This window comes from Cricetulus griseus, chromosome 5 (assembly GCF_003668045.3).
Source record: "Cricetulus griseus strain 17A/GY chromosome 5, alternate assembly CriGri-PICRH-1.0, whole genome shotgun sequence".
NCBI classification, from domain to species: Eukaryota; Metazoa; Chordata; class Mammalia; order Rodentia; family Cricetidae; genus Cricetulus; species Cricetulus griseus.
This window is the reverse complement of record NC_048598.1, coordinates 96,770,968-97,046,920: the sequence shown is the minus strand read 5'-3', so window position 1 is coordinate 97,046,920 and position 275,953 is coordinate 96,770,968. Positions and strand designations below refer to the sequence as shown.

At 52.8% G+C, this 275,953-nt stretch overlaps 16 protein-coding genes and 1 long non-coding RNA gene across 31 annotated transcripts; 9 read left to right on the top strand and 8 right to left on the bottom strand.

Annotated features, from left to right (window-relative positions):
- Positions 1-18,708: 18,708 nt before the first annotated feature.
- On the bottom strand, positions 18,709-19,692 carry Znrf4 (zinc and ring finger 4). The gene has a single exon (XM_027416839.2). It carries the CDS (start codon positions 19,690-19,692, stop codon positions 18,709-18,711), a length of 984 nt encoding a protein of 327 aa, XP_027272640.1.
- Positions 19,693-59,678: 39,986 nt separating this feature from the next.
- On the bottom strand, positions 59,679-82,034 carry Safb2 (scaffold attachment factor B2). 7 transcript variants are annotated; one of them, XM_035445087.1, is made up of 22 exons: positions 81,715-82,034; positions 80,401-80,485; positions 76,076-76,140; positions 75,793-75,999; positions 75,055-75,114; positions 74,024-74,051; positions 72,530-73,163; positions 72,068-72,117; positions 71,406-71,506; positions 68,892-69,041; positions 68,697-68,811; positions 68,136-68,247; positions 66,497-66,624; positions 64,529-64,620; positions 63,139-63,275; positions 62,614-62,904; positions 62,105-62,245; positions 61,429-61,471; positions 60,760-60,890; positions 60,308-60,420; positions 60,163-60,229; positions 59,679-59,990 (listed from the first exon to the last, which is right to left on the bottom strand). In XM_035445087.1, the coding sequence occupies exons 1-22, from the start codon at positions 81,883-81,885 to the stop codon at positions 59,846-59,848; spliced, it is 3,066 nt and encodes a 1,021-aa protein (XP_035300978.1). In that variant the 5' UTR covers positions 81,886-82,034; the 3' UTR covers positions 59,679-59,845. The 7 variants fall into 7 exon arrangements, with proteins under 7 accessions (XP_035300978.1, XP_035300979.1, XP_035300980.1 ...); XM_035445088.1 differs by having other exon boundaries at positions 62,105-62,242; XM_035445089.1 differs by having other exon boundaries at positions 68,697-68,799.
- Positions 82,035-82,580: 546 nt separating this feature from the next.
- Safb (scaffold attachment factor B) lies at positions 82,581-105,648 on the top strand. 3 transcript variants are annotated; one of them, XM_027416835.2, is made up of 21 exons: positions 82,581-82,917; positions 86,040-86,124; positions 88,751-88,815; positions 88,891-89,097; positions 90,770-90,832; positions 93,053-93,080; positions 93,946-94,519; positions 94,937-94,986; positions 95,595-95,689; positions 100,609-100,758; positions 100,835-100,917; positions 101,095-101,234; positions 101,317-101,405; positions 102,368-102,474; positions 102,971-103,261; positions 103,580-103,717; positions 103,810-103,852; positions 104,655-104,770; positions 104,930-105,030; positions 105,163-105,229; positions 105,339-105,648. In XM_027416835.2, exons 1-21 carry the CDS (start codon positions 82,729-82,731, stop codon positions 105,466-105,468), a joined length of 2,811 nt encoding a protein of 936 aa, XP_027272636.1. In that variant the 5' UTR covers positions 82,581-82,728; the 3' UTR covers positions 105,469-105,648. The 3 variants fall into 3 exon arrangements, with proteins under 3 accessions (XP_027272636.1, XP_027272635.1, XP_027272637.1); XM_027416834.2 differs by having other exon boundaries at positions 104,924-105,030; XM_027416836.1 differs by lacking the exons at positions 82,581-82,917; positions 88,751-88,815; positions 88,891-89,097 and having other exon boundaries at positions 86,050-86,124; positions 104,924-105,030.
- Positions 105,649-106,861: 1,213 nt separating this feature from the next.
- On the bottom strand, positions 106,862-108,453 carry Micos13 (mitochondrial contact site and cristae organizing system subunit 13). The gene is made up of 4 exons (XM_027416837.2): positions 108,272-108,453; positions 107,622-107,799; positions 107,409-107,463; positions 106,862-107,067 (listed from the first exon to the last, which is right to left on the bottom strand). Exons 1-4 carry the CDS (start codon positions 108,298-108,300, stop codon positions 106,970-106,972), a joined length of 360 nt encoding a protein of 119 aa, XP_027272638.1. The 5' UTR covers positions 108,301-108,453; the 3' UTR covers positions 106,862-106,969.
- Positions 108,454-110,316: 1,863 nt separating this feature from the next.
- LOC103160498 (60S ribosomal protein L36) lies at positions 110,317-111,171 on the top strand. Its single transcript, XM_027416838.2, has 4 exons — positions 110,317-110,473; positions 110,623-110,717; positions 110,826-110,960; positions 111,045-111,171. The coding sequence occupies exons 2-4, from the start codon at positions 110,625-110,627 to the stop codon at positions 111,132-111,134; spliced, it is 318 nt and encodes a 105-aa protein (XP_027272639.1). The 5' UTR covers positions 110,317-110,473; positions 110,623-110,624; the 3' UTR covers positions 111,135-111,171.
- Positions 111,172-111,311: 140 nt separating this feature from the next.
- Positions 111,312-123,048, bottom strand: Lonp1 (lon peptidase 1, mitochondrial). Its single transcript, XM_027416833.1, is given in 19 exon segments — positions 111,312-111,491; positions 111,569-111,733; positions 111,804-112,021; positions 112,150-112,315; positions 112,389-112,529; positions 112,830-112,946; positions 113,035-113,157; positions 113,268-113,355; positions 114,400-114,578; positions 114,976-115,114; positions 115,724-115,944; positions 116,447-116,530; positions 116,711-116,840; positions 116,997-117,058; positions 118,188-118,425; positions 118,907-119,026; positions 119,551-119,639; positions 122,610-122,819; positions 122,821-123,048. Coding segments are annotated over 19 exon segments (2,883 nt in total). The 5' UTR covers positions 123,034-123,048.
- A 147-nt stretch (positions 123,049-123,195) lies between these two features.
- Positions 123,196-162,367, top strand: Catsperd (cation channel sperm associated auxiliary subunit delta). Its single transcript, XM_035445091.1, has 22 exons — positions 123,196-124,581; positions 126,762-126,816; positions 127,009-127,085; positions 128,640-128,712; positions 130,599-130,716; positions 132,552-132,616; positions 136,756-136,869; positions 141,348-141,431; positions 144,364-144,514; positions 145,296-145,391; positions 145,808-145,890; positions 146,787-146,963; positions 147,459-147,572; positions 148,123-148,212; positions 149,040-149,098; positions 150,860-150,938; positions 152,019-152,071; positions 153,257-153,331; positions 158,883-159,011; positions 160,807-160,993; positions 161,281-161,438; positions 162,067-162,367. Exons 1-22 carry the CDS (start codon positions 124,523-124,525, stop codon positions 162,365-162,367), a joined length of 2,397 nt encoding a protein of 798 aa, XP_035300982.1. The 5' UTR covers positions 123,196-124,522.
- A 4,042-nt stretch (positions 162,368-166,409) lies between these two features.
- Positions 166,410-169,960, bottom strand: LOC118238820. The gene is made up of 2 exons (XR_004770035.1): positions 169,735-169,960; positions 166,410-167,012 (listed from the first exon to the last, which is right to left on the bottom strand). It is a non-coding gene; the product is annotated as an uncharacterized LOC118238820 (long non-coding RNA).
- Positions 169,961-169,994: 34 nt separating this feature from the next.
- Positions 169,995-207,679, top strand: Ranbp3 (RAN binding protein 3). 2 transcript variants are annotated; one of them, XM_027416821.2, is made up of 17 exons: positions 169,995-170,139; positions 182,234-182,289; positions 188,348-188,548; positions 193,033-193,069; positions 193,148-193,219; positions 197,540-197,605; positions 197,962-198,054; positions 199,026-199,153; positions 200,756-200,869; positions 202,351-202,454; positions 202,612-202,687; positions 203,435-203,537; positions 203,742-203,851; positions 204,919-205,039; positions 205,992-206,134; positions 206,485-206,671; positions 206,755-207,679. In XM_027416821.2, exons 1-17 carry the CDS (start codon positions 170,118-170,120, stop codon positions 206,796-206,798), a joined length of 1,677 nt encoding a protein of 558 aa, XP_027272622.1. In that variant the 5' UTR covers positions 169,995-170,117; the 3' UTR covers positions 206,799-207,679. The 2 variants fall into 2 exon arrangements, with proteins under 2 accessions (XP_027272622.1, XP_027272623.1); XM_027416822.2 differs by lacking the exon at positions 188,348-188,548 and having other exon boundaries at positions 169,997-170,139.
- Positions 207,605-209,991, bottom strand: Caps (calcyphosine). Its single transcript, XM_027416824.2, has 5 exons — positions 208,886-209,991; positions 208,688-208,789; positions 208,423-208,600; positions 208,133-208,339; positions 207,605-208,039 (listed from the first exon to the last, which is right to left on the bottom strand). The coding sequence occupies exons 1-5, from the start codon at positions 209,089-209,091 to the stop codon at positions 207,938-207,940; spliced, it is 795 nt and encodes a 264-aa protein (XP_027272625.1). The 5' UTR covers positions 209,092-209,991; the 3' UTR covers positions 207,605-207,937.
- A 139-nt stretch (positions 209,992-210,130) lies between these two features.
- Positions 210,131-213,088, bottom strand: Vmac (vimentin type intermediate filament associated coiled-coil protein). 3 transcript variants are annotated; one of them, XM_027416825.2, is made up of 2 exons: positions 212,880-213,088; positions 210,131-211,943 (listed from the first exon to the last, which is right to left on the bottom strand). In XM_027416825.2, the coding sequence occupies exons 1-2, from the start codon at positions 213,068-213,070 to the stop codon at positions 211,631-211,633; spliced, it is 504 nt and encodes a 167-aa protein (XP_027272626.1). In that variant the 5' UTR covers positions 213,071-213,088; the 3' UTR covers positions 210,131-211,630. The 3 variants fall into 3 exon arrangements, with proteins under 3 accessions (XP_027272626.1, XP_035300870.1, XP_027272627.1); XM_035444979.1 differs by lacking the exon at positions 212,880-213,088 and adding an exon at positions 212,332-212,873; XM_027416826.1 differs by lacking the exon at positions 212,880-213,088 and adding an exon at positions 212,574-212,873.
- Positions 213,089-213,796: 708 nt separating this feature from the next.
- Ndufa11 (NADH:ubiquinone oxidoreductase subunit A11) lies at positions 213,797-218,809 on the top strand. The gene is made up of 4 exons (XM_027416820.2): positions 213,797-213,987; positions 217,458-217,550; positions 217,757-217,879; positions 218,650-218,809. Exons 1-4 carry the CDS (start codon positions 213,891-213,893, stop codon positions 218,760-218,762), a joined length of 426 nt encoding a protein of 141 aa, XP_027272621.1. The 5' UTR covers positions 213,797-213,890; the 3' UTR covers positions 218,763-218,809.
- Positions 218,810-234,269: 15,460 nt separating this feature from the next.
- On the top strand, positions 234,270-235,702 carry Fut6a (alpha (1,3) fucosyltransferase 6A). Its single transcript, NM_001244088.1, has one exon. The coding sequence runs from the start codon at positions 234,273-234,275 to the stop codon at positions 235,359-235,361; it is 1,089 nt and encodes a 362-aa protein (NP_001231017.1). The 5' UTR covers positions 234,270-234,272; the 3' UTR covers positions 235,362-235,702.
- Positions 235,703-237,482: 1,780 nt separating this feature from the next.
- Fut6b (alpha (1,3) fucosyltransferase 6B) lies at positions 237,483-243,859 on the top strand. Its single transcript, NM_001244087.1, is given in 2 exon segments — positions 237,483-237,659; positions 242,339-243,859. A coding segment is annotated over 1 exon segment (1,089 nt). The 5' UTR covers positions 237,483-237,659; positions 242,339-242,350; the 3' UTR covers positions 243,440-243,859.
- Positions 243,860-250,829: 6,970 nt separating this feature from the next.
- LOC113835842 (neurturin) lies at positions 250,830-261,815 on the bottom strand. Its single transcript, XM_027416819.1, has 3 exons — positions 261,507-261,815; positions 251,860-252,041; positions 250,830-251,343 (listed from the first exon to the last, which is right to left on the bottom strand). The coding sequence occupies exons 2-3, from the start codon at positions 252,026-252,028 to the stop codon at positions 250,919-250,921; spliced, it is 594 nt and encodes a 197-aa protein (XP_027272620.1). The 5' UTR covers positions 252,029-252,041; positions 261,507-261,815; the 3' UTR covers positions 250,830-250,918.
- Positions 261,816-261,921: 106 nt separating this feature from the next.
- Dus3l (dihydrouridine synthase 3 like) lies at positions 261,922-267,755 on the top strand. Of its 3 annotated transcripts, XM_027416813.2 has the most exons (13): positions 261,925-262,138; positions 262,721-263,006; positions 263,895-264,398; positions 265,570-265,611; positions 265,721-265,873; positions 266,016-266,132; positions 266,315-266,380; positions 266,484-266,594; positions 266,748-266,844; positions 266,970-267,045; positions 267,173-267,361; positions 267,449-267,577; positions 267,650-267,755. In XM_027416813.2, the coding sequence occupies exons 1-13, from the start codon at positions 262,041-262,043 to the stop codon at positions 267,720-267,722; spliced, it is 1,941 nt and encodes a 646-aa protein (XP_027272614.1). In that variant the 5' UTR covers positions 261,925-262,040; the 3' UTR covers positions 267,723-267,755. The 3 variants fall into 3 exon arrangements, with proteins under 3 accessions (XP_027272613.1, XP_027272614.1, XP_027272615.1); XM_027416812.2 differs by having other exon boundaries at positions 261,922-262,138; positions 266,484-266,844; XM_027416814.2 differs by lacking the exons at positions 267,449-267,577; positions 267,650-267,755 and having other exon boundaries at positions 262,000-262,138; positions 266,484-266,819; positions 267,173-267,315.
- A 154-nt stretch (positions 267,756-267,909) lies between these two features.
- Prr22 (proline rich 22) lies at positions 267,910-269,966 on the top strand. Of its 2 annotated transcripts, XM_027416816.2 has the most exons (3): positions 267,910-268,295; positions 268,380-268,445; positions 268,872-269,966. In XM_027416816.2, exons 1-3 carry the CDS (start codon positions 268,184-268,186, stop codon positions 269,945-269,947), a joined length of 1,254 nt encoding a protein of 417 aa, XP_027272617.1. In that variant the 5' UTR covers positions 267,910-268,183; the 3' UTR covers positions 269,948-269,966. The 2 variants fall into 2 exon arrangements, 1 of the variants encoding a protein (XP_027272617.1); XR_003485594.2 differs by lacking the exon at positions 267,910-268,295 and having other exon boundaries at positions 268,336-268,770; positions 268,872-269,011.
- The last annotated feature ends 5,987 nt before the right edge of the window (positions 269,967-275,953 follow it).

Genomic DNA, 275,953 nt, shown 5'->3' with positions numbered 1-275,953 from the left:
GGTACACAGTGTGTGCTAGATAAATGCCTGGAAGGGAGAAGGGAGGGGGCCAGGGGATTGTGGGAAATGCATCGCCAGCATCTCCTGCAGCTGCAGAGCCTCTTATCAGTCAAATAGTCACCCAGGCCCTCGGCTCCTCCCTATCACTCTCACCTCTCCACAGAGATGGAAGTGGGGGGGGGCTGGAGGGAGGCTGGAGGGAGCTGGAGGAGGGTTGGAGGGGGCTGGAGGAGGGTTAGAGGGGGGCTTGAAGGACTTTGGAGCAGGCTGGAGGAGGTTGGAGGGTGCTGGGGGCGATGGAGTTCCTGCCTGTGTCCTGGCCCCATCAATGGCTTAGAGTCTCACAGAAGGATTTCCCCAGGAGCCAGGAGCTGGTCAAAACTGGACAGGAGTGCTTGTCCATGGGAGTGAGGTCCCCATCACAGGGGCAGGGTGATACCTGAGCCTGGGGATGGGGCTACAACAAGGAGAGTCAGCTCCTCATCCATTCCCTGTGTGGGGCTGACACTCGAAGCTGCAGACTCAGACCACACAGGGTCAAACGGGGGCTTGTCTCCTGCTCAATGGGGTGATGCTCAGTGGAACCGACAGTGTGACAAGGTGCTCACCAGTGGCAGAGACTTGAGGGTGAGGGAGACACCCATGTGAGTGAGTGTGTTCCAGCAGTTCCCCTAGAGGAAGAGTAGGGCCAGCAGGGCCAGGAGCTTCCCATACAGAGAGCCTTACACCCCGAGTTGCTCAAAGACCCTTGGTCTGTGGCCTCAGCCAAAGGACACACAGTCATATGTGGGAGCAAGTCTATCTCTGGTGCACCCAGGTCACAGAGTGTGGCTGCCCAAGGGCCTCATAGGGTGGTGTCATGTGACTACCAGAAGGACCTACCTGTTGGCACTGGGTTCTTTAATGGAGCGTGTGCCAACCTCACTTTACCCAAGAGTGCTCCCTGATGTACGTGACAGCAAGTGGCTGCCCATGATACTGAGGGATTGGGGCCACATGCCAAGAGTTGTACCCGACCCTGGTGTGTCGTGCAGAGCCACTGGGGACAGGGCTTTAGCCAGCCTCTAGTGTGTTCAATATAGCTCGGGGTCCCAGAAGCCCTGTGTGTCCCCCACTTACTGGTGGCCTTGAAAGGGGGCTTTTCCTGCCCAAAGTCAGCTCCCAGCTGCTGCCAGAGAGTTGCTGGGGTTGATACAGTCCAGCCGCTTAGCCTTTGTGAGTCATTCCAATTCAGAGTCTTCCTCTTTGCCCGAGTCTTTCCGTTTGCCCTGTCTGTCCCTGCTGACTGCCACAGCCCCATGCTCTCCCAGATGCAGCCACAGGGAAGGGAAAAACCTCAAATTCCACTCTCATACCCCACCACAACCAGTGAGCTAAGATTAGGTGAGACACAGAAGGTCATGGAGCCAGATGCCTGCCCAACTTCCCCTGTGCCTCAGTGCTCCTGTGATGTGAGTTGTGGCCCATCCCCCATGACTCTGATTCCTGAGGGCCCATCTCCATTGTGCACCGAAATAAAAACCTCATTAGCCCTTAAACACCTGCAAGCAGGAACATGAAGCGTGTGAATAATTTATTTTGTGAGTATTTCAATATTTTATCATAACTGTATTGAGCAGTTTGGTTGTGTGTCTGGTGTGAGTGGTTGCATGACAGAGCCAGTACCAGCTCCAGCCACTACAGCAACTGCTGATTGACTCAGGTGACAGGTTTCTGAGGGAGAACCTTGGAGCTCAGGCCATTGGGTGGGGGAGACAGACTTAGTCTATCAAAGGTGACCAGGCAGAGACAGTGAGCAATGGCTGTGCTAAGACATACCAAAGCCATCTATGCTCACCCATTCGCTGTCTAATAGCGCTTGTTGCACTTAAATTAAGCTCCGATTTCTAGGACTGGGGTATAATTCAGAGGTAGACTCCTTTCCCAGATTGCTCAAAGCCTGGGTTTCATCTTTATCTCCAAAAATATCACCAGGCCTGGTTGTATACCTGTCATCCCAGCACTTGGGAGGTAGAGGCAGGAAGATCAGGAGTTCAAGGTGCATCCTTGGCTATGTAGAAAATTCAAAGCCAGCCTGGGAAATATGAGATCCTGTTTCAAAAACTACAAGTGAAACATGAACAAAAACTTTCCTACCACTCCAGTCACACAAACTTCCCTGCTGTCCTCCTAAGCACAAGTACATTTTGCACCAGGATGTCCCCTCCTCCTGGTGCTCTCCTAACCCTAGTTCCTTCTGTGACAAGTCCCCGAGTCACATTCCACCTCCACATCTTATCATGGTGAAAGCTGAAGAGATGGTGACCAGTGGGAGGCTGTGCTTGGCAGGGAGCATCATGTGGGCAAGGATTTGGTGCCAAGAACTAGAGACTGAATCAGCTGAATTCCAGGATGAGCAGGTGGAGGGGTGGGTGGGGCTGAGAGAAACAGTTTGGGGGGAGAGAGTGATAGGAGAGAGGTGAGAGGCTGTGGGAAAAGGCTAGCGGGTGGAGAGACAACAGAAAGAGGCCAGGAATTGAGAGGTCTCAGGAATTCAGATGAATGATTTGGGCACCACCCTGGGAAAAAGGGCACAGGCCCATTCCCTGTGTCCCTACATGCTGGACTGTGTTTTGCCCTTCCTAAAATGTCTATCTCCATGTGGCTGGGTTTTCCATGCCCCCTTGATGATCACTGGCTCAATTCCTTCCCTCCAAAGGGTCTCCTCACAGCCTATACCCCATCACTTAGCCCTGGCTGACCTTGCATACAGAAGTCCCGACACCCACCAAGAATCCTCCCCCACACATCTCATGGAACAGTGTCACCTGGGGTGTGTCTGACTAGCCATGAAATGCACTCCCAAGATTCTCTAGTCTTGGATGTGATCATGTGATACAACCTTGCCAATAGGATGTGGCTGAAAGTCAGAGTGTTTTTTTCCCCCCACGTGGGATCTGTCTTCATCTCCTGTGGCTGCAGCGGCCAATTCTCACAAACATAGTGGCTTTGAATAACACATTTCTTATCTTAGACTTCTGGAGGCTGGAACTTTAAAATGTGTTGGGAGGGATGTTTTCTGAAGCTCCAAGGGAGTAATGTTCCTTGTATTTTCCAACTTTGAGGTGCTGCCTATGGCGATGGGTTTAGAGTCCCAGAGAAAGCTGATCTCTGGGATGTTTTATTCCAAGGCAGGAACCCACAGCCTCACAACTTCCAGGTAAACTCCGTCCCAGCTGATAACTCTGCCCTGGCTGCTCTGGTCCTCCTGCCTCCCTTTGATGTCACTGGGCTACCACATACTCCAGGAAGGCTTTTTGTCTCAAGAAGACAAGATTGGTGTAAAAACCCCTCCTTCCTGTCACCCTGTGAGGTGACATTGCCATGAGTTGGAGAGATCAGAATGTAGACATCTTTGAAGGAGCTCAACCTGGCCAATGTGGGATTGTTAATAGCAGGGGAGGGGGTTGTCCCATGACACCATTCCCACATACCTGCTGACATAGGTGACCTCCTGTACCCTGGAAGACCAAGTAATGGGATAAAGGGAATTGAAGGTGGAGGATGGAATCTGTGGCACTGGTCCCTTATGCAGCACTATAGAGACATTGAAAGTGCCCCAAGGACACAAATATTGGAGGCTTGGTGTCCAACCCATTGGGGCAAGTGACAGGAAGTAGGTCACTGCTCTTGAAGGGGTTGTAGAAACCCATTCTCATCTCATCTCTTTTTCCCTCTCCTTTCTTCTTATCTGTTCTTCTGTCTCTTTCTCTTTTTCATTCCCCCCTTGACTCCCATGTCCTGGCTCTCACAAAGTAACCAGCTCTCCCCATCACATTCTTCTGTAATAATTCATGGCCTCTCCACTCACCCAATATGACTGACTGACCATGGGCTAGACCTCCAAAACTATGAACCAAGATAAACTTCCCTCTTTCTAAACTGATTATCTCAAGCATTTTGTCACAGCAATGAAAAGCTGACAGAGACTTGTGAGCACCCAGTTGGTGCTAGGCTGGGAGACAGAGTAGCAAATTTAACTTGCGCAAGCCAGCAAGCACAGTTGTGCATATCTACCACCCAGCACTCAGGAAGCAGAGGCAGAAGGATTGTGAGTTCGTGGCCAGCCTAGCCAGACAAGGTGAGTCTCTTTCATGAAACCAAGAGCACCAGATGCTATTCTGTGGTTATCCCATTGCTGGAATCTCCCAGTGAGTGGCCGAGAGGCTGGCTGTGGTGTGAGTTTGCCTGTGATGACAGCTCGCTACAGTGGCTCTTTCATGCTATGTATATCCCCTGTCCTGTATGTCATCTTGCAAGCAGGGTCTGAACAATCCTTTCTTTCCTTCTTACCAGAATTTCTATTTGCACTGTTTTTTCTTTTCCTTTGAGCTTTTTGACAGGTGCATAATGATCCCTCCTCATGGTCTCCATTCCCATTAACAACTGACCATGCCCACTAATCCTGATCACTGTGATGGTGTTTCCATCTCCATCTGTCATTCTGCCTGTTTTGGACCTTCTCTGATGGTTTCTAGGGTCCTCCTCATTGGAGGTGCAATTTGTGAACCTATGCTCCTAGCTTATCTTCATCCGGTGCTCTGTGTGTCCATTACCTTCACCCCAGAAATCAAACTCAGGCTTCATGCTCGCTGCCAAGGGGCTATCTCTCAGTTCTTGTCTCCAGTTTGTATATTTGCTTTAGTTTTGACTTCAGATCTCACTACATAGTCAATGCTGGCCTGGAACTCACCGTCCTCCACCCTCAACCCTGAGTGCTGGGATGACAGGTGTGCCCCCATCACACCCAGGTATAAACTGTAACCTTTGTAGGCTTCTCCCATGGACCATGGGAGCCCATGAAAGCTCTTGAGTGAGAGCAGGCTGTGAAACAGAGCCACACTGTCCACAAGAACCACCCTCCGAGTCTCAGTTTCCCCACCAGTAAGCCAGCTGAGGCTAACGGTGTCAGGTGGCTCTTCAAGCCTCAGAGCCTGGATCCCCACTATATACAGAGACAATGACTCAAAAGCAACCACAAGGCTCGTTTGGGTCTTAGATAGCAAAATCGGGTCATTTTTCAATTCTGGTCACCCTCCTTCATACATAACTGTACCCAGAGCCACTTTCCCGAAAATCTAAATTGAAAGTAAATAGCACAGGGACAATTTTGGGTGATAAAACTGGCGATTCCGGAGCTTCTTCTACTGATATTTATCCTCCCCTCTCACTAATGGCTCCAGCCGCCTCCGCGGGTTATTAAAGTGACGCATTTGCTTAACCTGCCTGGGGCTGTGAGCCACCTGGTGCTGACTGGCCCACCACCAATGCTTCTTCCAATGCTGATCAATCAAAGTGCTTCTGTTGTGTACTGAAAATGCTTAAACTCTGTGTTTTACTTTCTTTGACACCCCAGGGATGGAAGGGATGGTTTGCTGGGAGCGTGGGGTCAGGAGATGGTCAGTTTCCAGAGTGAAGAAATGGGGGGGATCCGAGGGAGAAATATGCTTGTCTGGGGTCTCTGTGTCTTCTTTCTGCTAAAGCACGCCCTGGGGCACACCAGACAGGCGCTCCACCACTGAGCCTGGTCCCCAGCCCTTGCTTTCATCAGACAGCCGCTCTCTACATCCATGCTTTCCTGGAACTCACCACCCCCACCCCCGCCTCAGCCCCTTGAATGCCAGCATGGCCAGAGTATGGGTTAGAATCTGATCTTTTTATTTTCTTTTATTTTCTCTTTATTGTCAGAGGGCACACTGATAATCCCTACACTTGGGAAGTGGAGGCAGGAGGATTAGCTGTTCAAGGCCAGCCTGGGCTACACAGTCCCCAGAGTGTGGAGCAAACCTAAATAAAGGTATAAGTGAGTGACAGTTCAAATACTGTCCAAGTGTTCAGCAAAGTCCTGGCTGGTCAGGCACCTGTGGCTGCTGTCCTGGGCTGCAACACGACTGCGCAGTGACCTCGGGGAAGTAGACATTTCTTGAAGCAAAACTCAGTGAGACATCCCAGGTGACTGAAGGCCCCACAGAGGCAAAGTGCTCCATCAAAAATAAATCGCCTGATTACCATAACGTATGCAAATGTATGCTAATGTGACAACTATTAAAAGACTCCAAATGTCATCGAGGGAAAACACACCAGGTCCTGGCTGATGGAAGTGGGGGGGGGGATGGGGGAGACAGTGGAGTCCAAACATGGAGGAAGGTCGAGGGGTTCAAGGCTGGACCACCAGCATCCCACGGACACACTGGTGCATGCACATAGCAGTCATTCCCAGGTGGACTCGAGTCCCCAGGGCTCAGCTTGGGGGAGGATGAATACTCAGCCTCTGGAAACCTCACTTCAAACCTTGGTCCCTTGTCAGGGATGTGGCACTTGACTGTCACCCCCAAACTTGGAAGATAAGATGTATCTCTATCCACCTTGAGCTCCATAGTAAGACCTTGACAGACAAACAAGCAGTGACTATTTGATGACACAAGGGTAAATGAAAGTAGCTGCGAGGGCCACAGGTCACACAGCAACAGGGGAGCAAAGTGACATATCTTTTGCTACCTGTGCACAGCCCAATCAGGACCTCCTGGATATTTTCCTTCAAAGTTTTCCTCTTCCTGAAACCTGGAACCTGTTACAAAGGTTGTTGCTGGCCGTGGCTGCGAATGAAAAGCTAAGCTCACAGGTGGAGCAGAAGTGAATTCAAAGGAAACAAACGTTGTGTGCTGGCCATCTACACAGAAACGGGTGCCTCTGATGAGGATGGCCCAATTCACTTGTGTTCTTGACATGTGTTCTCCTTGTATTGCCCAGCCTGGTCCTGAACTGAGAGACTGATGGAGCCTCAGCCTCTCAAAGGGTGGGCCAGGACACTGCTGGGACTCACTCATTCCCAAAGAGAGTCCAGATGTTATTGAAGGATGAGGAGGCTGATTAGAACATAAAGATATTCTTCTTATGAAAAAAAAAATGCAAGGGAAAGAGCTGATTTGCTGCCAGAGCCACAGGCATTTAGGTAGTGTGAGGTGTCACACTGCACACAGGTGTGTGGCAGATACATATCCTGAGCATGGAGGACAGTGCCAAAACCAAAGAGAGAAAAATGGATAAATCAGTGTTGTGGAACATTTAACTATGTAAAGATGCGTTGCATTTGTTTGTGTTGCAGAATAATTGTTTAACTATGTAAACATGTGTTGCTGTTTCACCTTGCTTACCTAAGGTACCTGATTTGTTAAATAAAGAGCTGAACCAGGCGTTGGATGTGCACGCCTTTAATCTTAGCACTCGGGAGGCAGAGGCAGGGGGATCTCTGTGAGTTCGAGACCAGCCTGGTATAATGAGATATCTTTATTCAAGTAATACCGGCCAACACAAGCCAGAGAGTGCCCAGAGGCAGCAAGCTAGGGAGGCCAGTGAGAAGGGGCTCTCCTCGTGGTGTCTGCGGCCCCTTAAGAATTGCTCCCACATCATCCTCAACCTCCCCTGACCACACCCTCACGGGCATGGGCAGGCCCACCTGTAGGAGCTCCTAGGAGGCGGGGCTACAGTGTCTCCCTACAGCCTGCTCTACAAGAGCTAGTTCCAGGACAGCCTCCAAAGCCAGAGAAACCCTGTCTCGAACCCACCCCCCCCAAAAAAAGAGCAGAATGGCCAATAGTTAGACAGAAGAGAGATAGGCAGGGATAGTGGTAAAAGAGAATAAGATGGAGGAGGAATCTAGGAAGAGAGAGGAGAGAGGGAGAAAAGGAAAAGGGAGAAAGAGAGTGACACACCCTGGGTCGGACAGACAGACATGGAAGAAGCAGGAAGAGTAAGACATACAGAAAGAAAAAGTAAAAAGCCCTGAGGCAAAAGATAGATAGAAGTTGGGCATTGGTGGTGCATGCCTTTAATCCCAGCACTCAGGAGGCAGAGGCAGGTGGATCTCTGTGAGTTCAAGACCAGCCTGGCCTACAAGAGCTAGTTCCAGGACAGCCTCCAAAAGCCACACAGAGAAAGACAGGGGTCTTGAAAAACAACAACAACAACAAACAACAAACAACAAACAACAAAAAGATAGAAACAGGATAATTTAAGCTAAAAGAGCTATCCAGAAAAGAGTTAAGCTAAGGCTGAGTGTTCAAAACTACTAATAAGTTTCCATTTCATGATTTGGGAGCTGGTTAGTGGTCCAAAAGAAAAAGGCTGGTATACAACAGGATTTTGCACTGGTACACATCAGGATCTTACACCATCAGAACCTTAACAATTAACTACATATCACACACACACCCATCCATCCATCCACCCATCCAGTCACCCATCTATTGATGGGGAATGTTCTTCTGTATGCTGTGAATATATGTTTCGCTTATCGGTTGATGAATAAAGCTATTTTGGCCAATAGCCAGGCAGGAAGTATAAGTGGTGCTACCAGACTAGGAGAATGTTGGGAAGAGGAAGGGAGAGAGAAGCAGTCACCAGAAGAAGATGCCATGTAGCCACCTATCCATCCATCCATCCACCCACCCACCCACCCATCCATCCATTTGCCTGCCTGTGTTCACTGTTCTTCTAATACAATCCATCTCTGCTTTAAGTCAGCATTAGTCTCTACTGTGGAGTCACAATTGTGACTTCCACACCCATGTCCCTGTCTTGAAACTTCTTAGCCTATCAAGCCATTCTCCATCCCTTAAGAGACATCAGTGAGGTATTTCTCTGAGACAAAGTTCAGATGGTTCCCCACCTCTTCCTTCCACACATTCTGGAAATGAGGCCCAACATTGCTGTTGCCAGGGAACCTCCCAACCCAGCAGCCCTCCGAGCAGGACAGACAAGCTGCCGAATGGTGACTGAAACACATGCAGGAGGAGGACATGACAGAACTGTGACTTCCGGTCCTGCCCAAGCATTTCTCTCACACAGTTTGAAGATGGAGCGGGGCCTGCTCCCCACTCCCTTCCCTGCCCAGCGCTCTAGCCAATCACTGAAACCTATTACTCTCCAGATTCTTGTTTGGTTCATGCAGGTCTGACTGGTCTGGGTCATGTGACCCGGAAGGATGCAGACAGACAGATATTTGAAGAGCTTCCAAGGTCCAGCGTTGTTGAGGACTGCTGAAGACGGAGGAAAGTATGGCCTCCACTGCCTTCCTCCCCTCCTCTGCCTCTTGCTCTTCGTTCTGTCCTTCCCCTGCTCTTCCTCGTTGCTTTCCTCTCCATCCTCCTCCTTTATTTACTGCTAACCTCTCACCTTTAAGCTGGGCCTGAGATATTCAAGCTCACAGCTCGGCTCTGACTCTGACCCGTATGTACACACTCACCACAACCCTCCCTCCAGCCCTTCTGACATCTCTTTCCAGATGTCTCCCAGGTACCATCCTGACCCCAGTGCAATCCTATCTCCCAAATCCCACCCCAGCTCCTCTTTGTGTTCTCACCCCATGGTAGCCCCATGAAAAGAAGCCTTCCAATCTCTCCTACCCAACCACCACCGGGTTCCATAGCCACCATATTATAGGGTTGATCCTGCTCAGACAAAACAGCCTCTTCTGAGGCCTCTTGACAGACTCCAGGCATCCACACAGCATCCAGAAAGATCAATCCATCTTCAGTGCATTCTGACCTTCCCTTCTCTCCCTCTACATCTCTCTATGGCTCCCTTGTGCCCTCAACAGAAAGCACAAACTTCTTGCTATTTTGAACAACCCTTATAAGCTCAGGACTCCATTCTTCCCACCCCGTCTCTACTCACCTCCCTGCACCTAATGCCTTTTCATCCTTAATTGCCACCCTTTGAGAAACCTCCCATACCGACAGCAATAATGAGGAAGGACCTCTACAGTGCAAAAGACAAGCAGTCTGGTACCTTATAGTCCAGACAGTACAGTGCTGACACTGTGTCCCTGAGCTCCAGGAAGATGAGGGCTAGTCTGTTAACTGATGTCCCCAGACCACAAAAGCTCCATCTCCCCCTCCATCTCCTCCTCCCCCTCCTTCCCAGCCCCAAGTAAGGACTCAATCGGTTGAATGAAGGGACAAATGGCTATGGGAAATAGAGGCCTCGTGAGGCTGCTCTGTATTGCAGAACCCCGGACAAGGCCGGGCTGGGCAGAGAGGCCCAACCTTTGAGGGGGAGGCTGGAGCACAAGTGATCCATCTGTCCCTATCTGAGGGTTTCCACAAAGGAACTGTACTCGTGGCCCTGTCTGTGCTTCTGGAGCCCACGCTGAGGAGGGGTTTCCCTCTGCCCCTGCTCCTGTCAGCTGGAACCGGGTCTCCTCCTGCAAAAGGCGACATTTGTGCTGTGTATTAATTGTCTTCTTCTTCTTCCTTTTCTTTTTTTTTCTTTTCTTTTTTTTTTTTTTTTAGACATAAGATGCTGTCTGCAGCCTGTGAGTGAGTGTGTGTTTAATGGCTTTCTCATTTAGAGATCGGGCCAGATAGCTTTTTGAAGAAATCTGCCGAGTGCCTGAAACAGAGAAAATTTCACTGGCTTCCTCGCACCCCCGCCCTCATCTATCACCAAGGCTCTGAGGCTCTAAAACATAGGCATCGATTGGACAGGTTTGAATAACAGCCAGGAGACAGAGGGAGCCCTTTTCCTCTTTCTCAAGGGCCCAAGTCTGAGTTGGGGGAGCCATGGGGACCACAGCACTGCTGAGAAGCATGTTAAGTTTCACCTCGGTGCTGTGTGGTGGGCTGGGTTCAGGACATGGGTCACTGGTGTCCCCATGACAAGAGATTGTTTTTAATTAATGTGTGTGAACATGAGTACAGTTCCCAAAGGGGCCAGAAGGGGGCATCAAATCCCCTGGAGCTGGAGTTACAATGGTTGTGAGTCTTCTTGTGAGTCCTGGAAACCGAACCAGGCTCCTCTGAGAGAGCAGGAAGCAGGACTGGGTGACACCTTTAGCCCAAGCACTTGGGAGGCAGAGGCAAGCAGATCTCTGAGTTCAAGGCCAGCCTGGTCCACAGAAAGAACTCCAGGACAGCCAGGGGCACATGGGAAAACCCTGTCTCTTGACATAGAGTTATTATATGAACCAACTGTTGCACATTTTAGGTGTTGACCCACAGTGATGGAACACAGCTGTTGTAACAGATGTACCACAGCATTCACAACAGTAGACAGCTGGAAACAACTCATGCACGAATGACTGCATGAGCATGACACGGCCCATTATACAAAGAAATATTATTCAGCCATGAAAAGAACACACACGGTACAGTGTAGATGAGGGTGTCACACTGATAGAAACCTTATATAGAAACCCTGTCTGGAAAAATCTGTGGTGTGTGTGTGTGTGTGTGTGTGTGTGTGTGTGTGTGTGTGTGTGTGATGCATATACGTGCATTATAATATATGTATGTGGGTGGTTTGAATGAGAACAGCCTCCATTGACTCATATATTTTAAAGCATGGTCCTCAGGTAATAGAACTGTTTGGGAAGGATTAGGAAGTGTGGCCTTATTGGAGGAAGTGTGTCACTGGGGTGGGCTTTGAGGTTTCAAAAGTCCACAGTGGGCCCAGCCTCATTCCTTCTCCCTCTGCCTGTGGATTGGAATGTAGCTCTCAGCTACTGCTCCAGCACCAAGCCTGTCTGCTCCCCACCATGAAGAACAGGGATTAACCCTCTGAAGCTGTAAGCAAGCCCCCGTTAAATGCTTCCTTTTATAAGAATTGCCATGGTCATTGGGTCTCCTCACAGCAATAGACCTAAGACATTACGACCCAACTTATAGAAAGGTCTCCAGAGAAGCAAAATGCATAGACACAGAGGATCTGGGGACAGAAAGAGACAACAGGGAGGAGTCATCACTTAATAATGAAGTTAGAAGTAAAGCCGGGGGGGGGGGGGGGGGGGGAGGGGGGGGGCTCTGGTGATACCAGCTACTTGGAAGGCTGAGGCAGGAGAATCATAAGTTCAACGATAATGTAGGCAACTCAGTGAGACTCTGCCTTAAAACATTGAGAGGCAGGCAAGATGATAACACAGCAGTTAAAAGCACTGGCTGATTCTCAGCATCCACAAGGTGGATGCTGTTACTCCAGCTACAGGGAACCCAAAGCCCTCTTCTGGCCTCTGTAGGCACCGGGTATGAATATGGTGCACAGACATACATGTGGACAAAACACCCACCCATTAAATAAATTTAAATTCAAAATCCAAAGAACTGGTGATGTGGTCAGGAATGGAGCTCCATCTAAAATCCCCCAGCGCGGGCTGGGGGCGTGGCCAGGGGGTGGAGTCCCATCTAGAATCCCTGGAGAGGGCTGGGGCCCCTTGGTGCTAATGTAACGGTTGGGCCGTCTGAGATAAAGTGCCAGAAGTCAGAAGTGAGAGTTGCCTGGCCTGGGTTCATCCGTTCACCTTCCAGATGCCTGGATCCCCCCAGTCCACCTGGGGCCCTGACCTTTTGGGGTGTCCTCACTACGTATCGGCCCTGGATCCCCAAGAAGTACTCCTCTCTCCTTCCGTGGTACAAAGTGGCACACGCAGTAAACCCACTCGCTGTCCGCTGTCCTTGGCGTCTCCACGTGCTTTGCTTCACACCGGGCAGATGTAACACCTGCTTTTAAATTCAATTAAGTCAGCCTCCGTTCTGCGTCTGGAATACATTACCAGCCCGAGACAGCAGGGAAGGGAAAGGGAAAAGGCAGAAAACACAACACAGGCCTATTTAGAGATTTCCCTCTAAATGGATTTTAATTCTCTCGATTTATCAGAGTTCCGCGGAGCTGGTGACAAGTGTACTCGGTGAGCATCTGCAAACCCAGTTCCAGCCACATGGACAGGGAGGTGGGCGCAGCTCCCGACCTGCCATCGGCTCACAGTGCACTTTATGCCCTGCACCTGATGTGAATCCCTGCCACTCATTCACCATGTGGCCTCGGGCCAGCTGTGTCCCCTCCCTGAGCATCAGTCTGCACATCAGTAAAATGGGAACAAGGACCACAGGAGACCCTGAAGGACAAAGGCCTGGGCTGGACAACTGCATCCAAGGTCCGTTCTGAACAGTGTCTCAGGGTACAGTGAGTGAATGCTGGGTAGACTGGGGATGATAGTATGGTGGTGGTGGTGGTGGTGGTGGTGGTGGTGGTGGTGGTGGTGGTGGTGATGGTGGTGTGGTGGTGGTGGTGGTGATGGTGGTGGCGGTGGTGGTGGTGGTGGTGATGATGGTGGCGGCGGTGGTGGTGGTGGCGGTGGTGCTTGTTAAGAGCACCAAGACACTGAACATGTAACAAGGTAGACAGGTCGGAGGAACACCAGAGATGCCACAAAGAATTTGATTTTTCCCCATAATCCTGAACCATCTGTTCCAGTCCCAAGCCATCAAATAGCAGTGCCAAGTTCATGGATCCAGGACCCAAGTTCAGGAAAGAACCTAATAGATTGTCACCTCTCGGGCATCACACCTAGGCTAACATCCCCTGTCCATCACACACATGGGGAAACTGAGACTCGGGAGCAAGAAGAGGCCACAGGCTGGGGGTCTGTCCCCACTGTAGCCTCTGTGGCTGAGCATCCATGTTGGTGGCCTCGCTCTCCTGTCACATGGGAGTGGGAGGAGAAGTGGGGACCCCTGTGCTCCGAGGCCACATGGGACACGGGGGCTCCTGGGACTGGGTTAGTTTTCATCAACTCCTGAAGGAGACTTTCCTACCCCAACTGGAAAGGGGTTTAGGGCAGAGGGTGCAATGGCCTCTGGGGCTTCAGGGTACTGGGGGTGGGGAACAGACAGGAGGACACAGGGCTAGCTGGTAGTCTTGCCAATCAGCAAGCTCCAGGTATGCTGACAGACCCTGCCATCCAGCATGTGTACAGAGTTGGGATGACAGAGGGACAGGGCACTGGTGAAGCAGAGACTGGTGAAGACAAAAGTCCCTAAGGTGCAGATTTTAGAAGCTAAGTCGGGATGTTTACAAAGGAAGGAGTGTGCCAGGCACTAGGGAGCTACTGTGGTGGCTTCAAAGACAGGTGGCCCGTGGGGACAGGCACAGCTGCCGGATAGCAGAGCCTTGCACAGTCTTGCTGGAGGCTAGGGCTTGCAGGGCTGGGCTTGGTGACAAATTGGAAGTCACTGTGCAGACAAATGACAGTGTCTGGTGCCCCGGGAGGGAAGCCAGAACCTAGAATGGCCACAAATAGTCTGGACTCCACCATGAGGAGAATGGACTTTGTGGAAAATAGGGAGCCATGGATGGTTCAAGGCAGACAGGTGACCACACCAAAGACATATCCCGGCATCAGAGTGGCATTTGGTGGTCAGGCTAAGACAAAGCTGCACCTGGGAGGCTTGGGGCAGCCTAGAATGCATAACGGCTGAGCCTGGCAAGCAACATCACAGGGGTTCATGTGACTCAGCATTGAGTCACCACCTAGTGTATACATCAGCTGCCACTGTCGCCTGCGGAGGCTTACTCATGCATTTGGCCTGGAGCATGGGGAGCCGCAGCCCCTCTCCTGCTCAGCGAGCCAGCCACGGGGTGGGGCCCACGACCTACTTCCTCCAACACAGAGAACATAGAATGTCTACACTATCATCTACTTCCTGTGACCACCAAGTCAACTCTCTCCCGCTCTGCCCACGGCCCTCCAAGGCTCCAGTCTCCTTCAGATCAAAGGCCAGTCCTCTCTGAAGCCCATGAGGCTCTCTCCGCCCTGCCCTGCACCTCCTGCCTCCACATCTGCTCCACACAGACCTCCTCCCTGCTCCTCTAATTGCAGGTTGTGTCCTGCCCTGGGCCTTTGCACGGCCTTGTTCCCTGGCCCGGGCCTTTGCACAGCTGCATCCCTACTCCAGGCACAGCCTCCAAAGTGAGGTGCGGTGTGACTAGGGGCAGGGCATCTCCAAGCAGAATTTGGGACGACAGGGGCAGGGAGCAGGGTTTTAGTATCTTTTGAGCTGGGGGAGGGGCGCCCACATTTCACTTCTGACCCCCAAAGCAGCCCGCAGGGGCCCCGGGAGTCTGCGCAGGCGCTGTGGTGATTCGGCCGCAGCAGGGACCTGCAGCCAATGGCCGTGCTTCGCGATGAGGTAATGCCAGGATTAGCGTCCTGATTGGTCTCTGCGAGGCCACAGGCTTGTCCTCCGGGCCGGACTCGCCGCTTTGCAGAAGGGGCTACGGGAACTCTCCAGAAAGGAGCGCTTTTTATATTCAAGTTGTGAATTTCTGAGACCAGGTCTCCGGTGGCCCAGGCTAGCCTCGGGGACAGTGTGGAGTACAGGCTGTCCTGGAACCCCTGATCCTCCTGCCTCCCTCCGGTGTGCTGGATGGCAAGTGTGCACCCTTATGCACCTACTGTGTGCCAACTCACACCCTGCCGCCACGCCCTGCACATTTGTGGAGCGCTTATGGTGTGTCAGCCTACCATTTACATGGGATGCGGTGCCCTAACAGCCAAGTGTGCATTTTATTTTCTATTTTTTAAAGTTATTTGGTCTTTAAGATTAGTTTACTTTGCACTTTATCCTATTAAGACATTTTTTATTATTATTTGTTGGGGCTGGGGACATGTGTGCCACCGCTCACTTGTGGAGGTCAGAGGACAGCTTGCTCAAGTCAGGCCTCTCCTTCCACCTTGTCATGGGATCGAGCTCTGGTCGTTAGGCTCGGCGCACTGAGCCATCTTGCCGGCCTTCGTCTTTTTTTTTTTATGACTTTCAATTCTTTTTATGTTTTGTTTTAGATTCATTTTTATTATTTTCTTTCATTTTGAACGAACACACACTCCCATCGTAGTCCAGGCTGGCCTCGAACTCATAACAATCCTCCTGCCTCAGCTTTTCCAGTGTGTGGCCATGGAGGCCAAGGTAGGCAAAGTGGAAGACCAGGCCTCCTCTAAGACACAAGACTTTAGGAAGCAGGGAATTCTGAGGTTTGTCTCACTTTGGTCTGGGATGTGGGGGTGGGACCCCAGGCCCTGCTGGGCAGTCGTTGACCGCTGACTGACTGGGGTAGCCCGGTCTTCAGGTTCAGTCATTCCTTCACTTTTGGGGTCTTTCTGGGTTTGTTTTTGTTTTGAGACAGTGTCTCCCTGTGTAGACCATGCTGCTCTGGAACTCACAGAGATCCTCCTGCCTCTGCTTCACAAGTGCTGAGATCAAACGTGAAGCCAACCCACCTGGCTCTTCTACTGTTTTTGAGGCAGGGTGTGGCACTGCCCAGGTTGGCCTCGTAGTCTCTACGCAGACTCAGCCCTCAGGTCCCTCCATGGGTGTCTTATGAGAGTCAGAACGCTCTGCCACTCTGCCCCCTGCCCCCACACACATACATGGGAACAAGAGGAATTTGCATCCTGGAGCTCAGTGTAGCACTGGACACCCAGTAAAGCACCAAGGACACAGTTCAGCACCCCAAACTGGGTGCAACACCCCCAGACTCTAAGGCCCTTGAGTAAATCACTGTTCCTTTTTGACAGCTGTTTAATATCCCAGTGCATGGGCAGAGCTGGTGCTGTGTGGGGTAGACTCATGTACACGGTGTTTGGGGAGCAGCTATTTGCTGTTCATAGCTTTATGTGTGAAGAAACTGCCCCAGGGCTGCATCTGCTACTAAAGCAGGATTTAAGGATTCAGTTAAAAGGGACAGTTGCAAATGAGAAGAGCCAGGGAGGGAGGGGGGCAGAGAGAGGGGGAGACAGAGTCAGAGAAAGAGAGACAGAGGGAGACCAACAGAAAGCCAAAGAGAGCCAAAGAGAGAATATATATACATAGAGACAGACAGAGAGACAGAGAGACAGACAGACACCGAGAGACTCCCGGGTCCTCCCCCTAGTGCTTTTGCAAGTGACCCCAGGATGTCAGTCAAGCTTGGCAAACGACCGGGTACCTTGGACACTGCTTGCCCCCAGCACAGTGCTCACACACAGTAGGTCCTCAATAAAAAACACAATGCAAAATGCGAATTCATGAAACGAGGAAAACCCGCCCCCATCTCCGCGGCCCACCACCGTGGTGCAGATAGAGATATTAGGGGAGGAAAATCCGCGAGCCCCCCGCCCCCCCTTTAATTATCCTGTTGACAAGACTCAGGATCCCGCTCGTCAAGGTGGCATCTGAGAGGACGGTTCCCTTTAGCGACGCTGACAGCTAATTTGTGGGAAGTTTAATTACAGGCGGCGTTAATTAACTGGCAAAGCGCTGGGCGAGGACGGCGGCCATCTGTTCCGAAGATGTCCTCCCCTTCTGGGCCTGGCTGGGGGCTGGGGGGAGAGATAAAGGGGGAGAGGAAAAAGGGGAGGAGGGAAGGAGAGCGCGGGAGGAGCCAGGAGGGAGGAAGTGGGAGGGAGGAGGTGGGAGGTGAAAGGAGGGGGCGACGAGAGGAAGGGCGCAGAGGGCGCAGAGGGCGCAGACATGGGTCGGGTGAGTGCTCGGCCTCCACCGGAGCAGACACCCATTAACCACCTCCTCGGGGAGATCCTGTACCCAAAGCACCCCAGAGCCGCCCACCTGGGTCCCAGGGTCTTTGCACACGCGGCGTCCGCCGACTCCCGGGGGCTCCCAGCAGCCCTGCTTTCCTTAGCCTTGCACCCCAGCCTGGGGATTCCCGAGGGTGAAATCAGGGGCTCCCGCCTCTCTGCACAGACCGAGTCTAGGTAGCCTTGACACTAAGTTCAAATCCAGCTCCCTTCCGCCTCCACGCACCTGCTCCGGCAGCAGCCTACAAGACTCAGTTTCCCTTTGGGACAAGGGTGTTCTGGGACCCCGGGGACCCAAGCGAGGCTGGAACGAGCGGCGCCTTTGTCCTGAAGGCTGCCTGTGGTCGCCGGCAGCGTCGTGTCCCCACGACCAGCACGGTCTGCAAAGCCTCAGTTTCCCCCTTTGCCCCTCCGCAGGCGAACACAGATGGCGCCGCCTGGCCGGGCAGGAAGGGGCCCCCACTGGAGCGGGGGTGGGGAGCTGGCATGGGCGCCCCAGCATCTGGGACTCTTGGCAGCCGGTGGCAGCCGGAGGCGGCTGGACACGCGCCCAGGCTCGGGTGGGGGACAGAGAGTCTGCGACAAAACGGGGGACCCCGCTCACAGGAGGGGAACCCCGTGTGCACTTACCAGGCGCCTGCTGAATGCAGTGACCACGTGCTCATCCCCAGCCCCCAGGACAGTAGCCTTGTCCCACTGCGGGCTTTCATCACTCATGACAACAGGGCAGGTCGCTTAGTCTACAAATGCTGACCGCTCACCAGGCCTTTACACATACTGTGATAATCAGTCATCCTTAGACTTGTGAGGCAGGCGTCATTGCTGAGCCCATTTTACAGATGGGGAAACTGAGACTCAAGGAAGCAAAACAGTGGAGTAGACTGCCAGCCTCCGTCTCAGGAGATCCCTGTTTAAAGTCTCCCCTCTCCCTTTCCACCTGGTGCCCCGGGGCAAGACAAGGAGTAAGCTATGATGGGGCGGGGCAAAAGGAGTAGTGGCTATGCTTGCAGGGGGTGTGTGACTATGATGGAATAGGGCGGGACAATGCTGCAGATGGGCGTGGCTATGCTTGGCAGGGCGTGGCTATGCTGGGGCGGGGTAGACAGGGCGTGGCTATACCGCGGCGAGGAAGGCAGGGGCGTAGTTATTCTGGGGCGGGGCAGGCCAGGGCGTGGCTATTCTGGGGGCGCTTCCCGGGCGTTGGATTCCTCAGCGCAGTGCGGAGAAGTGGGAACCATCCAGATTCAAACACTCTTTATTGGACACTACCCCACCCCCCGCGTTCCCTTCCTAGTGTCCGCCCTTTCCCGCATCAGTTGGCGTCAGGAGGGCTCGGGGGTCGCTTCTGACGGCTCCACGTTCTCAGCCACCCCCAGGGACGTGGTGCTGCTGCAGCGACGGCAAGGGACTGTACGGGCTAGCAGCTCGAGCCGGCGGGAGCGCAGCCGAGCCTGGATGGCCCAGACGGGCGGGCGGTGTCCGGGCAGGGGTGGGTCGTCGCCGCCCACGCTGCTGTCCGTGGAGCCGTCGTGCGTGCTGGCCACGGACTGCTTGCACAGGGGGCACGAGCGCCGAGTGGCGCGCGAGAACCAGGGGTCGATGCAGCGGCAGTGGTACGCATGCGCGCACGGCAGGATCTTGAGCAGCTCCCCCTCTTCATAGTCGTCCAGGCAGATGGCGCACAGGTCGCTGAGGCGCGTGAACGTGCGCACCTGCGCCTTCTGACACGTCTGAGTTTTCACCGCAGTGCCCCGGCTCCCCCAACCTCGGACCCACGGCCACAGCTGCTTTAGCACGAACAGCGTGGACGCGGCCAGGGCCAGGGCTCGGGCGAGCGCCCAGGACGCAGCCACGACGGGGTGGCACTCGGGGTCCGGACACTGCCCCCCGTGGGGCAGCAACAGGCGTGCTGGCCTGTCGCAGCGAACAGTCACCTCCAGGTCGTCGTACACACGCAGCTGCCCTGGGCCCTCAGAGCCCGCCGAGGCTGTGGTGGCTCCAGCCCTCTGCAGGCGCCTCCCGATGCGCTCCCACGAGCAGCCCAGGGGCCGGACGAGCACGAATTGGTCTAGTGAGCTGTTGTCGGACCCAGGGCCCTCGATGGCGAGGCACATGTCGGCCGGCCTGGCCACCAGAAGGCAGCCGGGTGCGCTCTGAGGGTCCAAGGGGACCCCAAGCAGCGCCGGGAGCTCCGAGAAGTCCATGGAGCTCAGGTTAACCTGCACGTCCGCGGACGACGGGGACAGGACCAGCCAGAGGGCCACCAGGGCCACCGGGACTACTCGGGCCCACGCCGACCGCTCCATGGCCGCCCCTACCTCCAGCTGTCGCACGCCGCCAAGTCCCTCGAGGGACAGCACAGGAGCCCCTCGGGCATCTCCGGAGCCACCCGGGAGCCCGTGGCCGGGTGGGAGCGGCACCTGCTGTGGCCAGAGTCGGGGCCTCAAGCGGAAGTGGCTCCTGGGGACAGCCCGGCCAGCATGGTGTCCAGGAGACCAACTCTTGAGGATGACACCTCGGGTCTCTAGAAGCGTCCCACCTCTGTGACGTCATTGTTGCCCACGCCCAAGAACACTCAGCTGTGCTGTGCATACTCCTAGCTGGTGGAGCATTACTAATCCCCGACTAAGGTCATCCCCAGAGGAGCCCAAGGGATGTGCCCCATGTGACATCGTTTATGGAGAGGGGAAACTGAGTCTAACTTGGCATCCGGGCACGAGGGTACAGAATTCAGGGACTTCGGGCGCAGGAAAGGGATTCCTCCGTCCACAGCACTCAGCCACCCCAGGGAGGAGGAACCTTGTTGCCCTCCCTGCCCCCAGACCCCATGTCAGCCCTGGGTTTGTGTGGTGACCACAGGGACTCCGATTGACTGAGCTCTGCTCAATGTCCCCACCGCAAAGGACAAACAACCCAAGAAAATAGGAGCTTCTATTTTGGTGAGGGGATACACCCTCCCACTTAAACAGAGACTAAGAAGGAGCCCCACTCTGGGCACCTTAGAGACGAATCTGGATCCACCCTTGCTTTGGCACTAGTGACCGATCATCTCCGTTGCCAGCGTCACTTTGCAGCTATGGAGAGTGGATGCTGCTAACATAGAGGACTGTTACTCTATCGGGGAGGTCTTCAAGAAAACTAAAACTACAAGGTGCTGCCTTCTACCTCCCTCCAACCTGATGACTGACTCCCCACCTACTGTGCCACCCTTGGAAAGACCCTGTTCCCTCTGGCCCTTGCTCCCCTGTCCCCTGTGTGACATCTACCTTGTCCTCCATTCTGGATATAGCAAAGTGGGGTGCTGAGAGGGGCCGTCTTCCTTGGGGGAGGAGCATGTGACCAGAGCCACCAGCTGTTTGGTGCAGTAGTGCTCACACCATAATCAGCTGTGATTGACTTTCGGAGACAAGGGCATGCCCAGCCTCTGCTCGGGTGCAAAGGAAGTGGAACTCACTCCTTTTACCAGCACCGCTGCCCCCTCAGCCTTCCCAGTCAGCCCCCGCAGGACCACGAGGAGCCTGACGAGGTCTGATTGTAATGAGTGAAGGGCCAGTTCTGTTGTTTTCTTGTTTTTATGAGACAGGGTCTCACTACATAGCCCTGGCTGTCCTGGAACTCAATACATAGCCCAAGCTGGCCCAGAACTCACAGTGATCCTCCTGCCTCTGTTTCCCTCCCAAGTACTGGGGTGAAAGGCGTGCGCCACCGGGCCAGGTTCTCTCTGGTTCACTGCATCATAGCGTCTGTCCCAGAGATGGACAGACCGAGAGAGAGAAAGAGAGAGAGAGAGAGAGAGAGAGAGAGAGAGAGAGAAGGTGGGGTGTAGTGGGGCACACCTGTCACCCCAGCACTCAGGAAGCTGAGGCAGGCAGGGTCATTGCCTGGGGTTCATAGCCAGCGTGTATAGTCAGGCCCTCCCTGTAGCAGAGAGAGGGAGGTAGAGAGTGGGGGGGAAGAGGAGTCTGGGGTCCCACAAGCCCCTTCTCAAGGACACACCCAACCTAGAGCCCTCCCTTAAGGCACCAAACCCCTGCCAATAATCCCCACCCACCCAGCAATAGCACCTGGGCCCTTTGCCCGAAGGTACCCATACCACAGTGACTCCGGAGTAAGCAGGGTCCCATCTCTCCCAAGTGACTGACACAGGTTCCCTGGTACCTCTGGCCTTGCCCACCCCACCAGCAGAGAGCACATATTGAGCACCAACTGCATAGCAGGTCCAAGGCCTGGGCCATGTCACCTGTCAACCTAGGTGTCATTGCTGTCTGTTAGGACTCTGTAACCCAGGCTGACCTTGAAGTCACAGCAATCATCCTGCCTCACACTCTTGCATACAATCTCAGGCTGACCTTGGAGTCCCTGGCCCTCCCCCAACACTCTTTCCCAGACAGGGCTTTGATCATTGGCGGGACTGCCCTGTGAGGCCCAGGGACCTCAATGCTGCGTATGAATTCTGGGTATTTGAACCCAGGTCCCTGAACTTGGGCAGGAAGCACACAGTGGCGTGCCAGGGTGTGTGTGTGTGTGTGTGTGTGATATGCTAGGCAGAGCCAGGTGCTTGACAAATCCCTTCTGAGGACACTGAGTCCCACTGTCTGAATCTCCAGGCTCATGACCAGGTAGCTTCCATCCCTCACACCTTACTGGACACCAGCTGTTGAGGGTCAAGGAGGCCCAGGGAACCAGTAGCCACAACAGTTACTGGGAGGCATCAGGGTGGGTCCCTCTGACAGGAAGAATGTGGAGGTATTGGGAAACTGAGGCAGTATCGGCAGAGAGACTGAGTCCTCGCAGGGGAGGACAAACTGTTCTCAGAGCACCCTCCCCAACCCAGCACCACCAAGAAAGGGCACAGAATCGCTTGCATGCCAGGACTGGGAGAGCTGAAGCAGGAGGATTGCTCTGAGTTCCAGACCAGTCTGGGATGCAGATGGAGACCCTGTCTTAAAAAAAAAAAAAAAAAAAAAAAAAAAAAAAAAAAAAAAAAAAAAAAAAAAAAAAAAGGTGACTTGCTGGCAAGTTGAGACACAGCTGCTTGGCCATCTGGCCGCCCTGCTGAGATGGGGGGGGGGCGGCAACCAAGTGCTGTTTCCTGTAAGTTTAAAATTATTTCACAATAGAACAATTTTAAATGCAGAAATCTTAGAGGAAAAAGAAAACCTGGGGAAAGCAGCTGGAGAGAAGGGTGGGGACATCAGACAGACTTAGAGTGAGGAGGGCAGAGGATGTGGCTGTCAGAGGACGAGATTAAGGAGTCAGCCAGAAACACGGAGTGACATAGTCACAGAAGTGACATTACCTCTGCCTGTCCTATTGACCAGAAGCAAATCCACTCCCGCTCACACTCACGGGGAAGGGATGCAAGAATTGGGGACCACTGCGCCAGCCACTGTGGGGTTTACAGGCGGAAAGGAGGGCGGGGCTTCCAATGGACCTTGGCCCTGAAGGGTATCTAGGAGGGAAGGCAGGACAGAAGCGGGGAAACTAGGGGTTGAGGGAGACAGGAAGTGGGTGGAGGGCAGACGAGGGTAGAGGCAATTACTCTGTACTCTGTGGGTGGTCCCCTTCCCTCCCCAGTCACCCACCCCACAAGAAAGGACAACCGAGAAGTCTCCTGTGCCTGCCTGCTTAGCACAACAACATGGGATGTTGGCAGTGGCAGGACAATTTCGAAGGGAGGAGTCTCCAAGATGCTGCCACTTTGCACAAGAAAGGTGTAGGGTGACAAGTTCCATCCCTGTGTGCGCCGCCGAGGAACATTGATCTCCAATGCTTAATAGAGAAGGAATAAACCAGGGCGTGACCAGGAGAGAACGCCCAGTGTGAGGCCCAGATGCAGCCTCAGGACCACAAGCCAAGGAAACCAGGCATAGGACCGCTCAGCCCAGCACTGGGGAGGCTGAAGCTGGAGGATCACGCATTCCCGGCCAGCCCGGCCCCCCTGCCAGTGTGTTTGTGCTTCAATGTTTCCATCCACTCCCAGTGAAATGTGATTAACTTTCTTGGCAAACACTCAGGGAAACTGAGGCAGGCACCACGTAAGCTGCTTGGCCAACGTGGTGCTGGTTAGGAAGTCACATTTAAACAGAGGGTCGTGCATGATTCCTCTCTCATATCACGTCCAATCTGAGCTTTGCAGCCCAAGACTGAGGGGAAGACACAAAGCGACCCAGCGGCTCCTCCCACCTATGGGAGCTGGGAGTGAGAAGAAGCTCGGGCAGACCCAGGCCCCCAACACTCCCACCCCCACCCCATCCCCGGTACTGGGGGATTCTAGGAGAGGCTCCACGATGACCACGCCCACAGCCCCAGGGAGGCTGCAGGAAGATTGGGGTCAGCTGATCTCAGAAGCTGGAGGAAGCATTCTTCCCCTCCCCCGCCAAGACCCTCTGGGAAAGGCGCCAATTAAGAGCAAATCAATTAAGCAAACTCTGCTCTGGCTTCGCCCTTAGCACTCTGCCCTCGGCCTCCCTAACTGGAAGCAAATGCATTTGTGGTCAGAGCTGAGGGGGGGATCAGGACTCTCCAGACAGAACTCTCACTGGCCCCTGGGACATGGAGCCAGTTATGTGATCCGACCGAGAGAGGAAGGGGAACCTGTGAGGAAGCACTGTGGAGGAGCCAGTCTGTTCTGAGGACCAGCTACAGTGTGACAGGAGTGTGAGCAGCGCTGTGGGAAAAGAAGGCTATAATTTGCCCATTTTACACGTCAATCAAGCGCCCGGAGTCGCTGTAGCTTTGTGGCATGCTGTCTGGGCAATCTTACATTTGAAAAAGATGAAAATCCAAGCTCCTTGTGTGTGGCTCAAAACCAACCGCCATCTCTCCCCAGGGCCTCAGCAGGGAGCCTGGAACACAGCAAACTCAGCACCTGGGTTCAACCATTCCTGAAGTTGCATGGATAGCTTCTGCATGGCAATTATTTGACACGGATCTATCACCACCATGACATACCCAAAGACAGCAACAGACTCATGCAACAGTGCTCATGCTCCAGTGAAATCCAGCTGGCCTGAGGCTATGAGAACAAGTGCAGGCTCACAATTGTATGCCAAAGAGATGTAGCAGGTGTTTGTTACCCAGCAGGAGCTGACTGTTACATGTGCACACCCTAAGACTGCCTTTCCTGGTTTCTGAGAGCAGTTGGATTACAAAGAGTTTCAGGACTGGATGTGGTCAACAGGAAATGGCCTGTCACTTGCATGTCATAGTCCTGGAGTCAAGTGCTGTGGGCTAGACCAAAGTGCCATGGTGAGCATGCTGGTGTGGGTAAGAAAAGAACCTGTGCTCTTAGCCCTGGACACATGGGCCAGTTTGTTACAGCAGCAAAACAAAGCTGGTTCTAACTGGTGATGGGATCTTGCTCTGTAGATCAAGCTGGCCCAGCATGAGGAATTCTCCTGCCCCAGTCTCCTGGGTGTCAGGATGATGCTGGAACACCAGCATGGCAGCCATGATGCTGTCTCCGAGTACTGTATTCCTTATCCCCACACACTAACTACATTTTACAGAAGGCAAAAACGGGGCTTGCAAAGACCCCCCCAATCGTTCTACTGAGTCCCACTAGACCCTCCCTGTCCCAAGGCCTAGAGTTGACACCCAGCACCCTGCCACCAGTCCAAACCCAAGAAGCCCAGTTGGTCCCAGCCCAGCTCCGGGGGAACCTGTTTGGTAAAAAGTCTTCTCACGTGCCCCTTGTCAACACAAGGATGACTGCCGAGCCCTTGACTCGGGTAATTAGGAGCATTCTGAGACGCCCTGCTTGATTAAAAGCACATCATCCCTTCAGAATAAAAATTCGGGTGCAAATTGCTTTTGTTGCCACCACGATGCTATTTTAAACCCACTCTGCTCGTGGACTAATAAAGCCCGTCACTCGGCTGTCTCGGTGTGACCTGGACCAGCCATTTGCATGGCTCCTACATGGCTGTTGACTGCCACTACTGTCCCCTGCATCACCATAGCCTGGAGGAGCCCTGTCAGACTGTCACACCCAAAGAGGCCATCACTGGCCTCAAGGTGACCCTCAAATCTGCTCCTGGAACTGGAGAGGCAGATAAGCAGGAGGAATGTCTGCCATGCAAGTGTTGGGCCCAAAGTTCGAATCACCAGCACCCATATTTAAACAGGCAAATGTGGTAAGGTGTACTTTGTGATCCCAGTGCTGTGGTCAGGGAGTCAAGCATCCTTGGGACTCACTAGCCATTTAGATAAGCTAACTTGGTGACTGCCAGGTTAAGTTAGACCTTGTCTCGAAATAAATAACCCACAGGTAGCTACAATTTAGGAAGACACCAAATGATGACATCTGGTTTGTGGTCCCATTAGGGTATACCCCATGTATCAGTGCTCCCCAAGGCATAGGCTGAGTCCTCATCACCAGTCTTTGTCTCCACCTGCTAGCCTCCTCCCTTTTGCCTGCTCTCTCTTCCTACACCTCCTAGCCCCATGTATCACACAAAGACTCTAGGCTGCAGTTGCCTCTTCCCTCAGACTGCACCCTGATCAGTCTACCTGTCTATGCTGTTCATGCCTGCTTCCATGCCAGACATGAAGCCTGTGGGAAGGAGGGACAGAAATGCTCTGTTCACAGACATTTGGTCAAAGCCAGCACTGATGACACAAACATAGGGGGACATGCTGATGGATGGATGACATGTGGGTGAGTAGCTTGATGGATGGATGAATGGGGAGGTAGATAGGTGGGTAAATGAATTGCAGAGTGGGTGCCAGGCTGGAAGGGTGGCTGGATGGCTGGGTGGGTGGATGGACAAAGGGATGGGTGGGAGGGTGGGTGGATGGATGGGTGGGTGAGTAGGTGGAAGAGTGGTTGGATGAGTGAATGAATAGATTGCTGGGTGGTTGGAATGATGGATGGATGGCTGAGTAGATGGATAGATTGTTGGGTGGTTGGAATGATGGATGGATGGCTGAGTAGATGGATAGATGGATGGTGGGTGAATGTGTGGATAGGTCATGGATGAATGAATGGGTAGGTAGATTGACAGATGGATAGGTGGGTAGTTGCATAGATGGCAAGTAGATGGGTGAATGGGTGGGTGAGTGGTTTGATGAGGGGGTAGATGGATAGATGGGTATATGGAGGGTGAATGTGTAGGTGGATGGGTGGATGGGTGGGTGGATAGATGGTAGTGGAGTGTATGGATAGTTGGATGGTATGATGGGTGAATGGAGGGATGGACAAATGCGTGGATGGATGGAGGGAGAGGTGGGTAGGTGGCTGAATAACTAGATTGATGGCTGGATGGATAGGGGGTTGATGGATTGATAGATGGATGGGTAGATGTGTGGACAGATAAAAGGATAGGATAGATAAATGGAGGAGTATTTGGATGGACAGATAGATGGCTGGGTAGATGGCTAGATGGGTGGGGGTATTGGAGGATTGGTGGCTTGGTGTATGTATATATGTATGTATGTGTGTGTGTGTATGTATGTATGTATCATTGAAGGGTGGGTGGATGGATGGATAGATAGGTGGATGGATGGATGGTCGGGTGGGTGGATGGGCCAAAAGATTGGTGATGGGTGGATGGTTAGAAGGGCAGATGGATCAGTAGAAGAATAGATACATAGGTGGATGGGTGGATGTTTAGATAAATAAGGGGAAGGTAGATGAATGATCAATGGATGGGTAGCTAAATGGATGGGTGGGTAGATGAATACATAGGTGAGTGGGTGGATGGATGGGTGGATGGGTGGGTGGGTGAATGGATGGGTGGATGGGTGGGTGGATGGATGGGTGGATGGGTGGGTGGGTGGATGCATAGATAAATGGAGGGATTGATGAATTGATGGGTGAGTTGATGGATGAATTGATAGACAGGTGGAAGGATGGATAGTTGAATGGTGGGTGGGTGGACAGATGGATGAGTGGGTGGACTGATGGGTGAGAGAGTGGGTGAATGGGTGGGTAGGCCAGTTGATGAATGTGTGGGTGGTTAATTGGGTGGATAGATAGGTGATCAGATGGGTGGATAGATGGGTGGAAGGATGGGTGAATACATGAGTGAGTGAATGCATGGTTGGTTGAGATGGTGTATGTGTAAAGATGGGTGGGTGGTAATCTTGCTGGATGTGTGGGTGGATAGGCTGATGGTTGGATGGGTAGTGGGTGGATGGATGGATGGATGGATGGATAAATGGATGAGTAGATGGATGGGTGGAAATATGGATAGATGGGCAGGTGGATGCATGGATGATGTATGGGTGGGTAGAAAGCTACTAGGTTGGATAGGTGTATGGGTGGATGGGCAGAATGATGGATGGATGGGTGAAAGCCTTGATGGATAGATAGACATGTTGATGGGTGCATGGATGGGTGGATGGGTGGGTGGATTTGTGGATAGATAGTGGATGAGTGGATGAACAGGTTGATGGGTGGGCAGTTAGTTGGACAGGTAGATGGGTGGGAATTTGGATGGGTAAATGGATGAGTAGGTAGGTGGATGGGTGGGTGGTGTATGGATGGATGTGCAGATGGACAGATGGATGGGTGGGGAGATGCATGGATGGAAGGTGGTTGGGTCAGTTGAATGGGTGGGTGAGTGGTTGGGACAATGAGGGGATGGTTGGATATATGTGTATACAAGGAGTGAATGGTTAATTAGATGGATGGATGGGTGGGTAGATGGATTGGAGTGGAGTGGATGAATAAGTGGATGAGTGGATAGTTGGATGGGTAGATGGATGAAGGGGTATATAGATGCATGGATGAAGGAATGGCTGGATGGCTGGATTGATGGCTGGGTGGGTGAATGGATGGGTTGGTGGATGAGTGGCTGGCTGGGTGGGTGACTGGTTGGATATCAGGATGGGTGAATAGGAGGAATGGGTGGATGTGTGATTGGATGAATGGGTGGATAGTAGGGATTGATGTATGGAGGGGTGGATGAATGGATAGATGGATGGCTAGGTATATGAATGAATGAGTGGATGGGGGATTGGTGGGTTGGTGGTTTGGTGGATAGGTGTATGTATGTACAGATCATTGATGGGTGGGTGGAATGATGGATGGATGAATGTGTAGATGGAAGGACAGATGGATGGTTGAATGGGTGGATAATAGATGGTTGGAAGGATGGATGGATCAATGGGTGAGTAGTTGGATGAGCAGATGGATGGATGGGTGGGTGGATGAGTGGGTATTTGACTAAATGAGAAGAATAGGTGGATGGATGGATGATCAATGGATGGGAGGCTGAATGGATAGGTGGGTAGATGGATGGTTGGACGGTTGTGTTGTTGGTGTATGGGTTAATGGATGGATGGATGGATGGATGGATGCATGGGAGGATGGAGCACACCTTTAATCCCAGTACTCTGGAGGCAGAGGTAGGCAGAACTCTGTAAGTTTGAGGCCAGCCTGGTCTACAAAGAGAATTCCAGGACAGGCTCCAAAGATACACAGAGAAACCCTGTCTTGAAAGACCAAAAATCAAAAACAAAAACCAGAAAACAAAAAACAAAACAAACAAAAAACTATCAATGAATGGGTATGCACCCTGAGGGTTTAAAATAGATCTGACTGGGTTCCCCCCTATATAAAAGTTTAGATTTATGATTCTTCAAAGATATAAGATTGCCTTTTGAGATAAATAATAAAATAATTGGTACTTTCTTTTTAACTGCAAAATGCAGTCTGCCAGCAAAAGAACTGGCTGAGAAAAATACCTTGCTTGCTCATACTCTGTTAATCTATAACAAGTTGCTTGGACATAAATGTATATCAGTTCTTGGGACAACTTATATCTCATCTATATATAAAATATTTAATAACATAAGTAATATGGAAAACATGATTTTTTACTTGTATTCATTGTAATCTCTCCTTTGAAAAATAGAATGTAACCACATTGTAATTTTTATATTGCTTGAAATATTCTACTGGGACCGGACGGTAGTGGTGCACACCTTTAACCCCAGCACTCAGGAGGCAGAGGCAGGCGAATCTCTGAGTTCGAGACCAGCCTGATCTACAAGAGCTAGTTCCAGGACAGCCTCCAAAACCACAGAGAACCCTGTCTCGAAATGCACCCCCAAAAAAGAAATATTCTTCTGGGGTATATAAGGTATAAGGGAAAAAAATAGTGTTAGTCAGAAGGAAAACATCAAGAATGATAGAAGGAACATACCAAGATGTAGAGGAAAAAGAAGATGAAAAAGTCAGAAGGAAACCATCAAGAAAGTATGTGTCTTTCACTTATACCCTCAGATAAAAACAGTATGTTGACTCCATGGGTCCCCTTTGAACCCTGTGCTGCTGGAGGTTGCAGTGGGTTGATGGGTGGAAGGACTGGTGATGGGTGAATGGTTGGATAGATTGATGGATGGGTAGATGGGTGGAAGGATGGATGGGTGGGTGGGTGGATGGATTAGTGAATAGGTGGATGGGTGGGTGAGTGGATGGATGAGTGATGGCTGAATAAATGAGGGGAAGGATGAATGGATTATCAATGGATAGGTGGGTATTAAAGTGAATGGATGGTTGGATGGTTGGGTAGATTGATGGGAATAGGCAGATTTTTCTTTGGGCTACGAGCTCACAAATAATGACATGGAGACTTATTGTTAATTATGAAAGCTTAGCCTATAGTTTAGGCTTGTACCTAACTAGTTCTTATAACTTAAATTAACCCGTATTTTAAAAAATCTATGTTCTTTTAAGTGGCTCTGCTACCTTACTCTGCACTGCCTACCCTGCTTCCTCTGCATCTGGCTGGTAACTCCACCTTTCTTTCTCTCCAAGTCCTCTCTGTCCCCAGAAGTCCTACCCAACCTCTTTCTGCCTAGCTAATGGTCATCCAGCTCTTTATTAAACCAATCACAGTGACACATCTTCACACGGTGTAAAGGAATATCCCACAACAGAAAGGCGGATCTGTGGATGGATGGGTGGAATGATGGATGAACAGTTGGATGGGTGGATGGATGGATGGGTGGATGAGTTTATGGATGAATAAGAGGGTAGATGAGTGGATGGTTAGGTAAATGAGAAGAGGGATGACTGGACAGATGGATATTCAATGGATGTGTGGCTGGCTGGATGGGTGGGTGGGTGCCTGAATGTATATATGAGTGGGTCAGTGTTTGCATGATGGATGGATGGATGGATAAGTGAAGTGGGTGGGTGGATGGACGGATGGATGGATGGATGGAAATATGGTGCGGGATGTCCTTCTGTATGCTGTGAACATGTATTGCTTTTATTGGTTGATAAATAAAGCTGATTTGGCCAATAGCCAGGCAGAATAGAGCCAGGCAGGAAATCCAAACAAAGATATGTAGAGAAAGAAGGCAGAGTTGGGGAGACACTATGTAGTTGCTGGAGAAGCAATATGTGAGGTAGCAAGCCATGAGCATCGTGGTAAAATATAAACTAAATAGGTTAATTTAATTGTGAGAGCTAGTCAGTAATATGCCTAAGCCATTGGCCAGACAATTATAATTATTAAGTGTGTATTTGGGAACTGGCAGGCAGGAGACAAACCTCCATTTACAGAAGGATGAGTGAATGATTTGATGAGTGGATGGACATGTTGATGGGTGTGTGGATAGGTGGGTGGGTGGATGGATAGTTTAGTGGGTGGGGATCAATGAAAGGATGGATGGGTGGGTGAATATGTAGATAGGTGGTGGATTAATGGATGAGTAGGTGGATAGACAAATGGATGTATGGGTGGGTAGTTGGATGGTGAGATGGATTGGTGGGTAATTGGATGAACAGATTGGGTGGGTGGTGAATGGGTGGGTGAATGGATGAGTAGGTGAATGGGTGGATGGATGGTTGGAAGTATGGATTGATGGATTGATAGGCTGATGGGTGGATGGATGGTTGGGCTGATGAGTGGATGATTGGATGGTGGGTTGGATAGATTGTGCATGGATGAATGGATAGATGGATGGATAACTGGGTGGACAAGTAGATGTTGGATAAATGAGAAGGATGGATGGATGGATGGATGGATGGATGGGGAATAGATGGATGGGTGGGTGGATGGGTGGGTGAGTGGATGCATAGATGGATGGTAGGTTGGTGGATGAGTGGATGGTTCAATGGATGGTTGGATTGTTGATGGGTTCTTGGATGGGTGGATGATTGGAAGGGGTGTGAATGGATAGATGGATAGATTCATGCATGCTTGGATCAATGGATGTGTGGATGTATGGATGGGTGGATGGACATGTTGGTGGGTGCATGGATGGGTTGATGGGTGATGAATGCCTGAATAAGTGGAAGATAAATGGATGGGTAGGTAGATATATAGATGGATGGGATGGGTGGGTAGTTTGATGGATAGGTAGGTGGGTGGATGGGTGGGTGGATGGGTGGGTGAGTGGATGCATAGATGGATGGTAGGTTGGTGGATGAGTGGATGGTTCAATGGATGGTTGGATTGTTGATGGGTTCTTGGATGGGTGGATGATTGGAAGGGGTGTGAATGGATAGATGGATAGATTCATGCATGCTTGGATCAATGGATGTGTGGATATATGACTGGATGTACAGATGGACAAGTGGATAGCTGGTTAGATGCACGGATGGGAAGGTGGGTGGGTGGATGGGTCTTTTGATGAATGGGTGAATGGTGATTGGATTGATAAGGGGGTGGGTGGAATGATGGGTTTATGGATGGGTGGGTGGATGGTAAATGGATGGACAGATGGATGGATGGTTAAGTGGGTGGATGAATAGATGTTTGGATAAATGAAGAGCAGCATCTGTGGATGGATGGATGATCAATGGATATTTGGTTGAATGTATGGGTAGGAGAATGGGCAGATGAATAGTTGGATGGATAGTAGATGGATGAATAGGTGGATGAATGGACAGGTAGGTAGATGGACAAATGGATGGTGAGTAGATTCATGAATGGGTCAGTGGGAATGTTGGTGAATGGACTGATGGATGGGTGGATGGATGTGTAGATAGATGCATTAGGAGTGGGTGGATGAGTGGGCAGAGATGGATGGATGGGTTGATGAATGGGTGGATGTGTTGATGGGTGGATATGTGAATGGGTGGATGGCTAGATTTTGGCTGAATGGGTAGATTCAGCCAGGTGGACGGATGGATGGGTGGTTGGGTGTGTGGATTCACAGGTTGGTGCTTTGGTGGATGGGTGTGTGGGCAAGTGGATGGATGGTTGGATGGATAGAGTGGATGGGTGGATATCTGGGTTGGGTGGATCAATGAGTGTCAAAACCATGAAAGAGTTCAGTATCTTGTGGAACTACAGTTACATCCTGTCTCCAGTATAAATTCAGTGCAGTCAATATGCAAGTGTCCAAATTACAGATTCCCCTTTATTCGGTTCCCATGTCTTTCTCTGAAGTCCGCCATATTTTAAAATGTTTAAATTGTCTCCTAGGGAGGAAAATTAATGGGAGCCCTTTACAATAGTGAGTCAAGATTTTAAAACATGGACATGATTTAACTGAACAAAATTATGTCAAGGAATCATAATCTCCTGCCAGTTCGTTTGGGAATGGCAGTTCCAGCTGGCATAGTCTTGGCATGGAGCTGACTAACCCTAGGGTCAGCTCCCAGCACCCTCTAGAGCCCAGGATGCTCCACACATGTGGACTGATTTCACCTCCACTTAGTGATCGTCCGTGTGAGTGACAGTCCGTGAGTGCAGACTGAAATACTGAAGTATTTCAGATACTTTGGTAACTCCTGGGGACCCAGGCCCATGTCGCTCATCTTGCAACTACAAAAAAAAAAAAAAAAAAAAAAAAAAGCCCAGAGAGCTTCCCACAACCTATGGTCACACTGCACAGTTCTTCTGCATGTTCCACTGGCACAAAGTGGAGTTCCTGGGGTCCCCACAGTCCCCAGGCCACTGAGCCCCAGAGTCTGGGAGTCTCTGGGCAATGGGAAATCATGTCTGGGTGAAGAGGGTGGGGGTTACAGAGCACTGGCAGCATTTTTGTGACCTGAGCCAATGGACCGCGCTTCTATTCAAACCTCTGAATTCCATCTTCCACTGTCTGCATTCCTTGGTGGGGAAAAATCCCTTTCTACCCAAAGGCAGTGTCTTTGTTTGTCTTTTCTTGTTCTATTGAGCCTTCATCTAATCGCTTCCTCCCCGCGCTGCTGGGAGTAGCGAGGTAGAGAATAAATAAATACAGAGGGAAAAGGGAAAGGAAAAAAAAAAGGCTGCAGAAGGCGCTTTGCCGGGAGAGGGATTTCGCCTGCCAAGTGGAGATAGGGACAAAGAGGGGCGCGAGGGCGCGCCGGCCGCATTGAGATATTCAGAAAAACAAGTTTATTCGGTTTTGCGCGTCCCCGACTGGCAGATGCTCGAGTACCCGTGCCAAGGAGAAATGCCCGGTCCTTCGGTGCCGGGGCGTGGGAAGAGCGGCGGGGGAAGGGGTTGTCGGGGCCGCCGGCGTGTGAGCGGTGTGGGGTGGCACCTCGCCGCAGATCTGTGTGACCTTCAGAAGTTGCCGCCTGTCTCTCTGCCGCGGCGGTGCTTAGTAGCTTTTCTGTAGGATTCAGGGGCGGGATTGGGCAGTATGAGGGAGATGAGCCCCTTGTCCTGTGGCAGTGCTGGGGAGGAGCCAGGGTCCACAAAACCCAAGTCACTAAATTCCAGTTGAGGTAGGGACAGAAGGATGCCCTGGGTATCACAGCGGCCGTCTTGTTTGGGAACATTTAACTTGTAGAAGTCTCGAGGCTTCGACACCCACAAATGGAGGCAACTAATCCATCGGTAATAATTGAATTTATTTTGCAATATTAATCCCAGATGCTCCAGAGGCAAGCCTTACCCAACCTGCAACAGGCAGCCTTACCCAACCAGCTGCCTACTGTGTGCTAGGCACTAGTTTAGACCCTGAGACAACAAGCACTTAAATAGTTAAGCAAGGGGATTTTAGCCGGCAAGCAATTTAGAACCAAAACGTAAGTATGGAGATGTTGGGAAACCGTGGGTAGCTTTTAATGGCAGGGGAATGGAAAGTTCCAAACTGTGATGGAGAGGCCTTCCAGAAATGCAGGAAAAGGCACAGCCGGGCAAAGGCCCGGAGGCAGGATGCAGCCGGCATAGAGGAGACCTGGGTGGCTGAAGAAGAGGGAGCAGGGGTGAAACACTGAGGAGGAGCCTTGGCCCTGGGACGGCAGGGTCCTGTGAGCTACAAGGAGGACTTGGGCTTTGTCATGGAGAATCATCTGTCTGCCCTTCAACAGTCTGTCTCCTTCTGCATGAAACTGGTGGCCTCCTATGCTCCATTTATAACATGACCACAGACATCTTTGAATCTTGGAGAGTAGCTATTATTCACGCAGCAAACACCATCCTGCTGCAATTTTGAAATTATTCTAAACTAAACTCCATTCTAGTCCAAGACACAGCCTCAGCTTGGAACGTGACCCCAAACTCCACAACAGTTATGACCCCACCCCCACCCCGCCCCCGCATGATCCCCAAAGACTGACTACACCGCTGAGCCCAGACTGAGCCTCAATACCAACAGGACCGTGGCTGCAGACTGAGCACTGACCTTGGGTGTGACCCCAACCCCTCAGTTTCCATATCCATCTCTAGGGACAGTTGGTCTTCCCCCAGCCCCATTCTGCCACCTGTAAACCTTGAATGTCACCCAGGGCTGAGCCTTGCCTGAGGGCAGGGATCTCCCTCATGTCCCCACCCTCCCAGGACCAGAGCCTTTGTGGGGACTGTGACAGGTTCTGGCTGCCAGCAGCTGGAGGCCTTGAAGGCTGGAGCCTGAGGCACCACCAGGCACAGTGTCTCTTGCCCAGCAGGGGCCGCATTAACCGCTCAAAACCCATTCTGGGAAATTAAACCAGAGGCCTCTTCCACAATCACAGGTCATTCTTGCCTGTGCTTCCCAAACATTCCTGCTGAGATGACAGCCCAGCAGCGGGTCTAGGGGGACACAGGAGGATTGGGGGATCCTAGCCGGCCGGCACAGGACAAAGGCCGCCTCCAATTCACTACAGATTGTCAAGACTTTCTGGGCCCTGGCAGCCTCTGTCACTCTCAACAAGTCCAGGTGTCCAGCGATGGGAACACCAATAGAGGAGTCACCTCTGCCAGCCCAAGAAGCCCACCCTCAGGTTTGTGGGCTTTCTCAGTGGCCGAAAGCCTTCGTGGCTCAGGAGAGACGAGGTCAGGTCCACATAAGTTTTAAAACTTGAGCAACTGCAGGTCCGAGCTGATCCAGCATGGTCAAGCCACCACAGAGAACCAGGATTCACTGTCACTTCTGAGGCCTGCAGTGTCTGCTTCCCACCTCAAGCTCTGCATTTCACCCATGTGACATGGGACTGGGGTCATCCCTGGCTATGCAGTGAGTTCCAGGCCAGCCTAGACTACATGAGACCCTTTCTCCAAGCAACAAATAAATCATGTCCTCCACCAGGCCCCCCATATTCCTAGCACATGTGGGAATAGGCTCAGGAAGTGAGCGTGCATTTCCTAACACTTCAGCACTCAGCATCACCATTGGCTGCATCAGCACACCAACAAACCTCCGGTGGGGGGATCTCTCTGATGGTATTGGAGAATGCTGTGCAGTCATCCCTCCCTACACTGAATTGGGGTTGACCTAAGGGACTGAATGAATATAGCACGAAGGACGAGAAAGACCAAACCTGAGCCATACATGGCTCTCCAACTTCTTCATTCTCCCTCACATCAACACTCCCGAATCAGGCTGGGCTTTGGTGGCCCACGCCTTTAATCCCAGCACTCAGGAGGCAGAGGCAGGTGGATCTCTGTGAGTTCGAGGCCAGCCTGGTTTCCAGAGTGCCAGGACAGCTTCCAAAGCTACACAGAGAAACCCTGTCTCCAAAAACCAAAAACCAAAACCAAAACCAAACAAAAAACACTCCTGAATCAGCTGGAAGTCACGTTGGAAGCGCATTCAAGCTGCATCAGCTAGAGAGAGCTGTCAATCACCTCAAGAGCGAGGGTGCAATGCCTCCTCTCACCATGAGGGATAACCAGTTGCCTCACAGAGTGAGGCTGTATTACCATAGCTCACCTCTAGGGACGCCCAGTTGCCCCATTGAGCAAGGATGCAATACCACCACTAACCACTAGGAGGTGCCTACATCTGCACTTCAGTCTGATAAAGCCATGCTTCTGCCTGTTGGGCTCCATGGTTAAATGGCTCCTTCAGCCCTAATCCAACCTCCAGGTCACATGACCCTAGACTGGTATCTTGACACCTGACAACTTTGTGGAAGGTTCCAGGCCAGACTCACCCAGATAATCCAGTCCCAGGCTCCTGACCCCCCAAACAATGAGAGGAATACGTTTAACTTGTTTGTTGCTTTTTGTTTTTACGATACAGGGTTTCTGTGTAGCTTTGGAGGCTGTCCTGGAACTCGCTCAGTTAGACCAGGCTGACCTCGAACTCACAGAAATCCGCCTGCCTCTGCCTTGCAGTGCTGGGATTAAAGGTGCATGCAGCCACCACCACCACTGCCCCATTAAGTTTAATATTATTAACTTATTTATTTTTAACATTTTTTACATGTCTGGGTAATTCACACAGACATAGAAACTGGCAGGAACCACGGGTGTTGGAGAATAAGAATTTGAAGGTGAGTCTGCTGAACAGGGCCATACCCGGTCTGTCTTAAGGATGGCCATACACAGGCTGGGTTTGCTCAATTCAGTTCCCAGCACCCACAGGACGGCTCACCACCATGAGGATGCAATGCCCTCTTCTGGCCTCACTGAGAACTGCATTTTTTTAAGATTTTATTTATTTATTATGCATACAGTATTCTGCTTCCATTTATATCTGCACACCAGAAGAGGGCACGAAATCTCATAACGGATGGTTGTGAGCCACCATGTGGTTGCTGGGAATTGAACTCGGGACCTCTGGAAGAGCAGGCAGTGCTCTTAACCTCTGAGCCATCTCGCCAACCCCCGAGAACTGCATTCATGAGCAAACAATACAGAATCTAAAATAAAATTTAAATATTTAAAGAACTATCAGAGGCAGAGGCAGATGGATCTCTGTGATTTTGAGGCTAGCCTGGTCTACAGAGAGAGTTCCAGGACAACCAGGGCTACAGAGAGAAACCCTGTCTTAAAAGAAAAAAAAAAAAAGATTTAAAATCTAGGCGGCGGGGATGGTGGTGGTGGTAGGGGGTGGGGGAGTGTTAGGTCCCCAAGTTGATTTTCACGTCCCCTGTACAGAGGGTCTCCATCGGACTGGTCTCTGTGGGGTGTCCCAGCCCATGTGCGGTGCTGGACTCACTCAGGCCGCAGCTCCTACCTGTCTGCAGACTCATTTTCCCTGCTTTCCTTGGTCCCTCCCTACACAGCAGTGTGGACCCCCGTGGGGACACCCAGACAGTCTTGCTCAGCCCTCGCTGGACCGGGGCAGAGCAAGAAAATGAGATTAACTGCGGGGTCTTCGCCACCTGAAGGACGGCGTATTGATCTCCACGGTTCGAAAATATTAAATGTTATTGCGTTTTGTTATTTAAAATGCTGCCTAGGCAATTCCGTAATGGAAGGAGTCGGCCAGGAGCCAGAAAGTCCCCGGCCAGAAATGGCCACTGGGATGGGAGACAGGGATGGGCCGTGTAGGGACGGAAGGCTCCTGTCAAGCCTTCATCGATTAAGGCTAGTGTGCGATCCGCTCACCCGGACTCACTGATGAGGGGGTGGGATTCAGAGAGGTGGGAAGGACCAGCTGCCGTGGTAGCAAAGTGGGGAACGGGACAGAGTGGGCAGGATGGGTGGCGTCCTGTGTCAGCGTGGGAGTCAAGGACGGGGTGTGTGTGTCAGGACCCAAAGCCAGCCGAGGGGACCTCACATTCCAGGGTGCTCTGGGAAACCCAAGGCTGCACCCGGAGAGGAACTGGGAAAGCAAATGTCCCTTTGGAACACCAGTAAGGGGCTGGGGCGTGGTCAGGGGTGGAGCCCCCAACTAGACTACCCCAGAGAGGGACTGGAGGTGTGGTCAGGGGTGGGGCCACTCTAGAATCATCTACCCCCAAGCCCGGGAGGTACTGGGAGCATGGTCCTAGACGGGCTGGGAGCGTGGTCAGAGGTATTGTCTTGCCAGCATTCAGAAGTCCCTGGGTTCTATGGCCTGATGTTCGCACAGGTTCAAAGCCAACCCACACAGGTTGGACACTTCCAAACCATGAAGATGGCACCTTGCCATCAGTTACACATTTTTTCACAAAGACAGTGGGGTATGGCGATTCTCTAATGACAGACGCCGGTTCAAACGCCCCGCCCTCCCCCATTTCCATCGCTGTGTTACTGTGTGACTTTAGAAAAAGACCAAGCCGGGCGTTGGTGGCTCACGCCTTTAATCCCAGCACTCCGGAGGCAAAGGCAGGCGCATCTCTGTGAGTTTGAGGCCAGCCTGGTCTCCAGAGCGAGTGCCAGGATAGGCTCCAAAGCTACACAGAGAAACCCTGTCTAGAAAAAACAAAAAACAAAAAACAAAAAAAGAAAGAAAGACCTTTAGCCTGGCAGTGGTGGTGCACACCTTTAATCCCAACACTTGGGAGGCAGAGGCAGGCGGATCTGTGAGTTCGAGGCCAGCCTGGTCTCCAGAGCGAGTGCCAGGATAAGCTCCAAAGCTACACAGAGAAACCCTGTCTTGAAAAATCAAACAAAACAAAACCCTACACAAAGAAACCCTGTCTTGAAAAAAAAAAAGAAAGAAAGAAAGAAAGACCCTTACCCCTCTGGGCCTCATTCTCCAGCACAAAGAAATGGATACAATCTCAGGGTGTCTACACAAGGCACTCAGGACTGGGAACTGAGCTGTGAGCAAGCTAAGTGGGTCTGCAGTCGATACTTGGGAGGGTTACGTAGGGCTTCCCAAAGCAAGAGAGGGAGAGATGAAAAATAGGGACTGAAAGTAAAAACGGGATGGATCTCCAAGTGTAGGACTCTGCGAGATGGGGTGGCCCCGGAAGTGGGGTGCAACATCTGCACAACCTTGGTGACTGGCTGTGCCTAGCGCCTTTGACGGCCCTGGCTAAAGATACAGTCATTTTTCCTGCCCCGAGCCCTATGTTCGTCATGGTCATTGGTGAGACCGAGGCAGAGGGGTGTGCCCTTTCCAGAAATGTGGCTGACAGGAAGGATCTGTACTGCCATTATGGACGGGGGAAGGCTGAGGAGATCTGGGTGTGTTCAAAGTTTCTGAGTCAGACGACCAGGACCATGCCCAGCTTTTTATATGGGCATGGGGGATGTGAACCTGAATTCTCAAGTTTGCTTGGAGAGCACTTTCCCCAATGAACTGTCTGCTCACTTCAGATGTCACCATTGAAAAGTTTCTGCACCCCGATAAGCCTCTCCACCGACGCAGCAATCCAAATCAAACTGAACTAGAAAAAGCCCATGTTTAATTGGAAAATGCTCCCAGATGACTTTCTGGATCTCCAGAGAGGAGACCAGAAAAACCATGTGTCTGTTTTCTGGGACGGGATGCAGTTTAAATACCCTGTGGGAGTGAGTGGTCTTAAGCAGGGAGGAGCCATGTTTAGTGGGCTTTCTGGGATGGGGCAGGGTTTGGGGAGAGAGAGATGGGAGGGAGATTGAGATGTTCTTCCACCAGAACATTCCAGATTCTTTGGGTATATGGATGCTAGGGACTGGGGTGGAGCTTCCACCAGAACAACCTTCTTTGTTTCTTTAGGAGGGACCACGGAGAAAGACCATTCCTCTCTGGGGAGACTTGGTTCTGTCACCTCCAGCTTTCCCTGGAAGCCATGAAAGAAACGGGAGACCCAAAAGGGTGGACAATGTCCGGGGAACACAGCAAGCTGGGGATGCAGCCAGGGTTGAGTAGGTCAATGTCAAGGCCAGGCTGGGGAGGGGTGGGTAAGCTTACAGGGGAGGCAGAAAGAGCAGGGACCCTGAACACCCTTCCCTGGGGAGCCTTGACACCCCTCCCTGGGAAGTGACACCCTGCTAAGGGTCCTGAGATTAGAAGCCATTGCTCTGAGCCTGGCTCCTGGGTGGGGATGGTTCAGGCTACTCAGGAAGCAAGATAAGTTCCTTGGGGGTGGGGCAGGAGAGAAGAGGTTAGAGATGGTGCACCGGGCACACAGCCCTCAGCCCTACCTGCCTCCATGACAAGCTGGAGCCAGCCCTCCTTGCAGCCCACTGGGCACTGCCTCTCCACCTGGATACCCTTTCCCTCCAATCTCAGTGACCTTGAAGGTATTTAAGACCTTAAAGGAATATTCCAGCATGCTGGCCTAACTGGGGCATTCTCCATACTCCTGCCACAACTATTGCAAGTGAGACTGTGATGTTTCTTGTACGGAGTGTGTGTGGGTGTCTCTGTCTTTCTATCTCTGGGGGCTTGCCTACATATCATGAGGTAACACACAGACTCTGAACAGGGTGTCATTGGGATGAGGGGGTCTCTCAGGGGGCAACTCTGTCTCTCACTGTCTCTGACCTTCCCTCTGTGACTGTCTCTTGTGACACTCTCTTCTTTTCTGTCCCCCTGAATCGGAGCTGTTAAAAGTCACAAAGACACAGGAGCCTCTTCTCACAGGAAAGCAAATTGCCTACACCCTGCGGTCTAGTAATTGAATCTGCAGGCGGCCGGGATGGAATCAAGTGAGGGCCGAAGGTGGGAACAAAGCAGTTGAGAGGGGCCATTGCCAGGGGGTGCTGGGTTCTGTGCAGCTATGGAGGAAGTGTGGGGGTCCCTCCAGTGTAGCTAAAACCTGAAAGCAGTGAGTCTGTGATATCATTGTGCCCAAACCTCAGCTGGTCACATAATGGTGTCAATACAATAGTCATCACCCATTCCAGCCCACAATGGCACCAGACACTCCTCTTAATGAGGACAGCAGGCTCCCCACCCAGCTCAAGTCACAGACTGCCAACTCCTCTTTCCATCCCTGGCCAGACAGACAAACATCACTCAGCATCAGCAACAATCCAAGGAACATACATAGTCAACAAATTCTTCTATACATACACAGAAGCAACCTATTCATTTCATTTCACAGGCCACACACCTGGAAATGCCACACCAATGACCTCTCCAGCTAGACATCAACACACACATCCACCCACCCATTCACCAGTCCTCTCAAACATCCACCCATTGATCTATCCACCCATCCACCCAACCACCCACCCATCCACCCACCCACCCATCCATCCACCCACCCATCCATCCACCCATCCATCCATCCATCCACCCATCCATCCATCCATCCATCCATCCGTTCATCCATCAATCCACCATACATGCATCCATCCACCCACCCACCCATCTTACTTCCATTCAGTCAGTGTCTTTGCAGACCCTGTCCATCACCTGAACCCTGGGCTGGGTGTGGTGTTCTTAGACAGACAGGCCGGATGCTCAGCTAATGGACTCACTTGGGCTAAGGGCATGCATGTTAATCCCATCAGGAGCCATGTCACCATCACAAAGCACCAGCTTCCCTGTCTGAGATTAGTCCTGAGGGTGACAGTTCTTGCAGGAGTGTCATAGTATTATAGGGGAGATGGATGAAACTCTGGAATAGAGTTGCTGCCCCTGTGGAGGGAACCCGGGACAGGGAGCAGGCTGGGCGGAGTCTCTGTGAACAGTGTACAGTGTACGAGAGGGAAGGGGAACCAGCCAGTGTGGGTGACGGAGAACAACAATGAATCATAGACACATCAAGTGTGACCCTGAACTCCAGGACAAAGAGTATGGGAAGGGTGGCCACAGCTGCCTCTTGCTTAGAAGTCGTGACTTCTAGCCCAGGATCCAAGAGTTACCTCCACACTCATTCCTTAGCTCAGAGCCCCTGTGCATGCCTGAAGCAATGGCCTGCATAGGCCCCTAGGGCTGCCTGCCCAGGCCCCAAGCCCCTATAACAATCTGGATGCTCTCAATTGAGAAATGAGGGCATTCGTCCTACATGACTTAGCCAAGATTTCAGCTTGTTCCGGCCTCCTGCAGACAAAGCCATCAAGTACAGCAGCCAGTGTTTATGAGCCACACTGGGAGGAAGTCAGCCCAGAAGAGATCTCTGAGAAGAATATTCCAGGCAAAGGACACCACAAGTACAAAGGCCCTGAGGCAGGGTGTCATTCCTGCAGGGTAAAAGGCTACCCCTGACCACACCCGCAGCCCCTCACCCAGGGATTCTAGGCAGGGCTCCACCCCTGGCCACCATCCCCAACTCCTCAATGCTGATTCTATTAAAGGCATGCATGCACTACCACCAGCAGCAACAACCTCTAATTTTTCAGGATCCCTGGCCAATTCTCACTGCCTTCTTTCCTCCATTCAGTTGAGAGCTTTCTTCCTCCCACCCGCTCTTCCCATCCAGCCTTCCAGGATGGACAAGCAGTGCTTGGCACACAGAATGTAGAATGGCTAAATGAATGAATGAGTGAATGAATGAGTGAATGAATGAATGAGACAGGGAACAGCTGTCTTGCCCATCTCTCAAGAGGCCTGGATTCGGGTCCTGTTATCCCTGTGATTCTCTTTAATTCAGGGGTCCCCAGGCCCCAGCTCCAGGAGTTATGAGGTAGAGCCACACTCCCCTCCCCACTTCGGGCTTCCACCAGCTGGCCCAGGGACTGGCCGCAAGAGGCTCATTTGCATATGCAGGTAATTGGTTTTGCAAATAGATCTGGTTCTTGAAGTTTGTAGATTAGCCATAAATACGTCTCCAGATGAGAGAGAAAGGTCACGGATGAATAAAAGAACAATTAAACTTTCTGGAGATTATTAAACTAAACAGAATCCTGGCACGGGGTGGCTGTGGCGTGGGAAGGTGGAGGAGGTGTGGGGTTCAGACTCTGCCAGGGCCTGGGTAGAATGGGACATCAGGGTGACCTTCAAGACAGCAAGGAGCCCCATTTTTCTGGAGAATCCTGATGCCCGAAGAGGAAACAGACTGACACCAGAGTGTGGGGGCATGCCTGTCATCACAGCACTCAGAGACTGAGGCAGGAGGATGTTAATTTTGAAGCTAGCCTGGGCTACATGGCAAGACCCTGTCTCACAAAGAAAAAACAAAACAGCTCCCAGAGTAGAGCACTTGCCTGCACCCATGAGGCCCTGGGTTCCATCAAATCAGGAGGGCATCCTGGGCTACCACAGACTTAAAGGCCAGCCTAGGCTACATGGGCCCTGTCCCAGAATAACTTCTCCAGTCTGTGTGTCCACAGCAAGCTTTCCTGACACCTGGCCACATCTGGAGAAGGCTCTGATCAGATGAGGCCCTGTTTTGAAGTGGGAATCTCACCTCACTGGGAGGTGATTTGATGTGGCAGCTGCCATCACCCTGGAGAGCTGCTGCTGCCCCCTGGGTCATCCTGGGTGCTTTGCTGCTAGCGAAAGACAGACACGTTTTCTGTTTCAAGAGACAGAAACAAGGCTTCTGTGTTGCCAGTTCTCAGGGTTGAAGGGAATGAAAGCAGAAGATGGTTGGGCAGGAGGAGAAGTCACAGAGATTCAACAGGAAATGGTCACCCACTTTCTACTCCCATTTTCTACCAACCAGTAGAGGAGGCAGCAGGAAGGGGCTGGGGAGGGAGGGCAGGCAGAGAGTTAAACATTGTGGTTTGAAACCTGTGAGGGAAGGGATGTTGGAGCAAATACCTAAAGAATGTAGAGGGAAATCCCAGCACTCGGGAGGCAGAGGCAGGTGGATATCCGTGAGTTCAAAATCAGCCTGGTCTACAAGAGCTAGTTCCAGGACAGGCTCCAAAGCCACAGAGAAACCCTATCTCAAAAAACAAAACAAAACAAAACAGAATATAGAGGGAGCCATGGGGGGAGGGGCACCTCTGTGCAAAGGGACAGAATCAAGCCTCGAACTCGCAGAAGACAGTGGTAAGATGCACCCAGGATCCAGCCCCCACCTTCTCTTTTGGGATTACTAAAGACTACATTTCCCAGCTTCCCTTGCAGTGAGAGGTCATTTGTGGATAATTTAAACAGTGTGCACAGCCCCAGGCATTAACTCCAAAAATGCATACAATTCTCCCTTTTCCATTTCTGTTTTCTGTTTGTTTTGTTTTCAAGACAGAGTTTCTCTGTAGCTTTGGAGCCTGTCCTGGCACTAATTCTGTAGACCAGGCTGGCCTCGAACTCACAGAGATCTGCATGCCTCTGCCTCCCAAGTGCCGGGATTAAAGGCCTGCGCCACCACCACCCCTCCCATTTCTTTTTGCTTCCCCCACCACCAAGCTAGATGGTAGTCAAGGTGGCAGAAGCTGTGCAACCATTGTGTGCCCCTAAGATGCAAGTTGGGAACTGAGAATCAGAGCCTGGGCCATGACTCATTTTGGAGTCTGGAGTCATAGGACACCGGAGCTGGGACTTGTCTATCAGTTAAACTGTGGCAGTATGGGAGCCTAGCAACAGCAGTTGCAAATACCCAGGGATTCTGAACCCTTCTAATGCTCATGTTTTGAATCCAGAATTCTTTCTTCCTTGATGTACACATTCTCTTTGGTGGAAAGGGACCAGAAAGGTGAGTCAGTTGCCTGAGGTCACACAGCCTAGCCATCACCTGCAAACTGGGCCAGTGACTGCTCAGATCTGGTGGCATGGCGCTCAGTGCTTAAAGCGCTGGCCTGCATAAGAAAGCCCCCATTCGGACTCCAGCACTGACTAAGAACAGCAATGTTGGCACTCAGGGGGTGGAGGCAGGAGGATCAGGAGTTCAGGGTCATCTTCGGCTACACAGTGAGCTTAAGGCCAGCCTGGGCTGCATAAGACCTTGTCTGAAAATAAAATGAAGTCCCCAGCAATTTCTCCTAACGGATCCATTTTTCAGACATAGTGTTAGTTCCACGTTATTAAGCCAAATGTTGTGTGCCAAGTCCTACTTAGAGGAGCCAGGCCCAGGATTCACCGACTCAGTAGAGACCCGCAATCAGCTGTGAGGTGAGGGGACAGCAAGGATGCAAAGCCAGTCAGCTATGGGCAAAGCATCACGGGAAGGAGAGGGAGCTGCAGGCGGCACAGGAGGGAGGTGGGGACCATTGCCGTCCTGTCCCCCTAGGCGGGGAGGGCAGCCAAAAGTCCGACTGAGGAGCCCCGTGGGGGGCGCGCTATTTTTAGCAACTGCTCCTCAGGACGCCTAATCGCTCCAGCCCGGACCCTGCCAGGTTACCATGGAAACGCTGGGTATCGGTGCATCCCCGTGTCCCCGTCTGCAGCCGCCAACCCCGAGTCCCCGCCTGGGACGGCGCCAGGCCCCTCTGAGCTGTGCAGCCCAGGCGTGGCTTGGGCCCTATCTGAGACCGAAGACGGAGCTGCCCCATGTGCACCGAGTCGAGTCCCCCACTTCCCAGCGGCTCGACCTTGGGTTTGAAATCTGGGCAGCCAGAGGCGAGTCACCAACATGCCTCTCCCATCTCTCAGTCCCGAGAGACAGGGCTGATCTCAGACAAGTTTGGAGCACCTACTGTGTGCCAGTCAGTGCCAAAAGTGTCCTTGCAATTTATTTATAATTGTTTATTTTGGGAGAGGGACTGTCTACATAGCCTGGGCTGTCCTGCAGCTCACTGTGTAGACCAGACTGGCTTCAAATTCACAGAGATCCTCCTGCATCTACCTCCTGAGTGCTGGGATTAAAGACATGTCCCACCACTTGCCACCACCATGCCCTGCATAGATTTTCGATTTTATGGAGCTGACAGACAGCTCGTTCAGGAGCACCGCTCCCTCCCACCCCCAATTCGGTGACTCCAGCTTCGTGGATCCGATGCCCTCTTCTGGCTGCCACATGAAACTACACCCACAGTGCACAAAACCACACATGGACACACCTGTGATCTACACTAAGTAAATCTTGTACATGTCCCCGAGTTATTGAATGCGCATGTGAGGTCACACGGTGTCTGTCCTGTCCCTGCCTCCTCAGGTCTCCTGCGGCCTCTGGTAGGCTGACACGGTGCCCACTTCCTTGTCACCCTGATATCCTCTCCCCCCCCCCATCTATCTCCAGGTGGAAGCCCTGGCCTGCCAATCCACCTGTGTGTGCAACAGGGGTGCTGTGCCGATGGGAGGGGGGAACTGTGTCCCTCAGCTCACGGCAGTGTCCCCAGCTCCTCATGTCCCCTGGAAGGATGCCTCACAGGTGGAGGGAACCCCAGAGCCAGTGTAGGACACAAACCTCCACCTGGCAGCCACCCCTGAGCAGGCTGGCCAGGAGCAGAGGGTCCAGCTCACCACCCCCTCCCTACAGCTGTCATTATCTCTAGATGCATTAAACATGAGGTCTGTCTGTGCAGTGTCTGGGACACTGTAATTGTCCCCAGACAACTGGCAGGGCACAGGCTGCGCAGGAGCTTTGGGTGGGGACATGGGGGGGGCAGGGTTTCTGCCAGCCAGAGCAGATCATTATTCAATGATCATATGTGGAGTTGAGGAAGACCTGCAGGAGTCAGGTCTCCTTCCACAATGCCAGGCCAGGGATCGAACTGAGGTTATCAGTCTTGGCAGCAAGTCCTCTCCCAGCCATCTTGCCAGACCCTGGTGTGTCTCAGACAGGTGGCCATGTGCATGTCCTCAGAGTGGCCCGAGGCCTATGGAAGGCCAAGGACTCTGGTGACACTGATGACTGGGAATCTGCAGCTTCCACCCCAGAAGGCCTGTCAAGGGCACCCTCAGGGAATAGAGCCTGGGGCACAACCCACAGACTCTGGCCCCCTAGAAGACTTTGTGAGGTAAACAAATGTGAGAATATAGACATTTAAATGAATATCTAACAGGTAAGAGGCTATCTACACAGGCTGGTGGCCATGGCAACAGGATCAGGCTCTTAATTTTTTATTATGTTTTTATTCATGTATTTATTTATGCTTCTGTGTGTGTGTGTGTGTGTGTGTGTGTGTGTGTGTGAGAGAGAGAGAGAGAGAGAGAGAGAGAGAGAGAGAGAGAGAGAGCAGTCACCAGGGTCAAGGTGCCTCAGTTTCCCCATCTGCACCATGTCAGGGATGGGGCTGTGATTCAGCAAGCAAGGGAGTTGAGACGGTGTGTCCCTTCTGCTCCCATCTGCAACTTTGGTAGGGCCCCAGCTTGCCCTCTGCCTCAGCAACTGTCCTGTAAAATGGAGTGGGAGACAAAGGTCTGTGGCTCCAGGCCCCAGCCACAGAAGTTATTTTATGTGTCTAGGATCCCAGACCCAACCTGAAGACAGGTGGCCACGTGCATGTCCTCAGAGTGGCCCGAGGACATGCACATGCCCCATGGACTTCACTTTTCCATCCCTTAGGATCCAGTTCCCAGGGCCTAGAATGGCTGCTGTGTTTCCAGCATGGGGCATCCCAGGCTGAATGTGGGCCTGAGACACCCCCGCCCTTTCCCTGGCTCATTCTCAACTTTTAAACAATCTCAAATTCAAACCCACCCTGTTCAGAAACTTAGATCCTAGAGTTAGGCAAGTTCTTGCAAAATAGGGTGATCACGGCCCCCCACTACTGTCAGGATGAAATGAACTAAAGAAAGCAATTAACCACTGGAGATGGAGATGGACGTGAGGCAGAGTGGTGGCTCAACTGGAGTTTGTGGCCAAGTCTTTCAGGTTGAGTTCAACCCCTAGACCTGACTCTTGCAGGCCGACCTCTGCCTCCCTCCATGCCACCTCGAACAAGAACTTGCTTTCCTGGAAAGAGATGGGGAAGAAAAACTAGAGGGAAGAGATGGGGGACACGCAGGCGGTGATGGGACAGGTGGGGAGCCCAGTGATTAATCCTGTAACCTTCTACTGCAGCCACCCCAGGTCTTGGTGTCTCCAATGGGGGTGGGGGTGGGAGAGCCTCCAACAGGCTAGACAATCGTGCCCCAGGGCCCTGACATATGCTGAGTTTGATGTTTTTCCTTCCAGATCCCTCTTGGCTCTCCCCTGTTACACACCAGATACATGAGACACAACACTAAATTATCCCGCCTGCTTCTTTTAAAAGTGTGGCTCTCTTTGAAACAAGAGTCTCAAACACCACAGGCCAAGCCGGAACTTGCTCTGTAGACCAGGCTGACCTCAAGCTCACAGAGATCCACCTTCCGAGTGTGGGGACTAAAGGTATGAGCCATAATGTCCCTGCCTCTAAATTCTTAGAACTCAGACTGACATTTAACCAGAGCCCCCCAATGAGGATACAGAAGTTCAGAGAGGGGAAGGGACTTCCCAAGGCAGCCCAGCCTCCAGGAATGCCCTGTGGAGACAGCGGCCTGGGCTCTGCGTCAAGCCAGTAACCAATTCTGAATTCTCCCCATTTATCACAGAGCCGGAGCCCAGAGCTGTGAATTCCAATCCAGATGAAACCAGAGTGACTGGGGATGCAGGGACAGGAGCACCCCACGCCTGCTACTGCCTGCTTACTGAATCCAACCAAGGACAGGCTGCAGAGGAAACACACCCTGGATGAATTACAGCACAGTAAATAGATCATAAATAAATGCATGTAAGTAAAAAATGAAAAATTATAGCCACACTGTAGCACACACCTTTAATCCCAGCACTCGGGGAGGCAGAGGCAGGCGGATCTCTGTGAGTTCAAGGCCAGCCTGGTTTATAGAGCGAGTTTCAGGACAGGCTCCATAGCTACAGAGAAACATGGCTTGAAGAACAAAAAAAAAAAAAAAAAAAAAAAAATTAACTGAGGGAACATGATCATTTGGGAACCTCCCCCAAAGAGTGCTTTTGAGTTACAGGATGAAAGCCCAGGCTTGGGATCCCCTCAGTAAGGATCCTGAGGCAGAATTGTTACCAGTTTGAGGCTAGCCTGGGCCACAGTCACAAACCTGTCTGAAAAATAGAAACAATAAAAAAAAAAACTAAACACAAAGGAAAAGAAAAATGTGAAGGGTGGGGCTGGGGTTAAAAAGCAAAGCAAACTGGGCAAAAGTCCTGTCGTCCCAACAAGAGGTTCAGTATGGGAGGGCAGCAAGATTTTAGCTCAGGGCAGAGGAGAGAGGCTTAGGCTAGATGTCACTCAAGGTTAGGCCCCGCCTACAAATCCCAAGAAGAGGTGGGGGTGGCCTCCAAAGAGGGACTCCACCGTGACCACACCCAGCCCCTCACTGGGGAATTCTAGGCGGGGCTCCACCCTGACCACGCCCCCATTCCTCCATAGTTTTTGAAAACTGTAGATGATGCTCAGACACTGAAACACAGAAATGTGTGGACAGGCACACTGTCGCTGGCAGTCCAGCTGGGTTTCCAGCAAACGCTCCAGAGGGAGCATCATGGGATCTTCCCCCTCCCACGCTGAATGACAGGACCCAGCGTGGGTGGGCCCCACGGCGGGAGTCTGCCCCTCCCTGGATGCCACAGGCCTCAGTGAGACCGGAGTGGCTGCCAAGTCTCACCGAAACCTCCTGCCTCAGCTGGGCTTGTTGGCTGGGTGGGGCTGCCCGCGCCAAGCCCAGGCTAGAGATTGGGCAGCTGGTTGGGTCACCAGGAGCAGGAGCCGTGGGAGAGGACAGTACAAACACACTGGGGAAGGAAGCTGTCACTGCAGTCACCTGCTTTATTTTCAGTCTTTTATTTGATACACGTTCAAAATGCCCCCTGTACTTAGAGCCCAAGCTGGATGTCCTTGGAGCTCCTGCGGTTAGTTCACAGAGGTGGAATGAGTCTGACACCACCTGGTCTCATGACTCAGGCCTCGGACAGGGGCACAGTGCTGGCATCACAGGGCCCAGAGGGAACTGGAGGCTATTATTGGAGTATCAAGAAGGGCTGTGTAAAAATGGAGCACTGAAAGTAGGCCTTTGTAGGATAAATAGGAGTTTGTTAAAAAAAACAAAAAAACAAAAAACAAAACACACACACACACACAAAAAAAAAACGGCAGAGGGGCCTGTGGCCAGAATTCAGGGAGACCTCAGGAGGAACAAGGGTGAGCTTGTGGGCCGGACATGCTCAGCAGCCTGAACCTCCATGGGCTGATTGTAAGCCAGCTCAGGCTTGGTACCTCCTCAGCTGTCACTTTTCTCTGTGGGTCACAAGTTGTATCCACTGTGGCTTCTGATGACTGTTGGAGAGAGGACACATGCTTTCCACACTGTGGCTTTGCCATCTCAGGCCTGACTGGGGGGCCTCTGGGAGCCTTGGTTCTACAAAAACTGGATGCAGGCGGCCAATCGTGCTGTATATATTCACTTCAGGCTGGGAGGCCTTGGATCAAAGACTGGAAGGGAAGGAGGAGGGCAGGGGAGGGAAGGCCGCTGGACAGACAGGCACCAGGGGACAGGTCCTACATTATTATTTCTGAACATGCCAGGGCTGTCGGCTTAAGGAATGGGTGATTTGCATGCAATTTGCATGCAATTTGCATAGTGTTTGTTAAATGTCAAAATGCTTTCTCTTGTCCCCCCAATTCCAGCCCTCCCCCTCACCAGCTCTCCACATGGCTGGGGCCAAGGAACCCCACCGGGATGGCAGCTTCCCCCACAGCTGAGCAATGGAGACTGGGGAGGCAGAGAGGGGCCCAAGCCCTCAGGGCCTGGCAGAGTTGCACATGCCCAGCAACCCAGCTCCCCAAGGCCAAGATCCAATCCCCACCTGCCCAGCTCTGCACCCCCGAGGCCTGTACAACTCTTAATAAAAATGTTATTTCCTTCTGGGCTCACCATGCAGTACGAAGCACCAGGGGGCACACAAAGGCCCATGGGGTACAGCACTCCAACAATGGGGCTGAGTACACAGCATGCTTCAGCTCACTTTGTTCATGTGTGGGCTCATCAAGGCCCCCAGTCTCCATAGTCCCCAGAAGATCCTGGAGCCAGGGCTGTTCAAAGCTGGGGCCCTGTGGGTCACCGAAGAAGGAACTGTGCCTGTTGACTGGAGGGCTTCCTGAATGAGGAGACCAGCAGAAGATCCAGACTGTGGAGGCTCCTAGGGAGGGTCCCAAGGCCACAGAGAACCCATAAGGCTCCTTGCTGGAGGGTTGGAGGACAGCATCTGGGAAGCAGCGGCATCAGCAGGACCAGGGTGTCGCATCTACCTGGGAGCCCAGCACCTGGATCCACAAGGGACATGTGGTCCCAGGGATGTGAACCAGCAGCTCTCAGGCCAATGACCCTTCTTCCCTTTTCCCAATGGCGGATCTGGGCGTGGAAAGGGAATGCAGTGGTCTCCCATGACCCTGGAGCCCTTCTCCTGAACACAGCCACAGAGCTTGGAGCCACAGGAATTGCAGGAGAAACTGCCTTAGCACACCCTGACTATCATTACAGAAATTTCAGGCAGAGCACGTAAGGACACCCTGCCACCCAAGCGTGGTCAGAGGGAGCCAGAGGGGAGCTGGGAATTTCTCAAGGTCACACAGTAAATTGGGGACAACACTGCTGAGCCAACATCAGGAGGTGGGAGAGTGGGGCTGGAGAGATGGCTCAGGGGCTGCTCTTCCAGAGGTCCTGAGTTCAGTTCCCAGCAACCTCATGGTGGCTCACAACCGTCTGTACTGAGATCTGGTGCCCTCTTCTGGCCTGCAGAGATACATGCAGGCAGAACACTGTATACATAGTAAATAAATCTTAAAAAAAAAAAAAAAAAAAAAAAAAGAGGTGAGAGTGTGAGACCAGTCCATGTCCATACCAGGGGCCCTCGGTTTTCCCACCTGTGAATTCCACCACCTCTATGGCCCCCATTTGAGTGACTTACCTGGAATAAGGCTGGGCTCCCAGGAAGAGAGAGGTGTGGTGCCTCCTGGCCAGCCTGCTCCTTCAGCCAGCACCTTGCATCCCCCAAATCATGGCTCCATCTCCTCCAGCCTCTACTATCTGAGAGGGAAGACAGAAAGACACACGATAAGGACAAAAGCAGCCATCGCTCAGCGTCTAGTCCTTTCAGCTAGTCCGGGGTCCAGCTAAAGTGTCTTCGTACCATGAAGGTCTTCTAGACAGACGCCCTGGCTCCACCAGAAACTCTCAGAGCACAGTGTTCCCACCAGGCTGTGACAGGCCCAAGGCTGGGAGTGTGCAGTGCCCCCCAGGGCTGCTCACCCTGCCCACTTTCAAGGTGAATGGACAGACACTAAAAAAGAGATGGATGGAGACAGACAGACAGATGGAGATATGAAAAACATGGGGTGGGGGAGCGCAGAGAGACAGAGACCAGGACCGAGACAAGGACACAGAGAGGAGGGCAGGGAAGGAAGTTCCCAGAGCCACCGCTGGAGCGGGTACCACAGACCAACGGAGCTAACAAGGCAGAGAGGAAGAGGACCCAGCCACAGGAACCTCCCTCACTCCGTCCCCGAGTCACCACTACCCCACCAGTTCAGGTTCTCGGCCGGGTCCCCAGTCCAGGTCCCAGGCCCAAGTCCCCAGGTCTCCAACTCAGGTCCTTGTTCACATCCCCAGTCACCTGGGGTCGCTGAGCAACAGCAGGACCGAGCCGTCCTGTAGGCGCGCCTCGCGCACCGTCTGGTGGTCTGGCAGGGGCCTAGCGTTGTAGTAGAAGGTTCTGCGCCACGAACTCACGCCCTGGCCCACTAGCTGCGCGCGCAGGTCGCTCAGCGTGTCGCGGGGCCGCACGGTCAGTGGCAGCAGCAACGCCTCGTCGGCCAAGTGCACCTTTATGTGGTAGCGCTTCCAGCGCGACAGCCCGCGACGCAGCCCCTCCATGGCGGCCGCCAGCCTGAGACTCTGCAGGCCAGCACCTGTCAGACCTGCTGGGCCACCCGCCCCCGCCTCTCCGCCCCTTCCAGGCACGCCCTGCTGCAGGGGGTGGGGAGTAGGGGTGGTGACGTTGCCTGACCCAGCCCTGGCCGCCATGGCACACCCCACCCCCCCAAAGCATGCTCAAAGGCCCTGGGGCAGGGAGTGCAGCTTTGCAAAGATTCCAGAACAGCCAGAACAGGAGGCATCCTGGTGTTGGCCCTTGTTGGTGCAGTGGAGGAACAAGGGCTAGAGAGAGAAGAGGGGATGGGAGGGAGGGCAGTGTAACCCACCTACCCATTACCAGAACTTTCTCCCTAATCTATACTGCTCTGGCTTTGGGTTGATAGGCCCCAAAGAAACCTCAGTCTTGGGTCTTTGTCATCCATGGTCCTCTAGTTGGGGACAGGGACAGATTCTCCAGCCTATGTGTTCATGGCGTGAGGGGGGCGCCATCTGGGTTTGGGATGGGAGAATGTCATTCATGTGGTTATTGGAGCTAAGGCTTCAGGAGATGGCTAAGAGTTCACAATTCCTATTGACAAGTCACCACTCCATACAGTTCAGCAACAGCCTGGTGGGGAGGGGGGAGACCCAGCCTCCCGATCCTCACAGCCCTTTTCAGGGTGCCAGCATCATGTCATCTTGGGGCGCTTACATAAGCACACCTCTTCCTCCACTCCCGACAGGATGGAGCAGTTTGTCCTTTGACACACAAACCCTGTGCACTGTCACAGGCAACCATTCCCTCCCCAAGCCTCAGTGTCTCTGTCCACGGGAGCCTTGTAAGATGATGTTGTCATAGGGCTCCTGACACACACGCACCCAGGAATGGCCCTGCTGAGAGCACATTCTAGAAAGTGTTAAATTTGACTCTACAGAGAAAAACAAACGAAACATTCTAAAAATTTACATAAGTGACATTTCGGTGGCTCAGCTTTTAATCCCAGTACTTGGAAGGTAAAGGCAAGGGGAATTCCTGTGGGTTCAAGGCCAGCCTGAGCTACATAGTGAGATCCTTGCCCTCCCTCCCCCCAAGGAAGAATAATCCACAGGAAGAGCATACATCTCGGTGTGCTGTGTAGGGTGACATTAAATCCAGGAGTCTTTAATTAAAAGATTAATGGCTGACAACACACAAGTATAAAACACCTACACACAAACACTTCACACAGGAAAACAGGAACAAAGCCAATAAAAACTCTCCACTGTAAATAGACAAAGCCCGACTTCCACCGTATATAAAAAGCTTACAGAAATCAACAAGAACCAACAATAGATTAAAAAATGAATAGAGGACATAACATGCTTATGAAAAGGGCACATCTTCAGCCCAGGAGGCAGAGGCAGATGAAGCTTTGTGAGTTCAAGGGCAGCCTGGTCTACAGAGAGTGCCAGGCTAGCCAAGGCTACACAGAAAAACCCTGCCTTGAAAAAAAAAGAAGACTACGCATCTATGTAAAACTTGAAATGGAATCCAAGGCAGGGCACATGTTAGGGAAAAGACAACCCTGACCACCCACACCCCCAGTCCCTCACTGGAGGACTCTAGTCAGAGGCTCCACCCTGACCACACCCCCATACCCTCACTGGGGAATTCTAGCTGGGGTTCTACCCCTGACCATGCCGCCAGCCCCTCATGGGGGGAATTCTAGGTGGTGGGGTTGGGGGGCTCCTTCCCAACAAACCAGCAAATCCCATCCATGCTGGTCGCTTTGCTGTGTCATTGCAGTCACTGGGCTGAGGATCCTGGCTCAGACAGCTGTGTGGACAGTCAGACCAGGGCACAATGCATAAGCTAAGCCATTAACATTCAACCTGCAGCACATGGGGAAACTGAGTCCTAGCGGGGAGAGTTGTTGGGTGGCTGGCTCCATCTGTGGAGTTCCCAAGTCCCCATCTGCCACCTATAGGCTGAGCTTTTGAATGTCACAGCTATGGGTGTAGTCAGGGCCAGGGCCATGGGGCTGAAGCAGGTGGAGGTTGCCTGAGCTGAGACAGGCCAGGTGGTTGTGGCCCAAGGGCTCTATGGTTTGACTCTTTGGAGGGATCAGGGCTTTGTGTTCTGACCCAGGCGATGGCAGCAAGCTTGGAGAATCCCTGAAAAGCCAGAGGCTCAGGTCAAAGCACTGAACTGGCCAGCTCTTATCTTGTAGGGACATTTGAAGTTGCTTTTCAAAAGCCACTTAAATGCTTCACCCCTTTTCTAATGTACTGTTGTTGGTTCTTAAGGACTCACAGGCACTTTTCACGTGTGAATGAAAGCCAGCCATATGCATGCCTTGGACAACTATCCTTTGTTGATGTTCTCTACCCTGATAATGCTCACTGCTCATCCTGAATGATGCTGCATCATTCAGGACACAGATCTGTCGTGTTCAAACAGGGTCTCACTATGTAGTCCAGGCTAGCCGCAAACTTATCTTTCTGCCTTAGTCTCCCAAGTGCTGGGAAGACAGACTCCCACTCCCATGGCCTTACACTTCTCCCTCTTTCTCCCATATATATTAATTTGGGTAGTGGCCATGTGCCCCTGACTGGCCTGGAACTCACAGATCCTTCTGCCTCTATGCCCCCCCCCACACACACCCAAGTGCTGGGATGGGTGTGCTACCATGCTGAGCCTTTTTGTAACTAAAAATTTACACTGTGTGTGAGCATCTGTGTGTGTGTGTGTGTGTGTGTGTGTGTGTGTGCATATGGAAATCAGAGGACACCTTATGGGATGGGATTCAGGTTGTCAGCTTCGTTGTGAAGTACTTTTCCTCACCAAGCCTGCCCAATGTCCCCTCTCATTTGCTATTATGATTATTGTTATTCGGGGGGGGGGGGTGGCTTCATGTAGCCCAGGCTGGCCTCAAACTTGTGATGTAACCAAGAATGTACAGTAACTCTGGATTCAGAGGCAGGTTCAGTCCAAACGTTGCTGGACATTGGGGCCTCCAGAGACCTTGGGTATGGGTGGGTGACAGCGCCGGTGGGGGTGGGGTGAGGTAGGGCTGCACACCAGCTGCCAAGTGGGAACCCCTTGGCATATTGTGGCTCTTGGGCACCACCTGGTGGCTATTCAGGGCAGAAGCGGTAGGCCTGAAAACCACGGGCTGCCCCCCAAATGGGTTCAGGCCAGTGTGTGTCTCTCCCTTCTACTTTTATATTTGATACTGGGGGGATGGTTTTGCTGTCACACAATCCCAGCCCACACCTGTTTTTTGAAGCAGGGTTTCCCTCTGGAGCCCAGGTCTGGATGTGGGGGTGTAGATCCGGAGACCTGAGGCTGCCCAGGGAAATCACTTTCTCCCATCACCACTGGATCCCTGACCCAGGTAGCACCACAGAGAAGACACTGGAAAACATTCAGCCTTCCAGGGCTGAAGCCTGCTGTGGGTACACCAGTCTTGCACACTTCTGCTTGCTCCATCCCTCTAATCCTCCTGCCCTATCTTTCCTAGAGGTTCCTGATATGCAGTTCCTTCTCTGGGAACACTGTTCCTGCTGGTCACCTCCAGGAAGCCAACAAGCAAATGTGTCGGAGTCACTGACATGTTCCCAGTGCACAAGCAGCATCTGCAAGTGAATGACAGTAGGAACAGAGCAAGAGTATGTGGGCCTGGGATCCACTACCGGGTTCATTCCAGAGAACTTGGTCATGTCCAGGAGTGCCCCATGAGGCTCACATGACATTTCACTGGCTCCCAGGCTCCTCAGTCCCCATGGGGTGGGTGTGATGGGTCTAGAGGAGATGAGACACTGTTGGACAGGGTGGCCCATAATCTACAACCCTGCCTCAACTTCCCAGATGATGGTGTCATGGCTTGTTTTAAAGCCTTCTGAAGCCAGCACCCCCGCCCCCACAGCCATCAGGGAAGTTTCCTCCCACAGTGGATGGAAACTAACAAGAGACCCACAACTGCACAAGGTACAGAAAGCAAGACTTCAGGTGCTCACTCATACTGCCTGTGGTCTCTACCACACCTCAGAAAGAGGAGGTGGGGAAATCTGCAAGGAAACAGTCTTCCAGACACAACAGGACTGACACACATGTACAAACTTAGGGAGAATGGTAGCACACACAAGAAAGCACTGCAACTCCCTACCCTACCAAAGGAGCTATCTACAATTGACACCTGCAGAAGAAAAACCCATTTTTCAATGAAATGTGCTGGGTTTATTAACCACATGTTAGGGCAGGTCCCATGCCCAGTAGTTGGCCAACACAAAATGAACACAATGGTATTATTTTGCTTTGCTTGGGATTTTGTTTTTGTTTTTTGGACTTACCGGTTGTTTACTTGTATATTTTGGTTTTTGTGGTTTTTCTGTGCCTGAGTTATTAAAAAAAGAAAAAAAAAAAAGTTCAACAGGTAAGGAGAGGTGCATCAGAGGGATGGAAAAACATGGGCCAAAATATATTGTATAAAAAAACCTAAGTTTCAGCCAGGCTGTGAACACCTTTAACCCTAGCACTTAGGGGGCAGAGGCAGTATCTTTGAGAGTTCCAAGACATTGAGAAACTTTGTTTCAATTAAAAATAAAAGAATAGTTCAACAGGGGTGGAGAACCACCAGAATCCCCCAGTGAGGAGTTGGGATGTGGCCAGGGGTGGAGTGACAGACAGATGCCTGGAAAAGGGTAGGCATGAGGAGCTGAGATCAGGACCAAGGGGGTGTAAGTCAATTCCATAAAGAACTGTGGATAATGTGTGCAGCAAGCTCGAGGCAAGACCCTGAATACTTGTTCCAAACCAGGTGATATTAGTACGTGGCCAGAGAACCCAGCTTGTCTCAGGAAACAGAAACTGGGTCATGTGACTTGCTGCCTGGGGGGTGACCAGCCAGAGTGACTTCAGTGTTAAAAGTGATTCTAGCGATCATCCCAAGGGCTGGGCTACGACGACATGCCTATCTGTGTCACTAGCCACAAAGACTGACCTGACCAGTGTTAGCAAGTGTTTTCTTTTGTCCTGAACTTGGTAATGTAGTCCAGGCCGGCATTTAACTACTATGCCACCATGCCCAGTGATCAGATGTGTTACAGGTATCACCCACAGGGAAATGTCCCCTCTGCTTTAAAATAGCCCGTCACAACCCTGCACCTGACAGGGTTGGGGGTAGACAGGGCTCATAGGAGGCAGGCACAGGTCAGCCCAGCACTTTTGCTTCTCAGCATTTATTAAGCACTAGCTGCATGAGAGGCACTGTAGGCCTTTTGTGCAGTGTAAAAGTCCTCCTCCGGCAAGCAGGACAGATGTAGTGATACACTCTGTAGGAGCGCAGGGTTATGAGTTCGAGGCCCCTTAGCTTTTTTGGGACAAGGCTTGGAGGCAGGAAGCTCATTCTCAAGCTTGGGTGGCCATGGCCACCATCCATCTCCTGAAGATTCCACCCATCTAAGCACAACAAAGCTATTATGTCCACATTCCAGCAACCACAATGCCACTTTCTTTCTGTGGCTAAGGACTCCAAGGATGTTCTGGCAGCAGGCCCTGCAGTGTGCCTCCGGTGTCTGGCTCATGACACTTGAGCATTGTGTCCTTGAGGTCTCATTGATGTCTTGCCTGGTTGAGACAGGGTCTTCAGGCATAGCCCGTGCTGGAGTGAAAGGTCTTGCCTCAGCTTCCGCGGTGATGCTGGAACATTGCCTAGGGCTGGAACAGCTGATATGCTCAGCAGTCCCTAGTGCAACAGGTAGCACATCTCACCTGACTCTCACTCTCTAATAAAGGCGAGCCAAGGCTAGCCCTGCCATTCTAGGGGACCAAATACAGCCTTGGGGACAGACCTTGCCAGGCCTGATGTAGCAATTCAGGGTGCTCATGTGAACAGGGCCCAAGTGAAAGGGAGTGCTGGCTTGAGGTGTGGTGACAAGATGGTTTCTGGCAGGCTGAGAGACACAGAGGCAGGCTTGGTGCCACCCAGCACTGGACAGATGGGGGTTCTTGGCCTCAGAGATGGTCCAAGGCAGGCTGGACACCTCACTCTGGCTCAGAGAACCCAGTGACTTCACAGCTGGCCTGCAGTGAGGTCAACAGCTCAGGAAAACCCGATCTGATCCTCAGTCACTATGCAGGGATTCCCTCACTCCTATGCCAGCCACAAGGGGTTGGATGCTCTCACAGCTGAGCCCATGCTCAGAGGGTGGGGATGGAAGTTGAGGTGGGTGATCATGCAGTCAGAGCCTGGCTGACACTGCCTGACAGGCACCTAGTGCCTGCCACCATCAGGGTGTAGCTTTTCAAGGCCTCTAGGGAAAGCCAGCTCAGGTTTCTGTACCACACCTAGACTAGGAAAGGCCACTGGGGGCTCTGCAGCTGCCCTTACCTCCCAGCCAAGCCATAGCCCTTCCCCATCACATCCCTATCCTTCAAACATTTTTTTCTTTTTCGTTTTAGTGGCCGCCACTGCAGCTCTCAGGACTGCAGGTCAGCTACTACTAACACTTTTCCAGCAATGGTTGACACCGTCCAGATGTAGCTCTGCAATGGGAACCCGTCACCCCACCCTCACAGCTAGAGTGAGGTCTGCAACAGAGACCCCTCTGGCTTAGATTTCAATTCTGCCACGTCTGAGCTCTGGAGCATGAGCCAAGCACAGGGACACAGCTGCAGCCACAGGAGCTGGGTGGGGTGGAATGCCTGACAAGAGAAACCTTGTCTTACAAATGGCAGAACAGTACCGTGTTTATTAAAAACACTAGAAGAGTGAGTTCACACCGACACTCTGCAGTGCCTGGGACTGCCAGCGGTGCCCCAAGTGCAAGGTGGCTTGGGCCACAGCCTCCGCCTGAAGTGCAGCAGCAGGGTTTGGTCCAGAGCAGGGCTCAGTAACGGCGGGTGAAGTGGGGGTGAAGGTGGGGGTGGAGGACTCTGCTATCCTGGTCTTGGTTGGTCACGCCGCCACCTTCTAGTCCACCAGTGGGCACCACATGGCCCTGGGAATGTCCACCATGTGCAAAGCTGCTTTGCCTAGGACAAAAGGCAGATGGTCTGCAATGGCCATGCCTGGTGGCAAGGTGCCACCTTGCAGAACACAGGGCCTTTACAGTTCTCCTAGAACGCCAGCCCAGCCAGTGCACAGTCATGCAGATGAGGGAGAGAGAAAGGAGGGAGACAGTGGCTGGCACTGCAGCCTTCTTACCCAGCCATGCCACCTCTGCCTGCTGCCACATGCACGTGCCCAGGTCCTGCAAGGCCCCGCTCAGCACCTGCAGTAGAGACAGCTCTGTGGACTCTGCCTGTGCTGTGGACCTGGTGCTCACCTGCCCCTTGCAGCCCCCTGGTACCTCGCCACCGCATGTGCTCGTGGCCTGTCGTGTTTGTGTTCACAGCACCGTGCCAGGCGGGAACCTGCTGCTCCTCCAGCCGTGAGTTGTGCTCTTCCCATTCTCTGCTGACCCTTTGCCAAACAGAAGGTGACACATGGCTGTCACTACTCACTTCCCGTCACACCAGAAAGATGTGAGCCCAACTCCAGGGCATCTGCAAAGATGGGCCTGTAGCCAGAGGTGGGCACGAGGATGCCAGGCACCACCAGGGAGGAGAGTCACCACCAAGGCAGACACAGTGGGGCCACAAGAAGCCACAGTGGTCCTGGCCAGTTCAGGGGTCCACACTTGGGCCTACGCACCACATGGAAGCATGCTGACACAAACACATGGGCAGTATATGGTGGCAACATGACCCACAGCTGAAAGGGGCAAGCACACCCCAGGCTCCTCCTGAAGAGGACACTTACCTGGGGGGAGGGGGCAGCCCTTGGCCTTCATTCACTTTCTTGTCAGAACTGTAGCCACGCCAGCTGTCTCGGGAGTCCCAACCATGGTACTCAAGGGAGCCTGCATGGCTGTGGTGATCATCTAGGTAGTGCTGCAACAGGGCACAGGAAAGACATGGGGTGTCTTTTCTGGGGCCCACGCACACACAGGGCCTGGCTTCAATATTCTGCCTCTGTCCACACTGAGCTAAAGCCCATGTCCCCTAGATTTGCAACAAGGTCAAGCAGCTAAAGTGTCTATGAGTTACGTCTGCAGGGGCTGTGCATACACCACCAGGGGTCTCTTCTTGTCAAAGGGACATGCTCTGGGGACCCCTAGGGAACAAGCTGGTTCCCAAGCCCTATCTTGACCTAAGCCCATCCTGTAGGGCCCCACCTCCTCCCTGGAGACTCAGGGACCATGGAGAATTCTCATGGCTCTCAGCACCAGCTCACTCAATTGGAGGGGCCAGAGTCTGGACCCAACTCCCCACAGGGCTGCAAAGCCACCACTGTACTGAAGGCCCCAGAGAAACGACACCAAGTTCCCAAGCAAGTGGTAACTAAACCGCTGACAGACTCTACTGGGTGAGCCTCAGAATGGAATGACTACCCCTTCCCCATTCTACATCAGGGGCTACCAGCACTCACCTGCTCATCACGTTCCTCCACTCCTGGTCTGGACCCATCTCTCCTGCAAAGGGAACAGGGCATGGTATGTGGGAGTAGGGTGGAGGCAGAATTCTCTCTTGGGGACAAGTTCTGCTCCTTATCCCCACACACACTGGCACCTGTGTGTTAGGGACACAACAACAGGGAATGGATGGGAGCGGTAGGTGGAAGGCTTTTCTCTGGAGGTCAGAGCCAGGGGGAGAATAGGTAGCAACAGCCTCCACAAAGCCACAGACCCAGGAGAGCTGCCCTGCAATTACAATGCGCAGGGGTGAGACAGTTTGGAATACAGACAGCACATAGAGTCTGAGGAACAGCCCTGACAAGACCCTAGGAAAGAAGGGGGCTACAGTGTGGAGGCAGATCCAGGAGTGCAAGGCCAGTGTCCTCTCACCCCTTACAATCTGCTTCCTCCTCTAGAATATCCAGGCTAGGCAACCTGGCCCAACCTAGGATCCTCTAGGAGGCACGAGGGGACTTGGTAGTCAGGACAGCAGACCCACCACATGGGCACTGAGGGTTGGGCACAGGGTACCTGGTGTTCCCTGGTGACACTTGCACCTGTCCTGCAGAGGTCCCAGGGAGCAATGAGCTTTTTTCAGAGAGCACTAGGACCCACCCGTCACATACATGGTGACCCAGGGGAGTAGCTGACCTGCTTATGACATGTTCCTGGTAGTGGCCATGCTCCCGGTGGTCGAAGTTGTGGAAGCGGTGATCCAGCCGTGGGAAGTCTCGATACCTGTCCTCTATGGCTGCACGCTTCCCTTCAGGCCAGTAGCTGTCCTCCCTCCTGCTTTACATTTTGCAAAAATACTTCATTCAAGATGGTAGCAGCAGCATCCCACAGTCACCAATGGCACTGTCACCACAGGATGAAGGCAAGCTGCTGGGAGCTGACTACCACCAAGAGCACAGGCATGAGCACAGTGCTGGACCCCACGCCTCTCTCTGTCCGTCTTCCCTGGTATTGTAGCATGCCCTAAGCGGGCGTGGCTACAAATTTCCCACTTTACAATGGGAATTACAGGCATCCGAGTCTCCTCCAGGCTTCCTCAGCAGGCCTGCAGTGACTGTCCACTGGCCAAGAACTGACAGCATGGTAGCTAACCAACACTGCCAAGTGGCTTTCCATAGGAGAGGCAGCACGAGCATGGCACTTACCGGGCATCCAGGTCATAGGGTCTGCGCAGCGCCCGCCGCTCCTGCTCAGCCCGCAGCTGTTCTTGCTGCCTCCGCAGCTCCTCACGCTCACGCATAATGCGCTGCTGCTCTTTGCGCCTTTCACGCTCCACACGCATGCGCTCCCGCTCCAGTCGCTCCCTTTCTAGCCGCTCCCGCTCCAACCGCTGCCGCTGGCACTCGAGCTGCAGCCGTTCCCTCTGCACTCGCGCCTTCTCACGCCGTTCCTGGAAGGCATCTAGCCGCTGCTCCCGTTCCCGCTGCTCCCGCTCCCTGCAGGAAGGCAGCCATCAGCCCACACAGCAAGCTGCAGCCTCAGCGCTGCCTGTGGCCGCCTATGCAGACTTTGGAGGTCTCAGCCAGCTGGGCCTTGGCCCGCTCTGCCAGAACATGCCCTGGCTCTGAGGGTCACTGCTCCCCACACCCTCTGATGGTGCCAGGAACCATTTCCAACCTTAGACAGGAGCCAAGGCAGGTTAAGCTGGTGCGCCCCCCATCCCTGCTCACCGTCGCCGCTCTGTCTCCCTGATCTCTCGTTCCCGCTGCCTCTGGCGCTCCCGCTCCCGCTGCTCCTTGATCTTGTCGAATGACAGGATGTCTCTCTTCTCCCGACCCTCCGACTTGCGGTCTTGACTTTTAGAGCTCTGCTGACCAGAGCCATTCAGTTAGAACTGAGAGGTGTGCAGAGTGTTGGGGCCTCTATATGAGCTTTGGTAGCCAGCCTGGCAAATGCCTTCCTGCCTAGCTCCTGAGCATTGGGCTTTTCAGTTTTCACCACAAAGCAGTGTCAGTGGCCTGAGGACATCTGAATACAGCCTATTCTAAACCTTACACAGCTGTTTGTGGGGACATGTACCCGTGACATCAGCACTCCAGGGGGTGACATCAGGACTGCAAATTCAAGGCCAGCCTAGGATACAGATGTAGCAGAGTCCCTGGCAAAATGCAGACATCAGAGCAGAGCCAAGCCAGAACCTCTGGTCAGAAGGGAGGCTGCAACTTAGGCTCAGACCGAGGCTCTTTGTTTGCTTTTTTGAAACAGGGTTTATCTGTGTAGCTCTGGCTGTCCTCGAATTCACAGACAATGGCTTGTTGTCTCCTAAGTGCTGGGATTAAAGGCATGCACCACCACTGCCGGGCTGTCATCCCGAGGCCTCCGTACTGTATAGTCTGGCTTTCATGGCCAGGGTATTTGTGAAGGTAGGGCTGGCCAAAGCCCTGCAGACCCTGATGGTGACATCGGCATTTCTGATCAGGAACAACCAGAAAGCTCTAAATTCAGAGGACCCAGATAGGCAGCTCACAACTCTAACTCCAGTTCCAGGGGATCCCTGGGCTGCTCCACATGTGGTATAAATAATAGGAAAATAACAGAAGCAGGGCTTTGGTATGAAGCTGAGCCACATGGGCTACTAGGAGCTCCCACCATCATGTTTTTTTACAGTGTGAGTACCCTGCATGCTTACACTGATCATAGCCCCCTCCTTGGTCTCTGTGGGGGCAGTTGCTGGTTTTAGAAGGATCAAGCCAGACAGCCCTGGGAGTTATAGGCACTTGTAGTCTAAGAAGCCAAATGCTCACTTACTTCTCCTACAGGAGTGGAAACAGCAGGCATCTCCATGCAAGTCTACACTCATCACCAGATGCACTCTAGCCTGGTAGAGAAGAGTGTGCCAGCCCGCCTCTTTTGGGTAGAAGCTTCCAGGGTGAAAACTCTCAGGCACGCCCATATACCACCCTGGTGCAGCCAAGGACAAGGCCATACTTTCCTTTGGGTTCACTTATCACAAGGCCAACAGCAGATACAAATACAATGTTACACTAGACCATGCAGGATGGGCCCATCTGGCTGACATAAAATGAAAGCTAGGGCCCTGCCCGGCCCATCAATGCTTACTCTGTCCTTTGACCGGCTGGCAGCCTTCACGCTGATGACAGGCTCACCCTTGGACTTGTCCATCACGACTGTACGTTCCGTGCCTCTGCTTCCTGCATGAAAGCACAGGCAGCCGTGAGCATGTAAGCACGCTAAAGCCCAGCCTTGCAGACCTCCATAAGTGTGTGTAGAGTGTGGCCCTGGTGGGTGTATCACCTAGCAGTGAGCATGTTTCCTCACTATGTGGGCAGCAGGGATACCCCTTTTGTCCCAAAGGAGCTGGCTGGGCATCTCTGCATTATAGGCCCAGGCTGTAAACGCTGGGACAACAATGCCTCTGGAGAAGATCAGCCAATGGAGAGGCTGTAATTTCCTTTCCTTTCCTTTTTGTTTTAATTTTTCAAGACAGGTTTCTCTGTGTAGCCCTGGCTGTTCTGGAATTCACTCTGTAGACCAGGCTATCCTCCAACTCACAAAGATCTGCCTGCCTCTGCCTCCCGAGTGCTGGAATAAAAGGCGTGAGCCACCCTCCGCCCAGCTCATTTTGCTTTTTTTAAGGCAGGATTTTTCTGTGTAGTCTTGGCTATCTTGTAACTCACTACATAGGCCAGGAGGTCCTTGAACTCAAATATCTGTCTGCCTTTGCTTCCCAAGTGCTGGGATTAAAGATGACTGGCAGCAGCTAGAGAGATGGCTCAGAGGTTAAGAGCACTGGCTGCTTTTCCAGAGGTTCCAGATTTCAATTCCCAGCAACCATACGGTAGCTCACAGCCATCTATAATGGGATCTGATGCCTTCTTCTGTCACAGAGTACCACATATATAAAACAAATAATCTTACGAATTTTTATATATAAAAAAACTCATTTAAAAAAGGTAACTGGCATTTTTAGTTTTATTTTATTTTATTTTGAGACAGGGTTTCTCTGTATTGCTTTGGAGCCTGTCCTGGAACTAGCTCTTGTAGACCAGGCTGGTCTTGAACTCACAGAGATCCATCTGCCTCTGTGTCCCGAGTGCTGTGATTAGAGGCGTGCGCCACCAACGCCTGGCTAGTTTTATTTTAAATACTTAGTTTGAGGAACATCTCAAGCTGCTGGTAAGGAGCCACATGGCAAAACTTGGCTCTCTTTTCTCAACATCAGGGAAGACAGCCATTGGGTTCAACAGAAGATGAAATAGAGAATCCCACACCAACTTGACAGTGGGCAGTGCAATCAACCAATATAAAATTGGAGGGAATAGCATGGAATAAATATAAGAATTGGGAACAGGGAGATAGCACAGTGCTAGCCTTGAGAACTGGACTCCAGAGCCCGAGAACCATGTGAATGCCAGCTGCAACATGAGCAACCAGCAGCAAAGGGCAGTATGTCAGGGGAGTGCCCTGCTGAGGCCACTGGGGGTGTAATCACACACACAGCATAGGCACATTGGTCAAGACAGGGGTCCCAGCAGGACCTGGGCTGTGTCAGCTTTTTTGTCTTGAGACAAAGCTTGTCAAGATGCTCTGAGGGCAGCCTATGCTCTAGGGCATCTACCAGGCCCTTGACAGGACAGGGACCTGGAGGAACCAAATGCACATATAGCCCTGTGTCCAGTAACTACTAGCCCCAGGCTCAGGCCTACCCCAAGCCTGTCCTTTATTGGTAGAGCAAGACCCCTTTCTTCTTCCTGTGTGGGCAGAGCTTACCACTAGACTCCACCCACTCTTATTCTGGTGAACACCTAATGCTGCAATTTTGTGACAGAGGTTTGCTAGGTTATCCATGCCAGCCTCAACCACAATCTCATTGCCAGTTTTGAGTGGGGTGATATGCCACTAGGCCTGATGTGCAGAATAGAAATTTCTGTTGTCTGCAATTTGTTGCTCATACATGACACAAAGCAAAACCCAGTGAGTGGCAAATCTTGCTTGCCTCCTGTCCATGATCTCTCCATCTCCTGCCATGCCTCCACCCCTTCCACTGGTGTTCAAGACACGGCTCACCTGATTTGGCGACTCGAGACCGACTGGCGGTTCCTGGTGTAAGCTCATCTTGATCCTTCTCCTTTTTAATGTCTTCCAGCCTTTTTTCCTCCTTTCTTTCTAGCTTCTCTTCCTTCTTGATCACTGTTCTGTTGAAAACGGTAAGCTGTGGCCTCCAGGTGACCTCTACAGGAGCCACTGGCCCCACCCACCAGTGAAGGGGAGGATCTGAGACCTGCACCACTCCTGCTTTTCTTTGGTGGCCTAAAAGCTGGGAGCACTAAGGCCAGAGTGCTGTTGGAGCCCCAGCACCTCAGCTAACTCAGAGACTCATTTGGCCCAGGCTGGCCTCAAACTCCTGATCCTCTCGTCTATGTATCTTGATGCTGGGATGACAGACATGTGCCATAACACCTGGTTCTCCATGGTGCTAGGGATGTAAGTTAGGGCTTGAGCAGCACTCCCAGCCAAATTATTTACTGTTTCTGTGTATGGACATATCCATAATGCATGCATGGAGGGCAGAGGACAAATTGCAGGAACCAGTTCTTTCCATCATGCAGATTCTGGAATTCAAACTAGGAGCATCAGGCTTGGCAGCAAGCACCTTTACCAGCTGAGCCACCTTGCCACCCTAAAGGTACTTTCACAAAAAAATAATCTGAATCAAGTGTGGTGGGTAAGCCCATCTCTCCAGCTTTTAAGAGAACGCAGAGAGTCTGAGTTCTGTGCCAGCTTAGGCCACAAGATATGATCTCGAAGTCAACACCAACTAACTGACCCCTATGTTGACAAGCAGGGCAGAGTTCCCATGATGCCAGCTCAGAGAGGAAGCTCTGCCTGGGTGATCCGCTCCCCATAACTTCTAGACTCATACACCAGGCACACAGTGTTTAGCCATGGCTCTCTCTTCCTTCCCAGAGGCACTGTCCCTATGGAGCTGTAGGGTGGGTTGTGTCCACTTTCTGCAGGTCTGTCTCAGAGAAGCACATTGCTGCTGGCCAGAGTCTCAACTTGCTCTTACACTTCCTGCTCTGGGCCCCTTGTTCTTTCTCGACTCTTCCTCCTGGCAGCTGCACATCTCCAGTGTTCCTGCCCCGAGTTCTTCCTTTAGACTCTACTTTATCACCTGCACACTTGCAGGTGTCTGTTCTTAAATTCATTTATTAGTGAGACTCAGAGCTCCGAGAGGGGACCCTGATTTCACAGGTATCAAATAATGGCTGTGCTGGGATTCCCCACAACTTTTGGTAATACTTTTAATCCTTTAACTGGGAGAGAAAGCCAACTGTTCTGTTACCATGTCCCAAGATGACACCACTAGACTAAGCCTCTGAATGCTCTACTAGCAGGCCATGGGCATGCCACCTGCCATGCCCAAAGCCACAGCCAGGAGTTTCCTGGAGTGAGTTCTGGTCCCACCTATGTTGCTGGGTACTTTCCCAGAGCCTACAACTTCCACATAGGGCCAGGCCAGAGGGCCTGATGCACTGTCCCAGTGATACCCTCATTCTCAGCACTCCAGTTCATCACTGCCATCCTCATCGTGGGACTTGAACAGTGACCACATGAGGGCAGCCTGCTCCCCACTGATCTGTGGAGCCGCTGTGCAGCTCTGAAGCCCAGCTCTACCCATACCCTAACACCACTCATGTTATACCTAACAATCACCTTCTCCATTACAGATCCCTCCTGCCAAAGTTCCTTCAACGGTGACAGCAACACAAGCTGGCAGGCACTTGCCAGGCCACCAGGTCTGTACCTGTCTATTTCTGCTGAAAATATAAGTCATGTTCCTTGTCAAGAGCACTCCGAAGAACCTGGCTCTAAGTGTTAAGGCATTACAGGCTGCTGTGGGGATGTGCAGCATGCCTGGGACATGCGTGAACATGGTGATGTGTGACTTCTGTCTGGACTGAACAAATGGACCTGTTCAAGGTCAGTACTGTGCCAGGAGGGGCTGTGAGCTGGCGAATCTGGTACACATCTGGGTGAGACAGCCCAGGAAGCCCTTCCAGGTCTAATGTTCTCACAGCCAGGAGGTAAAGGCTGGCAATAAGACTGCACTAGCCACACTGCCTCAGCTGGCATGGAGCCTGCTGGAAGGTTGCTCAGCTACCTGGCTCTGGGCTGACTAGAACTGCATTGCCCTGTGGCTACCAGCCGGGGAGTAGGGTTTGGAAGGGCACTGGGACCCCAGGGGACAGGGACACCACGTCACTGTACTTCTCCATCTTGATCTCCACAGGGTGAGGCCTGTCCGGCCCTGGCACCTTCTCCTTCAGGTCACAAGCTCTCCTGTCTGCCGACTTCTTCCCGGAGGGCTCGTTTTTAGCCTAGAATGTAACGGGGCGGTGGTGACTTGGGGGGGGCACAGCCCTGCTATTGCTGTGGGTGGTGACAGCAGTCACCTCACCTTCTCCACAGAGATCATCCTTCCATGCAGTTCGGTTCTGTGCAGGTGGCTGATGCATTTGGTAGCCTCATCTGACGTGGACATGGTCACAAATCCATAGCACCGAGCCCCAGGACTTCGGGCATTGGTGACCACCTTGGCCCCGACAACCTCCGAGGTAAAGAATATACTGGTGTAAGGACATACTTGGCCTTTGTCATAAGAACACAGGGCTTACTAAGGGCCAAGCACCAGACACCCATTTCTGCGGTCCTCAGCACTTGGCTCTGCCTAGTCTAGAGAATCTTTACTGGTCAGAGCACAGTAGCTCTCATGGTGACAAACAGTACACAGAGCCAGTCAAGTGTCACACGAACAGGTATGTAACCTATAGCCACTGCACCACAGGGAAGGGCCAATGCTTTGCAGACCAGAACACATGCATTCAGATTGCTCGCTTCATGCCCAGATTTTCCGGGGAATGGGCAGGGAGGGAAACTGAGGCAGATTAAAGGTGAGCTGAGGGTTGCAGAGGCTCTGAGTTGGATGGGAGTGGCCTGAGCCATGCAGGGGGAGGCCTGCATTCAGGGCCCCTCTTAGGTAGGGGAATGCCCTGTGGAAGGCAGGTCAGTCACTGCTCAGATAAAACAGCCAGAAGCTGACCCAGCAGCCCATAGGCACAGGGTGTACTGTGACCAGTCAGAGGTGACATGGGACAAACTGGATGTCAGAATCTGCTTGCTGCTCAGGCAAGAAGTGGCCCAGCATGTCAGGAAGGTGTAGGGACCTGCAAATCCTCACAACCAACTTCTGCAGGTGAAAAGACTGGTTGGCATCACACAACAGAGGCCATGGAACAAAGTGCAAGAAAATCTTCTGGAAGGCCACAAAAGCTGGGACCCCAGCCAGGCCGGGGTCACAGAATGAGCATCTGCCAACTCCACAAGAGGCCACAATGTCAACTCCCCAAAGACAGGAACAAGAAAAGCAGAGCCCAGAAAACCCAATGTGTTCTCTTGAAAATGCCGGGAGAAAAAGGTAGTGGGTAGTTGAAGAACAAAGACAAAATCAAGCCTAGCTAGATAGAGTGTATCTGTTAACAGAAGAGCAAGGCTGTCGTCCTCAGACACCAGTCACCTGGAGGGAGGAGGCCTGAGGGCAGAAGTGCCTGGGCTGAAGGCTGCTGAGCTATGCCTTTCATGTCAAGCATAACTGGTAAAGCAAAAATGACAAAGCAGCAGGAATCGGGATCACGCTTCGCTCTATGAAACCTGGGGCTTCACTCCAACACACAGGATATCACTTGGAAACACACACCCCTGTGCTCAACAACATTCAGGGAGTCATACAGCCAGAGGGACAGCTGCACCAAAAAGCTCAGACTACATAGACAGACAAGATGGGGACTGGGGGCATAGCATCCTTGGACACATGTTCTGGCACACATCTTCCTTCTCATAATTGAGATGCTGCTCATGTCTAGATGTATACCTGGCCTACCCCTGACCACGAACCATCAGCCCTTGTTGCCCCTGTGCCACTGGCCTTCTTGAGGTTTATGCAGATACACCAAGCTCACTGGCTCTCAAGGCTCTGCTGTGTGCAGTAGTCTAACAAACAGTGGCTTCAGGGCTTGTCTTTTGACACCACCTGCAGTGGGTGTGACAACTGGTGGGGGTGAAACAGCTGCCTAGGCCTGCACTAAAAGGAAGAAGATTTCTGCAGGGACCACACCCCTGCCCAGACTGCTGTGTGTCCCAGTGCTCAGACTCCCCCAATGCAGGGTAGTCTCTTCTCCTGTCCCCAAGTGCCCAAGGGAAGCTTTGAAGAGTGCACAGCACTAGTGAGAAGTTGGACCCACTCCTGCTCAAGTTTCCAAGGCATCCCAGGCTGGAGGACACAGAGGCCAACAGCTTCCTTACCAGCACACAACCTTGCTATGTTGGCTTTAGACTCAGAGGGGCTCTCAAGAGCTAAGACAGGGTGAACAGCCTCTCTGCTGTACCCTGGGCACTCTGAGCACAACCAAGTGGGGGATCCTTTCCTTCTGTGGTCCAAGCTGGCCTCTAATCCACTAGGGTACCCAGGATGACTTGGAACAACTGTGAATTTGATCCTCATGCCTCCACCTCAGGAGTGCTGAGATCATGTCCAGTTTATGTAGTGCTGGACCCCAGGGCCTCCAACTCATCTCCACCCCCACCTCTGAAGCACAGACCTGTCACCACAGCTGTCCCACATATGCCAGAATGGACAGTTCAATTACGAGAACTCAGCACAACAGGGCAGGGGAGCTGGGTCTGGTGGTGCAAGTCTGAGGCAAGCCTGATCTACACAGTGAGCTTTAGGCCACCAAGTCCAAACCAAGAGGATTGATCTAGTCAGTGGCAGAGAGCTTCCCAAGCACGCAGTAAGCCCCAGGTCCATCTTCAGCATAGGAGAAGACACCAACATCTGAGGAAAAGCACACTAAGAACTAGGAGGCCAGGTGCTTTCCAGTCCCATCTCACTGGTGAGCAGGCGCAGGGACCCTACCTTCCCGTGCTTGCTGAAGAGGCTCTTGAGGTCAGCAGCACGTGTGCTGGAGGACAGCCCGCTGACCCACAGGTTCCTTCCCGAGGTACAGCTGGCATGGCCTGGGGAGAGGAGGTCATCAGCGCCACTGAGGCAGGACCCATCCACCAAGCCGAACAGCTACCACATGGGGTAGAAGCTGTAAGATTCCCTATATCATGACTATGCCTGTATGTGGGGGTCAGAGCTCAACATTCAGTGTCTTCCTCATTTTCTACCTCGAGACACAGCACAATGAGACTGCAGCTCAGATTATGCTGAATTGGTGAGGCATGATGAGCTCTGAGCTCAGTGCTGGGGTTATAGGGATGGAGAGAATCCTCAGACTCACACTGCAGGCACTTTACACAAGGCCACCAGACTCTTCACTCCAGAAATAAACAGTAACACCCTGTGGCAGAGATGGCTTTGCAAGACAGCTAAAGGAGTCTTGCAGGTGCCTGTCTGTCACTCACAGGGCAGCTGTGTTCCCATCTGGGTGTGCTACCCCATGATACAGATACCCAGAATCCTGACAGTGGTTCAGGGAAGGGCCATGCACAGGGACAATTGGTAAGTGTAGCAGCCTGTAGCCCACACCCTCCCTGGGTCACCACATAGCAACACAACTAAGGGAGGCCTACCTTTCTCGTCTTTAATGACTGGTTTTATATCCTGTTCTTCCTTAATAGAGCTAGAGACAAAAAAAAAGAATGTTACTGCAACAAGGAAAAGCTGAAGCGAACTAATTTCAAAGAATGAATGTTCTAAAACTGAATACCTACCAGGGAATTAGTCTCAAATTAAACTGACAAGACACCTTTTGCGAGTTTATGTTGGAAAATCTGACCACAATATAGTGTCAGATCCCTACAGAGCAATTCAGTCTAGCTGGCGATACCGGTCATCAATTTAAGAACCCAACCATGGCAGATTGAGCAAGGGAAAACCAATCACCCTTTAAACATACGCAGAGACATGGAGCTGCCTGAAGGAGCTAGCGCTGGGCAGCGTGGCTGCTGACTGCAGGCTCTAAACAGCTCATGTGTGTCACTAGTGACAATGAAAGGAGATAGCATCTGGTCTAGGACTGAGAATCAACAAACCTCATTTTCTGATCAGCGCCCTCACTGGCTGAGGACTCTTTAGGAGCTGCAGGGACGTCATTACAAGCGTCAAAAGCAAACTTCTTCACGTCGTCTTTGCTATCTTGGGGTTCAGGGCTCAGGGATGCTGTGGGCGCTCTCACCAGCTCCTGGCTGGTGGCTTCCTCGAGCTGGGCAGCTGTGCTACTCTGCTCAACTGGCTCCTCTAGCCCTACAGGTTCACGGTCCATCCCGGGGCCTCCGCCTGCCAGCTTTGCAGGCACCCGGTGCAGTCGAGCCTCCTTGTACCTCCACCTGCGCTTGGCACCTTCGTTCATCACCTTCACCAGGTCCCTTTTCACTACTGCTAACGGGGCTTCTGCCTCGCTCCACTGACACCGAGTGCTTGGAGACTCAGACTCGCTGTTGTGGACCAAAGCTAAATCTCCCTCCTCTTGCTCCTCTTCCTGCTCTTCCTCTTCTTCCTCTTCCGGGTGGCCGCAGCTCTCAAATAGGTCCTCTTCCTCCGCCAGCTTCCTGTCTGGCCCCACGCTACTCGTGACCTGGGCAAAGGGCTGTTCCAGCTCCGAACCTTCTTCTTTTACTGGCTCAGATTTACAAGTTTCCCCCAAAATGTCGAGTATTTTCTCATTTTCTACGGATTTAACAGGAATAGAATGGCACAAGGTTTAATCACCAGGGAAATAAAGCAATCACAACTGCGGCTCGGGCGCGGCGGCCCCGCTCACACCGACAGAACTGCTGGCTACACAGAGATTGGAAAACCCGCTATACAGCGCCTGCACCCTACCTGCGCCCTTGGCCATGGCGCCCCCAGCCTGTGCTAAGGGCAAGAGATGCCCCCCATCCACCCCACAACCACGGCGCAGTTTCCACAGCTTTCTTCAGTTTCAATCACATCTGTGTCTTCAGACTTCCTTCCAAATGTCCATAGTGCTGAAGCCATGGCAGTCACCATTTACTGAGGAGCTTGCTGCTCCCTGCTTGAAGGATCGAGGCCAGCACCAGAGTTCAAGGCAACTGGAGCCGCTCTTCGCCTGTGAGAACGTGGCAGCCCAGAGGGGCCCAGGATGAACATCTTGGCAGAGACCCACTTGTCTTCTGGCATCGGTGTTTTTTTTTTTTTTTTTTTTTTTTTTTTGATTAAGTGCCCTAACACAGCCTCGGGCCTGCCTCAACCCCATGACTGTGACTTGGTATGGTATCACAAGATCTGTCTCGTGTGTGGACAGACAGCCTCACCTGGTGGCCACTTACAACCACTCTGCATGGCTTGATGCAAGTGACACATCTGCCCCCAAGGCTACCCTTGGGCTGCCACAACACGCACACAGATCTGGTGATACAGTGGGTTTCCAATCTCTGATCCTGTGCAACTGGGACCGTCCACCACTGGGGTGATTTACGAGACCATAACACAGCTCAAGAACAGACAGGACTTAAGCGCGAGCAGTAGAGCGCCAAGCCGCACTGTTGAGCCTGTCTCAGCAGTACCTGGTTCCAAGGGGGCTCCTTCATCAGCCTGTTGGAGAGAGAACAGAAGGGCACATATCACTCCAAATAGCACAACCATGGACCCCACGCACAGATCTGTCACCAAGGCCTCGTCCACTAATGCTTCCCATCGGACAGCTGCATTATGAAGAAGCTCCTGTGTACTAGGCTGACGCGCCCCTCCAGGCCCGAGACTGAACCCCATCCTGACCCATTTTCCAGGTAGCAAAGACACAGAAGGGCAAGGCAGTGCCTCCCCGCCATTTCCCTTAAGCTAATGACTAAAGAAAGCCTGCCCACTCATTCAGGACAGTGGCTACACCCTTCACAGTCCTGGGGCCCCACAGTCACCAGCACTGGCATCTCTTAACTCCAGGAGCCGCACACACCCCTTCTGGCCTCAGGGCCACTACCACACCAAATTCACCTTTGAACTAAGCCACAATAACTCCAAGCCTGGATTTCTCTGGGAACCTTCCAGGCACTTACAGAACCCAGCCACCTGGCTCTCTGGTCCTGATCATATAGCCCTACCTCACCAAACCACACACCAGCCTCCAAATGCAGGTCTGGCCAGCATCTGTACTGCACTGTAAGGCTTGGAGGTAACTGGGCCACAGGGCCCTGGCCCCATCAATAGCTCCTTCCTTTGGTGGTTATAAACAGACAACAGGAAGGTGCTGGTTGGGGATGGATGAGCCTGCAATGCCTCTGCCTGTCTCTGCTCCTTGGCCACCATGAGGTGAGCAGCCTCCTCTAGCACACTCTCCCCATTGCCATGGTTTTTGCCTCTTCTCAGAAATATAGCAATAGTCACCTGACCTTGTGAACTGTGACCTAAGGTATATCTGCTGCCTTAACTGTCCCTTAGGCAACTGCCACAGGGTGAATGACCAGTACACATGTGCTCTACATGCACACACATACACTCAGATGTACATACACACAGGCACAGACACATACACTCAGATGTACACACATACATACACGTACACACAAACACTGCATAGCCACAGGGAGAGGCCACTCACCAGCGTTACTTTGAAGTCTGACACAGAAGTTTCCAAAGTCTTAAAGACATTCTCATTTACCTGGAAAAAAGAATCAGAACATGACTTCATGGAGGCTAGAGCAGTGAACACCGCTGTAAACTCCTCCACGGCACCCATCACTGTGACTGCTCAGCTGAGGACAGCACAGTCGCCCTTGACTCCAGCCCGAGGCGGACAGTGGCTCTCAGGCAGCAGGTGCCCCTGTGCTGGCTGGCTGAGGACCGACTTCTCCAGCCATTTCTAAGTATGATAGACTCACACCTCACATGAAAATCAGATGCCTCTTCAGCTCTGCTACCTCATTCCTACTTGGACTTTCGGAATGGAGGTCCTCCAGTTTATCTAAGACCCACTAGGTGTTCATACACCCCTGACCTCAGGTGACACTGAGCCTCAGCAAGTCCCTCAGGAAAGAAACTACAATATCACATTAAACCAACCAGCTGGGAGCACCATGCAAAGCCAGCCTGCACAGGACAGCAGATGCCCACGGGACAGACTTATGCTGATGGCAACACCACCAGGTGACAGACAACAGCCTGATCTGTTGAGTGTGTTTCCACAGCACTTAAAAGCCCTCGTGACCTGAGGAGCCTTCATGCCACCCACACCTGACTGTGGAAGGATTAAACTTGGGTCTGGTTCTACCAGGACCTGGGCAGCCCTGGTGCTGAGCCCCCACGGCCGCTGGCACACACGTGGCTGCAAGTTACCTACAGCATGCTCCAGGAGCTGAGCTGGAAGCTGTCCCAGCTGCGCGGCCACGTACTCTTTACTGTCACTGAAGGCATGAAGAATGCTGTCGTTGGTGTTGCCCTCCCCCAGGCAGGGCTCACTGAGGTCCTCAGCCTCTGTCCCATCTGGCACACCTGTGTCCATGCTGTCCCTGTCCTGTGAGCTCTGCAGAGTCACAACCCCGTCCTCCTGTGAGAGGAGCGAGGGTGTCAGTCACCAAGACCATGGGATATGGGAAGGTGTGCCGCCCCCAGGCCCAACACACCTGCCCATCTCTGCAATCTTCTTCCAGGCTGTTGTCCTCGCTGCCCTCCTCCTCCATCTTGAGTCCTAATTATAGAATAGTGTCAATTGGGTTAGAATCCAGAGCCAGCCTCAGAATTAGTTGACAAGGGACAACACAATTTCCATGGTGTTAGCCATTTCTGCATATTGCGGAGATCCTGTCTGGGTGGGTGTCATCAATCATCCTAGCACAGCACTCAGACTAAACACCTCAAAAGACAGGAAAAGAGGTGCCTGTCTCTGCCTCCCATCATAGTAGGCAAGGATACAGTACACCTGCAGTGCAATCTGTAGACATACTAGATTGCTGACTGGGTCCACTTGCATTCTGCTCTTTACAAGGGCTTGCCTGCATCTTAGCACTGGTCTTTCATGGTACATGCACAGCTCCATGAGGTGATCTGAGGTCAATAATGAATGTCTTCTGAAACTGTTAACCATGTTATTTCCTGGTATAGGAGCTTACTGACCTGAAGCCTGCTGATTTGCCTGGCTGGTCAACCATCAAGCCCAAAGATCTTCCTTGTGTCCACTTCCCAGCACTGTAGTTATGGATGCACAACTTGGGTTTCCCCTTGGGTGCTGGGGATCTGAATACAGGCCTGCCCTCATAACTCTGTGGCAACAGCTCTGCAGATGAAACCATCTCAGTCCCACCAACTGTTTTTAAAGCCAAAGCTGAGTCCCATCAATGGTTTTGTGAAAGAAAATAAACTCTGTATGGGTGTCATAACTGTACCCCAAGGAGGAAAGATGGCTCTTGAGGGTCAAGTAAAGATTGAAACTGGGAGGAGGGAGCAGCATCCTTGGCATGCAGAGACGCTTGTATGTATACATATGTGCACATGTGCATGTGACCCAGCAATACCCGAAGCCTCTTGAAATGCCCAGGATGCTTCATAATCCAGCACAGTAGAAACATGGGGAACTCATGACCTGGGGGGGGGGGGGGACTTCTGTCCCTCTGAGTTTTTGGTTCCCAATGCCAACAACACCAGGTAACTTCCAAAAAGATTAAGAATTGGGAAAGTCACAAAACCTATAATCATCCAATAAAAAGAAAAATTGCCTGGGGAAATTGCTCAAAGTTAACAAGGACTCCAAATTCAACCCCCAGCACCCATGTAAATGCTGGATGTGGCAGTGTCTACACGGTCATCTCAGGACCAGGGAGATATAGACACAATTTCTGGGTGCTTTCTGGCCAGACAGTTTAGCTGCATCAGCAGTCCCAGGCCAGCAGATAAAAGCACTCGCCAGGTGTCATTTGGACGACAAGCTTCAGGTATTTGAACTTTGTGTCCAGCTGACAATCTGGGGAGATTATACATGGACCCTTCAGGGCAATGGTTCTCAACCTTCCTAATGCTGGGACCCCTTAATACAGCTCCTCATGCTGTGGTGACCCCAACCAGAGAATTATTTTCATTGCTACATTATAACTGTAATTATCTGTGTTTTCTGATGGTCTTAGGTGACCCCTGTGAAAGAGTCATTCAATTGCAAAGGGGTGCTACCCAGAGGCTGAGAACTTTAGGAAGTGAAGCCTTGCTGAAGGAAGTTTTGTCACTGTGAGAAGGCTCTGAGAGCCAGCCTCACTTCACTTTTCTCTCTCTGCTTTCTGTGTATGGTACACGAACCCCCCGCCATTACCATCTCTCCCTCTGGAATTAAATGCCCAAGTTCCATCCTCAGAATCTACTGTATAAAGCTGTCCACTGATGCTGCATATGAACCACCACACTCAGAGAAATGCTAGAACAGAAAATAAAAGGAGCAGGATGGCTCAGTGAGTAAAGCAGGTGCTGCCAAGACTGATGTTATCTGAAGAACACTGGAAAAATAAATGGAGACTGGACACCCGGGGAGTTGATGGTCAATCAGCCCAGCAGTGAAAACCGGTCCCAGGAAACAACATTTACAACTGAGGCCAATCCATTGCTGACCTCAGACTGCCACATGTATGTGCACTCCAATCCACACAGACACAAGAACCTCACCTTTAAGAACTCTCAACTCAGGGCTGGAAAGATGTCTCAGAGGTTAAGAGCACTGGCTGCTCATCCAGAGGACCAGAGTTCAACTCCCAGTACCCACATAGTGGCTCACAACCATCTATAATAATGAGATCTGGTGCCCTCTTCTGGCATGCACTGTATACATATACACATAATAAATAAACAAACAAATCTTAAGAACTCTCAACTCTTTGACCAACAATCCAAAACCAGGCCAAGTCCACAGCTGGGTTCAATTCTCAGAACCAAATAATCCTTATGGTGCCTATAGCATCTTGTTCAGCTGCAAAGTGAGAGGGACTCAGAATACTCAGGCCCTCTGTGGTAGTATGCAGTACCTTCGTTTGACACACTGATGGCTGCTGAACACTGGCATAAGAGACACATTCACTAGCCAATCCAACATGAATTGCAAGCCTCGAATGGTCAGAACCATTCAGTGATTTTTGCTTTTTTTTTTTTGGGAGGGGGGCCTTTGGAACAAATGCTGGGTGACCACTTGCCTACCCCAACCCCTTGTTTGAGCCACCTCCCACCTGAGAAGCAGAGGCTGTGACTTTCCTGGAACTTCCTCTCACTTTGCCAGAAAGCAATGTTCAGAAAAACCACTAGTGCCCCCTGGCCAACTTCATTCCTGTCTTCACAGAACCTCTGACTGGCCTGGAAACCAACTGCCAGCACACCATACTAAAGATCACTCCCAAGCACCTCTAGAGGTGGACAGCACAGCTCTGCCCAAGGAGACAACCTCCCAACCAAGCTGGCTGCCACCTCCTCTAGGATTATCTGACAATGCCACCCACAGATCTGGTATGCTTGAGTCCAGTCAGGCAAGTGTAACACAAGCATCCAGGATCTCACTAGGCCTCCAGGCTAGTGCTAAAAAAAAAAAAAAAAAAAAAAAAAAAAAAAAAAAAAAAAAAAAAAAAAAAAGGTTACCATCTAACACACCTGTGAACCTGTGAGCATGGGCGGGCATGTGGAAGTCAGAGGTCAACTGTTTCTTTCTATCACTTGGGTCTGAGGGTCAAGCAGCTCCTCAACTTAGCAGCAGGCTTAGCAGTGAGCTACTTAATCAGCCTTGGTTTGTTTTTTTTAATTTTTAACTTTTGAGACAAGGTTTCTCTGTATGTAGTCTTGGCTCTTCTGGAACTAGCTCTGTAAAGCAGGCTGGCCTTGAACTCACAGAGATCTACCTGCCTCTGCCTCCTAAGTACCCGGCACCCTTGGTTGTTTTTAACCAGAGTTTCACACAACCCTGCCTCCCTGGAATTGGCCATCCTCTTGAGTGCTGAAGAAAATTTGTCCTTCTAGAAGCTGCTGGCCATGTGAGCTTAAGGCCCCAACACCATGTGTGAGGGCACTTGTAACCCTAGGAGCTAGGGGGTGGGGACAAGAGGATCCCCAGGACTCAGGTCAGCAGCCCAGCCAAACCATTAAGGTGGCCCAGGTGGACCCAATTTCAAAGGCAAAGTAGATGGGCTGGACAGACGGCTCACTAGTTAAAAGTTCAGCTCCCAGCCTGCACATGGACACTCACAAGCACCCGGCTCCAGTTCTTTGTTTTGTTTTGTTTTGTTTTCCCCAAGACAGGGTTTCTCTGTGTAACTTTGGAGCCTATCCTAGCACTGGCTCTGTAGACCAGGCTGGCCTCAAACTCAGAGATCCATCTGTCTCTGCCTCTGCCTCCCGAGTGCTGGGACTAAGACGTGTGCCACAAACGCCTGGCCTGACTCCAGTTCTGAGGGATCTGAGACCTGCTTCTGACCTCTGTGGGCACTGCACACACGTGATGCACTCAAACATGCACACACATAAAAATAAACCTTAAAGCAGACAAAAACCAAGGTGGACAATGAGACACCAAGGCACACACACACCCATAGACCACAATCATCAGAAATGCTATGAATTTCTGTATTTCCTCAGCAGCCATCCTATGCAACCTGACCTCAGTGTGCCTCAGATGAACAGACTGTGGACAGCGTGAGAACTTACCTGTGGCATCTTTCAAAAACACAAACTAGTGCTGGGGCCATGGCTTGGGGTAGAGCACATACTTTGCAAGTCCCAGCCTCCTATCACCCTCATGAAGTGTCTGTGGCATACACTTCTCGTCTCCTTGGCCCTGGCCCTGCTTTTCCTCGGGCACCTCTGACACTGGCCACACCTAACCACTCACTGGGAGTAGCCAGCCCATGTGTATGTGTATGGGGGGGGGTCCTCGAAGACCAGCAGCCCAGCCTGACACCTGTTTCCCAGGCCCAGCAGCAAGACAGGCAGGTACCTTTGGCGCATCTTTTTATGGCCCTCTTGCTTGCAGCTCCCCAGCTGATGCTGATCTCAGGCTCTTGTCCTTCCTCCTTAACTGCCTGATGGGAGAGAGGGTGGATTTTTAAACAAAGTTATTTATTAAGAGGGCCTGGTACAAGCTGTTCTATCTAAGTAGCAACCTTGCAGTTAAGGAAGGCTTCAGGCCTCACCCAGCACAGTGGGCTCCCCCTTTATGATCAAGGCCAAAAACCCAAAGAAAGGGAGGCTGAAAGGCCGGCTTCAAATCAGGGCCAGCAGGTTGTGGTCATGCACTCGACTGGTGGCATATGGCCCTGGATATAATAATGCCCAGCACTGACAAAAATAAGTAAAATCCAAGTATTACTCCCAAATCAGTGTTGGTGACCATTCACAAAGTGGTCGCCCATCTTATGCTCCCCTGCCCTTTCCTCAAAGGCAGGGTCGATGGCAGGGTCCTTGATTCAGGGATGGCAAAGGGCTGAGTGGGGTTCAAAAGGCTATTATCATTAGCCCGCCTCGAAGGTGCACACCTGTAACTACAGCACTGGGAAGGCGGGGGCCGGAGGAGCAGGAGCTCAAGGCTAGCCTGGGTTACACAGCAAGTTTGAGGTCAGCCTGGGTTACGGGAGATCACCAAAACACAGGAGGAGGGGCAGCAGGGAGAAAGGTCATTGACTTTTGATGAGGAAAAACATAACATGGGCTGGGGAAGGAAGCAAGTTGGTAAAATTTCACTCAAAGCATCCCGGCGCCTTCCACGGGCAGCCAATCACAAGTCCCCAACCCTCAAAGGACCCCCACTCCACACAGTCAAGTTTGTGTCAAGTGCTGAGGCGCTCGGAACAAGACCGAGAGAGGCGGAGAGGTGACGTCTCAGGCTGACCCAAGATGACAACCCAGTTCCAGGCCAGGAAAATGCAAGGGGAGCAGACCTGGGAGTGGGCATGGTCTGTGCGGGGGCTCTGGGCAGAGCCGGGCGTGCACGAGGATACCTGGCATTCTCCACAAGAGTCCACTGAGATGGCAGCAGGGGAGGGAGCTGCAGACACGCAAGGTCGTGAAGACCTGCCCAAGCGCACCGCGCTCCTCACTCACCCAGCCCGGGCTTCGTGCAAACTCTGGGGCCAAAGGACCGCCAGACACAGAGACGGGCAGAGGCTGGCCAAGGTCACACAGCCTCGGCTCCCTCGCTCCTTCCCTCGGTGCCTGACACTTCACACCGAGATGAAGGCTCGGGCTGGGATGCCCCACGTCTGAGGGAGCAGTGACGCCCGGGTCCCCGGCGCCAGCACGGACTGCCGCTCACCTTCTTCAGCCGCTCCATCAACACACTCTTGTTGCCGCCCGTATCCAGGTTCCGCTTCTTCAGCTCCGCCCTCAGGTCGATCACCCGCAGGTCGCTGAGTCGCCGCATTCCCGTTTCCGAGGCGACCGGACCAGAGCCGGGGTCGCCCGACCCGGTGACAGGTTCCGCCATCCTCGCCGGCGCGACTTCCCGCCCCGCTCGGCAGCCTCATCCACACGCACAGCCCACCGCCGGAGGGCTCGGAGCACAAAATGGCGCCGCCTAAGAGGAAAGCGCACCGCTTCCTCCCGCCTCCCTTTGCGGCTGCGCAGGCGCACCGCTCCGACGCGCCGCCTCGGCCCCACGTCCCGGTTTTCGCCAGCCTCGCGTCGCCGATGCGCATGCACCACCCGTCTCAAGCGCCGCCTCACGTCTTTTCGCTGAATGCGCGTGCGCACCGGTCTGACGTACCGCTCCGGTCGTACGTCGGAGCTTTGCGAGCCTCGCTCGTACGAATGCGCATGAGCAGCCGGTCGTCAGCGCCGCCTGTCCGCGGTTCACACCCCCTTTCCGCTTGCGCATGCGCGCCGCTACTGTCCCAATCTGGAGTTCTCGCTCGGCTTCGTGGCTGCGCATGCTTGCCGCGGTTCCGATACCGGCCGGCCCCACTCCCACGCTCCACGCCAACGCGCAGGCGCAGCAACTGCAGCGCGCAGGCGCAGCAACTGCAGCGCGCATGCGTCGCGGCTGGCGGCAGAGGGAGACCCGGCGATTCGCGCCTGCGCCTTGCCCGCCGCCGCGCTCACGGCGCTTGTGCAGAGGCGTCTGAGCGTGTCCGTCTCGCGCCGGGCACGCCTGCGCAGTGACGAGGTGCGCCTCAGGGGAGGCTGGAGCGGTTCCCTCTCAGGCGGCGCCATTTTGTGGTAAGAGAGCCGAGATTCAAAAACATAATAATAATAAATCCAAAAAATACACGCACGCAAACCCACCGACCCGGTTCTGTGTGAAGCGGGCGACGGAACCAGGGTCCCTGGAATGGCGGAGACTCTGTCGGGTTTAGGAGACGCGGGTGCGGCGGGCGCGGCGGCCGTGAGCTCCGCGGCGTCAGAGACCGAGACGCGGCGGCTCAGCGACCTGCGGGTGATCGACCTGCGGGCGGAGCTGAAGAAGCGGAACCTCGACTCGAGCGGCAACAAGAGCGTGCTGATGGAGCGGCTGAAGAAGGTGAGGTTCGCCGAGGGCCCTGCGGTCGCCATGGCGACGCCCACCGCCGGGTCCGGGGCGGCCCGCGGCCTCCGCGCCGCGCACTTCCGCTCCGGCCCCGCGGCCGCCGGGGAGGAGTTCGAATCCCAACGCCGCGGCGATGCCACCAGCAGGCAAGAACACCACGGGCGCGGACCCGGGTGTCGGTGACGTCGCGTTGCCTGCGCTGCTTAGTCCCAACCCCACAGGGGGATGGAGGGTACTCGGCCAAGGTCACCCAGCAGGGTCAGCCTGTGGCAGGGTTCGAACCTAAGTCCCTTTTCGGCTCTCGAGGCCGAACCTGTGGGTGGGTGGTTTGGTTTCTTGGAAGATACACAGTGACCCGTGGGGATACGAAACTTCAGGGACCCTCAGAGTTAATAAACCGGAGGATAGCCCAGGGGATGGAAGTTTTTAACTTTTTTTGCCAGGATTAAACTAGGGGAGGTACGTGCTTGAAGGAAAGAATGTTTTGTTAGTGATAAGGCATGTCAGACGTGAGTTCAAGGCCTGTCCAGGCTACAGAGGGAGTTCAAAACCGACCTGAGCAGCAGAGTTCAGGGCTAGCCAGAGGTTGTCCAAGGCCAGCCTGGACTGGGGGTAGGGAGAGAGGCAAACCCGGGCAACTTAGCAAGACTGTTTACAAATAAAAAGTAGGGACCAAGGGCTACTCGGTAGAGTGCTTGTCTTGGATATACCAAGTCCTGAGTTCTGCTCCAAGTGCCTCCTGAGGCTGGGAGTGGTGGTGTGTACCTGGCAGGAGGATCAGAAGTTTGGGGCCCTGTTGTGATGAATGAGACCCTGTCTCAAAAACATCGTTTTGTATCGTCTCTCTAAAAAGAGGCCTGGGCACATAGCTCAGTGGTAGCATGCTTGCCCCTAATAGCAAAGACCCTCAGAGCCACCCACTCCATAGCACATACAATCGGATGTAGTCAGGTTGGAGTCAGAGGACAGATGACTATGGGATGTGTCCCAGAGGCAGGTGGAGGGGCATCTCTACTGCCCACTTTGGCAGTCTTGGTCTTCTGAGTCTGTTCCTTTAGGGAAGGGCAGGGTCTTGTGGACATGGGCTTGACATGCAGCCTGGTGCAGTACAACAAATTCAGTCTCCTTGGGCCACCTTTTGTCGTTTGTAGATTGGGACTCTGAGCCCCACCTTGGAGATAGTGTGTGTGTGTGTGTGTGTGTGTGTGTGTGTGTGTGTGTGTGTGTGTGTCACACTTTAGGAAGCTGTCCCTCTAGTTTTTGGACATGGCATCCTGCCCGTGCACCCCTACACACAGAAGCCAGAGATTCATTTTACCCTCCTGGATCTGAGACTGTTTAGAGAAGCTGACAGGGAAAGGAGGAGGAAGCAGCAATGTGACGCCTGTGTTATGTCCCCAGCATCCACAGAAAAGGACAGGTGGGGTGCCAGTCGCAAGCTAGTGCTCAGAGACAGGAGGACCTTTGGGGCTCCCTGGCTGTTCTAGCCAAGTCCGTAAGACAAAGTAGATGGTGCCGTGAGGACAGCTGAGTTGGCCCCCTGGCCGCTGACCCACAAACATACATAGTGCATATGGGCATGTAACATAGATGCATGCGTGAGGAGACCAGGGTGAGCTCTCCAGCCACTGAGCCCCAGCTTCCTTTCCTTTTCTGTGGGCATTGCATCTTCACTGGTATCATAGGCAAGACGCTCCCTCACTGCTATCATCTGCAGGACATGCAGGGTGCGGGAGCCGGTAGTCAGGGTGATGTGCTTGTCTCCACTCACACCCTGTTGTTTGTCAGATCTGAGGGCAGGTCTGCGATCCTGTCCTTCTGCCTCTGTCACCCAGCTGGTAGCAGTCTCCTGTTGTTTTTAACAGGGGCAGAGGAGCAGCTGGTAGAAGGATTTGCTGAGGTGGCCTGGGAGGGACAGCCCTGTCTTACCACCCCAAGGGATGAAATGAGACACCTTCCTGCAACTTGTCCCTCACCCTGGGGATGTTTGAAAACCAACTGTCCCCAGAGAGAGGGCAGGGGCTGCTGGTAGCACTTGTCTTTGGTCCCAGGGTTGTGCCCCTGCTGGCTTACCTCTGTGCCCTTCTGCACCACAGGAGGCCTCCTCGAAAGAGCTCTGGGAAAAGTTGTGTGAGCTTGGGGCCTAATGGAGGTCTGAGGACAGCAACTTTCAGACATCCCCAGGATGAGGGGCATGCTGCAGGAAAGTGTCTCATTTCATTCCCTGGGGGCAGTGTTGACATGGCTGTGCAGGGAGGGAGAGGCCTCAGGGTCCCGAGTGGTTATAGTTGACACAGTTAATACTGATAGGCATGACATACTTGGTGCCCTGGCTGTGCTGGGCCCCTGATGAGCAAGTGACATCCTTGGGTGCGAAATGGGACTTCTAGAGTCTTTCCACTACAACTCCCAGGACAGGATAGCAAGGTCTGAGGCCATGACACAGCCAGTAGATGAGTGTGCCTTGAGGGCAGTCATGGTCTGGAAGAAACCATTAGGGTTAAGCCAGTGAAGTTGGAGTATCCTCCCTCAGGCACACATGAGGTGTAGGAGCCTACAGCTCTAAACACTTGCTTCCATGCCTCAAGGAGTTCCCAGGACAGCCTTATAGCAGTACTGGCCACTGTTGTTAGGGGCCATGAGTGCTCCCTGGGAAAGAGCACTCACAGCACAGGCATGAGGACCCAAGTTAAAACCCCCAGTACCCTTGTAGAAAGCTGGGTTTAGCCACATGCATGTGTGACAATAGGAGCTTCCTGGCTGCTAGCCTAGCCTCGTATTCAGTGGAAAGCCGTGTTGAGGGACCAGGGTAAAGAGGGGGAGCACCCACACAGGAAAAAGAAAACTGAGTAAAGTGAGCAGAGCTTTATTCCTTTAGAAAAGCCACCAGGTGATGGTGTCAGGGCCCTCATTTCATGTATATCAGGATGGTTGTCTGTGGGGGTCAGGGTGTTGCAAAGCCCAAGAACCAGCCTAGGCACAGGGTGTCCTTTGTGGTTGGCATAAGCTGCTCAAACTGCAGGCTTAGGTGGGCCTCCTGACTCCTCCTAGAGCTATGGGGGCTGTCTTGCCACCTGCTGTTTTATTAGTTGGCTTTTCTCCTGCTGTCCCCTCAGGCCATTGAAGATGAAGGCGGGAATCCTGATGAAATTGAAGTCACTGCTGAGGGCAACAAGAAGATGCCTAAGAGGCCCAGCAAAGGTATAGAGCCTCTGGGCCACTGTGTCAGTGCTATGGGTGCAGAACCTTCACAAAGCCTTGCCTGCTGTCCTGTCACACAGGACCTGAACATGTAATGGGGATGGATTAAGTACGGTCTTTCAGCTTCATGTAGAGAACCTCTCACTGCCTTCCCTGCCAGAAAATGAAGCCCCTGTAATACTGGTTCAAAACCACCAGAGTGGAAACTCAAGGCCCCTGATACAGCAGGCTCCCCATCTGACAGTCCCATCCCACCCCAGCCCAGCTTCTGCTCTTGGCTGCTATGTCCAACCTGTGGGCACTTCTCCCCACTCACCTCCTTCATCTTGCTGTCTGTCCTTGTCATCTTTCTGAAACTCAATTTCCAGGAACTTGACAGAATCAGGTAGGTTGAGGCTACTGGGGACCATGTCTTGTTCACTGTGAGGTTGAACTCTTAGCTGGTGGGAGGGTGGGGTGCACAGTAGCAGACATGCTTCATATGTGGGCCAGTGTTGGAGGGAGCTCTGCTGACTTCTCTGTGGCCTAAGGCTCTGTTTTAGACTATCTATGGGAAATGGCCCTTCTGGGGAGCATGTCCAGGAATCTCCTCTTTTACTTGCTTTCTGCTTCTTTAGTAAAAGCAAATGCTTATTTTAATGTTTTGCCAGTTACCTGGGTTTAAGTGAAAGTTGACATTCCTTCCCTGTTGGAGCTGGCACAGTAGGGATGTATGTGCCTTCCTGTGTGCCTGGTCACTTCCATGTGTGTGCCTTCCTTAAGGCCTGAAAGTAAAAAAGACACCGATACAGAGCATGGTAACGTGCAGTTGGGTGCAGAGGAGGAGGAGCAGCTCTGAGTTCAAGGTCAGCCTGGTCTACACGGCTGGTTTTAGGCCCAGACCGCTATGATAAGACCCTGTTTCAAAACAGAAAACAGTTGGTCGTGGCCTCAGCCTTGGTGCAATGAGGGAAAGCACTGCTGCACAAGTGTGAGGGCCAGTTAGAGGCCTCAGTGCCCACAGGAAGGGGTTGGCTGGAAACTTCATGGTGTTTATCAAGTTAGGACAGGGAAAGGGAGCAAACCTTGTAGTGTGAGGTGGGATTGTTAATGAGGTTGCACTGGAAGCTGCAGCCTGGGGAGCGAGAGCACTCTGCACAAACCATTGGTCTGTGTAGATGTGAAGTTAGCCTGACCAGACAGTTCAGATTGTAGCAAATGCTTTTCAGGCTGCTGGGGAGATGGCTCAGCAGTTAGAGCGACACTTTTAAAGCCGGTGGAGAGGGACTGGAGAGGCCGCTTAGTGGTTAGAGTATTTCTGTTAATCTATGTATTGCCACGAGGCTGTGGTTCACCCATAACCCAGCATGTTGCTCCTTGGGCAGCATGGCGTCTCTCTGTGGTGACCTCCCTCTGCCTTCCTCCCCGCAGCCTGTTCTGGTTGCCCCACTTATGCTTCTTGCCTGGCTACTTGCCAATCAGTGTTTTATTCATCAACCAATAAGAGAAACATATATACAGAAGGACATCCCCCATCAAGTGTTGGCTGCTCTTGCAGAGGACCCAGGTTCCATTCCCAGTAACCACATGGTGGCTCACAGTCATTTTTGATGCTTCCTCACCTCCGCAGACACCACCACATACGGTGTGGTGCACACATATTCTTGTCAACAAGCACCTGTGCACATAAAAATAGGTAGATACTCTTTTTTTTTGCTTTTTCTTTTTAAAGAAGGCCAAGTGGGCCACGCGGTGGTGGTGTACACCTTTAATCCCAGCACTTGGAAGGCCAAAGCATGGGGATCCCTGTGAGTTCCAGTCTAGTACGGTCTATGTAATTAGAACCTGTCTCAAAGAAGGAAGGAAGCCAGAAGATAATAATTACCTATGTTTTCAAAACAAAACATGCCTTGCCCACAGCCTGTCCTCGGTATTCACTTTAGTTCATTGCACCTATGGGTGGCCAATAGCTGGCTGGCCATGCTGCCTGGGTGCTGCTGGTTTGGGTTTTGAACACAGGCTTAGTATATAGCTCAGGCAAGCCTCCAATTTAACTATTCTTCTGCCTCAGCTTCCTGAAAGCTAGGGTGATAGGGCTGGAGAGGCAGCCCAGGTCAGAATGTGAACAACCAAGATGGCATCTGATCCCCTGAAACTGAGTTGCAAGTGATGGTTGTGTCCCGTGAATTGAACCTGGGTCCTATGCAAGAGCAGCTAGTGCTCTTAACCACTGAGTCAACTTTGAAACCCCTATTACATTTATTTATTTGTTTATTTATTTGTGTGTATACATATGTGGTCAGAGGTGCACTTGGCTGAAATCAAGTCTCCTTCCACCATATGAGTTCCAGGCATTGAACTCTGGTGGTCAGCCTTGGCAACATGTGCCTTTTCCTTGCTGAGCTCTCTTGCTGGCCCTATGTGTACATCTTTTGCTTGCCTGTGGCCCATCTCCCAGGTGATTTTCCATTCTGTTAAGTTGAGGACAAGCATCTTGACCACAGTGCACTGAGGCCACACAGAAACCCAGTTAGAGTAAGAGGCCAGGCCTGTAAATCAAGCTGAAGAGCTGGAGACCTGCTGAAGCTCAGTCACCAGCTTGCATGGCACAGACTATTGTCCTCATACCTACATGTTGTCTCTTCAGGAAAGAAACCAGAAGATGAGGGTGTGGAGGACAACGGGCTTGAGGAGAATTCTGGGGATGGACAGGTATGCATCACCTCAGTGGATAAGGAGAGGGAGAGCCGTGGTGGCAGCATGCATGACAATGTCCTCTGTGTTCAGGAGGACGTGGAGACCAGCCTGGAAAACCTGCAAGACATGGACATGATGGACATCAGTGTGCTGGATGAGGCTGACATTGACAGTGGCAGCGTGGCAGACTGTGTGGAGGAAGAGGAGGAGGCCACACTCCCTGAGGGCCTGGCAGATAGCACTGAGCTGGTGGAAGGCGACTTGAAGGGGCTCCCGGAGCAGCTGCAAGAGCATGCAGTAAGCAGCTGGCGCCATTTGGGGCACTGGGGGGCCGAGCAGGGTAACTGGCACAGCTGCTGATCACTGTCCCTTAGGGGAGCCTGAGCTGTGATATGTGAGTATAGCTGACTGGAGCAGTCACTAGCTGCTCAGAGCTGCTGCCCTCAATCTGCTCAGCCCTGATACAGCTTCTCCACGTAAGACATCTGTGAGACTGTAGCAAGGTTGTGATGGTTTAGACTGGAGTGCCAGGCTCTGGGTGCCATGTTGCATTCTCTCAGGCACAGACACTGTCATCCTGGTGCTAGAGGAAGGAGTGCAGGTACAGCTGTCGGGGTGTCCCCAGATAACTCATGGCCTCCAGGCAGTCTGCTGAAGGTTTTTATGGGCACATGGTTGATGTCTGTCTGGAGAGAGGAGAGTGGGCGTCTGGCCTTCTCAGGCCCTGCAGTGAGCATTCTGTCCCCTGTCATGAGAACTGACTGAGCCTGTCATTGTAGGCAACACACTGGCTTTGAGTGGAGTGTTTGGTCTTGTGCTGTTAGGATACAAACAGGGTCTCAGAATCTGCTCCTAAGAAGCACAACCCAAGTGCCTGTCCTGTGGGGGTCTCCCTGTTGCAAAGTAACACAGGAGGCAAAGGCTTGGGAGCACACTGACTGGCTGGAGGGGACAGGGCTTGGGGTAGCAATTGTAATGTGAAGGAAACAGGATGACATGAGTTGTGCCAAGTGCCAGTCTCTGTGTAACTTTAGGCAGGCTGGCCATTAGTCTCTTCTGGGCTTTGGTCGCCCAAATTCTAGGTTTGATGAGTAATGGTGTCATGGCTACCCACCTGCAACTATGATAGAAGTCCACAAAAAACTACCTGTCACTGCTCCTCGCTGTTGCACTGCAGAGCCAGACGTCAGCATCAAAACCAGGACCAGACCCCCTCATAGCCAAGCAAACTTGCCAGCTCCTGACCTAGACTGTTAGCCATGCCTATTCACAGAGCATGGTACTGCTGCACTATCACAGAACAAAATCAGCATCTATAGCAACAAGGACGGTGCCATGGGGGACAAGGGCAGGCTGGGTGTACATGTAGCTAGGGTGCTCTTTGGTGTGTGTGGCTCTCATGTTGGGAGACAGTTGCATCTTGGGAAGAAAGAAGTGAGGCCTGGTCTTCAGTGAATGTTCTGAGTATTACTGTACCCTCCTGGGTGTGGGCAGAGAACCCCATCTTCGCAGGAGGGGTCTTCACCTCTGCGGTTGAGCTACCACTCATTCCTCCCTGCTCCTACAGTGGTACCTGGTGCCAAGGGCCCAGGCAAGTGGAGAGATGGTGGGATGCAAGCTATAGCCTAGTTCTAAAGGCAATTTCTGGAAGAGTGGACAGGGGCCTGCTATTCTGGTCACCTAGAGAGTCCTGGCAAGTGGCGTCTTCCACCTCACTACTCTTTTTATGGTTTTTCAAGACAGGGTTTCTCTGTGTAGCTTTGGAGCCTATCCTGGCACTCGCTCTAGAGACCAGGCTGGCCTCAAACTCACAGAGATCTGCCTATTTCTGCCTCCCGAGTGCTGGGATTAAAGGCGTGCGCCACCAACATCCGGCCCACCTCACTACTCTTAAGCCATGGAGAAGATGTTGGGATGGGCATTGTCCCCTCACCTATGGCATCATAAACTGTGTTCTTCCTTTCCACAGGTAGATGACAAGGAAGCAGTTAATAATGTGGATACGTCGTCATCTGACTTTACCATACTCCAGGTAAATTGTCACAAGACTCAATTGTACACTCAGAGTAACCCCAACTTCTAGAAGCCACCTCAAACACTCGAATCTTGGCAGCTGTACCAACTAGGGACACCTCCGCAGACAGTGAGTGCTGGAGGTCTTAGAGGACACTCATGCTGCTTCAGCAGAGCTGGAATCACATGCTGCGCTCTGGCTGCCGTGTAACAGGCCTTGCCTGAGTCCGTGCCTGGAAGAGGCTTAAGGCCAGTGTTGCTCCAGGGCTGCCAAGTAAGGGTGAGGCCCCTGGTCCATCCCAGTGTGGCAGGACACACACTGGTAAAGATATAGGCCTTTTTCTTTTTGTTTGGGATTGGTATTGACACTGTGAGATGAGGGTCAGGGGTACCAGGGCTGTATTGGGGCTTTCCAAACAGTAACCACATGGCAGCCTGAAGGGCCTACTTGGTTTTCAGAAGCTGTGGCCACCACGTAGCACCTCACTTGAGTGAAGATGTATACTTGTGGGGTCAAGCTTTGTGTGTTTGGGGCTGGAGCCATCTAGTTTGTAAGTTAACTGTTAGAGAAGGACATTGGGATAGAGTCCCCTGGGAAGGGACTAGGGTGGGAGGGAAGAGGGTCTTGTAGCACAGTCCTTTCCTGCTTCCCGTGGGGCTGCTCCTCACAGACACTGGCTACGTTTCCCAGGAAACCGTGATGGGTGATGTTTGGTGGTGTCCATGAAAATACTAAACTGTAGATTCAGCCACTGGGTGTGGTGGTGCACGTGCACACCTTTAATCTCAGCACCTGGGAGGCAGAGGCACCAAGTATCTGTGAGTTTGAGGCCAGCCTGGTCTATATAGTGTGTTCCTGGCCAGCCAGGGCTACATAGTGAGACCCTGACTGAAAACAGGAGAAAAATGAAGAACAAGGTGAGCGCTGAGGAGTGAGGTGGGTCTGTGTGGGTCCTGGGCCTCCTAGGAAATACTGTGAGGATGAGAGCATTGGTATATGGTTTTCTGACTGCCACCTGAGCCATTGAGCAAAGGTGGCTTTTGGGCAGGCTGTTGTCTTTGTTTCATGGAAATGCTACCACTTAGAGCCTGAGCAATGGGAAGGAACACCTACATCTGTGTGCCTTAGCATCTTGTTGATCATGGGCTCATGTGTTAACATGAGACACTTACCGATATTCCCTCAGGTGTTGCTCTGCCACACTGTACCTGTGTCCAGTTCTAGAGCTCAGTTTGCAGTGCAGGATAATGGTGTGGGGAAACCAGCCAAGCCCTCAGGTCCTGAGGTGTTCAGCTTGGACCCACAGGCTCCAGTGAGGGCTGGAACACTGGGGAACAGAGCTGAAGGAGTGACCGTCCCAGCCCACTCAGGCAGCCTCCCTTCTAAGGGTACACATCCACTCAGAGAGCCCTTGCCTCACACACAGCTTCTCTTGGCCCTGTCATTCAGGGCCATGGTCTACTGGTCTGTCTAAAGAATACTAACAGTGACACCTGTGCTCATGCCTGGATCCCAGGAGCCCACATCCTTGACCGGCATTCAGAGTGGAATGTCTACTTGTCTTCTGGGGCTGTGGTCTTTAGGGGGCAGCAGGCAGAGCCTGAGTCAGAGTGGCCATCCAGAGAAGCCCAAGCTCCGCCTGCAGGCCTAATGGCATGGGAAGGTGGCTGTGGAGCCTGGTGCCAGGGAGCCCATTGCTTTGTGACCAACACTTGTGGGGCCTGGAAAAGACACCATTGGGCAAGGTAGACACAGCTGGCAGGACAGGGTCCCTGGGACAAGTTGGGTCATCACTAAGGGAGATGGAAGTGTCCTAGGTGGAAGGGGAACTGCCATTGCCCGTTTCCCCTTGGCCCTAAATTTTCAGAAAGTCAGCTCGAAGCTCCTGCAGGTAAAGAGGGTGCCAACAGACTTGTGCCAGGCAGTTAGACATACATGGAAAGGGTGAGAGCCACGCTCCTGATCTCAAGTTCAGTCCTAAGGGAGCCACTCCTGACCACATGGGGAGACAGGAGAGCTTCTAGGTGCTCTGCAACAGGATCAGTAGCGGATCTGGGGCTAAGTAACGCTGAGGCCATCAGGGCAGGGATTGCCTTGTATAAACAGCGCCACCCCCCTGGGTCCAAATTGTCCCCTGAAGTCCTAGTTGGTGGCCAGCCTCCCTTAGTCCCCATGAAAGTTGGTGGTGGAGTGGGGCTGGGCCTCTAGGCAGCATCTTACTTGTGCTTTCTGTTGCAGGAAATGGAAGAGGCGTCCCTGGAGCCAGGTACTGTCCAATGCAGGGCTCAGCAGCGGGTTCTGCCCACAGAGGGGAGGCTCATGCTAACCAGTGGCCCACTCTAGCGTGCATTGCTCTAGTGCTTTACAAGTCCAGAGCACACCAGGACCATAGAGATTGGAAACCCAGCCATATCACAAGATCTGTGCATGTGGCCAGCAACCTGTGTGGCATCCTGCCCACATGGCGAAGACTTCGGTCTCCTGCCTTTAAATAGACGTGGTGGCGAGAATATGCCTGCAGCTCCAGTGATCAGAGCTCTGAGCCGCCAGCAGATCTTGTGATACCGGCAGCATGTCACCATGTGGTGTTGGTACAGGCAGTGCAGGTAGCATAGGGAATGCCACATGAATATGACATAACCGGATCCCCCCGAAGAGGAGTGCACTTCTGAGAGAGAATCGCAAACAAACACTGTCCCTCTGGGCTGCCAACCTCCACACGCCAGAAGACCCGACGCTCCGCATGTTAACCGCTCTGTAAAAAAGGCAAAGCATCAGGCAATTAGTGATGCATGAAGGCCAGGCGCTCAGTTTCGCACTTGGACGCAAGCTGAATTGAGAAGAGTTGGTTCACATATTGTCACAGTGCACAGAATGAAGACTCAAGACTCAGAAGGTTGTGGGGTGAAGTCTCCGGGATGCTTGCCTCTGCCCTTAGCGAGCACAGGCTGGGGGCGCCATGGCCAAGGGCGCAGGTAGGGTGCAGGCGCTGTATAGCGGGTTTTCCAATCTCTGTGTAGCCAGCAGTTCTGTCGGTGTGAGCGGGGCCGCCGCGCCCGAGCCGCAGTTGTGATTGCTTTATTTCCCTGGTGATTAAACCTTGTGCCATTCTATTCCTGTTAAATCCGTAGAAAATGAGAAAATACTCGACATTTTGGGGGAAACTTGTAAATCTGAGCCAGTAAAAGAAGAAGGTTCGGAGCTGGAGCAGCCCTTTGCCCAGGCCACGAGTAGCGTGGGGCCAGACAGGAAGCTGGCGGAGGAAGAGGACCTATTTGAGAGCTGCGGCCACCCGGAAGAGGAAGAAGAGGAAGAGCAGGAAGAGGAGCAAGAGGAGGAGGGAGATTTAGCTTTGGTCCGCAACAGCGAGTCTGAGTCTCCAAGCACTCGGTGTCAGTGGAGCGAGGCAGAAGCCCCGTTAGCAGTAGTGAAAAGGGAGCCGGGCGAAGTCGCGGGCGCAGGCGGAGGCCCCGGGATGGACCGTGAACCTGTAGGGCTAGAGGAGCCAGTTGAGCAGAGTAGCACAGCTGCCCAGCTCGAGGAGGCCACCAGCCAGGAGCTGGTGAGAGCGCCCACAGCATCCCTGAGCCCTGAACCCCAAGATAGCAAAGACGACGTGAAGAAGTTTGCTTTTGACGCTTGTAATGACGTCCCTGCAGCTCCTAAAGAGTCCTCAGCCAGTGAGGGCGCTGATCAGAAAATGAGGTTTGTTGATTCTCAGTCCTAGACCAGATGCTATCTCCTTTCATTGTCACTAGTGACACACATGAGCTGTTTAGAGCCTGCAGTCGGCAGCCACGCTGCCCAGCGCTAGCTCCTTCAGGCAGTTTCATTTCTTGTTTATTTTACACTGGTTCTGTAATCTTTTTTTTTTTCCCCTTCAACCTGCCACGGTTGTTTGCTTTTTAATTCTTCTTAATTATTTTTAGCCCAGCAGAAATTTAATTAACTCTTGTGGGTATGCAATCTTACGTTAGGTCAGATTTCCAAAACATGTTTGTCGGGGTGTCCTTTTTGAGAGCTAAGTGCCGGGTAGGTATGCAGCTTTGGCGGGTCCTTAGGACTTTGGGTTTGTGTCCTGCTGCTGCAGCCCCCTTGAATGACACTGTCTCTTGTCTCTAGTTCTGTTGAAGAAGACTCGGATACAAAGAGGCTTTCCCGAGAGGAGAAGGGTAGGTCCTCTAGGTGACACCAGTCTCCTGTTCATCATGTTCTGTGTTTCCCCTACACATGCATGCATGCACCCCACTAGAGTTGGCAGATGCTGCAACCCCTGGTTAAAGCCACTTGATGAGTGGGCTTCAGTGGCTCAGGCCCTTTTTTCCTTGTAAGCACTTGGGAGGCAGAGGCAGGGGGAGGGTAGCAAGTTCTAGGCTAGCAAAGCTACCTAGCAAGGCCCTGTCTCCAAACTCAAGTCTGTAGGCTGGGAAATGATATGCACTGGCCTGCAGTTTTGACCATGCAGGATTTAGGGAAGGAGGCATGACCTGGGCTTGGAAAAGGTGTGAACAAAGACAATGCCACCCTGTAGCAGCTGCTTTATGGGCAGAAGCCATCTTGGGCTTGGGTCACTTCAGCCTTTCATAGCTGCCTGGCCACTGGATGTCCTGAGCTCCATTTTCAGTGCTATACCAACATGCCACTGCCCTCTGCGGCTAGGCTAACACTGGTTTCCTAGGCCTGGTCATGCCATTGGGTCCTGGGCGCACACGGGATGAGGATGGCCAGCTCTGGAGCTCTCTGGACGTTGAGATTCTGACCAGAACTTCCCTTTGCACAGGTCGAAGCAGCTGTGGTAGGAATTTCTGGGTTAGTGGCCTTTCGTCTACAACTAGAGCTACTGATCTGAAGAACCTATTCAGCAGATATGGGAAGGTGAGCCGCCATTGCCCGAGAGTGAGCAGAGATGACCTTGATTTTACTAAATGCCTGTCAGTCTATTTTACCAATAAAGACTCGAGTGCCACATGCTGGGGTAAAAGCTTCGATCTCAGAGAGGCAGAGAAAATCACCCAGCTGACCCCCCTCCTCTGCTGTCATACCAGAAGCCTCTTCTCCTCCCGTCTCAATCAAATCCTGACTTCATGCCCTCCCTCCTACACCCTGTGCATCTCTTTCTCTGTCCTCCTGACTCCTGCTTACTCTCACTGTTTTTTTCTTATTTTTTTTCTTATTTTTTACATTCCATATCGTTTTTTCTTAATCTTATGATCACTTCCTGTCAACTGTTTGCTTACTCACCTGTGGTTGACTTTATTTAATCCTATTTGCAATATCCGAGCAAAAGCTTTTAGATTAAAGGTGTGTGCTAGAGTTGAGCCACAGCACAACTAGAAACAGGTTTGTCCAGTAAATAATCCAGTCTGGGCGTTCACAGTGTGATCAAATATCCTGCAACATTTCCCCCTTTTTGTCTAAAAAAGGAAAGGTTTTTAACTCTTAACACAGTAAAAAACTATTTACAAGAATGAAGAAGCTATTTCTACGAAACTTTTCACATTGCCCACCATGGTTGGCAGTTTTAGGATTAAGTATTTTTTAAAGTTCTGTAAATATCCATGTCAGTCTCATATGAAGTTAGCAATTTGAATGTACTCAGCAATTTGTAGTTCAAAGCTGATCTTTGGGCGGTGCTTGTCAACTTAGTGGCAGTCCTAGATAGGTAGAACACAATAGTCAACCCAAAGTTGTCCACTGTTTGTGCAGGACCTGGCTGTAGTAGAGACATGGGACAGTTTTGCCCAGTGGTTAAGGTTACCACAATCCAGGTGGATACATTGTAGCAGGGCCCCATCATCTTGGAGACCTCAAAGGTTACTGTTGGGAATGCTCATGAGCATTTTAAATGCTGTGTTCAGAAGATCTCTAAAAGGTTTTGTTTTGTGTTTTGTTTTTCCAGGTAGGGTTTCTCTATTGTTTTGGAGCTTGTCCTGGAACTCACTGTGTAGAACATGCTGGCCTCGAACTCACAGAGATCCACCTGCATCTGCCTCCTGAGTGCTGGGATTAAAGGCGTGTGCCACCACCACCCGGCCTCTGAAAGGTTTTAGGACCACAATCTGTTAAGTACATCTGAGGTGCACAAACTTAATTCCTTGTTACCTGCCTCAGAGTCAAACCCCAAAACACATATAGGAAGCTAGATGAAGCTTATTTCTAGAATTAGTACTTTGTGTGACTACTAGTATCACAACAGAAAGTTTATATATGTACATAACTTCCTGGGTAAGCCGGGCGTTGGTGGCCCAGCACGCCTTTAATCCCAGCACTCAGGAGACAGAGGCAGGCAGATCTCTGTGAGTTCGAGGCCAGCCTGGTCTCGAACTGCAGCTACTGCCAGGATAGGCTCCAAAGTTACACAGAGAAACCCTTTCTCAAAAAACCAAAAAACCCCAAAGTTTTAGAAAGGCAAATGAAAACCAAAGATTATGAGATTATTGGCAACAGAATAGTCTCTTTCCTCTGTCCCCATAACAGATGACTCTTCTGACATGAGACATAGATTTGGGCTTCTCCTTTATGAAAACTGCATGAGTTTAGAGAAGGACAGAGCCACACTCCATCTCCAAAGCCAGCTTTATTTTTGGTTGAATTGGGACCACATAAAGATCATTTCAAACTTAGTCTGTAGAGGGCAGCAGAGAAAAGTGTCTGGGAATCTATCATGGTTGCACCAGTGGCGGGGCAGAAAGGAAGGCGGGAGTGCCAAGCATGAAGGGGCAGCTGCGGTGCATGGTGGCAGGGGTGCTGGTGCTAGTCTGGGGCTCCAAACTGGGATTTCAGGCCAGTCAGTTGGAGGTGGCCAGTTTATTCATTTTCTTAGGATGTTTTCTCTTGATGTTCTATTCTTTTTCTTCAGATGTTTCTCTTGTCCAGTGGTCTCCAGATTATGTGGAATACCTTTAATATGCTTTAAATTGTAATATGCAAGAAACTGTTTCATTGTTCTAGAGACATATGCTGGAGCATTGTCAGCCTTAGTTTATACAAATATCTCCATAATAGCCATAACTTAAAATAAATGTGTAATTATGGAATCTGCCTTTTCAGCACTCAAAGCACTTGCCCATTGAAATCCTGAAAATGTATCTTTGGTATGGTACACATACTTTAATTTCCCAAACTGCACAGTGAAGCACATCCATGTACCAAATTTCATTTCTTTGAGGACCCTTTAGGTTACTTCCTGCAGGTAATGAAAGTTTTTGGTTATCAAAGAACAAATAAGATATTTCTTACAATTTCCTTGGCTTGTTGCCAAGTGATAGAAAGAAAAATGTTCAAATTTCTGCTGTTAGCATGGTATTTCTTACAAAGTTCTCAGGCTTCTAGAACATTTCTTATTAATAGTCGATCAATTTCATCATTACCAATGCTAGAGGCACAAGATCCCGTGTGTTATATATAAAGAATGATTTGTTTCTGATTACTTGTTATAGTTGAATAAACAGCGAAGTTTTGAATTGTCTTGAATAAGTTCAGCAGTTTCAATATGTGAAACAACTCTTCTATATACTGAAAGTCAGTAACTATATTAAGAGATTCAGGAAAATCTAATAATACCATAAGAATGGCGTAAGCTCTGATTTTTATTTGAACTGAATCATAAGTGCTTTGAACTACTTATTATTCCTGAGTTATAACCCACCTTTCCTGATTTATTTACATAAGTGTAGAATGTAGAGGCTCCAGGAATTGGTGTTCCTTTTACTTTATGAGAGAGCATCCAATTAGTTATTTCTATGATAACCTAAAACTTGGAATCTCTTACTTTTGGGATATCTGTTGTTAATCTCTCCCAAAAAATTACTACAAACTCTTTAAATACATATAATTTGTACTTTGGGAAATAAACATGTAGTGAATGGATACAGTTTAAAAAAACTATTATAGTGAGATGTACAAGACAGGTATTGATGTACATTTTACAGTTGAGGAAAACTGAGAATTAGAGACTATTAGTAGGTGCTGGAAAGATGCACCAGGGCTCAAAGTCAACATTAAGTCTTTTAATTGCCCTGTGAATGAGTTCTCCAGTGCTGACAGGGAATGACTGAACCAAATTTGATACTGAGGGAGTTCCCCTAAGGCATCTCCCAGTAGCAAAGGGTTTCCTTGCCTGTCCCTGTTTGATATGTATTCATTAGTCCAGTGCTGGCCTTTGCCAAAGTTGCACACTCCAGAAGGATGGTGCCTTCTGTTTTATTATCTCTGGGGAAAAAAAAAACATTGTCTCTAGGAACACCTTGCCTACAGTCTCTTTTCAAATGACTTTGCTTACCATAATTAAAACATCTGGTATTTGATTTTTATTAAAACGTTTAAAAATTACTTCTATCAGAGTACATCATAAACTGTGAGATCCATATCAGCTGTATTTCTACTAATCCATTTGTCTATTGGTGCTGATCTTGCCTTTAAAGGCCTAATCACCCTTTTGCATTCTGAATTAGCCTTTTCAAAAGCCAAAGGTTCAATTAATATTTGTCTGACTTGGAATCTGATACTATTCTATTTACAGCTGAACTCAGTCTTTGTTTTAAAAAAAAAAAAATCAGTGAAGGCTTCTTTTGGTTTTTTTATAATTTTAGTAATTGACTTGGACCTCTTTGCTGACTATTAAGGATAAAATATGAATTACTAGACTGATAGTAATTATAATCAGTATTGTGTTAGTCTCAGTTATTTATCTTTTCATTTTCTGCTTCTATTTTCAAGGCATTTATATTCTCATTATACAGCATCTTAACGCCATATTTCTCATCCTTAATATGGGCAAGATTTTTTTTTCTTTTAATATGACATAACTCTCTCCCTAAGGACTTCCTAGGTGTCTTCCAAATCTGATGGCTTCTCAGTTTGTCTACTAATGGCATGATTTTTCTGTGTTGTCATGCCATACATTGGAGTGCTAAATGTTGTTAGCAAAATCTTAATCCTTTGATTGTACCAACAAAAACTTGGAGCCAGATGCTGGGGTGAAAGCCTACTAGCTCAGAGAGGCAGAGGAAAGCACCCAGCTGACCTTCCTCCTTTACTGTCATTCCAGAAGCGTCCTGTCGAGTACTGTCTAGATCAAAATGTCTTTCCATGCCCCTCCCCTCCCCTTCCTGTGCATCTCTATCCATCCTCCGGGCGTTCCCCTTACTCTATGGTTTTTTCTTAATCATCATATGTTCACTTCCTGTCCACTGGTTGCTTGCTTGACCTATTGACCTTTGGTTGACTTTATTTAATACTGTTTGTTATTCAAGAAAACTTTTGGATTAAAGGTGTGTGCTAGGGTTAAGCCACATTACAACTAGAAATAGGTTTTTCTAGTAAATAACACAATCCCAGGGTTTGGAGTATGATCAAATATCCTGCAACAGGACCTGACAGCACAGATCTGTGTCCTGGATTAATCTGGGGACAGACTGGAGCTGGCTGTCAGAGCTGGGTTCCATGTGTGCTGTGAATGTAGTGTTGGCTGTGACCACCAGGTGGCTTCAGAGGACTCACTTGAGCCACCTCTCATGACACTGATATTTGTTACCATCATCTGTGTTGTTCACCTGTTTGTAACTGTGTGACCACATCAAGATTCAGTTCCTGCTGTGACTGTCACTCCTATGTGCAGTTTAAACCTTGTTAGAGGAGCTCAGGCAGAGAATTGCACCATGCCCTCCCAGTCCTCTTGAGAACCTAGAGTGCAGTAGTCCTTCTAGTGGGCATCTACACCATTTCTGCCCTGTGCTATGAATCCTGGGTCTGTGCCTCCAGCTGTAGATCTTAAGTGATCTGCTTTCTTCCAGGTGGTGGGTGCCAAGGTCGTAACGAATGCCCGGAGTCCCGGAGCTCGCTGTTATGGCTTTGTCACTATGTCCACAGCTGAAGAGGCAACAAAATGCATTAGCCATTTACACAAGACTGAGCTGCATGGCAAAATGATCTCCGTGGAAAAGGTATGTGGCCATCTGTTGCAGTGGCACTGGCAGTGGTCCCAGGGCAAGGTGGCACTAACTTTTGACTCTTCTGCAGGCCAAAAGTGAGCCTGCTGGTAAGAGAGTGCCTGACAGGAGAGATGGGGACAGCAAGAAGGAGAAAGCCAGTACCAGTGACAGGTATTTCTGCACACCAACAGAGCTGTGTTCTCACCCTCCCTGCCCACCAACCACCAGCATGTGCCAGAGACACCCGTGAACCTTGTGCCCAAAGTGGGCCTCCTCCATAACCCACATCCTGGGTAGCCCTTGCCTCTTGAATGCTTGCTCTAAGGCTTGTGGATCACTCACTCCTAGGTCAGCAAACCTGAAGAGGGAGGAGAAAGCCGACAGAAAAGACGATGCTAAAAAGGGGGATGATGGGAACACAGAGAAGAGCAAGGACCTGGACGATCAGAAGCCTGGGCCTTCAGAACGCTCAAGGACTACCAAGTCAGGTAAGCAGTGGCACCCATGTCCTGTCAGTTGCAGGCCTAAAGTGACCCTCCACATTCAGCCCTTCTCTCCCTCTGCTTATAGGAAGCCGTGGCACCGAACGCACAGTGGTGATGGACAAATCCAAAGGTGTGCCTGTCATCAGTGTGAAGACATCCGGGTCCAAAGAGAGAGTGAGTGTCAGACCGACAGCAGGCTCGATGCTCCAGGGATTCGAGGGAAGCTTGCCGCCTTTCAGAACGTAGAGATGGCGAGGCTTCTAGAGCAGCCTACCTGCTGCTGCTCTCTCTGATGGCCGCACTGTGCTGCCTCCCGTCCCTGCCTCCCGGAAGCCCACTGTTGGGACAGCTGCAGACCTTGGTGGGTTCTGAAGTCTCAGAGCCTGACCACCTTAGTAGATGGGTCTGGCATCCCCAAGACCTCCCCACCTGTGCTGATCCACTAGAGGACCACATCACGTGGCACCAGGGCCCCTGGAGCCACAGATGGGTTTGGAAGGCGGGCAGGCTAGGATTGGCATGTTTGCAGCAAGCAGGGACCCTGAGGCACATGGTGCTGAATGAGAAAGATCTGTCTGAGATTTCAGGCCATCCCCATATGTGCAGGTGACTTAAGGAGGTGACCTTTTACCTCAGTCTTACTGAGAGCAGCTAGAAAGTAAGAAAGTGAAGGGTGGTCTACAGGGGGAGGTGGGAGGTCTCAGTAGGAGGTACCACACCTGAGGAGATGGTGCATATGGAGGAGGGCCCTGACCATGAAGGAAAGGGCAGGTGGAATTCAGACAGGAGGATTGCCACATGCTGTAGGCCAACCAAGGCTAGGCAGTGACTAGTGTCATTGTAATGGGAAAGGCTTGTAGAGCAACAGTTCTGACTAATCAACCCAGGGCTCTTGCCTCTCAACACAGCATGCTCGGGGCTGAGGCAGAAGGACCATGTGGTCCATCCTGGGCTAAATGGTGAGACCCTGTCTCAAGGGGGGTGTGACTTTATGTCATTGGGGATATAGTTAGCTCCATTTGAGCCTTTTGTGTTTTTGTTGAGCTCTCCTGTGAGCACCTCCTCCAGTCAGTGACTCCCTGTGCCAGGTGCCTCTGCCCCTCCTGCACTAATTCTCTTTCTGTTTACTGAACCAGGCCTCCAAAAGCCAGGACCGAAAGTCAGCCAGCCGGGAAAAGCGGTCTGTCGTGTCCTTTGACAAGGTTAAAGAGTCCCGAAAGTCCAGAGACTCAGAGTCACGGAGGTGAGCAGGCCTGGAAGGGGACAGCCAAGGGTGTGTGAGAGTGGCAGGTAGGTACTTTGAGGGCCCTTTGTGAGATTGCTGCCTACAGTACTTCACCGTTCTCAATTCACAGGAAGTAGCCAGCAGGGTAGGGACAATGGGGATATTCAGGGGGGTACCTTGCCTGCTCAGGAAGGACTGGGAAAGGGATAGCAGGAGTTTGGCCAGCTGGGCACAGCATCACTGCAGTTTCTAAAGAGACCTTTGCTCAAGGGAGTGTGTGTTCAAAGTGGGTGCCAGGGCAGACAAGCTCCCAGCACAATGGGGAAGGGCCTCTGGCTGCACTGCTGGGATTGGCGGCCAGGTAGGTTTCTGCTGTGGAGAAGGGTGGGAGGAGAGAGGACCACAGGAGGTGGCAGCTGCAGTACCAGGGACCCCTTTAACTGTGAAGTATCGTCTTTGAGCTTGCTGCCCCCAGCATGACCTAACTCTGCCTCAACTTGCCCTCCTCACACAGGGAGCGGGAGCGCAGTGAACGGGAGCAGCGGTTGCAGGCACAGTGGGAGCGGGAGGAGCGGGAGCGGCTAGAGATTGCCCGTGAGCGCCTGGCTTTCCACCGCCATCGGCTAGAGCGAGAGCGCATGGAGCGAGAGCGGCTGGAGCGCGAGCGCATGCATGTGGAACAGGAGCGGAGGCGTGAGCAGGAACGTATCCACCGTGAGCGGGAGGAGCTACGACGGCAGCAGGAGCTGCGCTATGAGCAAGAGCGCCGGCCTGCAGTGCGCAGGCCTTACGATGTGGATGGCCGGTGAGCAGCCAGGGATCCAGAGCACCAGGCCCAGGTGCATGGGGCAGGGGTGGGGGCGGGTCTCACACTGACTGACCTAATTTGGAGCCTGCTGGGACCTTTGGTGTGTGAGGCTCTAGGCAGGCAAGTGTCCTGTGAAGCTGCCAGTACCAACGGCTTCCAAAGACCAAGGCACTCATCACCCACGGTGGCACTAAGTTAAAGGTGGGGCGTTTGCTCCAAGGGTTAATACACCTTCCACAAGGAGACCTCTTGCCAGGGACTTGAAGCTGTGTAGACTCTAGGTGCCTCATGCCTCTGCCTCACACTCCATCACAGGCGTGATGATGCCTACTGGCCAGAAGCCAAGCGGGCAGCACTGGATGACCGCTACCACTCAGACTTTGGCCGCCAGGACCGCTTCCACGATTTTGACCACAGAGACCGGGGCCGTTACCCCAACCACTCTGTGGACAGGTAAGCCTCTGGATGGGCCCATGACCATGTTGGGAGGGCTCTGTGCAGGCACACCCCTCACCGTCTGGTCTCACTGAAATCACATTTTTTAGGAGAGAAGGTTCGAGGTCGATGATGGGAGACAGAGAAGGACAGGTGAGCATGGGGCACTGCTTCAGCTGTGGAGGGGTGGTCCCATTCTGTCAGTGCTGCTCGGGAGCCATAGTGCCGGCCACATCCCACCTGTGCACTCTGAGCCTCTCTGAGTGTTGCTCGCACTGCACCACTGCTGCTTTTAGCTGCATGGTGCCACCCTCATTGCTGTCTGGCTTACCATCCTAACCCTTTGGTTTCCCGTCACCAAGTTGATACCAGGGTTGTCTGCAGCCCTTGGATACTCATTCCGCCACCCTGTGGCTTAGCTCTACCACAGGCTGCCATCATGGTGTCACCATTTCACACAGCTACTTGCCTTTGTGGGAACAGCTGACCAGCAGTGGCCTGGGTGTATGTTCATTTGTACATGCAGTTGTCACTCTGCAAAGAAGGGCAGGTGACTGACTTGAGAGTTAGACAGTGAGAGCTGGCCCAGAACTCCGGTGTGTCAGGACTGTTTGTGATTGGGCAAGAGACTGGAGGGGGTTGGAAGGTGCTAGATGCATTTGGCTTCACTTGGTGTCTGTCAGGCCTTGGCCTTGACACAGGGTTTTTGGTAGGCCAGTATTTGAGCCAAGGATAATGGCTGGCACTCATCTCATTACTCAGGTAGCTAGCCTGGGTTCATGTGGGTGTCTCACTGTTGTGAAACATAGGCTGCAGCGCTTGTTAGGAGCCTTGTAAACCTAACCCTTTGTGAAGAAGGATGCTATGACAATGGCCACATACTCTGGTTCCTGAGCTTTGTTTCCTCTTGTCTGGGGATTGGGTGATGCTGACTTAGCCTTTTTCTCTGGTCCAGCATTACCCTGAACGCCATGGAGGGCCTGAACGCCATGGCCGGGACTCTCGAGACGGCTGGGGCTACAGCTCTAACAAGAGAATGAGTGAAGGCCGAGGGCTGCCCCCTCCTCCCAGGTTTGTGTCCCACCCTCCCAAGGCCTGGTCTTGGGATGACTTTTAGCCTGGCCTGGTGGAGTGTGAGCCCCACCTGCCCCCCCCACCCCCCCAGCCATGCTGTTTGCCAAGGGCCTGGTGTGGCAGTGCAGGTCAGAGGTATCTCTTTCCAAGGGGCAGGCGTGACTGGGGGGAACACAGCCGGAGACTTGAAGATGACCGGGCATGGCAGGGTGCAGCTGACGGAGGCATGATGGAGCGTGAGCACAAGAGGTGGCAAGGTGAGAACAGGCGGCAGCCAGGGCCACTGGTTAAGGAAGGATTGGGGTCTGGGGTAGGATAGGACCAGGTGAGACCAAGCAGGGCTGTTTGTCTGCCAGGCTGTCCATTTAGACTTTTGCCTCATCCTGCAGGTGGTGAGAGGAGCATGTCTGGCCACTCAGGGCCTGGCCACATGATGAACCGAGGTGGCATGTCAGGGTAAGTGCTACCCTGCCAAGGAGGAAGTGGGGTTACATACTGCAGTGGTGAACTAGGGACTACCTGTGGCTTGGGGAACACTGGCTAGGGCCTCTCCTTATCTCTTTAGGCGTGGCAGTTTCGCCCCTGGTGGAGCCTCACGTGGCCATGTGATTCCACGTGGAGGGATGCAGGGAGGCTTTGGAGGACAGAGCCGGGGCAGCAGGCCCAGTGATGCCCGCTTCACCCGCCGCTACTGAGCACCTGTGCCACCCAGCTGTGTGACCTCTGTGTCCTGTCAGGACTTCTCCCACCATTGTACAAAGGATTTTTTTTTAAATCTGCTGCCATATTGTAGCTTGTTAAATGTGAATTTGTTTTCATTTTGGTTTTTGTTGCTGTTTTTTGTAATAAACGTGTTTCTGTTCATGTGCCCTTTACTTCAAGCCTTCAACCTTGAGAAGTGGTAGTCCACAAGCAGCCAGAGGCGTTGTCCATGGTGCTAGCCTGTCCTAGTCTGTGGCTCGGGCCTTGGCTGATTCAGTCCTGCATATGGGAAGATAGTCGGCCCACTTGGACCCATGTTGTGAGCTCCGGCTTGTGACCACCATGTTGGTGACCATGATGGACATGCAGAGCTGGCCTTACTGCAGACAGAACTCTGCAGCAAACAAAGCTGGCTGGCTGTTGTTGGCAGGGGCACCAGAGGGGTGGGAGACGTGCGCCTAGCTCTAGAGGCCGTTGACACTCAGCCTGGGGTACAGGCAGAGGTAGCCCCTGGTTTTGGTAAGGCACATGTCTCCAACTTTTGAACTTCAGCAGAGTGACGCAATAACCCAGATGCCAGGCATCCTCTGTAGCCCAGGAGTGGACCTAGGACAAAATAGTTGTGTTGAGCCAGTCAGCCATCATGCCCTTCATCTGTTCACTGGGTTTCCAGGGTGTTCTGTGAACGTGCAAATAGCTGGGTGACCTATTGGGCTTGGGTCCGTAAGCTGCAGAGCTCCTTGTGGCAGAAGCTGTGCCTGGAGATGACCCAGAGCCCAAAGGTGGCCTGGAGTCCAGGCCCCCCACACCCCAGTACCTTCTGGATCCTTTCTGAGGGCTGGAGGGATAGTGCAGTGATCCCAGCAACTCAGGACTGCCCGGAAGTCGAGCTCCAGGGAACGGGACGCCTTCTGGATAGTGTGGGCAATGTAGACATACACATGAACACATGTGCACATGCTGTGCTAGTCAGTATTTTTTGTCAACCTAATAGTCATCTGGGAAGAGGGACAGTAAACTGAGATAATGCCTCCATCAGATTGGCCTACAGGCATGTTTTGATTGATGAGTCCAACACAGCACCACCCTGGGCTAGTAGGCCTGGGTGCTATTTAGAGAGCAGGCTAAGCGATCCTCCATGGCTTCTGCTTCAGGCCTGTCTCTTGTTCCTGGCTTCCCTCAGTGATGGAGTATGGCCTGAGAGGAGCAAGCTGAAACAAACCCCCTCCTGCCTGAACCACTTTCAGGCATGGTGCTTTATCACAGCAAGAGAAAACTAGAAACAACCAACCCCTTCTGGGCTCTAAGCAGGGATCCCCAATGGACAGGACTTTCTCCACAAGCAAAGGTTGCCAGAGCTACGACCCCCCAAAACACAGATCGGGAAACATTCCCAAGTTGTTTATTGGACCAGCAATGCTGGAAGCTGCCCAGAGTGGGTCCCGACTGTGGTAGAGTCCTGCCCACCCCGTAGCACGGGGCAGGTGGCATCCATTACTTGCTGTGCTCTTTCACATAATCCCAGCCCTCCTTGGAGTACTCTCGGGCCTTGCTGGGGGCCACGGACAAAGCTGCCATGACAGAGATGATGCCTGCAAGGATAATGCATGGGTGCCAGTGAGAACCCAAATGCCAGAACCATTCTCACAGCCAACCCCCAAAGAAGCCCAAGAGTGGTAACTGGAGCAGGAGTGAGTGGGGCCACCCCTTCCCTTCGTGTTGTTTTAGAGAAGTTCCTCTGTGTAGCCCTGGAACTAAAAATCTTCCTGCCTCGGCCTCCCAAATGCTGGAGTCATAGGCATGGGCCACCATGCCCAGTCCTTTCTACTTAGCTCAATAGGCGACATTCAGGCACACAGGAATGGAAAGGAACGGTGAGGCAAACAGGGCTGGGATGCCGAGGCATCCCCCAAGCAGAGGCATAGGGACCTACCTGAGTTCCAGGATTCACGGAAGTTCGGAAAGTTAATCTTTGGAGGGGCTGGGAGCTGGGAACAAAGAGGAGCACAGGTGCTGGTGCGTTGGGGATAGGTCACACCTTATCACCCAGACCCAGTGATACAAATTCCACGCAACAGGTGGTACAGGCACCAAGGCCACCCAGAATTGACCTGCCAAGCCCCATCCTCCCTCCCAGCCAGATTACCTGTGGCATCTCCAAACCCGTCTGCTGGCATACATACTGGCTGAACTGGTACATTGCTGGTGGCACCACCTCCTCGGCCTTTCTTAGAGCAGCCTCGCTCTTGTCACTGGGTCCCAGCAGCTCCTGGTCATAAACAAGGTAGACTGCTCCCCCAGCCACACTTCCCTTGATAAGGAACCTACGGGGAGACAGGAAGGGACTGAAGCCGGGGACCTGAACAGTTCACCAGGTGACACCCTGGGAGCCCAGGGAACAAGGATCATTCCTTTGCCTTGTGTGACACGACTTGTGGTAAGCCGAGTCTTAAAGTAAGAGACAGTGGGTCATTCGAAATCCTGCCGCCAGCAGGAGCCCAGGGGAGCTTCCTTCATGTCATTCAATGAAGGGGCGACGGGCAAGCTTTCCCACGCGTCCCCACTGCACATACGGGAAAACTTAAGCTGTAGGTGACATGGGCTGGCTGGGGGGAAGGAGAGAAGAGATGCAGTTAGCCTTGCCAGCAAACCCGGTTCCTTCCCTACATGGGCCGTGAGAAGAGGTCCAGAAGCAACCGGAAGTAAGCCTTCGCAGGACACCCAGCGGCCAGGCACATATGCCTATAGCACGGAACTTTCTCGAAGGTTCAGGGCCCAACCCGAGTCTCCACGCACCTCATTAGCGACCATACTCGAGCCACCATAGTCGATCCCTCGCTTCACTCCCCGCGCAAGGACACGCGACTCGCCCGCCGCTTCCGGTGGGCGATGTTACCGAGGTTCCTGGGAAAGGTAGTAGTCGCCGTGAGCCGCAAAGGACTCCGGGAACAGCAATAGGGTTAGACTCAGTATACCGAGGACAGTGGGTGCCGCAATTCTTTCTGGGAAATGTAGTCGGGGAGGGGGGGAACAAACCAGAGACGAGCTAGGCCGCGAAGCCTCCTGGAAAATGTAGTTTGGAGGGTCGATGGAAGGAGCCCTCAGAGGACGCGTATGGGATCCTCGCGCCTGCGCGAAGGATTGAGCGTGCCTGAGGTCTAGCGAGCCTAGGAGGCAGTTACCACAGCAACGCGAGGGCGGGATTGTTCCGGAAGGATAGTCTTTCATCACGTCTCGGGGTGTGTCTTTCACCTAAAGGGGAAAGCAGAGGCCGAGGCTGGCTGGTTGAAATCTGGCTAAGGTTTTTGCCAGTGAGTCCTATCCCCCCATATGCCAGGAAGCTGGGGGTCATATGATACGGGTTGGCAGTGTGTGGTCCCAGGTCAGGTAAAGGGAGCAAAAAGTGAGGTAACAAAGGTGATGATCATATAGATCCCTGTTCTGCTGCAAGGTAGGGATAAGTGGTTGCTGGAGACCGGAACAGGGAACTGACAAGCTTTACCCTTTTATACAGCTTTAACTGGAGAACCCAGAGATCATGGGGCAGAGAGTTCTTAGAGGGTCCGAATGCTAGCCACAGTCTTGCATTCACTGTGCTGCTGCAGGTACAGGCCCATCCACTGTCCAATTCTGTCTACCCACATACCCTTTCATCCACGAATACACCCACCCATCCATCTGCCCACCCACCCCCCGCCCATCCCTCCACCCATCCCTCCACCCACCCCTCCACACACCCACCCACCCATCCATCCATCCATCCATCCACCCATCCATCCACCCACTTACCTTGATGGCTTGCTTTAATCAGAGCCTGGAGTTTCATAGGTTCACACTGGAAATGGTTAGGTGGAGGGAGATTTGTGGACTTCACAACCCAGCGCTTCTCCCTATGCTATTTCAGCATTTTGAGTTTGGGAAACTTCCGCTCCATGTCTTCCAGACTTAGGTAGAAATTCCAAGGTAAGAAAGACCTGTGTTGCCAGACGGTGGGGGCACACGACTTTAATCCCAGTACTCTGGAGGCAGAGGCAGGCGATCTCTAATGACACACAGACACACATGCAGACAAAACACCTATACACTGCCGGGTGGTGGTGGCCACGCCTTTAATCCCAGCACTCGGGAGGCAGAGGCAGCAGAATCTCTATGAGTTCGAGACCAGCCTGGTCTACAAGAGCGAGTTCCAGGACAGCCTCCAAAGCCACAGAGAAACCCTGTCTCGAAAAACCAAAAATAAATAAATAAATAAATAAATAAATAAAACAAAGAGCAAAAAAACAAACACTATACCCGAAAACCATACACACACACACACACACACACACACACACACATATATTGTTTGTTTTTTCAAGGCAGAGTTTCCGTGTAGCCCTGGCTATTCTAGAACTCTCTTTGCAAACCAGATTGGCTTTGAACTCATAGAGATCTTCCTGCCTCTGCCTCCCAAGTGCTGGGATTAAAGGAGTGTGCCACCACCACCACCTGTCCTTATTTATTTTTTTAAGTTAGATTAACTCCTTTTATGTGTTTCGTCTGCAGGTATGTCTGTGTATCACGTGCATGCCTGCGTGCTGCATACAGATGACAAAAGAGGGCTTCAGGTGCCCTGGAACTGGGGATAAAGATGTTCTAGAGCCACCATTATGGATACTTAGGATTGGACCTAGGTCCTTTGGAAGTAAATCCAGTGCTCTTAAAGCTCTGTGCCGTCTCTCTAGCCTGATAACAAGAACTTTAAAAAGCATTTTTACTGTCAGAGAAACTCGCTTCAACGTCCTTGAACCTAAGGGAATACCCAAGGCCACTGGCTCAGCGCATCCCGAGCTGGTTGAGCGGGCCGCGCTTATTCACAGGCGCCGCGGAGCCTCCGGCCACCAGAGGGAGCCCGCGGCGCGCCTGCCTCTCTGGCCGCAGCGGCCAGCAAGAGGCAGATATCCCAGGGTTCCGCGCGACGCCGTCCTTCCTGTCGCGGCCGCCATCGGAGAGGAGCAGGTAAGCGGAGCTCGTCAGGGCGGCATCTGCCGCCATCGGGGCCCCTGGGCCGGCGGGGTGCGTCGGCGGGCGGCGGCGGCGGGCGGGACGGGCGGGCGCACGGGCCGGTGTGCCGGGCCTCAGCCGCTGTCTTGTCCGCGCCCCCGCAGCCATGGCCCTGCGCTATCCCATGGCCGTGGGCCTCAACAAGGGCCACAAGGTGACGAAGAACGTCAGCAAGCCGAGGCACAGCCGGCGCCGCGGGGTGAGTGCCGGGTGAGGGAGGCGCGGGAGGGCGGCCGGGGCGGTGCGGTGCGGTGCGGAGCGTGCGTGCGGCCGGCCCTCGGCAACGCTCGCCTGGCCCCGTCCGCAGCGCCTCACCAAACACACCAAGTTCGTGCGGGACATGATCCGGGAGGTGTGCGGCTTCGCGCCCTACGAGCGGCGCGCCATGGAGCTGCTCAAGGTGTCCAAGGACAAGCGCGCGCTCAAGTTCATCAAGAAGCGGGTAGGCAGGGAGCCCGGGCTGGGGCGGCGGGCCGGGGCGGGGGCCGCCCGCGCCGGGCCGGGGATGACGCGTGACTCCGCACAGGTCGGCACTCACATCCGCGCCAAGAGGAAACGCGAGGAGCTGAGCAACGTGCTGGCGGCCATGCGGAAGGCGGCGGCCAAGAAGGACTGACCCCCCCCAGCCCCCTCAATAAACGCTGCTGCCGGCAGATGTGTGTGCGCGTGCGTGTGTTCGCCGCCGCTCAGAGACAAAGGCTAGGCTCTGGAAATGATACTTTATTCATGATTCTACACCTGTGCTCGTGGCTGCGCCACACCATGATTTTTCAGGGAGCTCCCCGCCCCCGGGTCACCGCTCCAGGGCCAGCGCCTCACGCTGCTCATGCAGAGGGAAGGCGATGCGGAAGATGTCGCGGTAGTGCTCCACGAAGTGGACCTCGAGGCCCTCCGTGATGAAGGGTGCCAGGTCCGCAAAGTCCTTTCTGTTCTCGGCCGGCAGGACAATACAGGTCACACCGGCTCTCTTGGCCTGTGAGGACAATCTGGTCAGGTCGGTCCTGGCCTCACCACCCTGAGTTGCCAGGGCAACAGGCAGCGGGCACTCACCGCGATGGTTTTCTCTTTAATGCCACCCACGGGCAGCACTTTCCCGGTAAGGGAGACCTCCCCTGTCATGGCCAGGTTCTGCAGCACGGGCTGTCCCAGAGCTAGAGACAGCAGCGCGGTCACGATGGTGCAGCCTGCGCTAGGGCCGTCCTTGGGAGTTGCACCCTGCAAGGAGAGTCAGGCGGTGAGCCCAGGTCATGTGACAAGCTTGGATGACAAGCAGATGGGGTCCTACCTCAGGCACGTGCAGGTGGATGTGTGAGGTGACCAGGAAGTCATTGTCAGGGTCCTGCTCCATCAGGAAGGCACGGGCAAAGGTGTAGGCGATGCGGGCGCTCTCCTTCATCACATCCCCCAGCTGGCCTGTTACCTCTAGGCTGCCCTCCTTGTCCTCTCTGTTGCCCCTAAGCAGGGGCCGCCTTAAAGACGTCTCCACGAATAAGGTGGAACCTCCTGGAAGACAGAGAGGAGTCTGAATTTGGGAGTTAAGCCCATGCCCACTGTTCCTGGCTTCCAGATCTGCCTCCTAGCATGCACATGTGATGTTAGTCCAGCCAGCAACAATGGGGTGGGGCACTCACCCATGGCAGTCCAGGCCAAGCCCATGACCACGCCAGCAGGCGTGACACTGTACATGCGTTCCACAGTGAAGACCGGTTTCCCCACGAAGTCTTGTAGGTTCTCTGGCGTCACCTGCACAGTTTCTGCCTCACCACTCACTATCTTGTAGGCAGCTTTGCGCAGCACCTACCGAGTGGAGGGTGTGGGTGGGCCATGGGCCTTGTGCTGGGCGGGGCCTGTGTGGTGGGCACAGTCTTACCTTCTCCACCTGCTTCTGCAGGTTTCGCACTCCACTCTCCCTGCAGTACTGTTTGATTAGCAGAGTGAGCACGGCTGCAGACAGCTGGGCCTTGCTCTCATCCAGACCACACAGGGTGCGGGCCTGTGGCACCAGGTACCGCTGTGGAGAGCAACTGTCAGCAATGCCCACTGCCCCCACCTACTATCCTGTTGGGGCGTCCTGGGGTCCCGAGCTGTTACTCCCTAGACATCAGACACCATTTCAGCCCATCCTCTCAGAAGCAGGTAGGTGCAGGCCAACCCCTGTTCCACAAGCTGGAACAGCTCTGGAGTGGGAATCACAGCCCTGTCCTGAGGACCGTAGGCCCCAAGTGTTGCCTGAGACCTCTGTCAGCACTTAAGACTACTGTGGGAACCAGGTCTGATCTTGTGTGCCTCCAACCCTTGGGACTCCACCCACCTCTGCAATGGCCAGCTTCTCTTGTGCCACATAGCCTGACACATTGATCATCTCCATGCGGTCCCTCAGGGGCTCTGGGATGGTGTCCGTGACATTGGCCGTGCAGATGAACAACACCTGGGTGACAAGGGAGCACGGGATGCTGGAAGCTGAGTGCACCCCTCTCACGAAGCCCCTGTACCAGGGCATACCCACCAGCACTCACCTTGGACAGGTCCACTGGCACATCAAGGTAGTGGTCCAGGAAGTTGGCGTTCTGCTCAGGGTCCAACAGCTCCAGCAATGCCGATGATGGGTCTCCTTGGTAGCCTCGGCCAATCTTGTCCACCTGGGTGAGGAAGGCAGGTACCATGCAACAATGCCTGGCTCCCATACCACATGCTAGGCTTAGGTGGGCTTAGGTCATGGCCTGACCCTCCTGTCCCGAGGTTCCCCCACCTCATCAATCAGCACCAGTGGGTTCTCTGTCTTGGTCTTTTTTAGACACTGGATGATCTTCCCAGGCATGGCCCCCACGTAGGTACGCCTGTGGGGAGGCAACACTCATTATGGGTCAGCATGCTGAGCAGAGAGAGGCCCACTTGGAGGCAGCTCTCAGTCTCACACAGGTCATCCCCATGTTCTCTCCCTGGCCAGTACACACACAGCCTGCAGTCATGCTCAGTCCACTTCCCTTAGTATTAGGAGGTGGGGGCTGGCCAGGCTAAATCTTAAAGGGGGCAGCTACCACAGCAGTAGACTCACTCAGGCCCAAGGCTCAGCAAGGCAGACAAGGAAGGGATAAACAAGGACCTCAGCTGGCTCAGCAGCCAGGATGGCTAAGGTGCCACTGTAGGGCATGAAAGATGACAGGAGAGGCACCAAGCAAGCAAGGCTGGAGCAGGGTGTGGGGCAGAGCCTGGTGAGTTGGAGCAGCACAAGGCCTCTATGGCTGGGAATGGGTAGGACCTGAGGGGGTGGGAGACAAAGTGGGCAGAAAGGAGGGTTTGCTATTATGACAAGATCCTTTTGTTTTCCACAGTAGGGCAGCCCAGGCTGGCTTAGAGCTCTAGAGCATGCACTGTATAACTGAGGATGACTCCAACTCCTCTACCTCTTGCCTAACCTTGAGTGCTGAGATGGCAAATGAGGCACCATGAGGCTTCTTGCCATGTTCTTTCTACCAGGCTGACTAGCTGTCAGCTTGCTCTCAGTGCTTAACTCAAACCCTGCTGGGCTCCTATGCCTTCTGCTCTCCTGCAGCCAGCAGCCCCTCACATCAGGGGTCCCACGCTGGATGCACATTTAGGTGCCCTTGAAAAAAAGGTTCAGGTGTGGTAGCATACATTTTTAATACCAGACTCAGGAGGAGGCAGGAGATCTCTGAATTCAAGAGCAACCTGGTCTACATAAAGAGTTCCAGGACAGCTAAGGCTATGTAACAAGACCATCACAGGCCAACCAACACCTACCTACCTCCTGCCTCTGTGCACCTGTGTTAACCCTGCTCAGTACAAATCCCCATCTTCCCACAGGGAACAGGAGCAGGTTGCAGCCTGAGTCAGAAGGGTGCCAGGCCCGGCCTACCTACCTGTGCCCCTTGATTTCAGCCACATCTGTCATGCCACCAACACTAAAACGGAAGTATTCACGGCCAAGGGCACGAGCAATGGAGCGTGCGATGCTGGTCTTGCCCACACCTGGCGGGCCATGGAAGCAGAGGATCTTGCCCTGGGTGGACCCTCGGAGCTGGCTGACAGCTATGAACTCCTGTGGAAGCCAAGGAAGATCAGTGCTCCTGAGGGCACAGGCCTCCAGAGCCAGAGCCCTACAGGGCCCTCACCCAGCAGTTGTGAGGAATCCCTTGCTTGCCCCAAAGGTCTGGGCTGACTAGAGCTGTGGCTGCCAGGCCCTGGGCCCTGGCTGACAGACTGTAGTCAGAGGTGTCAGCTATAATAGGGGACCCCGTCTCTACAGCCTGACCACAGCACACATCACAACAGCCCCCACTCCCTGCACACCGAGTACATCAGGCTTCTGCCAGCCATTCTCTAGTGACATCCGAGCCCCAGTTGGGTAGCTGACTGGTTCTCCAATGGCAGGATGTAAGGACAAAAATGAAGCAGCCTGCCCTCGGCAGTGGTAGTGCATGTGCTGTGGACCTTACCAGGACACGCTTCTTCACGTCCTCCATGCCATAGTGGTCCTCCTCCAGCACAGCCTGGGCCCTAGTCAAGTCAAGGTTTTCATCACTCTGCCGGCCCCATGGGATGGATGTCAGCCAGTCCAGGTAGTTGCGGGTGACACTGCAGAGACAAAGCACTGTGAGCAGATACCCACAGGGACTATGGGAAGCATGAGGTCCTGCCCATGCATAAGTATGGCATATGACAACTGAGTGACACCAAGGATAAGTATGGCTCACAGGAGAAGCCAAGGTCAGGCTTGCTGTGGAGAACAGCTGCCCTGGGCCAGGGACCTTTAGGAAGAGCTGTCACAGAGGGAGGGCCGTACTTCAGGGACACAGAGCATTCTCAGGCCAGGATTCAGCTTAGTCAGTCCGACACAGGAGCCAGAGTGGGGAAATTGACAGGAATAGCCTGAATCATCTGGGGACCAGTGTCACCCAGGGTCCCTGAGCAGGAAGAAGGCAATGCCCAGAACCTGGCAGAAAATAGTCTAGACATGGACCTGCAGCATCAGGAAGACACAAAGGTGCTGGGCTTCTATGCTCAGACTCACTGGTCCACCACATGCATGCTTCCTAGGCCACTGCAGACAGAGCAGAGGCAGGGACAGGGCAGCCAGCATTCCCACAGGCACTTATAACTCAGGCCTGGCCCCAGAGTCCTTCTAGATTCCCAGCAGCCTGCACAGGGACATGGCCACCCCAGGGTCTTGGTGTGGGAACTCACTTGAACTCAGAGGAGTGGTTGTCTAGCAGTGCAAGCTTGCTTAGCTCCTCATCCACCACATCCATTACATGCTTAGGGACCACAAGCTCCCTGAGGCGCTCCCGGAATTTCTCCTCGATGGCATCTTTGTCATCCTTCTCCAGTCCCAGCTCCTTCTTGATGATCTTAAGCTGTTCCTGCAGCAGGTACTTCCTGTGCGTCTGCTTGATCTTCTCTTCTACCTGTGGCAGGAAGAGCTCAAGCAAGGTAGGGCAGGGCCCTCCACAGAATCCCATGGGCCAGGTCTACAGTGGGCTTCCTTACAGTCTCCCTGGACTCCCACAGGGCACCTGACATGTGGACTTCTGCTGTAATGGCCAAACAGACACACCCAACCACAAACTAAACCACACGAGTTAAACCTGGGTTGTTTTTGGTTTTGAGGCAGGTTATTTAGCCCAGGCTGGTCTTAAAACTCCATTATAAAACTCAGGATGGCCCTGAATTCCTGACCCTCCTGCCTCCATCTTGCATGGCTTGCCTTGCATTGTAGCCCAGCCTCCAGGAGGGGAAACTTAGTTATAGCAAAATGAAAGACAGTACATGCCTGATGTCCCAGCCACTGGAGACTGGGACAAGGGGACTGTACAAGTATAAGGTTCTGGGTCAGCCTGTTTCAGAGAAAACCCCTAAATCAAAGAGTTAGAGCTAGGATGCATCCCTTCAGCTCCCCCTGCCCATCACCTCTCGGCCCAGGCGTTGCTGAAGCTTGCTCAACTCAAACTCCTTCTTCAAGAGTGATAGGGCCTTGTAGAGCCGCTTAAGTATCTGCAAACAACAGGGGACAATGCAGTTGTCTGGGAGCAGGGACCACCACACCACAGCACTGCTGACATGGGAATAAGTACCACATGGAGTCCCGGCCCTGGGGATGAGCCTGCTGGGAACAGTTACTCTGTCTTAACATCAACATCAGTGGACAGTGGCAGGGCATGGGCACACACTCACATTGGTCTCTTCCAGCACATCCTGCAGCTCATGGGACTCAGCCCCCGTGAGTGCAGCGCCCATGTCACTCAGGTAGATGGGGTTGTCCACTACCCGCTGGCCTGCCTGCATCATCTGCAACACCGACTCTCTGCAGGGATAAAGTGGCCGTGGCTTAGAGTCCTCCCCCACTACCATACACACAGGCTGGCTTTAGTGACAACCAGCTTTACCAGTGAGCTGCAGTGGGGGCAGAGAGCTGGCACCATGTGGCAGTCCCCACCCAGCCCAGCACTCAAACACTGACCTGTACAGAGGGTTCAGGGCAATGATATCCCGAATGGTCTTCACAATCTCCGCGGTCAGGGCCTGGCAAGCAGGGACCATGGCAGTCACAAGATGGCAGAACGGAGAAGGGGAGACCCCAGGACCACCCACAAGGACACAAGGTCAACAGGAGTAAAGACTAAAACCAGAGCCAGTGAGATGGCTGAGAGCATAAAGGTGTTTGCTGCCAAGCCTGATGGGGGGAGTTCAATCTGTAGGCTCCACATGGTGGAAGGAAGAACCAACTAACTCCTAGACCCACTCCACAGCAAAGCCCAACAGGAAGGTTGGCACAGTGCCACCAGCATGGGGCCACTGCTCTAAGTTGAGAGGTGTTCCGTTAAACAGAATGATTTCCCCAGGCTGCCTGCAGTCCCACGAAGTCCACAATCTCAGCATCAACCCAAAGGCCTCCTCTCTCCACACAACCCCTACCAAGAACCACTTGGTAGGTCACCAAGTGATTCTACCATCCTTCCAGAGCTCAGCCCCGAGGCATCTTTCCCATCTACAGCCAACCACAACCAACAAGGTCAGCCTGCAGAAGTTCCTGTCCTGCAGCAGCAACAGCACTGGACACATTCCAGGCTTTGGGTTAGCTTAGCTAACAGCTAAGCTACCTGTCCTGCTCATGGGGACCTTGAGGAAGGCAGGACAGCCTCAGTTTAGGGTCAGAGTGGCATAGCTTATTTCTTCCCTGCTTCATGCACGGTCTCCTGAGCTGTGAGGGAGGCAACAGGTGGGTGCTCTATAGAACGCTGGAAGCCTGTGCATGGCAGCCATGAGCTGGGGTAGCATGGGTTCGAGTCCTGCCAACCAATACTGTCTATTGTGGTGATATCTTGCTTGTACGAATAAAGCTTGTCTGAAGATCAGAGGATGGAGCTTGCCACTAGCTAACCATAGAGGTCTGGAGGTCTGTACAGACAGAAGTGAGATGGCTGGGCAGAGAGGATATAGGCAGGAGGAAACAGGAATTTGCTCTCTTTTCCACTGGGAAGCTAATGAGGTAAAGGCTTTGGTTTGCTCCTTCTCTCTGATCTCTCAGCATTTTCCTCTATATCTGACTTGGGTTTTTATTATTTAGACCAATTAAGAACTCCATTTACAGTCTGTGCAGGTCATTTCTGGTGACTGCTACTCAAGACCCACAGGACAGCACATGGCTTACCTTCACTTCCTCTGTAACTTGGAAGTCTTCATGGGTCACATTCTCAACCTCCACCATGAGGACCTCTTTAGGGGTGTCAGTGGGGACCTCAGGCACCACCTCCAGCTGGGGCTTGGTGCCTGACTCATCCTCTGCCTCCTTCTTGCCTCTCTTCAGCTTCCTCCTAGACTTCTGCTTATTCTCTGACTCTGGCTCTGGCCCCTCGGGCTCCACGTCCAGCTGCCGACTGATGTGAATCCTGCAAGCAGACAGATGCAGTACAGAGCTGTGTGTTCAAAGGCCCTGTGCTCTTCCAAAAAAAATGGGGGGGAAAAACAACAAAACAAAGCAAACTGGAAAGCATCACAAACACTGGGGCTCAGTAACAAAACACTGCACCCTAGACCCCAGGGCTTCTTTTTGTTGTTGTTGGATTTTTTTGTTTTGCTTTGTTTTGTTTTTTTGAGACAGGGTTTCTTTGTGTAGCTTGAGCTGTCATGGAACTTGCTCTGTAGCCCAGGCTGACCTCAGAGATCCACCTGCCTCTGCCTCCCAAGTGCTAGGATTAAAGGCGTGTGCCACCTCCACCCAGCGACAGTTTTCTCCTGACTGGTGGTGTCAACAGCTTGGAACCATTTGAATCAGGGCAGAGCTCTTGCCCATAACTTCATAAAAAGCCACAATCACTTCTGTGCATGCTGATGAGCACACCGAGCCTCATCCTGGCTGTGGCCCGGTACCTTCTGTGGCCTGTGACAATCATGCGCAGCTTGTCTCCAAGGTCCTGCATTTCATGGATCTGAGCAAACGTTCCTGTGTGGTAGATTTCATCCAGGCTCTCCACCACATCGGACTCATTGCTGAGGGAGACAGAACACAAAGGCACATTGGCTGGGCCGCAGCATACTGTGTGGTGCAGTGGCTCAGGCAGAAGGGTATAGGTCACTACCAGAGTCCCGAAGCATCTGCCTGGCACCTTCAAGGGTGATGGAGTAGTCCTTCCTGGGTGATGGCACCTCACTAAGTCAACCTCCAAAGCAGGATCCATACAGGACCTCCCTCTGCTGCTATAGCTAGCGCCCACTCTAAGGCCAAGAATCTCATGTGGGAAACAGAATCAGATTTGTGGGTGGGTGTCCCCAAAGCCCCAACCGTCATGGGGGGAGGGAGGGCTGACAGTTCACTTTCAGTGTTGGAAATGGGTCTTTCACATGCTAGGTAAGTGCTCCCTGCTAAGCCATGGCCCACACCCTCACTGGGGGGTTCTAAAGCCGAGCCTCTGGCCTAGATAAAATGATGGTAGTGTGCTCAGCTCTTGGTCTCCCTTGGCTCCTTTTATCTCAACTCGAAAAGTGCAAACTACAGTCTCAAGGAGAAGGCTTACTTGTCATCTCTCTTCAGAAAGACCCCAACATAGGGCTGTGCCAGGCGGACTTTCCTCCTCAGCAGCTCAACCAACTTCTTATTTTTAACCTGCAGGAGAATGACAATGAGGCTGAGGAGGCCACAGCCAGTGCTGCTGGCAAAAATGTTTTCTGCAAAGCCACAGCTTCACTAGTGTCACAGACTTGGAATGATGCTGAGGCAGGAGTTTAAGGTGGCTCCTCCCAACCCTTAGCAGGTGCGTTGGTGGCGCACGCCTTTAATCCCAGCACTGGGGAGGCAGAGACAGGCGGATCTCTGTGAGACCAGCCTGGTCTACAGAGCAAGTGCCAGGACAGCAAGGGCTACACAGAGAAACTCTGTCTCAAAAAACCAAAACAAACAAAAGAAAAACAAAAAACAAAACAAAACAAAAACCCCACAACCAAAACAGTGAGACTTGAGAGTTGACTGGGCAGTTAAGAGCCCTTAGAGGACCTGAGTTCAATTCTCAGAACCCTCATAGTGGCTCACAATCATTCCTAACTTAAGTTTCAAGGGATCTTACATGCTTTTGAACTCTATGGGCAACAAGCACACAAGTGCACATACATGCAAAAAACTTGTACACATAAAATAGATGTACACACACACCTGAGGATGAATGTCACCTGTGTAGTTTCCCTAGTAACTCTGTAGTTTAGGACACAATACATAGATGACACTAACTTGGAACTCAGGATGATCCACTTGCCTTAGCTTCCCAAGTGCCCCATTTACAGGACAAGTTGCCACACCCAGCTCAGGTGTGAAGTTTCTGATATAGCAAGGCTGGGGAGGGGCAGCCCAGACACCCTTCACCTGTGTTTGGGGTTCTTCCTTGTCTGTCCAAGACAGGGTCTCATGATGGAGTCCAAGTTGGCTTGAACTCATGACAATCCTAATCCATCCTCCCATGTGCTGGGATTAGACAGTCTGCACCACTGCCCATTTGGGTAGCTTTGTTGTTTGAGATAGGGTCTGTGGTAATTGAGAATGGCCCCTCAGGCTCATATATTTGAACTGTTTAAGGATTGGGAGTTGTGCCATTGTTGGAGGTGTGCCACTGGGGGTGGACTCTGAGGTTTCAAAAGCCCATGTCAGGCTGTCTCTGCCTGCGACTTGTGGTCAGATGCAAGTTCTCAGCTTTTGTTCCAGTGTCATGCCTGGGTGCCAACACATTCCCCACCATGATGATCACAAGCTTATGTAAGCAAGCCCCCAATTAGATACTTTATTTTAAAAGTTGCCTTGGTCATGGTGTCTCCTCACAGCAATAGAACAATAAAACAGTGTCTCATATAGTGTAGGCTGCTGTCCAACTCACCTTGTAGCCCAGGATAACCTTGAACCACTTTCACCTTAGGACTAGGATGGCAGGTATCTGACACTACATCCTGTGTGTGGTGTTGGGGCCATTACCTCATGCACGATAGATGAACACTGCACCCAGAGCCCCAGCCAGCACCAGAGCCCTCTCTGTATGGGCAGCTATAGACATGAAAGCTGAGTTTTGCTAACAGACCCATTCACCGGCTCCCAGAAGCCAGCTATAGTTCTTTGCTGGAAGCTCATAGCTGGGTCAGCATGTGTCCCCCTAACTTTGGTCATTTATGAGGTGATGCCAACAGAGATCCACATGCCAGTGTTTCAAGACCACACCCTGAATGGCAGACAGTGGAAGAAGTGTCTCTTTGCCCTGCCCCTGGAAGCCTAGAGAGTGAAGGGGATCCAGAACAGGCCTTCAGGGCAGTTCTGCAGTATCAGAACCTTTCAGGCTTTTCGAGTCTTACACATGTCAGAGATATCAGGAACTCCCTCCAAGCAGCAAATAACAGAGGCTCAATATTCAGTCACTCAGAGCACCCGTGACCCCAGGACTGGGCAGAGAGGCTGGAGGAACAGGAGCTCAAAGCCACCTTCAACTACATAGCAAGTTTGAGATCAGTCTGGGCTACATAAGATGCTACCTCAAACAAAACAAAAAGGCCCTTACACATAGGCCTATGTCTGACTTCCACAGGGGCTCTCTGACTCCAAGATAAGAGCTTCTATTATGTCCATTTGCCAGAGAAAAACCAAGGCCCTTGGGAACAACTTGAAGATAGGTAACTATGCCATGTCACCCTATAGGATTGGCTGGAAGGTGTGTGTGTGTGTCCTTCTACCAAATAGGCAATAAGAATGAAGGGCCTTGCAAGCATGGGAGAGAAGGTAGAGAGAAGAGTGGCCTCTGTCTTTGCCCACATTTATGCTGTCATGCCTCCCTTCAAGACTTGGCAGAGCCAGGAGAATGGAGAGAGGTTGTGGGATGGACAAGGATGGCAATGACTCACTGTATGACCTTGGTACCAGGTTAACTGATAACCACTGGCCTCCCTGGACTCCAGTTTCCAAGTTTAAAAAGGAAAAGCATAAAACGTTGGGGGTAGGCAGTCGATTAGGAAATTCCCCACTTAAATGTCTCTGCTTTCTGTGGATTTCATCATCCCGATATCTCTCCCTGTCTCCTCATGGCTCATTAATCTGGAAGGATCAGATGAGATCAGCTTCCTGCACTGGAATTTTCCTCCCTTAGGTAAAAGGCTGTTCTAACTAACTTTCTTCTTAGGGGTAGATTTGAGGTAGATGTCAGGACACTGCTGAAATCTTGCCCTTTTCCTTTTCATTTGGTATGCCACTTACGCCTCAGTCATTCCGACCTTCTCCCAGAACATAGGCCTCAAAGACTGTAACTTTGTATCCCCCAAATGTGCCTGATACAAAGTAATGAAGGGAGTGGAAACTTGGACAGTTGAGAGCCTGGGCTACACGAGACTCTGTTGATAAACACATGACTGAACAAGGCAGGCTCAAAAGGTGTTACGAAACTTTCGCCAAGATGGAAGGAAAACAACCGCACTCTGCTTGCTGCTAGTCGGCCTGGGGTTTCCATCATCAGGGGATCCTAGGCTCACAGGTCCCGGAGGACCCGAAAAAGGGGGAACGTGTCCAAACCAGCCATCCTCCTGCCTCAGGAACGACACGAGAGCGCTCCGTTACCTCCACGATCTTGATAAAGCGCGGGAACACCGGGTTGCGGGTGATGGCGATGAGGGGCAGGTGCGGAAACACATCCGGGACGGTCATGGGCGCCAGGGCCGTGACCACCGGGCCGTCCCCGCCGCCCGCCGCGGCCCCGTCCTCCGCGCCGCCCTCGGAGCTCTCGTCACCGCCGCCGCCGCCGCCGCCGCCGCCGCTGCCGCGGCCCGCCCGCGTCCCACAGCCCCCGCCACTGACGCGCGCTCGCACAGACGCGGCCGCCAGGCGCCCAGGGAGCGGGCGTGTCGCAGACCCGCCGGCCTCGGCGCAACCACGACCCGGACGCGCTCGGCCCGCGGCCCCCGGTGACCGCCAGCAGCGGCCGCCGCAGCACCCAGCACCGCGCAGCGGCCCACAGGCGCACGTAGCCTGTGCTCGCCGCCATGGAACAGCCATACTGGCGGCGCACCGCGACACGTCATCTCTGCTCGCCCTCCGGCTGCGCACGTGACGACGCGCGCGTGTTTCGGGCTGCGGGCGGGGCTTGGAGGGGGTGGGCGTGGCCAGAGGGTGACCTGGCGAGAGGCGGGGGTGGGGGCGTGGCTCGAGGAAGGACGTTCTACGGAGCGGGTTTGGAGGGGTCGGACAAAAAGGGGCGACGTGTTGTAGACGCTGGAGGAAGAATGAATTGGAGGGGGCGGAAGTGGTGTGTGGTCCGGAGAACTAACGCTCCCCGGAGAGGGCCCTGAGGAACCGGAAGCGGGGGCGAGGCCGAAGGCCCACTCAAAGGGCGGGGCTTGAGAGGCGCGGGTGGGGGCGTGGCCATGAAGGAGACTTGAGGAGGCGAGGCTTGAAGAGGTGGAGTGGGATGAGGCGGGAGGTGGGCTCAAGGGGCGGGGCCAAATGCCGACAGAGGGTGTGGGGCTTGTTGTGGGCGTGGTCGGAGCGCGGCGCAGGGAGCGGGTGCTGGAGGAGGCGTGGTCCCTTCCTGTTTAAGCGCTGTGGTAGGCCAGCGTCTGTTTCCTTGTTTCATCATAAGTTTTTCCTCGAGTAACTGGTAGGGAAGGCATGAGAGGGAAAGCACAGTGCTTCAGCCTTATTCTTTTTTTAAATTATTTATTTTTTTTGCAATTTTATGTGCATTGGTGTTTTTGCCATGGGTGTTGAGTCCCCTGGAACTGGAGTTACAGACAGTTGTGAGCTGCCATGTGGGTGCTGGGAATTGAACCCGGGTCCCCTGGAAGAGCAGTCAGTGCTCTTAACCACTGAGCCATCTCTCCAGCCCCCAGCCTTATTCTTGTGCACTGGTGATACACAGCGACAGGTCCGTCCCACCGTCTTCACTCCACGCTGGAGGAGGCACCTGTAGAGAGCTTTGCCTCCCTCTCTCATAGGCACATGGCAAGCCTCGCACATGTGTGCGTGCTCGGTGGACAGTCGCCTGTATGGACAGGTACTTATTCATAAAGCACTTAAGAAAACACTGAAGTTTCAAGGGAGCATCCCAAGAGACCCAGTGCGCATGCTCAAACTTTGCAAAGCTGCTAGTGGATTTTATGCATGCCCAAAGCCCCGGTTCCACACCCACCCGTCCTAATGCACACTCTACGCAGACTTCCTCGAATTCATTCGTGCATGCTCACGAATCTGACTTACGGAGTGGGAGCCTGGGTGCTTCCAGGTTCAACGTGCTCTGCTTCCATGTTTCTATGCTCACTTGCCTCGGAGTAGACCTACTGGGGCTTTTTCAGGGATTCTGTGCTGCATACCCAAAAGGTTCCTGATAGCAGCCTTCATACCAGGTGCGCAGGGCCGACTCGGGAGTGGGGGCGTGAAGTGGCGTACCCGCAGGTTCTATGCGCATGCTCACATTCTTCCTCAAGCTCCTTGGCAGTTGAGGAGCAGTGTTAGCTACTGACGACCAGGCAAGCAAGATGCTGTTGTTGATGCTGGCAGGAGTGGCCTCTGTGGTCAGTGCTCAGCCAGTGTGCAGGTATGACTCCCTAACCGGAATGGGATGCAGCTAGGGATGGCAGGAGGCTGGTTCTTGTTGGAGCCGAGGCCTGCTCTCCAGCCTCATTGTAGGAATCAAACATGACACGTCCCTTCCAAGCACACCACAAAACCCGGTGCTGCGTGTAGAACCAGGGCTTTGGGCATGCATAAAACCCAAGTTCCTTGTGCAGTCTGAAAGCTGTCCCACCATCCATCCCCAAGCTTCTGGCATCTGAAGCTAGTTAAATACATGCTGGGAAGTGTGCCATGCATGGTGCCACGGTTAGCAGTGTCTATGATCGCTAACATGTGATAATGTCTCTCTATGTGTTGCTAAGTGTCCCCTGGGGACCTTGGTTCTCTAGCCCTGAACCCTGAATCATCACTAGAGTCCAGGAAGGCACTTGGTTGCTATGAGTTTACAGTCAACCTGGGCTACATAGTCAGACCTGTCTCTGAATTAAAAAATATCATGCCTCCTCAGTCTCCCAAGTACTGAGGTGACAGGTGATAACAGTCATCCACACGGAGCCACAGGGACTCAAGAGGTGTAGGTGTCCCAGACAAGTGACTTGTCCCACCCAAAAGGAACTTATTTGCTGCAAAACATTAAAAACCAAAATAGGAAAGCTTAAGAAATACTTGGAGGGGCTGGAGAGATGGCTCAGCAGTTAAGAGCACTGACTGTTCTTCCAGAGGTCCTGAGTTTAATTCCCGGCAACCACATGGTGGCTCACAACCACCTTGAACGAGATCTGGTGCCCTCTGCTGGCATGTGAGCAGAAGACTGTATGCATAATAAATAAAATCTTTAAAAAAAAAAAAAAAAAGAAAGAAAAAATAAATACTTGGAAAAAGCAACTGCTGGTGAGGCTTGGGCTGGAGCTCAGGGGGAAGAGCACTGGCTCAGCTGGTGAAGCCCAGGCCACCTCCAGTACCACAGACCACTGGCATGGTGGTACATACCTGCCATCGCAGCAGTGAGGAAGAGGAGGGGGAGGACGGGGAGATCTATGCCTGGGCTACTTATGCAACCTGTCTCTGAATAAACAGTGAAAGTAACTGGGGGACCCTTCAAGGTAGAGAGCCCCCGTAGCACTAAGCCCTGGGTTCCATCCCCAGCACTGTGCATGAGATGGGGTATGACGGGTAAAAGTCAGAGAGCCCACGGAGAGCATCAGGTCCCCTGAGTTACAGATAGGTGTGAGCTGCCATGTGGATGCTGGGAATCAAATCCCGGTCCTCTGGAAGAGCAGACAGTGCTCTTAACTGCTGAGCCATCCCTCAAGCATTTTTGAGACAGGGTTTCTCTATGTAGCCCTAGGTATCCTGGAACTCACTCTGTAGAGCGGGGATAAGGTGTGCACCACATCTGGAAAATCATTTAAATTATGTGTGTGCGTATGTATGTGTGTATGTGTATGTATGTGTATATATCTGTGTGTCTCTGTATGTGTGTGTATGTGTATATCTGTATATGTCTCTCTGTGTATATGCATGTCTGTGTGTCTCTGTGTGTATATGTGTCTGTGTATATATATGTGTGTGTCTCGTGTGTGTGTGTGTGTGTGTGTGTGTGTAGTCAGAAGACAACTTGCAGGAGTCCGTTCTCTCCACCAGGGCCAAACTTGGGTTATTAGCCTTTGTAGCAAGCCCCTTCATGTAGTGAGCCATCTCACTGGCCCAGTCTTTGTGTGAATGTGAGCTATGAAGTCTCTGGATTCTCCTGTCTCTGCCTCCTCCTCTGTGGTAGGCACACAAGGCTGACCAAGCCACAGCACCCTGCTGAGCTCTTACGCTGTTCCAGGGACTGTGGCAGGAGCATCTCCCACCAACATTCAATGCTGTAGAACTCCCAGAACCCTCGAAGCACCAAGACTACATACTGTACAATATGTCTGGAGGCAGCATGTTAGGAAAAGCCATGATGGCTCAGAGGCTAGAATACTGGCTGCACCTGTAGAGGCCCCAGGTTCCAATCCCAGCAACCACAAGGCTGCTGTGTGTGTGTGTGTGTGTGTGTGTGTGTGTGTGTGTGTGTGTGTGTGTGTAACGGACCCAATGCCCCCTGCTGGGCACCTTGGGCACTGTATGCAGCCAAAACACCCACACAAGTATTTAAAAATAGAATAAAGGAAAAGCTAAAGCCTGACTGTTGCTGTATTTTGACCCTTCTAGCCAGCGCAAGGTGAGGACTGGAAAAGTGTTTGCATCTGAGCCACTAGCTAAAGGGGTAAGTGGTTCCTCACACTTCCCTGTTCTTCCATGGCAGGCCGCACAGCAGGGGTGTTCCTGGTATTTTCTTTTCCTTCTCTCCATCTCAGTGACCCAGACTGGGACTGAGAATCTGGGCTCTGCTCCTTCCTCTTGATACTAAGGAGCAGGCCCAGCCTCCTCCAGGCTGATGGGTCTGTGCTGTTTGCAGGACCAGCTGTTTCATGCGTACAACACCACACATGTACTCAGGAACTTCTGCAAGAGTAACGTTGTCCTGTACCTGGGGTGAGCCGCTTCCCTGTCTCCTTCCCCCCCCCTCCTCTCCCTCCCATCCCTCTCCTCCTCCCTGCCCTTCTGGCCTTTTCCCCCTGCCTATTATTTTTCAAAACTCAACCAGCTCTGGCCCAAGTTGTTAGTGTGGCTCAAGTTAGAGAATCCTAGCTGGGCTGGCTTAGGGCAGAGAGGAAGATGTGGGCACAAACAAAGCATTCCTACTTAGAGGACAGGTACCAAGCCTGAGGCCTCCACCAATCATAGCTTGACAAAACAAAAAATTATTTTCTTGGCTTAAAAGATTTTAATTACATTTATTTATTTGTGTGCATGGCTGAGTACACTACAGAATCTTTGTAGGGGCCAGAGGCCAATTTGTGTGTGTGGGGAGGGTTGGCTCCATACTGTTAGTCCTGGGGATAAAACCCAGGTGGTCGGGCTTGGTGTCGAGTGTCATCTTGCTGGTCCATGTTGTTGTTTTTGTTTTGTTTTCCAAGACGGGGTTTCTCTGTATTGCTTTGGAGCCTGTCCTAGAACTCTCTTTGTAGACCAGGCTGGCCTCAAACTCACTGAGATCCGCCTGCCTCTGCCTCCCCAGTGCTGGGATTAAAGGTGTGCGCCACCATACCGGGCTCTGTGTGTTTGTTTTTATAGACAGACTCTGATTCAGTATCCCAGGACAGTCTCAAGCCTGAAGCACCCACAGGCCTCAGCCTCCAGAGTGCGGGAGTGGATTATAGGGTGTGCCACCACTGCTGGCCACTGGTCACAAACGCATTTATTTCTTTGTTTACCTGTTTGCTTTTTTTTTTTTTTTACTTTGTAACTGGGTCTCATGTAGCCCAGGCTTGTTGTTCTTTTTTTCAAGTTATAAGTAGTGTAGATGGAACAGGAAACCATGCTTCAGTTAAGGGTAGATGAAAAAACAAACCATGAGACTCAAAAAACCCATGTGGAGTTTATTGAAGGGAAAGGAAAGAAGAAAAGAGGGAAGGGGAGAGAGAGAAGTAGAGAAGGGGGAGAGAGGGGCGGAGAAGGGAGAGAGAGAGAGAGAGAGAGAGAGAGAGAGAGAGAGAGAGAGAAGAGGGGGTGAAGGGAGAGCAAACACATGGGGGTGCTTGCTTAAAAGGGGGAGCTTGCACGTGAGTACTGAGTCCTTACATGACACAGCCATGCAACACAGGACCCTTTGAGCTGCCTAATATCTGCCTGAATGCCGATATGCGAGCGCCATCCATTGTCAGAGGGCGGGATCCGCATAATGCCGAGGTTCCCACAAGGCTAGCCTGAGCTCTTGATCCTCTGGCCTCAAACTCTGAAGTGCCAGGACAGCGGGCCTGTGCCACCCCCACATCTGGCTTATTTCATTTGTAGCCATTTTGTACTATGTTATGGGAAAAAAAGAAGAAGAAGAAGAAGAGGCAGACACAGTATAACGTTCTGGGTGACTCTGGGCTGGCAGGTAGCTTGGAAGGGAGATGGTCTTAGGCCCACCCAGCACAAGAAGCTTCCTGATTTCCTGATTTCTACCTGTTTTGTTTGTTTGTTTGGTTTTGGTTTTTGCAGGAAAAAGGTTTTTTTATCCAAGGACAACTTTGAGAGCAGCCTGCCACCACTCATCATTCCCAAGTCAATGGAGGTAGATATTTCCTCATCCTATGACTCCAAATGAGTTGCACTCAGAGAAGACTGGGGTTCGGGGCACTGGTCTGTCAGCTGCCAGTCCTTTTACGAGACACTCTCCCAGATGTTGAGTCACAATAATTCAGAAGAGAGTGATGTCATTCCATCATTTCATTCCATTTCATCCACCCCTCCCTTCCCCTTCCCTCCCTCCCTCACCCCTCCCTCACTACCCTCTCCTTTTCTTTCTTTTATTTTTTCCATCCATGTAGTTTTTATCTTTCTCCTTTTCTATTCCCCTTCTCTTAAAATGTTCATTTGAGATTTTGTTTATTTTTATTTTTTATATATGGTGTTTTATCTGCATGCCTGTTAGTGCACCATGTGTGTGCCTGGTGCCCAAGGAGACCAGTGTGTGTGGTCTACCTGTTACTGGAGTAACAGGTAGTCATGAGCCTCTACAGGTGCCAGGAACCCAGCCTTGGCCCCCTGCAGGTGCAATCCATGTTCATAGTCACTGAACCTCTCTCCAGTCTCTCAGAGGAGTTTCTGCTAAGAAAGAAGGGTGCACCCAGGTGGACAGAGACCAAATTTGCCTTCCTACCTTAGCATCTGGCCAGATAATTGCAGACCCAGATCCCAGTGTGGGAGAAACAAATGAATTAGGGGCTGAGGAGCCAGCTCCATGACTCATGTGAGGATGTGACTAGGAACTGCCAGAATACATAGAGAAGCACGTGTGTGGAGTGGAGGAGGGAGGGGCCGGGAGCTCACTGGCTGCCAGCCAAACAGAGAAGTCCAGGTTCAGTGAGACCTGACCTCAGAAGGTGAGATCAGAGAAAGCTCAGTGGTTAGATCACTGGGTTCAATCCCCAGCACCTCTGAGGTGCTCAAAAGCACATGCCAGATACACATAACTAAAAATAATGACTCTTTTAAAAGTGGAATTTACTTTGTGTGTGTAACTCCATGTCTGTCTATGCACCAAGTGCATGCAGTGCCTGGGCAGGCCAGAAGAGGGCGTTGGGTCCCCTGGAGTTGGAGTTACAGGTGGTTGTGAGCCGCCTCGTGGGTGCTGAGAACAGAACTCTGATCCTCTGGAAGAGCAGCCAGTGTCCTTAATTGCTGAGCCAAGACCCATTAGTAGGATATGCTGAAAATGCAGGAGGATCATGAGTCCACTTATTATTTAAAAATAATAAGCGAGGGCCAGACGGTGGTGGCCCACGCCTTTAGGCCCAGCACTCGGGAGGCAGAGGCAGGCAGATCTCTGTGAGTTCAAGGCCAGCCTGGTCTACAGAGTGAGTTCCAGGACAGGCTCCAAAGCTACACAGAGAAACCCTGTCTTGAAAAACTAAATAAATAAATAAATAAATAATAAAAATAATAAGTGCTAAAAATAAAATAAGGTGGAGGGTTACAGAGGTGGTGGCGGTATTAACTGCTGGCTTCCACATGTGCACAGGTAAAGGACACATGTCACACACACAGTAAATAAATGTCTGTTGCATGGAGTGCTAATGGTTCATGACTTTGACCCCAGGGCTTGAGGGGCAGAGGCAGGCAGATCTCTGAGCGAGGCTGAGGCCAGCCTGGATGATATAAGATAAATAAATATGTAAATAAATAAATAGCAAGCATTACTAGCCCAAATCATTTTGGCATCTGTGTCTAGAACAGTTGATCCCCAAACTAATGTCCTAACTAGCTTCAGCTACCAGTATGTACTTGTGATGACTCCTGATCTGGGTACCAAACCCAGCTCTCTGCTGCTGTGATGTGACCTGACTAGCTGACTCCCCCCCACCAACCCTATGATGGACCCTGCCCTCCCTGTGAACCAGAAGAAGCCCTCTGTGCCTACATCAGGGATTTTGTTACAGTGTATGTCATTGTTCTTAGGTGGGAGTAGCATCAGTCACGAGCGCTTTCTTTGCTTCTGGTACTATACTGTTGTTGGTGGTGAATAAGAACGTCTACTCTTACAATTACCTTACGGACAAATGGAGCAAAGCTATAGGTGTGTGGTTCCCTGTGCCTGCAGCAGGCTGCCCCTCCCCACCCCACCCCACCCTGTGCTCTCTTTTTGCTGTCCCTGTTCCTTTGCTGCACCTTGTCTTGCCTTTCTTGGAGACAGGTCCTTGTGTAACCCAGGTGGGCCTTAACCTAGCTATATAGCCAGAATGACCTTGAGCTGCTCCCCCTGTCCCTCCTCTGGGTTGCTGGGATGGCAGGCATGCTTTACCATGTCTGCTTTATGTGGTGCTGGGATGGAACTTGGGGCCTGTGCATGCTACATGGGAGTGCTGCCCATTGAGCACCAGCCCCATTTCAAAGTTTTGTGGGTTTTCTTTCTTTCTTTTTATCGTATTGTATCAGTGTTTGCCTGCATATGTCTGTGTTATCACATGTATGCAGTGCCCATGCTGGCCAGAAGGGGGCATCAGGTCCTGTTTTGGAATATTTGTTTAACTGTACAAAGATATGTTGCATTTGTTTAACTATGTATACATGTGTTGCATTTCAAGTTTGATGGGTTATGTTTCTTTTATAGTATATGTATTACTGTTTGCCTGCATGTCTTGTCTATCACATGTATGCAGTGCCCATGCTGGCCAGAAGAGGGCATCAGGTCCTGTTTTTGGAATATTTGTTTAATTGTACAAAGATAGGTTGCATTTGTTTAACTATGTATACATGTATTGCATTTCAAGTTTGATGGGTTCTTTTTCTTTTATAGAATGTGTATTACTGTTTGCTTGCATGTCTGTCTATCACATGTCTTCAGTGCCCATGCAGGCCAGAAGGGGGTGTCAGGTCCTGTTTCAGAATGTTATTTTAACTATACAAAGATATGTTGCATTTGTTTAACTATGTAAAGGTGTGTTTGCTATTTTACCTTGCCTGCCTAAGGCCCCTAATGGTTTAATAAAAAGCCAAGTGGCCAATAGCAAGGGAGGAGGTATAGGTGGGACTTCCAGACAGGGAGAGTAAGAAAGAGGAAAAATTTAGGCTCTGGAAGAAAAAAAAAGAAACGTCAGGGAGATGCCAGGGCCAGTCAGTCAGACATGGAAGAAGCAGGCAAGCAGGGCAGACAGAGTGAAAGGAAGGTTAAAAAGCCCTAAGGCCAAACATAGATGAAGAGAAGCAGTTAAATTAAGTTATAAGAGTCAGTGGGACAAGCCTAAGCTATGCCTGAGCATTCATAATTAACACTAAGTCTTTGTGTCATTATTTGGAAGCTGGTTGGTGGCCAAAAGAAAATTCCAACTACAGGGTCCCCTGGAACTGGAGTCACAGATGGCTGTGAGTTGTCATATGGGTTCTGGGAAGTGAACCCGGGTCCTCTGGGGGAGCAGCCAGTTCTCTAACCACTGAACAATCTCTCCAGCCCCTGTTTTGTTTTGAGGAGGTCAATCACTCTGTAGTGCAGGCTGCCCTCAGATTCACAATCCTCCTGCCTCAGCCCTAAGTCCTGGACTAACAGGCATGTGTTGTCATGCCTGGCCTGGCCTAATACTTAACTTTGGAGAACTCAAAACACACAGCCAGGGTGTTAGCGCAGGACCCTCAGCACAGCATCTGGGATGTGGAAGCAGGAAGTTTCGGGGGTTGGATGTCAACCAGGGATGGATAGCCAGTTAGTTGTAGGCCAGTGTCAAAAACAAAAGCAAAACTCACAGCTGCTTATGACTCCACCTCCAGGGACATAGTGCCCTCTCCTGGCCACCTCATCAGGCACCTGCACTATGTGCACACACAGACACAGGCACACACACACACACACACACACACACACACACACACACATTTGCAATGTATATATGTATATATTTTAACTTATCTTCCCTTCAGGTGTGTCAAGTCCTGTCTCACATGTTAGTGGTGACACTTGTTGTTTTAATAACCAGTTTTGCGTGGTAAGTTGGAATCTTTCATTTAAAAAAATGTTCTATTCTAAATGCACATACTTAGGAATGACCTAGGAACCTATAAGAAGGGTAACCTTAGGTGGTGTCACTTTCCCACACTCAGAGGAAGACTGACCCATTAGGTAACCTCCTGTGGGATTGACCAATCAACAGAACTAAATGTGTGTCTTCCTTTATTATTGTATTTTGGGGTGTTTTCTTGGATTTTGAGGCAGGGACTCATAAAGCCCAGGCTAAATATGACTCTGAACTCCTGATCCTCCTGTCTTCACCTCCAAGGAGTTAGGATGGCAAGCATGACCTGAACACCTACCTTACACTATCTCACCCAGTCTTTTGTTTGTTTAATGGACAGGTAAGTCTGGGAGGTGGAGGCAGGCTGGTCTCCATGAGGTCCAGGCCAGTCTGGTGTTCATAGTGAGTTCTAGGCTATCCAGGGCTACCTAGAACTTGAGGGGGGGAAAGGAAGGGAGAGAGAAGGGGGGAGAGGGAGAGGGAGAGAGAAGAGGGGAGAGGGAGAGGGAGAGAGAGAGAGAGAGAGAGAGAGAGAGAGAGAGAGAGAGAGAGAGAGAGAGAGAGGAGGGAGAGCTGCTGGCCAACAGCTGGGCAGGAGTGGTAGGATGGCTGGAGCCCTGCCTCGGATCCACACTGCCGTGGCTGTCATTCTGGAAGGTGGCCTTTACCAGTTTCCAGCCCCTTCACCTACTCTCCCAGCTTTTAGCTTCTCTGCCCTGCTCTGTGCCTGGAGCAGGTGGTGTAAGCATCCTGCCCCTCACCCTCAGCACGGGCGCCACTACAAGCCTCTGCATCTCCTGCTGCTCATGACCAAGCTTCCTGCAACTGGGGCTGAGAGCAGCGCTTAGCTTTGGTATAAGCAGATGTTTTGGCAGTTGAGCTAAAGGATGGTATGGGGTCCTACAGACCTGTGACCCCAGAGTTTCAAACAAGATTAAAAACTCCTTTCATTCAACCCAGAACAGCCATGCCCCAAAGGTCAGTCAGCAATTGTCACTCATAGGTGGCATAGCTGGGTAAGCCCATCATTCTTTGTCCTCCCCCTGAACCCCACTGAGCACTTCCTAGCTGTGGAAGCCAGCCAGCAAGAAGGAAGCTTCCAACTAATTTATTTTATATCTTATGACCAGGTGTGAGGAGTCTCCAGCAATAGGGCCATGTTAGCTAGGTCTGGCAGATGACCAAGAAGCCCGTATTGTTTGGGGGCCTCAGGGCCTCTTTGGCTAATGGCTCATGTGGATCCCTGCCACATCTGGCATGAGGCTTTTGTGTGGCACCCAACAGCTTTGAGGAGCAGCAGTGTCCAGGCCTGTAGACTCTCTTCCCCAATAACTCTTTTAAAAAGTCATACACATATTTATTTATTTGTTTTTTGAGACAGGGTTTCTCTGTGTGCCCTGGCTGACCTGGAGCTCTCTCTCTAGACCATGATGGCCTAACTCAGAGATTTGCCTGCCTCTCCCTCAGGAGTGCTGGAATTAAAGGCGTGCACCACCACCTGGCTCAAAAACAATTTTTTAAAAGATTTATTTTATTTATCTATTTATTTATCTATCTATCTATTTATTTATTTATTTATCTATCATGTATATAGTGCATGCCAGAAGAGGGCACCAGATCTCATTACAGATGGTTGTGAGCCACCATGTGGTTGCTGGGAATTGAACTCAGAACCTCTGGAAGAGCAGTCAATGTTCTTAACCTCTGAGTCATCTCTCTAGCCCCTCAAAAACAGTTGTTGTTGTTTTTTTTAAAGTTAATTGAACCTAGGCTTGGTGTTCTACCCCTGCAATCTCAGTACTCAGAATGCTTAGGTAGAAGGACAGCCATCAATTTTAGACTAACCTTGGCAAACAGTGAGAACCTCAGACAAACAAGTAAATAGACAAAAAGAAAAAAAACAAAACAAAAACCAAGAATCAAAAAAAAAACAAAAAAACAACCAAACAAAAAACCAAGAGCAAAGGCCAGTCAGGTGGCTCAATGAGTAAAGGTACCCACACAAGGCTGATGTCTGAGCTGGCTCCCCAGAATCCATATAAAAGTGGAAGAAGAGAACCAGCTCCACAGTCGCTTCTGACCTTCACAATGTACACACACACACACACACACACACACACACACACACACACACACACACACAAACACACACACACACGAGAGAGAGAGAGACAGAGACAGAGAGATTTATTGGGAGGGAAGACTCCAGGAGAGTGGCTGTCCTCTGCCACCCTGGACAGCCAGAAGCTGAACCCACACAGAGTTTATAGAGGGCTTCTTAGGGGGCAGAGTTTTTCCAGGGAGATTTCCAGGGTGGGGATTGGTCAGATTTCAGTCCCTGAGCTCAGAGTGGCTAGATCTCCTACTCAGGGATTGGTTGGTTTTCTGCACAGGTTTGGGGTCAGATTTGGCTCTGGTTTCAGGGCCAAGGTGTGTTTCTTTTTAGCCTTTTGGCTCTAATTTTAGGGCCGAGTAAATTTCTTTCACTGGCTCTGATTCCAGGGACAAAGTGTGTTTCTCTGGCACTGGTTTCAGGGTCAGGGTACATTTCTTTGGTTCTGGTTGCAGGGCCAAAGTGTGTTTCTTTGGCTCTGCTCAGGGTGGGTTACTTTGGCTGACCCCTTTTCCCTACAGGGTTTACATGAGAGTCTTCGGGTGAGGGTGTGTGAGCTGACCCAGGCAGGCTGGGTTAATCAGGAACCAGGTACACTGCAGAGTTGTGGTAGACAGTGGGGGGAGGGGACGGGCAGGAAAGCAATGCTTTCCTGAGATAGAAACGTGCATCACGGGGTTTCTGAGGAAAGCTGACCTTAAATTTCTGTTCATCTGGTAGAAATCTGCCCTGGTTTGGGCTGGGCCATCTTCTTAGGCCGTCATTGTCAACAGCACTGCCATGGGGGAGGGGGGCAGGTGACACCTATTTTATGACCTAACAAGGGGGAGATACTATCCAGAAATGTCTGTCTCCACAAAATTGTCCTTTATTCAGCCCTCTGACAGCCACACTCGACCCTCCACCACCCGACTCTATAACTTCATTGTTAAAAAAAAGAATCTGTCATAGTTTGTAGATGGACTTTTCTTTCCCACCCACCAAATAAAGGACACGGATACTTAATGTTAATTATAAATGCTTGGCCAATAACTCAGGCTTGTTCCTAATCTACTGTTACATCTTTTTTTTTTTTTTTTTTTTTTTTTTTTTGGTTTTACGAGACAGGGTTTCTCTGTGTAGCTTTGGAGCCTATCCTGGCACTCGCTCTGAGACCAGGCTGGCCTTGAACTCACAGGGATCTGCCTGCCTCTGTCTCCCGAGTGCTGGGATTAAAGGCGTGCGCCGCCAACACCCGGCCTGGGGTTCCCATTTTCAGAGGGTGAGTCCGTGACTGTCATGGTGGGAGCATGGCAAGCAGGCAGGCATGGTGCTAACTGGGCCTGCTCTGGCCTCAAAGCCCAACCCATGACATACCTCCTCCACAAAGGCCACACCTCCTGACCGGTCCCCAACAATTCCACCAACTGGGTACCAAGTGTTCAGACAGATGAGCCTACGGGGGAGAGCAGTCTCACTCAGATGTCATGATGTATGAATGTAAACATGCAGGATGTGGCCTTGGAGACTTCATCTGCAAAATTCCCCAGAGACTCACTCTGTTCTGTGTGTGCATCGGTCTCTCACCCCTTTGGCGTCCTGAGAATTTGATTGTTTCCACTCTTTGATTGTTAAAAGCAAAGCTATGCCAAGCACTCTGCCTCAGTCACATGCCCTCACTATCTGTGGTATCCATATGGTCACCTAAGTGGTGAGACCGAATCTACACAGGGTGTGTGGGGTCAGAACACCCTGTGAATGCTTACTTGTATATAGGTTTCCAATGTCCATTTTTTGGCCTGGATGCCCAAGGATAGGTTCATGGAAGTAAGCCTCAGACATAGCCAAGGATGACCTAGAATTGCTGACCCTCCATCTCCCAAGTTCTGGGATGTGGGCATGTGCCAACATGCTGGGTTTCTATAACTCTGGGGACAGAAGCTGGAGCTCCCTGCATGCTTGGCAGGCACTCCCGCCCACTGAGCGTTCTTGTGACATCTTGCAAGTGTTCTTTCCCCAGGAGTTATCGAATAGTCTTTTCGCCTATTTTCGTGGTGGTCAGCTGCCTTGGACCAACATATACTTCTCTGACAATGGAGGATTCTCGTTCCAGTACCTGGTCAGTGAGAAGCTGGTAAGTGGCTGGGGAAAGAGCATGGAGGGAGTGGCCCCGGGGAGGCCCCACCCTTTCTCTGGTTCAGTGGGTAATTAATGCTGAGGGCAAGGACAGACATTTGCCTCAGTGCTGTAGCCATGGCCAGTGGCTCCTGTAAGTGACCCCCAAGTCACACTCCTGCAGGCTGTCCTGATGGAATTCATCGGCTCAACTTGACACAACCTAGAGTCATTTGGGAAGAAGCCACAATTGAGAAAATGCCCCCCCCCCCACCAGATAGGACTGTGAGGCATTTTCTTAACTGATGATTGATGATATGTGGGCGGTGCCACCCCAGGCAGGCTAAGTGAGCTGTGGGAGCAGCCACTGAGCCGTGTTCCTCTGTGGCCTCTGCTTCAGCCCCTGCCCTGAGTTCATCTGGTGATGGATAGTACCAGGGAATGTCAGGTGACATGAACCCTTTCCTCCCTAGTTGCTTTTGGTCATGCTGTTGTTCATCGCAGCCAGAGACCTGACTGAGACAGTCACCGAAACCAGAAGAGTGGAATTAAAAAAAGGACTGCTTGGGAGGAAGGAGATCAGCAAGAGTGGGAGAGGACAAGAGAGGGGGATGGGGGGCATGATTAAAGAGCAACGTGGACATGGAAGAGAATGCTATGTGTGATTAATACAGGTTGATTAAAGACTGACAGGCTTCCTGGTGGGCAGCGGCCCATGCTTTTCACTCTAGGAGGCAGAGGCAGATGGATCTCTGTAACTTTGAGTCCAGCCTGGTCTACAGAGCAAGTTCTAGGTCAGCCAGAGCTGCACAGAAAGACCCTATCTCAAAAAACAAACAAACGAAACAACAAAAAACGGGCAGGCTTGGGCACGAAGCAACTGTAGTCTTAGCCACTGAGGCATGCCCAACAGGAGGGTTAGCTGACTGTGTCAATCTAGGGCCAGGGAGAAATATAGTGAGACTCCAAGTCAGAGTTTAAAGACAGACAAACACACAGACACACATACATACACACAGACACACATACATACACATACATACACACACAGACACACATACACACACACACACACACAGACATACACACACACACAAACATACACACACACAGAGACACACGCACATGCACACATACACACACACACACACACACACACACACACACACACACACACACTGGCTGCACTTCCAGAGGACTTAGGTTTGTTAGACCCCTGGAAAAACTCAGGTATCTGGGGTCCCAGCCCAGGACCACGGTCACCCCAATCACCAGGCAGATTCGAGAGCTTGATGCAAACAGCATGAGGCTTTATTGTTGTTTAACGAGCTAACCCCATGTTAGCTCGGGTCTTTCACCCACCCGCCATGGCGGATGGCTAGGAAAGACACCTCAAACCGGCTGCCATGCGATCTTGTAGAGCAGCGTAAGAGGAGTGTCTAGGGGTACGCACAGGCTTATGATTGGTATGCCTCTAGGCTTGGAGGGCTTTCCCTGTGTTGATTGGCCAATTGGTGGTTATGGCCCATAGGCCCTCCCAGGGTGGTTGCTATGCTCTGCGCGTCATTGCTGTGCACTTGTCTGTAAAGCACACCCAGAGCCGTAAAGCATAGCGCCACCAGCTAACTTCTGATTGGCTCCTTGTCACGAGGCAGGCACCTAACCTCTAGTGACTAAAGCAAGGTCATAGTGAGCACGTGTTACTGTCATGGCTGCCGAAATGGGGGGGGGGGGCTGGTCCCTTCAGGTTCAATTTCCAGCACTTACTCGGGACTCATACCCATCAATACTCCAGTCCCAGGAGATCTGTCACTCTCTTCACACGCTCCACCAGTCCCAGGCATTTGGTGCACAGACACACACACAGGTAAAACATCCATACACATTAGAAAAAAGACAAAAACAAGGGCTATGTCCATTCAGGACCCCAAAAGGTGCCTGTCTTAGATTTTCTATGGTTGCTATCTCAAAATACCCAGGAGTGGGTGATAGATGAGAAACAGTCCAGCTGTGGTGTGGAGGCTCACAAGAGGCTGAGAAAGGATAGCAAGTTCAAGTCCAGCCCAGGATAGAGTAAGATCCTGTCTCAACAAACAAAATACAACAGAACAAGAACTCATTTCTCATGATTCTTCAGTCTGGGAAGTCTCAGTTCAAGGTACCTGCTAACTCTACTGCCAAGACGGCTGCCCTGTAATGCCAAGATGGCATCTCAAAGCTATGTCTTGAGAAGAAGCTAATGAGAAGTGGGGTGGGACATGACAGAAGAGCAGAAGCATGGGGAAGACCTCAACCTTTCTGTGGAGGAAAGCTGTGCTTTAAGTATGATGTGTTCCCCAAAGTCTGGTACGGTTAACGTGTAGTTGTTTTTGTTTTTGCTTTTTTGTTTTTCTGTTTGGGGGCCCACCACCCAGCTCTCAAATAACTACATGGAGACTTATTCTTACTTATGAATGCCCAGCCTTAGCTTAACTTGTTTCTAGCCAACTTTTCTAACTTAAATTAGCCCGTTTCTCTTTAATTACATTTTGTCTCTGGGCTTTTTACCTTTCCTTATTCTATATCGCTTTCATTCCTTATTACTCCATGGCTGGCGGCGTGGCTGTGTGGATGTGTGGCTGGCCTCTGGCGTCCTCTCTGTCTCCTTTTCTCACTCCCTCTCTCTCTAGATTTCTCCTCCTATTTATTCTCTCGGTATGCCAGTCCCACCTGTTTTCCTGCCTAGCTATTGGACGTTGAGCTTTTAATATTTTTTTTTCAAGACAGGGTTTCTCTGTTTAATAGTCCTGGCTGTACTGGAACTTGCTTTATGGATCAGGCTGGCCTCAAACTCACAGAGTTCTGCCTGCCTCTACCCACTAGGTGCTGGGATTAAAAGCATTAGCACCATGCCCAGTGGGTAAGAGTCTCTACAGAAATCTTTAATATAGTTTGTGAGGCCGAAGTCACTTCCTTCCTTCCTTTCTTTCTTTCAAGATTTATTTATTTATTTATTTATTTATTTATTTATTTATTTATTTATGTATAGTGTTCTGCCAGCGTGTATGCCTGTATGCCAGAAGAGGGCGCCAAATCTCATTACTGATGGTCATGAGCCACCATGTGGTTGCTGGGAATTGAACTCAGGACCTCTAGAAGAGAAGTCAGTACTCTTAACCTCTGAGCCATCTCTCCAGCCCAAGAAGTCACTTTCTTTTTTTAAAAAAGATTTTATTTATTTATTATGTACACATCATCTGCTTCCATGTATATCTGCACACCAGAAGAGGGCACCAGATCTCATAACAGATGGTTGTGAGCCACCACGTGGTTGCTGGGAATTGAACTCAGGACCTTTGGAAGAGCAGTCAGTGCTCTTAACCTCTGAGCCATCTCTCCAGCCCCCAAAAAGCCACTTTCTTGACCTCAAATGACTCTTTAGCAAATGACCATTATTGAACACTATGCAAAGGCTACTTCTGAGAAATGTGGGCTATTCATTGTTAATGTTGCTTCTGACCTGTTGGCTGCTTGACCACCACACACATTACCCTGTGTCAGGGGCATGGGAGAGGACATGACTTAAGTCTGTAGCTACGGCTGGGCATGGCAGTAGAGTCCCTTTAGTGCAGGAACTCTACCAAAAAAACCAAAACAAACAAACAAACAAAAAACTTTGCAGCTACACAGCTACCTTACATGGCAAATCCAAAGCATAGCAAGGTTGGTTTTACATTGTTCTCTTAAAGGGAGGTTGAACATACAGGCTGAGCACACAGTAGGATAGCAGTCTTAAGTCTTTTGTTGTTGTTCTTGATGTTTTGAGACAGGTTTTCTCAGTGTAGCCCTGGCTGTCCTAGAGCCCACTCTGTACCCCAGGCTGGCCTCAAACTCAAAATTCTACCTGTCTCTACCGACTGAGTGCTGGGATTAAAAGGTATGTCACTAAGCAGCCTTAAGTCTTAAGTTACCTCAATGTGTGTTATGAGCTTGAATGTGTGGTCCAGCAAAAGTTCAGTTTTGGGGATCAAGAGATAATTTTGGGACTGGAGAGATGTCTCAGAGGTTAAGAGCACCGGCTGCTCTTCCAAAGGTACTGAGTTCAATTTCCCAGCAACCACATGGTGGCTGAAACCCATCTGTAATGGGATCTGGCGCCCTCTTGTGGCCTGCAGGGATACATGCACACTCATATACATAAAACACATAAATAAATCCTTAAAAAAATACACCTATATCTTAGAAAATGTGGGGCTGAGGTAGCAGGGAGATATGGACAACAGAATTGGGTCTCTAGTATGATCAGTGTCACACCCTGTCCTCTCAGAAGAAGCTGTTGTCCTTGGCCCTCTGCTATGGCTGTTGTATTCTGGAGGCAGGAGATTTGCCTTCCTGAGCATCACCAGTGATGTCGATTATATTCAGGGCTAAGTGTAAGACACTGCGTTGTCTCAAATGATAGTGTGTTATTGTCGCAGTTATTTCACTCACTTGCAACATTTCCTGTTTGCTCCACAGGGCAGATTTAACGGGACATTAGGAGGCATATTCTACTTTCATTCCATGTCTCAGGTGGGGATCCTTGAGGTGAAACAAGACTTGGTGAGTACCACAGAGGGTGCTGAGGGGACCACAGAGATCTGGGAGCAGTCCCCAGAGCTGGGGGCTCCTGCCAGTACAGTTAGCTCCTTGAGATTTTTTAAAAGATTTTATTTTTTTATTATGTATACAACATTCTGCTTCCATGTATATCTGCACACCAGAAGAGGGCACCAGATCTCATTACAGATGGTTGTGAGCCACCCTGTGGTTGCTGGGGATTGAACTCAGGACCCCTGGAAGAGCAGCCAGTGCTCTTAACCTCTGAGCCATCTCTCCAGCCCCTCTTTCGGATTTTTTGTTTGTTTGTTTACTTTCTTAGTTTTGAGATAGGGCCTCCCTTAGGCAAGATTGTCCTTGAATTTCTCATCCTTCTGTCTCTATTTCCCAAATGATGGGAGGACACACATGCTAGGCAGGTAGTCTGCTCTCTGTACCTGAGATACACAGATTTTTCCATTCATCTGCCCATTCAGGTACCACTTATGCATCAAGTCATTCTGCCAGCTAGCCACCTACTCACCCAAATAACCATCCATCCATCCATCCACCCATCCACCCACCTAGCCCTATGCAGGGTTTTGTTGCTGGTCCACACCCTTGGCAAAATCAGAAATTTGAAGATGATTTTCTACTCCTTAACTCTCTACCAAGTACTTTTCCTCACCCCATGATCAGCCCTTAGTCTGTGGGTCTGTAAAAGTGCATGTGGTCTATCTTTAGGGCTCCCTCCACACATGGTGGTCATGCAGTTAACACCCTTGACCCATTACTGGGGCAGCTCCATGATTAAAGCTGAATTGGGTCATGAGTACTTTGGACTTGCAGCTCATCTCCCTGCACTCAGCTCAGCTTGGTGATGTTGACCAGGGAGGGCTATAGGGTCCCAGGAAGCATCTCTGGCGGGCCTTGCAGAGGCAATCAGCTACTGTGTGCAAAGCATGGAGCAGAAGGGTACCCATGCCAGGACAGGGTGCACCGTCAATCTTCTCATGCTTTGTGATTCCCAGCATCCAGAGCTCCAGCATTCTACATCCCAGATACTGTCTCTTCAGACAGCAACCATGCTCAGAGCCAGTGCAGGCTTGCTGGGCATAGGGATCTCTGCTCCTCCTCATGTGGCGACTTCTAGAAAAGTCTCGGGTGCCACATAATGAATCACAAGTCAGTAGTGGTCTTTTTTTTTTTTTTTTTGGTTTTTTTGAGACAGGGTTTCTCTGTGTAGCTTTGGAGCCTATCCTGGCACTCGCTTTGTAGACCAGGCTGGCCTCGAACTCAAGAGATCCGCCTGCCTCTGCCTCTCGAGTGCTGGGATTAAAGGTGTGCGCCACCAATGCCTGACCAGTAGTGGTCTTTAAACTCTATACCTGGGCTCAGTCAGCAAAATGCTCAGCATGTAAGCATGAGGACCCAAGTTGCATCCTCCAGAACCCATAAAAAAAGCCAAGTGTGGTTGTTGTAATGTAAGAAAAGCAGCTCTCTAGAGAAAGATGCCATGCAACAGGGTTCAAGCAGAGGGTTTTTTGTTTTGTTTTGTTTTAATTAAGGAAAGGAATCATAAAAAGAGGAAAGGGAAGTAAGGAGACCAGCCTCCAGAGACTGGAGCAGCAGGAGAGAGGAGAGAGAAAAGAGAGAGGGAGAGAAAGAAAGAGAGAAGGATGGGAGGTGGGCAGGGTCTTTTTTAAGGGAACCCAGTGAATATGCACAGGTGGGTGCTCTTAGTGGCTGCAGCTGAGGGCGTATCCTGTCCGAACCCCAAGGACAGGCAGTACAGATGCCTGGATACTAACAGTGATGACTTGCACTGAACATGCCAGAGCATGAGACATGGAGGCAGGGGTATCCCCAGGGCCTTTGAGACTATCAGCCTGGTCTATTTGATGAATTCCATGGCAGTGAGACTCTGTCTAAAAAAGAACAAGGCAGGGAACAAGCCATGGTGGCACACACATCCGGAGGCAGAGACAGACAGATCTGTGAGTTCAAGGCCAGGCTGATCTACATAATAAGACCCTGTTACCAGCAGCCATGTTCAGCCTCTCACAGCCATCTATAACTCCAGGTCCATGGGATCTGGGTCTGTCTTATGTCTATCTAGTGTCTTTAGATAGGCAAACATGTGTGACAGATACTCACACAGACATAAAGGTTTACATGTAAATTAAAATAACTCATCCCTGCAGTGTGACCTCGGCAGCCTCTCACCAAGAACAGTCGGGTCAGAAACTTAGGGCAGAAGCATGTAAGGATGCAGTTGCTGGCTCCTTCCTGCTCAGCTTTCTTAGATGCCCTACCTAGGGAACGGGGCTGCCCACAGTGGCTGGGTCTTACTACCTCAGTTAACCTGATCAACACTCTCCCACTCATACCCAGAGGCCAAGTACTCTCTCCCAGGAGTGCCTGGAGGCCTGTGTCCCCCTGACTAACCATCAGGGCCTGGAGAGGTGGCTCAGCAGTTACCATTGATTCCCAACCTTGAAGAGGTCCTAATTCAGTTCTCAGGATCTATACTATGTGACCTGCAACTCCAGCTTCAGGGGATCCAGAGCCTTTGGACACCCCCCCCCTCTCTCTCTCTCTCTCTCACACACACACACACACACACACACACACACATATATATATATATCAGTAATATTTTTAAGCCTTAAAAAACAAAACAAAACAAAACAAAACCAGTCTCCATTACTTTCCCCCTAGATATTGGGGAAGGCCTCTCTGTAGGAGCCGCTCTCTGGGGCATCCTGGGAAGGACTGGGGATTGGGCAATGTCCTTGGCCTCTCCCAACACCGTCCCTGGAGTACCCCAGACCTGATGGCTACCTCCCTGACTTAAGAAATGCCTGCCTTAATACCTCTTCAGGATGCAGGCTGAACGGGACAGGACTGTCCCAGTGGATCTGCCAGTGTAACTCGGTTGCCTCTCTTATCTCAGGGTATGTTTCATTACTTGGAGCACCCCCTGAACAACAGTGCAGGGATACCCTTTCAGTACAAGGAATATCTTGACGTCATCATCAAGACAGGCCACAGAGGATTTCTGGTCCTCTGGGGTCAGCTAAGCCTGTTGGTGTCCCCCAACGCAGGTGAGCTGCACTCTCTACAGGCCTCCCTCCACCAGTGGGGATGGGTTTGGACTAGGGACCCCAGATCTTTGTGTATGGTCATGTGCACGTGGAGGCCAGAGGCTCAATTATTTTCATTTACTTTAAAAAAATATTAACTTCACCCAACCTGGGACTGATCAAGTCCCAGGGACCCTGCTGATGTGCCTTCTTATTGCCAGGGTTACAAGCTGAGCTAGACTTTCAGAGAGGTGCTGAAGAGGCGCTGAAGGTCTGAAGGCTGGCCTGTACTGGGGAATTCTAAGCAGGCTCCCTCGACCCTGACCATGCCCCCAGCCCCCCTCACTGGGGTATTCTCGGTGGGGCTCCTCTCCTGACTGCCCCCCACCCCCTCACCCTCCCACACCCGCATCCACCTCTTAGTCAATTTGATGTGGACTCTAAGTTTACCACGCTAGCCTTGAGGCCATTCTGTATCCCAGACAAGCCTAGGAAGTCTGGTTCCTCTTGCCGCAACCTCCTGGTTGATGCTCCACTCCTAGGTTTTAGTTTCCTTGACAACATCGGGTCACTTTTCAGAGCTCCATTACCAAAGAGACTCAGAGGGGTCGCCTTTCCCCAGGTGTCTGCCGAGTTTCTCTCCTTGGGCTTTTGAATAGCAAACCAAAGGCAAGCCATAAGAACCCAGTGAATGCAGAGGAGAGGTGTGGGAGCTGTGCAGGGAGGCCCCCCATCCCGGGTCCATCGACACGGTGCGCGTGCGAGGGACACGCGTCATCACCGTCTGCCTGTCCCCTCCTAGGCCAGATCATGGACACCGTGCAGCTGTGGAAAGGGCAGAGGCGTCTCACCTCGGATATCTCCTCCACTGGCATCTCCATCCACAGCGTTGCTTCAAGTATGTGGCCCACTTGTCTTGGGCTTGCTTTTTATCAACCCTCTTGCCTCACTTCAGCCTTCCTGCCTCCCATCCCCCACCCGTGACTGAGTCAGGCTCCCTCCTACGCCTCAGCTCAGCTGTGATTGGCCTGCGAACCCTGACGCTTGGTGGGGTTGCGGTGAGGGATGACTGATTTTTGTCTTTTCTTGTTTGTTTCTTATTCCTGCTTACTTCTTGCAGCTGTGGGTGTGAGGATGTTTGCCTGCGTGCCTCGGTGAGTGTGTGGAGGTCAGAGGAGCCACTGTGTGGGTCCCAGGAATCAAACTTAGGTCTTCAGGCTTGGCAGCAAGCACCTCTACACTTTCACTGGCCCCTTTGCTTTGCACCTTTCCTGGCACCTGACCTCATCTCTGCTTTTGCTTTCTCTTTCCCAGATACTTATGAGCTGGCTCTGCTGACGAAGGATAACCAACTGTATTACGGGAGTCAGGGTTACCTGGGAACCTCCGTAATCCAGGTGTGTCTGAGTCCTCAGCCAACAGCTGCAATGGGAACCTTCCTTCTTAGGCCCCTGCCCCTCGTTGAAACCTAAGCATCACACTAGTGAAATGTCATTTTATTTTGAGGCAAGGCCTCGTGTAGCTAAGGCTGAACTTGAACTTCTTTTAAAGCCAAGGATAACGGTGTTGTCCTGATCCTTGCAGAGTGCTCCAATGGCAGGCAGGCACCACCATGCCCAGTTTTGGGGGATTCTGCACATAGAATCCAGGATTGTGCATGTCAGGCAAGCGCTCTACCCACTGTGAACTACCCATACAGTTATCCTTACAAGCAAATTAATTAGGACCAGGTCCCAGGTTCAAAGCACCAGAACCACAAAACAGAACAAAGAAAAACAGTGAAATATATGCATATGAAGTGACTGGCTTGTCCCTCCCAAGAGAATGGGTGCTTGATGTGGCTGAGGCTCCATCCCCAGCAGCATTATATTCAAAACACACATAGCAACCAGGCTTGATTGGAGGGGGGCTGAAGAGCCTGGGGGTGGGGGTGGGGGTGTGGAGGGATCACAGCACCCCCTCCCCCACCAAACCTAAAGACCTAAGTTCGATCCCTGGGATCCACATGGTGGAGGGAGAGAACTGCCAGGTTGTCTTCCCACCTCCTCCACCCTGTGTGCACTCACACAACAAATAAATAAATATAACAACATTTTTGTTTCTTAAAGTAGTAGGCTGGGCATGCGGTGCTGAGTCTACATGCCAGCCCCAGTTGTCGGGAGGCTTGAGACAGCAGGATTGCTGTGTTTGTGAGGCCAGCGGGGGCTGCCGAGCAAGACCTTGTAGAAAGAAACAAAATGAAAAGGAAAGAAGGAAGGCGAAGGTTGGGCCTCAGAGCTGGGTTTCCCCGTAGCTGTCGAAGATGTCTCTACAGATTGAAGATACAAGCATCTCCTTTACGGACACTGGCATGCTGGAGATCCTCATAATGGTGGCAGACCCTCAGTTCCCGTTGTTTGACTTTAAGAAGTGCATTGTGAACGTGCAGGCTGTTCTCATGAACCCCAAATTTGAGATGGAACAGTGCAATGTAGGTGACCCCCTGTGATCTAAGTCAATTCCTGGTGACTTGTGTGGTTATTTCCAGTGTGGGTAGCTGGTGGCACTGCGGATGCTACCTAGGACCTCATACAATGGAGAGGAATCACATTCCAGTAAGCCACTCCCTGCACCCATCTCTGCTTTTAGAACGGGGGAAGCTGAAGGAAAAAATTTCAGTGAGGTAGAAGTAGAGGACTGTCCTTCTAGTTTCTTGGGAGGTTTCAGTAAAAGGATTTCAAATTCCACTCAAGCCCGTGCAACTCAGCAAGAAACAGACAAAAAAAAAATATTCTGGAAGAACTCAGTTCCTGGAAAAGGGTAGTGGGGATGCTTGTCTGCATGAGTGCTCTGGGGACCCAGGGTCTACCTGTGGCTCTCCGTGTGAGGATGAGTCTGTGCCTAAGATGCAGCACCGCCCACTTGTCCCTTGCTTCTGGAGACAGGGCGGAAACGGCCTTCGCTGATTTCCCACCACCTTCCCCAGGTGGAGCTTCTGGAAAGCAACATGGTAAATCAGATGTTCACCATAGACATGAACAGCAAGCTGGACCTGTCTGCACTTATGATACCTCGGCCCGGCAAGACCCCCATCCCACTGGTGAGTGTAGACCCAGCCTGCATCCTCCAACCTGGACCGCACGAGGACACACTGGGCTGGCCCAAAGGCTCCACACTCCACAGTGCTGCCAGCCCACAACCCCAGAAGTTCACGTTCAACCAAACATCCTGTCTTCTCTCTTTGCCTGCATTCCTCCCATTTTTCTTCCTCCTTTTCTCCCTCTTCCTTCCTTAGTCCCTTAGCCTTCTCCTCCCCCAACTCCTCCTCCTCCATCTCATCCTTCTATCGCCTCCTCCATCTGTTCCATCTCCTCCTCCACCCTCTTCTCCTCCATCTTGGTCTCTTCCTCCTCCCACCCAGGGTTCGTCCAACACCCCCACACTCTCCCTCTTGTCCATGCCATCCTTCTGTGCCTCACAGCTCAGTGGCCTCGGGCTCTAAGGCTTCAACTGACAGGTTGCAGATACTCCAGGTGGGGGTGCTGCAACCAGGAGCTTGTGTGTAAAAGCAGGTTGGCTGTGCTGAGGATGGACAGGGTTCTCCTTGGTGTCTGTCACAAGGTGACAACTGTCTGTGTGTTATATCTTAGGTGATGGTCAGCAACCCCCACTCCCTGGGGTTTGAGGCACACATCACTGAGTTTGGTAACACGTTCGACGGCAACTATAAGTACAAACTGGTATGTGTCTGTGGCCGTGTCAGGGGTCTTTACCAAGACCCAATAACATTGTTTGTTTTGTTTTATGTGAATGAGACACGGTGTCCCTCTGTAGGCCAGGGCAGCCATGGAATATGTTATCCCACCTTGGCTTCTTAAGGGTTGGATGGTGGGAAGGTGCCATTCTGCCTGACCCTCCATGCAGCATCTTCTTTGTGCTCTGAAGGGATCAGCTTCCCTCCTCCCTTCCTGCACAGCCCCGACTCATCTGCCCTGAGTAAGACAGGCAGCTGCCACCCACACACACATGCCCTGTCACACAGGAGAGGCTAGGGTGCCCCAGACACAGGAAGGATGAGAGTGAGTTATCTGGGAGAACCTTGGTAGAGGGCTGGGTTCCAGCCAGGGACCAGGTGGGGGTCCAGTTGTCCCCTTGCATCTGTCAAACTCAGGTTCATGACAGGGCTTGCCTGTGTTGCCTAGGAACACGTGGCTAGTCTATATGATGTCACCTTAGCAGCCAAGCCCACACTTCAGGCAACTCCTTGGGACATTAAATATTAGTGAGGGGGGAGACAAAGTTGCAGCTCATGGGGGACAGTAAGGGTTGGTGTCACAAGGGCCATGAGCCCCTCACCTCTGAGAACTTGCAGAAAGGTTTCCTATGACATAGAAATATGACATAGTGGGGCTGGACAGCAACGGACAAGGTCCCACAGTACCATCAGTCACCCTTCTCTTACTAGCCCTGTCCCATTTGGGGGTGACACCTATGCTGACCTCTGCTGTAACTGTAACTGGCTGTCTCTCAGTGTGTCTGTCTGTCTGTCCCTGCTGCCATTCCACAGGAAATTGAACTCCAGCAACAGCATCACTGGGGCATCGCGGACACCAATTTCACCGCCAGGTATCTGATGAGTTCTCGGGCTTAAGGCTGCTCCCCACTGCTGTCTGCAGGGATTCCTAGGCCCACAGTGGGAAAAGTGGGGCAACCCTACTTTCAGAACATTGGGACAATATTAGTCTAAAGTTCTACATTGGACCTCACTGGAGGAGCACTCATCCAGGGAGCATGCAGCTCCTGGGCTCCAGGCCCAGCACCTCAGGTCCTGAGTGCAGCAGCACATGACTGTGATCTCAGCTCCGAAAAAGTGGGGGCAGTAAGGTCAAGAGTTCAAAGTCAGCCTCAGCTATCATTTAGGGAGTCAGGGAGTTGGAAACCAGCCTGGGTGATGAGTGTGTGCGCCTCCGTGTCTGTGTCCGTGTGGTGTCCTAGCCTGTTTTCTGATGTTGTAAACACCATGACAAAAAGGAGCTTGGAAAGGAAAGGGTTTATTTGACTGACAAGGGCTGATCACAATCCATTTCCAAGAGAAGCAGAGGAAGGAACTGATGCAGAGACCTTGGAGGAGTGCTGCTTCCTGGCTGCTTCCTGGCTGCTCCTGGTGGCTCAGCCTGCTTTTTGTTTTGTTTTGTTTTGTTTGTTTTTGCTCGGGTTTCTTGTTTTATTTTGTTTGTCTGAGGCAGTTTCTTTTCTTTTTTTCTTTTTTAATTTATTATTATTATTATTATTGTTATTATTATTATTATTATTATTATTATTATTATTATTATTATTATTTTGGTTTTTCGAGATAGGGTTTTTCTGTGGCTTTGGAGACTGTCCTGGAACTAGCTCTTGTAAACCAGGCTGGTCTCGAACTCACAGAGATCCACCTGCCTCTGCCTCCTGAGTGCTGGGATTAAAGGCGTGTGCCACCAACGCTCGGCCTTCTTTATTTTTTTATTAGAGAGAAAATTATTTTACATGTTAATCCCAGGTTTCTCTCCCCCCCCCCCCCCCCCCCCCTCCCCCCCCCAACTAATGCCCTACCTATCCCATACACTTCCTGCTTCCCAGGGAAGGTGAGGCCTTCCATAGGGGATCTTCAAAGTCTGTCATATTCTTTGGAATAGGGCCTAGGCCAACCCCCTTGTGTCTAGGCTCAGGGAGTATCCCTCCATGTGGGATGGGCTCCCAAAGTCCATTCCTATGCTAGGGATAAGTACTGATCCACTACAAGAGGCCCCATAGATTTTCAAGGTCTCCTCACTGACACCCACATTCAGGGGGTCTGGATCAGTCTCATGCTGGTTTCCCAGCAATCAGTGCTAGTTTCCCAGATACCAGGGCAGTTTCTCCATGTAAAAGCCCTAGCTATCCTGGAACTCACTCAGTAGACCAGAGTGGCTTTGAACTCAACAGAGATCCACCTGTCTACCTCCTCCTGAGTGCTGGAATTTAAGGCATGCACCACCATGGCCCAGCACTCAGCCTGCTTTCTTATAATTTTGATTGTGAGCCAAGCCTGATGGCTGAGCTATCTCCAGCCCGGATGCTTTCTTATACAACCAAGGACCTCGCTGCTGGAGCTTCCCACATCAACCACTAACCAAGTCAATGTCCCACAGGCCAACCTGATGGGGCAAAAATCTCAGTTGGAGTTCCCTCTTTCTGGCTGTGCCAAGTTGACAACCAAGAGTAGCCATGGCAGATGCCGGCAGGTGGATGGCAGAGGTTGGGCAGATCCTGGTGTGTGCAGATGGACTGTTGGCAGGAGGGGAAGGGTTCTGACGAGCATACCAGTGCTCATTGTAACTCAGACCTCTCATCCCTGTTGCATTGTAGCATCAAGCGCAATGCCATCTCTTCTGTAACTGTGGACATAGCTGACAAGACAATTGCATGCGTGGATCTGAAGCCCCTGGTATGTGCAGATATTTGCTGCCTGACATTTGTTCATGTGCTGAGTCACGGAAGCCAGTCCCACCATGCTGGACAGGATCTGGTTTGGAAATAAAATAATAGTGCTATTGTCCTGATTGCTGGGGCCACTGTTGCCATCTGGGGGGGAGGGGTCCTTCAGAATCCTCCAGGGGAAGTGCTCTTTCTTTCTTTCTTTCTTTCTTTCTTTCTTTCATTCTTTCTTTCTTTCTGTTTTTTGAGACAGGGTTTCTCTGTGTAGTGTTGGAGCCTATCCTGGCACTTGCTCTGGAGACCAGACTGACCTCGAACTCAGAGATCTACCTGCCTCTGCCTCCCGAGTGCTGGGATTAAAGGCATGCACCACCAACACCCGGCCGGAAGTGCTGTTTCTTACTGGGCATCTCTATAATTATTCTTGCCAATTTGAGGAAATAGAACTTCCAGAGCAGTGGCTCCCAACCTCCCTGTTGCTGCACCCCTTTAATAAAGTTCCTCATGTTGTGGTGACCCCCCAACCACACAATTATTTTCATTGCTACTTCATAATTGTAATTTTGCTACTGCTATGATTCATAATATAAATAATCTGTGTTTTCTGGTGGTCTTAGGTGACCCCTGTAAAAAGGGTTGTTTGACCCCCATAGGGGTTGCAACCCATAGATTGAGAACCACTGTTCTGGGTGCTTCCAGAGACTTGACAATGAGGTGCCTGCACATAAAAATGTGTGGGTACATCATTCTCAGCTGTGTTATTCACCATGGGTGGCAGTGGAAAATTGACAAATGGATAAAGAGAATGTGGCCCCATCCATTCGGTTGGCTACTACTCAGCCAGGAAAAGGAATGCAGTTCTTACACACAATTACAGTGTGTAGGACTGTGTACTTTGGAGGAGAGGAGATAAAGAGTTAGGTGTTTGCTGAGGACAGAGCTTAGATTTGGGAAGATAAGACATGGCACTGAGAACCACTGTGTCAGGATCAGGCTTGGGGATGTGTCCCAGATAGCATTCCACAGCAGCAGGGCTGACAGCAGCTCTTCATGGAGTATGTGACAGTCTCTCTGCCTCTGTTCCTTGCAGTCCACGCTCATCTCAGTGGGCTGTGACCAGACCAAGAAGATTCTTGTGCAGAAGTGAGTGTGACAGCCCCAGGGGAGGCAGGGTGGGGCCGGCATAATCACTGTAGTGAGGTGACATTATTCCAGCCATCTATTTTTGTGTATGTTTAGCAGCTCTGTAACAGGGAATTCGGGGCCTGGAGGGAAGACTCAGCTATTAGAGAAACAGCTGCTCTTGCATGATGGCTCACAACTGTCTGTAACTCCAGGTCCAGGGGACCCGATGCCCTCATCTGATTTCTGTGGGCACTGCACATACAAGGTGCTCAGACAGACATGCAGGCAAAACACTTGAGCACAAAAAATAAATAGACATTCAAACACTGAGATATTAAGTTCAAATTACATGTTACTAAATGTTAAATTTAAATATCAAAAAACACAAAATTCTGCATGTAATTGACAGTTCTATTACAAATCAAAACACTGAAAACCACAAATTCCTGGAAGCAGCCCATCCTGAGCCAAGAGGTGATTGGTTGGCCACACATGGAGGTAGCAGTGCCATGCTCTGGAGCGATAGTGTATGTGCCCGTGAGTTTGCTAGTATGGAGATTCCTTGACCTTTCTATGATGATTTGCTCTTTCTTGTGTTAAAGACTGTTTTTATTGTGTGTGTGAGTGTGTATGTGTGTATGTGTGTGTGTGTATGAATGTCTGTGAGAGTGAATGTGTGTGTTAGTATGTGATAGTGTCTGTGTGGGTAAGTGACTGTGTGAATAGGTGTGTGTGTGTGTGTGTGTGAATGTCTGTGAGAGTGTCTGAGTGTATGTGTTAGTGTGTGATAGTGTCTGTGTGGGTGACTGTGTGAATAGGGGTGTGTGTGTGTGTGTGTGTGTGTGTGTGTGTGCGCGCGCGCGCGCGTGTGATGTGTGGGTGAGGGTGTGTGGGTGTGTGAATGTGAATGTGAAAGTTCTTTCACAGTCCAGAAGCATCAGATCCCTCGGTACTGGCATTACACCAAGTTGTGAGTCCGTCCCCCATGTGAGTCACCTCTGCAGCCACAGGTTATAATTTACACAGGGTTTGGAACCTTCCCTAAGGTTATTCCAGGCCCACACCCTCCACAGCTGGGGCAGGTGTCCCACCCTCCTAGCCTCCCGGGTGAGGTGCGCCCCTTCCTGTGTCCCTCCTCCTACCAACGTTCAGTTCCTGGGTGTCCAGTCCCTCTTCAGGTCTCCTCACTTCTCTCCATTACAGCAAAATCTCCGCCTGTTCCATGGGAATCCTCAACCCCGTGGAGCTGCAGGGAAACTACACTTACATCATTGAGAAGTAAGTGGTGTGCTGCCCACCTCCCAGCCCTCCACACACTAGGGATAGAACCCCAGAGAATGAGGAGGAATGATTTAAAACTGGTGTCTGGCCCAGGGGGACCATTCAGCCACAGGAGCTAGGCGGACATAGTGGCGTACGAGAAGCCATCTATCAAGGACATCCGAGTGCCACCCTCAGTGTCCTCTCAGGGTCCAGACAGGATGCTAAGGAAGTGCAGAATATTATTAAGGGAATCTGAGGGTAAACAATACATATATTCTTCTCATCCTGTCTCTTTATTTTTTCAAAATTCTCCCAGATCCCACAAGATCTCCAGTTTGTATTCCCACACATCCACAGGGCCAAGAAGAGTGAAAAGGCTGACCAAGTGGTCGCCTGTTATCTTGCTAATATCTCAGTGGGGGTGTGGCTGTGAAGCATCTGGCATATCTGAAAAGGGTCGATGGAGGAAGGGGCTATGATTTGTAATGGGGGGAAGGGTGTTAGTATGTAAAACAACATTGGTGTGGCTAGTTAAGCTAGAAGTTTGTAACTGATAAATGTAGGGAATAGGAAGAAAATTCGGCATTGCTATGCACTCTCTGAGCACTTTCTTCCCCTTCCTTTGGCAGCAGCTGGGAACACAGGTTTGTGGTAACCATGGCAACCAGCATAAGCTGTGGAAGGAAAATGGGTGGCATTTGATCCTCATTAGCACTTGACCAAGTGTTAGTGGACTAAAGGGAAATTCTCAGTGCTAGAGCAAAGGGAAAAACTAAGGCTATGTAGCATAAGATCCAGAGGTGACTGCTTCCAGCCTCAGGGTCAGCAGAGGGGTGCTCTTACCTCTAATGTCTGAGTGAGAAGAAATTTCTTTCTCTGGGGCTTTTTGAGACTACAAGGCACCCAGCATGTATTCTATATATCAAGATGATACAGACAAACAAAAAGTCATCCTCCTGACTTCCCACAGATACACGTGCCCAGTAGATAGGGAATATTTTCACGAGATAGACACACACAAGCAGTGGAAACACCCAAAGTTATTCCTAAAGGAAGAGATGAAGTGACTCCTGAGAGAACTTATAGACAGGAGAAACTGATTTCCACAGCCAGAGACTCCATGGCTTTGCCAGGAGGAGCTCCCTTGTCACTCATGTGGTAGGTTGGCCTGTTGAGTATAAGTTATCCTGCTGTATTTCTCATGGTCCATGGCAGTCACTTTGTGCCAGACACTAGAGCCCATTGCAAGGCCTCTCCTTTATTTGATGTGGTACTTGGAGTCACAGCCAGGCCTCAATCCTGGCCCTAAGTTGTCTTACTAACTTTGCATTACTATGATAAGACATCATGACCCTGTAGAGGCCATGGAGGAACACAGCTTACAGTCTTGCTCTCCGTGGCTTGCATGCTTTGTTTCCTTAAGTAACTCAAGACCAGCTGCCCAGGAGTGGCACCCTTGGCAGTGAGCTGGGCCTCCTACATCAATCACTAACCCAGAAAATACACCACAGTCATTTTCTCAACTGAGATTCCCTCTTCACAGATAACCCTAGCTTGTATAAGCTTGCCAAAAACAAAACAAAACAAAACAAAACAAAGGAGTCAGGTGGTGGTGGTGCACTCAGGAGGCAGAGGCAGGTGGATCTCTGTAAGTTCTAGGTCAGCCTGGTCTACAGAGCTAGTTCCAGGACAGCCAGAGCTACACAAGGAAACCCTGTCTTGAAAAACCAAACCAAGCCGGGCGTTGGTGGTGCACACCTTTAATCCCAGCACTTGGGAGGCAGAGGCAGGTGGATCTCTGTGAGTTCGAGACCAGCCTGGTCTACAAGAGTTAGTTCCAGGACAGCCTCCAAAGCCACAGAGAAAACCTGTCTCCAAAAACAAAAACCAAACAAAAAAAAAAAAAAAAAAAAAAAAAAAAAAAAAACAGGATATTTGATCTCTTGATACACAAGTACATCAGTATTAACCCATAGCCTTTTCTTTTATGTTGGTTCCCAATGGCTCATGTTAATATTAATATCATATTTAAAGCCAGATGTTAGTGGCACATACCTTTAATCCCAGCACTTGGGAGGTAGAGGCAGGTGGGATCTCAGTGAGTTCAAGGCCAACCTGGTTTACAAAGTGAGTTCCAGGACAGTCAGAGAAACTCTGTTGCAAAAAAAAAAGTCATATTTAAAAATACAGCCCCAATCTTTAGAAATTCAAACACTTAAAAAATTCAGTTTCTTGAAATATATCCAATGTCTCCCTAAAAGTCTAAAGTCCCTCAACCATGGACCCCAATAAAACAAAAACTACAAATTAAGTATTTTCCTACTCCAAGAGGGAAAAACCAGGATACTGTTGATGATCAAGGGAAAATCAAGTCCTGTGGCTCAGTGTCGTCCCACACCTGGAACTCACTCATAACACTGAGCTCCAGACACCACTCCCAGGTCCACTTTTCCAGCTCTGCACTCTGCAGCAGATATAGCTTCTGTTCTAGACTCAGGCTGGCTCCACCCCACACCTGCTGCTGTCCTCAATGGTCGCCCAGAATCCTGGCATCTCCGACATGCTGAGGTCTCCTGGAGCACGAGTTCTAATTGATCTTAATAGTAAAAACCCAGAGTCCGATTTAGGGGGTGAAAGCTGAAAGATCAGAGAAGCAGAGCAGCAGCCACTAGAGCTCTTACCTCTATGAAATCCTCAGACATAAAAGAGACCAAGCTCCTGTCTCCTCCTAGCATATATTCCTCTCTCCATCCAGCCATATCACTTCCCCTCTGTCTGTACAGACATCCAGATGTCTGTGGATAACTAGTGGCTAGCTCCACCCTCTGATTGTCAGGAAATCTTTGTTAAGAGTACAAGCAAGATATCACCACAGTCTCCTAACTGAGGCTGTGCTTTTACCAATGAGCTCTCCTGGCCTCTCACACTGCCAGGCCTCAGCTGCTCTCCTTGACTCCCTCATGCCTTTAAAACCAGCACTACCTGGGCGATGCTTACATATTACCAAGTCCTGCTGCCAGCATGAGGTGCATTACAACCTTGGGCTTTTCGGCACATAGCTTCTGTTCTGACTCTCAGGAAACAATTCCCAGAAGATTTCACCTCAGTGACGCTGGTCTCTTCTCCATCACAGCCGATTCTGCAGCCCCAGCTGAGCAGAAGCAGGAAATCTTTGTTTTGGACTTTTTTTCAGACATGGTCTCTCTCTGTGTAGTCCTGGCTGTCCTGGGACTCGCTCTGTAGACCAGGCTGGCCTCAAACTCACAGAGATCCACCTGCCTCTGCCTCCCCAGTGCTAGCATTAAAAGCATGTGCCACCATGCCCAGTCACAAATCAGAGATTCTTAATACAAAATGTCAAATGAAGAGCCCTAATAATCTTTGAGGGACTCTCAAATTTTCCTCTGGAACTCCACAAGCCAGGTCTCTGTCATCTGCACTTCTTTCAACACTCCTATTTTTTAAGATCTCACAACAGCTTTCTGAGCTCTTATCGCTCAATGACTTTTCCAGCCCAAAGTTCCAGACTCCTTCCACAATCCTCCCCAAAATAACATCGTCCTGTCTGTCAAAGCAATATCCGACCCCTGGTACCAAGTTTATCTTAGAATTTCTACTGATGTGATGAAATACTATGACCAAGAGCAACTTGGAGAAGAAAGGGTTTGTTTCGGCTTACATACATTTGTGGTCCATTATCCAGGAAGTTGAGGCAGGAGCTGAGACAGAGGCCATGGAGGGTGCTGCTTAATGGCTTGTTTCCTATGGCTTGCTCAGCCTGTTTTCTTATAGAACCCACAACCACCGGACGAGGGTTAGGCCCCACCCACAGTGGGCTGGGCCTTCCCAGTCGCTAATTAAAAATTACTTTACAGGCTTACTTACAGCCTGGTCTCCCCCTCCCCCCCAAGACAGGATTTCTCTGTGTAGCTTTGGAGCCTCTCCTGGCACTCGTTGTGTAGGCCAGGCTGGCCTTGAACTCAGGCCTACAAACCTGATCTTATGAAGGCATTTTCTTACCTGACATTCCCCCTTCCCAGATGACCCTGTTTCGTATCAAATTGACTAATGAAACTAACTAGCACCGAGTCAAGGGCAGCATTAGTGCTGCAGGGTTTGTGGCAGTCTGTCACTCAGGGAGGCAGCACAAGGCTTTTTTTCTGATGTAATACCAAACACACTTAGTCTTAGTAATTTCTAGGTGGGAGCTCCACCCCTGACCATGCCTCAGCCCCTTACTGAGGGGTTCTAGTCAAGGGCTCCACCCCTGACCACACCTCCAGCCTGTTTTCTTATTCTTTTTTTGTGAGACAGGGTCTGACGCTCAACAGTCCTCCTGCCTCAGCCTCCTGAGTAGTTGGAAGGACAGATGTGGACCAACAGGCCCTGCTCACACCATTGTTTACACATCTGTGGATTTTAGTGTCCACTGCTTGCTCAGAACTGATATTCTCCCCTGAGGGTGGGGGAGGTAAAGGCAGAGGTAGACTTAGAGAGAGAAGAACCCTGTCTAAATGAATGCTTTTTAAAAGCATTTTGATTTCATTTCATTTATTTATTCATTCATTTAAAGTGGCATGTGGTGGGCAGAGGACAATTTATGGGTGTTACTCTTTCCTTTCAGCATGTGGATCCCAGAGAGTGAACTCTGGTCACCAGCTGGGTGGCAAGTGCCTTTACCCACAGTGTCCCTTCCCCACTCCTGGGCCATCTCGGTGTGACTCCCAAAGCCGTTTGTCCAAGGATTCCTAATCACACATGGGTCTGAGAGGAGGAAGCTGGGATGGGTTCAGTTTGGTCTTTGTGAGGCTGTCAGTGGATTAGCTGTGGTCCCCTCTCAGGAGACACTTGAGGTTGGCTTAAAATGCATTGACTAAAAAGGCGCGCGCACGCACGCACACACACGGGGCTGGAGAGATGGCTCAGAGGTTAAGAGCACTGACTGCTCTTCTAGAGGTCCTGAGTTCAATTCCCAGCAACCACATGGTGGCTCACAATGATCCGTTATGAGATCTGGTGCCCTCTTCTGGTGTGCAGATATACATGGAAGCAGAATGTTGTATACATGATAAATAAACAAACAAACAAAATCTTTTTAAAAAAGGCACACACACACACACGTACATACAGACACACAAACAAATACACAGAAACACACACAGATACACAGGCACACAAACATACAGACATAAACATAAACACATAGAAACAGACACAAACACACATACAGACAGAAACAGATACTAAACACTTACAGACAGACACACACATGAACACAGACACAAACAGATACTCAAAACACACACACACACACACACACACACACACACACACACACACACACACACGTGGTGTACAGAAACACATGCAGGCAAAGCAGTCATACACATAAATATAAATCTGAAAAGCGTCTTTACAGGTCAGTCCTGGTAGGGAGGGCTCAGCAAAGTTTGCTCTGCAGCTGCCAGGACCCGAGTCAGATCCAGGAACCTGTGATTTAAGAACAATACAATGCCCTGGGTGTTGGTATAGGCTTCTAATCACCATGCTCCTTGTCTCTTCAAAGGGAAGCATATGATCCAATAAACCACAATGCCCGTGCCCAGAATGACCTGCTGGTATATTATCAGTACAAGGAGCTGGGCTGCCCTCGTCTGGTCTACTACGACAAGCCGTGGAAGCCTGTGGTGGAAGTGTAAGCTCCATGCTGCTCCGGTGCCCTGCCCTAGCCATGTCCTCCTCCTGGGACAGTCTCCCCTTCTCATCTCACTCTGTCTGTCCTGAGTCAGCCCCAGCTACTGAGTCCAAAGCTAAAGAGGCATGGGCCCAGGTCTTGGTGTGAGAAAGGCCTCAGCCTGACTTGCAGATATCCACAGTGAGCCCTCTGACTCTTCTCTTTTTGTTCATATTATGCCAACCTCTAACCCACTATGAAGCCCAGTCTGGCCTCGAACTTTTCATACTCCTGCCCCAGGCCTCCAAGTGCTGGCATCTCTTGTGCCACTACGCCTGGATTATGTTTTTTTTTTTTTTCTTCTGAGTCCTTCCAAGCAGTCTACTGTTTCCCTTCATTCTCTTTTCTCCCCACTCTGTCCTCAACCATAGCGATGTCTGTTTCCATGAGATTGTGGGGTTTTGAAGGATGAGTAGGAGTTTGTCAGACAGATATGATAATGAAGGGAGAGCCACATAGAAACTCATTGACACTCAAGAGACAGGTGCAGTTGCACACACCTGTGATCCTAGCACTCAGGAAGCTGAGGAAGAAAGATTTCGAGTTTGAGGCTAGTCTGGGCTACACAGAAAGACTCTGTTTTAAAGAGATTATCTTGAGGTGGGGGCCAGTGGTGCTCACCTTTAATCCCAGCACTCAGGGCAGAGGCAGGAGGATCTGCCTGGTCTACAGAGTGAGTTCCAGGACAGTCAGGGCTACACAGAGAAAACCTGTCTCGAAAAACAATAAGGGGAAAAGTTGTGTGGATGTTGAACTTATTCAGACTTTTCCCTAAACACAGGGATTTTGGCAGTGTGTATAGCTCCCTGGCAAAAGCTTCTGGATCTAGAACTTCCGCAGTTCCCAGAAGCTGTCAGTAAATTCTGTTCATCCCCTGAGTATCTGGAGGTGTTGAGGACTGCCATCACTAGGGGCTCTTTGGAACACAATTCTGCTTTTGTCACTTAGCTTTAAGGCAGTGTCTCGTATAGCCTAGGCTGGCCACAAACTCTCCCCCCATCCCTGACCTCCCCAAGCACTGCGAGCACAGGCTGAACTGCCAGACTCTCTGCAGCCTTGAAGTCCTCTCTAGGTTGAAACCGCAATGCTGTGTGCCTGCTCCTTAAGTTGCATCGCTCAGGGAGCAGTGAAATCCCTGAGGCCTGTACACTCATTCCCCACATAGTCTAACCTCTGCCTGTCAAGGTTGGCTTAATGTCTGTGTGTCCAGGTTGTTCCAATCCTCAGCTACTGAGGCAAATTCAATCGGAAAACAAGAAGCTTAGTCCAGCATTTAGATGTCATGGCTGGTTCAACCCTCCTATGTCAGGGTTGCTTCAATCCTTGGGATGATATCCATGGACATCATCCAAATCTATCTGGGATAAGTAGCCTGTGCGCTTTCCATTTGCTAGGGCCAATCGGTAGAGCGCTTGCTTTATTTCATGAAATCCCTGATCCCATTCCCAGCACTCGGTAAACCAGGCACCATGGTGCACACCTGTCATCCCAGCAGTGGGGAAGTGGAGACAGGGGGATCAGAAGTTCAAGGCTATCCTGGGCTACAGAAACAACAAACAAAACCCAATCCCACAACATAGCAAACTTGTTTCTACTCAAAGATCCTTGGCTCCCTTTCAGGGAGGGCTCTTGTACACAGTGGCTGGATCCCCTCCCTCTCTGCTTCTCCCCCATTCTTTCCCCACGTCTTCCATTAGGGTGACCCCCCCCAGCAGTGTCCTCCCAGGGAGCCCTGCTGCCTCATCTTGTGTCTCAGGTGGAAGAACGGGATTCTAGAAGAGATCATGAATGCCGAGTATGTGATCACAGAGATCAATGGGATAGTCACCTATTCGTACTCCCTGACGGCCGCCACTGCAAACTGCCGGTCACAGCCTCAGAACTGGAGTACCTTTCAGACAGAGGTGGCCAGCATAGACCAAGCATCCATCTGGAACAGAGAGGTAGGTGGGATCCCACCCACACTGTTCTGGTGTCTCCTGGCTATCCCATCACTGTGGAGCTGGAGCACCCAAGATAAGGCAAGTTCGAAGCCAGCCTAGGCTATATCTTGCCAGGAGTCCCAGGAAGAGCAGAAGGAGGAGGCTGGGGATGGGGTTAGAAGGCCTAAGGCCCTACCTACAGGGGTTTCCTTAGGAGTTCAGTGGAAGAGATGGCATGGCCTGTGTGATGGACAGAGGTTTGAGGGTCTTGGTCGTCAGGAATGACATCCCTCTGTCCCTGTCCTCAGAACTATGTCAGCTGCCACGAGGACAACAAGAACAACCCCCTGCTATGGCCAGAGGTTGAGTATCAGATCTTAGGTGGCCGGACAGACAATAGGGTTATTTTTGGCCAAAGAAATGGAATCTATACCTTCCTTCTGTCTGTGGTGGATCCATACTACAGGTGAGTAGAGGGGACACTACAGCTGGGGGATATCAAGGAGAGGTGACACAAGTTTTGTGTCCAAGACATCTGGCAGATTCCACGTATGGGGGTGCATGTCTGTCATCCCAGAAATGAGGGTCTGGACTACTGACACAGGAGGCTCAAGAGTTCAAGGACATCCTCGGCTATATAACTAGTTCGAGGCCAGCCTGGGCTACATGAGATCAGGGTCAAAAGTCACACAGCAGCAACAGCCTTTAGGCTGTAGCCATGTGAAGGGCAGGGATTCGGCCCACTCTTCCCCCTTGCTTCCCCTGGACACCCTGGGCTGCTGGCTTTCACTAAAGATTCCCTCCCCTTGCTGAGACTGTTTGTCCTCTGTGTGCCTGGTTGCAGAGGCTCTCCCATCATTCTCCTCTTGGCAGCAGCTGAAGTTCAGTTGGCCTGTCACCATGTTTTCCTTTCAAATGCTGACGTGATTGTCCTTAGCCCCCCTCCCCACAAACTCCCAAACCGAAGCAAGCAAGCAAGCAAGCAAGCAAACAAACAAACAAAACACACTTCTTAGTACCCACATGCAAGAGGAAGCTGGCTGTGTGAACAGGAGTAAGAATCCAGGACAGCCTGTGCCCACTGTCGCCTGCAGCTACTGCAGTCTGGACACCATGTTCAGCGTGTACGTGTATGGGGCCTTACCCATGGCGATGTTCCCACCCGTGCTCACCATCATGCTGCTTGTCATGACAACGCTGCTGAGCATATGGCTGGTCTATGTCATTCCCAAGGAACTGAACACGGAGAGGGGCCAGCGCTTCAAGAACTTCTGTTCCGTGATGTTCCAGAGCTGCCTGGGGATCTGCAACTCCCCTGAGCTGCAGGGTTTCCGGCCACGGTGGCTGCGCCCCAGGAGGGTGAGGGACGAGTCAGAGAATACCCCAAGTATGTAGAGCGACAGACTTTCAGAAACAGCCGACACACAGGGGTTTCAGTGAAGGATCTCTGACCTCCATGTGTGTTACATGTTGGCTCTTGTCCCAATAAACTGTTAAATATAAAGAGTGATCAGATAGTGTCCATAACAACCAGGCCTTCCAAACCTGACCATGACTACAGCCCCTCATTGGGGGATTCTAGGTAGGGGCTCCGTCCTGACTAAGCCTCCAGACCCTCACTGGGAGATTCTATACAAAGGGACTTTCACCCGTCCATGCCAAATTCTGCTGCAGCCTGGGTTCAGGTCCTGAGACATAGGCATGAAGAAATGAATTGTCCAACCACCAGTTGAGTTTCACAGAAGTGGCTGACCCTGAATAGCTCCAGCCATCTTTATTTATAGACCAAATATCCTAACAAACAAGTTTTTCCCATCCTCCAGTGTTGACCACCCCTTCCCCCACCCCCCCACCCCCGGCAAAAACAAGTATGTTTTTTGTTTTTTTTCCCCCAACTTTTACCAACACTTACCATTTTGCTAGATTGGGCAAATATCAGGCCAGGTACATCCTGTCTATAAAAAACTAAAAGATGATTGACATTGGCACACATTTTCAAGAACAACAATCTTCTTCAAAACATGTTTACGGAAACAGGGGTGATCTGCCTCTCATGCTGTCAGTCCTGAACCACATCAGCTCCTGAGGTCTCAAGTGACAGCTGGCATCCCCAGACAAGAAACCTGAGAAGCATCAGCTCCCAGAGGGGAAAATATTTGAGAAAAAAAATGGGGCTTCCAGGAATGATCACCTCTGTCCAATACATGACTGACAAAACAACACTAAAACTGCCAAGAGAATCATCAATATTAGGAGAAAGAAGAGAGCATGCAGGCCACACAGTCCCACCTGTGTTCTGCAATGTCCCAAGTCCCCTGGTCCTTGCAGAGTGAGACTGTCCTTGTGAAGATCCATTGGACAAGCAGTCATAGACTGGTCTGAAACTAAGCTTCCAGGATCCCAACACCTCACCATGCTTCCAGCCCCTCACTGGGGGATTCTAGGCATGATTCCACCCCTGGCCACACCCCCAGTCCCCGACTGGGGGATTCTAGGTTGGGTTCTACCCCTAATCATACCCCCAGCTCCTCACTGTGGGATTCTAGGCAGGGGCTCCACACCTTACCAGTCACCAGCCCCTCATTGGAATTCTAGGCAGGGGCTCCACCCTTTTCTTTGAGCTGCCAACCAGTTCCCAAATAAAGACACAGAAACTTATTAAGTAAGAATGCTCAGCCTTAGCTTAGGCTTATCCCACTATCTCTCAATTTAACCTGTTTCTGTTCATCTACGTTTTGCCTTTGGGGCTTTTTACCTTTCTTTCATTCTGTGTGTCCCACTTTGCTGCTTCATGTTTGTCTGGCTGACCCCTGGCACCTCCCTGGCATCTCTTTTCTTTCTTCCCCTGAGCCTAAATTCCTTCTCCTTACTCCCTTTCTGGAAGTACCACCTCTTCCCTTGCTATTGGATATACAGCTTTTTATTAGGTCAATCAGGTGCCTTAGGCAGGCAAAATGACACAGCAAACAATCTTTACATAATTAAATGTAATACATCTTTACGTAGTTAAACAAATATTCTGCAACATAAGCAAATGCAACATATCTTTGTAAACAAATACTCTGCAACACCTGACTAGCCCCCAGCCCCTCACTGGGGGATTCTGGGCTGCACTCTACCTCAGAACCATATCTTCAATTGTCCTGGCTCCCTTTTCTCTTTCCCGTACTTTGCCTGGACTGCCTCTAGCTTCTCCAAAGCAGTGTCCCCATGGTCAGGAGAAGTTGGGGTGTCATCCTGAACCCCCATATGTGGGCCAGGCCTCTGCATGCAAGCAAGAGGACACCAGTTCGTATTCCCAGAACCCACATGGAGCAGCATTGAGGGGAGTAAGTGGGAGGCCCTGAAATGAAGATAAAGGCAGGGGCTGTGTGACTCCAGGGCTGCAGTTTGGTACCCAAAACAACTTAATGGCGGGTCTGTGGGGTGGGGGTACACGGGGGGTTGCCGAAGTCTGCACGGCGGGGGTGCAGGGGTTCCCTTGGGTAAAGTGAGGAAGACACCTGATGCCCTGCGTTGACAGGCACGCACATGCACGCACACATTTAAGTACATGCATGCACCAGGCGCTGACAGCGGGTTCTCTGCTGCCCTCCAGTGGTCCACATGTGCAAACCTCTTCCCAGGACTTGGGCAGGCTTGGATTTGGGATTCAGAGGACCCGCGTATTCTATCCACATACCCAGTACAGGAGAAGGTGAGGCAGGAGGATCACAAGTTTGTGCCAGCCTGGACTAAAGAGTGAAACGCTGTGGTGTCAGAAACACCAACAACCAGTGTGTGACAGTAAAGATCACTAGGCAGGACTTGGGCACTGGGAGAATGAAATCATCTTAGGCTACGCAGGGAGTACAAGGCCTGAACTACATGAGTCCCTGGCTCAAAGACATAACTAATTAATAATAATAATATTAAGAAGAAAAGAATAATTTTCCCGCAAAGGAAATCTGAGTTCCATTCCCAGCACCCAAAACAGGCAGCTCACAACTGTCAGTTAACTCCTGGGGTTGCAGCGCCCTCTTGTGGCCTCCACAGGAACTGTGTTTATGTGTACACACACACACACACAACACAAATAATAAAGCTAGCTCTTAAAATACTAGCAGGCCTTTACCTCCTCCACAGGAAGTGGAAGAGGCAGGGCATGGCCAGTGTATTGAGGACACCTTCTCCCTCTGGCCACACAATACCAAGGGGGTGGATGAGACCTGAAAATTGACAACGGTCCTGTCCTGTCATCCCTGTGGTTCTGGGTCAACAAATCTCTGTGCAGCTGAAGCTACGTCACACTATGTTCAGTGACTCCTTGTGACCTACTGGGTAGAACCTAGCAGTGGCTTTTTGAGGACACTCAGAGAATCAGGAGCTATGGGGTCCAGAAAAAGAGAAGATTTCAGAGTGTCTTAGGTAGGGTTTCCATTGCTGTGAAGAGACACCGTGACCACAGCAATTCTTATATGGAAAATGTTTAATTGGGACTGGCTTACAGTTTCAGAGGTCTAGTCCATTGTCATCACGGTGGGATATCGTGGCGTGCAGGCAGACCTGGTGCTGGAGAAGTAGCCGAGTGTCCTACATCTTGACTTGTATGCAACAGGAAGTGATCCGAGACATTGGAAATGCCAGTGCTCTTAATCCCTGACCTGTCTTGCAGACCCTTTATCTACAATTTAATAGCCTGTTTCCTTGTGTAGTTTCACTGAGGTCTACTTGTTATGCCTTGGGGGCTTATTGCTTTATTTTTTGTTTGTTTGAAACAAAAGTTTCAGTATACAGCCCTAGCTGGCCTGGAATTCACTTTGTGGACCAGGCTGGACTCAAACTCATAGAGATCCACCTGCCTCTGCCTCCCCAGTGCTGGGATTAAGTCATGTGTATGCCACCTATTTTAAATGAAGTCAAGCTGTAAGTCTCACACAATAGCCAAGAAAGCATCCTGTGGATGGAAGTTCACAGGGTCAGAGACAGGGCAGAAGACAGGAAACCTGAAAGATTCAGGCATTATGCTGGCCTGCCCCTGTTACCTGGCAGAATCCACTCGGGCAGTACCCTGGTCAGCCCAGGGTTCCATGGGAACTAAATCTGCATGCAGGTGTAAAGGACCCCTTTAAAAGACAGACCACACCCACTTACGCTGTCTGTTTTTTTTTTTTTTTTTTTTTTTTTTTTCTCGAGACAGGGTTTCTCTGTGTAGCTTTGGAGCCTATCCTAGCACTCGCTTTGGAGACCAGGCTGGCCTCGAAACAGAGATCCCCCTGCCTCTGCCTCCCGAGTGCTGTGATTAAAGGCGTGTGCCACCAACGCCCAGCTTCTCTCTTCTCTTACGCTCTTTCTGTACTTCTCTCTCTCTTACTCTGCCCTACTCTGTTCTTCTATTTCTTGCTCTCCTATTGTAATGAACTCCATGATTAATATACTCTTTATGCTCTCCATGGTGTATGTTCCATAGAGTGAACCTTTAATTTAAGCACAAACCTAACAAAACCCACTCAGGGCTGCTTGGACAAGCCAGATGTAAGAGGCTGGGGTCAAGGACACAGCACCTGCCTGGCCCCTATGTGGTCTTGGGTTCAAGACCCAGTAACACAGAGGAAAAGACGAGAGATGGCAGCTGGAGAAACGGCTCATCTGGTAAAGCATTTGGACCTGCGTTTGAATCCCCAGCAACCACGTAAAAGCCAGGCATGGTCGTGAGTGCCTGTAATCCTAGCACTGTTTGGGGCTGAGGTCTGCTGGCTGCCAATGTAGTGAGGGACACTATCTGAAGTGATAAGGCAGGGGCAGAGAAGGGCTTCAACACCCTCTGCTTTGCACAAATACTCTGCGTGCACACACATCCCAGTTCACATGTGTGTGTATGCCACACATACACAGGGAAGACAGGCAGCTGTGTTGTATGCACACATCCATGTTCCCAGGAATTGGGAGTTAAGGCACGGGGATTGATGCAAACTCTAGGCCAGTCAGAGTTGCAGTGGTCATGGGGTCTCCTCGAAGTGATAGGACACTGATCAAGACAGACGCCTTCCCAGATGAAGATCTGAAACAGAAACCAAACAGTGAACACAAAGGTCCTGAGGCCGAAGTTTGCTGAGCTCCAGGAGCTGATTCTGTGAAGGTGACTTTAATTGAATGTCTGTGAAGAGCAAGGGGGTGACAAAGTAGGCCCAGGAGTCATCCCCAGGTCAGCTACAAGTGCTTGGTCAGGGCATTTTTTTCTTTTTTGCTTTTGGAAACAGTGTTTTTCTGTGTAGCCCAGGTTGGCCTAGAACTCACAGAGATTCACCGGCCTCTGCATCCCAAGTGCTGGGATTAAAGGCATGCATGACATTTATATTTCATGTTCTTGTTGGGAGCATAACATGAAGGTCCTTGTGCCCACAAGACCAGGAATGTTAACCAGGCATGATGAAAAACCTCTTCTTCCATCCAGAAAGCTGGGAATTGGGAGTGATTAGTAGCCCAGTGATCTGCGTTATCTGTGGGCCCAGGCCTCATCAAGCTCCTACAACCAAGACTGGAGGTGCTAATAGCCCAAATGACCTCTATGTTATCTGTGTGGACCATACTAGGTTATATCCTTAGGCCCTTAAGCTAGTACAGTACTCTGTCTCTAGAACCCATCTTCTTGGAAGAAATGACATGTACCAAGTTGTGTTTCAGTAATTACGCTTTCTTGTACAACGGGATTGTATTACACCAGGAAACCTTTTTTCAAATTATACTGGACTTACGTTGGGAATAAACCACCTGTTATTATCTCCCGAAGTCTGATCCAGGTTGACAAAGTCAGTCTGCACTGGGGTTTTCATTCTTTCCCTGTGTGATACTTGCAGGGATCCCCTCATGTTCCTAGTCTAGATTTCCAAGATTACTGAGTCTGCTACTGTGCATTAGACAGAGCCTGGAGAGCCAGAAGAAGCAAATAAAGGATGGCAAAAAAATGGGGGCAGTTTGGAAACAGGGCCTTGGATCTCAACTGTGTTTTGGAGATGAGGGCCAGGCATGAAGATGGCGAGAGATAAGTAGAAGTGATTTCAGAACCAACACTGTTCAACATGATCGTGAGCTGTCACCATTTACAGAGTTGGGAGAGCAGAGTAACTCAGGGGCAGAGCAAGTCTAGAATCCTCCAGTGAGGAGCTCGGGGTGTGACCAGGGGTGGAGCCCCCTCTTAGAATCTCTCAGCGAGGAGGGCCTTGAAGTGTGGTCAGGGGTGGAGCACGCCCCCACCCTCCTGCCTAGAATCCCCCACTGAGAGGCTGTATCCTTACTAGCATGATGGAAAACTTGGGTTCCATCCTTAGCACCGTGATAGCAAAACACAGAACTATGGCTCAGTAGTAAGAGCGCCTGTCGCTCTTTCAGAGGACTGCAGTGGGCTCTCAGCACTACATAGTTGGCTTATGATCCTCATCCACAGTCCCTTTCCAAGCGTCCAGTGCCCTGTTTTAGCTTCTGCAGGTATTGCACACACATAGTGCGCATACATACTTTCAGGTATACTACTCAGAAACATAAATTTTTTTTAAAACCTACAAAAATGCGGGACGTTGGTGGCACACGGCTTTAATCCCAGCACTCGGGAGGCAGAGGCAGGCTGATCTCTGTGAGTTCGAGGCCAGCCTGGTCTACAAGAGCTAGTTCCAGGACAGCCTCCAAAGCTACACAGAGAAACCCTGTCTCCAAAAACAAAACCAAACCCACCACCACCAACAACAGCAAACCTACAAAAAATTGCCAGGAACTGGTGGCACACGCCATTAAATGAGCACTCAAGAGGCAGAGTCAGGAGAATTCAGAGTGGAGGCCAACCTAGTTTACAGAACGAGTTTCAGGTCAGCTAGGACTACACAGAGAAACCCTGTCTCGAAATACCAAAACCCAAAAAACCCTTGGAAACAAAACCAATAAATTTGTATAGTGTTGATGTATTGCAGTTTCAAAAACAAAACAAAACAACATTGCCCATGGAGATTTTTTAAAATTTGCATTACATTGTTTTTTTTTTTTTTCGAGACAGGGCTTCTCTTTGTAGCTTTGAAGCCTATCCTGGCACTCACTCTGTAGATCAGGCTGGCCTCGAACTCCCAGAGATCCGCCTGCCTCTGCCTCCCGAGTGCTGGGATTAAAGGCGTGTGCCACCAACACCCGGCTCATTGTTGTTTTTTTAAAGATTTATTTATTATGTATACAGTGTTCTGCCTGTGTGTATGCCTATAAGCAGAAGAAGGCACCAGATCTCATTACAGATGGTTGTGAGCCAACCTGTGGGTGCTGGGAATTGAACTCAGGGCCTCTGGAAGAGCAGGCAGTGCTCTTAACCTCTGGGCCCTCTCTCCAGCCCATAGCCATGGGTTTTTGAGTGTGTTTTATAGATGGAGGACTGCAGGTCAGCCGCCCCACATTCTCACACACACCCATTTACAGATGTAACCTCGATGCCCAGATTTTCTGTTCTTTTTCTTTTCTTTCTTTTATTTTTGGTTTTTCGAGACAGGGTTTCTCTGTAGCTTTGGAGCCTAACCTGGCACTCGCTCTGCAGACCAGGCTGGCCTCGAACTCACAGAGCTCCACCTGCCTCTGCCTGTGCCTCGGGCGTGCTGGGTTGAGTCTTTCTTTGCACAGCCTGTGTCTGAAGTCAGGGGTGACCTGACTTTGCCTCTTCCTCACCCTCCTACACGGCCTTAGGGAAGCCGAGCAAATGGAAACTGCGGCCTGAGGTGCAGGGTCACCCCTGCGTGCCTGTGGAAAGGACTCACTTAGCAGTTAGCCTCGGTTCACGCCAGAGAAACCACAGGGAAAGCGGCGGGATCCCAGTGAGCGCCGCTCGCCCGTGCACATGCGCGGCGTGCGGACAGCGTCCCGCTTAGCATCCTGCCAACGCCTGGACCTGAGGACCCGGGACACACTCACGCTGCCCTGCGCGCATGCGCGCTGCGCTAGCCACGCCCCTCTCGCGGGCGGGAAGAGGAGGCGGGCAGAGGACCGTTAGTGCGCAGGCGCGCGAGCCGGTGCGAGCTGCCCTCCTCCGCGCCCCGGCGTCGGCTGGTGGAATGCGCAGGCGCAGGAAGTCCTCAGCAGAAAGCAGACGGAGCCCGGGGGGCCGGGCGCGGGGCCTTGTGGGAGGGCTTAAGGAAGTAAAATGGCGGACCTGGCGAACGAAGGTAGGGGAGGCGCCGTCCGAGGCCAGCTGGTGGCGAGCGGGTGGGGGGCGGGAGGTTGAGGGAGCCCCAGAGCCGAAGGGTGAGCGCCTCAGACTGCGAGAGTCCGGCCTCGTCCTGTCTGGGCACCCGGCGGGCCCCCCCTCCATGGCGTCCGGTTCTCGGCCCGGTTCCTCACGGCAGCCCGGCTTCTGTCTCCGCCCGGCCTCGAGGCTCCTGAGCCGCGCAGCGACCGCCACCTGAGGCCTTCTCGCATCGCACGCCGCCCCGGAAGCCCAACGGGCCGGAGACGCGGCCCCGCGGCCTCGGGTGGGGCGAGACCTCGGGCCTGCTCGCCGGCCCAGCGCGCCACGCTCCCTTCCCCGCCCCCCTCGCCTGAGGCCGGGGCCTCCGTACCCGGGCTGGCCTTAGGCCCAGCTCCCAGTCATCCCACGAGGTCTTTGGCCACCCCGACCCGTGGCTTGCATTCCGAGCTGTGCTCAAACCCGAACCCGGAGCCCCTATTCCCGCCATTGGCTTCCGTGCCCTTTGGGGTGCACCTGATGCCCCCCATTTAAGCCTGACCACCTGGTCTTGAAAGTCTCAACTGCTTCTGCCCATCCCGTTTTTGTTTTTGACACCGTGATACCGTCCCCTGTAGTGTGAATATGGTAAGGCTACCCAAATATGCCACAGAACTTGCATCCTTCTTCCCACCAGTCCCTCAAGTCCTTTGGGTTGCATATCCCCTAATTTAGGCTTGGCCACCTGATATGCAGGTCCTAATTGCCTGTTGTTTTTTTTTTTTTTTTTTTCTTTGCTCTATGAACCCTCCCCAGTGGGGCCCTGACTCCCCATCTGAGCACTCTGGGCCATGTTACACTTCCTCAGTCTCATAGTCAGGCGTCCTGCAGCCTGATGTCCTCTGATGTTCTTCCTTGGGGGCTGCTCCTGGGTTGTAGTTTTGGGCCTTCAGAGGTCTATTTTTAGCCCTGTCCTTTCTCCCTTGGCAACTACAGGCAGGCTAATAGCAGCAGGGACCTGGTTCTCCACCATGCAATATTCCTGAGCCTTCTGTAGAAAATTCAGTGATGTGGGGTTCTTCACTTGGCACTGGTAGGGGAGGGCGTTGGGATGGTGCCTGGAGTATGGAGGTAGTGTTTACACCTGCCAAACTCAATCTTCATCCCAGCCTTCAAAGGTAGGTAGCTGTAGGTAAGTTGCTTGAGGCAGGTCTGTATGAACCAGAGTGTCCTGGGCTAAGGTCCCCATTCATGTCTATTTTACCTCATTTCTAAGGAGCCTTTGTGGGTGGAGGCAGTAGGGGAACCAGAGAACTAGAGGTTGAAGTGACTTACTCTTTGGATGTGTTTTAAACCCATACTTTTAAAATTTGTTAGGGTTTTATATTTGGTGTTTTAGTCATGTAGCCCTGGCTGTCCTCAAACTCACCTTATAGCTAAAGCTAGCCATGTAGTCCTGGCTCTCCTGCCTCCACCTCTCAGGTACTGGGATGACAGGTGTGCACTATTACATGGGGCTAGTGTCATTGAGATCTCCTTTGGGGTTGGTTATGTCCTGTTTGGAACAGAGGCCCCTCCCAGAAAACTGGTCCTGTCTCTCAGCCTGTCTTCTGTGGTGTCAGTGGGAACGTCCCTCATAGCCCAGAACCATTACTTTCGTTTCCACAGGGTGTCTTCCCCTCTACCTCTACTCCTGCTGCGCCTTAACCAGAAGCTAGGGTGACCCTCCTACACAGGCCCTTCCTCCCTCCCTCCCTGGCCCACTGTGCCCCGGCCTGCTGGGAGCCTGGATATCCTGTCTGGAGTAACCCCCAGCCCACCCTGGTGGTCTGTTCTTCTTCACGATGCTTTACTCTTGAGGAATTCCCTGGCCACCTGTTTTCCTTGGTGGCCACCTTTCCTGTCCCTTCTGCCCTGCTTCATTTTCCCGTCGCAGCTGTCAGTCAGCAGGCTAGGTTACGCTCTGCTGGAGCTGAAGCGCTGCCAGGGCAGGAGTTTTTCTTCTCCATCACTAGTGGGCCCCCTGCTTCTAGAGCAGTGCTTGTTCCAGAAGCTGTCCAAGAGCTAGCTAGCTATTCCATGGGAAAGGAGCCAGGGAAGGAGGTTATTGCTGAGGGTTGTTGCTGAGATGGGCCTTGGAGCATTTTGGATTTGCTGTTCCCTGGGGCTGTGTTTTCCTACAGCTCCCACACACACTGTCCACAGTAAATTGCTCGCTTGATTGTAAAGTTGAAATGGGAGAATGTTTGGCACTGAAGTTTGTGCCTAGGAAGGGCTGTGCCCATCTCCTGTTTTGTCGTACCCCCACTCCCAGTCCTGTCAAGGGTGAAGTTTTTGTGCCTCAGATCTATCAATTTCTGACCACTATGTGTTTCCAGAACACTCCGTCTCTTGGACATGTTCCCAGCACAGTGTTTGATGTCTTGTCACCTTTGTAAGCTAGGTGTGTGTTTTGTTTGTTTGTTTGTTTTTGTTTTGAGACAGTGTCATGTAGTCCAGGCTGGCCTTGAACTTGTTGTGTAGCTGAGGATGACCTTGAACAACTGATCCTTCTGCCTCCACTTTCCTAGTTCTGGGATGACAAGTGTGAGGCTGACATGATATTGGGCATGGAGCCTAGGACTGTGCATATTGGGCTAGCACTCAGTCCCTTAGCATTGGCTCTGTTGTCTATGTGTTTTGAAGCCATGGAGTACCTACCCCATAGTCATGAGTGTCCTAGGGCTGTGGCTCCTGCCTTTCCAGACCCATACCCAAGTTCCCTTGTCTTCCTCCCCAGGCTTCCTTTCATCCATCTCATCTCTCCACCCTGGGCCATCCCATCTCAGGCATTCTGAAGTAATGGCTATCTAACATGACTGGGCATTCAGAGTCATCACACACACACACACACACACACACACACACACACACACACACACACACACACACACACACACACCTTCCAGCCTTCTTCAGTCCATAGATGCTTGATTTCCATCTAGTATAGTGCTTGGGTAGCCCCATTACCTCCAGGTCTCCAGGCCCTTGGATTCCTGTACTGCCAAGGCCAGACCAGGTTACAGAGCCCTGGTCTGTGCAGCTCAGGTGAGGTACACACTGCTCACATGTAAGGAAGCATCAGTTGTAGTCTATTGCTGCATCCTGCAGGCTCTTGTTGCCATGGTGATCTCATAGAAGGACTGGCAGCCCTTCTGTAGAACTTCTGTAGTTCATGGCTTTGAGAAGTCCCCCTTGCACTGCTTCTTTCCTTAGAGAGAGACAGACAGGATGGAGTGAGGTTTTCCACACTCCTCATCCTGTTTCGGGAGTCCCTCAACACTGGATAGAAGTAGGGTGGAGAAGAGTTTGATTGTGGTGCAGGAATGGAGATAGCACAGAAGAGTGGGATCCAACAGGGCCAACAGTGGCTTCTAGCTATTCATTGGCCAGCTGAGTTCCTGGCAAAGCTGTGTGTGTGTATGGTGGAAACCAGGAGCCACCTTGGGCTGGACAGGGCTGTCCCATACATTTTAGGTTTAGTAGCACACCTGTCTTTGGTCTCCTACCCCAGGGTCATGACTTCCTAAAATAGCTCCATACATAGCCTTACTCTATGAGTTGCTGTAGCTGCAGAGTCATCTCTCAGGTAAAGCCCAGGAGTGTCAGAGGATGGTGGGCATAGGCTCTACCCTAGAGCAAACCAGGCTAGTGCTCTTTCTTTGCTCTGAACTGAGGCCTCAGTTTTCCCACCAGCAAAATGGGAGTGCAGATTACGGCCCCCCAGTCTCATGGTGCCTTGGTGAGTCTCTGTCTGAGGTAGTGAGTGCGCACTGGCAGCTGTTGTCCCCACCCTGATCCACCAATTCAGACATGGGCAGCTCAGGCTCAGTGGTGGATGAGAGAGGAGAAAGGGGGGAAGAAAGATAGAAGAGCTCTGGGTGTGGCTTAGTGGTCTCAGCTTCCATCCACGGTATGACATGGATGGATGGTGGGGAAGAAGTAGAATGAGTAAGTTGTGGGGGCTCTACTCCACTGAGATGACCCTAGCTAAGTGGCTGATGGGAGGGAGCCCAGAAGGCTTACCTCTGTCCCTTTATTACTGTCTGCATGACCCTGTAGCCCAGGGCTTCTCAACCTGGGCATTGTGGATACCTGGGGTAGGCTCCTTGGTTGTAGAGGTGCTGTCCCAGGCATTGCAGATGCCTGCAGCCCACGGGTCCTGCCCTTAGTTGTGACATTTATATGGCCTCAGATGTCACCTGTGACCATCAGAGTTGGGCTTGGTGCCTGGCCTCTCTTTACCTCCTTTCATGTCCTACACTTAAGGAAGAGCACAGGGCTGTGTGCTGGCATAGATGGGTGAAGAAAGGTAGTACTGGGACTATGTGCCAGACCTTGACTCTAGTAGAGGAGGAGTAATAGCACAGGGGCTTTGGACAGTCGGGCTGCAGAACCTTTACCCTCTGAAAACAGTGTCAGTGTCTGTTTAATGGGGTCAAGTTGGAGTGAGTGAAGGCAGATGATCTTGGAGAAGCTGGGCCCAGTGGCCCAGGCTTGTTATCCTAGCACTTGGGAGGCTGAAGCTGGAGCATCTCATGTTCAGACCAGCCTGGGCTACATGCTTAGTAGTTTCAAGGCTAGTCTGGGCACTTGGCAAGACCTTGTCTCAAAACTCAAAAAGGGAAAAAAGAATGATGGTTAGTGGCGACAGGATGGAAGGGAAGGTTCAGGCACAGGGACCTGTGCTGGAAGGCTGGTAGCTCTCCAAGGTGCTTACTTCCCAGCCATGCAAGGTTGGTGGCAGTAGTGCAGGCTCCTCCATCTGTTTTCCTCTGTACAGGCTTCTCCTTCAGGTGCCCTCAGTGTAGGGAAGCATCCCACACACTCCTGTGCCCAGGGTACCCAGAGAATTTAAAAATCTCCAGGAAGGCAGAGTGGAGCACTACAGGTAGAAGTTGTCACCTTACATGGGGCCCAGCAGAGCTCACTTCCATTGGGGCTTCTGTGTGTGTTTTAATTAGCAATCGGCCTGGGCTCTGTAATTTCAGGGAAGGCTTTAGGTTTCTGACTTGGTTTGAAAATGAGGAACTGATCTGGGCCAGCTTGTCTATTCGGGGTTTGCTGCGGCTGGGGGGCAGACAGCTGCCACCCCTTTCCCAAGAAAGACTGAGGGCATGTGGACACCTCAGTGTCTGCTGTGCGTCTCCCTCCATGCTGGCCTGGCTGCTGCCTTTCACCCAACCCAGTCTGCTGGACCCTGGTTGAGCATTCCCTTAACTTCCCAAGGGTCTGTGGTGACTGCAGGGTACCATCTGTCCTTGTTTTGCTAGTGCTCAGAGGGCAGCAGCCAACAGGCCTCACCACGTCCAGGATCCCAGGACCACTGCAGGGCTGCAACCTCATAATGACCTCACCTAGCTCCTGCCAGGTAGTTGGGACAACAGGCCTGTGCCAGCAAGAGTTTAAAGAGTGTATACATGTACACACACATTAGCTGGGCTGTGATTCAGTGGTGAGCAAAGGCCCTGGGCCAGCACTAGGAAAGTTGGTCACCTCTTAGCTGCTGCTGAACAGCTCCAGGGTGGAGCCTGGGTTTCTGGGGCCTGGGTCCAGCCAGCAGGCTTCTGTCTCATCTCATTTCCTGCATCTGGACACTAGGCAAGAGGAGCCACTGGTGGGGTTGTAGGACAGGAGCTATTCTGAGTGACTGGCCCTGTACAGTGTGGCTATAAGTGGGTCCTGCTGGCCACAAATGCAGATGTCCATGCTCCCTCTGCTGTACTGGGGCAGGATGGGGCTGTCGATGGGGCTAGTGTAGGATGAGTGGTGACTCCCCAGGACATCAGCCACACCCACTGATCCTCTGTCACCAGAAGGACTAATTCCTTAGTTCCAGGATCACTCCTGATAGAGAGCCAGCAGGTTAGGAGAGACCTGGTCACCCCAGAGAGGTGTCCAGACACCAGGCTCTGCTGGGTGATGCCATCTGCCCTAGTAAAGTCTGCTGGGACAGGGACCTGACCTGCTTTCTTCCCATGATGTTGAACTGGCAGTTGGTGGCTCTCTGGTCCTGTGCTTTGGGTGGTGACCCTCCCCATCTCCACCTGCCATACTCTAAGTGCAATGAGCAGCCCTGTGTGGCAGTGAGCTGATGGAGCCAGCCAGGTATGAGGTACCTGCTCTTCTTTTCCATGCCATGGCTGCTGGGATCTCTGTCAGTGTTGGGTGCTTCCAGTGTCAGAAGTGCAGCCCTTCCATGTTCTGGCAGGGGCCACCACAGTGCCTCCTTTTGTGGTTCAAGGCTCGAGTGACTTCTGTGAGAACACTCCCCTTCCTTTCATGCAGCTGCTGTTACTTGATTCTGGCTTCCCTAGTTAACCTGGCATTACAGGTTCTCAGCTCATCTTGCCTTCTGTCAGAGTCTGCGACAAGCCTCTGGGATTGCCAGCCACCGAGTATTACATCGAGCATATCATTGTTAGTCACCTGAAGGCTAGCAGCTGCCTTTGCATGCATGGCCTGTGCTTCCAGGTGGCCTCAATGTTTTGTCATGTGGTCCTGAGTGTGATTGCAGTGACAGGAACTAACACTGCCTTGGATCTTGTGTGGGTCACTGTGTCCTCAGGCACTTGAACACAGCTTTCATATACCTTTCGCTGTTTCAGACTCACCCAGGATCCAAGTGGCTAAGGTGGCCTTGGATACACCCACACTTCCACCCCACCACCGTGTGCTCCGGAGGCCTCAGGTTTCCTTCCGTCTGGGTTACAGGGGGCTTTCCCCAGCAGCCTTCTCTCACTTTGACTTCACCAAGTCTGTGTTAGGCCACCCTGTGTTTGTTAGGCTAGGGACTCCCTGTCACTTCCCTTTCTTCCCTTTTGTGAGGTCTCTGGGGTTTGGCCAGACTCAGTGTGAGGGGGCTTCTCCCAAGCTGTAGGGACAGCAGGTTGGAGGAGGTGACATACGTGGGGCATCCTTCTGTGGGTCCCCTGTTGAGCTGAGCCATTGGGCACAGTGGTCATTCACCACAGAGGCCGGTCCTTTGCTGTTGTTGGTGTCCCTGTGGCCAAGACCTCCTGGGCCTGTGCTGTGCCTCCTGGACACTCAGTACTCAGCCTCACCAGTGCAGTGACATTAGCCAAGAGTGGGAATGACAGGTGCTCCATGTGTTGGCCACAGGTCTTGTGTTGCTCCCACTGTGTCGGGAAGGTTTTCACATGGAGTACAAGGTGAAAGTCATCATAGAAAAAGCAGATGGCATGGAGAGTGCATTACCCAAGCAGTGCCCCCACCAATACCTCCATGAGGACAGCAGGGAACTTCCAGGGACGTCACAGGAAGATGTTTCTAGGTGCCACCCTCCTGGTGCAGGGCTAGGAAGCCTGAGACACACAGGCCACAGGCATCCTCATTCCCCACTACAGAGCTCACAGTGACCTCTGCTCAGTGCAGATTTGTTCACATGACCGCTAACTGCTGGATTAAAGTGGCTGGCCCAGGGCCCAGCAATCTGGATGGATATTTGCTGGTGGTGTTCGAGGGTAAGAAGGTGGGGACACTATTGCCTTGCTGACAAGGCGCTAAGCACTTCAGTGACTGTCCAGCTGTCGTGGATGCCTGACAAGTGAGGTGCCTTCTGGAGGCAGAAAGGAAGTACAGGCTCCTGCTTCCTCCCTTCTGCCTGTCTCTGCCTGCTGTTGTGACCCAGTCCCCAAAGCTCCTCTCAGGTGGTTGTCACCTAGGGTGTTAGATGACAGGTGCTTTGTTCTGGATGTCACACCTCCAAAGGAGGGTAGAGGGTTGGCCCATCTCTAGAGGCCTTGGGGTCACAGCTGATACATTGGTGAGGCTGGCTGTATAGAGCCTGTAGCAGCGTGGAGGAAGTGCTAGAGGTTAGGGAAACCCAGAGAGGATGTGCCTGCCTCAGATGAATGGCAGAGGCCACAGGAAGACTCAAGACAGCACCATGTAGCTGCTTACCTCCACCAGGCTGGCCCCCTACTCCCTTTGAAGAGGGAATAGTAGGTTCAACAAGCCAGGACCTGAGGCCAGAGCATATGGTTAGGACGGCTTCCCATCACCACTCCAAACACAGAGTTCACTGGCCCAGAGCCAGGCTTCTTCCTGCAGTGACTTGGGGCCTTGAAGCCCACCATACTGGGTACAGGTGTGACTTGGGAGTTTGCTTGATGTGTGCCAGATGTGAGTGCTATGGGCATCAGCGTCTACTGGCTAGTGTGCAGGATCCTCCCCAGCTCCTGTCTGGGCACTGACATCATTCTCTGTAGCTGCCTGTCGTGCATCCTGAAAGAACTCCTGTCCTGGGGACATGGGAACAGCATCTACCCCTTCCTCACACATGAAGGTCCCAGTAACAAACCAGAGTGGGACCAAGTGTGTGATCGCAAAGCAGCTTCCCCAGCCTGTGAACTCCATCCCCTCCAGAGACCCAAGCCTGTGGTCATTTAGGACAGAATTGCATACAAAGCTGAGAGGAGGGGCTTGTGTCTCAGGTAAGGGTCCAGTGACCTTGCAGCCTCCTGGGTGGTGTATCATTTGGTAAGTGAGCTCGTGGGGTCTGAGATGCCCATGAAGCCAGCCACTTTTTTTGTTTGTTTGTTTGTTTGTTTTTTGTTTGTTTGTTTTTTTTTTTTCGAGACAGGGTTTCTCTGTATAGCTTTGGAGCCTATCCTGGCACTTGCTCTGGAGACCAGGCTGGCCTCGAACTCACAGAGATCCGCCTGCCTCTGCCTCCCGAGTGCTGGCCAGCCACTGTTTTGCTGGGAGCCTGTAATAGCTGTGAAGCTCTGTGTGGAGTAGAGGGTTCGGGGCTCACTCCTGTCCCCCAGCCTTGGGATTCCTTGTGTGCCTGCACCCTCTTCTCCTCCCTTAGCCTCTGTCCATCTCTGTTATACTCCCCTGTGGAGGAAAGCCAGGGTGTTTTTTAGGGCTCTATATGCCTGCATACCAGAAGAGGGTATCAGATCCCATTATAGATGAGTGTGAACCACCATGTGGTTGTTGGAAATTGAACTCAAGACCTCTGGAAGAGCAGCCTTAACTGCTAAGCCATCTCTTCAGCCCCTTATTATTATTATTATATTACTATTATTATTATTACTATTATTTTTTTTTATTATTTGGTTTTTCGAGACATGGTTTCTCTGTGTAACTTTGGAGGCTGTCCTGGAACTTGTGCTGTAGACCAGGTTGGTCTCGAACTCACAGAGATCCACCTGCCTCTGCCTCCCGAGTGCTGGGATTAAAGGCGTGTGCCACCAGTGCTGGCCTTATTTCTGTTTTTTTAAAGAGATGTTTTAATTATGTGTGTGGATTTGTGCACGTGACTACAGTATTGGTAGAGGCCAGAAGAGGGTGGTGGGTCCTCTGGCATGAGCCACCTGATGTGGATGCTGGGAACCAAACCCAGGTCCTCAAGAGCAGGAACTACGCTTGGCCTCTGAGTAGGTCTCCAGTACCATCTCTCTTCATTTGTACTCAGGACAACCTTTAGCACGTGGGTCCAATGAGTGCCAACAAGCATCTTACCCCACTGAGCCATCTCGAGAGCCATCCCTGTTTGTTTTTGAGGTGGTTTCATGTATCATGTATCCCAGGCTGGCCGTGAATTCCTGATCCCCCTGCTTCTGCCTCCCAAGTGTCAGTTAGGAGTGCAGGTGTGTGTGCCACCACGTGTGGTTTCTGTGGTTTTTGTGCATGCTAGGTGGGTGTTGTACTCGTGGAGCCACATGTCCTGCCCGGAGTGGGTAGATTGTAGTTGTTATCATTGGGTATCTGTCATACCTGGGGCCTTGGTAAGGCAGGTCTGGATGGTTCCAAGTCAGAACCAGGCCAGGGTGAGTCTGGTATGCATTGATGTCACCTGCCTCAGTGCTTCCAACTACTGCTGTCCCGAGCTAAGCATGCCTCTGAACTCCTTGCAGTTGTAGCTTGTCTGATGGCTCTTTCTGCCTCAGCCCAGGCTCTGTCCTTTGTGTTCACCAGATTCCTGGAGAGGCCTGGCTTTCCTGCTGACCTGACACATGTACCTAGGGCACACATGCTCATTGGTACTGAGGGACTGTGGTGAGCTGCATTCCTAGGGGTAGGTGGCAGGGAAAGGCTGGCTTCAGCGGTAGCAGGTACCATTTCCTGGCCTGACAACATCTGAGGCCTGACACACACACACACACACACACACACACACACACACACACACACACACACACACACACACACACACACACACACACACACACACAGAGCATCCTAGGATCGCCAGTCCTCTGCATTGTAGCTGCCCTGCTCCAAGTTCCTAGGTAGTCACAGGTGCCCAGGCAGCACTAGTAGAAGGAGAGTATCTCTTCTCATAACCTCAGCCATGCATTCATGAGCCAGTCTCCTGGGCCAAGGTGCTGTCCTCACAAGCCTAGAGTGAGGATGGGTTGAAAGGGACCAAGACGGCCAAGTGCTGTCTCCTTATACATCTCACTGGTGCTGGGTACAGAGGCGGAGCTTAGGCCGGGCATTAGCTCAGCTGCCTACCTGGATCATAGAGGTGCTGACAGGGCTCCAGGGACCTGGCACAGACTGTGGTGAGCTGCTCTTCTGCCCAGCCTCCCGCCTCCCCCTGTTGTCATTTGTGCTGGCTGTGGCTACAAGAGGTGTTAGCCTGACTGGAAAGAATGCCATTCTCTGGTGACACTCGAGCTTCAACTAGGGCTATAAGGCAGACAGCCAGACACGAATGGTCACTGGGGCACTGGGGACTGAGGTGGTGAGAATGTCACCTGTTAGCAGCCTGCCTGCTTAGCATCTGTGGTCCCAGAGTCAAGCCCAGTGGTGTCCTGTGTTGCAGATTGTTTCTTGTCCTACCAGGTCCCGCTGCCCTTCTCAGCTCCAAATAAGCACATAGACGCTATATTAATTATTAAACTGTTGGCTGATGGCTAGGACTTTTCATTGGCTAGCTCTGTCTTAATTATTAACCCATTTCTATAAACCTATGCATTTCCACGTGGTCTTGGCTTACTGGAGAGTGCCCAGACCCGTTACTTGCTACTTTGACGGCTACATGTCATCTGTTTCTGGCGGGCTCTCTCTGCCTACCTTTCCTAGAATTCTCATCTCCTAGTCCTGCCTGTCTTCCTGCCTCATTGGCCAAACAGTGTTTTATTCATCAACCAATAAGAGAAACATATATACAGAAGGACATCCCCCATCAGTCCTGTTTCTCTAGGAGAGTGTATGAGTATGGGCCTTTCTGTGTGTCCCTTTTCAAGCCTGCTCCCTGATGGTTGCCTTGTGTTCCTTTCCTCCCCATGTCTTCTCCATATGTGCCAAGCATGGACACACACATATCTACCAGACCAGGCACTGTGGCTTTCTCCAGCACTGTGCACCATATATAGTGCCTAGGCTTACTTTATGCAACCTCAGGGGCTTGTGGTGTTCATGGGAGTTACCATAGCCACAAGGACACCATCGGTTGCACGTCTTGTCCCATCAGGTACAGAACCTGCCACTGTCTGCCTCTGGGCAGTCATGGCATTGTTGCATAAGTCCTTTTAATTAGCACCTATGGGGACCAGGTTGGTTGGGTTTCTTGGGTCACTGTCTAAAGAGCAGGAGCCTAATGACCAACTGCTTGCCAGTCAGCCATGATAGTGTACACCTTTAATCCCAGAACTTGGTGGGCAGAGGCAGGAGCATCTCTGTGACTTGGAGGCCAGCCTGATACACATAGCGAGTCCCTGTCTCAAAAATGAAGCAACCCCCCTCTCAAAAAAAAAAAAAAAAAAATTCCAGAGTTGGTTCCTAGCTCTTAGGCAGGAGTAATATGATGCCCTGGTGTCTCGCACTCTGCCGACTTCTCGAACCCCAGTCCTGCCCCAGGAATGTGAATGCAGAAAGGAACAGGGCTATGTTACTGTGGGACTCCACATGTAGGTGCTTTTAAATTATTTTTGTACACATTGCATGTGTGTATGTTGTTGGGTACCTGTGCGCACGCACTGGCATATTTATACATGTATGTTTAGCTGACAAGAAACAAGAGTCATGTTGACTGTTCAGATGCAGCATTGGGAAAACACTGGTGTTTCTTTTTGCAGAAAAGCCTGCTGTTGCACCATCCGTCTTTGTGTTCCAGAAGGACAAAGGACAGAAGGTAAGGGACCACTGTGCACTCTGCATACACACCTTCCTCAGACTTGCTTTGTCTCCTAAGAAGCCAGTGGAAACTAGGCTGGAGACCAGAACATGCGCTCGTGACAGATCTCCAGCACCCTCCCAGGTCCCAGTACTGTGCTCTAGAATTGTCTCCCTATCCTGGAAAAGCTAGAGCAGAGGGACTGTGGGAAGGACAGAGGTTGGTGAGTTTAAGAGTAGCAAGTACTGTGCACATCTTGGGGTGCATGGAGCACACAGCCCCCATTATACCCCCAGCACCTCAGGAAAGTATCCTAGCTTGGGTATGTCACTGCATCTGAAATAATCTGGGGCTTACTGTCCCTGCCTCTGCTTCCTGTCTATGGAGCTGGTGTCTCCCTCTCTGAGGAGATATCACCCCAGAGGCCATGTACTGCATGTCTAGTGGGCACTGTGTCTGGGCCTTGCCCCGTAGGGAGAGGCAATAGCCAAGGATGCCACAGTCCACCTGACTGTCCTCAAGGCCATCCATTTGTACTGTCCTGGACGTAGCCGTGTGTAGGGGTCAGAGGCATGTCAGAGGACCGAGGCTGCTGGTGGCCTGGCTCCCAGCCTGTGTGACTCTGCTGCGTTTGCATCCATTGGGAGGCTGGCAGTATTTGACATCGTCTAGGTAATCAGCTGGGGGCTGCTGATGGCCAGATGATGGTGCTTATAGTCGCCGCCACTGCTGTGTGGGTCTGTACTCAGGAGGGAAGCTGCTGCCTGTCCCACCTCCATGCCTGCCAGGGCCACACTGCCTGCGTGGTGGTGTTGAACCACTCAGTTGTCTGTTCCTGTCTTTTGCTGAAGCATCTGGAGGCCCTAGGAAGCTGCTGGTTTGTTTTGGTGACAAGAGTGGTTTCCAGAATGCCATTGTGGCCTTCTGTCCCCAGCCTTATGACAGCTGTGACCTGGGGTTCTCTGCATGGTCTTCAGTAAGGAGTCGGAGTAGTGCGAGGTCCATTTGGATTGTTTTCTGTCCAGTGTTGGTAGTATGTGGCTTTTTTGAGACCCTCCTGTGATCATGTGTCAGACAGCTTTAATTGGCTGTGTTGGAACCCATCTCCCGCCCCCCTTCCCAGCTGCCCCTTTGCTGCTGTGTGGACACATAGTGAGTGTTGGTTGCTTTGGAACACCCCCACCCCCCACCTCCCCCCACACGCAGTCCCCAGCTGCCCCTTTGCTGCTGTGTGGACAGATTCACAGTGAGTGTTGGTGGCTAGGGCAGCTTGGTGCTCTGCAGTTTGCATGCTTTTTGCCCTGTGTTCCATACACAGAAGGTCCTTGCTAGTCTCCCTGCGGAGGAAGCCCCCTGTAGGAACTGCCAGCAGGATTCACCTTTGAAGGGGGTGCTTGGGGTCTGGCTAGTTATGAGCACACATATCCCCCAATGTCACAGTCTTTGTAGGTCACATAAGTTCACTGCTTTGGGTTTAGCTTCTCCAAAAGGTCCACATGACTGGCCTTAGGCACTGGCTTTGATGTCTCTGAATGTGCCGTGTGTTCTTACCAAAGCTATGGGCTTTTTGGTGTGGCTTCTGCCTTGTGACCACCAAGCAGAACTGGTGGCTAGCCTGAGCTACACAGTGAAGACTTGTCTCCTTATTTGTATGCAAGCATTTCTGTGCACCCCAATGTGTTTTGGTGCCCGTGGAGGCCAGAGGAGAGTGTTAGGTCCCCAGGACTGGAGTTAGAGGTGGTTCTGAACCATCAAATGTGGCTGCTGTTACAGATGACATGCCTTCCCCGTGAGGGATCCCTCCGCACACTTCAGAGTTAATGCAGGGAATGGCTCTTTAATAGAGATTGTTTAGCTCTGGCTACGGCTTGAGGAGGAGCTGCCTGGGTTAGAGATTTACCTACCTACACCATAGGCTCATGCATTTTACATCCGTCTGTCATCCCTAGTCTCCCTCAGGTCCTGGCTCAGGTCACACTTGGAATAGTTTAAACAGACAGGAGACTCAAGTCTGAGCATTTGGGTTGATGGGAGATTCTCAAAGCAAAGATGGTTCCAGAATTATTTCTTGAGTATACGGTGTTACTTGGGTCATCTTACCTACCTGGTGGAATTATGCTTTTCTCCAGAAGAGAACCAGTTGCTTTGGGGAGGCCAGGACTTAGCATTGGTGGTGGTTGCATTGCCCCTTGAGCTGCCTGTAGTGGTGTGTTCCTGGGGATGGGCCGATGGCTGGTCAGTCCTGTGAACAAAGGCCGTCATCCTGGCACAGGACCTGCTTGTCTCCAACAGGTCTAGTTGCTGTCTCTGGGGTTTATTTAGGCAATTCTCCCTTAGCTCAGTTTTTGTGATTTAGTGTCTCCTAAGCTACACAGTTCTGTAGCCGTGAATCTCTTCTGCCTTACTGGGAGCCAAACCCAGGTCCTCTGCAAGGAGAGTCAGCATTCTCAGCCCCTGGGCACCATCAACCAAAGAGTGTGTATGAGACCTTTGTCCTTCTGTCCCCAGGCAGGCTTCTCTCAGGAGTCTGTTTCCCCTTCCTCTGTCTTTGTTTTGCTGTTATGTTTTTTCTGTTTTATTTGGGAAATCCTCAGATCCTCAGAAAAGATGATATTAAGGCTGAGCATAGTAGCACACGCCTTTAATCCCAGCATTAGGAGACTGAGGCCAGCCTGTGCTGCATAGGGAAACCCTGTGTTGGGGGAACCCAGTACTCATGTCTACCTAGCATTCCCAGGGACCCTGACTGAGGAAGGATTTGGTGCAATCCGTGCCTGAACTGTGGTCCCTTCCATAGCACCAGGAGCAGAGCACTCCTGATGCAAGTAGTCAGTGTGGAGTCAAAGTTTGGTTGTCTCAAAGATGTGTGCGCCATGTGTGGGGTGAACTTCCTGATCTGCATCGATCAAGAAGCCTGTTGTCTACCAGGGGAGTGGATGCCCCCAGTTGTCCTGTGTGAGGTAGTAAGACTGCAAGATTTGGGCTAGCCTGGGCTACAGAGCAGGACCTTGGCTCCAGAGAAAGCTCAGTCTATGTAAAACAGGCTGCACTGAATGGTGGTGCAGGGAGAAGGTGGTTCACCTGCTGACCAGGAGCTTCCGCCTCCCAGGACACTTGCATCATTGGCAGTGCAGTGGCAGTGGTCTGTTGGCTGGGGTGTTGCCCAGGGTGACAGGTGGCCACCTCATGGTGCTGCCTGGGATAGGAAATGTGCCCACTCCTGTTTGTTTTAGAGGTGTTGTTTGTTTCTGTCATTTGTTTTTGGTGATGGAACCAGGAGCTGTGAGCCAGTCTACCATCCTAGCACAAAAGCACATCCCCAATCCAAGCTTGGTTGTTTATTTATTAATTAATAATTATTATTAGTTTGGTTTAGAGACAGGGTCTCACTGTGTTGTCCTGGCTGGCCTAGAACTTGCTGTTTTGAGAAGGCTGTCCTGAACTCTTGGAGATCAGCTTGCTTCTGCCTCCACCTCCCAGGTGCTAGGATGCACTTCCTAGGTGTGCACTTCCACACCTGGCTTATTTATTGATTTTTTTTTTTTTTTTTTTTTTTCTGAGACAGGGTTTCTCTGTGTAGCTTTGGAGCCTGTCCTGGAACTCACTCTGTAGACCAGGCTGGCCTTGAATTCACAGAGATCCACCTACCTCTGCCTCCCAAGTGCTGGGATTAAAGGCGTGCGCCACCAACACCGGGCTATTTATTGATTTTTGAGATCAGAAATCTCATGCTTGAGGTTAGAGATGGCCTAGCAGTAAAGAACACTGGTTGCTCTTGTAGAGAACCTGGGTTTGGTTCCCAGTGCCCACATGGAGGCTCACAACTGTCTGTAACTCCGGCTCCAGGGGATTAGACATCCTTCTCTGGCCTCTGTGGGTTCGTGGTGCACACATTATTTGCAAGTAAATGCTCACACATGAAAAATAAGGAGTCTCCAGCCGGGTGGTGGTGGTACACACCTTTAATCCTAGCACTTGGGAGGCAGAGGTGGGTGGATCTCTGAGTTTGAGGCCAGCCTGGTCTACAGAGTGAGTTCCAGGACAGCCAGGGCTACACAGAGAAACCCTGTCTTGGGGGGAGGGGGGCAACAACAAAAGTCTCAGGGTGGTTGGGTGGTTTTGGTTGTTTGTTTGTTTGTTTGTTTGTTTTTGGTAATTTATTTTACTTGTATGGGTGTTTTGCCTGATGTATTCAAGGAGGTCAGAAGAGGATGTCAAGTCCTCTGGAACTGGAATTTCAGATAGTTGTGAATTGTCATGTGGGTGCTGAGAATCAAACGTGGGTCTTATAGAAAAGCAGGCAGTGTCAGCCCTGTGGTCATTATTTTTAATACAGAATCTCTTATAGCCCAAGCTGTCCTTGAACTCACTGTGTAACCCAGGCTAGCCTTGAACTCTTGAACTGATCTTCCTGCCTGTCTCCTGAGTGCGAAGGTGGTGTGGGAACTGGGGACGGAACCCAGGGCCTTCCACATATGAGGCAAGTGTTCTACGATGGAACCACGGTACAGTTTTATTTTGAGACAGTCTTGTGCTGTAGCCCAAGCTGGGGTTCAAGTTTCTAAATGTTGGGGTGACTGGTGTGCATTCCTACAGACTCCAGACCTTTGACACCCGAAGACTGGTGGCCATACTGGCGGCATAACTGTGTCCTGGGAATGCTTGCTCTGTTGTCAGTGGTAGGCTGCTGCTGTCAGTGGTGTCCCCTCGCAGCATTGTGAGCAGTAACTCTCAAAAGTCATTGCTGTTCAGCCCCATCACTGGCTTTGGACATGTGGTACTCCTGGGCAGGTGACCTGGAGCATTTGGCTCTTTAGTGTGGCTGTCCCAGGGGATACGGGGTTAGAGGGGGTGGCATGCTGGTGTGCTATGGCTTAGTACTGGAAGACGGGCTGTGGAACACTCCTTTTCTTTGCCCCCAGGAGCCCACTGTGTGCCTTCATGTGATGTCAGTCATCGGATCCTGGCTCCCACTTTCCCAGAAAGGGTTAAATCTCACTCTAAGAGTAGCAGTAGCCATTGTGCCCCTGGGAATAACTTGCACAGGAAGCTGATGTTGGCCCTTGATGATGCTGAGATCAGAGTGTGAAGTGATCTTATGTAGAAGCTTTGTAAATTCTCCTTATCCCTCTGGACCAGGGTCTCACTGCGCCAAGGCTGGCCTGGATCTCACCATCCTCAGTCTGCCTACTGAGTGCTGAGATTGCGGGCTTGTGCCACCATACCTGGCCTTGAAGGAAGTTTGATGGAGCCGTTTCTTTCCACAGGGCTCTGCGTTTGTTGTATTTTCTTTTGATGGGGGTCATGTTTCAAAGTAGCACCCATACCACGTCTGGTGACACAATCCTGCGTCCCAGCCACCCGGGAGGCTGAGACAAGAGGGCCCCTGGAGCACAGGACTCAAGGTGACCTGGGCATCACAGCAAGACCTTGCTTGACTCAAATCACAGCACAGCCCTGTGGGCAAGTCATACCCTCGAGACATTTCCTTCATCTCTGGCAGTCAGCCACAGTCATTTCAGTTACTGGCTGAGAACCAACTGGTGGACAGTGTTGTATGGGGCTTGGGGCCCTGGAGCCCTGGAGCCCTGGAGCCCTAGGCCACTGTGGCAGGACAGCACCTGTGAGAAAGAGTCAGGGCCACAGATGCTTGGCCTAGATGCCCTCAGAGTCCCCAGGTCTACCTCAAAGGCTTCCAGGCATTAGCTTTTGCATCCCTTGGCCTTTTCCAAATAAGCCCACACCCAGGATATGTGGGATGAGCCTAGGAAAACCAGAAGCCAAAGAATCTGTGGATGGCCTGGCCCCTCTGTCCCCTGTCCTGTCCACTGATAGCGTTTTAGTGTCTAGCTAGAGTGGCAGAACCCTTGGGGTTTGTTCTCTATATCATGTCTCCTTTCTTGTTCTAAGAGAGTCTCCTTGCTGAGCCTACCATTGTTCTGAAAAGGGGGCTCAGAGCCTACCTGCCCAAGAGCCCTGTGCATGGGAAGGAAGAGGTAGGGACAGGGACCCTCCCCTTCCCCACGGTGTGGCCTTCTGTGTACATTGAAGGAAAATTGTCTTTTTTGCCCCCCAGTCCTCCACAGAGCACAAAGACTTGCCGGAGTCGGGAGAGGAGCCTCGGGGGGAGGCGGAGGCGCCCCGCCCTGATGCGGGGCACCCCGAATCTGCTGGGGAGCATGCCTTAGACCCTCCTGCCCCTGCTAGTGCTTCTGCCAGCTCTCCTCCGCCCCCTGCTCCTGCAGCCCAGCCTCCTTGTGTGCGAGAACTGTCAGGGGTAAGTGCCCACAGCCCACCCTGAGCTCTGTTACCCAGGGCTACCAGGTCCTGAGTCTCTGTCCCTTTAGCCCCAAGATCTCCCCCCCCCAAAAAAAAAGCAGCTGGGAAGGGGCAGCAAGTATTTACTTGGCCCATTTTAGTTATGCCACTGACAAGACAGAGGGACTGAGCCCCCTCTTGTCTATACCACAGTGAGAAATGGGGCCTGCTTCCTGGGAGATGGGAGGGGCCCTTCCAGGAGCTGGTCAGCACTATCACCCTTACAGGCTCCTCCTGACCCTTTGGCCTCCTCCCACTTAGCTTTTCATGAATTTGAGTGCTCAAGTTCAGGGTCTTAGGAACCCAGGGACTCAGGAGACTCTGAGCTTGGACTGCAAAGAAGCAAGAGAAGGGCCAGGTGGTGGGATTAAAGGCGTGCACGCCTTTAGTCCCACCACTCGGGAGGCAGAAGCAGGTGGATCTCTGAGTTCAAGGCCAGCCTGGTCTACAGAGTTAGTTCCAGGACAGCCAAAGCTGCACAGAGAAACCCTGTCTCGGTGGGGGAAAAGAAGCAAGAGGAGGGAAAGCCTTGTCCATCCCTTGAGCACGTGTGGAAGGCATAGGTGGATGGGTAGCTTACACCCCAATGGCAGGAAGTGTCTGTTTTAAAAGATAAGTGAGAGTGGGGGAGGTGGCTCAGTGGATAGAAGCATTTGCTGTGAAACTAGGATGACCTGAGTTCAAATCCCAGCACCCACATAAAAAGCCAGACATGGCTACCTGTACCTGAAACCCCAGCATTGTGGGGGAGGGATGAGACAAGAAGATCTCAGAGTTCGGTGGCTGGCCAGCCTAGCTCAAAATGATGAGCTGCAGCTTCAGTCAGAGTGTTGTCCTCAGCTGGTCTCCAGACACAGGCATACTCCAAGTTAGATAAGAAGAGTCCAACACCATCACCAAGTCACCAGGTGTGTGATGACAGCAGGACCAGACTCTGCCTGCATCCTTTACAGGCCTGAGTGATGTGATCCCCCTCTTCACTCCAGCCACAGCCCCGAAGCCTGGGTCATTCTGGGAGAAGGTTTGACTAGGGTGAGGCTGTGGTCCCTGCCCTGTCATTTGAGAATTCAGAGTGTGAGGGAAAAGAAGCGTGATTTTTATGGTGTGTTTTGAGATATGGGAAGAGTCCTCTGGGATGCAGAAGAGGGGTGACAACAGAAGCCACATGAATCAGGGTGCTCCATTTTTACTTTGGACAGAGCACCCTGGAAACTATATCCAGAAGCCTCCGGTCTTTGTGCAGAGGAGTGGCGATTTCTAGGCTGAGCCAAGAGCAGGTCCATCCCAGAGCCCGCATGACAGTAGCTGCTCTCTAGAGCTGGTGTCCTATATGGTGACCTGGGCCCACAGAAACTGACTTTCATGGGCTGCAAACTTAAGCAACATAGCCCCAGATCATCCAGGGAAAGGGGCCTCCAGATAAAGGGAGCTGGAAGTGACTCAGTGCTTACAACTTCACAGTGCCTGGAACAGCACTGTCATACCACTTGGTGACAGCCCTGAGCCACCAGGCCAGTGTAGAGTTCTCAGTGGGGAAGCTGGGCTGGCTGCCAAGGGTAGTCTCGTGGCTGGCGCATTGCACAGACATACTGTAATTTGGGTCAATTGGGCTGTAAATCCAGTTGGGTGGAACCTGATCCTGGGGATACCAGGTTGAGCTCACCAGTACAGCAGAGCAGGCTTTTATCTTGCTGTGCCCTCAGTCTCAGTTGAGGAAGCTGCCCAGATACCCAGAGGGCTCCTTCATTTCTCCAGTCTGTCTGTACTCCATGCCATGTCTCCTAGGTGTGTAGGGTGAGGGTGAACTTCTGTGGTGAGCAGCCTCCTGGCCTGAGGACACTGGAAAGACCGTGCGGTGCAGCATCCATGTGCACTTGACCTTGTAGAACGCCATCCTTGAGGACAGCTTTTTGTGCTCTTGAGGGTGGGCGTGTGTGTGTGTGTGTGTGTGTGTGTGTGTGTGTGTGTGTGTGTGTGTGTGTGTGTCTGTCTGTCTGTCTGTCTGTCTGTCTGTCAGTCTCTCTGTCTCTCTCTGTCTCTGTCTCTCTCTCTCTCACACACACACACACACTCACATACACTCATATCACCCACACTTAAAATTGTGTGTATATGTGTGGGCCAGAGATGTATTTGAGTTCTGTGCCCAAGCAGGTCAGAGGCTGGGTGCCTCTGGAACTGGGGTTATAGGTGGTTGTGAGCTGCCTCACATGGGTGCTGGTAACTAAACCTCTGTCCTGTAGAAGACCAGTGAGTTCTCTTAACCACTGAGCCATCTCTCCAGCTCTGAAGGCAGCCTCTTTGATGTCATATCAGCTGGCCACCCCCATAGCACCCAGAAGTGCCTTGTGTGTGCTTCTCATCCGGTACCTATTTGCCAAGACAAGCTAGGTTCATGCTCTGTTGTGGGGTTTTTCTCAAGCATGGTCTCATATAGCTCAGGTTGGCTTTGAATTCTTGATCTTCCTGCCCCTGCCTCCTACCTCCCACCTCTCTGCAGGCAGAACTGAACTGGTTCACAGGTCCACAGGTGCCATGAGCATCACTTTGAGCTTTGTCTATCCAAGGTGGTGTGGGGATCAGTTGGAACACTGCCTTGGCCTTTCCCGTTGGCTCTCTGGTTAGTGAGGTGGATACCTCATTCAACCTGTGTCTCTGTGTGTCGCCTGAGCCCTTGTCCTTGAAGCAGTAGGACTGCTTCCTCCCCTCTCGGAAACTTCCATCCCCACACGCACCCCTAGTGATATCACAGATGAATCCATGAGAACCTTCTCCCTTGATGGAGCTGAGCAGCAGCAAAGCAACCATAACATGTGAGGATGTTGGGAGCTATGTCTTCAACTGTCCCCGGCATGAGTCTGCAGGTCCTTCACCACTCACCAGTGTCTGCATAGTCCCCAGGGTGTGGCTGGGCATGGATCCAGCAAGGTAGCAAAGACCAAGAGAATGTTCTCAAGGCATCCCAGAGGACAGAAGTTCAAGGCTCACACATAGTATGGCTCCCACTATGTGCTAGGTTGTAGACCCTTGCTGGTTCTCTGAGGTACAGAGTTCACTGGGCGGGTTCCCAGCAAATGTCTGTTGTGTGGCAAGGTACCAGTTTGGACTAGACTTGGGGTCCAGTGGGATGACACCCCAGGTCAGGATTTGTGTCCTGCTGGGGCATTGTGAGCATGGAAATTTACTGTGGGGTTGGTGCCCACCTGGGGGCAGGTGGTGGAGTCACATGATCAGGTCCTGGGCTGTTCCAGTTTGTTTTTTTTTCCCCCACACCCCATTATGTGACTCCAAGTGCTGCAAAGCTGCTGAGCCCTCAGCTCAGCATGCTTTTCCTGATATTCTCTGCAGCCCCTAGACGTCTGACATTGCCTGGAAGGCAGAGCCTGGCTTAGTCCCAGTGATGAGCTCTTGGGGTAGGGGTTGGGGAGCTGGTGCTGCCTGGGGATCATTGCTGTCCCTGTCTTGTGAGTGAGAGAGAACTAGAAAGCAGAGGAAGGCTTGCTTGCTTCTCTGACACAGACCCAAGCTGTCAGGTCATACTGAGAATGCCCAAGTCTGTTAGAAATTTGCTGTGTGTTGCTGAGTAAATGTTCACCCTCTCTGGGCTTGCTGCTGCAGACTCAAGCACACTGCCTGTCTGCGCAGTTCCTGGGCTGAGCCAGTGTTTACATTGTTACAGGATTATAAGCAAAAGTGAGCAGATGCAGCCTGTGAGCCAAAAGTGCTGGCTTTCTGGCCCTTTATGGGAAAAAACGGGCCAGGGCCCTCTGCGGGAGGGTCTCTGCTGGCGCTCATCGTCTTTGGGTTTATTGATTGCATCGGTCTTTGGAACATTCTCTTTTGTGTCGTCTCATTTAACCCTCGGCAACTCCTTGGAGCCAGCACCCCCCACCCCCCATTTGGCTCAGCTTGAGCATGGAGCATTTGGGGACCATAGGAAAACGGATTCTTGCGCCTTCCTAAATGGCCATCATCCACCACAAGTGTGTGTCCACGTTGGCCTTTGCTAGTGGCTGCAAGGTCTGAAGGTGATGTAGCAAGCACTAAGTGTGGACCCAAGAAGGGACTGTGTTGGGCAGGAGCTCGGGATGGCCCTTAGCAGCCTGGCACAGCCTTGAAGCACTTTGGCTCAGACATTACAGCTTGCTTGTACTGGAACTGACAGCCCCGAAACATGTGTGCACATGTACCATAGAATGTTCCAGGGCAAGGGCTAGGAGCCAGGGTGCTTTTGAGCCTAGACATTTACATGAAACTTGCATGGGCTCTGCTGAGGGCCATGCTACTGCACTTGGCAGGCCAGGGCGGGTTGTGCTGGAGGTGGACCACGGGCCATTGGACCTGACCCTGTGGGGAGCATGCTTCGGGCAGGGTACAGGGAGCTGTAGGCACAGTTTGGGACACTTGGGGGCCTCTCACTACTTCTGTGCACTTCTGTTGCAGAGGTCTGCTGGCAGCTCCAGCCCAGAAGCCGGAGAAGGTAAGGAACTCCCTAGAACACTGGGCTGCCCTGGAGCCAAACCTGAACATTCCCTTACTCCACCCACCCTGTGTCTAGATTCTGACCATGAGGATGGAAACTACTGCCCTCCTGTCAAGCGTGAGCGGACATCCTCTCTAACACACGCAGGTGAGCGACAACCTCGTAAGCCAGGGAGAACCTTCCCCAGGGATGACTGAACCTGGGGCTGAGGGAAGCTGACACAATCACCCTAAGATGGAATTAGGAGGTTCCCTGTCAAACCCTGTGGAGACACCAACGGTGAATGTGGCGGTCTCTGCAAGGGCATGGTCATTGGTGTGGACTGGAAGAGACAGTACCCTCACCCGTCAGGTATCATGTGCACACTAATCGGGGGTGGGGGTGGGGCAGTCACTTCTGCTCCTAGCTGACGCACATGTTGAGACCATGGGGACACCATACACGTGAATGCCGGCCTCTGGCTTCAACTAGTTGGGGGAGTGAGGCTGGATCCAGGCAGAGACTCTGGGAATGCTCTGGAGGCTGGCAAAGCCCCCTTATCCATACACCTACTCAGGTCCTGTGACCACTGCCCTCCAGGGTGTGGCTTGGTAGCAGGGCCTGTGTCTCCATCTAGGCTGTGAGGAGTGTCACCTGGGCCATATGTGTATATGGGACCATTTTCTGTGCAAACACAGCTGGAAGGCGTGATGTGTCTTCAGTTCCTGACCGCTGCCTCCCATTCAGCTGACAGAACTGGGACCTCAAAACATGTAGCTCTTTGTTAGAACTTAACCAAAACAGAGATTCATATTAAAAAAAACAAAAGCAGACTGAGGCTCAGTGGGTAGTGCACTTGCCTAGGTTCGGATCCCAGGAATGTATAAACCAGCACATGTTCAGTCATTCTCATTCTCAGCACCACTCTGTGTCCTGTTTGGGCTGCGTGAGACCAGGAAGGGTCTAGGCCCTCACACCCTGTGCCCTGGGGGCCTGGCTGTGCCCCAGGTAGTCAGTGCCTGGCTTGACTCCAGGCACTGTCTTTAGCCATAGCTGAGGGGTGGCCTCTTTTGGTCTTTTCACTGTAATGCCAGACCTGAGACTTCCTAGACTGGAATCCCTGTAAAAGATCTCTATAGTCAAGCTGACAGACACAGTGCTGTGGCCTAAGCTGCCTGGTGTAAACACTGCAGGCCTACAAGCATTGTGATGCTTTCTGTGGTGTTGATGGCCAGCGAAGGCCAGGCAGCCATTATGAGAGTGTTGGCCTTGCTTCCATCTGTGACCCTCCCTCTCTTCTAGAAGCCAGCTTCTCTGGGTGTCCTTGGGTTTGCCCTGAAGAGTAAGACCATGCGGGGTTCTGGTCTCTGCTGCCTCTGGTAGTCCATCCCAGGGTGGTAGGCATCAGGTGTCACTCCTGCTCTTGAGGAAGTCTGGTGCTCTGATGACCAGGCCCCTCCCTCTTACCTTTATTCCACACTTCGAGTGAGCATTGTGTCCCTGCAAAACCAGCATCCCGGGCCCTTCACAGCTGTACACAGCCTTGATTTGAAGGCCCTGAGCCAGTTTGTGGGTGTGTAGAGGTGACACAAAGGGGATTTACAGCCTTGTCGGCCTGCCTGCCTTGATTCTGTGCATGTGTGGCATGTTCATGTGTTTGGAGCCAGAGCATGCTGGCCTCAGGTGCTTCCTCGATGGCTCTTCCTCTCTGTCTTGCTCTCTCTAGGCAGCATCTTTGCCCTCACGAGAAGCTCCCAGTTGGGTCTAAGCTAAGTTCAGGATCCATCCTCTGCCTCCCTTGGCTTTGTACGTGAATACTGGAGGTGCAAACATGGCCTTAGTCGTGCAGGGCACGGCTTCCCCCTCCCTTGAGCTGTCTCCCCAGCCCATTGTGATGACTTGGATTCCTCATAGGAGAGTCTTCAGGCCCAGGGCTATCTTTGGAAGATCCATAAGAATGACTTGGTTTTTTGGGGCACAGCTTCCCTCCTTTCTTTGGTGTTACTATCCATCCTTCAGTCAGGGTCCTGTGTTTCCTCAGCTTGTTCACCCCACTCTTCTCTCCCACCAACAGCTCCCAGAGCCTGCCCTCCCTGCCCCTGTTCTTGGGTGTTCCAGCAGGGCAGATGTAAATCTGGGCTGTGAGGAATCTTTTTGATGCTCTGGTGTGGGCAGTCTAAAGAGCGTCCCTGCTCCCTTTCTTTCTGGCTCCCCCAGGGACTTTGCTCACCATCCCATCTCAGTCCTGGAAACCGCTTTGTTCCTCTGTTGGGGTGTGGCCTCTAGAACCAGGATCTTGGTGCTCAGGGTACCCTGCTTGGCCCTGTTCCTGGGCATGTGGAGCCCGCACTGATAGGTTTCTAGCACCCTAGCCCTCCTTCCTGATACTGAGAAGCTTGGTTCAGCCAGGCCTGAGACACGCAGGAAGATAGGAATTCAAGATCATCCTCAGCTACATGGTAAGCCTAAGGAAGAAACCTGGCTCTACTCTTCATGCCATCCCAGCCAGTTGCATCCTTGCCCAGCCCCCAGCCTGTCAGCTGCTGCTCTGGGAGCTCTGCCAGCCTCAGGCCAGCCTGACTCAGTCCCTAGTGTATTCCTAATTAAGCAGGGAGCTCCCTTGGGTGAGCAGTCTCACCCATCACCCAGCACCCCTGACCCTCAGGTAGCATATGTCCAACAGCCAGCTGTGTGGGGGAGTGAAGCCTGGATTCCCCAGGTCCTGGATGGGGTCACGCAGCAGCACTATTAGCAAAGTAAGTCTCCAGGGAGCCTGAGAAGATCCCAGAGTGTCCCTGTGGATGAGGCTGGGGATAAGGCTTAGACAGAACTCTAAGCCTTAGCTGCCCACTTGGCGTCAACAGTATCTGTCCGTTTGGTCATAGTGGTACCCTGCATGATTCCTGTGTACTGGCACAATGGCCACACTGGTGGCAGGTAAATGGCTGCAGTCTTTGTGACTGGCTGTGGTACCCTCAAGTATTAAAGGTTGTGTTGAGATTACTTCTTCTTCTTCTTCTTTTTTTTTTTTTTTTTTTTTTTTTTTTGTTTATTTTTTTTCCCCCGAGGTGGTTTCTCTGTGTAGCTTTGGAGCTTGTCCTGGCACTTGCTCTGGAGACCAGGCTGGCCTCGAACTCATAGAGATCCACCTGCCTCTGGAGTGCTGGGATTTAAGGCGTGTGCCACCAATGCCCGGATGTGTTGAGATCTGTGGGGAACAGGACCCTGAGAGACATCTCTTAGGTTTGAAAAGTGCAGCCCAACACTAACCCCCTGGAGGCATCCCCGCCCTGTTGTATTGCTTGCTCCAGGGGCTCCTTTGTCACATGTGCAGGTCATGTTTGGCCATGTGCTCAGCCCTTTACTCCCAGGGCTTAAGTGCTGCTCTGACTGGCTGGTCCTCGAGGCAGCCCCTGGGCTTTCCAGTGTGACCAGTTTCCTGTCAGAGCCCATGTGGCAAGATACTGCAGAGGTATCAGTGTGTCCAGTGTCAAGCTGTTAACCCCAAATAAACTCTATTCCCATGAGCCCCAGCTCCAGTCCCCTCAGCATCGTCCCTCCTCAGCTGCAGGCATTATGAATCTACTTCATATTTCTGAGTTTACCACTTCTGGATATTTCCTATCCACGGACCCCACACTGTGGGGCCTTCTGTTCATCTAAGACTTTGCCTTTTCCCGATGTTTCTCCAGTTGCGGTTCCTCGTCTCTGTGTGTGGTGCATACATGTGTCCCAGGGGTGCTGGTGTGCTCATCTGTGCCTGTCGACCCCAGTGTCACAGTTTAATCAATCTGTGTCTTTCTTTTTGAGTCAGGGTCTCACTGATTGGGTTGGCCCCACTGGCCATAGAGCTCCAGGATGCTCCTGTCTGCCTGTACCATGTGTGGTTTTGGTGAACTCCGGTTCTTCTGCTTGCACAAGCCAGCTCTTCAGCCCCATCTTTTAGGGTTTCCTTCTATTGACCTTTTCCCAGTGATTTTATTGTTTGTTTCCATCAGGAAGGTCATGGTATGGTGGGGTGGTGGGGTCTGCATTTGTCATGCCTGGTGGCTGAGCCTCCAAGACTGCCCGTGGCCCGTGTGTTTTCCCATGCCTCCTTCCTCTCTAGGGCAGATTAGATCAGCTATCCCTGCAGCCCCAGTTTTCATTCCCTGCTAGCTTGGTCACCAAGCTCTTGTGAGTGGCTGACAATGTTGACACTGAGCTACAGGCATGTCCCAGAGGCCTGCCCATTAGTACCATCATTCCCTTCCCTGGGAGGAAGGGCCCAGAGCCTAGTGGATATGCTACCCTGCTTCAGTATCTTCACCCTCCAGGTCCCCTGTGCTAGCCTTGTTGAAGAAAGACACCTCTGACCAGGGCAGGGCCTCCTGCTTTCCTGTGGCAGTCTGGACCACTCTCGGGGGTCCTAGGCCCATTGTGTACTCTTGTTTGGCTGTGCTCCCCCCCCCCCCCCCCCCCGAGCTCAGCTGTGTCTTGTGCTTGCAGAGGAGAAGAGCAGCGGCTTCCGGCTGAAGCCCCCAACGCTCATCCATGGCCAGGCGCCCAGTGCAGGTGGGTGACGCTTCCAGGCCTTTGCCTGGTCCCAGGATCCTTGCTTCAGGCCCAGTCTGTCTACAGGGACTATGACTGACATGGGCACAGCCCTGGAAAGCTCCTCAGACCTATGGGAACAGGGTGTCTCCTACCTGGGAACTCATTGATCCTGCACCAACCATAGCCATCTCCCCTTGCACTGGGCCAGCTCTGGGAGGGTAGCAATGACCTATGCCTCATCACAGATCCCAGTGACAGGTGACTGTCACTGTAGAGAAAGTGTTGGTGTTGAGCGTGGCCTCCCTTGCATGACCACTGGAGTTGATGTGCCTGGTCAAGCAGGGACAAGGTTTCTAGAATTCACTGTGTTCCAGGTCTGCCCAGCCAGAAGCCCAGGGAACAACAGCGTGGTGTTCTCCGCCCGGCTGTGCTGCAGGCCCCACAGCCCAAGGTGCTGTCACAGACGGGTAAGTAAGTACAGAGGCAAGGGAATTCTTTGGGCCAGCTCCGTTCTTTGGAGCCCTGATAGAGGAATGGGGTGCCACCCGCCTCTCTTTTCAACCTCCTAAACTGTACTCTGTCACCCTTGCAGAACAGTTTCCAGGGTTTTATTCTTGTCATTCAAAGCTCAGTAGTCTGCTTGGCTCCATTGCTCAGAGTTAGCCAGATCGACAAAGCCATAGCACACTTGATTCTTGTTTCATTTTGTCTTGATTTATGGGCCAGTAGGATGGCCCCACATGTTAGGGTGATTCCTGTTTTGTCTTGGCTTAGTTGGACTTTTGTGACTTGGTATCTTCCTGTGCAGCCCCATGTGTTTCTGAACTCACTCTGAAGCCTGGAATTCTCAAGCATGGGGTGGCAGGCATGCACCACTGCGCCAGCTCCCTTCTGGCTTTGTGAGTGTGCAGGGTGCTGGGGGGTGGATGCTGATCCCACATGCACAGACGGGCTTTCCTCCAGTTGCATGGGGCTGTCTGTGATAGGTTTTCTTTTGCTGATCATTTTCTGGAGTCCTGCTTCTGAGCACACTGGAAGCCAATTCTTACTTGTGCCTTGTTTTTGGTGCAGGGGTGGGAGTGTAGTACTGAGAATGAAACCCAGGCCCTAAGAGCTATTAGTGTCTTCCAGAATAAAGCAGGCAGCCCCTTGTGTAAGGTTTGGGCATTTTTTGTTTTTAATCTAAGAATGCATACATTTTTTTAACGTAGCCCTGATTGAGATAGAATTTGCTATGTAGCTCTGTCTTTGAACTCACAGAGATCAGCCTCCCAATTTCTGGGATTAAAAGCACTAACCCCCCACACAGCCTAAGATGAATTGACTTTAGTAGCCTCTTTACAAAAGAGACCTAGACAGTCCAGCAGCTTTGTCAGCTGCCAGAGGAGCGGGCTGGGGGATACATCTGCCACCTGTCCACTCTCTCTCCCTTTTGCAGTCCCCAGCAGTGGCACCAATGGGGTCAGTGTGCCAGCAGACTGCACAGGACCAGCCACGTCCGCATCACCAGAAAACCTCACACAGAAGAGCCCCTCTGAACCTCCTGATGGGACAAACATACTTGAGGTTGGTGGGTCATGGGGCCGGCCAGAGTGGGCTACAGCACCAGGCCCTGATGTAATGTCTTCTCAGGCTCTGAGTCTATTCGCTTTTAGTGGTTTTCAGCACTCAGCATGTCTGGGCTTGCTCTGTGTTCTCTGTGCACAGCTGCGCCTGTGCCACTCCCCTTTCTACACGGTAACACAACACCCAGGCAGGAGCATTTGCAGAGACAGAAGGTTACACCATGGGGCTCACACACACACACACACACACACACACACACACACACACGCGAGCATTTGCAGAGACAGAAGGTTACAGCATGGGGCTGACACACACACGCATACACGCACACACGCACACACGCACACATACATACGCCCCCAGCTGGTTACAGCCCACTTCGCCGAGAATGCTAGGCAGTCATGGAGAGGATAGCAGAGAGCCAAGGGGCTCAGTCCTTTTTGAGGATGGTGTTCCCATGACCTACTCATTTCCACAGGGCCTCTGTTAAAGGTCCTCTCCACACCACACCAGGGCTAAGAGCCCAGCCACTGATTGATAGGCTGTCGGTCACTATCAGGATGGGCCCCACTGCCTGAATCCAGGAGTGACTTTTGTGGCTGTTTCCATGACAAGGTCCTGCATGGGTCGTCATCCCCTGTCCACCCATCATTGTCCTCCCATCCCCCAGTAACAGATAAGCCCTCAGGCTGCACATATGCTGGCACTGGGGAGTCAGCCCCGGAAAACTCACCTAGGGGAAAAGAGGCCTCTGCACCCAGGATTTCAAGACCTGGGGTGATGGAGACCCTGCTCCCTAAGTTGTCTGCTGTGGTCTTGAACTAACTCATCCACGGGGAGTCCATCAGAGCCGTATGTCTGTTCTCACCAGGACGCTACCACAGAGAAACCCTGTTTTGAAAAAACAAAACCAAAAACCCCTCGGTATAGGAAGCTGTGAGGTGGAATTGAGAGTGGTCTTGGGTGTGAAGCCCCCAGCTACCACCTCTACACACAGTGAGGTGTCACATCTGTGTCCCTCTCATGACTGACGTGGTGCTCATCTGGTCTTTCTCCATAGCCACTGTGTCTCTACCCTTTGTCATTTATAGTTTACATCTTCAATGTCTGTCCCCTTGCCTGATGGGTCCCTTGGCCCTGATTCTGGCTCTGTTGGCACCAGGGTATGATGGTGTGCCTTGGCTTCTCTAAGAGCCACGTGGATGAGTTCTCATGCCTGAGTCAGAGTCTCGAGAACAGGTTCTTAGAGGTGCCTTCTGAGCACTGGTGTGATATTCACAATCTGCCTTTCTCCACCTGGACAGACAGAGTGCTTAGGACCAAAAGCCAATCGGTTTCTAAGAAGGGTGCCACTGGGTCTTGAGCACCCCACATCCACCTTGCCGCCATCTGGAAGCCATCCCTTCCCTCTGTTAGCTCTACTGAGGCAGGGAAATGCTGGTGTTGGCCAGATGCCAGTCTTGAGGCCTTTCTCTAACCCTGCCCACCCCAGGATAGTCTATCATAACTGCCAGCAGGGCACATGCCCGGCTGACTTCAGACTCCTAGAGGCTCTGTCACCATCACTTGGAAGTGTGATTGGGTTGTTTTCTTTTTCTGTAGGAGAAAGTACTTCAGAAAACTCCACATGGCACCTCAGAGGAGGGGCACTGTGAAGAGGAGCAGGTGGCGCCACAGGCCTTTGTGTTTGGACAGAACTTGAGGGACAGAGTGAAGGTATTTGCTGGGTGTGTGTGGGGGAGCGGACTCCAGCAACCAGTCCTGAAGGAGAGTGTCCTAGAGTACCCGTGACAGCCAGACATCCATTTGCCCAGGGCCCCCCATCCTGCTTAGAATCCCTCCCTACTTTGAGGTTGTGTTTCCTGTGGCCCGTCCTCAAGTCTACTATGTAGCCGAGGATGAATTGAACTCCTGGTCCTCAAGTCCTAGGATTTCAGGCTACTTCAGGTCATTTTTTCCAAGAGCTACACTAAAATACTAATTGTGTGATTGATTTGACATGGGTTTGATTTGAGACAAGGTCTCATGTAGCCCAGGCTGGTCTCAAACTAACTGGACTCCTGATCTTCCAGCCACAGCCTCCTGAGTGCTGGGATGGCAGTTGTGCACTGCCCGGCATGGCTTATGTGAGTTGGGCCCTGGGTTCAGGCAGCCCCCAGCCTCAGCAGCCAGTACCACGGGGGCTGACTTACCAGCAGAGCGTCGAGCCCGCTCCTCACTCCTGGAGTATGAGTCTGACACCTGCAATGCCAGAGAATAGAGTCTGGGGCACTCCAAGCACGTATCTGTGCCTTCCAGATGTCTGCCAGGAAGCCCTCCAGGCAGAGTTAGGGCCACTTCTGGCTTGTGGGTGCCACCAAAACAGTGTAGCACCAGTGTGGGAGTGGAGAAGACTAGGGCACTGCTCAGCACCTCACAGAGCCCAGAATGCCCCTCAGAGAATGGGCCTGTGTCCCAGCATCCTGGGAGGCTGAGGCAGGAGGATCGAGGAAACCAGGCTGCACAGCTTGCTTGTGCACACCTTGTTACCACATTAAAAACTTTCCACCAAGTAGAAGACTCCAGTGTGTCTCCTCCGCCTCCTTGTCACTCACTGTCTGGTGGACACTCTAGTCCCTGAGGGATGTGGAAAGAGTCTAGTTTTGCTGTGACTTAGTCCAAGAGACTTGCAACATCAAGAGCAGTCATGAGCCAGCATCACGGTGTCTTCTAATGTAGGTGGTCATTCATGAGTGACACCTACATCATGGGTTTAACAGAACCACAGAAGCTGTGATTGTCATGATTGCCATGTGCCCATTATATGACTGGCTGTGCCAGGTGTCAGCCTGGGGGCAGTTTTCAAGCTTTGTGGTCTTTCTGTAGGTTTTTCTTCCCTGTTTATTTTTGAGTATAGCCCAGGCCAGCCTTGAGCCTTGGCCTCCTGCAGTGCTGGTGTGACAAGTGTGTGGGTCACAGAAGACTCTTGTCTCTTTAAAATAAGATCTCACTGTAGCTTAGGCTAGCCCGAACTCCTAAAGATCCTCCTGCCTCTTCCTCCCAGTACTGAGATAAAAGGGGTACCACACCCAGCTTGTCTTTGTGTCTTAACTGCTGTGTCAGGTTTGGCCATGCTGATGGCAGCCTTAAAGGGTAAGGACTTGGCAAGCACTTGTCAGATAGGGCCACGTGAGCCGCCCGCTTCCCTCTCTCTGCAGTTAATGAATGAGAATGCCGATGTGGCAGGTGTAGACAGCGCTGCATATCCCAGCTCAGAGACGCCCACCGCAACCAACTACTTTCTGCAGTACATCAGCTCCGGGTGAGCGCGCTGTGGTGTGCAGACGGGGTCACCCATTTGGAGAGGAGAGGTCCAGCCAGCCTTTGTGTCAGTCTGTAGGGCGGCGGGGGAGGCAGGCGCTTGTGTGTGCCTGTGATACACATCAGGGTGACACACTGACGGTGCCACTCCTCTCCAGTGCAGACAACTCGACCCACAGTGCTGACACCTCCAACAAGTTTGTGTTTGGCCAGAACATGAGCGAGCGCGTCTTGGTGAGTGGCCCTGGCACTGTTATCTAGTGCCTGTTCCCACTTGGGGGTACACAGCATGTGGCTGGTTATGCTGTCTCCTGTACAGTCAGGACAGGATTCTCAGGTACAGGGACGAGAAAGACCAGCTCACACTCACTACAGGCTTTGGTTGCCCACAGAGGCTGCCAAGGGGCTGGCTTTACCCTTCTTGTCTTTACTCTCCATTGACATTAGGTATCCCTGTGGCCAGGTCCAGCTGAGATGAACATTAGCTGTCGTACTTGAGGCCCTCAAAGCTACACCACAGAAACAGATGGCCTGTGTCTCTGTGCACAGAGCCAGCCATGCCTGCCACTTCTGCAGGGCGGGGCAGCCAGGGTAGCAGGCGTGTGCACACTCCTGCTTTCCCACCGCTTTATCCCAGGGGGCAAAGCCTAGCAATCCCCCGCTGCTTGTCCATTTTCTCCCGCTGGGTGGAGTGTCCAACCCCACCGTGGCATCTAGATTCTGATCATCCTTCCTTTGCCGGGCATGGTGGCCATGCTACAGCTTTGTCCTGTTGGTCTGCCACAGTGTGGTGTCACAAAGCTACTTACCTCCTGTGGTCCTGAGAGGCGGGCCTGACTAGGAATGGCTGCTGAGGATGGGCCCCTGCAGGGTGCGCAGGAGTCAGGCCTCTGGGAAGTGCTGAGCGGCCATCCCTGCTGGGCCTCTCACTCTGTCCTCAGCACCCACAGCAGCTCCGCCCTGGCACGCTTGTTTCCTCAGAGCCCCCCCAAGCTGAATGAAGCCAGTTCAGATGCCAGCAGGGAGACTACGCATACCCAGTCAGGGTCTGAGCCATCGTCCCAGGAGGCTGCCCCCAAGAAAGGTAGGGCACAGCTCTGCACACACCTTGGGATACCCCGACCACCAGGAAGGAACAGCTGTGGCCCCAGTAGATGTGAGAGGTTGGCTTGAAGTGCCTGGGATGGTTGGTGGGTTTTTTGTTCTGCTGAGCAGGACAGGGCTCCTCAGGTCCCCAGGAGCCCCAGACCTGCTGACATGACTTCTTTCTGGGATCTTCTCTATGCAGAGTCACTGGCCGAGTCAGCCGCTGCCTACACCAAGGCTACAGCCTGGACATGTTTGCTAGAGAAGGTGGAGGTCATAACAGGGGAAGAGGCAGAAAGCAACGTGCTGCAGGTGAGACCAAGTATGCTGAGGCAGGACTGCCAGGAATTGAGACTAGCTGGGCTACATAGCAAGGCCCCATCTCCACAACAACAAAATGAGGAAGAGGCAGGCAGATCTCTGAGTGTGAGGACAGCCTGGACTACACCAAGTTCCAGGCCAGTCAGGAACTTTTTTGCCTCAAGGAAACCAAAATGAGTTGTATAATCATTGTTATAATTTGACAGGGTGTTTTCATCCCCTAAATAAAACCCTGTCCCAGTGAGCTTGACCCTAACACCCACAAATCTTCCTCACATCTCCGGGTTCCCAGTTCTGGACATTTCTTACGGTGTCCCCAACACATGGAGTTTTGTGCCTGGTTTGACCATGTTTGGCCTCTTTCTGCCTCGGGACTCTTACAGGCAGTGTGGTGTGTGTGTGTGTGTGTGTGTGTGTGTGTGTGTGTGTGTGTGTGTGTGTGTGTGTGTGTGTGTGTGTGTGTGGGTGTGTGTGTTTTACTTCCTTCCTGGGTAGGCAGTGGAAGGGCCTCTTTTCTGCCTCGGGACTCTTACAGGCAGTGTGGGGTGTGTGTGTGTGTGTGTGTGTGTGTGTGTGTGTGTGTGTGTGTGTGTGTGTGTGTGTCATTTACTTCCTTCCTGGGTAGGCAGTGGAAGGGACCACCATGCTGTTGTCTTCCCCAGTACTGTAGGATGTCCCTGTAGCCAGGCAGCTCAGCACAGTACCCAGTGCTCCTTTGCTGTGGAAACAAGGTGGCATCTCTCTGTATTTGGATTTCCAGAGTCCCCCTTGTTTACACGCTTGGACAGAGTGCATGGCTCTGTGGTAGAGCCTAGCATGCAGGGGCGTGGGTTCCATTCCCAGCACCACAGAAACCAAAAACCTATAAATAGATGTGGGTAAGGAAGGAACAAAGCTAGGCACTGGCTGACAGCATGTCCTGGCCATTGCTGGTGGACTTGGTAGCCAGATGGGGTAGTTAGTGTCACTGATAGCTCTTGACTTGAAGTGGAGCCTGAGCTTTGTGGGGTACAGAGGGCAAGTACCCCAACCCTGCTTACTGACCCTGTGTGTTACAGATCCAATGTAAGCTGTTCGTGTTTGACAAGACCTCACAGTCATGGGTGGAGCGTGGCCGGGGACTTCTCCGGCTCAATGACATGGCTTCAACTGACGATGGCACGTTACAGTCCCGACTGGGTGAGCACTGGGAAGTGTGAACCCTCCTAAAGGTTGGCTGGGGTCACACCAAACCAGAAGTGTAGGTTCCACAGCTGGGGCAGGGGCATAACTGTGAGCAGGGATACCAATCCCTGCTGTGAGTCCCTCTGGCCCGGGCCTGCTGCCCCTCCATGCTCACTTCGTGCTCAGGCACCATCAGCAGAAATAAGTACAGCTTGGAAGGAAGCAAGGTGAGGGCAGGAGAGGTGTTAGCCTGGGCCACAGTAAGGCCAGCCTGGGCTTCAGTGTGCACCTCCACCTCAACAAAACAGGACCTCCTGCTGTTTCGGGAGTTTTGTGAAAAGGGTCTCACTCTGTAGTCCAGGCTTGCCTGGAGTTCACTGTGAGCCTGCTGTGCCTGCGTTTGAACTCTTCCAAAGACATGGAAACTTCTTTCCCATTTGATAACATTCCCTTTGAAAAAAGGTTAAGCTCAGAATTGGGGAATAAGGCAGGAGGACTGCTGTGAGATCAAGGCCAGCCCATGCTGTTGTTATCCTGCCTCAAAAAAAAAAAAAAAGGTTGATGGAAATGGCTACGGTACTTCTCTTAGCAGTGACAGTCTGTACCTGTGACACTATGCACCCAGGGTAGTTACGTTTTTTCCTACCCATAGCAGGTAACAAGCCAGGAGCCACCTTTGTGACAGTTACTCCTGGAGCCTCAGTTGAGCTCCTAGTCTGGGGGCAGGGGTACTCTGTAGGCCTGACTGGGGAGAGTTGGGATCTGCCTCACAGAGGTGATGATGGACTTGGGCTTGGTCCTCGGGTGGGAGTGGGTAGTCTCCATCTCCAGAGGGTGCTGTGAGAGCACACCCCACCTGCCCTGTTCCAGACCAGCCCTTCCCTGCAAGGGCATGGCTCCCCTGGCCCTGCTGGACATGGGCTGCAGGTTGGGGCAAGTGTGTAGCTAAGCAGCCTCCTTCCTTCAGTGATGCGGACCCAGGGCAGCTTGCGGCTCATCCTGAACACAAAGCTGTGGGCACAGATGCAGATGGACAAGGCCAGCGAAAAGAGCATCCGCATCACCGCCACGGACGCCGAGGACCAGGGTGTCAAGGTCTTTTTGATTTCGGTGAGCTCAGGGGAAGGCTGGGGTGGCCCACTGGCTCACCTCTGGTCACTGTGCTGATGTCACCAGGCAAGGACACAAACCTCCCCTGGGCGGTTCCTGATAGCCATGTACACACCGTGCTGCTCCCTCTGCTACACATCACATGTGGAGGGATGACAGACCCCACTCTAATCTCATTGACTGGCCTAACACTCCAGGGGCCTTCCAGCACCTGGGTGGTAGTAGTCCCTTGTCAGAGAAGTCAGCTGACCAGGCCAGTGTGGCCCATTGACAGGCTAGGGCCTACATTGTGGACACTGCCCAGCCTGGCTGCTAGCCATACACTGCTACCTCACACACTGTCTCCCCAGGCCAGCTCCAAGGACACTGGCCAACTGTACGCAGCATTGCACCACCGCATACTGGCCCTGCGTAGTCGGGCTGAGCAGGAACAGGAGGCCAAGGCACCTGCACCTGAGCCAGGAGCCCCACGGGCCACCGAGGAGGAAGACAGTGATGAGGATGCAGTGCTGACTCCCTCAGGGGTCACGGGAGCTGGTGAGCAGCATGGGACCTGTGGGAGGGACTCCAGCTCCAGTGGTGGCTGTATGCTGGGACTGAGGAACCCGCTCTTCCCACAGGCACAGGTGATGAAGGGGATGGCCAGACACCTGGGAGCACATAGCAGCGGAGCCGCTGAGCCAGGCTGCTGCTTTGTCGTCTGTCCGATGCCCGTCCCTCCCTGCAGGCCACATCATGGTGGTGTCTATTGCCGGGGTGGCCGCAGGCTGGATCCACGTGTCCCCTCTGCAGCAGATGGGGATGCCAGGATGCGGCTTGGGACTCAGACCTCATCATATTGATGAGCAGAAAGAACATTTCCCGCCCTCCTCCGATCGAAACGGCACATTGACACTTGTCACAGCTTCTGCTGGCTCTCAGACCGTCTCTCCCACCCTGGGCAGTGACAGTTCGAACTCTGGGCTCAGTGTTCTGTTGAGCAACCTGCTGTCTGCTCGGCTTCCCGCTCTACCGGGTCCACATGACTAATGCCTCTTGTTCATTTCTGATGGCTTGGCTTTTGAGGGCCTGGATGAAGCTGCTTGTGGGTTGAGCTGACTTGATGCCCCTGTGGGCAGCGTCCGGCCCCCACGGTGACTCCCTAGGTTTGGGCCTGAGAACACCTGTCTGGAAGAAGGTGACGCGCCCAGGAGGGTTCCTGTGCTGTTGCTCACCTGCTCTCTAAGCAGGTCCCCAGTGCAGCACAGCCCTTAGGTGATTGACCATCTAGGGCCCCTGAGAGGCAAAGGGAGCCTGCAAAGGGCCTGTCATTGGGCGGAAGATGACACCCCCACCCATGGACTGTGTGGCTCCATCTCTGGCTAGGCCACACCCGGGGAGCCAGCAAGGACACCAGAGGCTGCCTGGCAGATGGGTCACACTGCTTCCAGCCTTAGCCAGCCAGTGACAAGTGACTCCAGACATTGCCCATGTGTTTTGGAACATTTATGTAAGATTGTCATATGAAATGTATTTGAGAACTGCATTAAAACTTTTAACAAAACCCCCCAGCCTCCCATGCACCTGGCAGCCAGATGGGCTGGGTGTGGCCATGGAGGCCCCTGATGGGGTCAGTGATCAATCTAGCCATTGCCAGGTCTACAGGTGGCCCTGCAGGAGACCTGGTCCAGACCTGGTTCAGCCTCCATTCTCACATCTCCCCCTCCCTGTGTCTAGTTGAGGCCCCAGGACAGTGGTAACAGAGGGCAGCAGGTGGGTCAGGACTAGGCTAAGGGCCCTGTTAGGCAGGTGAGGGATGCCACATCAGAGGCGCCAGGCTCTGCTCACCATGGCCACAAACTCGGAGTCCGTGTCCACTGAAGCGCTGAGCCCGCTGTAGTAGTCTTGGAACTCTGCCAGTGTGACCTGTTGGGGGGGCAGGCTGTGAGGCGGGTGGCCGATTGTGAGGGGACCCAGGCCAAGGATGCTGCCCCTGTAGGAGGTACCGGGTGAACACACCTGCCCATCCTTCTCAAACATGTCAAAGTTGTCAAGGAATTGGTGGAGGGCCTCATCCTCTGACCACTCTCCACTGCGCACCTTGGGGTGAGCCCGACCACTGTATACCCCTCGCAGATCATCCACGGTCACCACACCATCCCCAGTCTGGTCCAGCTTAGCAAAGGCAGCTGCAATGACAGCTTCCCGGGCCTGGGACATGGGGGGCTGTAGAAGGGGACAGTGACTGAGGAGTGCAGGGGCTGGCAACCTTCACCACCCCTTGCCTCAGTCTCTGAGGCTAGCCTCACCCGTAGTGCTCGCAGGAACTCCTCCAGGTCCAGTGTCCCACTGCCATTGCGGTCCCAGCGCTTGCACAACGCCTCTGCCTCTGCTTCCCCCACCTCCAGCCCCAGCTGTCCCAGGCCCTGCCTCAGCTCCCCTGCATCCAGGGACCGGCTACCATCCTTGTCCAGGCGGCGGAAAAACCTGGGGATCAAGAAGTCAAGATGAGCTTACATGGGTGAGGACTGCCCAGACCAGAAGATGCTGCAAGTATAGGGGATGAGGGCTTACCTGGCTAGACCCTGAATGCCCGAGGCCCCTCGGGACAGACACTGGGCCCTCAACTTCTCCATGGTGGCATTCACAGTGTCCATTATGAGTGCAAATGAATACCTGCGGAGGACAGAACTCCCAGTGAGTTTCTATTCTCAGCCAGCCTGGTACAGAGCTAGTAATACCACACAGCCCAAGAACACCCCAACCACTCACCTGGCCTGCTTGTTTCCCGAGTCAGTCCTACCGGTGGAGCTCCTCCGGGAGGTCTGTGCGTCCTGTCTGGAATAGCTGTTGCTAGGCAGTATGGCTCTGGAGACTGGGAGGTGCCCAGATGTAACTCTTTCTCTACCAGGCACATTAGCCAGCCAAGAAGGGCAGGCACTGTGACTCCCAGACCCATTGTCTACCTCTGGTGCCATGATAGCTTCAAGCCTGGCTGGAGACTTGGGGCACACAGCTGTCCCACTCTGGACTACATGGGGTATCCCACCAAAGCCAATCTAGGATTAGTTGGATATGGTAGCACAGGCTTAACCACCCCAGCTATTTGGGAATCTTGAAGTAGGAACATAGCTGAAAGTCTGAAGCCAAGTTGGGCTACAGACTGAAATAACCGGGGCCTGGTTGGTACACAGCTATGATCCTAGCATGCAGGAGGTGGAGGGCCAGGAGTTCTAGGCTATGAGACTGTCTCAAAGTCAAAAAACATCCATGGGTTTGCAAGCCAACCAGTGTCATGATTCAGTTAATGAGAAACTGAAGTGACATTTTGCTACCCAAATGGATGGCCTGTTGTGTTCCAAACATTGGTGGGTAGCAGAAAAATAGCTCATTGTTTTCGTTTTCAGTGCTGGGGATGGAACCCAGAGCCTTGGCATACCAGGCAAATGTTGCTAAGCCACACCCCAGGCACCATTGCTTTTCTATAGAGAAATGTAAAATATAATTAAGAGTTGCTGGGAGTGTTCCTTTTCACAGTGCTGGGATAGAAACCAGGATCTTAACCCTGGCAAGCAAGCCCTACTGCTGAGCTACAGCCCAAGCAATTCTGAGTCCTAATAAGATGCAAGGCTGGGAGTAAATCTAGCATTACAACCCCCACCTAGAATTCCCAGTGAGAAGCTGGGGGTGTGGTCAGGGGTGGAGCCCCACCTAGAATCCCCCAGTGAGGGCCTGGGGTGTGGTCAGGGGTGGAACCCCTGTCTAGAATCCCCCCTGTTGGGGACTGGAAGGCGGGGCTAGTAAATTTCAATATTCTCCTTGTCCCCTAAATTGGAAGTGGTTTGGGCTTGTACACAGAGCAGTTACCCTTCACTTTGGCCTGAGTTTCCTCAACTGTCACTGGGAACAGCCTGCACACAGAGCTGCAGGGAGCCTGACTCCAGCCCCCTCAGCTGTAAAGCCATCCAAGGAAGCATCCTACCCAGTCCCCACAACAGGAAGAACGATAGCCCAGGCTGAGAAATAACTGGTTTATTCTGGTGCAGACAGGGCAGGCCCTAGCCTGCTTCCCCTGTATAAACAACTCCCTTCTCCCCTCTGTCTCCTCTGCTGAGGGTCCCAGGCAGGAAGTCAGCACATTCCAGGGACTGGTCAGCTGGGGGCCCTTCTGGTTGGAGCAGCTCCTACCTTCCTGCTTGGTGGCTGCTCAAGGACAATTCCCTGAGCATGGGGACCATGAAACTCAACAGACCAACTGCTGGTGCAGGGGTGTGGGGGAGCCATTCCTCTCAGCCCTCTAACAAAGACAACACACCCTCATAGGCTGGGGACAGCATTGAAACTAGGAGTTAAAAAATAGATTCTCTTAGGGTATCAAAAAGGACACTTGCTACAAAAACACCAATGTTTTGTACCCAGAACAGGGCAAGGGCTCATCAGATGTTGGGGAGGCTCCTGGCTGTGCGGGGGTTTAGCCATCTGTGGCAGGCACTTAAGTGGATAGGAGGCAGAAAGATCAGAAGTCCAAACCCTGCCCAGGATACATAAAAAGTTTGAGGCCAGTCTGAGCTACACAAAATTATGCATCAAAAAAACAAAACAATCACAGTGGAAGGCAGCAGCCTGGTTGTAGGAGTTACTACAGGGAGGCTGGTCAGGATAGAAGGAGACATTTGAGAGAAACCTGAGTGTTTTGGGGAAAGCACTGAGGCACAGGCAACAGACAATAGAGGCCCTGAGGCAAAGGCTGAGGCTTTCATGGTGGTGTCTCAACCTGCCTGCTCTCTCCTGAGGGAAAGATGGAGGTAAGGGAAATGGATCTGGGATTAATGATTTGTCTTCTTACACAGAAGCAACAGAAGGTGAAATAAAGACACTCTGACCCAGATGAGGGGTGGCAGCTCAGGAGGCGTAAGAGTAAAAAGGGGACTCCCATCAGCAGGGCACGGTGGCTCACACCTATATTTGAAGCAATTGGGAGACTGGGTTCCAGGGAAGCCTGGACTATGGAGGGAGACCCCATCCACATCAAAAATAAAAACAGAAAACCCAAAGAAGATAGGGCCTGGTGGTGGGTGCCTGTCATCCCAGCAGAGCTCAAGGTCACCCTTCCTAGACAGCAAGTGAGAGGCCAGCCTGGGCTATGTGGGACCCTGTCTCCAACAGGAAACAGCACTGCTTCAGAGTCAAACTGAGATAAGGGGTCAGACTGCCATTATTTCACTGGTGCTGGGATGGTGGGTGTGCATTTGCCAGTCTGCCACCACGCCTGTGCATGCTAGGTGGGGGCTCCACCACTGAGCCACTGCCTCAGCCTTTGTTTATTTTTGAAATTATTTAAAATTAACTAAATGTAGCAGATACCCCAAGCACTGGGGGGAAACTTCTTAAAATGAGATCTTGGCCTTTTGGATGTTTAGGATCACAGTAATGTCCCAGGTCCCCTTCGGGGCTCTGGTGACATCCAGGGCTCTGGACCTTGGCCACAGACTCTGAGATCTGATCCACCAGGGCAGCTCACACCGTGGTCCCAAACACGCCAGGCTGCAGATGGCCCTGGCCCTCCTCTATGCTGTTGCCCAGGGGTGGACCCGGCCCATCAGGAAGTAGCTGTCCCTGGTCACTGGCCGGCAAGGGGCCCAGTCGCTCAGCCTCCTCCAGGGCAGCCAGCAGGGCAGCCAGGGGTGGTCGCCATCGAGTGATGTCCCGTAGCAGGTCAGCCTGGGGCTGCAGCTGCTGGATCATCTGGTCCTTCTGGTCCACTTGGGCCTGCAGGTTGCGGACGATGGTCTCAGAGCTCAGGAGCTGCTTCTGGAGGGTGGAAATCTCCCTGGTGAGGGATCCAAAGGAGGTGGTTACCACTGGGGGTGGAGGGGCCGCGCCTGCCTGCTCTGGAACCCTCTGAGGCTCCCTATGGCCCCTCCTTCCCTGCCTCTATTTTCACAATTGTATGTGTGCTCACACGCCCGCGTGTAGGTTTGCAAGAGTTGGTTCCCTCCTTCTATCCCATGGTATAAAATTCTTCCTCTTTCTTTTTGTCTTGTTTTTTGAGACAGGATTTCTCTGTGTAGCCCCAGCTGTCCTGGAACTCAGAGATCCGCTTGCCTCTGCCTCCCATTCTTAGTGGCAAATGAGTGCCTTTACCCACGGAGCCATCTCCATGTTGACAAAGTACCCCAACCCCACAGCATGCCTGGAGCCAGTGATCTATCCCTAACCCGGTCAGCCCAGCACTCCAGAGGTGGAGGCAGGAGGATCTGGAGTTGAAGGTTATCCTCGGCTACACAGTGTCTTCACGGCCAGCCTTCTCTCAAAAACAAAACAAAACAAAACAATGCCAGTTTTGTGTCTCCTTAGCAGGTCTTCCTTGTTGCCCAAAATGGTTGCCACAGCCCTATGTGGGTTCTGACACCACGGTGTCCGGGTGCTCTGTGCCTCTGTCTACCGATGTGGCTCCTACCCAGCAGGCCCTGGGACATGCTCTTCTCTTCACAGCTCCTCCGATCCTCAGGCGGCACAAAACTCGCGAAACCCACGGGGCTGGGGCTTCCGGGACAGCTGGCCCCGTTTGAACAGTTTGGGACACTCTCTTAACTCCCCGTGTAATCGATGCTGGCCCCGAACTCCTGACCTCCGGCCTCAGCCTCCTCAGTGCTGCGATGCCGGGCACGCAGAGAGCTCTGTAGAGTTTTGCTCCGGGTTCCCAGCCCAGCCCTTGCCGCCCGCCTCCTCCGGGAAGTCCGCCGGGCCTCCCCCGGGGCCTCACCGGTCCTTGGTGCGGCCCAGCTCCTCCAGAGCGCTGCGCAGCTGCTGGTCGTGGAGGGCCAGGCGCTCGGCCTGCGCGCGCACCGTGCGCTCTGCCGCCAGCAGCCGGGTCTCCAGCTCCGCCACGCGACGGTGCACGGCCGCCAGGTGCGCGTTCGCCTCCCGGATCTGGAGAGCAGGCGGCGCAGACATGATCCCGGGCCGCCGCGCAGGCCCCGCCCCGCCCCGCCCCGCCCAGCGCGCGGGAAAGGCCCCGCCCACAAGCCCACCCACTGACGCCCTCTCAATCGGCGACCACATTCATTTAAACTCTCCCAAGAGGCCCCGCCCCACCCAGGAGCTAGCGTCATGTGGCCACGCCCCTAAGAAGTCACGTGCCTTCCTCTGGGACGCTGGCTATTGGCCACGTTTCTGAGAGGAGCCGGCCTAAGTGTGGCCACGCCCTTAGCTTCACTGAGTACCACTGAGTCAGGATGCGATTCCGTTTGTCTACGCCTCCGAGCCCAGGCCGGACTTGGACCAACGCAGAATGGGCCTCGATATCCGTCAATTACGAGCTTCGCCCTACGATTGGCCCTTTTGCCGATAGTCACCGCCTCCCCCGACTTGCCACGCCCCCAAATAGTCGCACGCGGTTCTGATGCAGATTGCGCGGGCAGCCACACCCCGCACGCATTCTGGATCCCTGATTAGCCATCGCGCGGGCTACGTAAGCGGAGTCCCGCCTCGCGCTGTAATGCTGTACTGCGATTGGCCTACCCTCCGTCAGGCTTCTTGCACCGACCCGCCTTACGCTTCGATCGCGGGACTGCAATTGGTCAATCTGTCAATCCTTTGGATGGTAGGCTTCCATCGACGCCCAGCCCGCTCCGCGCGCATGCGTACAAGCCGTGTCCCTGTCCCCGGCGCTCAATAAAGATGCGAGCTGAAACCTCGCGAGAGTTGGCCTTTGCCGGCTGCCCTTGAGTTCACTGCTTCGTGGGGCTCCGGAGCGAGCTCGCCAGCCACTGCCATGGCCCAGAGGCTTCTCCACGCCTACGATGAGGTCCCCGACGGCACCCAGTGTCACCGCAAGACCTACATCACCACTGCCCTCGGCGGCCTCATCGGTGAGCGCGGGCCCGAGGCCCGAGGGCGGAGGTCGGGGAACCGCGCGGGCGGGCGGCGGGCGGGCGGCGGGCCGGGCCTCAGGTGCCCGAGCCTGGAATTTTGAGGGGCTTAGGCGGGTCTGCGAGCCCGGGGTCACAGGTCACTGTCGGGATACAGAACCCGGAGGAAGTGTGCAGGTCTCTTTCGGATCATGGGGTGATCGGGTCACACTGACCGCAGACTCGCGGTGTGGACGAGCGAGAGTCCTGATCCTCCTTCGCAGCCTCCCCAGTGCCGGATGACAGTGTTACTGTTGCTGTTTGTGTCTGTTTTGAGGTTTTTCAGGCAGGGTCCCGCCGTGTACCCCAAGCTGGCCTCGAACTCAGAGATCCATCTCCCGAGCTCTGATATCGAAGTCGTGCACCCCCACGGGCCGTATTTATTTGTTTACTGTTATTCTGAGGCATGAGCTCCCTACATAGCCCTGCCTGGCCTGAGCCTCAAAAGACATCCTCTTGCCTCTGCCTCCTGAGCTCTGAGATTAAAATGGGCACCGCCATGAGCACCTAATTCTGGAAGGTCCCTGGTGGGACACACCTGTTAGCAATGTCGGACATCTTTCTGGGGTGCCTTGGGGTCACCTTGGGCATTTGGGACTCTCAGTTTGCACCCTCAAGGCCTGATTCATTCATTTATTCATTCACTCACTCACTGTGCACCTCAAGGCCTCATTTATTCATTCATTGACTGCACCTCAAGGCTTCATTCATGCATTCAGTCATTCACTCACTGTGCACCTCAAGGCCTCATTCATGCATTCACCGTGTGTCCACAGGCCTCTCTTTCATTACTCTACCCTAAGGCTTTGCTCCCAACAGGCAAGTGCTGTAAGGGCAGATGATTTGGGGGATTTTTGTTTTTATTTTGTTTAGTTTGAGACGGGGAGGGGGAGCTCTCTACATTGTCCAGACTGACCTGGAACTCATTCTGTAGATCAACCAGGTTGGTCTTGAACTCCCAGAGCTCCACCTGCCTCTGCCTCCTAGAGAACTCCTGCCTCTGCCTCCCAAGTGCTGGGATTAAAGGTGTGCACCACCACTGCCCGGCCATAGATTTGGGGGATTTTAAAGCTGACAGAACATTGGTGTTGGAGCCAGAAGATGAGTGTGTGTGCTCTGGAGTAAGGGTGGAGTCTGTCTCAGGTAGATGCTGAGTGGAATCAGGCCCTTGCCAGAAGCACCATGTTGGGGAGCCGCTGAGGGAGGAGGTGGGGAATTGTAGCTTCTTGAGCAGACTTCTCTGTATGCCACGTCCTTTGTCCCCAGGCTTCTCATCCGCCTGGGGGATGCTTGTTTTCTGTCTGACTCCCCTAAGAGGGCATTCCAGGAGAGCAGTTAACCTACCTTCCAAACTATAAGCATTGGGGCTCAGATCGAAAGGTGTTCTGGCACTCAGGAGCCACACATGTAGAAGCTTACAGCCCAAATCCAAGGAAAGGCTTCCCCAGTGTAACAGCTCTGCTCTGGCAGGAGAGGGCTTCCCCAGCAAAGTTGTTACAGTTCAGCATTCTGTTTCCTCAGCGAATTAGGCTCTCCTTTCTCCATTCTGGCGAAGGAAGGTCTCATCCAAACTTCATTTAAGAGATTTATTGGGAGGGAAGAATCATGAAGAGTAGCTGCCTCTGCTAGAGTGGAAGAAGACAGTAACAAATGGAACAGGCACAGGGTTTATAGGGGTGGAGTTTTTCCAGAGAGAAGATTTCTAGGGTGGGGATTGTCAGATTTCAGTCCCTTGAGCTCAGATTGGCTAGATCTCATACTCAGGGATTGGTTGGTTTTCTGCTCAGGGTCAGGGCCTGATTTGTCTCTGGTTTTAGGACCAAAGTATGTTTCTCCCACTGGTCCTTTTTAGGCTTTTAGCTCTAACTTGAGGGCCAGGCATATTTCTTTCACTGGCTCTGATTGGAGGGACAGAGTTTCTTTGGCTCTGGTTGCAGGGCCAAAGTTTGTTTTTCTTCTTCTTCTTCTTCTTCTTCTTCTTCTTCTTCTTCTTCTTCTTCTTCTTCTTCTTCTTCCTCTTCTTCCTCCTCTTCCTCCTCTTCCTCCTCTTCCTCCTCTTCCTCCTCTTCCTCTTCCTCTTCCTCCTTCTTCCTTCTTCCTTCCTTCTTTCTTTCTTTTTTTTCTTCTTTTTTCTATGAGTGCTCTGTTTGCATGTGTGCCTACACACCAGAAGAGGGCATCAGAGCCCATTATAGATGGATGTGAGCCATCATGTGGGTGCTGGGAATTGAACTCAGGACCGTTGGAAGAGCTTCCAGTGCTCTTAACCACTAATCCAAAGTGTGTTTCTTTGGCTCTGTTCAGGGGGTGTTTCTTTAGCTGGCCCTTTTTCCCTAAACCAACGAGGTCTAACAACGTGGAGGAACTCATGAATGAATGAGTTCCTGCCTTGCCAACATAGCACCCGTTAGGAATGGGTGGTTGGTGGGCGCAACTGCTCCTGGAGAATCCCATGCTGCAGGTGGTACTGAGGCCTGGCTGTGCCAGTGCGGGGCTGTGGGAGAGTCTCCACAAGGGAGGCAACTAGAGAAGGGGTGGGGGTGGTCAGTCTGGGAATGGGTCCTGTGACCCCTGGCTCATATAAGGTGTGGTTGGTGAAGTCACCCAGGTCCCTGTGTCCAAGCCTGCCCTTCAGCCCAGCACCCAATCTGCATCTTTGAGGCCCATCTGGGGTCCTCAGTCTGTGTTGGGACTGAGACTTGAGATCTGTAAGCGCTCAGTGCTCAGCTCATAGTTCACCAGGAAGGGCACGCGTGACACATCCCATGAGGCTAGAGGCTACTGTAGCCTGCTACGCCAGACTGCCTCTGCAGTCTGCAGAGAGGCTCTGCCTCTCTGGGGCTGCTTCACCTTCCTTGAAAGGGAGGAACAGGGCAGAATCTGTACAGCCTGCAGTGACATCGCCCTTGTCCTCGCTCTCCCTGTAGTAGGAAACCTATGTCATCAGCTGCCCTGCCATCCAGCCAGTCCTGGGCTCCTGGCTCAGCACCCACCCCAGCCTTAGCTGCGTTACATAAACCATGGTGTGAAGTGCGGGGCAAGGGGTGGAGGAGTGGAAAAGCTGACCAGCGTGGCAGCAGGGTGGTTGTGGGAGGAATGGAGCCAGCCAGGTGTGGGGACACGTCTGGGCCGAGCCACCGGCACGTGGAAGGTCTGGCATCTCTTGAGCCCAGTTGCTGCCAAACCAGATTAGGCCCAGGTCCCAGCCCCTTGGAAAATATGGCCTTGCATGGGAGCGGAGGAGGTGCTATGGCAGCTGCATGGTTGATGGCACAAGGCCCTAGGTCACGTCTGGTGAACCACCAACCTGCCAGGGCAGGAAAAGGCAAGACGTGGCCCTAGGCTCTGGCCTGGCAGCAGTAGGCCCAGGTTCGAGTCCTGCTGTATCCGGAAGAGCTTCCCAGCAGTCTCCACCCTCTCTTCCCCAACAGGCGCCATAGGCTCAGCTTACAGCGTCGTACTCAACCCGGCAGATTCCCACGTGGAAGCAATGGCCAGGGCTGGCCGGTACACGTTCACTGCAGGTGAGCTAGCATCCCAGCAACAGGGACAGGGACCATTCTTCATAGGTGATAGACAGCTACTGAGTGGGGCCCCAGGAGACTGGCCCTGGGGTGGCTCGGGGCTTAGAAGGCAGAGTAGTGGCACCTAGCTTTGTCTACACAGACAGCCAGGTGGCAGCTCAATGCTGCCTCGGTTTCCCACCTTCGACCCCCACTTCACCTTACAGCTGCCATTGGAGCTATGTTTGGCCTTGCCACCTGTGTCAGTGCCCAAGTCCGAGAGAAGCCAGATGACCCCCTGAACTACTTCATCGGAGGCTGCGCAGCAGGCCTGACCCTGGGAGCACGCAGTGAGTAACCACCCCCCTAGGGCAGTACATGACACCTGATTGCTTCCGCCTACTCCCTCTTTGTCTCAGTCTTGATAGAGGCAGTTGCTGCCATTTCAGCACCAGGCAGCACTATGACAGTCACAAGTGCTGCAGCCCACAGGCCCTGCACTGATCACTGCAGCATCGTGCCAGGTTCCGTCCTGCCCCAGGGCCTTTGCACAGGCTGTGCCTTCCATCTAAATGCCCCCCCCCCCCATGGATGTCTGAGTGGTGACCTCTGGCTGTCTTGCAAGTCACAGATAGTCAGTGACTGTCTCCAGGGTGGGAGATGGCCTGGGTCCTGCAGAGAGTAACCCTGCCTATCCCTCTACCATTTGGATGTAAACACTGTCCCCTCCCAGTTGGGACCTTTTGAGGTTTCACCCACAGTCCAATTTTGACTGGGACAGGCTCAGCCCCAGGCTACCTCCTCATATTTGGTGGGGTCCTGGGGTTCTGGCCAGGGGAAAGCCATACTGGCCCTCAGTTCAGTCGTGGGAAAAGGCTATAGCAGGGAGGTGTCCCACTGCCAGGAGCCAGGGCTGACCATATCCACCCTCCCCACATGATCTCTCTGGAATGGGGGTTAGTTGGTACAGGATAGCCTGGCCTTAGTTTCCCCATTTCCAAAGCTCCACTGATAGGCTCTTGGTCCCCGAAGAGGCCTAGTTCTGTCAGACCCCATCCCCTTGGGAGGCTCCCTGGTCACACCTAGAGCACACCGTGCCTGATGCTGTCCTTCCCCACAGCTCACAGCTATGGTACTGCAGCCGTGGGCTGCGTGTACATGGGCACTGCGGCCACGCTGTTCAAGATTGGCAAGCTGGAAGGCTGGGACCTCTTTGCCACCCCCAGGGTGTGAGCAGAACCCCCACAGCAAATAAACACTGTGTGTCCCTGTGGAGACTTGCTTTCTGCCACCTGCTGGTCTCCAGGTGTGTGTGTGTGTGTGTGTAAGCAGATGAGATGACACAGGTCAGATCTGTACTGGACACACGGAGGCAGCCAAGGAGAAGACCAGAAGACCACACGTGCCTGCCCACCGGTCCCCTGGGGCCAGAGGGAGCCAGGGTTGAGAGCTGGCTCAACACAATTCACATTCCCATGGTCAGCCACCAGAGAGTGGAAACCTGGCCACCTCTACACTCAGGTTGCCGGCATCCCCTCCCAGGCCTGCCCCAAAAGCTAACAGCTTCTGGAAAACAGGCCAGGCCCACACACCAGTTACTCCAAGTTCCTGGGCAATGGAGCAGAGAGCCCTGGTTAGGCTGGCCTATCCTGCAGGCCGCTGCAAGCCCTGGACCCAGGATGGAGCCAGTCAGCCTGGCCAGGTGACACAGGCTGCCTTGCAGGATCCCTGCCTAGTGCCTTGACAGCGCCTTGATTTAGGTGGCCCTGGAATGCTGGCGACGCCCGGCCCAACACTGGCTGAGCTTCCTGGCAACCATGGAGGAAGCAGTGGGCTCCAGCAGCCACAGCGGACATAAATCAAACTGTGTCCTGCCTAAGGAGCTGCTAGGCCTGGGGACTCGCTGCTGGGGAGCTTTATCTCCTGCCCTCCTGGAGGTCCAGACTGACATGTGTCCCCTGCCACCATCTCAGGATCACCTCCAGGGCTGTTTGAGCTGGACTTGGGGCTCACTGAGAAAGGATGGGGTTACCCTAAGAGGTACAAAGGACAAGGAGCTCAGGCCCCAGAATGCTGGAGTTCAGATGCTCTTTGGCTTTGAGTTCTGGGCTCCTGGCTGTGTCTCAGCACAGGCATGGAGCCTCGGCTCTGCCCCAGCAAACGGGAAGAATGACTTCCCTCTGTCATAGCAGGTCCCTCCCAGCTTCCTGGTTCTGGCAGTGTCCCCACAGAAGTCTGAATGGCCTGGGGTGGCCACTTGGGAATGCAGTGTTGTAACTTCTGGCCACTGTGACCACCATTTCCCTCCCATCCTGCCTGAGTGCCAGGGACGGGGGGGTTCTGCCAAGACCTGGCATGGTGCTGCCCTGCCCACTGCTCACTATTGGGTCTTCTGTGGGCCTGACGAGGGGCTTTGAAAGTCAACACCTTCTCCCCCTCTTGCCTTCCAGGGTGCTGCTGGCTCTGCATGAAGCCCACCCAGCCCTTTCTGGGCTAGCTGCCAGGGCTAGAGAGGCCTGCCAGGCCCCGCCTGCAGTCCAGACCCCCAGAAAGGGGCAGGATGAGGTGGCTGCTCACCAGGCTCCAGGGAGCCCCAAATCCAGGCCCCATTGGCTATAAAGTTTTACTAGCCAGTAAAGGGCTGATGTCACCCCCATATGGAGGCCCCATCCGGAATGTCCCCCAGCCTCCCGAATGGAGTAGTGGGGACCATCAAGACAGACTCCTTGAAGGCCTGGCAGAAAAGGTCATCCTCAGGCCAGAGCAGGTGTGGGTACGCTGGGACATACCCTTTCCTAGATATACCCAGCACACATGGGAACAGGGGCAACTGTGGCCGTGTTGCCCAATGGGATCTCTGGTGGTAAACCACAAAAGTGTCATCAGGACACTAGAGTTGAAGTGTGGCTTGGGGACTCCCACTCTACTCACAGCCCTCTGTCTTAGGACCAAGGACCAAGTCCTTGTAGCATGCAGTGCCGGCTCTGCTCCTGCCACACAGGCCTCATTCATGCTCCAACATGCCAGCTCCATCCTGCCCCGGGTCCTTTGCACATGGTGAGCCCTCACTGTCCTGGGGCCTCACCGCACAGATAAAGCATGTGGGGACCTTGTGGATTCCATGGCAGATGAGGGTGACTGAGGCGGGGCACAAACATGCCAAGCAGACAGAGCTTAAGTGAGAAGTTTTATTAGAAAGGGAAGGGAGGAGGGGAGAAAAAAATGTAGAGAGAGAACAGGTGAGAAGAGAGGCAGGAAAAGTCCTGTCTACCACAGGATAACAGTGAGCAGGGGTCTGTCTTAAAGAGTCCTTTGCACCTGCGCAGACTAGGCAATCATGGAACCCTGGGCTGACCAGGGCACTGCCTGAGTGCATTCTGCCAGGTGACGGGCAGGCCAGCATAATGCCTGAGTCCTTACAGTGAGCCTTCCGCAGTGGTTCTTCCTAGTTGGCGTCTACAGCTGCATGTCCTCTAGTTCTCAGCTGAAGCAGTCCTCATCCCCATAGGCTTCTCTCATGGGCATGTGGAGCCGGCTTCGTCCTGGCTGCTACACAACCCCACCCCACCCCCGGTTCTGCCCCAGCACCCAGCAAGGCTCACATAATTACACAGAATGACTGAGTGAAAGGTTCAGGTTAGATGGTGGCCGGGGTAGGGCAGGCCAGGAGAGCCATCCAGGGTTGAGCTGCTCACCTCTGGTGTGGGCTTGACCCCATGGTCCCGTCGTATCCAGCATTGATTGAGAGAGAAATGAACAAATAAGACACACAGGGTAAGAATAATGCCGGGGACACGTGAGGCTGGGCACATGATTGATGGCACCCACATCAGGCCGCTCACAGCCAGGCAGCTGCGGGGAACCTGAGGGCACCTGAGTGCACACCACATATGAGAGTGAAGACAAAGATCTTTGAAAAACGGGAGGGAGTGCAGTGTTAGTCACCAAGCCTGGTGCCCGGGCTCTATCCCTGAAGCCCACACATTTGGGAGCCGAGAACGGACTCCTGCGAGTTGTCCCTGGCCTTGGCACAAAGCACACTGAATGGATAAACGTGGTTTTAAAGTGGGGGCATGTGGGAGCCCGGGTCCATGAGGGGATAGTGGGTCTGTGTGGAGGGCTTGGGCAGGCCAAGGTGTGTCCCCACAGGGCAAGGCGTTCCAGGAGGTAGCCACTCAGGCTGAGGGCACAGCACTCCAAGACCCTGGGGTCCATCAGCAAGCAGTGTAGCATGCCTGCCATCCCAACACTGGAGGTGGAGTCCAGAGGATCCCCGGCTACATAGTGACTTTAAGGCTAGCCTGGGCTACAGAATCCTGTTCTGAAAAAGAAAACATCAAAGGAAAAACATAAAATGTCATCTTAGTAAAGCTCCTGATGGTGGGGGAGCACCGGCCCACCAACCAGAAGGAGTCATTGTCCACAGGGAAACTGAGGCACAGCACAGCCCATTCCTTCCCAGGTTCTCTCAGAAGCAAGCCCCCTCCCCCATCGGCCCACACAGGCTTAGGGCTTCCCGGAAGTGCTGGGTGGTCCGCTGGAGCCTCAGGGCCATGGGCTCTGACCCTGAACCTGAGCAAGGAAGGTGTGAGCCAGGTCGTGGGCGTGGTGGGGGAAGCATTCCGCCAACACGGAGGGGGCCCAGCTGCCCTGGGGCCTGCCTGGCTGGAAACCCGCAGACCCCACTCATTAAAGAAACAAAAAACTGAAATCACTTGTCTTTTTATGTCTAAAATGTACTTTATGGGTTTTTAGGTTTTTTTTTTTTTTCCCCAATAGGTAAAACAGACTCAAGCTACCCCAAAGGTTCTTAGGCTGCAGAGAACGGACCTCAGCAGCCCCGCCCCCCAACACACACACCACCGCCTGGTGGGGGAGGGCCCCAGCCCGAGGTCCCCTTTCTGCTCCTGGCCGCTGTCTTTGTGTTTCTTCCCTCCGGCCTCATCCCCATCCCAGCCTGTCTGCCCTTTTTAGTGACAGTATACTATTCTAGTCTTCTCCGACCTCTTTAAAGTCACGTCCTGGGGAGCTGCCCCGTGCCCACAACCTGTAATGTGTTAATTAGCAAGTGGGTTTTCAGTTTACAGAGAAACTGAGCCACAAGGATAAAGTTCCCATAAATCACTGTCGTTGTCCCTTTGTCCACCCAGGGCCCCAGCTTGGCACTAGTGGAAATGTTTGTTGCCACAGTGTTGGCCAGTGTTGATACCTGCCAGAAATCAAGGCCTGGCTGACCCTGTGAGCACACGTGGATGGTGTGAAATACCCTTACCCTAAAACTGTGTGTGTCCCTCAGCCTAGCATCCACCCAGACCTTTCAAAGCGGCTCCTTGCACTCTGCCATGTCCATGTAAAGACTCTTCTAGTCTTCACACCTGCTGGCCCCTTGTTTAGACTTGTTTAATATTCCATTTTCTGGATATATCACAGTGCGCTCCAGTCACCCAGGGAAGGACGTGCAGATATTGTTGTCATCCTTCTTGCCTTTGCTCCTTGAGATCTGGTCTCACTGTTTGGCCTAAAAATCATCCCCCTGCCTCCACCTCTGGGGTGCTAAGATGCTGGGTGTGTGCCACCAATGCCCAGCCTGAAGGAAATCCTGCTTGCTTGCAAATCCCAGAGATTATGTAAATGGTTCAACAAACATCCGTGCACATGGGTTTGGTGTGGACACAAGTTTTTACCTCCTTTGAGTAAATACTAAGAACGTGACTGGAGGAACCTGTGGTCAGAGCAAGTTAGCTTTGTGGGAAATCACCATGGCCTTTCCCCTAGCGGCACAGCAGGGGGCCCATGGCCCCAGGTCCTCCATCATGGCCTCTCAAACTTTGCTCAACAGTTAGTTGAGCCCCTTGGAAGCATGGGAGTTATTTATGCCATTTTAGAGACAAGACAAGGATCAGAGTCACATTCCTAAGGTCACACAGTAAACGGAGAGAAAGCCAGTACCCTCATACCCAGACATCCCTGGATAACCGGTGTTGAAGCATGGAGAGGGGTTTACAGAAGAAGAGAGGGTGAGAAATAGCATGGGAGATAGATTTGAGGACAGAAGGGGAAAGGCTGGCTGCTCCGGAGAGCCCTGGGTGCCGGATGCTCAGGTCCTTCTCTGGACTGAGTCTGTCAAGAAATACCCAGCATATGTGAAGATCCAAATGCTGCAGCTGCCCCCTATGCAGCTTCACTCTGGGAACACGGCTGTCCTTTGCTACTACAGGTCCAGGACCTGGTCTCCATCGTGGTGCTCTGGGGACAGCTGAAGGCCATCTCTGGTCTCTTCCCTCAACGTTAAAGGAAACTGGATATAAGGGTGCAGAGGGGGCATGGACACTTCCTGTCCAAGACGGGTCCTCTGAGGGTACTTGGGGGCTCCCTTCCTGGCCTGTGCTCTTTTCCTTCTGACCCCCATTATCCAGACACCAGCTGAAGGCCCACCACCATCCTGTCCTCACAATCCTGTCCCCACCATCCTGTCCTCACTGTCCTGTCCTCACCATCCTGTCCCCACAATCCTGTCCCCCTTACCATCCTGTCCCCACCGTCCTGTCCTCACCGTCCTGTCACCACAACCCTGTCCTCACTATCCTGTCCCCACCGTCCTGTCCTCACCATCCTGTCCCCACCCCACCATCCTGTCCCCACAATCCTGTCCCCCTTACCATCCTGTCCTCACCATCCTGTCCCCACCTTCCTGTCCCCACCGTCCTGTCCTCACATCCTGTCCCCCCTTCTGCCCCTCATACTGGGCCACCACCACCCTCCCCCTTTCACCCCCATTAAGAATATATCACCAGCAATGTGGAGAAGCTGTGACTGACAGACTAAAGGGATGAGCCTTGCTGTCCCCTCCCTCGCAGCTGGTCTCTGAGGCATCTGGAAAGTCCATCATAGGTCAACTGGCTGACGCCTAGGAGGCGCTTCTGAGCGCTCACACCAAACACCCCAAGGCCTGCTCTTCCGCCTTGAAATAGGCTCTTGTCACAGCCGCCCAGGCCTGCCAGGAATTTGCTATCCTCCTGCCTCAGCCTCCCGTCGGCATGGCAGGTATTTGCCACCACACCCGGCAGGAGCTGCAGCTGTCTGAGCTGGAGTAAGGGAGGAGTCAGAGGCTGAGGAGCCGGAGAGGGAGAGGGCCCTGAGCCGTTCTCCCTCCTCCTGCGGAAGACTCCTGGGGCCCAGTCTGACTGGGAACTTAAGGATGCAATTTTGTGCACACTGGAGCAGACCTACTCGATGACTGGGGAGGAAAATTAGGGACCCTGGCAGAGCAGAGGCCCAATCACACCTCTGGGGAATTTGCCTAGAAAAACCCAAAGCTGCTGAGGTGGGGCCCCTGCCTAGAATCCCACAGTGAGAGGCTGGGGGCGTGGTCAGGGTGGAGCCCCGCCTAGAATCCCCCCAGTGAGAGGCTGGGGGCGTGGTCAGGGTGGAGCCCCACCTAGACTCCCCCCATGAGGGGCTGGGGGCGTGGTCAGGGGTGGATCCCTTGAGGGCCCTGGATTCCTTGGCCAGCATCTCGCTGGAGACTAGGGTCTCTATCGCCCCCCTTTTGAAGAGTCACCCCAGCAGGGCACAGGGCCCAGGTCACATCACTCTGGTTCTTCAGCCTTCAGGAAGCTGTCAGAGGCTAGGCCACTGCCTGTAGACCCAGGATCAAATTCGGGCTCTGCCTCTGGGTGCACCATGTGACTCTGAGCCCATTACGGTCTCCGTGCCTCAGTTTCTCTGTCTGCCGAATGGAAATAACAGGCCAGCAATAGCTGCGCCTACGCCGGGTGGCTTGGTGGATGACACTGATTTATGCTGGTGTCTGGCCCGCCACACAGTGCGCTGCTTAGGGGCCCCCGCCAGGCCCCGGCCTCCCTCCTGGCCGTCGGGGAGGGGCCGAGCGGGAAACAGGCTAATTTTAGTTCTGATGACACCCCCCTGGCTGCCAGCCTTGTGCAAACATCCCCAGCCAAGCTGGAGGTTCAAAGCGTCCCCTACCCCCAGCCCGCCGTGGAAAGACGCTGTTTATTCATTCTTGTTGGCCCAGCCTGCCTGTGCCTGCCACCCAGGACTCTGTCCAGAGCCGTGTCCCCAGCGTGTCACCCCGGGGGCCTAGCTCACCTGGGGCCCCGCAAGGCCCAGAGTCTGTCTGTCCCAGCCCCACTCAGACACTGACCCTTAGGGGCCCCACGGGTCTGGGGGAAGAGTCTATCAAGGCAGGGAAGTTTTGGAATAGAGCTTTGGCTACCCATTCACTCATTCATTCATTCGTCCAATCATTCGTTCATCCATCCATTCATCCATTCATTCGTTTGTTCAGTATATTTCCAATTCTGTCAGGGGACAAAGGGGCCGTCGAGATGGGCAAGCTAGGATAAATGGCGGACTAGGATGCAACCCGGGGAGGCGCAGACACAGAGGAGAGAGAGAGGATAATTTCCCTGTGTGGGTTGGGTTTCACGTAGCCCAGGCTGGCCTCCAGCTTGCTTTGTAGCTGGGGATGGACCCCGAGGCCCAAAAGCATGCCGGGTGAGTGCTCTATCCAGTGAACCTCAGGCCCTGCAGAAAGGTGAGGCGCATGTTGGGGCATGCGCAAATGTCCTGGGGTCAGAACACTGAAGATGCCGCGGGTCCTGGGAGGGTCTGGAACTTAAGGACACAATTGTGTGCACACTGGAGCAGACCTACTCGATGACTGACAGCCTGTCACCTCTACATCCTTCCCCAGGCAACCTGGAGCTGAGCCACAGGGGAGGAAACTCAGGGACCTCAGACCCAGCTCTCCTCCCTGTCACCGTGCCGAATTGGGAGGTGACAGGCCTGAGGACCGCAGCTGGGCTTGCTGAGTCTCAGTAGCTGGCAGGTGGATTCCAGCTGTAAATGAGGGCTTCCGGAACATTCTGAGAGTCCAGGGAGGGGAAATTATGGCTCTCTAGAGAATGCTAATGGGACGGCAGGGCGGATGGGGACAAATTCCAGAGTGTCTTCAGCGCGTGGCATCTCCATAAGCTCCCCCGTGGCGCTGGGCCCGTTGCCCAGGTTGTTGACATGACATTCTAGCTTTTTTTTCTTTTACCCAAGTGTGGGACAGGTGTCCTAGAAAAATCAAGTCCCCCAAATAAAAGCCCTGAAAAAAGAAAGAAAGAAAGAAAGAAAAAACAAAAAAAAACCCTGTGCTTTTTAACCTCTTCCTCACTTCCTCACAGCCTTCTGGCAAAATTCTTGACTTTTTTTTTTTAACTTTTCAAACCACCATACCTCGACTCCCCAAAACCTGCCAGAGAGAAAGGCCCCTTTGTTCTGGCCATGCACAGCCTCTGGAATTTTCTCTGCCAGCCGCCCAGCACCTACAAGGTCTTGTTTCTTCTCACACTCCTTGGCAAGGGGCTTTTTTTTTTTTTTTTTTTTTTTAATTTCTTTCCTGTACTTGACAAAAGATGGCCTGGTGACATTTATTTATTTCCAGAAATTGGAAATCAGGCATGCCTGGCCCGCCTCTTCACCCACCACAGCTGAAACTTAAGCTGTGTGAACCTGGCCGGGTTGGGGTGCCAAGGCAGGCAGACCCCGACGTGCCAGGGGCCCCAGGTGAGGACAGGCCGGGGGCGGGTGGCGAGGCCATGCCAGGTTTCTGTCACCTGGATTTTCCCGGACTCTGGCTGCATTCCACCACCCCCAGCCCTGGAGGGATGGGATGCAGGGTGAGGCTGAGCTCTTATTTATTTATTTAGATAGGGTCTCACTTGTGTATCCCTGGCTGTCCTGGAATTGGTTCTGTAGACCAGGCTGGCCTCGAATTCACAGAGATCCGCCTGCCTCTGCCTCCTGAGTGCTGGGATTAAAAGCGTGTGCTACCATCATCCCACCAGGCCAAGTTCTTAAAAGTGATATAGGTGGGGACACTGAGGGGTGTTTTCTGGCTTATGCTCACAATTCTGTAGAAAGATATGTGAAGACCTTCATAGATGGATAATTACAAATTCCCCCCATCCCCACAGACCTCGCTGGCACAGGTTCTGTTTCTGTTTGCAGGCCAGGCAGGGTAGGTTCAGAGAAGTGCTGGGATCACCCCCAATGTCACAGCTTCCAGAGACAGGTTTGTACCCCAAAGCCAAGAGACCTGAGGTCAGATGGACCCGGGTTTCAGCACAGATCCACCTGTTAGGGGCTGCAAGGTTAGGACTGTAAATGAGGATTTCTGGAGTGTTCTAGAACACTCTGGGTCTGGGGGAATTGCTACTCTCAAGAATGCGTAGGGAGCAGGGCAGTGGTGGCAGTGGTGGCTTTAATCCCAGCACTCAGGAGACAGAGGCAGGTGGATCTCTGTGAGTTCCAGGCCAGCCTGCTCTACAGAGTTCCAAGACAACCAGGACTACGCATTGAGACCCTATAATAAACAAATCCAAAAACAAGAAAAAAAAAAAAAAAAAAAAACACCATGGAAGAATGGGTTGGGTTGGTGGTGACTTTCAAGAGCTCGCTGAGCCTCAGTTTCCCCACCTTCACAGTGAATACACAGGGAAGCCAGAGGTACACTTCCATCTTGCCCAGGTGGGAAGACAGAAGGAGCCCCTGACAGCCTACAACGTGGGGAGTCTGGGGTGCTCTGAAAGGCCCACCAGTGACCCCGGGCCTGAGCCAGCTCCTATGTACCCATGGCTCCTGAGCCACCCACACAGAACACCTGGCTCCAGGCATGCAGGGAGGGGCTCAGGAGGCCATGACTAGGGCTTGCTTGAAGAGTAGAGAAACAGCAGGTACTGGGTCTATGGGGGACAGGCATAGGCCTGAGAGCCCTGTTCCCCTGCACCCTGAATCATAGGGTGGTGAACATTCCCCAGCCTGGAAGCAGACCCCTCCACCATTACAGCCCCCCAAGGCCTCAAGGATGAAAGCCCTAGCAGGCTTGTAATCTGGGGCCTGAGGAGAGCAAAGACTCTCAGAACATGTGGATGGCCTCACCCCATCCCAGAAGCTGGTCCAAGCTGGCCCTGAGCCTGGGGTAGGGACTTCCAGAGGACCCTTCTAAGCAATGGAGTCTCTTGCTCAGAGAGGGTCAGAAGAAGTCTCTGGGTCCACAGCACTCTCAGGAGGAATGATGGTCCCCAGTCCCTGAACAGGGGTGCCCTGGTCCCATCGACTGGCCCTGTCATGTCAGTGGCTGGTCCCTCTGCCCCTCTCCAGCCCTTGGCTAGTTTGCCTAGGTGTGTGACCAAGGTGGGGACCAGGAAGATCAGGCAGTACAAACATTTCTGAAAAGGACACTACACAATGGGTGGTTTATAGGTATAAAAGTTTATAGGTATATAAAGTGGTTTTTAGGTATATACAGAGGTGGCTGAGGTGGCTTGAAGGGGAGCAGGAGCTCAGGGGAGGTGTGTGTGAAGCAAGACCAGATCTCAAGGTGCTTTCTGCCATCAAAGGGTTAGGGGACGACTCCAGGCAGGGTGCTTGCCATCCAAGCATGAGGACCTGAGTTTGAATCCCCAGAATCCACAGAGAAAGCTGCACTTAGTGGTGTGCACCTGTAACCCAGCATTGGGGAGGAGGACACAGGGGGATCCCTGGGGCTCACCGGTCAAACAGCCCATCTGAACTGGGGAGTTGATGCCAGCGAAACCCTCAGAAAACTAGGTAGAACAATGAGGTGGTCAGCCGAGGCCACACACATACACTGGACTGCTGGTTCATTTCCAGTCCTGCACACACGCGCACACACACACACACACACACACACACACACACACACACACACACACACACACACAGGGCTGCGGGTCATTTCTAGGCATGCACACACACACACACACACACACACACACACACACACACACACACACACACACGCCCACACACGTATACATGCGTACATACACAGGATTGCAGGGTCATTCCTGGTCCCTGTGGACAGATGGAATTCTCTGGGAGGGGTTATAAGGGGTAAAATGGAACAGGAGTTCTGAACCCCAACTTCCCTTATCTGCCACTGAGATTTAGAGTTGGGGCTCAGCCCAAGATCAGGAGTCAAATGAGGATCAGGGCTCAGCCTGGGGTCAGAGACTCAACTGAGGATCAGGGCTCAGTCTAGTGTTGTGGTACTGCCCCTGGGAGCATCACTGTGCCACCAACCTGGTGGTCTGACCTTCATCACCATGCTGGGCTGCACCCAGGGGCTTCCAGCCTCCAGAAGGCTCAGCAGGTTGGGCTTAGGAGTGTGGAAAATTCCTGCCAGCCCCTGGGCCTGCTGCGTCCCACCTCAACCCACACCCCACAGTGACCTGCTGATGGATGGATGCCTCTTGCTCCAGGGACTTCAGGGGCTCTCACACCTGGGTGCTGGTGTGTGAGGCTCCCCAGCGCCACCCCCACAATCCATCTGGCCATGGGTCAGATGAGAGTGAGCCCATTACTGCCAGAGTCAGTTGGTATACATGGAGGCCACCACACCACTCTGGAGCAGTAAGGCATGCTGGGACAGCAAGCTCCCCTTGTGGCTTTTGGAGACATCTAGAAATCAAACATCAACCAAGAGGCCTGCTGCTAGATTTTGGGTCAGCACGCTGTGCTGTAGAAGTTGGAAACAGAGCCAGCTCTGGCTGCCAAAAGTCAGGCTCAAAGCCACAACCACACATACAGACAATAGGCCCATGTTAAATGACAAGGGCCCTCCGGCCCTCCACTGGAGACCTGCTTTTAGAATATATTTTATTTATACTGGTCCCAGGTGGCACACACCATTAATCCTAGCACTTGGGAGACAGAGGCAGACTGGTGTACAGAATTAGATCCCGGACAGCCAAGGCTACTCAGAGAAACCTGTCTCAAAAAATGCTAAATAAATAAATAAATAATTAAATGATTCATTTTATTCTGTGAAATATGATCTACATCTCCTGGCCCTTCTGTCTTACCCTCCTTAGCTCAGTCAGGAGAAGCAGCCTGAGCCTTCATACACTCAGAGAACTCAGAAAGCTGGAAAATCCAACTGAAGGACAGGGGAGTTAGCCCTGGGAGGCTTCCTGGAAGAGGTACCTATACATGGAGGCTGTACAGAGTCCAAAACTCACCCACCCAGGGCTTGGCCTCATGCCAAGGACACAGTGACATTAAGGTTGATAAATCAGAAAGTATGCCCATAAGTCATTCTTTATAAAGAGTCACAGACAAATCCAGTCACAGAGAGGGCAGCCACCTCCTTCAGGGAACCAATTCCCCGGGACACCCACCAACCTGGCATGGCAGGACACTGGGTGACATAGAGCAGGGAGACTTGGTAGAACGAAGACTTCAACCTGCCGTTTCCATCCCCAAGAGGAGATGGATTCTGATTAAAATACTAACTTGCCAGAACATTCTCCATCTACCAGGAGAGGGAAAGAAGTTTCCCTGCTAGACAGGAGAACTCATGGAAGGAGATGATGGTTTTACAGTCACAAATTCATGACCTTCCTGCACCATAGCCTCTGCTTCTGCCTGGGACAGTGACTGAAACCACAAGCCCATGAGTCATCCCTCTGCCCGATGACTCTATGGCTCCCTGTTGCCCTGTGCTAGAGGGTGACTTTGTGACCCCTCCAGCTCCATCATCAGCTGTCGTAAAGATAGACCTTCGGCCTGGCGTTGGTGGTACACGCCTTTAATCCCAGCACTCGGGAGGCAGAGGTAAGTGGATCTCTGTGAGTTCAAGACCAGCCTGGTCTACAAGAGCTAGTTCCAGGACAGCCTCCAAAGCCACAGAGAAACCCTGTCTCGAAAAAAAAAAAAAAGATATACCCTCATCACATTTCCACAGTTGCTAAAAGAACTCAGGGCTTTGGGTGCCCCAGGACCTTTGCACAGGCCCCCAACCTCCCTCTTTTTCATTCAGAAAACAAGGGACCAGGGAGCCCTGAGTGCCCACGTTGGCACTCTCTCTATTAGGGAACCAACACCTCTGAGGCACTGATTCAGAGGCCAGCTTTAAGCCATTCAGTCTCAGTCAAAGGCATAGGTGAGACCTAAATTTAGGGCATCATTCATTGGGAGGCTGATGCGAGTGTCTGGGGTAGGCCTGACAATGGGTTGGGCCACCTGAAGGAAGAATAAAGGAGACAATTGCAATCCACTTCCTTCTTCCCTTTCAGTTAATCATTAGCATCCTGTGAAGGAGCTGGGGCTGACCAGCTCTGACTGTGGCTGCTTCCTGATCCAGGTAAGACCACTTGGGAGGACCATCTCGCTTGCTTGACTCTGGAGCACCTCTCTGGGGATACACCTCTTTAGCCTTAACTTTAGTCCTTCCTCTAGTCTACCCTTAGCTTGCTTACTTTTTATTCTTGTTACAGCCGGGACCGGTCCAGGACCTATGGGGAAGGTCTGTGGCTCAAAGCAGCACGGTGGGTCTGGGTTTCTGGAGCAGGGAGAGTGTCCCTGACTTTCCAGGGACAGAGTTAGGGGAATTTAAACCTTCCCTGACCTAGGGCTGGACTGGAAATCGTACAGTCCACATGTATGGACTTGCACCTGTTTGTCTTCCTCACACAACAAAGAAGGGATGAACCCAGACGTGGCTGTGTCTGCTTGTGTCTTCTGTTGCTGTTGTTTCTTTCTGAGTCTCACAAAGCCCACACTGGCCTCCAACCTCTTATGTAGCCAAGGCTGACCCTGACTCCTGATTGTCCTGCTTCTACTTCTGACATGCCTATCTTTGTTGTCAGAACCCAGGGCTCCCTGTGCTGGGCGAGCGCTGCCCACAGTCCTCACCCCTCTTGTCCTCTATTTTGTTTGTTCTGAGATAGGGTCCAGGTTAGCCAGAATGCTCCATCCTCATGCCTCAGTTTCTGGAGTGCAGGGATGACGAGTATTACCATGCCAGGTTGTGGTTATGGGGGTTTCCCTCTCTTTCATTGCTTGCTTTGTTTTTACTGACTTTTGTTCCATTCCAGGAAAGTGGAATTTCTCATTTTTCTAAGAAAAGTATCTTGGGCTCTGTGTAGATGTATCTGACTCTCCTTTGTTCTCCAGTCTGTCCTCTAAAGGTTACTTGGGGAAGTCAAGACCATCCTGGGCTACATAGTGTGACCTGTCTGTCAGTCAAACAGTCATTTAAAAGAGTGCCCCTGTGAGCACACTGCTCAGTGCTCCTGCCCCTCCCTGCACAGTGTGGCCACTGGCTAAGGCAAAAAGACAGGGGAATGCAAGGACAGTTCAGGGTCAAATCCCAAAGACAGAACCTGGGCAGAACAGGCAGCAAGAGGAAAAATCCAAAGAGCAACGTTTTCATCTCTCTCTCTCTCTCTCTCTCTCTCTCTCTCTCTCTCTCTCTCTCTCATTTTGTTTTTGTTTTGTTTTGTTTTGTTTTTTTGTTTTTTGTTTTTTTGAGACAGGGTTTCTCTGTGTAGCTTTGGAGCCTATCCTGGCACTCGCTCTGTAGACCAGGCTGGCCTCAAACTCACAGAGCTCCACCTGCCTCTGCCTCCCAAATGCTGTGCCACCAACGCCCAGCCTTCATCTGGAATTTCTTCCTGGCAGGAGTGCCCAACACCTGTGTTTCTTATTCATTCATTCATTCACTTACTCATTCATTCATTTTCACATGTATTGGTGTTTCACCTGCAGGAATGTCAGTGTGAGGGTGTTAGAAGCCCTGGAACTGGAGTTACAGACAGCTGTGAGCTGCCATATGGGTGCTGGGAATTGAACACACATCCTCTAGAACAGCAGCCAGTGCTCTTAACTGCTGAGCCATTTCTCCAGTCCGTGTTTCTTTTTAATTCTTTCTTTTGTCCCTGCTGTTTTGTTGCTGGTTTTGACGCATATTTTATTTTTTCCTGTATGTGCACATGAGTACAGTGCCTGCAGAGGCCAGCAGGGGGCATTGGGTCTCCTGGAGCTGGAGTTACAGGTGGTTGTGAGCCGCCTGCTGTGAAGAAGCTGGGAATGGGACCCTGTGCAGTTCCCAACACCCATGCTGAAAGGGCTTTGCAGTCTCCTAGTAGAAGGCACCCAAAGATGGCATCCCCTCATCCTATAGATCTGGGCTGTCTGTGGATTGGGGTGCCAACTGGTAAGTGGGGGAAAGTTGAGACAGGGGGAATGGTCCATCTGGATTATTGGTGACTGAGTGTACATGGCTAGATGCATGTCTGTCTCTCTGAGCCTCAGTTTCCCCTTTGTAAGACAGATGGTTCCAAAGAGCAGAAGTCCCTGAAAGTTTCATCTTTGGATGAAGGTGGGACCTCTTACACAGCCTCAGACCTTACCATCTTATTCCTTTGAGCTAGTATCCTAGAATCAAAACTCTAGAAACTTCTGTGAGCTAGAATACAAAGAGAGGGGAATAATAGGAACGTGAAGCTCTGTATTCCCTGAAGTTGAAGAGACTGGGAAAAAGTGGAGTCCAGCTGGGAACAGAGAGCACCCTTTCCTTGGGACCCCTACCCAAGTAGAGGGCCATTTCTCCCAGCATGGAGGAGGAGAGGGCCCACGGGGTCAGGTCCTTGGGTCTCTGGTTCTTTGCTGTGAAATCCTTTGAGTTCTATCATCTGTCACATAGGAAATGATAACAACTTCTATCAAGATTTAGCTGGGCAGGGTGGCACATACCCGGAGATGGAGGCCAGAGAGGCCAGGCATTAACGTCATCCTTGGCTACATAGCTATTAGAGGTCGGCCTGGGCTACAAGAGACCCTTCTGAAATTTTCAAATGACCATGAATGGTAATGGTGGCACCTCACGTTCCTATTATTCCCCTCTCTTTGTAGGACTACCAGGCCATGGATGTACCCCGAGCAGCCAAGGGACAGTGTCCCTGGCGTCCGTGCCTCATAGGGCTGTTGCTGCAGCTGCTGTTTGCTCTGTGCTTCTTCTCCTACATCCGAGTATCCCATGACCAACCTGGCCCCCCTGCTCCTGATAGCTCCACAGGACCAGCCTCCACCCCAACTACCCCTGTCCCCAGACCCTTCCTCATCTTACTGTGGACATGGCCCTTCCACAGCCCACTGACTCTGTACCCCTGTTCCAAGATGCTCCCAGGCACCGCCGACTGCCAGATGACTGTCAACCGGAGCTTGTACCCCCAAGCAGATGCAGTCATCTTCCACCACCGAGAAATCAGCCCCAACCCCAGGTCACTGCTGCCAAGTCAGCCGAGGCCGCCAGGCCAGCGCTGGGTGTGGTTCAGCCTGGAGTCACCCAGCCACTGCAGCAGGCTGTCAGCCCTGGATGGATACTTCAACCTAACCATGTCCTATCGCAGCGACTCTGACATCTTCACACCCTATGGCTGGCTGGAGCCGTGGGCAGAGCCTCCAGTCCAAACCCAGGTCAACATGTCTGCCAAGACTGACCTGGTGGCCTGGGCTGTGTCCAACTGGAACCCCAAGTCGGCTCGGGTGCTGTACTATCAGAAGCTTCAGAGTCACCTCCATGTGGACGTGTATGGCCGAGGACATATGCCCCTTTCCCGAGGGGACATGATGGGGACGCTGGCCAGATACAAGTTTTACCTGGCGTTTGAGAACTCACTTCACCCAGATTACATCACAGAGAAGCTGTGGAAGAATGCTCTGGAGGCCTGGGCTGTGCCCGTGGTCCTGGGGCCCAGCAGGAAGAACTATGAACGCTTCCTGCCCCCTGATGCCTTCATCCACGTGGATGACTTTGAGAGCCCAGCAGACCTGGCTCAGTACCTGCAGAAGCTAGACAAGGACAGCCAGAGCTACCAGCGCTACTTCCGCTGGAGGGAGACGCTCAGGCCTCGCTTGTCTAGCATGGCCCTTGCCTTCTGCCAGGCATGCAGGCAGCTGCAGTGGGACCAGAGGTACCAGACGGTCCACAGTGTGGCCTCTTGGTTCCACTGAGGTGGCTGGCCAGAGTCCTGCAGGCAGTGTCCCACTCGAAAGTCATCCTCTGTCGCCCCTGGTGCTAGACACTCCCTTGATGAGCATCTCAGCTGCTCAGAGCCTTGATTCTGGGGTCTTCATCTTTGCTCACTGGGGATGTGAGTTCCCAGAAGCCTGAGCTGTATCGAGAGACCCTGCTGCTGACACACTCTACTTCCCAGAGCCCCACCCTCTCCCACTGGTGGGTGGTGGGTCTGCCTCAATTGCTCCTGGTGCACGACATAAGTAACGTCTGAGGTGCTTGCAGGGATGTGGTACTGTCACAGTGATCCAGATGAGACCTTATTCTGTCAGTCTCACTCAGGGTGACCATGTGTGTGTCCTTCCCTGGTGCTTGAGCACAAAGTGGGAGTGGGTGTGATCGGGAGCCTCAGCCTTGCGGGTGGCCCTGTGTGGCTCCCCAGCCTGGGTGCAGAGCTGAGGCTGTGGGAGACGGTCTGTTTACGTTTCCATCTCCTGGGAGGTTCCACCCCACTCTGCGGCTGGCATGTTGGAAGTGGGTGGGAGAGAGGAGGCCAAGGTCCCCTCAGGCCTGGGTGGGAGGCTGCTTCCCCAAGCATGGGACACACACCTACCTGGGCAAGGGAGACTCAGAGAGAACAGTTTTGGATTCTCAGGCCAACTCTGAGGCTCCATGATCTGACCACATTGGGGAAACTGAGATCAGGAACATTCACTAAGGGGTTTCCACAGCATGTGGGGGTTCTGGCCTCTTGGCCACCATCAGGGAGTAGGAAATCCATTTCCTCAATCAGCATGTCTCAAGAAACTGGGGTGTCTGCACAGAGCTCTGGGGCAGGGGTGTGGCCCCAATCGTTCACCCACAGAGAACACCCACAGGCTGGGGCAGCAGTATGTCCTGCAGGACACCTGGGAGGTCTTCCTGAGTTGACTGGATGAAGAGGGGAATGCCCTTGGGAGCCCCCTCTCTGGGCCACTGGGGCAGGGGTGCATCTGTCTTCAGCCCAATGATCACTGGCCAGGGACAGACACCAACCCGGGTGTCTGCAGATGTCAGGGTCATAGCAAGCTGGGATCAAAGCACCCTCACACTTCGTGGGACACAGACCCCATCTCTGGGAACCTAATAATGCCTGGCACCTACAGGCCTTCCAGGGGTCAAGGTGCACCAAGGCAGCGACACCCACACCCCAGCCCATGGTACACCCCACCCTGTCCTTCCACTCCCAGCCAAGGCTTTAGGTTTACAGGACCCAGGTCCTTGGGGACCCCCACTGTGCCTGGTAGGCGCTGGCTTGGGCTGGATGGTGCTGGCATCCGCCCCAGACCTGCCCCCACTCAGAGGTGGGCAGCAAGTTATTTTTAGCCGGTGGAAGGAGACAGACAGGGCCCCAGGGAGCCAGTCCCGTGTGGAGGTCCAGGATCCACTCAGACCTCAGACTGGACCAGCATAACGGTTCTGTCCTCCACCCATATCTGTCACGGGTGGCACGGATGAGCACAGGTGAGGATGGCATCACCGGCCCCTCCACATCTTCGTTGGGGTTTGATTTGAGACAGTCTCGGGTGCGCCCAGAACTCGAGATACGGCCACACTAGGCCACGGACCTCTGCTACCCATACCTCCTGAATGCTCGGGTGACAGGCCCGTGCCACTCCACCCCGGCCGGCGTCACTGCACCCAGCCTCAGCCTTTCGTCTTCTCTGCCCATGTGGTCTCTTGCATGAGTGACCTGCTGGTGCACACGCACCAACCCTGATGTGGCAGAGGAGGGGGGTGGGGCTGCACCTGGTACTCTCTCCTTCTGGGAGTGCCCCCCTGCCGCCAGTTCCCGGATCCTGCCATCCCCAGGGCCCCAGTGCCTCCTGCCCCATGGCTATCGTCCTGTGTCGCCACTTGCAGCTTTTCACGCGGGCCTGAAGATCCAAGTCAGGTCTTCGTGCTCGCAGAACAGACGCAGCACGCACTGAACCATGGCTGCAGCGTCTGTTCTCCCACCTGCTTCCCCTTTTCTCCTAGGACACTAGGAGCCTCTCACTCCCGCCATTGGCCTGCTCCCCCAATCGCAGAGCTGAGGCTGGAGGGCAAGGCCTGCACGCAGGCGCAGATGGGTCTGTCTGTGACCCACCCTGGTGGCCTGCACGTGCACCTACTCCCTGCACGTGCACCGCCTGTAGGCGCTGACGCCGAGACACTGCCAGCCCAAGGAGATGTTGTCGGATGTCTGCCCGCATCTCTGCTACCCTGCAGTAGAGCTTGGCCTGCAGAAGGAGCAAAGGAGACAGGATTCAGGGGTGAGGGAATCCCCAGATTGCATCCTTCCCCCACCCCCCTGCAGTGTGCGCTCGCCCTCCTGTGTCAGCCTAGGCCCCCGCTCCCAGTCTCTCCTTCACCCTGCCCCCATCTTGACGTCGACCTCCCTGTATCTGGACCCCAGTATGGCTGCTGTTACCCCTGCCCTCTCTCCATCTCCTGTCTAGTCGGACTTAGGGTGTCTTCTCTAGGAGGGGGTGTCTCTTTCCCTTTTGTAGGCTCGGTAGCACATGCCTCTCGCCCTGACACTTGAAAAGCTGAGGCAGGAGGATTGGGAGAAGTTTGCCAAGGGCAGTTTGGAATGGAATGACCCTTTCGTTTTGTTTTGAATCCTCCAAAACAGAGGCAGGTAGATCTCTGTGAGTTTGAGTCCAGCCTGGTCTACATAGCCAGTTCCAGCTCAGCCAAGCTACAAAAACAGAGAAGTCCTGTTTTAAAACAAAACAAAACAAGCTGAGCAGTGGTGGCACACGCCTTTAATCTCAGGAGGCAGAGGCAGGCAGATCTCGGGGAGTTTGAGGGCAGCCTGGTCTACAAGATCGAGTTCCAGGACAGGCTCCAAAGCCATAGAGAAACCCGGTCTCGAAACCCGCCCCCCCCAAAAAAAATCCTTAAAAACGAAAAGCCAAGTGGGGCCATAGGTGGCTCAGTGGGCAAAGGCACTTGTGGTGACAGCCTGGGAAACTGAGTCAGATCCCTGCTTTCAGGTCTCCAGGTCCATACTCAAACCACTAGGGCCAGCTCTACTATTTGGCCAGGCAAGGTGCAGAGCCCTCCACATGAAGGTGGAGCAGACAGGGGACTTTTCAAAGTTGACCCCTGACCTCCATACACCCCATATCATGCACACATTTTTTGAGACAGGGTTTCTCTGTGTAGCCCTGACTGACCTGGAAATCACTCTGTTGACCAGGCTGGTCTCGAACTCTCAGAGCTCTGCCTGTCTCTGTCTCCCAAGTGCTGGGAGTGAAGGCGTATAACAGTATGTCCAACATAGAAACACTTGGGAGACCGAGGCAGGATGGTTCCCTAAGTTGAAGTCTAGTCTTAGATAGGATTTTATAGCTGTGAGAAACACCATGACCATGGCAACTCTTGTTTTGTTTTGTTTTGTTTTTGTTTTTGTTTTTTCGAGACAGGGTTTCTCTGTGTAGCTTTGGAGCCTATCCTGGCACTCGCTCTGGAGACCAGGCTGGCCTTGAACTCACAGAGATCCACCTGCCTCTGCCTCCCAAGTGCTGGGATTAAAGGCGTGCGCCACCAACGCCCGGCTTTTTTTTTTTTTAAGATTTTATTTATTATGTATACAACATTCTGCTTCCATGTATATCTGCACACCAGGAGAGGGCACCAGATCTCATAACTGATGGTTGTGAGCCACCATGTGGGTGCTGGGAATTGAACTCAGGACCTCTGGAAGAGCAATCAGTGCTCTTAATCTCTGAGCCATCTCTCCACCCCCCCTCCCATGGCAACTCTTGTAAAGGAAAACATTTAATTGGGGCTGGTTTACAGTTCAGAGGGTCAGCCCATTGTCATCCTGTGATGGTGGCATGGGACAGACATGGTGCTGGAGATGGACCTGAGAGTTCTTACCTCTGGATCGGGAGGCAGCAGGAAGGGAACTGTGTCACTAGGAGTAGCTTGAGCTTAGGAGACCTCAAAGCCCACCCCACAGAGACATACTTACTCTAACAAGGCCATACCTCCTAATAGTGCCACTCACTATAGATGACATTTTCTGTCAAACCACCACATCATGTCTTAAAAAATAATCAAACAGAAAAGACCTGTGTGTGTGTGTGTGTGTGTGTGTGTGTGTGTGTGTGTGTGTGTGTGTGTGTGTGGTGTCATGTCGTGGTGCATGTCTGTCATTCCAGCACTTGGGGAGAATCAGGAGTTCACGGTCAGCCCGCACTACAGAGACGACCTGATAAAGCTAACATGTCAGGGGCTAGGTAATTACAGTGCTCCTGAAGAGGACTTAAGTTTGGTTCCAGCACTGACAGCTGCCTGTAACCCAGAGATCCAACACTTTTGTGACCCTGTTCCCATGATCACAGCACACACCAATGCAGACACTCACACATGAGTTTTATTTACTTATTTATTTTTGTTTTTTTGAGACACAGGTTCTCTGTGTAGCCCTGGCTGTCCTGGAATTCACACTGTAGACAGGCTGGCCTCAAACACAGAGCTCCACCTACCACAGATTCCCAAGTGCCGGGATTAAAGGCGTGAGACACCACCGCCCATCTCACAAGAGATTTTTAAAATGCCCAAAAATCCATATCCACAAGTATGAGGGTTCACCATGTGTGTAACTTAGAGTATTCCAGCACAGAACCCATGTGTGGGGCTGGGGTCATGGTCAGGGGCGGGGTCCTGCCTCAAATTTCCCAATGAGGTGTTGTGTGATGTTTTACTCTTTTTGTTTTATGGGGGGCCCACCACCTAACTCCCAAACAAATCATGCATGGAAGCCTATTCTTAGTTATGAATGCTCAGCCTTAGCCTGGCTTGTTTCTTGCCAGCTTTTGTTAAATTATCCCATCTATCATTGGCCTTGGGGTTTTTATCTTTCTCTATTCCTGTATATCTTTTCTTTCTTTCTTACTCCATGTCTGGCTGTGTAGCTGGATGGCTGGCCCCTGAAGTACTCCAACTTCCTCTCTCGTTCTCAGAGCTTTTTTCTCTGAGATTTCTCCTCATATTTATCTTCTCTGCCAGCTCCAGCTATCCTTCTCTCCAACCTCGATATTGGCCATCCAGCTCTTTATTACACTATTGGTGTTTTAGACAGGCACAGTAACACCCCTGCCTAGAATTCCCCAGTGAGGGGCTGGGGCTGTGGTTGGTGTGGGGCCCCGCCTAGAATGCCCCAGTGAGGGGCTGGGGCCATGGTTGGGGTGGAGCCCCGCCTAGAATCCCCCAGTGAGGGGCAGGGCTCATCCCCCACTACCTGCTCTTACTTCCTCCAAACCCTGAGTTCCATCCCTGACAGAAGGAAAGGAAAACTCTAGGAACAATATGGCAATGAGGTTGTGACCAGCAACTGACCTTGTCTGTCTGTCTCCAGAAGTTTCTCAGCTCCCCAAACTGCACCATAGTCAACAGACCCACAGCAATATTCCCACGTGTGACCCACAGAGAAAGTTATTAACCGGCTAGTGCACACTACTTTAGGTTTTTGTTTTTTTTTTTAGTACGTTTATTTATTGTGTGTGCCTGTGTCTATTCATGTGTGTTTGTTTGTATGTGTGATTGTGTATGAGTGTGTGTGTAACTGTGTATATGTGTGTATATATATGCACCTATAAGTGTGCATGTGTACATGCTCATGGAGGGCAGAAGTCAGAAGCAGGTTTTGGTTTTGTTCTCCCATGTGGGACCCATGGATTCCCAGCAGGCTGAGCCTTTTGCTGCCCTCAGGTTTCTTCTTTCCTAGAGCCCTCAGGAGCCTTGCTGCGTTTTTATGCTCTAGGAAACATGTCTCTTTGGATGATGTTTACCATCCAAATAAATGGGCTTATAAAAAACAGCAAAAGTTGGTTTTATGGAGAAACATTTTCAGTTTGAAAAGTTCTAATTTTTAGAAAAAGCCTGGCTTTTTTCTGTGATTTTTTTAGATTTGGTTTCCCAATTGTCTTTGAGTCTGGGTCTGGCCTCAAACCCACTCTGCAGCTGAGGATGGCCTTGGATGGGACCCATGTCCTCCCTTGGCAAGTGCTGCATGTGGTGTGCCATCTCGGGAGTTGTGGGGTTTTCTTCATTATCTTGGATATGCCCAAGCTCATAAAAGTACTCCACTAGTCCCCATCTGTGACTGGGCCTGGGACTTGGCAATTATATTTCTTCTTCTTCTTTTTTAAAGATTTGTTTAGTATACATTGGTGTTTTGTCTGCATGTATGTGTGGGTTGGGTCCCCTGGAGTTGAAGTTACACTTGCAGCATTAGTGGCCTGATGAGCAATGTATGAGCAGCCCATGGTGCCCAGAGTGACCAGTGACATCATGGGGGCGCCCTGCATTTTTCAAAGCACCCACGGTTTTAAACCCTCTATTGCACAGGAGTCAAAAATCATATTATGCTTTCACTTTTATTTTCAAATGTTTTTCAGAACACGATGAAAACATCAGAATTTCTTGATTTTGTTTCTAGAGACAAGGTCTTACTCTATAGCGCAGGCTAAACTGGAACTCACTGTAGACTAGGTTGACTGCAAACTCACAGAGATCAACCTGCTTCTGCCTCTCAATTTCTTGGAATATATATGTGTCTACCACATCCAATCAAGTGCCAGGCTGAGGGAAACAAAACAGAAGCCAAGGACATCCTAGGCTATATATATATATATATATATATATATATATATATATAGATATGGAGGGTAGCCTGGGCTACAAGAGACCTTGACTGAAAGATTTTTAAAAATGTGGAGTGCTGGGCATGGTGGCACACGCCTTTAATCCCAGCACTGGGGAGGCAGAGGCAGGTGGATCTCTGTGAATTCGAGGCCAGCCTGGTCTCCAGATCAAGTTCCAGGACAGTCAGGGCTACACAGAGAAACTCTGTCTCAAAAAAAAATGTGGAGTGTTAATTTGGTCATTTTCCACAAGGATGACCAGTGACCTGCTCTGCCTTCTCCTCTCATTCCAGATCCCCCAGGCCATGGATACGCCCCGAGCAGCCAAGGGACAGTGTCCCTGGCGTCCATGCCTCATAGGGCTGTTGCTGCAGCTGCTGTTTGCTCTGTGCTTCTTCTCCTACATCCGAGTATCCCATGACCAACCCGGCCCCCCAGCTCCTGATAGCTCCACAGGACCAGCCTCCACCCCAACTACCCCTGTCCCCAGACCCTTCCTCATCTTACTGTGGACATGGCCCTTCCACAGCCCACTGACTCTGTACCCCTGTTCCAAGATGCTCCCAGGCACCGCCGACTGCCAGATGACTGTCAACCGGAGCTTGTACCCCCAAGCAGATGCAGTCATCTTCCACCACCGAGAAATCAGCCCCAACCCCAGGTCACTGCTGCCAAGTCAGCCGAGGCCGCCAGGCCAGCGCTGGGTGTGGTTCAGCCTGGAGTCACCCAGCCACTGCAGCAGGCTGTCAGCCCTGGATGGACACTTCAACCTAACCATGTCCTATCGCAGCGACTCTGACATCTTCACACCCTATGGCTGGCTGGAGCCGTGGGCAGAGCCTCCAGTCCAAACCCAGGTCAACATGTCTGCCAAGACTGACCTGGTGGCCTGGGCTGTGTCCAACTGGAACCCCAAGTCGGCTCGGGTGCTGTACTATCAGAAGCTTCAGAGTCACCTCCATGTGGACGTGTATGGCCGAGGACATATGCCCCTTTCCCGAGGGGACATGATGGGGACGCTGGCCAGATACAAGTTTTACCTGGCGTTTGAGAACTCACTTCACCCAGATTACATCACAGAGAAGCTGTGGAAGAATGCTCTGGAGGCCTGGGCTGTGCCCGTGGTCCTGGGGCCCAGCAGGAAGAACTATGAACGCTTCCTGCCCCCTGATGCCTTCATCCACGTGGATGACTTTGAGAGCCCAGCAGACCTGGCTCAGTACCTGCAGAAGCTAGACAAGGACAGCCAGAGCTACCAGCGCTACTTCCGCTGGAGGGAGACGCTCAGGCCTCGCTTGTCTAGCATGGCCCTTGCCTTCTGCCAGGCATGCAGGCAGCTGCAGTGGGACCAGAGGTACCAGACGGTCCACAGTGTGGCCTCTTGGTTCCACTGAGGTGGCTGGCCAGAGTCCTGCAGGCAGTGTCCCACTCAAAATTCATCCTCTGTTGCCCCTGTGTTGTGCTCTATCGTGCTGGGTAGTTTTATTTCAATTTGATACAAACTAGAGTCATGTGGGTTGATGGAGCCACAATTGAGAGAATGGCACCACCAGATTGACCTGCAGGGCATTTTCTTAATTAGTGATTGATGGTAAGGCCTCAGCTCACTGTGGGTGGTACCATCCCTGGGCTGCTTGTCCTGGGTTCTATAAGAAAGCAGGCTGAGCAAGCCATGGGGAGCAATTCAGTAAGTGGCCTCTGCCTCAGCTCCTGCCTCCAGGTTCCTGCCTGACTCTGTGAATGATGGAGTGTGACTGAGAAATGTAAGCTGAAATAAAACTAAAGTTACTTAGCCATCATGGCATTTTAGCACAGCTATGGAGGCCCTAACTAAGACATACCTGGCTGGGTGGTGGTGGCGCACGCCTTTAATCCCAGCACACAGGAAACAGAGGCAGGCAGATCTCTGTTTTAGACCAGCCTGGTCTACAAGAGCTAGTTCCAGGACAGCCTCCAAAGCCACAGAGAAACCCTGTCTCGTAAAAACAAACAAACAAAAAACAACAAAAAAGGAACTAGTTCCAAAGACACAGAGAAACCCTGTTTCAGAAAAAAAAAAAAAAAAAAAAAAAAAAAAAAAAAAGACATACCAGCTCCCAGCACACTCTGCTCAGAGTAACTGGTGGGTGGTGGGTCTGCCCCAGTTTTGGTCTTTATCACACAACTATCCCTGTGGAGGCTGGGGTGTGACAGTATCACAGATATCCAGATGGGAGCATTGCAAGAACTGACCTGAGACCTTATTCTATGAATCTCATCCAGGGTGACTGTGTCCTTCGCCGGGGGTATGCTCAAACAATGCCTGGTGACATCTGTGGTTGTCACTCTGGAGGAGAGGGACTGGGGGCTGTTCTAGGACATTGTCAACACTATTACATGCAAAGGGATCTGAATCTCAGATCCACAGCACCCATATAAAATGTCATGCGTGGCGGTACATGACTGAAACCCTGTGCTGGGAGCTGGAGACAAGAGTGGCCCCAGGGCTCGCTGGGCAGTCAGTCTGACTGAGTTGGCAGCTGCGTGGTCAGTGAGAGACTCTGCTTCGAAACACATGGTGGAGAGTAACTTCAGATGACTGCCAGCCTCAGCCCATGCTCTCCGTGTCTGTGTCAGCTGCCAGCTTTGCCGTCTCTCAGAGCTGATGTCCCCTGGGTGAATTCCAGGAAGATGTACAGGTCAGGCTGAGATGACACTAGCAAGGGGACAGGCTGCCCGGCACACCAGGTGGGTGACTTGGCCAAGGTTTTGGAGCAGGAAATTAGGGAAGGGTCAAAGGTCAGGCCAGTGTCCACCTTCAAGGAGAAAGCACACAGGGCTGGGGAGAACTGGTGCCCTGCTGGGGGTGATGGTGTCATCATCACCCGGGAGGTAGAGGCGGGACAATGACAACTTCAAGTCTCCCTCCTCTACACAGAGAGTTGGAGGCAATCCTGGGTTCCTGGAGACCATTGGCAACAACTATAGAGTGGGAGTGGGTGTGATCGGGAGCCTCAGCCATGCGGGTGGCCCTGTGTGGCTCCCCAGCCTGGGTGCGGAGCTGAGGCTGTGGGAGATGCTCTGTTTACGTTTCCATCTCCTGGTAGGTTCCACCCCACTCTGCGGCTGGCATGTTGGAAGTGGGTGGGAGAAAGGAGGCCAAGGTCCCCTCAGGCCTGGGTGGGCTTGGGGACACACACCTACCTGGGCAAGGGAGACTCAGAGAGAACAGTTTTGGATTCTCAGGCCAACTCTGAGGCTCCATGATCTGACCACATTGGGGAAACTGAGATCAGGAACATTCACTAAGGGGTTTCCACAGCATGTGGGGGTTCTGGCCTCTTGGCCACCATCAAGGAGTAGGAAATCCATTTCCTCAATCAGCATGTCTCAAGAAACTGGGGTGTCTGCACAGAGCTCTGGGGCAGGGGTGTGGCCCCAATCGTTCACCCACAGAGAACACCCACAGGCTGGGGCAGCAGTATGTCCTGCAGGACACCTGGGAGGTCTTCCTGAGTTGACTGGATGAAGAGGGGAATGCCCTTGGGAGCCCCCACTTTGGGCCACTGGGGCAGGGGTGCATCTGTCTTCAGCCCAATGATCACTGAGAAAGCTGGGCATGGACAGACACCGCTCAACCCCCAACCCAGGTGTCTTCAGATGCCAGGGTCATAGCAAGCTGGGATCAAAGCTTCCTTGCAGCAATGCCCTCCAGGTGAAACATTACAGCCTGCATAGTGTCTCCTTAAGCAGGAAGGTAAGGAAAACAGCTTCAGGAAGTCCCTGAAACCAACAAGTTTCACTAGGCTCCTCTTAGCCAGAATGAGCAATAAAAGCTGAGGGTCCCCTCAGGAAATTGAGATGCCTGGAAGAGGCTCCAATCAGCTGAGGGATGCTCTCCAGCCTGTTGTGTGGCCAGCAGGCTGTGAAGTGCACTCCAGGTTCCCAGCTCTGTGAGCTGTCACCCATGCTGGGGTGGGCCTTGGTGACACAGCTGTCTCCCCTTACCCATATGCTTGGCAGTGACCCCAGTAAAGCTCATGGTTCACCACGCAGGTCTTTGGGGGTGTCCATACTTTGGTCTGTCGTGGGCTTCCTACTCAGGTAAGTAGCAGGGTGTGTTGCATGTCCCCAGGAAAGTCTTTCGAGTCATAGAACATTCCCACCTGAAGAGGACCACGGCATAACCAAAACTGAGTTGGGGAGGAGTGAACGCATGGTGTAGGCTGTGGGTGGCAAGGCATGCCACTGAGGCCAATCAGCCTGAGAGGCAGACATTTTGGGGGAGACTCCGGTAGGCTGTTCCTCCCTGGGTGTTGTATGTTGGTGTGCTGTGGTGGCAGCTGTGTGGAACTCACCCCAAGCCATCAGGATCAGGAGTGTGAGAGGGAGCATCCCAGGGTTCCTCTGTGTGGAATAAGGTGACTTGCCTGCTTGATGAGTGGGGTCCTCTACAGAAATTCGGAGATGCCCAGAAGACACCTAAAGGGTTACAGCAAATTTTGTAGTCTTAAGATTAGCATGAGGGTCGAGCTTGGCAGCAGCAGCAGAGGCTGCCAGGCTGCAGTTCTGAGTGCTTAGAGATGCACCTGGGGTGGAGATGGTGCCAAGCAGGAAGTTGTTTGTGTAAAGGAGCAATCACAGCAAGGGGAGATGCAGCAGCATCCTCCTTGTTAGCCTCGGACCTGGCAAGTGAATTAGAGAAACGAGGGGAAGAGATGGGGGCAAAGGCCTGCGGCTTCTTAGGGCTCGGCAGCCAGAGGGAAAGATCACAAGTTAGGCCTGTGCTTGAAAGCCCTTCCTGGGTTCCAAGACCTTGGAACCTGTGGAGAGACACAGAGTGAGGAAGAGAACATTGAAAAGCAACAGAAGATACCCCACAGGTCCGACATTTAAGAGAAAAAAAGGATCCAGCATTCTGATGGGACATTAATCACAGTCCAGAATCTCAGCATCTGCACTGCTACAATTGGTGGAGGCTTTTAAACAAGCAACAGTAGAGCCTGTTGCAGCCCAGCCATGGTGCAGAGGGACCACTCTGCAGTGGAGAAAGGGAAACTGAGTCATGTGACTTCCCCTCCCTCCTTAAGGCAAAGGCTGTGTAACTTCAGACAGGGTGAGGGAATCAGTCACTGGTGGGCTAGCTTTTCAGAGTCATTAGGAATAGCTGGTTGTCTCCAGCTGGAGTCCCCACAAATATCAGGGGGACCATAGAGGAGAGCAGATGCTATGAAGGGAACTAGAGATAAGAGAGGCTGCATGTGAACCGTGTTCACAGCACAGTTAAAGAAAAGGCTGTGCAGTGCACTCCAGGTCCTTGGGGACCTCAGCTGGTTGGGGCGACAGGATCTTTATAAAGTAGGAAAGGCTTTGAAAGGTCTGAGTGTCTTAGACTAGCGTGTAAAGAGCGTCTGTATAGTGAGAGAGCAACCGAGAGGACATGGAAAGTGGGAAAGCTGAGAGGCATCTGTCCTGTGTCCACTGGAGTTCCTAGGGAAGAACTGATGGACAAAGTCACACTGTGTGCCGAGGAGCCTCTGGAAGGCTCGCAGAAGACATCCTGATAGAACAGCTTGGGTTAAGACGATTAAGCTATGTCCACTGTGCCAATCTGGGGCCAGCATGACCAAGGGATGCCTTGGGAGCCTGCAGGAACTTGGTCTCCCTTGGCCCTTGGCAGGTCTGAGTGGATTCAGTCAGCCCCGCCCCCAACCCCAAGTTCATCAGACATGGAGAAATGTAGGGAGGCTCCAGGACACAGGTTCAGAGCACGACAGAGGGTTCCAGTTCATGCTCACAACCAACTGTGATCTGTGCAGGAAGCAACTGGTACAGATGGATAGACCCTTTCCTGTGCCATATTAGACCTGGCTTCTGCTCCACTTTAGATATCTCCTGAACTGTGAGCTTCTGGGATCACCTGACACTGCTGAGCACTGATGACAGGGGACTCCGAAAGCCTCATAGAAATTATGTTTGAGACCCCACTGGTTAATATGGGATGTTGCGGTGTCCTGTCCATCCACGGGGCACGATTGTTAGTTATATAGATGTCAAAATGACAACCTGAGTGTCTCATGAATTTGGAGAATCATCAGAGAGACATCCAGGTGCAACAGCATTCCCACCTGTCTCACAGCTTTGCCGGGCCTCAGTTAATAGGAGGCAAAAATGGTCTTTAAGAGAATAGCTAAGAATTTAAATCCAGAAAGAACCCTGTGTGGGTGGAATGGGACACTCTCCAAAGGCAGGTTACTGAATGGAGAGCCCTGTTGTGGAATGATCTTTTTGTAGACTGTGGAGCTTTGTCACTCAGATTGGTTTAATAAAAAGCACCCAATAGCTAGGCAGGATTTTCAGGGCAGTGAGGATGCTGGGAAGAAGGGCAAAGACATGGGGAGTTGCCAGCCATCAAGAGGAAACAGCACGGGCAGTACAGAGTTAAGGTAACAAAGACACGAGACAAAAGGTAGACTGACTTAAAAAAAATGGGTTAATTTAAGTTGTAAGAGCTAGTTAGTAACAAGCCTAAGCTATCAGCAGAGCCTTTTACAATTAAGAAGTCTCCATTTGGCTATTTGGGAGCTAACAGGCGGAACAAAAAAATCCACCTACAGATGTCAGTGCTGAAGGCTCCCTCTCTGTGAGCTGTTGGCCCAGGAAGGCCCCGAGGCCCCACAAACATAAAGGCTGTGGCTGCTGCTGTTGCTTCTATGCCAGGACTAGATAGTGAGATCCTATTGCTGAAGACACCACAAGCACAAGACATGGAGAAATTAAGCTGGGACTGACCAGGAAGTCCCCACCCTGTCGGCTGGCTTTCACAGCTCCTAGTGCAGAAATGTCTCTAACATTGCTGCTCAGTTCTGGACTGTGCATGCTGAGACATGCCAGGCAGGGTGTGTCCGATGTGTGATAGTGGCTCGGCTGTCATGGTTGACACCAACAGCCTTCAGACTAAGTTTAAGGGCTGCTCCACAGAGCAAATTCATGCCAGGACAACACCTATGGCTGGAAAGGGTTTAAGCCCCAACAGAGAACAGTATCTGTGTTTTTTCAACATAGATGTGATGTGCCTATCAAAATGCTCTCAGTATCTGTTTCCTCTGATATGGAAGCATTCCACCCTGCAGGAAGCTCCTTAAACATAAGGTAAACAAAACAGCCGCAGGAAGTCCCTGGGTAAACAAAACAGCTGCAGGAAGTCCCTGAAACCAGTTGTATTCACTAGGCCTCCCTTCCATGCCAGAGTAATCAGAGTGTCTGGACATCAGGTTCATAGATCACCGTTGTTATCAGCTCCTGAACAGGTGGCTATTACTGTGCTGTAGTGGCCTAATTCAAGGACATAGGTAGATGACGATAGTCACCCATTCCACGGCTCAGGGACCTCTGCAGGAGATGGGGTGCAAAGGATCTAAGTGCAGAGGATGGAGGGATAGGGTGTTGTAGAACTGTTTCCTCTGATAGTGAAGCATTCCATCCTGCAGGGAGGTCTTTAAATAGGAAGGTGAACAAAACAGCTACAGGAAGTCCCTGAAACAGACCAGTTTCACTAGACGCCTCCCCACCAGAGTGAGCAGTAAAAGCTGAGGGTCCCCTCAGGAAATAGAGCTGCCTGGAAGAGACTTGGGCCAGCTGAGGCTCCTGGAAGGGATGCTCTCCAGTCTGTTGTGTGGCCAGCAGGCTGTGCAATACACTCTAGGTTCCCAGCTCTGTGAGCTGTCACCCATGCTGGGGTGGGCCTTGGTGACACAGCTGTCTCCCCTCACCGATATGCCTGTCAGTGACCCCAGTAAAGCTCATGGTTCACCAAGCAGAATTTTGGTGGCATCTGTACTTTAGTCTGCCCTGGGCTCCCTACCTGGGGTGAGTGTATCTGTGTTATTTTTCCCCAGTTAAAGTCTTTCTTGTCATACAATACCCTTCCCCATATATTCCCCATCCCGGGGCCCACAGCCAGCCTCCAATTCTGGGAACCCAAAACTGCCTGGCACCTCCAAGTCTGTCAGGGATCAAGGTGAAACCAAGGCAAGGACACCAGCACCCCAATCCTTCCCCTCACAGACAAAGTTCTAAGGGTCCTTGGGGACCCGGCAGTGGCGGGCAGTTCAAGGCTTGGGCTGGATGTGGCTGTACCGGCTCCTATCCGTGCTGGGAGGTGGGCAGCAAGTTATTTTTAGGCCACGGAAGGAGTTATGGCTCTGGTTCTCTCTAGAGACGACCAAGCAGCCCCCGGGGAGCCAGTCACTCTGTGGCCCAGGCTAGCCTCTTCCTGCCTCAGCTTCTCCAGGGCTGGAGAGACTGGTTTGGCTGACCACACGGGCAGTCTTTCTTCTCTTCTCTCTTGATTCTCTATCCACTCTTTCCCTCTTGACTGTGTGTGTGGTGCTTCATATGCTTGTCTGTCCACCACGCATGAGCTGCTCCCACGGGTGTGTGTGTGTGTGTGTGTCCAGTTACCTGGAGCTGCAGTCACAGGACGTGAGTCCCTGTGTGTGTGTGTGTCTGTCTGTCTGTCCAGTTACCTGGAGCTGCAGTCACAGGACGTGAGTCCGTGTGTGCGCGCGCGTGTGTGTGTCAGGACGTGAGTCCGTGTGTGTGCGCGCGCGTGTGTCCAGTTACCTGGAGCTGCAGTCACAGGACGTGAGTCCCAGCCGGGTGTCTGGCCTGCGCCTCCCCTGTCTACCCACCATTCCCAGTGGGCCCCTCGAGCGAGCCTCACTTTTCTCCCATGCACTTTTCCCTCTCCTCCCAGACCTCCCGCACACCCCACTGCCCGCAGAGCGAATGAGCAGCGACGACGACAGTTCCCACGCTTTATGTGAATGCAGTTCTCGCGAGGGTCAGCGCGGTCCCCGCGCAGGCGCACAGGTGTGGGGCGTGAGGTAGCGTCACACGCAGGCGCACTCGCGCGCCGACAGCTCCTGCAGCGTGTGGTAGCGGCTGTGCACGTCCAGGAAGGAGACTTCGTCCTCGTAGGCCGTGGGGCGGCAGCACGGGTGCGCGCGGACCCGCTCTTTGCGCACGCGCCTCCGCTGGCGCAGGCGCCGCAGGCCCAGGTCGTAGATGCGCACGGCCGCCTCGCACGCGCCTGCGCAGTAGCGGAACAGCACCGTCTCGTCCGACGTGTAGCCCAGACCCAGCTCGCTCACGCTCACCTCGAGCTCTCTCAGCCCGCACGGCCGCGCGCCCGACCGCGCACGCGCACGCCTACGCCGGGGGCCCGTTCGACGTCGCGGGCCCGAGGGGCGCACGGCCCAGGGGGAAAGTTCTCGGAGCTCCACGGCGTCAGGGGCGCCCTGCAGCAGAGCTCGGTCTGTGGCGGGAAGAGGGAGACACGGGATTGGGCCGTGAGGGCTAGGCCCGCCCACTTCGCCGCCCTGCGCATGCGCACTTTTTTGACAGGCTGGGGCGCCACAGGGGACGCCTTGAGAGCTCGGTCTGTGGCGGGAAGAGGGAGACAGGGGATTGGGTCGTGGGAGCTGGCTCCACCCACTCCCCCGCCTTGCGCATGCGCGCTCCGGGTGGTGGTGCAGTGGGCGTAACCAAAGGCAGAACTCGGGAGACAGACGATTGGTCGGCGAGGGCTCCGCCCCTCAGTGAGCTGAGCACTCGCAGTTCTGATTTGCGTGAAGGGGCGGGGCTGCGGGCCCCGCCCCCTGGCTGTCACTGAGGGTGCGCAGGAGGGAGGGGCTTCAGGAGGCAGAGGCAGGAGCGTCTCTTCAGGGGCATCCTCAGCTACTCGGAGAGCTTGAGGCCAGCCCGCGCCCTCCGCAGCACGTGACCCGCCCTTCCGGTGTCCCGCCCCCTGGTCCCCTGGGGCGGGGCTTACACTGGGCCAGGCGGGCGATGCGTGCATCCAGGGTTCGTGTCGGGCGTCGCAGTGGGGCGAGCGCGGGTCCCAGGCGGTGGCCCAGCAGCAGGCCCTCCTGGCACATCCAGACAGACAGCAGGGAGCTGCAGACGAGCGACACCAGGGCCGCGGCCTTCCAGCGCCTCATCCTGGGGCTCGGCCTGCGGGGACATGGGTGGCGGGTGCAAAGGTCCTGAGGCTGGGGGCTGCTGCTGCATCCTAGCAACGGATGCCCACGCCGGGCAGGGAAGGGGTGCGTGACCCAGCCGCGGTACTGTGCGAGGGCACTCACTGGAGGGCCCCTCACGGCCCGCCTCGGCCCCCCTGCCAGGCCGCGCCCCCCCCAGCCCTCAGTGACGCCCCCTCCATCAGGGTCCCCATGCTCCCTGTAGCTTGACCACCCCCCACCCCCATCTTACCCGCTGTGCCCTGCTCCGGTCTGGAAACGTTTGCATCATTTGCATGCCCCACCCCAGCAACGCCGCACACACCAAGCAGAACGACCCGTGTTTATTAAGCTCCAAGTGTGTGCCACGCCTGACGTCCAACACACAGGAGACTTCTGTGTCCGTGTCAAGCCGGGGAAACCGAGGCACAGAACCCTGAACTCGGATCCTCCCGTCCACCTTGGACCCCGCCCCCCGTTATTGAGCACCAGCTGCATACTCTGCATCCTCGCGGGGTCGGTAAACCCCGCGTGCATTTGACACACACACACACACCCCCCATACGCACGGCGGCCGCACTGCCGCGGTAGCCAAGGATAGCCCGGGGGGTCAGGTGGGAATTAACCCCTGCGCAGGCTCCGCCCTCCACACCTGCCTCATGCCCACGGCCGGTGCCCGGTCCCCCCCCTCCGGACTCCATGAGGACACTCGAGGGCAGAGATGAGCGTGGACCCCCTGCGGAGCTCCGAATCCGCGAACAATGGTCCCTCTGTCCGGGGTCACCCGACTGGTTTGTCTGCACGGTAAGGGGTGCTGGGGGATGACGTCGGCACGCAGAGGCTCCTGGATGGGGGCCTGCGGTCACCAATCCTCCCCGGGCCTCAGTTTCCCCATCTGCAGTGGTGTCCAGCGGGTACTCGTGTATGGGGGGGTGCGCATGGCCTCCTGCTGACCCTCCTGGAGGGGTGACGTGCCACCGCTTCCGGCTCTAGGGAGTCACCCAATGTTTAGGACGTCACTGGGGCCTCGGTATATGTGCTTCAGTGAGTTTTCCCCTGTCTGTGGGGAAACTGAGGCCTCCCGGAGCTCCGGTCCTCACCTCCCTCCGAGGGCCCCACCCGCCGGCGGGACGCACATCTGGGGGCAAAGCAACAACATCTGCGGAGCACAGCTGGTTCCGATGAGCTGCGGGGGCCGCGGCCCAGGGTGGCCTTTGGGGCTCGGTGGGTTGGGGGCACAGCTGCTCCTTCCAGTCGCCCCGCCCCCCGACAGTGGGGATGGGCAACCATTCCAAGGCCGCTGCACCTCTAGGGCCTGAGTGAGGTCTGCTTTGTTCAAACTCCTCCTCGTACCTCAAAGCCCCAACGCCAATGTCCCGCTACACTTTAAAGAGATTTCATACAATTAAGGTCTGCGGGAGCACACGCCGCAGCGCGCGCCCGTGGGCGGGTCGGAGGGCTACTCTGTGGAGTCAGGTGGCCAAGCTAGGGGCAAGTGTCAGCTTAGCCATTCTGTCCCACTTAAACGTTTTTCCTAAACACAGGGCACTGACGGCTCAGCGTCGCACAGCAGATAGGTTTAAGCGGGGAAGGGGGGTCTCGGTGACCCTGCGACCTCCTCTGGGGAGACCCCCAACCCCCAGGCGCAGGCCGGACCAGAGAGGTGAGCTGTCCCCGCCCCGGGGCTGGCTGTGCGCATGCCCCGCGGATAACCGGATCAAGCTAATGCGGGTTGAGCCGCTGGCGCCGGGAGCAAGGGCGGCTGGGAGACCGCCGGTCCCACTCCTGACCATCTGGCTTGGAAGGGAAACTGAGGCAGGCCCTGGGGCTGCCTAACCTCTGCCTCCTTCCCAAATCCGAAGTTGGGTCTCAGGTAAAGGTGTTGGTTCTCTGAACCTCGGTTTCCCCAGACAGGAGCCTAGGCGCCCGCAGCTTCTTTTCCCTCTTGAATTACACTCATCACCTTAAATTCAGGGTGTTTGCACAAGGCGGGTGCAGGGGCGTGGACCCCTGGCATGGGGGTCACGGGCTGCGCGGTCCCCAGGGAAAGCTCTGCCCTAGTCTTTTCCCTGTGCCTCTTCTCGTTTGAGTCAGTGTAGCCCAGGCTGGACCCTGGGTAGCCGAGGCTGACCCTGAACCCCTGATCTCCCGACTCCAGCTCCTGAGTAGATGGGATGACAGGCCCAAGATGCCACACCGGCTCTGCATGGTTCCCCTGCCAACCTTCCAGAACATTGTCTCCCCACGGGTCACCGAGTCACTATCTGTCCCAGCACAAGGCAAGCGTTCCTGCTTACATCGTTCCCAGCCCCAGCTGCGGTGCCCCTCTCCAGGAAGTATTCCCTGTTACAGGTCCCCGTGTCTGTGGATGCCACTGTGGCTGCTTCTGGGGACAGTGCCCGGAGTGCCCACTCGCCAGAGCATCTCTGGCTTTTGTGTTTTGATGCCTGGCTGAGTTTGTTTTCTTTTTTATTTAATTCTGAGAACAGGATGGTGGCATTTCAGGACAGGATGCCCTGCTGAGGGTGTGTGCTGAGCTGGGGGGGGGCGGGGGCAAACCGGGCGGAGGGGTTGTCTGACTGAGGGGGCGCCTTGTTTGGGGGTGCCCTCTGAGGGGCACCTGGCTGGGGGGTGACCAGCTGGGGGCGTGCCCGTGGGGATATGACCAGCTGGGGGTGTCTGGCTGTGGGGATGTCGATTGGGGGGGGGGCGTTTGTTTTTCACTCCGCTGCCACAGCCAGCCCTTTGTGGTTGCCTAGGGGTTTGGAACCGGCTAGGGGCCCGGGACCCTCAGAAGTCCCCGGATGAAAGAGCGGGAGGGGTTGTCCAGCCTGGGGCGAGGGGCTGGGGTGACAGGAGCTGGTCAGGCTGGAATCCGCCCGCCACTGACATCCTGCCTGTCACGCCCCATGGGGCTTCCTCAGCCCGAGGCGCTGACACACAAAGGGTGTCCCAGAACATCAGGGATGTGAGGCCCAGCGAAGGCGGCGGGATGGGAACCCAGGGGTCCAGGACTCAAGCACAGCCCCCCAGGCCCGGAGGGCCAGGCAGGTGGCAACCCCTCCAAGTTCCCCAAATTCGCATCTCAGCATCCAGCCTGGGCTTCATGATTTCTGCCTCCAGTCCCCCCTGAAGTCTGCCCACTCTGCAGCAACCCTGGACCTGGTGACTTCTCACCCATAAACCGAATTATCTGGGGATATTCTGGAGCAAGAACTCGGAGAGTGGGGAACACACACCCCGTTTCCAATCTGAGCTTTGCCCTTAAGGGACACCCCCTCCTCCAAAGAGCCCCACGCCCTCTTGTGGCTGAACAGCGACTCAGGAGCCCAGCGGCCCGGCCCTTACCGGGGAGGACACGGTGTCCCCGGGCGCGCAGGGAACGCGCCCCTGACGTGTTTACTTCTGTGTGCCGCGGGGCTGCGCGCGGCCGGGGCCCCTCCTGGGGTTCACTGCGACCTCGATGTCCCCCCTCCATCCTCCCTGCCTGACGGAGCGCTCACGGGGGTCCGGGGATCTAGCAGACTTGCGCAGGAGCTGGGAGCGCGCCCCGTCGGGTGAGGAACCCCGCGGTGACCCGGGAGGGGGCCTTGGGGACTCCCCCCGTATAGCACTCCGGGACTCAGCTTACCTGCCGGGGGCTTCAGATGACCCGGTCAGTGGTGACTCCTCCGGCCACCCGAGCCCGGCCCGGCCCCAGCCACCGCGTGCGCCATCCGGATCGCGGGGACCCGAGGCGACCCAGGGACCCCGTGCCGGAGGAGGCCACCGCACAGGGTGCGGGACGCGGGCCGGGCCATGGGGTTCCCCCCCTGTCCTCTCTCGCTCTGGATTCCCGGGGCTCGCCGGGCTCAGTGCACCCCGGGGCGGCGCGCGTGGGAGGCTGAAGCGCGCTCGGGACGCGGGGCCACGCGGGGAGCGCGGGGCGCACAGACAGAGCCACCGCGCGCTCTCCCTCTGCTCCCGCCGCGCACCGCTCAGGCCGGCTGGGCTGGAGGGGGCGTGGCTTTCCCGGAGGCGTGGACGTGGGCGTAGCATAGGGTTTCCCGGGCTCGGGAGCCGCCCTCGTCCCGCCCACAGCCGGAGGGGCGCGCCGGGAGAGCAGGTGGCAGGAACGCGGGAGGCCCTAGACGACCACACCGAAAGATCGATGGACCGACTCTCCCGGGACTCTCCTTCACCCGAGACTTTGCACCCCGAATCTAGTCCACGCTAACTTTGCGCACCTATTCCCCATGTCCCCAACTCCCCACCTTGACGCCCTAAGACTACCCACCAGGGGGAACCCCTAGAGCATCAGATTCCCCCAGATTGATGTCCCCAAGGCTCTGTGGTCATCTAAGTTGACACCTAGAGTGCCAAGACACTCCGTGATCCTCCTGGCCAGCCAAAAGCCAGTCTGGACCCACCCATGATCCCCCACAGGTCCTCTCCATCCCTCTGTCCACCCCAAGAAGCCTTCCCAGGAAAACGGGTTCAAGGTCTCTGCTCAGACACCCTGGATTAGGTAGGTCTGTAGAAGATTCCGTGGTCCACAGTGAACCACACCCACCGTCGCTTCCTATCACCCAGTCCCTCAGAGACGCGTGGGGGACACCCCACTTCTCACTAACGGCTTCCCCCAAAGCACCCCATTCGGGACCCCATCACTCAAACCCACCACACCCCACTCCACCGCCTGCGACTCGCAAGCGCCTCCTAGCGGAGCCTGAGCATCAGGGGTGAGGAGGGCGGGGCGAGGGAGGCTGTGGCCACGCCCCTCCACACCCAGTTGCTAGAAACCACTGCCCTGAGGCCCCGCCCTCGACACCCGGTGCCCGCTCCTCTACACCACTCTTGGCTGCCACCGGTTTCTCAGGGTGGGGGCAGACACAAGGTCCACTTATCCCAGAAGCCTTTCCAGAGCCTGTTCTGGGTACCCACCCCACCCCCACCCTCCACCCCCACCCCCAGGCGCCGGTGGAGTGTGTGCGCATGTGCGTGTTGGGTGCAGGTGGTAATGAGGGTTTGTTTGACTTCGTGGGTCAGACTAGCAGATTTCTGAAAGTCACCTGTGCCCTGTACACTCTGAGACCTGAGGCAGCGACTCCTCCCTGTACCTGTGGTTTCCAAGTGATTTATTTGCTCAGGGGCGAGGGCATGCCACACGAAGGGGTAGATGGGCAATGCCTGGTAAGGGGAAGATGGGGTGAAGGCCTGACATGGGGGACGGAGGGTCAGGGCGTGGCACAGGGGAGATGGGGTGAGGGTGTGGCCCAGGATAGGAAGACAGGCAAGGGCCTGGCACAGGAGGGGGAAGATGGGGTGAGGGCTTGGAATGGGGGACATGTGCAAGAGCCTAGCATGGGGGAAATGGGACAAGGGACTGGAACCGGGGGAGATAGGTGAGGGTGTGGCACAGGGAGATAGCATGAGGGTGTGGCATGAGGAGATAAGGTGAGGGTGTGGCTGGGGGAGATGGAGTGACGATATGAGTTGGGGAGATGGGCAAGGGTGTGGCACGGGGGACTCGGGACATTTAGGCTGGGGTATTTCCAACCTAGGCATCTCCCCAGCCCTGTTGTCACTCAGAGGTGGACACGGGATCAGCAGCATGCTAGCTGCACATGCGTGTCTTTGGCCGTATGACACTCAGCTGTAGGTCCCATACACAGCAGAGGTACACTGACTTTACACATGCTCCTTCCCGGAGTGTGTGTGCACTCGAGAGAGCATGCGCGCATATACACACACACACACACACACACACACACACACACACACACACACACAGGATCTCCCCTGAGGCTCATCCACACACACTCAGTTCTGCTACAGCCTGGCGCTGGTCGACACAGACTCACACCAGCCGATCCACATAAACAATACAGCGGCTCCCTGTCCGTGTCCTCTGTCACATCCGTCACTGGTGCAAAGGCCCACATTGATACACTAACACAACATGCAACACGTGTGAGAAAAACCCGCAGCTCCTGAGGGCACACACATGACACACATGGGGGGCTGGTGTGGGAGGCCAGGCCGCCTTGCACACACAGCTGACTAGACCCCACCCCCACTGGGCCAGCCACCATGAAGCTGTCACCAGTCACCCTGTGACCACCTCTGCTCACCCAGCCCAGCCATAACTGGGGGTGGGGCAGACAGACACATGGGGAGCAGGACACGCACATGTGCCCACCATGTGGACGCTCATAAAATGGTTGCCCTGGCAACAGCAACTTGAAAGACCAGGCTCTTCCTCTGGGATAGGGGTGCAGGGGTGGAGCTGACACTGGCTGGCAGGACAAGAGCAGAAGGTGGGGACATAGGATCTGCACCCACCTATGACCCCATTTCTGGGACACGGGGTTCATTACAAACACCCACGGGGATCTCATCAGCCTCAGACAGGCAAAGTGGCTGCCTCACTCAGGGCTGGACGTGGTCACACCAGAAACACAGGTGCCATCTATCCCAACAGCCTCCTATGTCACCCACACACTGTCACCCCCCAGACAGAGGGTGACAAACAGATGCCCTGTCATACTCTGTGAGTCACACCTCAGCTGGGAACTGGGACACACACACACACACACACAAACACACACACACACACACACACCCCTCTCCTTCCAGAATTCTCCACCCCCAGCTAAGATGAGGCTGATCCCCTACTGGGATGGTGTTGGGTGAGGCAGATGCTCCATGGAGACTGGTACTGTTGGTGTTACCTCCTTCCGAGAAGGCTCACGGCCGGCCAGTCTGGGAGACTGAGCTCAGGGCTGGGCTGGGGGTGTTTATAGTATTTTATGTTAAGTCCTCTTGTCCCAGATTCCCTACCAGAGCCTAAATGTGGGGAATCTGAGTCTCCAAGACACACAGACAGGCCCTTTGATCCACTTCAGCAAGGGTGCCTGGCCCTGGTGGAGGTGACAGGAACCTGAGCTGTGGCCCCCACCCTGACTTTGCCTGGACTTCTTTCCTCTTCTGTATCAACCTTCCCACATCTCCAAGCAACGTCCCCTGCAATGCCATATGGCCTTCTTGGTGACTGACTGTGTGGTTGTGAAACCTGAGGCTCAGAGAGGTCATGCAGCAGGTCCCGGGTCACACAGCAAGAGGCCGTAGCTTGGGGACTTTGCAGAATGCTCTGCCCTGTCCACCCACCCATCTCCTCCTGCTCTGGAGCCAGTCTGACCTCTCCTGTCGGCTACCATTCCCAAGGGGAAGCGCTCTGTTCTTGGGTGGAGACCCAGGCCAAGGCTTGGGAGGCTGGAGGCCTCTGGCCAAAACATGCATGAACTTGGCTGGTGGGGAAGTTTCCATCTTAGCATTAGGAGTTGGTCCAGGTTCAGCAGATCGGGGTCTGGACCCCTTGGGGGTGGGGACCCCCAGGGACTAGCCGAGAAGGGTTGGAGGTGCCTGGGAACTCAGTGTGTCCTCTACCCCCCTAGGCCATCTCCATGTGACTCTTCACTTCAAAGGCACCATCTTGCAGTGTGTGTGGTGGTGTCAAGGTGACAGAGACTGACCAGCCTCAGTTTCCCCATCTGTGAAATAGCTCCTAGGTATGTTCCAGGCTTAGCCTTGGATATCCCCTGTTTGGCAGGATGGGGTTTCCTTTTGTGAAAGGATCCCATACTGTAGCCCAGGCTAGCCTGGAACTTAACTCCTGACCCACGGAGCATGTTCCCCATGGTGGTCTTTGAGGTGCTCTGGATGGAACCAGGGCTTCAGCCGAGTCAGCGAGGGCTCTACCTGCTGAGCCCCGCCCCAGGTTGACTTCTGACAAGGCTTTGCTATGTAGCCCAGGCTTGCCTGGAACTCTCCATCCTCCTGTCTCCATGCTTTGCTGGGCTGGATTCTGGGGCTTTGGGGTGAATGTCGCTTCTGGTGTGGGAGCCGCAGCGCCCCCCCCGCCCCGCATCACCTGACACTCTCTCTATGGTGGGGGTGGGGTGGTCACCGGCAATGAAGGGACCCTGGAGGCCCGTGGGCGGCAGGAAAGAGCGGATCCCAGGCAGGGATGGTAAAAACAGGACCGGGCTGTTCCCCTGGGGGCCATCGACAGCCCAGGGTCACAGGTCAAGGCCGGGTTCCCCCGGGGCCCGGGGTCAGGAAGGTGGGAAACACATCAGGCCGGCCACCTGGACAGCGGCTCCGGCCGAGGCAGCTGGGAGGGGGCGGCGTGGTGGGCGGAGCCTGCGCGCGGCGGGCGGAGCCGGAGGCGGGCTTGCTGGAGGGCCTGTTGCGCACGCGCACACTGGCAGGGGTACGGGCTCTCCGCCTCCGACTTGGCCCTGGCTCCGCTAATCCCCCTGCTCCCGACCTGCAGCCCTGAGATAAGGACCCAGCTGCAGACGCAGATAAAAGAATTGCAGCCACACAAATCCGGGAGGCCAGCCGTGGGCACCCAGCCTGGGGCCGCACCTGCCAGACCAGGGGGGAGGGTAGGGGCGGGGCGGGGGGGGAACCCAGGCAGGCCCAGACCTGGACAGACAGAAAAGGAGGACGTCAAAAGCGGAGGCAGGGGGATGGCCGAGAGTTTGGGATAGAAAGTGAGACTTTGTCACAAAAAGACAAAAGTGAGAGACAGAATGCGGAGCATGGTTCTGAGTGGGCGCAGAAGGATGAGGAGGTCAAGGTCATTTTCAGCCACAGTGAGGTGGAGGCTAGCCTGGGCTACCTGAGACCTTATCTCAAAATACATAAAAGTAGAATTGTTGAGGCTAAATAGGAAGAATAGAAGGGACAGGCAGAGAGGAAGGTGGAAGGATGCAGCGGCTGGGACCTCGAGTCTTCCTCCCTGCGCCCACTTGGTGCCTCAGTTTCCCTCCTGTCTCCCTCATTTCTTGGTGTCTGTCAGGTGAAATCAGGCCTGGGCAAGGCTTGCCACCGCTCCAGGATTTACCGGATCCTACGGTTCAGGGAGCCAGGGATTCCCCCAAAGGCGACGCAGGGGTGACCCTGGGTGTGAAAGGGGCAGGTGTGCAAGGTGGAGGAGGTTTGAGCTTGGGCTCGGCGGTGAGGACGGGACTCTGGCCGTGCTGCGGGGCGGGGATGGCGGCACGGGCCAGGGTGGGAAACCGAGGCCGGGGCGATGGAGTCGGCCCAGGACTGGGACGGGGCCCGGTACACAGTAAGCGCTGGCTCACGGCCCCATCGCACTGTGCCGCAGCGGCTCCGAGGAGCGGCTCGCCCTCCGCCGGCCTCAGTTTCCCCCAGCGTGTCCTCATCGAGAACTACGGTGGACACCACAGAGGAGCCCCAGTCTACATGAATGTCGATCGCGTTATTCCCATCTTGTCCTGCAGGGGAAGGCAGAGAGCAACAGGGCGCCGCTTATTAACCCCGTTCCCTCTCGAGGCCTCAGTTTCCCCTTGTGCTCTACACACCAGCACAGCGTTTAGCTCGTGCGCTGAAGGCCAACCTGGGCTACAGAGTGAGACCCCCGTCTCCAAGAATTAAATGAATATACCTATTGATTTGTTGGACTTGGCTTCGGGTTTTGAGACATGTAATTCAGGCTGGCCAACCCCAAGATGACCTTTGAACTCCCGATCCCGCTGTCTCCACCCCACAAGTGCCCGGATGACGGGGTGGGGGTGGGGGACACTCGTGCACAGTGGGCTTAAGATCGGGGGGAGAAGCGCCTGCTGCAGCCCTCGCGGGAAAGGCGAGGACCCCCCAAGTTTTCCTCTGACCGCCACCCCCGCGTGGCGCACAGGAGAATTAATGACACCGGCGCACGACTTTAACCCCAGGAATATCTGCCTGTGCGAGCCGCAGGCGCCGCCTCCCACCGGCGACCGGCGTGCGAACCCTGCGGGGACACCGGGCACTTCCGGTTCCTGCGCAGGCGAACCAGCCCCGAGGCCCGGCCCCGCCCCGCACGCGCCTTGGCGTCATTGGTGCGCTCTGAGCACGCGCACTCCCCTCGGCAGGCTCTGGCGGACACGCGCGACCCGGAAGACTTTCGTGCCGCACCACAGAGTCGGCGTGAGGGGCGTCGATGGCGGAGGATGCGGAGGCAGCAGCCGAGAGCGGTGGCGGCGGCGGCGACCCCGGGGTCGGCGCGTGCGAACCGGGTGTAGCGCCCATTAAGGCTCAGTGAGTTGCTGGCGCCAGATGGCGAAGCCGACGGGGCCTTCCCGGCGTCCGTGGCGCGACGCGAGCGGTGCATGCCGGGAGGTGTGGCGGCGTCCCAGAGCGGGGCAGACCGGTAGCGCCACTGTCTCTGCAGAGACGAACGCGTTGTCGGCTGTCACACGCGTTGGATACAGCTGTGCGCATGCGCAGCCTTGGGGGGGGGAACCAGACGCGACCACCGCGGTGCATGCTAGGGCTTGTAGTTTCCCTGGCTCGCGCTGCATTAAGGCTTGTAAGCGGGCCGAAAGGCTTCGTGGCCGCTTGGTTCTACCTGCCAAGCATGCAGGGACTTGTAGTCTCTCTGAAGTCTAACGTGATTGTTGGTATTTATGGATCGCAACCTGTAACAGTGCAATTCTCTGGGCAGGGACACGAATGGGTCCTTCAAATGCAAAATAGGTGTCCCTCTGTCATTGGGGTGCCACAGGGTAAGAGCTGGTTCTAATAGGCGAGCCTCCTATCTGCAGGAGCATGTGAGCCAGGACATTGGTTCTAAGACTCCTTTCCCTATGCCAATGGATGGAGCCTCTCCCTCTCTGGCAGGTACCGCACCACCAAGGAACGGTTCCACCAATACCTGGATGCAGACAAACGGGAGGATGCAGGCCAGGAAACGCCTGCAGGAGACCCTGATGGTAGTGACCCGGCAGAGCCCGAAGCCAAGAGGATCCGCCTGGAAGATGGGCAGGAGAATGGGAAGACAGAGGTGGCAGCTGAGTCCCCCGAGCAACAACAGGTGCCCAAGAGGGCCCGTGGCCAGAACAAAAGCCGGCCTCATGTGAAACCATCGCAGTATGACAAGGAGAGGCTCTGCCCTTCCCTCCTCCAGGTGAGAGCAGCTCTGGGAGGGCTTCATGGGCCTGTCACCTGCCCGGCTGGGACTTGTACATGGCCCTTGGCCTAGCAGTACCTTGGCTTCTCCTCTGCCCTCAGCCAGCCCGTTGCCGCTGCCCGGCGTCTGCAGGCCACACTGGCATTTTTGTGTCTTTTGAGACATGGTTTCTCTGTGTGGCCTGTTGCTGGACCGTCTGTGGTCCCACTGCCACATTGCCCCAAATAAGCACACAGAGACATGTATTAATTATAAATCTGTTGGCTGATGTCTAGGGCTTCTTATTAGCTAGCTCTGTCTTAATTATTAACCCGTTTCTATAAATATGTATTTCCACGTGGTTTTGGCTTACCAGAGAACACCTGGTGCATCCTATCCTCCTGGTCCCTCAATGGTGTCTCTTTCTGGTCTCCCTCTGCCTACCTTGCCCAGAATTCTCCTCTTCCTAATCCCGTCTGTCTTCCTGCCCCTATTGGCCAAACAGTGTTTTATTCATCAACCAATAAAAGAAACATATATACAGAAGTACATCCCCCATCGGTGGCCCATGCCAGTCTGATAAATCTGTTCCTGCTGTGCCAGGATGCTGTGCCCATGGGACTTATTTTTACTTACCTGACTCTAAGAGAGTGTTGGATGCCCTGGAACTAGAGTTATAGGCTGTTGTGAGCCACCACTGTGTGCTGGGAATCAAACCCAGTCATGTGCAAGAGCAGCCATGCTCTTGACCTCCTGTGAGCCTGAAAGTATTCCGGTTTTAGAGCTCGTGACTCTGGCACCCTGATGTTGCTGATAGTCCCAGGGATAGGTGGCTGGGAGAATAATCCCTTGCAACTGCCCTGGCCACTCCTTCCTCTCCCAGCCCCTCCCTCATGTTCCCCACAGGAGTCAGCCACGTGTGCATTTGGTGACCGGTGCCGATTCCTTCATGATGTGGGGCGCTACCTGGAGACAAAACCAGCAGACCTGGGCCCCCGCTGTGTGCTGTTTGACACCTTCGGCCGATGTCCTTACAGCGTGACCTGTCGCTTTGCGGGGGCACACCTGGGGCCTGAGGGTCAGAACCTGGTGCAGGAAGAGGTGGTAGCTCGCTGTGTGCACCTCCCTCTAGTGCGCAATGGCCTGAACAGGGCCCTGCAGCAGCAGCTGCGTAAGCGCCAAGTGTGCTTTGAACGAGCTGAGCAGGCCCTGCGCCGCCTGACCCAGGGCCCCATGCCCGTTGTTGTCCCTGAGGCCACTGTAGCCACGGTTACCCCAGACCAGAACAGCTGCCATGCCCAGTTGGACACTGCGGGAGGGGCCAGCACCCCGAGTGGCAGCCCTATTTCCACCTGTGGCCCCTTGACGGACGAGGACATTATTCGGCTACGGCCCTGTGAGAAGAAGCGGGTAAGGGTACTGTAAGCATGGGACACAAATGGAAAGGGAGCCAAGGAATACCACAGGTCACAGTAAGCATAGCAACTTCCGGCCCTGCTCCAGGGAAAGGCTTCACCAGTGTTAACAGCTCTGCTCTGGCAGGAGAGGGCTTCCCCAGTGAAGTTTTACAGTTCTGCTCTGTCCCTGGAGTATAGTGTAACATCTCCTCTTTACTAGGGGAAGGTTTCCCCGGTGAGAGCGTTACAGCCCTGCTCCACTCCACTCAGGCTCTATCTCTGCTTTAGTGAAGGAAGGTCTTACCCAAACCTCATTCAAGAGATTTATTGGGAGGGAATAATCCAGGAAGATGGTTGCCATTTGCCAGGGTTGAAAAGGCAGCAACAAACTGAACAGGCACAGGGATTATATAGGGCTTCTTCGGGTAGAGTTTTTCCAGGGAGAAGATTTCCAGGGTGGGATTGGTCAGATTTCAGTCCCTTGAGCTCAGATTGGGTAGATCTCATGCTCAGGGATTGGTTCTTTTTCTGCTCAGGGATTGGTTCTGATTTCCTGGTCAAAGTGCTTTTTGTTTGTTTGTTTCTCCGGTTTTTTGAGACAGGGTTTCTCTGTGGCTTTAGAAGCTGTCCTGGATCTAGCTCTTGTAGACCAGGCTGGTCTCGAGCTCACAAATATCGGCCTGCCTCTGCCTCCCGAATGTTGGGATTAAAGGCGTGTGCCACTACCACCTGGCCAAAGTGTGTTTTTTTTCACTGGTCCTTTTTATCCTGTTGGCTCTAATTTCAGGGCCAGGATGGATTTCTTTCACTGGCTCTGGTTTCAGGGCCAACTTCAGTTTCTTTGGCTGGCCCTTTTACCCTACAGGTACAGGCATAGCATCTGGGCTCCAACATTGTCCACAATCCTGCCTCACCAGAAAGAGCCTGGAGGATCAGGGCTAGGGGCTAAGGGGGCAACATGGAAGACTCCTGAAGGGAAGGGCATTGAGACTAGGGTTTTAGTGGTTGACTAGAAGCTCTCCAGTATAGAAGCCTGGGTGCTGATGAACTTTTCTCCTAAGAGGAATGGATGTGGTGTGTACAGAGCAAGCAATAGAAGGAGGCCACTGGGCGTGTGGGAGGGAGAGCATGCGTTAGAGCGGGGAAGGAGGCCTAACTTCACCTGATGTTTCCTTCCCTCCCAGCTGGACATCAGTGGAAAGCTATACCTTGCTCCGCTCACCACGGTAGGAGGTGCCTGGGGTGGGTGGCTCAGTAGTTCCTGGGGCATTGCTGGTGTCTGGTGTCCCTGCTTTGCTGACCTCTGAGGCCTGAACATGTCCTTGTCCTAGCCAGTGCGGGAACCTACCCTTTCGCCGCATCTGCAAGCGCTTCGGTGCGGATGTGACGTGCGGTGAGATGGCCGTGTGCACGAACCTGCTGCAGGGACAGATGTCTGAGTGGGCCTTGCTCAAGCGCCACCCCTGCGAGGACATCTTTGGGGTGCAAGTTAGTGTTTGCCCTGAGGGAGTTTGGAAGGGGCAGCCATGTTGGGGAGCAATACCCAGGATCTGTGGCCTTGTCCCCCTGACCTGGTGTCCGTGGGATGACCCTGGTGGGCTGGTCACTGACTACACACTGCCTGGTGCAGCTAGAGGGCGCCTTCCCTGACACCATGACCAAATGCGCTGAGCTCCTGAACCGCACCATCGACGTGGACTTTGTGGACATTAATGTGGGCTGCCCCATCGACCTTGTCTACAAGAAGGTGACAGCCACTCAGCTCTGGAGCTTGGGAGGGTGTGGCCCAAGCCTGGGACCCTGCCCTGCTGTCTCCATCTGGACATGGAGAACACTGAGCTGGGTGGCAGGCAATTCAGTTGTATGTGGGCACCCATAGGGAGAGTGTACGTTTCTTGGGAGGGTCACCAGGCTGTCCGTGTCCCACAGGGTGGCGGCTGCGCACTCATGAATCGCTCAGCCAAGTTCCAGCAGATTGTAAGGGGCGTGAATGAGGTAACCTGGGCTCATCAGGGACATGTCCCTCCTCGTTCCCACATAGTTCACCATGCAGCCTCCAGGCTTGCTGTCTGCTCCCTCTCTGCCCTTGTACCCACAGGTGCTGGATGTGCCATTGACTGTGAAGATGCGCACGGGTGTTCAGGAGCGTGTGAGCCTGGCACACCGCCTGCTGCCTGAGCTGCGGGACTGGGGTGTCGCACTGGTCACAGTGGGTGTCAGGGGCAGTGTGGTCCCATCTTGGGGTCACTGTGGTTTTCCTGGTCTCTTGTTTTCTGTCTCTTTGGTTCCTTGCTGTCTCCCTTGCCCCCTCTCACCCTTAACCCCTCCACCTTCCTTCATCACTGCACCCCCCTCCCCTCAGCTCCATGGCCGTTCCCGGGAACAGCGCTACACCAGGCTGGCTGACTGGCCCTACATCGAGCAGTGCGCCAAGGTAGCCAGCCCCATGCCCCTGTTCGGTAGGTGCCCAGAGCCACCGGGGCCACTCACCCTGCTGGAAAGACAGGGAGGATGCTGGGTCCCTGGGAAATCCCAAGACCGATGACTTCCCCAACACTGTCAAGACGCCACTCTGTCTCCTCAGGAAACGGGGACATCCTTTCGTTTGAGGATGCCAACTGTGCCATGCAGACAGGTGTCGCAGGGGTCATGATCGCCCGGTGAGTGGCATCTGGGCTGGGACAGGGATGCTAGAGGTTTCTACACATGGGGCCTCTGGGTGGGCAAGGCCCGGTGCTAAGGTGACTGGCAGGAAGCACTGTACCCACTGACTGTCTCCCTCCACAGTGGTGCCTTGCTCAAGCCCTGGCTGTTCACAGAGATCAAGGAACAGAGACACTGGGACATCTCGTCCTCTGAGCGCCTGGACATCCTGAGGGATTTCACACACTACGGCCTGGAACACTGGGGCTCTGACACGCAGGGTGTGGAGCGGACCCGGCGCTTCCTTCTCGAGTGGCTCTCCTTTCTTTGCAGGTGAGCGTCAGACAAGGAGAGTGCTGGAGCCTCGGATTGTAGCCTCAGGCCTCACCCAGTCTTATTGCCTCCCCTGTCCTCCTGCAGGTATGTGCCCGTGGGCCTGCTTGAGCGACTCCCACAGAGGATCAATGAAAGACCACCCTACTACCTAGGCCGAGACCACCTGGAGACGCTCATGGCCAGCCAGCAGGCCGCAGACTGGATTCGCATCAGGTACCCACTGGCCTGGGTCCTGTGGGGTGATGCTGGGAGGCCCAGGCCTGACTTGTCACCCTGTCCCCACAGTGAGATGCTGCTTGGACCAGTCCCACCCGGCTTTGCCTTCCTGCCCAAGCACAAAGCCAATGCCTACAAGTAGACAACGGAGACAATAAATTTTATTCTTCTACAACTTTTTTTTTGTTGGGTTTTTGAGACAAGGCTCCATGTTTCCTGGGATTTACTTTGAACTCCTGGAACCCTAGGCACGTACCTACCATCATATTCAGTTTTCTTTTATGTGCCATCCTTTCCTCTTCATCCAGGGTGTGGCCTTTGCTGGTGCCTGGTTCCTGTCTGCCCTGTTTTCGACTCCCAGCTATCCATTTTGCTGGCCAGCACCCTTGTGGCTGTGAATCTGGGCAACCTGGCCCAGGGTGTATCTACCCAGGCAGTGAAGGGAGTCACCTCCTGCCCACCCCCACCCCGGAATCCGAGGGGTGGGCCCATCCTGGACTGGAACCCTCCACCTAGCAACAGGGCAAACAACCCAGGGGACTGTGTCCCCGAGGTGCCTCTGCTGCCACCCAGGCCCCCCCCCCAGGGTGGCCTGTCTGCCCCATGCAGCACCCCAAAACCCTCTACCCCCCAGCCATACCCCAGGAAGGCTTCGGCCCACGGGGCCTGGAGGGCACTGAGGTGCCAGGTGGCCCAGAACCACTTCCCACCGTAGGTACGATGGTGGTAGCAGGCAGGGGTGTGTGATGGCCACGGGGCCTGGGCTCCTGCCCCACCCACCAGACGCCTTTATCCACAGCCAGCGCCAGCCTGCTCTATCAGACTCCCGGCTCGGACCACGATGTGCTATCAGCGCCTCCAGCAGGTACTGGCCAGCACCCTGAGCATGCTGAGAGCAGGCTCCGTCCTGACCCGAGATGAGACCCTGGGTCGCCTCTGTACCCCAGACAGATCCCCCCCATACTAACTCATGTGCCACAGTTTGAAGTGACAACTAGAGACCAGGCCGAAGCTTGCTTCGGTGACAACAGCTGCCACTAGGTAAGGGTTTTCACAAGGCCAAGCCACTCACAAGCTCAGTCACTGCTCCCCTGAGAATAGGAGTTTCCCCAACAGTCTCCGAGTGTCTTACCCGCCATGAATCCCCAGATGACTGCTAAACAAAGCCAGTACACACAGGCACCTTTGAGGTGAGGGCTGTGTCCTATGTGCCTGGGTCTTGGTCTGTCCCTCCCATCCCATGGTCTGGTTCCCCCATGGACACCCCTCTCAGAGTGTCTGCCACCTGCAGGCTTCCAGATGGCTCCCTGCGGCTGCTTCTTTGACCCCCGCATCTACCGAATCGAGTGGGCCACCTCCGACTTCGGCCAGTCGTCCCTATACAAGGTGGCAGTGGCCGGGGGTCCCACCTTGTCCAGTGGCTACCTGCTGGAGGCCCCATCCTACCTCAAGGCCCCGGGGCCTCCACCTCCGCTGTACCCCCACTACCAGCCAGCTCCCGGTGGGCCACAGTACCTTACACACTACCTTCCACCTGAGGAGTCTGGGCCCGAGGCAGTGGGCTTTGTGGGGGATGGAGGGTCCCTCAACTTTATGGAGATGCTCAGAGATGGCCTGGCACCCCCACCAACCCCCAAAGAGACTAAGCCATCTCCCTTGCTCATCACAGTCCCTACGGCACACTCGCTGCCACCTGGACCCTATGGCCATCTCAGTGGCCATGCTAGCCAGTTCCCAGGGCCCCAGGTGACCATGAGGCCCATCGAAGCCCCCAGGGAGCTGCAGGGCAGTGCCGTGGCCAGGCTGGGTCTGCGGTTCCCTCCTGGGCCTGCGGAGCCCAAGGTGGCCGAGGTGGAGGACATCACCCCCATGGGCTCAGGTGAGACCGTGCCTCCTGAGGTGGCCCGCGCTTTCTTCTTACCGGACAAGGTCCTTCTAGAAGATGCCATGAAACTTTTCGATTGTCTCCCTGGTGGCGCTGAACCTGAGGTGGCCCTGCACAGGGGTACCGGGCCCAGCCCGAGAGACAGTGGTGGTGGTGGGGATGACTGCACAGCCGACATCCGCTCCCTGCACCTGCCAGATGAGCTGCTGTCCTTCGACTATGGCGTCCCTGAGGTCCTGGATGCTGTGGCCAGTGTGGATTACGTTTTCAGCTTCAAGGCCCTGGATGATGAGCCGCTGCCCCATGTGGGGGTCCCTGTCACTGACATGGTGGCCCCTGGCCTACGGTCCCATCAGTCAGGAAAGAAGACCACCACATCCACCAAGAAAGGGAAACCAGGTGGCAGACAACGGCAGACCACAGGCCCCGCTGGCACCACAACCACAGGACCCAGGCCGGACCCGGGAACTGCCCTCAATTAAAGTGATTTGATCTCTGCTATGTGTTGCTGTGACCTGGTGAGGCCAGAGGGGACCCGGCAGTAGCTAGACGCCTTCAGAGTTGGGCCAGGAACCTCAGAATTAAGTGTCAGGTATCAGGCGTGCATCTGAACTGTTACCCTGTATTCGGGAGGCTGGGGCAGTCAGTCAGAACCACAAAGGATGCCCCGTCTAAAAGAAATGAGGACACAGGGGCTGGGCTGTAGCTCAGTAGAATACAGTGTTGGGTTTCAGTGCTTGGGGTTCAGTGGGTAGAGTGCTTGGGGCTCAGTTGCTACACACAAGACCCTGGACTCCATCCCCAGTGCCACATGAACTGTGTGTTTCATGAGTGTAACCCTGGTGCTGAGGAAATGAGAGGAACCAAAAGAATCAGAATTTCAAGGCTAGCCTGAGCTATATGAGACTGTATCAACAAGAAAATCAGTCACCTGGGGCTGGCCATGTTGGGAGGCCTCCTGAGAAGTGGGGTTTTCTTTTCCATCCAGACCTCACACTGAAATGGGTTCCCTTGTATGTTTGGTGGTCCAGAGAGGAGTGTACACAGTGTGGAGGGCAGGCCCTGGCCGGTGGCTCTCCCCGCCAGCTCTCAGTACCTCAACAGTCCCCACAAAGCCACAGTTTGTAGAAGGCAGGCAGGGAGGTCACCGCTGCTATTTGGGGGCTATGGTGGTATCTGGGAAGCTGAGCTCAGACTCAGCATGGTTGCTGGGGAGGGCATGACACAGATGGTTATTTGTGGGCCAGGTGTGGGCTTTGGGGGAGGGTGCTGTGTGTTGTGGGGAGGGAACAAGTCTTTCCCCCCAAAGCTGAGGGTGCCAGAAGGGGGTCTGTCTCTTGGGGAGCCCACAGTCAAGAGCAAGAGCAGGTGAGGCTAACAGGATCCCAAACCCGTGAAGGTGGAAGGAGAGAACCAGCTCCACAGAGTTGTTCTCTGACCATATAGTCATAATTTACCAGTCTGTCACCCAAGGCCACTGCTGCTTGTGGTCGTCATTCTCTCCCTCACCTACTCTGTAAATGTTTGTTAGCTGAGACAGGGTCTCAGTGTGTAGCCCTGGCTGGCCTGGAGCTCACAGGGATTTGTCTCCCTCAAGGCATGCGCTACCATGCTTCGCCTCCTTTTCTTTCCTTCCTTCCTTCCTTCTTTTTTTGTTTTTTGTTTTTTTCTGAGACAGGGTTTCTCTGTGTAGCTTTGGAGGCTGTCTTGGAACTAACTCTTGTAGACCAGACTGATCTTAAACTCACAGAGATCCACCTGCCTCTGCCTCCCAAGTGCCGGGATTAAAGGCGTGCGCCGCCGCCACCGCCGCTACCACCACCTGGCTCTTAGCTTGCTTTTCTTTCTTGGACAAGACTTTTGTAGCTCCAGGTGGCCACAAACCTATGTAGTTGAGAATGACCTTGAACTCCTAGTCTTTTGTCCTCTACCTGCAGAGTGCTGGGTTGACAGGTCCTGTGGGCAGAGCTCAGTGCCTCCTGTGTGTGGGCAGATGCTCTGCCCACTGAGCAGCCCATCTTAATTCCACTAACAGAGTCCTATGAGAGTTGGAGTTCCCTGCCTTGCTCGGTGCCCCCCTTCCCAGAGTTGCTGGGAAGAGACACCATCTATCTCCTGGCTTCCTTCCCTCCAGTGTGGCTAAGCAAGAGTTTGGGAGGTACAGCTTTAGGATTGTAGAGTAATGATGGAAGGGCTTGCATGTAAGTGCTGTGAATCATGGGTCGGGAGCACCGTGTAGCATGGAAGTGCTCCTCATCGGGCTGGGGCACATCCAGGAAGTTCCCCTGGAAGCAGTTCCAATTGAGATCAATGACAAAGGTCGCAGTGGGCAGAGCCTTTGACTGGCACGGATGAAGTCCTGGGTCAGCCCCCAGTACCACATAAATGGTATGGCAGCCCACATATGTCATCTCAGAACTAGGTGGAGGCAGGAGGCTCAGGAGTTCAAGGTCACCTGCTACTATATAGCCTTTAAGACCAGCACTCGGAGGCAGAGGCAGGCATGTATCTGTGAGTTCGAGACCAGCCTGGTCTACAAGAGCTATAGTTCCAGGACAGCCTCCAAAGCCTCAGAGAAACCATCTCAAAAAACAAGAACCAACCAAACAAACAAACAAAAAGACCCCACTCAGGAGGCAGAGACAGGCAGCTCTCTGTGAGTTTGAGGCCAGTCTGGGCTACATAGTTCCAGACTGGCTAGGTAGTTCAACCCTATCTTTGAAAGTAAAAAGCTGAAATTGGTTACATGTAGCACAGGAATGGAAACAGGACTGTGGGGTCTTGGCCATCGGCTTAGTTCCAGTGTCAGCAAGAGACTGTCCTCCAAGTTCCTCCTCTCGCTTTCACATCATGCACAGCCCTGGGCCGATCAGTGATCTAAAGTGTCCGGGCGCTTGCCCCAGAAAACAACCTGACCCAGTGTCTGAAGGGAAGAGCCATGGTGGAAGGTTAGGTCCCGAATGTCTGAAGGATGATGCCAAGCTCCTGCCTGTCCTGCGAGTGTCTGAATGGCAATGCTAAGATCCCACCTGTTGTCCCTGGGCCACCCCCACCCCTGCCACCACCCTGAGACTCTGTCTGCTCCTGCTAAGAGCAAGAAGCTGACAAGCCTGAGCACGGGGACGGCAGTTCTGGGAATGGGCGAAGTCACTAAAGGGTGGTAGGGTGGGGCCTGGAGCAGGACCCGGGGATGGAGACACATCAGCCCGAGATGGGAGAACCAGGAGGGAAGACAAGCTTCAGGGAGAGAATGTCTCCCTGGGTGGGAGACCTCCATTTTCTTTATTAAACAACAAAAAGATTTTCATTTCATGTCTGCTGGTGTCTTGCCTGGGTGTGCCTGTGCCCCATGTGAGCGCAGTGCCTGAGGAGGCTGCACAGGGCCTAACGCAGTTACAGATGCTCGTGGAGTGCCATGTGCATGCTGGGAATTGAATCCAAGTCCTCTGCTCTAAATACTGACCCATCTCCCCGGTCCCCAAATAAATCTTTTTGTTTTTGTTGTGTTTTTCAAGATGGTTTCTCTGTGTAGCCCTGGCTGTCCTGGAACTCACTGTGTAGACCAGGCTGGACTTGGACTCACAGAGATCTGCCTGCCTCTGCCCCCAGAATGCTAGGACTAAAGGCGTGCGCCACCACACATGACTCCAAATCTCTCTCTCTCTCTCCTTTTTGTTTTTTTGAGACAGGGTTTCTCTGTGTAGCTTTGGAGCCTATCCTGGAACTCACTCTGGAGACCAGGCTGGCCTTGAACTCACAGAGATCCGCCTGCCTCTGCCTCCGGAGTGCTGGGATTAAAGGCGTGAGCCACCAACGCCCAGCTTCTTCTTTTTTTTTTTTTTAAAGTTTTCCCCAAACCATGAAGGACCAATGTCCTTTGAGCTCTACATCATGTGGGACAAGGGAGTTGAAGCAGGTTAGGCCGCCACCACTAGACAGACTGCTGGAAGCATCACTGCATCAGGGAGCTTTTGTTGCAGAGCCCTGCAAGTTGGTACATGCCAACATGCACCACCTCCTGCCAAGGCTCGGGGAGACTTGGTAGTCTGGAGTATGCATGGGGAGGCAACAGGTTTCCAGGATGAAGAGCAGAAATAGAAAACAGGATCAGGGCCCCAGTGAGACCCAGGCCTGGGCCAGGTCCTGATCTAACTGCCCAGAGCAAGTGCCAAGGCAGCCGCAGCTTGAGGCATTACTTTGAATGGAGTGCTTGGGGGAGGAGCTGGGAGCATAGTGCCATGGGAACACTCATTTCCTGAGTATGATGGTCTGCATGAGATGCGCCCCCCCACACCCTCAGACATTCGAATCCTTGGTCCTTAGTTGGTGGTACTGTTTGCTTACAGAACCTTAGATGATGCTTGTTCCTGGGGTGGGCATGGGTGTGTAGCCTCCCACCACCTCCAGCTCTCAGCTTCCTGCTCTGGGTACCGGCTGTCTCACCTCACCTGCCATTACAGACTGTCCTTCAGGAGTAGCTGTGGTCCAATCATGGCTGTCTCTCAACAGGAAGGCCAAGACTCTGCTAGTTCTGTCCACCAGGCTAGGTGTCTTAGCTGCCCTTGTCTGTATTGAAAACTTGAGGAAACTGGCCCTCGAGTTTGAATTCCACCCCAGCTGTGTTTGAAGGCCACAGGGGCCTTCAAATACCAAGTGTGGTGGTTTGGATGAGAATGGCCCCCACAGGTTTGTATGTCTGAATGCTTGGTCCCCACCTGGGGGAGTTGTCTGGGAAGGATTAGGAGGTGTGACCTTGTTGGACGAGATGGGCTTGGAGGGTTCAAAAGCCCCATGCCAAACCAAGCCATGGGGGCACTCACCTTTAGTCCAACCACTCAGAAGGCACAGTCATGTGGATTTGTGTGAGGTCAGCCTAGTCTACACAACAAGTTCCAGAAGAGCCAGGGCTACACGGAGAAACCCTGTCTCAAACAAACAAAACCAGTCCACATAGGCCCATCTCTCAGCCTCCCTCTTATGGGTCACATGTAGCTCTCAGCTACTACTTCAGAGTCAAGCTTGTCTGCTCCCCACCATGATATGCATGGGCTCCCCCTATGAAACTGTAAGCAACGCCCAGTTAACACTTTTTTTTCCCCCCAAGAGGTTTTCCTCTGTGAAGCTTTTGGAGCCTATCCCAAAACTCGCCCTGTAGACCAGGCTGGCCTTGAACTCAGAGATCCACCTGCCTCTGCCTCCTGAGTGCTGGGATTAAAGGTTCAGGCCACCACTGCCCTGCTTATTGCTTTCATTTTTAAGTTGACTTTGTCATGGTGTCTCCTCACAGTGACAAAATGGTAATTAAGACACAGAAGACCTAGGCTTCTGTCCTATCCTTATCAAGGGACTTCCATATAGAGGCCCAAGGTGGCTGTTGGTGCTCCAGCCATCTTATCTTTATCCCAATGAGCCTGTACTTTTGGGGACATAGTATGGAAATGGCTTTCTGTATGAGGTCCCAGGACCCTCTCAGTCCGGCCCAGTGTCCCTGCCCCAGGACCTGATGGCCCATGGACTTCAGTGTGACCTCCTCTCTCTCTAGCCCCAGAGCACATTCCCATCTCATAAGTCTCCATTTTCCTGACTGGTCACTGGGGACCTGGAGTAAGGCCAGTTCCCACTGGGGAGGCTGGGAGCCGCTGTCATTTGGTGGTGTACAGTTGCTGACTTGGCTTGGTGGCTTCAGTGGGAGGGAACCCGGATGAGGATGGTCTGAGCCTCTTCCCCAGGAAGGACAGTCTGGATCTGGAGAGTTCTGGTGTGAAATGAACAATGGCTAAGAAAAACGGGCCAGCAAGAGGGCCTGTTTGGGAAATGGGAAAAGGTGCTTGCTGCCAGGTCTGAGGACCCGAGTTCAAGTCCTGAGATCCACTTGAGTAGGAGACACTGACTCCCAAAAATTGTCCTCGGGCTTTCACAGACACACACAAACTCACACACACTAAGTATAAAACAGGAAAAATCCAGCTGAGCACCCAGATTTCACCTTCTGCCCCTGCCACCACGCCTTCCCAGCACGCCTGGCTGCATTCACTGACCCACAACAAACTCTTCTGTCCTTTGGCTGCTTTTGTTTTGACACAGAAACCAGAAAAGGGATTAAGATGTCACCTTCTTTTGTCCCCATTGGGGGTCCCCTGGGGCTCCCTTCCTGGACTAGAGGGCCTGGGCTGGCTGAAGCCTGGTGTCTCAGATGTGTGGGCCTGGCCCCTGAGCAGTAGTTTTGGGATCATGTGTTTGTCCTTCTGGGATGTTCTGGGAGGAACAGGGGCGTCCTTCCCCAGTCCCCAGGGACCACGCCAGGATCCCATTCCCAGCTCCACCCTGACAAGATCTCCATGGACTTGGCTACTTGCGGATACACATTCACCCCAAGTTCCTAGGAGAGGCCGACATTTGCCCTCATCCCGGGATAGACAAAGCCCTTTGAGGTGCCTTTCCGGTGCCCAGAATGAGAGCATGTTTATTTTGTTGTGTCTGGAAGGGTC

What these genes read in the sequence shown, in the direction of transcription:
- Vmac (XM_027416825.2), bottom strand. Translation starts at nt 213,070, where the DNA reads ATGTCTGCGCCGCCTGCTCTCCAGATCCGGGAGGCGAACGCGCACCTG. An exon ending in CTGGGCCGCACCAAGGACCG is followed by an intron (nt 211,944 to 212,879) that starts GTGAGGCCCCGG and finishes ATCCCTCACCAG; the next exon opens with GGAGATTTCCACCCTCCAGA.
- Caps (XM_027416824.2), bottom strand. Translation starts at nt 209,091, where the DNA reads ATGGCACCAGAGGTAGACAATGGGTCTGGGAGTCACAGTGCCTGCCCT. An exon ending in TCGGGAAACAAGCAGGCCAG is followed by an intron (nt 208,790 to 208,885) that starts GTGAGTGGTTGG and finishes TGTCCTCCGCAG; the next exon opens with GTATTCATTTGCACTCATAA. An exon ending in AGTTCCTGCGAGCACTACGG is followed by an intron (nt 208,340 to 208,422) that starts GTGAGGCTAGCC and finishes CCCCTTCTACAG; the next exon opens with CCCCCCATGTCCCAGGCCCG.
- Znrf4 (XM_027416839.2), bottom strand. Translation starts at nt 19,692, where the DNA reads ATGGAGCGGTCGGCGTGGGCCCGAGTAGTCCCGGTGGCCCTGGTGGCC.
- Catsperd (XM_035445091.1), top strand. Translation starts at nt 124,523, where the DNA reads ATGCTGTTGTTGATGCTGGCAGGAGTGGCCTCTGTGGTCAGTGCTCAG. An exon ending in CTGAGCCACTAGCTAAAGGG is followed by an intron (nt 126,817 to 127,008) that starts GTAAGTGGTTCC and finishes TGCTGTTTGCAG; the next exon opens with GACCAGCTGTTTCATGCGTA. An exon ending in TTAATAACCAGTTTTGCGTG is followed by an intron (nt 132,617 to 136,755) that starts GTAAGTTGGAAT and finishes TTCTTTCCCCAG; the next exon opens with GAGTTATCGAATAGTCTTTT.
- Fut6a (NM_001244088.1), top strand. Translation starts at nt 234,273, where the DNA reads ATGGATGTACCCCGAGCAGCCAAGGGACAGTGTCCCTGGCGTCCGTGC.
- Ndufa11 (XM_027416820.2), top strand. Translation starts at nt 213,891, where the DNA reads ATGGCCCAGAGGCTTCTCCACGCCTACGATGAGGTCCCCGACGGCACC. An exon ending in TGCCCTCGGCGGCCTCATCG is followed by an intron (nt 213,988 to 217,457) that starts GTGAGCGCGGGC and finishes CTTCCCCAACAG; the next exon opens with GCGCCATAGGCTCAGCTTAC. An exon ending in CCTGACCCTGGGAGCACGCA is followed by an intron (nt 217,880 to 218,649) that starts GTGAGTAACCAC and finishes CCTTCCCCACAG; the next exon opens with CTCACAGCTATGGTACTGCA.
- Prr22 (XM_027416816.2), top strand. Translation starts at nt 268,184, where the DNA reads ATGCAGCACCCCAAAACCCTCTACCCCCCAGCCATACCCCAGGAAGGC. An exon ending in AGAACCACTTCCCACCGTAG is followed by an intron (nt 268,296 to 268,379) that starts GTACGATGGTGG and finishes CTTTATCCACAG; the next exon opens with CCAGCGCCAGCCTGCTCTAT. An exon ending in GCTATCAGCGCCTCCAGCAG is followed by an intron (nt 268,446 to 268,871) that starts GTACTGGCCAGC and finishes TGCCACCTGCAG; the next exon opens with GCTTCCAGATGGCTCCCTGC.
- LOC113835842 (XM_027416819.1), bottom strand. Translation starts at nt 252,028, where the DNA reads ATGAGGCGCTGGAAGGCCGCGGCCCTGGTGTCGCTCGTCTGCAGCTCC. An exon ending in CATCGCCCGCCTGGCCCAGT is followed by an intron (nt 251,344 to 251,859) that starts GTAAGCCCCGCC and finishes TTCCCGCCACAG; the next exon opens with ACCGAGCTCTGCTGCAGGGC.
- Dus3l (XM_027416812.2), top strand. Translation starts at nt 262,041, where the DNA reads ATGGCGGAGGATGCGGAGGCAGCAGCCGAGAGCGGTGGCGGCGGCGGC. An exon ending in TCTGCCCTTCCCTCCTCCAG is followed by an intron (nt 263,007 to 263,894) that starts GTGAGAGCAGCT and finishes TGTTCCCCACAG; the next exon opens with GAGTCAGCCACGTGTGCATT. An exon ending in TGGCTCTCCTTTCTTTGCAG is followed by an intron (nt 267,362 to 267,448) that starts GTGAGCGTCAGA and finishes GTCCTCCTGCAG; the next exon opens with GTATGTGCCCGTGGGCCTGC.
- Ranbp3 (XM_027416821.2), top strand. Translation starts at nt 170,118, where the DNA reads ATGGCGGACCTGGCGAACGAAG. An exon ending in GGAGGCTGCCCCCAAGAAAG is followed by an intron (nt 203,538 to 203,741) that starts GTAGGGCACAGC and finishes TTCTCTATGCAG; the next exon opens with AGTCACTGGCCGAGTCAGCC. An exon ending in TCAAGGTCTTTTTGATTTCG is followed by an intron (nt 206,135 to 206,484) that starts GTGAGCTCAGGG and finishes CTGTCTCCCCAG; the next exon opens with GCCAGCTCCAAGGACACTGG.
- Micos13 (XM_027416837.2), bottom strand. Translation starts at nt 108,300, where the DNA reads ATGGTGGCTCGAGTATGGTCGCTAATGAG. An exon ending in CGAGTATGGTCGCTAATGAG is followed by an intron (nt 107,800 to 108,271) that starts GTGCGTGGAGAC and finishes GTCTCCCCGTAG; the next exon opens with GTTCCTTATCAAGGGAAGTG. An exon ending in CGGGTTTGGAGATGCCACAG is followed by an intron (nt 107,464 to 107,621) that starts GTAATCTGGCTG and finishes CTTTGTTCCCAG; the next exon opens with CTCCCAGCCCCTCCAAAGAT.
- LOC103160498 (XM_027416838.2), top strand. Translation starts at nt 110,625, where the DNA reads ATGGCCCTGCGCTATCCCATGGCCGTGGGCCTCAACAAGGGCCACAAG. An exon ending in GGCACAGCCGGCGCCGCGGG is followed by an intron (nt 110,718 to 110,825) that starts GTGAGTGCCGGG and finishes CCCCGTCCGCAG; the next exon opens with CGCCTCACCAAACACACCAA. An exon ending in TCAAGTTCATCAAGAAGCGG is followed by an intron (nt 110,961 to 111,044) that starts GTAGGCAGGGAG and finishes GACTCCGCACAG; the next exon opens with GTCGGCACTCACATCCGCGC.
- Safb (XM_027416834.2), top strand. Translation starts at nt 82,729, where the DNA reads ATGGCGGAGACTCTGTCGGGTTTAGGAGACGCGGGTGCGGCGGGCGCG. An exon ending in AGAGGCGTCCCTGGAGCCAG is followed by an intron (nt 93,081 to 93,945) that starts GTACTGTCCAAT and finishes TTAAATCCGTAG; the next exon opens with AAAATGAGAAAATACTCGAC. An exon ending in GGCGCTGATCAGAAAATGAG is followed by an intron (nt 94,520 to 94,936) that starts GTTTGTTGATTC and finishes TCTTGTCTCTAG; the next exon opens with TTCTGTTGAAGAAGACTCGG.
- Safb2 (XM_035445087.1), bottom strand. Translation starts at nt 81,885, where the DNA reads ATGGCGGAACCTGTCACCGGGTCGGGCGACCCCGGCTCTGGTCCGGTC. An exon ending in AAGATTGCAGAGATGGGCAG is followed by an intron (nt 76,000 to 76,075) that starts GTGTGTTGGGCC and finishes CTCCTCTCACAG; the next exon opens with GAGGACGGGGTTGTGACTCT. An exon ending in CGAGCACATGCGGTGGCGAG is followed by an intron (nt 60,230 to 60,307) that starts GTACCAGGGGGC and finishes TCTCTACTGCAG; the next exon opens with GTGCTGAGCGGGGCCTTGCA.